Source organism: Thermobia domestica, chromosome 6 (genome assembly GCF_964235325.1).
Source record: "Thermobia domestica chromosome 6, izTheDome1.hap1.1, whole genome shotgun sequence".
NCBI classification, from domain to species: domain Eukaryota; kingdom Metazoa; phylum Arthropoda; class Insecta; order Zygentoma; family Lepismatidae; genus Thermobia; species Thermobia domestica.
This window is the reverse complement of record NC_137459.1, coordinates 310,732,716-311,021,073: the sequence shown is the minus strand read 5'-3', so window position 1 is coordinate 311,021,073 and position 288,358 is coordinate 310,732,716.

Below are 288,358 nucleotides of genomic sequence, written 5' to 3'. Positions count from 1 at the left end.
TCCTTGAAGACTTGACTCGTAAAAGCTGAGCCACGGTCGCATGCCAATTCAGAAAAAAGACCATACTTCAAAATAACTTGCTCGTACAAAAATTGAGATACAGAAGCAGCTGATGTATCGGGCAAAGAAGCAGCTATACAGAATCGAGTTCCCTCGTCGACACAAACAACCAAATAACTGTGTTTAAGGATGTTGTTGCTCGGGTATTTTCCGGAAAAATCTATATATATCCTATAGAAGGGTGGAACGCTGGGATGGGTCTGTAGATTTCCTAGAGGCTTGCCGCTCCTCTTCTTCAGCACTTGACAAACAATACATTCCTTGCACTTCTGATAGACAAATTTCTTCATGTCCAAAAAGTATACAGACTTTAATAGCAAATTATACGTTTTGGAGAATCCAGCGTGGTTTGCTGCGAGTTTTTCAGCATGGCACTTCTCAAAAACTCGGTCTCTCAAGGACAGTGGCACAGCGACTAAATGAACTTTTCCAAGAGGCGTGGAGTTGACTTTGTATAGGGTAGAGTTCCTCATGGTAAAGTGTGATGCTCTTCGCTCGAAAGCAGGATCCTTGTCAGGAGCATCCTCCAAGTAGGCGATAATCTTGCTAAAGTATTGATCTTCTCGTTGAGCTTTTCTAAGATCAATAGCGTCATTATCTTCAATGAAAAATATACGGGGATCTGCCGCACTTGCGTCCTCATCGGTAATATCACGCTTGTGGTTAACAAAACGGCTGAAAGCATCAGCCTCCACATTGCTGGCTGCGGCGACGTGAGATATAGTAAAATGGTAAGCTTCAATTTCCGTCAGCCAACGAGCTAGTTTTCCAGTTAAGTTCTTGCTATTCTTTAAATATGTTATGGCTTTGGAGTCCGTGTGAAGGAAAAAATGTCTTCCCAAAACAAAATAGCGGAAAGAACGCAAGGCATATAGCAGAGCTAGGAGTTCTAGATGGTAAACAGACAGATTCTTCTCAGCAGGCCCCACTGCACGGGATGCGAATGCAATAGGCACCAGTTCAGATTCGGGATCGTCGGATACGGGTTGTTTTGCGACGGCAGCCAAACCTCGGATCGAAGCATCCGTGTATATATGCAAGTCACGTTCGGGTTTATAGGCCAATAAGGTGGGAGCTTCCAAGATGGCGGTCTTCAGCGCTTCAAAGGAATCCTGCTGGGATTTACCCCAGGTAAAATCAACATCCTTCTTCATCAACTTCTGAAGAGGATCCGCGATAATCGCAAAATCCTTGACGTAACGCCGCAAAAAGGAGCAAACTCCAAGAAAACTCTTGACTTGTTTCTTCGTCCGTGGCCTCTTGTAATCTCTAATGGTGTCCAACATCTTATCGGAAACGGACATCCCAAAACTCCCAAGCTTGTGGCCAAGTACGACCAAAGAGTGGTGAGCGATTTTGGTCTTCTCGGGGGACAACTTTAAACCTCTGGAACGAAGTCGTTCAAACAGAATCTTGCATAAGTCGAGCATTTCAGCCACACTACTGGAAACTACATAAAAGTCGTCCACATAATACATGATGTTTGATGAAGGAACTCCAGCAAGCGTTAATTTCACCAACCTATTCAACGCTGCAGCACTGGAAATGTGCCCCATCGGTAAGCAGTTGTATACATAGGATCCGAAGCCTGGAATTGAGAATCCTGTGCACTCCCTACTCTTCTTAGTAAGCTTAATTTGGAAGAATCCGGCTTTCATGTCGGAACTCGTGTAAAAAAGCTTTCCCGCCATGCGTCCTAAGATGTCCTCCATCGGTGGCGTCGGATAATTACAGGGCATCGATTGCAGGTTTAAAAATCTGAGGTCCGAAACGAATCTGAAGTCTCCAGAGCGTTTTCTGACCAAAATAATAGGGTGATTCCATTGGGAAGTCTCTGCCGAGATTACATTCTGACGTAGAAGAAGATCCAACTGTTTTTTGACGACATCTCGAAGGTGGTAAGGTACTGAATACGGAGCCTTGTTCACTGGGGTCTCATCAGATAGCCTAATTTCATGTTCAAAGCCTCTAGCGACGCCCACGTCTGTGTCCGACCAAGAGAAGACATCCGCGAAGGAGCGGATAAGATCGTAAAATTTTTCCTTGTCCTCCGGGGCGAGGTCTTGATTGACGTCCACTCGGGTGGGATCACACATCTTCTGTGATGCTGCTAACTGCTCTGGTGGTGGGGTGTATTCCTCCGTGGTGTTTGCCACAACTTCATCCGAATCAACAGGCACCTCCTCAAAGTCCTCTGCCAGACCAAGAACTGTTCCCATGCGTAACTTCACTGGGGTGGTGGTGGGGTTGGTCACATAAACGACTGGTGTCTCACCATTTACCAAAACTCGTGGGATAAAAATTCCCAATAACTCTTCAATTCGCTGAGACGGGGACAACAACAACTTTCTTCCGGTAATATCAAGCGAATTTCGGAGACGGACCAAAGTATGTGACCGCGGTGGCAACACAGTATTTTCAAAAACTCGAAAAACAGGAGTAGAACAGCTAGCAACTTTACTTGTAAGGACTTTGGATAAATGCACCTCTAAATTTCGCCTCGGCAATGAACGAGACGGTAAACGACCAAAGTAAGAAAGAGTAAAGGTATTACTATCATAATCAATTAAGGCTCTATGAATATTCAAAAAGTCAGCTCCAAGCAAGGGACCATAGTCAAAGTGTGGAATAACTCGAAACACATGAGAGAAACGTCTCCCATTAATATCAAACTGGAGAATCGCCAACTCAGAAACCTGTATAAACTTGCCAGTAACACCTCGTAAACGAGTATTGATGCGATATCTCCTAGCACTTTCTGGTACTAAATTCGAACCGACGCAACTGACCTGGCTGCCACTGTCGAGCATAAATTCAGTCTGGACTCCTCCCATAATAACACTGATATGAGGCAACTCATTCTGGGTGAAAAGAGGGACCGTAATTCGGAGAGAATGGGTAGCAGTGGTCCAATTTGCTACCCTAGCAGTTAGTTTAAAGTCGCCCTGCAATATCTAGCGATATGATTAGGGCCTTTGCATCGAAAACAGATAATAGGTCCCTTTTTTGAGGAGTCGTTGTTTTGGGACGACCCTGTATTTGATTCGGACCGGTTAGGATCGGTTTGGGGCACATGAAAACTATTGGCACCATTATCATTGTTTTGTTGCCTGTTATTACGTGGAAAGTTTCGTCTATTGTTATTTCTTCTATTGCGTGAGCCATTGTCATTGTTTTTGTTTTTACTGCCATCAGAAAAAGCGGATATTTGCAACGTTAACTTAGATAATTGTTGCTGTAATTCAAGCAAACGGCCATTGACGTCATTACTCTGCTGCGTTTGCTCTCGTGGCGAGTCAGCAGCTCTAACAGCTGTTTCCTGTCTATATGCTGCGTCAGCAGCTGTTACATAAGGAAGGCTGTCTGCCGGCTTATTGCTGACCAAGGCAGACTGCAAAAGCACTGAGTTCTTTTTAATGAACTGATCCAATTCCTTCCTCTTTGTCAGCAATCGTGCTTTTTCCTCTAGTATTAACTCATCGACGAGTGCAGCGAGATTTTCATATTCTTTTTTAATAACAGCACGAAAATATTCAGGTTGAAGACCTTCGATAATGTACTGTATTTGTGCTTTTTCTGAGGCTGTAGGATCTGATCTAAGAATGAGATCCTGTTTTGAGTAAACGTAATCCATCACGCTCTCATCCGTACCTTGCTCTCGAGCCCTCATCTGCGCTACAGTAAAGTGGGGAAGCGCATGATCTTTAAAGGTTTGACGGATTCGTTCTTTAAACTGGTCATAATTCCACTGCGCAAATTCGGGTTTCGATTCAATTGCTGAATACCAATTTTCAGCACCTCCTTTCAGTAATGATCCTAAAATTAACTTCTTACGGGCTCCTGTCCAGCCGTTGACTTCGGCCACAGTTTCGTATTTCCTCAAAAATCTGTCCACATCCTCCCCGAAACGAGCATAAAACGGCTCAGGTCTAATAATCGAATTCATATATTGAACGGGACCTTCGCCTCCTGCATTATTCGCTGCAGATGCCATATCTGATACTTTAGGACTTAAAAAATGGAAGAGGACCCAGAAATCTCAGAGAAGGTATCGGATAAACGTAACTGCCTACGTAAGTTATACAAATATTGGCGCGTAACCTTAGCGGACTTAGGGGAAGAACACGCGGCAGGCTCAAAATATACAGTATCGCTGTGGTCTAAGATTTCTTCTGTAGGCACACCTAACTCCTCATGTAAGTAACGCAACATAGACAAAAATCTCTAAAAATTTGGGCACACAACTACACATCACATTAATACTATAACTCAATAATTAACTTAAAAATAATAAAATAATACCGAGAATACGCTAATATACACAAAAAATAAGAAACGCACTATACTTCGGAGAGAGTTAGGAAAAAAAAACATCTCGCCAGGACCCAAGTGTCATGCAAAAATAAGAGGAAACATAGGTGAGCTATTTTCCAATTGAGGAGAACCTCTCGGACTCTAGCGCCACTACGCCCCTAAACGAGGAAGTCAGATCGGTCAGAAGTTCCATCTGAACGCAATGACCTCCGTGTGCGGACTCGACCAAAAGGCCTCGACGCTAAAGTAGTACTTTTTGCTCGAAAGTAAGACGCACACCAAAAGAGCATTCACAATAGGGTGAAACCCTCCTCGTACAGTGCTACGCCCTTAGCAAGGTTCTGCTCGGGGTACGTCCATACCTCCGCAATAAACCTCGCACAGACTCGGCAAAAATGCCTCACTGCAAAAGTAGTGAAATGCGAAAGACCCAATAGACAAGAGAGCTTATTGGCCTCCACTCTGGTGAAACCATCCGTCTGTTGCGGAGATACGCCCAATAACTGGTCTCGATCGGGGTGCGTGTGCTACACTCCCGCAAGAAAACCAGTCTAGACTCGGCACTGAAATGCCTGCTCCAGCAACAGCTATTGGCCAGAAAAGAAAACAAGGAAAACATGCACTACTAGAAGACTGAACTAAAAGCATGCAGAGATAGAACTAACAGGGCAAAAACAATTCTCCACCAAGTAGGACACTAGCAGGAGTAAAAAGAAAGAGTAAAAAGCCACATCTCCACCATATAAAGGGTGTGTGGGGGAGGAAAAATGAAAGGAAACTCCACCTACACACAAGCCGTCAGAAGAACTAAAGTGGGGAATTTAGCTCAGTTCACAGGCACTGGATTCGGACGGCTGTCCTTTAAAGTAAAAGATCATTGGGATATTAGAGTTAATAACGAAGAAATTCTATGAAAGAAGAGAGACAGGGTTAGGGTTAGGTTTATCGGTTAGGGAAGGTGTACCTTCATGACGTCCGGGCGTCCGTTGGTCCCTCTCTGGTCTCCTGGTATCTTGCTATGGATCTGGTCCTGGACTATTGGCGGGATATCGCGGGCATCCGCCAGTTCGTAAGAGAAGTCCGAGATTAGCTTCCACTCCGCACCGTTACTCCCGGCTTCAAATCTATATCGCTACTCCCCGAGACGGAAGTAACCGGGGCTATTTAAGGAGGGCCCCCAGGCTCGGTGACTATTCTGGTTGATATCGAAAGCGAGTCCCAGACGTCATAGGAGGTGTGGTTGTAGGTGTTGGGAGGAGTCAGGAAGGTGTCTCTCGTAACTTTATTACAATAAATACATAACATTCATAAATTGCTGATGTAGCAAAACAACAACCAGTTGACTGTTGACAGTTCAGGACGCAAGCACTCTACACAGAAACTCCACAAAACACAAATAAAATTAATAGAAACCTGTCACCAACATCATTGTCTGCATAACTCAATGCATTATTAATAACAGACTTTGTGAATTCAAGCAAAGACACATTGATTCCTTTACACAACTAGTTCGGGATAAAGCTGAGAAAAAACAGTTACACAATCCAGGAAGAATTGTTCGTAAGCCTGGGTTTGTCATCGTATCCAAGTCTGAAACTAAAACACATCAAAAAGTTCAAAATAAAAGACGACGATTAAATCATAACAGTATTACTGGCTATAGAACATTGCCATATGGTTATCAAAGTATTAAGTGTGTTAAATGATTGGTATTCTGTGTATATGTAAATAGTAGACTGTCTAAAGGTATCATGATGTCATAATATCATCAAATATGTCCATAAGTTTTCACAAAACCTATCAATTGGTACTTCTACGTATATATAATGTAAATATGTCAATAAGTTATTAAGAATATTCTAAGTATAGTAAATATCTTATCTAAATATATCTATATATGTATATCAATATGCCAATATTGGAAAATACAATATTGTAGACTATATAAATACAATAAAGCGTTACAATTTACAATATTATGTTTTATTTCTCCAAACAAATATTCATATAATACGAAGTATCTGTATTCTATATAAGATAAAGGAAGAATACGTATGCTTCATATAAGGTTATTTTTGCGTATTTATCATATTTTATGTTCCTACAATAAATGACCCTAAGTTGAAAACCATGTTGATGTCATAATGTCTTCTACAAGATGAACAAGCATCTTAGAAGTAAGTAAAAGTATAAATATATGGCATTAGAATACTGTAGTGAAAAGATATCTATATGTAAATGGGTTATAACACAGTGATATCGTTTGTGCTTCAAATACCACTAGAACATGTCTAACAAGTATCTGCATACGTAAAAAATCACAATATATACATTGTAACATGGTATTCAAGGTAATCTAAAACACTTATATACATAAGGAATCAGAATATAAGCCTACATTATAATCCAATATTAATATAATACAATTAGTTCAGGCATTTGCATTCATGTAGCATATCACCAAATAAGATATACAACTTTACAATACAATAAAATAAGGCTACAATCCAATATTAATACAATAGAAACACTTCAGGTGTTTGCATTCCCATAGTATAGCCCCTAAAGCTACGCAACCAACAACACATGTTTAAAACACTTACATGAAAACAACACATAATATGTCTACAATATGATACATATATTCCTGTCCCGATATCAAAACCAATATACATACATACATACATGTACCCACTTACAAACTAATCATATATACATGCAATTTGTCATTCGTCTAAGCTTCGTACACCATTAGACCCATACAGTATCCAAAAGATGATATTCTATGCTAAAATCTCATATCAGCTACACATACATGTACCCACTTACAAACTAATCATATATACATGTAATTTCTCATTCGTCTAAGCTTCGTACACCATTAGACCCATACAGTATCCAAAACATAATATTCTATGCTAAAATCACATATCAGCTACACATACATGTACCCACTTACAAACTAATCATATATACATGCAATTTGTCATTCGTCTAAGCTTCGTACACCATTAGACCCATACAGTATCCAAAAGATGATATTCTATGCTAAAATCTCATATCAGCTACACATACATGTACCCACTTACAAACTAATCATATATACATGCAATTTGTCATTCGTCTAAGCTTCGTACACCATTAGACCCATACAGTATCCAAAACATGATATTCTATGCTAAAATCACATATCAGCTACTGAAAATACAATATCAATACATAAAATACGTTTCTTAGAGTTGCGCCCATTTCCTCCCACATTATCTCATACATTTATGTATACACGACTCCAAAACTGCATTACCACCTGCAATTCTCCTTTTCCTGCAATAGCAGGCAACCCAAAAAGCTCGGCGCTTCGGTTGGTTGCGAATTCGAAAGGCGTTGGACCAAACCTCAATTCTATAACAAATATATCAGTGTGGCAAACTGCAAATAAGAAAATAAAACAAATTGTTAAAAATGACAACTTTATTATTGTGACGGAGTTGGATGACATCAAAAGTTACAAAATGATCTTACTTAAGCAGTTCAAACAAGATGAATGGCAAGAAACAGATATCAGAGGAAACTATTTCTCTCCTTCCATCCCGGAAGAAGAATTTCATAAAACTGAAAAAATACATAAAGTAAAGGTTTAATATAAAAGCCAATCCCAAAATTTTCAAAGCTGACACCCAAAAGGCAAGAACAACTGAACCAAAGTGAATGAAACTGTGCAGAGATATTGCAGACGTAAAATGAGGAAATCCGGCTTTCGAATTTTAACGGAGAAAACGGTTGGGTGGGGCACGGACCCCTCCAAACATTTGATCACGAAATATCAAACGTGCTAGTAACCGTATGTCAGATTGTGTAAAGGTCATGAAGAACTGCAACGAAACTTTATGTATGAACAATACGCAAAAAATAAACGATTACGTTTTTTGATTTTCTCCGGAAAAAGAATTTTAGGGGCAAAAGGCCCAACCAAAAATTTTGAAAGTTGACGCCCGAAAGGCGAATAAAAGTGAATCGAAGTCAATGAAATTGTGCACAGATATTGTCGACGTAAAATGAGGCAATACGGGTTTCGCATATTCCTGAAAAAACCGGTTGGGTGGGGAAAGGACCCGTCCAAAACTTTGATCACGAAATATCAAAAGTGCTAGTAACAGTATATCAGATGCGTGTACAGGACATAAAGATTGCAACATAACTTTGTGTATGGACAATAGGCAAAAAAGAAAAGAAAACGGGTTTCTTATGTTCTGCGGAAGCACGGTTTTAGGGGGCAAAAGCCCCAACCCAAAGTTTTGAAAGTTGACGATCGAAAGGCAAGAAGTGAACCGAAGTAATGAAATTCTGCACAGATATTGTAGACATAAAATGAGGATACGGGTGTGGTATTTACCTGAAAAAAGGGTTTGGTGGGGCACGAACCCGTCCAAACCTTTGATCAAGGAATATCAAAAATGCTAGTAACATTATGTCATGTGTGAAAAAGACATGAAGAATTGCAACATAGTTTTGCGTATCGACAATACGCCAAAAATAAACGAATACTGGTTTTTTATGTTCTGGAGAAAAACTGTTTTAGGGGGCAAAATCCTACTCCCAAAATATTGAAAATTGGTGACCAAAAGGAAAAAAGAAATGAACCGAAGTGAATGAAATTGTGCACAGATAGTGTAGACATAAAATGAGGGAATTCGGGTTTCGTATTTTAATGAAAAAACGGTTAGGTGGTGCACCGACCCCTCAAAACCTTTGATTACGAAAAATCAAAAGTGCTGGTAACAGTATGTCACGTGTGTGTAAAGGACATGAATAATTGCAACGATATTTGTGTATGGAATATACGCAAAAAATTAACTAACACTTTTTTATTTTCTGCGGAAAAAACGGTTTAGGGGCAAAATCTTCTACTCAAAATTTTGAAAATTGACGCCGGAAAGGCAAAATGAAGTGAACCGAAGTTAATAAAATTCAGGGCAGATATTGTAGAGATAAAATGAGGGAATACGGATTTTGTATTTTCCTGGAAAAATGGGTTGCGTGGGCCTCGGACCCCTCCAAAGCTTTGATCAGAGATGGAGTGGGTCAGTGGGTCGGTGGGTCAGTGGGTCAAGCTTTCTGGGTGGGTCAGTGGGTCGTGGGTCAACAGCATGTGACACACCACCCACCGTCACCCACTGCGAACCACCACCCACCATGACCCACTGTGACCCACCACCCACTGTGACCCACTGCGACCCATCCCCCACCGTGACCCACTGCGACCCACCGACTCAGTATGATCTACCGACCCTCTCTGCTCACTGCATTGTAGACAGTATCTTCTGAGGACTGGTAAATTTGTCTGCGTTTTACTTTCAAGACCTTCATTTCCTTTTCTTTTCCACTTGTTTCTGTCTACTTACCTGAGGTGAGTATATCTAACCAAGTGAAAAAAGAACTTCAGGCCCTTTTGGATATTGATATTTTTAATAGTAATAATAGCAATAGGACTTACACTACTACTTGGCTTTCGAGACCTGTAAGTTTTTAGAGCCAACTACTGGAAAAAATACATTTTTGAATCACTGTAATATATAAATTATTATATAAAAGAATTGAATGTAACTATGTGCGCTTGATCATCACGATCAAATGGCAAAGTCAAATGAAATTACTTTTGGTATATAGTTAGGCCTTAATCCAAATTGGGATGTTATATTGCTTTTATTATAATGCATAATATCCTAAAGAGGTAGTGAGGATCCGAATTTTTGCGAAAAAAAAAGAGTATCTCGCAAGCCGTTAAACTTACGGAGAGGAATTTCAGTGTATTAACTCTTTATTGAAAATAAACAGAATGTGTCTTAGCATTTTTTTAAAATACTCCTTTATGTGTCGCGGGGGCACTTTCTATATATGGAAAATTGGTAGTGAGTTGGTTTGTAAAAATGATCGAAAACGATCGATGTTATTTAAGAAAAAAATTAGAAACAAAAATTACAGTGTTTGGCTTCATATATCCATTGCTTTCTGCTATGATAATTGCTGAAGCTTGTGTTTATTATATGGAGCGCTTACAGCGCAGGACAATCAACCCATAAAGTTGTGAGAAAAATAGGCATAAAATTTGTACTGTAAGCTTAATTACACGGAAATTTGAAGTTTGGATTGTACGCATAGTTGTATGAAAAATTTTACACTTTTTCTCCCTTTACGTTGGTCTACTTACTTTGATTTGGAACTTTGAAATTTCATCCTTTTTTCCACCGAAAAGTATTGATAATTCAACAAGGAAATAATTATACTATGATAATTTAATTGAAATTCATCGTAATTTGGCACATGACAAACAGCAATGTGGTAAGTGAAGTTGAAGAAGGACGGAAATTCCCATTCAACTCTGAACACTTTCCAGGAACCTCGTTCCCTTTCGCATTCTAGACGGGGGATGGAACTTGGTAATGGTATCAAACCTTCATGTGTAATTACAAAAATTACATTTATAAACAAACAAGAAATCATCAGTTTATCAGGCTTTAATTAATAATTTATTCACAAGATTCCCTATCAAAGGCGTGGTAGATGAAGTTTCTGTTCTGTTAGTTCATGGGTCGACATTACCAACTGACATGGTCGATATGGAAAAGATGTTGTATGCTGATAGAGAGATGATACTTCTTGCTGAGTATTTCAAAACTGACCAAGAAAAATCGTTATCAGACTTAAGTCTAACAAGTAGATTGTCGATGAGAAGTTGCAGAAATCGGGTAGAATATTATCAATTTCCACGACAGAGTGCGAACGGGGATTTCCCCTTATGAATTTACACATTACTAATATTAGAAATACACTAGGTGCTCAAACATTGTCTAACTTGTTGCTCATCAATGTTAATGGCCCACCGCTAGACATGCTCAAAGTAGACGAGCTAGTTATTTCTTGGCTGAAGGATGGACATCATTCCACTGCGGATGATTTACCGCCAAAAAGTTACCAACAGGAAATAAATCCGATTTCAGATTTGTTTTAAGGTGGAAAATTACGAGTTACGGAAAATGTATACTTGTATTACTAATGGCTTATTTGTGTTTTTCAACTTTGTACCTACTTTTTGGTAAGTCTCTTCTTTGTGTAACGATTGCAAAATCGTTACATTTTGGTTCATAGTTTCATTGTGGAAAATTACTTTTTTTGTTTTCTTTTTTTTTTAAAAATAAGAAGTTTATTGTTTTGTTTTTGAAGAATTATTTTGTTATGCGTTGTTGGATTGAAATGAGTACTTTCATTGTAAAGAGCATGAAAAAAGCTTTAAAATGATATATATATGTTTATATGTTAGCTTGGTTATTCTTGTAATACGGCAGAGAATCAATTCTTTTTTTTTTTTAATTACACAACCACTTCAATTAGCGCAGGGGTCTGGAGTGACGTATGTAATGAGTTGGGCGCTGCGCAGTAGCGAGAGTCTTGCTCCTATATATGGCATTCTGATCCGCTGCGCCTCATAACTGTATTGTAGTTTATTGAGCCAACACGGGTTGGACTCAAGTATTAGACATCATTACTTCGCGCCGAAAATTGTTCTTTTTAGAAAACGTGGTCGAGAGTTCGTTATAGCTGTGCCTCGTTTAAACTTGTGAAGTGTGTCTTAATTACAACTGTGATTCTAAAACTCAGTGTTAAATTACTAAGAGTTTTAGAAATATAAAATTAAATTGTGTCTAAATAAGTTCTGTAAAGCTAAATAAGTTAAAAGTGAAAAAGTTACTTGTGTTTCTAGTGTGTGAAGTTGTGTTAAAGGAAGACGTATCTTGCAAGTGAATGAAATTAATAAGGTCTAAATTTCCTCTTAATAATACTTCCGTAGTCAAAACCTTTTAAAAGCTAAAAACTACGTTAAATTCCTAACGCTGCTTTGTGAGAGACGGAACACGTGTATTACGTCATCGAGTCTAGTGCGTTTCTTGCTTTCGTTGTGCCACAGAAGGTCGAGTAAGAAATTTAACTGGGTAACTTTAAATGGGGGAAGAAAAATAAAACGTTAAATCAAGTATTAAAATTCCACTTTTTAAATTGCATACTCGCGTAGTAACTAATATAAGAAGGATTTCCATAACTTCTTTTCATTCATTACTAAACTTTGTCGGTAATTAATGGTAATTAAAATTACTAATTACTTTTAATTTCGTTCTATTTAATTTTAAAATCTAAAACAGTCTCTAATAACGTGTTTAAAGTTTTGAAGAACTAAAGTAAAATATAAATTGGTATTTCCTGCTTTGGAAATAGGTTAACTAATTTACAGTGCTGTTAATGAAAACGTCACTAGTTACCTAATTCATTAATTAACTGCTGTTAAATGCATATATTTCTATTTTAATTCTCTTGGAATTCTCGGCTAGGTGTCAATTGTAAATTTGAAGTAAAATGAATAATTTGATTAAATTTAGAACATGCTGTCCGACCGAATAAAATTTTTTGCTTAATTTTTAAATGCTTGAAATATTCGCGTGCACTGTACTGTATGGAATTGTATTGTAAGGAACAGTCTCTAAACCCAAGAGGATCTGGAGTTGAGAAATGGTAACTACCTCTGCTATACTGTCACTATTATTTCCTGCTGTATTACGGTAAGTGTGAAGTAGTAATGCTAGTTAAAAGTATTGTAGTTAGTTAAATAGTTTTATAGTAGTAAAAGCACTGCGTACATTCCTTAACTAAGAATTACTGAGAGAATTAAAGAGAGAAATAGTTCAAAGGTTAATTTTTAATAAATATACGAGGCTACTTCGAAAGTCACGATATCTTTTTGTTACAGCTGGATTAAATTGATTGACGTGGTTGTTACCTTGCTGTTTATGAATTATAGAATTCAATTTAGCGTTTAATATTTAATGAATTGAGAGTTTTGATTGTGTTATCTTCATTTAAAATCTAATTACTGTAAATGATCTCTGCCTTGCAAAAATTAACTGTAGTTGTTAGAGTAAAGGTTTTTCAAGTAAAATTTTGAACACCTCCTTCGAAATTAAGAACCTATTAAGAATTTGTTTAATTGTTATAACTGCTCTGAAGGAATCTGAATTGCATTAAATATTTTAAATTAACACTTCTGGAATTTCATTAAATAAAATCTGTAATTCTAATCACCCACCTTCACTCAGTTTAGGGATTAAGATTGTGTGCTGGTGTGAATGGTACCTAGTTGTTATTTACTTGCTATAATAATACCTTTTTTACAGGATTTGTCCAATCAGGTGTGGTTAAGTCACTCGGGGTCACATTTAGTTTCCTTTTTAACTATTTCAGCTAATAGGTGCAGGAAACATTCTGACCGCGATACCGAGAATTGTGACAAAAAAGATAAACTACAATACAGTTTATCTTTTGGTTTCGGTGATTCATAAAATAGCATGTAGATTAAGTCTTTTTGTATGGTCACCGACTAGAATAAATAGAATTACAGTAATTGTGAATACTTTCATGATTGAAGTTAAATTCCGGATTTACGAGAGTTTGAAAGTTAAGGTGTGTAGGATCTTTCATTGTGGGAATCATTATCGGAATTTTGATTGGGGGATAGGATTTTTAGGTCCTAAAGTAATATTAATCTCCGCGTTTGCTTTTTTGAAGTCATTGTTGGTTAAACTCAGTTCAGTTGATGATTGCAAATATATTTTTGATAAAAATTGGGTTTGCTAATATAGAGTTTGAAATTTTAAGAGAATTTAGTTGGAAATTAGTAAAAATTATCAGTGTTAGCTGTTTTCTAAAAACAGTTTGAAGTTTTCATAGCTCCATTACTAAAAACACGAGTGACTTGCAACTACACAAGCTATCAGCTGTGGATGCTTTCTATTTACTTTTGTTGTTAAATAAAGTGAATTTTAATAAATTTTGTCAACCTTTATTTGTACTGGCTTGCGTGCTAGAGATTGAATGAATGAGTTTCTTTGTAGAAGTAGTTGTAGCGTAGCTAATTTGGAGTATTTATATATTGTCATAATTGAATTTATTTTTCCGTTACTACTTCCTTATTTAATTTGTACTGTGTGTTTAATTTACATTTTGTTTATTTATTGTGGTTTAAACATGGAATTAGACAATCGATCTGTTCTTTCAAATGCTACTTCAGTTAATATTGAAGACCCTATGATAGAAGTAGTTGAAGTTTCTGACATGTCGACTCAGTTTTTACAGGAGAATATTGTAGCGCTACCTAGGTTCGAAAATGATGTTGTTTACCAACTAAGCGATGAATTGAATAAACTGAAAATAGAAAATGGGGGTAAAAGTAAAGGCGCAAACAGGTGTTTTGCAGGATTAGGTGCTTCCAGTAAATTACCACAAAATCCTGAATCGTTTAATCGAGTTGTCGGTTCTCATCGCTATGCGAATAGAAATTTTACAGTACAACCTAACTTTGTTGATAAATATCTTAGTCATAGAAGCGAACATGTGTCAAGGTTAGAGCCTGGTAGGTCGTTTGAAGTTAGTCATCAAGAACCATTTGTTGAAGGTCATGAATTAGGTAATCCAAATATACCAGTGGTGTTTAGTGGTTTAGGAGTAAATGATCATTGTCACATGCCAGATCAGAATCAACATTTAAATAAGAAGGAAATAAAATTTGATAATTTAAGTCAGGAAAGTCAGGGAAATGATAGAAAATTTATTGTTCCGCCTCCTCCTTTGTATTATAAGGGTGCTATCCCTAAGGTAAGAGACGTTAGATCTCAAATGAAATCTAGTATTCCCAATATTTGTAAAAAGGACTCTGAAATTGAAACCGAAGTAAAGCAAAGAGTACTTGAACAACAAAATTCAGGGAACCTTGAACAACCGCCTCAGTATGTAGATAGAGTGGGAGCTCAAGTGTTTGATGGTATTCATAATACGTATGGACATAGTCGAGAATCAGTAAGGTCTCAATATTGTGAACCTCCTAGAGCTTTTACGCCTTTAAACGCATACAGTATTCCTGAGAGAATTCCGGTAGCAACAAACTGTGAGGATAATTGGAAATCTTTTGATCCTTTAATAGATAAGTATGTTTTCAATAAGATTAGTATTCTTATTGACACTAAACTTGGTTCTTTGAAAAAGATTGATGGTAATGACAGTTTTCAAGTATTTGAATTGATGTTTATTTTAAACGATCTTGTTTTAAATTACAACTTCCCTTTAAGAATGATCTTGTATGCAGTTTCTGTTAAAACTTCAGGGTTGTTGTATACAGAAATAATGAATAGTCTTACATTAAATAAAACTTGGCCCGAATTAAGGATGACTTTGTTGAACAAATTTATATCTTTAAACGTTAGGGGATATTTAATAGGAGTTAAAGTATATAGGCCCATGAAACCTAGTGAGCATGTGATGCAATTTATAGATGACGTGTATAATTCAGCCAAGGTCTTAAATGTAGGGTCAAGCGAGTTTGAAATCTTGGAAATTATCATTCATGGTTTGAATCCTGTGTATAGGTACAAATGTTTTTCAGATAGGATTCCACGAACCCTTATTGAAATGAAACATATAATTGAACAACTTGATTTGTACAAAAGATCAAAAAGGGAATACTTAGAAATTAATTCATCTAAAAACAGAAACTTAAAAACTTGTTTTGTTGCAAATGAAGATCAGGAGGTAAGGGTGGCCAGTAGTGGTCCATCAACTAAGAATGCTTATAAAGGCAATAGATTTAAGCCTAATTATCCTAATGGAGGGAATAAGTTTAAGGATACCATGAATTATAGATATAATAATGAATCTAAAAAGGTTTCTGAAAATAAATTTTCAAATAGTGTCAATAAGAAAAACTTGGAATCTGAACAGGGTAAGAAATTTGTAAGTGGTAATAATGTGAGGTTGTACTCAGGTAAGTCAAACCAACTCAGTCCCAACACGGGAAGTCCTGGGAAATCCATAAATGACAGAAAGAGTGTAAATGCTTCTCCTACGTACAGAGTGCCTTCTAGTGGGGATAACTGTTCTGCAACCTTTGTGATTGGGTCCATTAGTGATAAGAGACTTCCTCTTTGTATTGACAGCGGAAGTTCTGTGAATTTAGCATCGTCGACTCTAATTAATCAAATTAGTCATCTGATTAAGAGGCAACGATCGGTTCCGTCGATGAAAATGAATTCAATGATGTGTTCTAATGTGACAGAACCAAGAGAAGTCACTGTGGACTTGAACTTAGGTGGATTCAGATTTGAAGTGGACTTCGTAGTGATAGCTTCATTACCCTGTGATGCGATCTTGGGTACTCCGTTTTTGCGTTCAACTGGTGCCATGCTTGACGTACTTGGAAACAAACTTTATTTTCGAAACCAAAGAAGATACATTCCTCTGAGATCAATGGAGACTTTAAAGAATTTCTTTGAAGTAGATGCCATCCATGGTTCGAGCGGCTTGAAGGATGAGGGTCTGAAGCCTGTTTGTATTTATCTACATGGATTCCGTCGTCGAAACAACTTCATCACTTCAGTTCCTTCAGTGGTGTCTGATTCTAGGGAGATTGGAATTCAGAGTGAACCAGTTCCTAACTTGGACTATCCGGAATCTGAAGATACAATAGTTAACAGTATTCCAACATCAGTTTCTGGTCTAGTGGATCAACTTGGACGTGTCAATGGAGCTCGAGATCATACTAGAAAGAACCAGATATCTAAAATCGTCTTAGCGACTGGTGAAGTGTACGCCGATAAGGATGGAGTGTTAGAACTGGTAGATTCAGGTGAAACCAAAAATGCTAACGAGTGGAGTGAATCCTTTGAGGAAGAATTTAGTGAAAGATTTATGAAGTTAAAACAACAACTTGGACTGGAATCTTCGAGTGACATAATAGTTTGTGAGAAACCACCACTTGAAGAAACTGAAATTAACTTGGATAAAAAAGAACTTCATGAACCTGAGGATGAATCTCCTATTGGTAGTTCTTCGGAAGATGATAGTGACTATTGGATTGATCCAGATATAGAGTCATTTGTGCGATCTCTCAAACAGGATTATCCTGATGTTGTGAGTGAGAAGGTGGGCTGCCTCAAAGATTTTAAATGTAAATTGTACCTTCGAGAACAAAAATATTTTCGAGAAAAACCTTTTCCCATACCTAGGGAAAAGAGACAGATTTTTGAAAATGTAATAAAAGAATTAGTTGAACAAGATGTGTTAGTTGAAACTGATCATTCAAATTTTGGTAGCACATGTTTCATTGTGAAAAACCGAGATGGTTCATATCGATTAGTTGCCAACTTTGTAAAATTGAATAGTATGTTGTCAGATTATGTTTTTCCGACACCTCACATGGAAGAATGTTTAAGTAACCTATCTGGATGCCCCTATATATCATTGTGTGACCTAAAGAAGGCTTATTTTCAGCTGGAGCTTGATGAAGCGAGTCGAGATTTAACTACGATAGTCACTCCGATTGGTACCTTCCAATATAAGAAGCTCCCAGCTGGAATTAAGGTTGGAAGTAGTGTTTTATCTAAATGTATGAAAGATGTACTTGGTGACCTTGAACCATATGGTGTTCATGTATACTTTGATGACATTTTAATCGCAAATAGGGATAAGGAGTCACATAAAAAGGCGATTAGAATGGTGTTAAATAGGTTTAGAGAATATGGGTTGACTATATCTCCTGATAAGAGTTTTTTCTTTAAAAAACGGATTAAATATTTAGGTTTTATAGTCGATGGGGATAATATCACCATGGATCCTAAACGAGTTGAGTCTATTCTTAATCTTCCACCTCCTAAGACCAGAAAGGCTGTGCAGCGATTCTGTGGAGTAGTTAATTTTTATTCAAGGTTTATACCAGGATTTCAAGAAATTATAGGTCCCATATCTGAATTAAGATCTATTAAAAAGAAGTTTGAGTGGGGGGAAGCCCAAAATAACGTCTTTTTAGAAATAAAAAGAATTTTCTCAGAAGAGCTTATTCTAAAAACACCTGATCTTTCAAAGAGATTCGTAGTTCACGTCGATGGGTCCTCGCGAGGCTTAGGAGGCGTGATTTCACAGAAAAATGATAAAGGTGACTTAATTCCTGTGGGTTTCTTTTCGAAGAAACTAAGTGAGGCCGACCGGCATAGATCAATCTACGAGATTGAATTTTTAAGCCTAGTTAAAACCATAGTAAGATTCAAACATTTTTTGTTTAATGAGTTTGATTTGTATACTGATAACAAGGCCCTAAGTTGGATAATTAATAACTCTAAAAGACTTCTAAAGTACGGTTCACTTATAGAACAACTTTCTCAGTTCTCATTTAAAATCCACCATTTGAAAACGAATGAGAATAAAGTAGCAGATTTCCTTTCTAGGCAGTATGACATGTTTAATTTTGACCATAGTGTTAAAGTCAAAGAAAGTAATGATAAAACATATTTAGTATTGACAAATCTTTGGAAATTACCTTTTCTAAGTGAACCATTGATCGAATTACAACGTAAAGATCCTGAAATAAATGAGTTAATCGTTAAGGTAGAAGGTGGTGAGAATAGTAATGAGTATCAAATCAAACATGGGTTTTTGTTAAAAAAGACTAGGGCAAAGAACAATGAGTGGAAAATCGTTGTTCCAAAAGATCTTAGAAGAAGTCTGGTCGAATACTACCATTTAGAATATCTTACAGGTGGTCATTCTGGAATATATAAAACCTTACGTAAAATTATGAAGAGATTTACATTTGATGGTTTAGTAGAGTACGTAAAGGAATTTGTTAGGTCTTGTCCAGAATGTCAAAAGGCTAAGCCTTTAAACACTAAGAAATATGGTAGACTAGGGTCTCATGTAACTCGCAGGATAAACTCAAACTGGATGATTGATACTGTAGGGCCTCTACCTTCTTCTGAAGGGTACACTTATCTTCTAATAGCAGTAGATAATTGTTCTAGATATTGTATGCTTGAAAAACTAAGGAGATTATCTTCAAAAATAATTTGTGACAAATTGTATGATTTGTTCTCCCGTTACGGTTTTGTAGAATCAATATCTAGTGATAACGCCTCAGTATTTACATCTGAGTATTTTCAGGGATTTATGTATAGTTTGGGTATTAAGCATATAAAACTGAGTCCTTACCATCCGGAGGCAAATATTGCTGAAAGGTTCATAAAAACTCTGAAATACTCTTTGAAATCTTACTTTGCTGAAAGACAAAACAAATGGAGTAAGGTTATTCGTGAGCTCCAGTTTAATCTTAATTTGTGTGAGCACGAAGGACTAAAAGCTGTACCTTCAGAATTATTTTTTGGTAGAGAGTTAAATAGTCCATTAGAGATCAAATGGAAGGTTATGGATGCTGATCTTAAAGGTTTGAATAGTCAAGATCTTTGGAAAAATGCAATGGACAACATGGTAAAATCTTGGGAAAAACGTCGTAAACTATTTGAAGGTAAACGAAAGGATGTAAATTTGGTAGTAGATGACCTTGTGTTAGTTAAAAACCACGAAAAATCATCTCTGAAAGATAAAGTAACAAAGAGTTTAACGTATCATTGGATTGGTCCATTCAAAATTGTGAAATTCTTAACTTATAACTCCGTGTTATTAGAAGATGTAAACAATGTTAACAATACTAAGAGAGCTCATGTAAGTGATATTAAAAAATACCTTGTGAGAAGGAATGGAGCAAACACCAACTGAACAGATGAAAATGAGAATCCTACACATGTAGAGTTAACTAGAAGAATTTAAACTATAATTAGTTATGTAAGGTTAGGTTAAGAAAATTTAGATTAAGTTAGGTTTAGAAGTAGGTTAATGTAGGAATTAAGATGTCATGTAGAATTAGGTTATGATCATAATCGTTTCACGTTCATTTTTTCATGTTCATTAAAAATTGCATTTGTAAATCATGCATTAGGGTAGAATTATATCATTTATAGTGTAGTTAATAATTGAAATGTTACATCTGAAATAATATAATCTACATGTGAAAGGGAAAAACTAGAAGATCTGTTCTCATTTTGAAATTAAACATTTGTTACTTTTCAGAGCTAACATCTTGTAATTGCCTGAAATTAACGTTTCTATTTATATTTGTAGATTGCCTTTTGTTTTCCTTGCATTGATGTATTATTATGGAAACATGTCAAAATGGTCAACGCATCCTGTAGAATGGTATATGGTCTCGAATGGAACCAAAGCTGTAACCTTGGAAGTTTGGAAATCTCTTATCTGGCTGGCTGTTCTTAAACCCAGAAATGGAAAAATGGTCTACATTTGAGTGGAATGTTGCATCAAACTGGAATGGAAATCTACAGAAATGACAAAAATTCCGAATGGACATTTTGAGAAATATAGTTAAAGGAATGATATAAAATGTGAAAATAATGGAAGTTTAAAAAAGAATTGTATATTGTATATAAAATTATTTTTTCCTTAAAATTTTATATTTAACAAGGAGGTGGTGTTTGTAACGATTGCAAAATCGTTACATTTTGGTTCATAGTTTCATTGTGGAAAATTACTTTTTTTGTTTTCTTTTTTTTTTAAAAATAAGAAGTTTATTGTTTTGTTTTTGAAGAATTATTTTGTTATGCGTTGTTGGATTGAAATGAGTACTTTCATTGTAAAGAGCATGAAAAAAGCTTTAAAATGATATATATATGTTTATATGTTAGCTTGGTTATTCTTGTAATACGGCAGAGAATCAATTCTTTTTTTTTTTTAATTACACAACCACTTCAATTAGCGCAGGGGTCTGGAGTGACGTATGTAATGAGTTGGGCGCTGCGCAGTAGCGAGAGTCTTGCTCCTATATATGGCATTCTGATCCGCTGCGCCTCATAACTGTATTGTAGTTTATTGAGCCAACACGGGTTGGACTCAAGTATTAGACATCATTACTTCGCGCCGAAAATTGTTCTTTTTAGAAAACGTGGTCGAGAGTTCGTTATAGCTGTGCCTCGTTTAAACTTGTGAAGTGTGTCTTAATTACAACTGTGATTCTAAAACTCAGTGTTAAATTACTAAGAGTTTTAGAAATATAAAATTAAATTGTGTCTAAATAAGTTCTGTAAAGCTAAATAAGTTAAAAGTGAAAAAGTTACTTGTGTTTCTAGTGTGTGAAGTTGTGTTAAAGGAAGACGTATCTTGCAAGTGAATGAAATTAATAAGGTCTAAATTTCCTCTTAATAATACTTCCGTAGTCAAAACCTTTTAAAAGCTAAAAACTACGTTAAATTCCTAACGCTGCTTTGTGAGAGACGGAACACGTGTATTACGTCATCGAGTCTAGTGCGTTTCTTGCTTTCGTTGTGCCACAGAAGGTCGAGTAAGAAATTTAACTGGGTAACTTTAAATGGGGGAAGAAAAATAAAACGTTAAATCAAGTATTAAAATTCCACTTTTTAAATTGCATACTCGCGTAGTAACTAATATAAGAAGGATTTCCATAACTTCTTTTCATTCATTACTAAACTTTGTCGGTAATTAATGGTAATTAAAATTACTAATTACTTTTAATTTCGTTCTATTTAATTTTAAAATCTAAAACAGTCTCTAATAACGTGTTTAAAGTTTTGAAGAACTAAAGTAAAATATAAATTGGTATTTCCTGCTTTGGAAATAGGTTAACTAATTTACAGTGCTGTTAATGAAAACGTCACTAGTTACCTAATTCATTAATTAACTGCTGTTAAATGCATATATTTCTATTTTAATTCTCTTGGAATTCTCGGCTAGGTGTCAATTGTAAATTTGAAGTAAAATGAATAATTTGATTAAATTTAGAACATGCTGTCCGACCGAATAAAATTTTTTGCTTAATTTTTAAATGCTTGAAATATTCGCGTGCACTGTACTGTATGGAATTGTATTGTAAGGAACAGTCTCTAAACCCAAGAGGATCTGGAGTTGAGAAATGGTAACTACCTCTGCTATACTGTCACTATTATTTCCTGCTGTATTACGGTAAGTGTGAAGTAGTAATGCTAGTTAAAAGTATTGTAGTTAGTTAAATAGTTTTATAGTAGTAAAAGCACTGCGTACATTCCTTAACTAAGAATTACTGAGAGAATTAAAGAGAGAAATAGTTCAAAGGTTAATTTTTAATAAATATACGAGGCTACTTCGAAAGTCACGATATCTTTTTGTTACAGCTGGATTAAATTGATTGACGTGGTTGTTACCTTGCTGTTTATGAATTATAGAATTCAATTTAGCGTTTAATATTTAATGAATTGAGAGTTTTGATTGTGTTATCTTCATTTAAAATCTAATTACTGTAAATGATCTCTGCCTTGCAAAAATTAACTGTAGTTGTTAGAGTAAAGGTTTTTCAAGTAAAATTTTGAACACCTCCTTCGAAATTAAGAACCTATTAAGAATTTGTTTAATTGTTATAACTGCTCTGAAGGAATCTGAATTGCATTAAATATTTTAAATTAACACTTCTGGAATTTCATTAAATAAAATCTGTAATTCTAATCACCCACCTTCACTCAGTTTAGGGATTAAGATTGTGTGCTGGTGTGAATGGTACCTAGTTGTTATTTACTTGCTATAATAATACCTTTTTTACAGGATTTGTCCAATCAGGTGTGGTTAAGTCACTCGGGGTCACATTTAGTTTCCTTTTTAACTATTTCAGCTAATAGGTGCAGGAAACATTCTGACCGCGATACCGAGAATTGTGACATTTGCTTTAGGTAAACTACTTTGAATAAATATTCATAATAATTGCAATTATGCATATTTGTAACTTAAATTTAACGTGGTGTTTTAGTGATTACACAAATTACAATTATGAGCATACTTTATGGAGATGCTTTCACAGAGGGTACCCGAGCACCTTTATACCCTATGAACAACTGGTTTTTCAAGTCTTTGGTGAGAAAAATACTGTGAACTGAGAAACCATAACCTTTTCCATATTGTACAGGGGTATTTTCCTGCGAATAGAAGTTTCTTTTGGAATGCGTTCAGAAATTAACACTTGAAAGAATACTCTCTTAGTACAAGTATATTTTAGGCACACACTAATTTCCCTCCACCTCGAACTGTTTCAATTTCCTCACTGACAAACACTTTACCATTTTATATCGTAAAGGTCAGATCCACTGTTATTGTAACAGAGTGGTGCTTGAGCGATTGACTAGAAATTCAAACTCCGATTAGTGACAATTTCACAGTGTTGTTTTATTACAAGTGTAAACTATTTAGTCACTTCAGAAGAGGCCGTGGATCGTGTTCAGAGTTGATGACAATGGATTTTGGTGAGTCAGAGTAGGTCAAAGTGGATGATAGTGGTTCATGGTGGATGGTGGGTCAGAGTGGGTCACCGTGGGTGGTGGGTCAGAGTGGGTCACCGTGGGTGGTGGGTCAGAGTGGGTCATGGTGGGTCGTGGGTCAGAGTGCGTCATGGTGGGTAGTGGGTCAGTGGGTCGTGGGTCAGAGTGGGTCATGGTGGGTGGTGGGTCAGTGGGTCGTGGGTCAAGTTTTCATTGCCCACGCCAACTCTGTAGCACATGAAGAATTGCAACATAACTTTGTGTATGGACAATACACAAAAAATAAACGAATACGGGATTTTTGTTCTACGGAGAAACGGTTTTAGGGGGAAAAGGCCCGCACCCGAAATTTTGAATGTTGACGTCCGAAAGGCAAGAAGTGAACCGGAGTGAATAAAAGTGTGCACAGATATTGACGACGTAAAAGGAGGATACGGGTTTCCTATGTTTCTGGAAAGACGGTTCGGTGGGGACTGGACCCCTCCAAACATTTGATCACGAAAAATCTAAAGTGCTAGTAACAGTGTCAGATGTGTGTAAAGGATATGAAGAATTGCAATGACACTTTGTGTATGGACAATACACAAAGAATAAACGAATATGGATTTTTTATGTTCTGCGTAAAAGCGGTTTTAGGTTGCAAATTCCCCACCCAAAAATTTTAACGTTGACGCCCGACAAGCAAGGAAGAAGTGAATCAAGTGGATGAAATTGTCCGCAGATATTGCAGACGTAAAATATGGATACGGATTTCGCAATTTTCCGAGAAAAATGGTTGGGTGGTGCACGGACCCCTCCAAACCTTTGATCACGAAATATTAAAGTGCTAGTAACAGGACGTCAGATTTGTGTGAAGGACATGAAGAATTGCAACGAAACTTTGTGTATAGACAATGCGCAGAAAGGAAACGGATACGGTTTTTTTTATTTTCTACAGAAAAACGGTTTAGGTGTCAAAAGCTCCCACCCAAAATTCTGAAATTTGACGCTCGAAAGGCAAATTAAAGTGAACCGAATTGAATAAAATTCTGCACAGATATTGTATAACATCAAATGAGGGATTACGGGTTTCGTATTTTCCTCGAAAAAAGGTTGGGTGGGCACGGATCCCTCCAAACATTTGATCACGAAATATCAAAAGTGCTAGTAACAGTTGTCAGATGTGTGTAAAGGACATGAAGAATTGCAACATAACTTTGCGTATGGACAATACAAAAAGAAATAAACGAATACGGGTTTTTTATGTTCTGCATGAGAACGGTTTTAGGTTTCAAAGGCCCCACCCAAAATTTTAAAATTTGACGCCGAAAGGCAAGAAGAAATGAACCCAAGTGGATGAACTTGTCCACAGATACTGCAGACGTAAAATGAGGATACCGGTTTGATGTTTTCCTGGAGAAAACAGTTGGGTGAGGCACCGACCCCTCCAAACCTTTGATCACGAAAAATCAAAAGTGCTAGTAACAGTATGTCAGATGTGTGTAAAGGACATGTAGAATTTCACCATAACTTTGTGTATGAACAATAGGCAAAAATAAACGAATACGCGTTTTTTTATTTTCGGGGGAAAAACGCTTTTTAGGCCAAAAGCCCCCGTCCAAAATTTTGGAATTTGACCCCGAAAGGCAAAAAGAAGTGAACCGAAGTGAATGAAATGTGCACAAATATTGTAGAGGTAAGATGAGGGAATACGTGTTTCGTATTTTCCTCAAAAAAAAAAAAAAAAAAAAAAACTTTTGAGTGGACCGAGGCGTTGAGTGGCGAGGAGTAAACCGAAGCGAATTAAGTTGTATGTAGATATTGGATATGTAAAATATTGCCTTTCGTGTTTCACAAGTGTCGTGTCTTCATCCGATTTCTTCAAATTTGGCAGATCAACTACACGCACAAACATTATAGTGTATTTTATAGTATTTCAGGAGGCATGTTTAACCCTTAGAATGTTTATGCGCATGAACAAAAAAAATGTCGATTTATTTCCAGTTTGCTCTTGTCTGCCAAATTTGAAGCAAAACTGATAGGGTTACTTCAGAAAGACGAAAGGGCTTATTTTACATAGGTTCTACATAATATCTACACAAAATCATTTCCTTCGGTCCACTCCTTCCTTTGCTATTACGGTATTATTAATCCTTTTTTTTTCGGATGGGGTCTAGGCCCCAACACTGTTTTTTCGCAAAAATTAAAACACGATTCACTTATTGTTTTGCAAATAGTCTCAATACGAAGTTTCGTTGCAATTTTCCATTTTTAAGGGACTTCTGACGTATGCGTATTTTTATCCTCGTCACCAAAAGTACCGTTACATCGCCGTAACGGGTATGTGACCGCGCGGTACTCAAAGGAAGGGATAGTTGTATAAGAATTTGTGATTAATTTTGAAGAGTTTTTTTTTTATTTTGACTAGGGAATTAACATAGGTATAAGGAGTAAATACACAGATTTGAAGCATCAGTGCACTGTCATCTCTGTAAAGATTTGTATTCTCAGCTTTTCTATTTAGTGTTTTATATGTTAAGTTAAACACCACAACATGTATCACTGATATCGTAGATCGTATTGTTTTTTGTAAATCGTGTCTGTAACGTGTTGTCAAAACATTTATCTCCAGACATGATGTAGAGAGAAGAGAAAGAGATACATCTGCAATATATGTATATGTGATTTATGAATTAAGTGTAGGAATTACGTAGTTAAAGGACACGTAAGAGAGCGAAAAGGAGATATGGAAGTCTGAACTTTCAAAAACGTCCTAGATAGGTGAAAATATAGTTAAAAATTGCAAAAGATATCACGTAATTTATCTTTCTTTTCTTATATTCTGGTATCTTTTTTCGCATCTAAACATCTCTATCCAGAATTACAAGATAAAAGTGAATAGAGAAAGGTTTCCATCTGAAGGATTAAATCAGAAAAAAATATTTTGACTCAGACTAGTTTCGAACTCACAACCCTTGAGTCCATGAGTCAGCGCTCTACCGATTGAGCTAACAACTCCTGTTGTAAAAGGCTCATTTCTACAACTACCCGTTGATGAATGGTGTGTATAAACCAAATTGGCCGAAATGAAATCTTTGAGTTTTACGTCCCGCGGTTATGCCCGTTAGGCTAAAGGAGACGGTGATGAGTAATAATGAAATGGTGGAATGAAGAAAGTGGGAGGAAACGGGAGAACCCCGAGAAAACCCACGCACACGGTGTTTGTCCACCACAAAGTTCACTTGGTGGGGGCTGGGATCAAACCCGGGAACCCAAGCACAAGCGGTGAACGCTCTACCATTGAGCCACCGCGGCCCGACCAAGTTGCCCGAGATAATTGCTTCATATAGCTATTGCTATAATAATAATAATAATAATAATAATAATAATAATAATAATAATAATAATAATAATAATAATAATAAGAAGAAGAAGAAGAAGAAGAAGAAGAAGAAGTACAGAATTTTAAAAGACGTATTTGTTAAAAGTTTGTATTGCGGAGTAAGTCCTAATATGAGATTTTAATAAATATAAATGTAAGCGTGGTTTATCCGTGCGTATTGCTCAAACTGCGCAGCTCACTACCATAGTCCCATAGGGATTGTGCGCGTATGGTACAGTAGCCTTGCATATTCCTCCATTTGGAGGGAAAAGTGTTGCTATCTGAGAGCATCACTTAGAGAAACAACCACAAGATAAATCTGCAGAAATTCCATTCACGTTAAGTTCAAAGAGAGAGAAATTAATGCAAAGAAAACGAAAATAATAATACGCATCATGCAGAGACCGAAAAAGTATAGAAAGCTAAACAAAATGGGAAAAAGGAAAGAGAGAAAGGAAAGAGCAAAAGACATGGGAATAAATTAAATTTTAACGTGCAGTCTGCGTCTTTCCCCCTGCCCCCTGTACCTGTCTTAGTTTTTCTTCCTTCATAGGATAAATCTCTTTCAGCATCGAACGCGAACATCATTTATAGTGTTTAATTCCTTGAAAGAAAATGTAATTCAGTCTAGGGTGCGACTCGAACACAGAATTTTTAGAACAACTGTTACACACGCTACCCACTTATCTACAGGTATACACGCTGTATCAACTGCGTATATAAATCAACTATTACACGCGCTGTTATCAAACGTGTTAAGTCAGTCATTGTCAGTGAGTCGGTGAGCTATGACACAGATTGTTTGTCCACCACAAAGTTAATTTCGAGGAGGCTGGGATCGAACTCGGGACCCCAAGCACCAGAGGTGAACGCTCTGCCGCTGAGCCACCGCGGCTCCAGTTGTATTTAGAGGCTAACGCCTTTGAAAGAATCACCATTCATTTCAGCGACCGTGAAAACTAGGGATTTGACACAAATATAGGTCATTTTTGATTATTTTTACGTGTTCCGGTACCCCCACCCCCCCCGGTGACCCCGGCCCGCATACAATTGTAGCCGATTTTGAGTCATTGCAAATGGAAGTTTCACCATTGATTTCAGCGACCGTGAAAACTATGGATTTGACACAAAAATCAGTCATTTTCTAATATCATTACATGTCCCGGCAATTGCACCCCTCCCCTGAGAACCCTGGTTCGAATTTAAAAAAAACGCTTCGTCCTAGTCTGGGGTCTGGACAAAAGTATCCGTGATCAAAATTTAGTAACTTTATGTCAACTCGTCTGATCCCCAGGACGCACACAGACAGACACACAAGCAAACTCGTGCTTCATACACACAACAGATAGAACAAACAGCGTTCTTTCGCATAGAACGTTGTTATGTTGCTTCCACCCAGTTAAGCCTTCTACTACGTGCCGGAGGGCATGAGTCTTTTATACGTAAACACGTCTGTTGTATTTGCCTCTTCTATCGAAGTAATGGGTTGCGTGTACTCTATTTTGTTGTTATTGACCTTGAAGAACCAACAAATGGTTTTTCATGAAGTCACAAGTCGCTTTGGTCCGTGAAGTTGATATACAGTAGACATGACCTATGCTTTACTCACCCGTTGTGAAATAGAAAGATTATGTTGGTTTTATCTAAACACCCACAAATCTGTTATAGCAAGAGGCCTTTCCACAACAACTTCCAATCTGGATTAAATTTCACGGCTAACTTTTTGAATTATACACAAGAGTATCATTGATATGTTAGTGTTAATAATATTTATGGGACCAAGGACAGGTTTTAAACTTCCAAACTATGCTGTGCATAAAAGTAGGAAAAGTTCCAGAGCCCTGGATGGCCCGGCCTGGATGGATCTGTATTCAGTGCCCAGGTCGACCCGATCCGGCCCGGCCCGAATCTCGAGCCGGGCACAAACGGGCCGGACACTAAACTGGCCTGGGAACAACCAAGTAGATAAGTCAAGTCAATCCTTCAATATGCAATGGGAAATGAGAAATATATCGTCATAATATTACAAGGTCTATTTGTCCTTCTCGAATAGGAAAATCTTGTGAAAGGTTACCCAAGGTTTTCTTTCTATGTCCCTATTCTGTCTGTCTATTTGTTATCTGTGCTTGCTCTGTCCAGCCATGTTTATTATACAATAATACAGCTCATGGACGTAAAAGTCTTATACTACGCTCATTAGCGCATTATGAGTAACAGAGAAGATATGTAAAACTGTTACGCCGTATGTGATACTAATACTACAACTACTACAGCTGATACTACTATTACTATTACGATTACGAATGCTAGTGTTAATTCCACTATTGCTGCCATTGCTACTACTATTACTACTATCACTACTGCTACTACTCATTACTATACTAATGCGACAGCGAATACCACTACTGCTATTACTAGTAATACGAAAACAAAACAATGAAAATGATATCTTTGAGTTTTACGTCCCACAGTTATGCTGGCTAGGCTAAAGGAGGCGGTGATGATGATAAATAAATGAAATGTTGGAATGAATAAAGTGGGAGGAAACGGGAGAACGCCGAGAAACCCCCACAGACGGTGTTTGTCCACCACAAAGTTCACTTGGCGATAGCTGGCATCGAACCAGGGACCCATCCACTAGAGATGAACGTTCAACCACTGAGCCACCATTCCAGGAACACCTAATCGACCCTGGCATCTTTGTGATTTATTTGATCATTATATTTTGTTATATTTGTAGTATCATAATATAAATAATACAGAAAGATGTAACACTATTTGGTATTTGCCTTGGTAATTGAACATTACTACAAATTGTACTGATCTTATGAACACGCCAGTTCACGGTTTTGGCCTCCGTGGTCTTATGGTAGCGTACCAAATTCTACTTAATAGGTCAAGTACTTGATTTTATCATACGTTCTTTAGGTAACTGCGGCTCAGACCGTATGGATGATGATGGGATGAATTGGTGGAATGAAAACAGTTGGAGGAAGCGGGACCACCCTGGAAACTCCCAAGCACACGGTATTTGTCCACCACAAAGCTCACATAGCACAAGCAGTGATTGGTCCGTCTACCTCTAGCACCTGATGTGAGTGTTTTTCCTACTGAGCCAGCGTTGTCCCTCGTAGATCAAGCATCGGTTCACATTCTATGCAGACCGGCCATAATAACTATCATTACTCCGTTTTTTTCTCTATTTAGAAGGTAAATTTGGTACCACCAGACATGTCAACTCTGACGCGAAGTCGTAGCAGTTGTAGTAGTATTAGCAGTGGTCCTAGTAGTAATAGTAGAAGTAGTAGTAGTAGAAGTAGTAATAGTGGTAGTATTACAGTACTTTGCAGTCTTGAATAAAGAGTCAGCTTCCCAAACACATTACGATTAGCATAGGCTGACAGTAAGACCGTACGATCACGGCAAAGGCAGGGGTAGTGGAGGACATTTAAAAAAAGGCTGACAAGATTCGTTTCCGATCCGTCTTTCAGAGTGGCCGGGACCGGTTCGGCCCTATAGCATTTGTGCTCGGCCCGGAATGTGCCCGATCCGCTTCGGCCCGGAATATGCCTGGCCCGGTTAGGGTCCGGTCCAGTTTGATATTACTTGAAATGGGCAGGGCAGGGCCGGGATGGGCATATTCCGGGCCGAACCGGGCGCTCCCGGCCCGTGCAGGGCTCTGCTGTCGACAGATACCAGAGCAAAGACAGAGAAATGGTTTTCTGCTATTGATTCTGCATCCAACGAATTGGTTCCATCTTATCCGTTAACTCTATATTCAAGCCAGAAGTGGTTCAAATTAGCAATTTGCGGTTCTAACATTTAACGGCAGCGCACAGGGAGACTTTTTTGTAAACGATTGCGCGTGTATAGGCAACATATCATGGTCATCCACAATACTTTACCGGGGGCGCGGTGGCTCAGTGGTAGAGCGTTCACCTCTGGTGCTTGGGGTCCCGGGTTCGATCCCAGCCCCCGCAAAGTGAACTTTGTGGTGGACAAACACCGTGCTCGTGGGTTTTCTCGGGGTTCTTCCGTTTCCTCCCACTTTCTTCATTCCACCATTTCACTCATCTCTCATCATCACCGTCTCCTTTAGCCTAACCGGCATAACCGTGGGACGTAAAACTTAAAGATTTCATTTCATTTTTCACAATACTTTACTAAAATTGAAAAGGGTTTAAATTTATTATTACTCCCGGTTTCAACAACAGATTCAAATTTTATCGTCATAGCATGAAACGGTAACATAGCGAGAACTGATTTTTGAAAACGAGTTACCATCTAGAGCCAATATCAAGAGTATCCAATATATTCTACTGAAACCACAAATGGTTGAAATTTACTATTACTTCCGGTTTCAATTTCTAATTTCCGCCTAATAGAAATAGTAAATGCTTCAAGATATGGTCTTTTGCAATTAATTCAGTGTCCAAAGAATAGATTTTATTTCCTTCGTTAACCTTCTACTCAAACCGGAATTGGTTCAAATTTGCCATTTCCGGTTTGAACGTTTGTCGATATATAAAGAAAATGATAACGGATATGAGAAGTGGTTTCTGCAAATGATTTAGAGTCTAAAGACGACATATCATGACTATCTGCAATACTCCAATAAATTCGGCTGTAGTTAGAATTTACTATAGCTCTGGTTCCAATAACGGTTTCAACGTTTATCGCTATAGAACGAAAACGGTAGCAGATAGCGAGAAGCAGTTTGAAGCAAACAATTCAGCCTCTCAACAAACATATCGTTACTATCCATATAACTCTACCAAAGCTGGAAATTGTTCAAATTTACTAGTACTTTCGGTCCCAATACTGATTTCCGTAGAGCAAAAATGTTAAAAGATATTACAAAGTAGCTCTTTGCAATCGATTCATCGTCTCAAGAATAGCTTCCTCCTTCTCCATGGCAGCTTTGATCAAAGTAGAATTTGTTAAAATTAGCCATATTCTGTTTCAACATTCCTCACCATAGAACGAAAACAGTAACAGATAGCGAGAACATCATTGTCCAAACGGAAAAAAATGAAATGAAATCTTTGAGTTTTACGTCCCACGGTTATGCCGGTTAGGCTAAAGGAGACGGTGATGATGAGTAATGAATGAAATGGTGGAATGAAGATAGTGGGAGGAAACGGGAGAACCCCGAGAAAACCCACGCACACGGTGTTTGTCCACCGCAAAGTTCACTTGGATCGAACCCGGGACCCCTAGCACCAGAGGTGAACGCTCTACCACTGAGCCACCGCGGCCCCTTTGTCCAAACGAATTAGCGTCTCAAGGCAATATACCATAATTATTGTCAACACCCTACCGGAAGAGGAAGTGGTTCAAATTGACTATTACTTCCTATTTCAATTCTTTTTTTCCATAGATCAAAACAATAGGAGATACCAGGATACGGCTTTTTTTACGATCAACAGGAAGTGTTTCAAATTAACTATTATTTCCTATTTCAATTCTTGTTTCCAGGAATCAAAACAATAGGAGATATCAAGATACGGCTTTTTTACAATCAATTCAGGGTCGTAGGAAAGTGTTCCTCCAAGAATTCAGCATCACAAGAATATTTTCCACCAATTCCTATTCAAACCAGAAGTAGCTGAAGTTAGCCAAGTACGGTTTCAACGTGTTTTGCTACAAGTTTCTAATCTATGACTAAGAGTGTCAACTTGTTGCATATATTAGACGAGTTACCAGTACCAATACCAAACTAAAAGAAGTGAGTATCGTTTCATAGTGTGAAACGAAGATTTCCAAACTATATGAATTCAATAGTCAAACTTGAAGTAGTATTCTCATCTGTCACAAAAGAAAATGCATGTTTTTCGAGGGATAGTATCTTTCTATCACCTCTCGAAATAATTAAATGTTTTAAAGGACCAATCCCTAACCATAAATCGATAAATGTATTATCTTTCGTTTTGCAACTCAGACAAGATACGATAGAAATATCGTAAACTTAATAGAAAGACAAAACAGCTACGTTCTTTTACAAGCTTGAAACTTACGAATATTAGCAATATATATTTACAGAGTAGGGAGTTTCTACTACGTTATTCCGTAGTTCATTGGATCCGTACAGAACTACCACCCAGATGACCCGTGTTCGAAACTTCGTGCTTTGCTTGTGTTAAAAGAAAAAGATGATTACAATTGTAATTGAACTCTAAATCAAGTCAAGTTAGAGATGCGCACGAGATAGGTCGAGACAGAATTTTCCTGACAAAATTCGAGTCGAGACACAGCTTTTTCAATAGAGAAATATACATTTTTCGAGTCGAGATATTCCTTTTACAGTACATTTTCGAGACGAGACAGCCTCAAATCTTGTTTCGTGCGCATCCCTAAGTCAAGTCTATGATGGAGCTCAGGAAATCAGCACTTATAATTACTTTACTGTTAGGATACAGCTGAGTTGATTCACTATGTTCTATGCTATCAAATGAAGTATAAATATTACATTGAAGTTTTCCAGACAAGATTATTGGCGTGGACAGCAAACTGTATAGCGAAAAGAAAGATAGAAAGTGAAGGGTTAACTTTAAACGGCCCGCTCTAGTTGAAGTGCTTATACAGACAGACAGACAATGAATGACACGGAGAATCAGTCGTATAAGCAAATGCTAAAACAAATCTTATGCTCTTACTCACTTTCACTAACATGTCTGCTCACTACGGACGCATCGTAAGCATATACATTAACATATAGCCACGAGAGAATATATAGGCCGAACTCAGATTTTGAGTACAGTGTCAAAAGCTCATTTCCGTAAACTGTAAAAGGCAGTGATGCTCAAGCAATAATAGTCCACTTATGTTCTATTAAATCCACTTGTTCTATTTATTGGATATTACAAATATTATGCTAACTAAAATGAAATATAACAAAAATTAAAACAAGATGGTAATCGATACAAATGTAGAGGATGGATATGACATACCCGAGTATGATGGAGGAAGCTATTTGTTTACTTCTTGGCCAATTACTAAGAGCATTTATAAATCCATATCCTACTTTGTTATGCGCAATTAGTACATTCAATATTCACGAACGACGACGAACTGAAGAGTATGAGGATACCTTTGCAAGTAACAACTGTAGTCATAATATTATAGTTAAACTAAGCAACGACGAAAATAGTGGGGAAATTAAAATGACCAATACTGAACAGTTTACATCGCTCATTTTGAAATACGGCTAGCAGATTAAACTTACAAGAAATGACAAAAATCAGTGAAATTTGGCGTTATACTAAGCATGGTTTTGGGGGAAAAAGTAACGATTTCCGGTGGGGAAACTTCAGTTGATATCAGGGGCGTCGTTAAGGGGGGTAAAGGGGGAGCCTCCCCCAAAGTTCCCAATCTCTTGACAAGTTGGCAAATTAAAATACATAGTTGGGAATTTGAAGATGCCGGTTTGTTCAATTGACTTATCCGGTTTAACATTTTCTTAGGTACCCAGTTGCTGCAAATTATCAGTTCTCCTATAGGCTTGGCATAAGTTTTGTGTAGTTTCCAATCTTGAAATAAATTGATATATTCGTTTAAAGTTTCTTTACTTGTTGCAAGTGATTACACTTCACTTTTGTTCATTTGATATTCGTAAACATTTTGAAGAATCTTTAATGAAAATCGGGAACTGTACCACTGACAAAAGCAGAATAGAGTTGGCATGCAAAGACAGACAGAAGAGGCGTTTCGGTGGCAAGTAGAGCATTGGTCGCAAAAGCATTTGATACAAGAGCGTATACAAGGCAACAGGCAGTGACTGGCAGAATTGATGTTAATAAAACAAGAACAAGGCAGTGACTGGTTAGTATTAAGCCTGCCATACGTCCCGTAAAAAAACGGGACAGTCCCGATTTTGGACCCAAGAATCCTGCGTCAGAATAAATTTAGTCGGGACAGGCAAATGTCCCATATTTTAATTCCATCCCATTTCTGCTATCAATATAAGCTTATTCGAAAAGTAATGAAGTGGCTGGGATAATGTGAGTGAACAATAAAGTATAGCATGTAACAGTTTTGAGCAAGTTATCACAATACCCTGTCCGACTTGATAGCGAGCGAAATTTGCAACACTGCCTTTTCCATTGTACCTGGTGGAAACTCGAACACTCTCCAACATAAAAAAAAAGTAAGATGGCTTTGAGTGTTTCTACATGTACAGTAACAAACATTAATAAATGGAGGCTGAAGCCATTATATCTTATGGCTCCAACCTCCATTTATTAATGTTCGTGACTGTACAAGCACAGGAAAGATGAGTGACTTTTTCTTCAGAGAGACATTAAATAAAGTAACAAGAATTATAATATTTCTGAGAGGTTATGAGCGCAGAATTGTGCTTGGTCAAGGGCTTAGAAATATGTAAATTTGGTCCTGACAATTATACACAACACAAGGAGAAAAACAACTTTTCATCAGATTAAACTGACAAACGTATTTTTTTTTTTCAAATACTACCATGCAAATAAATACTGCTAAACGCACGAAGAATATTGAATGTAGATTGTATCACTGATTTAATCAGTTTGCATATTGTTTTTCTGTAAAGTATTTTTATAAAACATTATCTTAAGTTTTTAAGGATTTTTTTTTTTTTTTTTTTTTTTGTAGTTGGATTGTAAACATCTTCAGTCCGTAAAGTTAATTGCAGGGAACGACGAGAGAAAGGTAGCTGCAACTAAGGGAACTTATATTGTTGAAAAAATAAATGTCGGCTAGGCTAAAGGAGACGGTGAAGATGAGAAATGAATGAAATGGTGGAATGAAAAAGTGAGAGGAAACGGGAGAACCACGGGAAACCCACGCACACGGTGTTTTTCCACTACAAAGCTCACTTGAAGTGAGCTGGGATCGAACCAAGGACCCCATGCACCAGAAGTGAATGCTATACCAATGAACCACCGCAGCCTATTATACTGTTATACATAACCAGAGGTACAGTTTATTGGATTGTGTTGGAGAGTTTGGGGGGAAGGGGATCTAAAGTGTCCCGTATTCCCATAAAGAAAACATGGTAGGTTTATTAGTATAAACTTTTTACTATGTATAGTATGTAAATTTGACAAATTTAAGAGTTTTTTTCTAATAGTAAAATGTCAAAGGGAAGTAGATTTTGATAGCAGAGTGAATATGCTTTGTATTGTGTAACCGTGTATGCTTTGTGTGTGAATAAACCTTTCGCTTTGAAACAAAAGGTGATCATGTTAATATAGAGGTCAAGAATAGCTTATTTCAGTTCTGTTTTGATGTTAAGACTTTCTATTTACAGGGCTTTTCGAGTAGGGAGAAGTGAACAAAAGTGTGTTTTGGGAATGGTATTATCAGTTCCTTTCATAACGGGGGACGATGGCCCCGGGCGCCGAAGAAAGGGGGCGCAAAATTGGGTAGAAAAATGAAAAAAGAAAATGAAAGGAAAAGAGAGAATGGAAAAATTACTTGGAATATTACTACTAGTATGTACTTAAATCCTCTTTCTGCTCTAGGAAGTAGTCCTATAATGTTACTCACGTTAGGAAAATATATGTGCACATATATAAAATGGAAGGAAAAGTAATAAAATGTGTTCAAAATCAAGGAAAAGCAGGGTTTATTTTTGAAAATTTTTTTACGCTTCTCGAATGATCGGTCGTCCTCACTCATATGTACGAGGCCGCCGTCGTATACTCTTGCCCCGGGTGCTGATTTTCCATAGCACGGCACAGCGGGGCACAGTAGGTTTCTGGAAATGTTGTTCGATGGACGAAAGCTACAATGGATGAGTCAGGTCATTCTGTCGCTTCCGCTATGAACCGAAGTGCATGATTCCAAAAGTCACATTTTTTTTTGGGGGGGGGGACAATACATCTGTTGGGTGAAAGCATAGATCGGTGTGTGTTTCACTTCATTTTCATCCAATTGTGTTGCCTTTCCTACTTTGTTTTTAATCACATTACGTATGTAGTTGTTTCTTTCGGAAAGTAAAACAAAAATTAAAATTCTTCCTTTCTTTATAGTACTTATAAGTCAAAGCATTACGTAGACATTGTATGTTACTTATGTAGCTGCTGGCTAGCAAGCGAGGCACGTGACCCGGGCTTGCGGTTGGAGGGGCGCCTAAAAGGGAGGTTTTATATTAGTATTTTTCTTGCCGGTATTTAACACTTTTCACCAGAGTGCGAAATTATGAAATCGAAGTGGGAGGAGACTGGAGGACAGAAGAGAAAATAAGCTCTACGCATTTCTCGTGAGGATTGACTGGCGCAGATTACCTAAACTAGCCATAAGTTGTCAAATTAACAGTTGTGCATCGTGGGAGATGATAATAATTTTGAGTTGAGGTGTGAAATTTTATTCGAAACCGGGGGCTGTTCGTATTCATATCTCAGATAGGGCACGGAATGGGACGAATATGAAAATAAGGTTGCTGTAAAGTTTTCCTCAGGGTTGGTAAAAGTGAGACTAAGATTTTCGAAACACTTGGTATTTTTTTTTACCAAGACTTGGCATTTTTTAAATCAAGACTTGGCAATTTCAAGTTTCATCCCCCCCCCCCCCCAATCTTGTAATGCTCGTTACGCCGCTGGTTGATATCTTGGGGGGAACAAAATGTGATTAAGGGGGAGAAATCCCCCTCATCCCCCCGGTAATTCGCACCCTGAAAACAAGGGTACCATAATTAACGATATAGAGTAAGGGGTTAATATGAATAAACTGTGTTCTGATGAGCAGGCCTACTGCACTACTAGAAAATAGTTTGTTGATGGTATGTAATATTGGAGTTCTTTCAGATCAGTTTGCATATCCTACGCTTCTCTATATTCTGTATTTTTAATTTTACATAACAACATTGCTATTATTATATAATTAGTTTAGCAGAATAATAATAAGCTGCCATTTTTTCTAATGCCTTGGGATGGGCACGAGCTGAGCTAAAACGCGACTCGAATTCAAGTCGAGTTTTGAATCGAATCAAAGGTAATTTTCTCGAATCGAGTTCCGAGACGAGTCAGTTTTTGACGTCGAGTTTCGAGTCGAGCCGTCTGATAAATGGCTCGCTCGTTCCGCTCGTTTTAGAAAGACTTCCAGCATTTATACACAGCATAGGTTGGATTATATCAACTTCATGAATTAAAGGGAACTTGTATTCCTCGAAAGGCATTTGTTTTGTCCTTCAAGATCAATAGAAGAATGAAAACGCTGATACTAGGAGTATTTTAACACGCGACTCACTACAACGATATAACAGAATGGTGCCTCCGGCTGGTAATAAAAGGCTTAACTAGCTGGAACTCGCTAGTATAGTAGCAACGTTCTATGCCAAAACAAATGTGCTGTGTAAGAAATGCTAGGGGTTGTTCTGTCCATGCGAGCCGACTACGTGGGTGCTCCCTGGCTCTATCACTCACACAAATAATCTTGTCTGGGCGCTGCAGGCAAGGTTTTTAGGTTCATAGAAACATAATAAAATAAATATTTCTCACTTGTCACTATCAAAAAATAAACAATTAAAACATCGAGATGGAAGTTAAAATTTCTAACCTCTAAAGCATAATTGTTTGTTTCAAGTTTGTTTGTGCAAAGGCAACCAAGGAACACACTAAGTTAGTCACTTTATGTCCAGAACAAAATCCTTGCAATTTCTTTCTGCAATAACATTAAAAGTATTTTCTTTTATGATGATTTTTTTTTATTTTAATTTGTATGAATGTAGTATTTTCTTTTAGTAACGTATTGATAACACTGCTTCTTGCACTCATTGTGCATCATGTAAGTTGTTGAAAATATACACTAAATATCACGATTGTATATGTTAGGAATATGCATTACAGTAATTAAACTTGATCACGGGTTTAAACCTGTTTCTTTACGTTTAAGTCAGCCGTGTTACCGACTGAGCTAGGACAGCCCCAACTTATCCTTATATTACCGGTATATTTTACTTTATCACAGCACAGCTCTTTATGACAGCGTTCATAAAAGATTTTAACTGGAAAGAAATCAATAAAAAAATATTGAGACTCCCCTGAAAACATATAACACGCCCCGCCATTGATATGCACCCACATACATTTTGGAAAGTCGGCGCCGTTGGTTCTATCTGTTCTGTTTGAAGTCAGTGTTACTTTCAGAAACTGTTCCCTGGGGCACATTTCGTATTCCGGGGAGCTCCTCTGTGGCTAAGCGGTTAGCGTTCGCTCCTTTGGCGTGGGAGACCCAGGTTCGATTCCCGGCGGGAGCTCATGTGGTTTGGATTCCACGTTAATCAGTAGGTCCACGTCTCATATAGCCTCGCTGCTGAACGGGACGTTAAACTCAGAAACCACCACCACCACTCGTATTCCGGGGGACACTGCTGATATTATCCTATTTATTATTATTATATTATACACGTATTATTTTGGTCTCTTCTGAGGGTACTCTCACAGCTCCGGGCGAGCAGTGCCCCCTAAAAACACTTCTCGAAGAAACACTGTTTGAAATATACCTAATCTAATATAAATAAAGTAAAAAGTTTGTTTATGTGTCTGTCTCTCTGTTTGTATGTATCTAGGGATGCGCACGAGACAAGATTTGTGGCTGTCTGGTCTCGAAAGTGTGCTGTAAAAGTGATGTCTCGACTCGAAAAATATATATTTCACTATTAGAAGAGCCGTGTCTCGACTCGAATTTGGTCAGGAAAATCCTGTCTTCACTCGTCTCGTGCGCATCCCTTTATGTATCTGTGTGCTGCCTGGAGACCAGACGAGAGGACCGAGAGTTACCAAATTTTGATCTTGGGTACCTTGGTCCAGGCCCCAGATAGGATGAAGCGTTCTTTTTTTAAAAAAAAAATCGAACCAGAGGGTTTCAGGAGACATTTACAGGGACATGTAAAAGTAGTAGAAAATGACCGATATTAGTGTCGAATTCATAGTTTTGGCTGTCTCTGAGATCAATGGTGAAACTCCGATTGCATTAACTTCCAAATTCACCCCATTTGGTTGCGATTCGGGGTATCGGAGGGGATACCCTCACATGTAAAAATAATCCGAAATGACCGATATTAATGTCAAATCCATAGTTTTCGCACTCGCTGAAATCAACGGTGATACTACTACAGGCGTTGACTTCCAAACACAGCCACCATGCGAATAATGTTTTTTTTTTCCAGATAGTTATTAATAAATGCAAGAAATAAATTATTAATAATAAATGGGAATAGATAGGAATACATTTTGAAAGAAAGAAACGAAATTGTAAACACACATAACCATATCTGACTTTGCATAATCTATCCTAAACAACAATCACTAATCTAACAAGAACAAAGTAGACTTTGGTAAATTAACTTCGGTGTCATTTTTCGCGAGGTAGTATTGCACATTTAAAATATGAATATTTAGGGATGCGCACGAATCGACATGTCTCGAATCTCGACTGGAATTCGAGTCGAGACACACTTTGTAAAATTCGAGACGTGTCGAGACAAACGTATTTCTCGACTCTAATTTTCGAGTCGAGACACGAATCGAGTCAAGACTGTTCATAAAAATCTCGACTCGAATGTCTCGAAAATCTTTGTATAATTTTTAATATTATTTTGAAGAAAGTATTCACTCAGAAACAGCCTTAAAATCAATTCCAGCATTTATTACTTTCGAAAGGTACAGAACGGATAAACTTAATAGTTAATCTTTCGAAATCAAGATTTAATTTTCAGCTCAATTAGGTTAATTAAAACTAATAATTAATGTCGTGATATTTGATTTTAATAATAATAATAATAATAATAATAATAATAATAATAATAATAATAATAATAATAGTAATAATAATAATAATACTGCTCTGGGGAACATTCACGTGAGCATCCATGTGTCTAGCGGAGCTCGAGCTAGGCACAATGACGGCCGAGGTGTATCGCACACTGCTTGCAGACTACGTACACCCCTTCATGACAACCATGTTTCCCAACGGAAGTGGCATTTTTCAACAAGAAAATGCACCATGTCACAATGTGTGATGAAGTGGTTCGAGAAATGTTCAACAATGTTCTATATCTGTTGACGGTGTGCGAATTACAAGGGGGATGAGGGAAATCCCCGTTGGTAATACTGGATGTTGCTATAACCAAAGATTTCCCTCTATGTCAAAGAACTATGTGCTTTGTAATTAAAATGCTATGAGTAGTTCTATATGTAGTGTGTATGAAATAAATTATTAAGAAATGCAACCTATGTGGCTTTCCGATTTCAAAAATGGCTTTGGTTCGAATAATATCATAAAACAATAAAAAGAAATTAAATTTTATTGTCAAACCAGCATCCTTTCAAACTCAGACAGAAAAAGGCTGACACGTTTGTGTCTTTGTTCGGAACGAGAAAACTCATGAAACAATGGTTAGCCACTGACGAAACTGGCATTAAGAGAACTTGTATTTCTATAAAGGATTTTTATGCATACATATAACCACCAGCCCTCGGAATGAAATCTTCTGAAACGCTGATCTTGATGCATGGTTTAACATTTTACTTGAATTTGGAACACTATCACAAAATATTTAAACTTGAATCGATTGGAAAATGGAAATGAAAGCTGTTTGTAAGAATCACTAAAAAAAACTTTAGGTATTCCTTGTTTTTAGGATAGTCCTCATTTGAAATAATAAACGCTGGTATACTTTCGAAGGTAATAATTTATTCCGAGTTAATAAATTTTTAAACACTTTCAAAAACTGTGTTTACATTTTTGAGACATGAGACGAGACGAGGCATTTCAAGAGACGTCTCGTCTCGTCTCGGAAACCTAGCCGCCGAACCAGGATATGATCAAGGTAGGGACTAAAGCATAGTTGTCAACTGTATCCAGTGTAAATAAAGTAGGATTGAAACCCATTTTATCCAGTGTATACCAGAGCGTCAAGGGAAGGGCGATAATTATTTCATAAGTTCACACACGGCACGATCAAGCACTGAATCTATTGAAATCTTACTACGTAATAATTATCAAGTGTCTGCACTTTTTCTATTAAAATTCATGGTATTTTCTATCATAATATAAATTGTCACTCATGTACTGTATGCTAATGTAACTCATGATAAAAGTGTTTTGTTTTAAAACAATATGAAACGGTTGAGGTGGACTCTGGCGAGTAGAAGACATGCAATTTATTAAATCGCCTCGCAACCTACGTGGCCACACACTTAGGTTACACTCTTCAACTTTTTTCCATGTTATCTAAAGTATCGACTAATCTTAAATTCGCATTGCCAAATCGGATTTTCTAACAATTAATCTGTTGCAACTTAGTTTGGATGCAAAATCCTGACTTAATTAGCATTTAAGAACTTTACAGTGTGCATTAAAATGATGACAAATATAGTGAAATCTCAGTTTCAAATTTCATGTCTACCTTGAATCTAATTACCTTTGCCGTCATTTCCTTCAATGTTGAAAGGAGCCGAAACTTGCAATAGATCTCAATTTTTTGCTTATATAATCTTTAATTCCCACTATTTGTTCATAAAATTTTAAAGAAAAAATCAAATGAAATCTTTAAGTTTTACATCCCACGTTTATGGCGGTTAGGCTAAAGGAGACGGTGATGATGAGAGATGATTGAAATGGTGGAATGAAAAATGTGGGAGGAAACGGGAGAACCCCGAGAAAACACACGGTGTTTGTCCACCACAAAGTCCACACAGCGCGAGCGGGGAGAGAACATGGAACCCCAAGCACCGGAGGTGAACGCTCTACCACTGAGCCACTGCGCCTGCAAAATTTTAAAGAAATATTAGTTACTAACACGTAACACTTCCGATGTGTAACACTTCGATTTTGATAAAATTTGGCAGGTAGATATTACACATGAAATAAACGAATACGTGTCCCCTATTTTCTGCGGAAAAACAGTTTTAGGGGGCAAAAGCCCCCACGCAAAATTTTGAAAGTTGACAGCCCGCAAGGCAAAGAAATTGAACGGAAGTAAACGAATTTTACACACATATTGCAGACAAAATTCGGGAATACGTGCTTCGTATTTTCCTTAAAAAAAAACGGTTAGGTGGGGCACGGAACCCTCCAAAACTTTCATCACGAAATATTGAAATTGCTAGTAACAGTATGTCAGATGTGTGTAAAGGACATGAAGAATTGCAACGAAACTTTGTGTAAGAACAATACGCAAAAAAAGGAATACGGGTTTTTTATATTCTGCGGAAAAACGGTTTTAGGGGGCAAAAGCCCCACCAAATTTTTTTTTAATTGAGGCCCAAAAGGCCAGAGGAAGTTAACCGAAGTCAATGAAATTGTGCACAGATATTGTAGATATAAAATGAGGGAATACAGGTTCTTTATTTTCTTGAAAAAAAAAAGAAAACCGTTTAGGTGGGACACAGCCCCCTAGAGAACTTTGATCGTGAAATATCAAAAGTGCAAATAACAGTGTCAGAAGTGCTTGAAGGAAATGAAAAATTGGAACAACACATTATGTAGGGACAGTATGGAAAAAGTATACGAATACGGGTTTTCTATTTTCTGCGGATAAAAGGTTTTAGGGGCAAATGCTCCCATCCAAAATTTTGAAAATTGAGGCCGAATGGCCAGAGGATGTGAACTGAAGTGAATGAAATTGTGCATAGAGACTGTAGACATAAAATTAGGGAATGTGTGTTTCTTATTGTCCTGAAAAAAAAAGAAATCAGTTTAGATGATACACAGACCCCTCCAAAACTTTGATCGTAAAATATCAAAAGTGCTAATAACAGTATGTCACAAGTGCTTGAAGGACATGAGGAATTGGAACAGCTTATTGAGTAGGGACAATACGCAAAAAAAAAAAAACGAATACGGTTTCTTATTCTGCGGAAAAATGGTTTTCGGGGGGCAAAAGCCACACCCAAAATTTTTAAATTTGAGACCCAAAAGGCAAGAACTGCACCGAATTGAATTACATTGTGCACAGATATTGTAGACGTAAGATGAGATAATTGGGTTTCGTATTATCCTGGAAAAAAGCGGTTGAGTGAGGCACGGACCTTACAAACCGTTGATTACTAAATATCAAAATTGCAAATAAGCATATGTCGGACGTTCCTAAAGAATATTTCGAATTACAACGAAACTTCATATATTCCAAAACAATAAATGAACCGTGTTTTAATTTTTGCAGGAAAACACTATTGGGACCTAGGCCCCATCCGAAAAAAAAAGTAAATATTTCCTTAATAGAGCAGGAAGTTGTGGACCGAAGCAAATGAAATTGTGTGTAGGTTTTATATACACCCTATGTGAAATAAGCCCTTTCGTGTTTCTCAAGTTTCCCTATCCGTTGCTTCAAATTTGGCAGATCAAGAGCAAACTGCAAATAATCGACACGTATTTTTGTTTATGCGCAAAAACATTATAAGGGTTAAAAGTGCCTCCTGAAATACTGTAAAAAAACGCTATACTGTTTGTGCTTGTAGTTGATCTGAAAAATTTAAAGAAATCGGATGGAGACACGACACATGTGAAACATGAAGGGCCATAGTTCACACACTCAATATCTACATACAATTTCATTCGCTTTGGTTCACCCCTCTCGCCCCTCAAAGCCTCGGTCCACTCAACAGTTTTTTGTTTCAGGAAGAATACGAAACATATATTCCCTCATCTTACCTCTGCAATACTTGTGCACATATCATCCATTCATTTCGACCCATTTCTTCTTGTCTTTCTTGCGTGAACTTTCAAATTTTTGAGTGGGAGCTTTTGCCCCTAAAACCATTTATCCACAGAAAATAAAAAAAAACGCGTATTCGTTTATTTTTTCCTATTGTTCATACAAAATGTTTCGTTCAAATTTTTCATGTCCTTTACAAATATCTGACATACTGTTACAAGCACTTTTGATATTTCGTGATCAAAGGTTTGGAGAGGTCCGTGCCCCACCTAACCGTTTCTTACAGGAAGATACGAAACTCGTATTCCCTCAGTTTATATCTGCAATATCTGTGCAAAATTTCATTCACTTTGGTTCACTTCTTCTTACCTTTCGAGTCAACTTTAAAAATTTTGGTGTGGGCTCTTTAGCCACCTAAAACCGTTTTTTCGCAGAAAATAAAAACAACAGTATTCGTTTATTTTTAGCGTTTTGTCCATACACAAAGTTATGTTGCAATTCTTCATGTCCTTCACACACATCTGACATACTGTTAATAGCACATTCGATATTTCGTGATCAAAGGTTCGGTGCCTCAAACAACCCTTTTTTCCAGGGATACACTTAACCCGTATTCCCTCATTTTATGTCTACAAAATCTGTGCACAACTTCATTCACTTTGGTTCATTCTTTTTGCCTTTCGGGTGTCAACTTTCAACATTTTTGGTGGGGGACTTTGCCCCGTAAAACCGATTTTCCGCAGAAAATAATAAACAGTAAATGTTTATTTTTTGCGTATTGTCCATACACAAAGTTATGTTGAAATTCTTCATGTCCTTAACACACATCTGAAATATTATTAATGGCACTTTTGATTTTTCGTGATCAAAGATTTGGATGGTTCGGTTCCCCACCCAACAGTTTTCTGAAGGAAAATACGAAACACGTATAATCATTTCACGTCTACAATGTCTGTGCAAAATTACAATCATTTTGGTTCACTTCCTCTTAGCATTCAGCATCAAGTTTCAAACTTTTCTGGTGAGTTTTTTTTGCAACCTAAAAACCGTTTCTTCGCAGAAAATAAAATAACTATGCGTTTATATTTGGCGTTTTGTCCATACACAAAGTTATGCTGCAATTCTTCATGTCCTTTACTCACACATCTGACATGCTGTTACTAGTACTTTCGATATTTCGTGATCAAAGGTTTGGAGGGGTCGGTGCACCAAACAACCCTTTTTTTAGGAATATACTAAACCCGTATTCCCTTATTTTATGTCTACAATATCTGAGCACAACTTTTTCACTTTGGTTCATTTTTTCCTGCTTTTCGGGCGTCAACACTAAAAATTTTGGGTAGGGGCTTTTGCCCTCAATACCCGTCTTTTTCCAGGAAATAAAACACAGTATATGTTTATTTTTTGCGTTGCAAGTTTCGTTGCAAGTCTTCATGTACTTTACACACATCTGACATACTGTTACTAGCACTTTCGACATTTCGTGATAAAAGGTTCGGAGGGGTCTTTGCCCTACCCAACCCTTTTTTGCAGGAGTATACGGAACCCGCTTTTTGCCATTTTACATCTACAATATCTGTGCACAATTTAATTCACTTTGGTTCACTTGTTTCTGTCTTTCGCGTGTCAAATTTCAAAATTTTGTGTTGGGGATTTTGCCCCCTAAAATGTTTTTTCCGCAGAACATAAAAAGCCCGTATTCGTTTGTTTTTTCGTATTGTCCATACGTAAATTTTCGCTGCAATTCTTTATGTTCTTTACACACATCTGACATACTGTTACCAACACTTTTGATGTTTCGTGATCAAATGTTTGGAGGTACCATGCCCCACCCAACCGTTTTTTTTAAATAAAATACGAAACCCGTATTCCTTCATTTACGTCTGCAATATCTGTGCACAATTGCACTCATTTCGTTTCAGTTGTTCTTTCCTTTCGGGTGTCAACTTTTTAAATTTTGATTTGGGCTTTTATATTAAACCTTTGCAATGTATATATTTTTTTAGATTCTTTTTTGGGGGCGACTGAGAGAAATGGTTTCCTCTGATATCTGTTTCTTGCCATTCATCTTGTTTGAACTGCTTAAGAAAGATCATTTTGTAACTTTTGATGTCATCCAACTCCGTCACGGTAATAAAATTGTCATTCTTAACAATTTGTTTAATTCTCTTATTTGCAGTTTGCCACACTGATATATGTGTTACAAAATTGAGGTTTAGTCCAACGCCTTTCGGATTCGCAACCAACCGAAGCGCCGAGCTTTTTGGGTTGCCTGCTATTGCAGGAAAAGGAGAATTGCAGGTGGTAATGCACTTTTGGAGTCGTGTATAAAATATGTAGTGCTCTATATTACATATATCCGCAATATACCTCTAAATATACGAAAAACACTAAAAAACATTCTTTGTAACCCTTTCTTTAGCATGTCATTAATATTCATTATCATCTCATTAATATTCATAATTAATTAATTCATTATTCTAGTTTTTAAAAGGATAAAATCATTTATGCGGAAATACCTAAAAGAAATCTTGTTTGAACACTTCTTCCAAAAAAGCACTAAAGGGAAAGTTGTCTTGCGTACACAATTCATTCAGTCTTTTTCCTCTTTGAAACTCAGGTAGGAACGGTCACTCTTTTTCTCCCCTCTACGTATGTGGCAAGGTCTTAACAAAATGCGTAACAAGTCCCACGCCAATTTAAAGTGGTCCTTTGCTCAAAATAACAACACAATTCCCTTATGCAATTCTATGTGCGGTCTCTCAGTATGGGAAGCAATACATTAACTTTTAAAAAGTAACATGTGACATTTAACTATCTCATTCTTCAATTCTCTGTCCTTAGAATAATGATTCCTATTTCTTTTTTTCACATATTTTTCAGTTTCCATGCGGTAGAAGTCACAGTCCCCAATTAAGCAATGTCTTTTACTCCATAGGAGAGCACAGTTCACCCCTGCAGCATTCTGGAACACACACATACAAGCAGGTGTCTATGTTCCTTTCGTTACTCTTTTCCATCAAAGGGTTCTCTCCCTACCGCCGCCATTCTTAGCTTACATGACTTTCTCACTTCCTGCTGTTAAACTATTTTCAAACATCTATATGTCACGTTTAAGTGACAATATATTCTTTCTTTTAATGACACAAGGTTCAAATTACGAGACAGTTACAAGAAGCTTCTCAATTTCAAATTCTAACCTTTTCTTTTATGTTTCCTATGTTTCTAAAAGGCATTTCACATCTCTTTCTCGCCTCCCACGGTTAGACTATTTTCAAACATCCATATGTCACATTAAAGTGACATTTTCTTATTTCTCTAATTGACAGAATGATGAAAATACGTGACACTGTTACAAAGAGCTTCTCAATTACGAATACAAAAGCTTCTTATTCATTAAACAAAGGCACCCTGGGTCGAAGGAATGTTTACATATAGCACCAAGACTACAGCCTCCCCCACTTCCTGATACTTTCCCCCACTGGTTACCTCACCTTAGGACATGCCATTATTTCATTATAGGTGAATTCTTTCTTTAGAATTAGTTTCTTGAATACCAAGACCAACTGCGTTCAAGATTAACAAAAAAGACTTGTGTGGACATGTTCTGAAGCTCCTTCAGCTATTTTTTCACCACTTGAGCGAGGAGTAAGAAAGGAAGAAACAAGTTTCTTAAAGGATTGGGGAAAAACGGTAAGTAATCAGCATAAATTGTATAAATTAATATAAAATTGTATTAAAATATATGATCAATTAGATCAAAGGAAATTTGCATTCATTTTCGTGAGATTTTGGGAACATGGGTAAATTTTTTGGTACAAATGGCGGATTTTAGCCTCATTTTCGTGAGATTTTGGGAACATGGATAAATTTTGGTAGAAAATGGCGAATTTTAGGGCGATTTTCGTGAGATTTTGGGAACATGGGTAAATTTTGGTACAAAATGGCGGATTTTAGGGCCATTTTCGTGAGAAATTCGGAACAAGTTCGTGAGATCTACGTGCTATACTACTCTGATATATAATTATTTATTAATATAATCAAAGAGTATAATTTAATCTACAAAAGGCTGTTTGGCTCTACCCAGATATCTCTGTTCACAATCCTTGCGAGTTGTTTGGCTTTTCAGGACACAAAAATATAGAAAAGAAAATGTAAAGTGAATGTAAAATCAGTTCAGTAATATTATCAAGAAAACTATGTACAGTGTGTTTACTTGCTGGAATTACACTTCAAACACACAATTGCGTTCAGTCGTTCTTTCAGGAAAAATGTTCCGGGGGGCACATTTAGTATTCCGGAGGGGGGTCACTGCTGGTACTATTCTATTTATTATTATATTATAGACGTATTATTTTGGTCTCCTCCGAGGGGGCACTCTGAGAGCTCTGAGGAGGCCAGTGTTCCCCCAAAATCATCTCTGGAAGAAGCAGTGATTGCGTTGATCCGTTGTGTTCTTTTGGCTTATATTGAAGTTTATTCTCCCCTTATATAGCCACAATGAAAATAAATCACAAATGGCATGGTTGTGGAGGAAGATTGTTTATGCTGTAATGTCAGCCCCTCCGAACAAATGCGTAAGCTCCAATAGGTTCTTTTATTTCGCAGGGCTCAAACTTCCCGGTGGAGGTACATCACAGGCGCAATTTTCCCTGTTCTTGAGGTAGGGCGCAAATTTCCCAGACGCAAAATTCTCGACACCGTTCGAATGACCTCGGAAGACGATATCTTTTTCAATACTTTTTTTATATTCTTTTACTCGAGATTTCTTCATAGCTTCTTATTAAAATACTTACTAATATATCCTCATTTTATTGTCCTAACCAATCAATATGGGTATGTTGTCAGTAAAATATTTAGATTGATCGAGCCTCTGGTGTGTAACCACAGTATTTCATATCATGCCCCCATTAGAAATCTTGGCTAAACGAACCAATATATGTTGCCAATAAAATAGTTTAGAATGATTGAGCCCCTGGTAAATAACCACAGTATTTCGTGACAGACCCCCCCCCCCTTCCTATTACCATATTCTAGCTACGTGCCTGACTCAGCTAATTCTCTACATTCTTTACCAAGCACACATTTTCTAAAGCGGAAAATGCTCTCTAAATACCTAAGCTCATTATTTTCAGCAGATGCACAAACTGGGTAACATTCTATCTACATGAATGTTATATATGTCGATTACTGGAAACCGCTTCTCGCTATCTATTACCATATTTACTATATAATGATTAACGTTAAAACCGGAAATGGTTAATTTGTACCGCTTCCGGTTTGAATATTACATTCATCAGGGAACTCGATTCTTAACTATTGACTCTGTACATCATGGCCAAAATTGATTGGTAATCCATCAGATAGTTCTTGAGACTGTTTGTTTCACTGACGGACAGAATGAATATATGGCTATAGAGTTTTGATAAACTAAATTCGTTAATGAGTGATGATGGAACAAATATAAGAAAGGGAACCAAGAGTACCACCGGGAAAATTTTCGAACACAAAATTAGCCATCGAAAACCCACATGTCCTGGGTTAGAATATTATAGATGAAAACTCTACCACTGAGTCTCAATCACCAGCTTATTAGTTTTGTTAATTATTATATTAATATAAATTAATGAATGCCTGCTTATGTTAATTATTGAACAATTACATTGTATACTTCGTAAAGTCAAAAATTATAAATTTGTATTTACTATACATACAGTGAGCGCAGAAAGTGTTCGTACACCTATGCTATTGAAACGAGAATGCCTGCGAAAAAGAAACAGAAAATTTAAGAAGTGTAATAACACACACAATATGAATAATGAAAACTAAGCTTTATGAATATATCAATAGAGAACCACAAAGACAAGTTTATTGGTCAGAAAGTAAATAAGTTCCGTAGAAAATGTATAGAGTAGACGCAAAAAGTGATCGTACACCTGACGTACGAATACGAAACAAATACCACAACTGGGGATCACTAGTATTCACCTGAGTATACACCTCTGTATAGCATGACGAGTAACAGAATGAGTTTAGTTGTGAATAGGAGTGAAAAAACTGCACGGTGGGCTGTCGAAATGGGAAGCAACCGAACAGAAACAAATGAGGAGACAAGAAAAGTAATTATTAAAGTGCATAAGAAGGGTAAATCTTTGAGAAAGATAGCAAACCTCAGGGGAAGATCCAGAGGGGGGCGATCGGGGCCATCGCCCCCCCCCACAAGAGGAAACTTTCTTATTTTATATATAAATAAACCCATCCATAACAAGTTTGGAGCTCTTAAAAGTAGCAGTATTACTGCCGATCGTCCCTTCCCCAGAAGTCCGTCCTGGATCCGCCCCTGTATAGAGTAGCCACAATCGAGTATTTTCCGCTGTATGTTTGGAGTCGTTGTCTTGCTGAACAATAAATTGTTTTCAAGAACCATCTTCTGCGCACTAGTATGGAGATATTCCTTTAATATGTTAATATACACTTTGTGGATCATCACTCCATCGATAAGGTGGAGACGACCCACTCCTGAGGCACTCATACAACCCCAGACGAGCACGGACCCTCCTCCGTGTCTTACTTTAGGGACGAGATTTTGAGGATTCATCTCTGTATTCACCTTGCGCCATACCATACGCCTCCCATTGGACTCGATAAAATTAAATTTACTTTCGTCTGAAAATATGACCCTATTCCAGAAAGAAGCCTGATCCCTTATCTTTATACTCTTTTTCAAACTTTAGTCTCTTTATACGATTTGTCTTGTTCACCCAGAACATTTTCCTGGCTATCCGACCATGATACCCTGCAAATATTCCGCACTGTACTGGCTGATACTTTAACACCGCGTGTTTCCAGATCCGTTGCCAATTGCACAGCACTACTTTTCGGAACCTTTTTTCTTTCCCTAATAATGTAACGTTTAACTTGTTCACTCAACACTCTTGGTCTTCCAGTTCTTTTATTATTATTATTATTATTATGGTTTCGCACAGTGATAGAAACATTATACATCGCAATTATTGTTTCTACTGTTGAACGAGGCCTGTCTGCAAGGTTTGCCAGGGGCGGATCCAGAACGGACTTCTGGGGGGGGCGGTCGGCGGTAATACTGCTACTTTTAAGAGCTCCAAACTTGTTATGGATGGGTTTATTTATATATAAAATAAGAAAGTTTCCTCTTGTGGGGGGGGCGATTGCCCCGATCGCCCCCCTCTGGATCCGTCCCTGACTCTATAATACCTTGAAACAGTTTCGCACACCTCCCCAATCCCCAGACATGAACCCCATAGAACATCTATGATCTGTTCTGGAGACAAGAATCAGAAAGCACAGCTTGTCTACTAAAGAAGGCCTAAGAAAAGCTATTCAAGAAGAATGGGACATAATCAGTCCCGAAGCTACAGAACTACGAACTACTACAGGTGAAATCAATGCCACGAAGACTACAGACAATCATTAACGCACAGGGTAATCCCACAAAATAACGTAATATACTTTATAAGCATTAATTCAAGCATAAGTGTACGGTGACTTTTTGCGTTTACAAAAAAGGAATTCTCTCTTTTCTTCTGAACAAAACAGTGATTGTGTTTGTTTGGCCTTTCTCTTGTATATAGAAATAAAATGTATGAATGTGTAGTCTTAATTCTGGTTATATATATATTTTCCACCTCCCGTTCTCATGCTAGCTGTTTTCAATATAAAGTATGCTCGGTGTACGAACACTTTCTGCGCTCAGTGTAGGTATGTTGACAATAAGCGAATGTTATTAGAATATTTGTTGAGATTTATTTTCCTTCACTGCCTTTCGCCTGGTTAAAAAGTAGTTTGCAGTGCTTTGGAGCAGCTGCAGGTGGGAACGCGATAATGTTTGAGACATACCGGCGACTTTTTTGTGTGTGAAAATAAGACCTTTCTCATAAAGTAGTAAATAACTTCAGTAGCAATTGTCTACGTAAATGATAAAGACATATCCAACTACAAGAAATTAATACAGTATATATAGCCTATTCATTATTGTGTTTCTCTTTTAACAGCTACTAGCTAAGGATGGCCAATTCCAGAATTTTTACTTTCCGGAATCCGGAAAGTAAAATCTGAAAAATTCCGGATCTCGGAAAAATTCCGATTTTTTCTAAATTCCAGATTTTTTCCGAATGTCGGAATTTTTCCGAATTCCGGATTTTCTTCTAAATTCCGGAATTTTTCTGAATTCCGGAATTTTTCCGAATTCCGGAATTTTTCCGGATTCCGGAATTTTTCTGAATTCCGGAATTTTTCCGAGATCCGGATTTTTTTCCGAATTCCGGATTTTTTCCGAATTCCGGAATTTTTCTGAATTCCGGATTTTTTCCGAAATCCGGAATTTTTCCGAATTCCGGAAAGTAAATTTTCCGATTCCGGAAAACAAAATTTCCGGAATCCGGATTCCGGAAAATTTTGGCCATCCCTAATATATACAGAAGTGAACATAATGTTTAAAATTGTAAAAATTTTGTTCTCACACATTTTCACCGCAAATCCAATTTCTTGTATATTACAGCACTTTTGAAGTAGTATTCTGTAGATATATAAATGAAAGTCAACGCTTTACTTTTACATAACAGAAAATTACATTTGAAGAAGAAAACCTCCATACAGTTTACCTCAGTTGCATATTCACCCATTTAAAGGAAAATAAACGTTTTATTTTAAAAGAACTGAACACTGTTTGAAACTGAAAGAAATGTTTTCAAACCTCAGATGTTATATCACTTAAGCCATTTCAGGAATTGTGTGGAAATTTTAAAGTAACATGTATACAGAGTGTATCAGATCACCCGTCCCAGGCATTTTTTTTTCGGCTCGTAGTGCACGGACACACTTCAAACAACAGATGGTGATGCTTTCATATTTGGTTCTTCAACTAAGTCAAACTAGCTTCAGGTATTCTTATTATGATAATGCTATTAAGCGATCAGCTAATTGCTTCAAATGGCATTTGATACATAGATTTGGTGTCCCATATACTTCTCTGCAACACAGACTGTCACAGCGAAAGCAAGGAATGAAATTACCTGTTGCGCGTAAGTTAGGAGTTGAGAAAATACTTTCCGCAATATGTATGGAAAAAAGCTGAAATGTCATGTGAAACAGTTAGCTGATCGTTTAATGTCGTTATCACGGTAAGAATACCTGAAGCTAGTTTGACTTAGCTGAAGAACTAAATATCAATGACAGGTTCAACAAAGATAAACAGGGAGCTGTGAAAGGTTTTATGCGAGTTTAAGAAATGACTCCCCAATTTATTTGTTAGAACACTTGTGTCTACAAGTATATTGAAATCTTTGAGTTTTGTTTCCCACGCTTATGCCGGCTAGGCTAATGGAGACGGCAATGATGAGAAATGAATGAAATGGTGGAATTAAGAAAGTGGGAGAAAACGGAAGAACCTGGAGGAAACCCACACACACGGTGTTTGTCCACCACAAAGGTCACTTGGCCGTGATCGAACCAAGAACTCTATGCAGCAGAGGTGAACGCTCTACCACTGAGCCACCGCGGCCCGTAAGTATATCGTGAACAACAACTTTCAGTAATTAACAAATTGCAAAGTTCTATACAAATTAGTGCACACTGATAAAGAAATGTACTTTTCCACCATCACGAATACTGAACGCTCATGAGATTGGTGTATCGTGTGTTCATGTTAATCCCAAATTTATATGTGAAAAACGGAAACGAGTTCTGAGCAAGTTTGCGTCGGGCTAGGGTTGCCAGAGGTCCCGGTTTTCAATGAAAGAATTAACTGTCCCGAAAAAGGCTTTCAGGACGCCTGTTTTCGCTCTTCAGATTGAAAAAAATCAGCCTGCAAGAACTAGTGTTTCACCTGAAAACGGAAGGTAGTATTTCTGACTCAAATGATGACGAAACAAATGAAAGAGTATCTCTTCAATCATAAATGGGAGAGTGTGCCCTAATTGGCGGAATATTTAGGGCCTGTTAAACACAAAAGCTCGGAATTCGGAATAAGGGACACCAGGCAGCTCTCCCGTTACCTCTCCACATTTTTATACATCCTTTGTGGGGCTTCATTTGTGCTAACTGTATATAAAAAGAATGAACTGGAAAATTGTAAGTAGCTACTAATATGGAAAAGACAGGTATAACCGATTCTTACCAAATGAGCAGGAACCGTGATCTTTATGGCTATATAGCGTGAGATTGGTGTTCCGGTTTTTCGCTTACAAAATCTGGCAATCCTACGTCGGGCGAAAGAGGTCGGAATATAACATTGATATTCTGCGTAAGTGCTACTGGTAAGTTTGTACTACCCCTCTTCATAGTCGTATTTCCGCGCCAGAGAATGAGTGAGGGACTTTTTGTTGATGCTCCACCTGAAAGTATTGTTGTAGCACAAAGTACTGATTGGATAACGAGTGATACTTTTGTTTTTAAACTTCGTTGCAACACTTTGTGAAATTCTGCCATCCTTCCCCTCACATCCCAGTTCTGCTAATTGTTGATGGACATGGCAGCCATAAAGAACTGAAAGTGATTAAATATGCGAGGGATCACATGATTCACTGTTCAGTACTCCTCCACATATCATTCACAAACTCAACTCACTGATAGGTGTTTTATGAAACCATTTCAAGACGCATACAATGATGCTTGTTCACTGTGGATGCGCAAGAATGCTGGAGTAAAGACATCTGAATACGATGTAGCGCATCTTGTTTGAGAGGCATACCAAAAAGTATGTCACATGGACGTAGCTCTCAACCGATTTGCCTTCACCAGAATATATTCACTGAACCCTCAGATATTCACAGACACTGACTATCTGTCCGTAAACGTCCACGAGTATCTGATCGGCATTTTGGTCACGTCCATCCTCACCACAACAAACGTCTGCAGATCAGGCGCCATGTTCAGGATAAACGGTCTCCCAACATCCTTGATGCAGTCCTTATGGTTCCCCAAATCTCAACAGGAAGATTAGCTAGGGATGCTGCTATGAGCCACATAATGATTTGGAGGACTCTGCACAATAACGCGTTAAATCCTTATCATGTTCTTCTGCACCAAAAACTCCGAGAACAAGATTTCCATAACCATCTGGAGTTTTGTCAATAGGTGAGCGCCAGGAACCAACGTTTCACCAGAACATTCTGTGTACGGATGAGGCGACCTTAAAGATTAATGTAGGTCAACGTACACAACGCTCACTACTAGTCCAACGAGAATTCTCACTGGGTACGTGAAGTTGACAATCAACATATCTGGAGTCTAAATGTCTGGTGTGGTATAGTGAGAGGCCAAATTGGTCCTTATTTCTTCGAAGGTACTTTAACAGAAGTAGGATACGCTAATTTTTTGTCAGATGTTCTTTGTGAGCTCTTGGAAGAGGTCTCATTAGCAACTCGTGAAATAATGTGATTACAAGACGATTTCTCTGCTCATTTTGCAAGAGTTGCCGCACAAACTGTTGCTCATTTATTTCCAAACAGGTGGATCGGAAGAGGAGGCCGTTTCCTGGTCAGCTCGTTCTCCGGATCCGACTCCTCTCGATTTTTCTTTTGGGGACGAGTCAAGGAGCTGGTTTAGCAAGAGCGTCCTACCACAAGGGAAGACATAATGAACAAGATTTATAATGTCTGCCATGGACTAAGAGGAAATGAAGTGTTAAGAGCAATCTACAATGTCCCGGTGCGCATTCGAATGTGCATCGCACGTGCTGGACGATCCTTTGAACATTTATTGTGAGTTTTATTGTTTTTTGGGTGGAGTACGATATTTTGGTGAGAATGTTCAGAAGTTGCAGTTCATGTTATTTATTTTATTTATCATCTTCAGTTTGTTTATTTGTACTATTCTCGAACAATTGTTTATGCAATGAGTTCCGAAAAGTGATTTATTAAAATGTTTACATAAGTTAAGAAGACTAAGAGAATGGCAGTGATTTCGTAAGTTTGATTTTTTTGGGGGAGGGGGGTGTTGTTGTACTTTACACCCAAATTTGTTTCGTACGTAGTTTAAAACTAAAGAGTGTTTTTCTCTGTTTTTCTGTTTTAAATTGGTTCAGATTCCGAAATTTAAACTAGTACTGTCCTGTAATATTGTTTTCGTTTGTTGATAAGTAGACGAGATATGCCCTAACGTTTGATACTGAATGCTGTAAAGAGTTTTCAACAACTATTTAATAGAACATGTGCTATCTTATGTTCTTTTGGAGTCATTACCAACTAAAACTGTTGTCCTTAGTTGCAATTCAACAGCAAATAATACATAGATGCCAAACCGTAGAGTTTAACGAAAAATGTTCCTGTAAAAGTTGTTTCCTTTTCAATAATACTTCCAAATAAATCGAAATTGGTACCACTCTCCATTTAAAATTTTGGAGTTGATCCCCCGCGGAAGTATTCTCGCTAAGCCACTGAATATGAAAGAATCACAGTTTAATTCTTCACATACGATTTGGTCATTCATTTTTTTTTGTTTGTTTCAAGTGTCTACATGCCTTACGAAGTACGAACTGAGAAAAATGCGTGCGACGGGTGGTCTGATAGCAATTCAACAACAAATAACACACATATATGCCAAACCGTAGAATTTAACGAAAAGTGTTTCCTGCAAAATTGCTTGTTTTTTAATAATACTTACAAAGAAATCGAAACTGATACCACTTTCCATATAAATTTTTTGAAGTTGATCCCCCTGGGAAATATTCCCCTACGCCACTGGATACGGAAGCACCACTATTTGATTCTTCACATACGATTTGGTAGTTCACTTTTTGTTTGGAGTGTCTACGTGTACTAGGAGGCGAGAAAAGTGCCTGGGACGGGTGGTCTGATACCCCTTGTATATAGTAAAAAGCTGAAGGAACAGAATAAAGAGCTCGTCGCTCCATCAGTTAAATACATACATATCTGTTACCATAACTAGAGGTGCGTAAAATATCTTTACACAGCTTCGTCGGAAGTCCGCTTCATTGTAAGGCTAATTGGACGCCCAAGCAAACGTTGGTACTTCTGCTTGAATGGGCGCAGAAATTGCCTGAAACTGTACGCAAAAAAGCATCTATACTGGACTCCGAAGAGGTACTTCAGTGAATTGTCTTCAGAAGAACGCCAGTTTGGGAACAGGCAGAAATACATCAATTTTGAAGAAAAAAAGTTGACTACGGTGTAATCCTCAATGTCTAGAGACGATATATCCAAAAACAAATTTCTATACTTCAGTCGTTCTACCGGTTGCAAAAAGGACACGTTTTATGACGGTCTCCATATTGGTAGAGGGAATTAAATATATATATATATATATATATATATATATATATATAATGGAAACAAACCACGTAATGGAAAAAGTGTTATTTTAATGTGGCTTGTATTTATTATAAGAAAATAAGGAACCAAGTCTCATTATATACAACGGTACGTTGTATATTTTTGGGAAATGAGTATTTCTTAAATATACTAACCCAGGTCAATTTCGAAGAAGAATTTAGTTAAAAATATACAATTATCAAATATAGAAAAAAGATATTCATATGTCATAAAATAATGAGATTGTCAATATCTAGGTGGTAGGGAACCAGATAAATAATGTATATATATATATAAAATGGAAAGAAACCAGGTATTGGAAATAGTTTTATTTTAATGTGCCTCGTATTTATTATAAGAAAATAAGGAACCTAGGCTACAGCGAATTATATTATATCGTTGTAACACTAGCCCTCAAACTGCTCACACTAGCCGTAAAAATTCTTATACATGTCCTCAAAATTTATAAAATTAATAAATGTGGTAAGAAAAAAAGCAACGAAGGCTTTACGTATACGACGCCTTTCATTCCCGCAAATTATGAGGCACATATAATGCCCATACAACTTTCACACTAACCCTGAGATTTCTTACACTCGGTCACAAGGCTCATAGTTGCTGACTTTTCATTCATAATATCAAATATACGGCTGATAGTGTAACTTAAATGGTTCATGGTTACTGTCAAACGGCTCACAGTTGCCGTCAGATTCCTCACACAAGCCGTCACAATGCTCAGATTTAAAGAAAATATGCTCATAGTGGCCGACCATTCGTTCATAATTGCCGACCAAGGCCTCACACTAGCCGTCAAAACGCTCATAGTTGCCGACTTTTCGTTCGTAATTCCGGACATAGGGCTCATACTAGAAAACAATAGTTTTCATGTTTAACTTCAAAATACTCACAGTTGCCTTCAGAATGTTCACACGTACTTTCAAATTGCTCACACTCGCTTCCACGATGCTCATAGTTGCCGACTTTTCATTCATAATATCTAACATACTGCTGATAGTGTAACTTAAATGGTTCATCTTTGCTGTCAAAAGACACAGTTGCCGTCAGATTCCTCACACAAGCCGTCAGAATGCTCAGATTTAAAGAAAAAGTGCTCATAGTTGCCGACCATTCGTTCATAATTGCCGAGCAAGGCCTCACAAGTGCCGTCAAAACGCTCATAGTTGCCGGATTTTCGTTCATATTTTCGGACAAAGGGCTTATAGTTGCCTACATAATGGTTCGTGCTCATCCTCAAAATACTCACAGTTGCCTTCAGAATGTTCACACGTACTTTCAAAATGCTCGCACTCGCTTCCACGATGCTCATAGTTGCCGACTTTTCATTCATAATATCTAACATTCTGCTGATAGTGTAAGTTAAATATTCCTGGTTGCAGTCAAAAGGCTCACAGTTGCCGTCAGATTCCTCACACAAGCCGTCAGAATGCTCAGATTTAATGAAAAAGTCCTCATAATTGCCGTTCATTCGTTCATAATTGCCGACCAAGGCATCACAATAGCCGTCAAAACGCTCATAATTGCCGACTTTTCATTCGTAATTGCCGACAAAGGCCTCGCAGGTGCCGTCAAAACGCTCATAGTTGCCGAATTTTCGTTCCTAATTGCGGACAAAGGGCTCATAGTTGCCTACATAATGGTTCGTGCTCATCTTCTAAATACTCACAGTTGCATACAGAATGTTCACACGTACTTTAAAATGCTCACACTCGCTTCCACGATGTTCTTAGTTGCCGACTTTTCATTCATAATATCTAACATACTGCTGATAGTGTAAGATAAATTGTTCATGTTTGCTGTCAAAAGGCTCACAGTTCCCGTCAGATTCCTCACACAAGCAGTCAGAATGCTCAGATTTAAAGAAAAAGTGATCATAGTTGCCGACCATTCGTTCATAATTGCCGACCAAGGCATCACAGGTGCCGTCAAAACGCTCATAGTGGCCGACTTTTCCTTCCTAATTCCGAACAAAGGGCTCACAGTTGCCGTCAAAACGCTGATAGCTGCTGACTTTTCGTTCATAATTGCCGACCAAGGCCTCACAGGTGCGTCAAAACGCTCATAATTGCCGACTTTTCGTTCATAATTGCGGAGAAAGGGCTCATAGCTGCCTACATAATGGTTCGTTCTCATCTTCAAAATAGTCACAGTTACCTTCAGAATGTTCAGACGTACTTTCAAACTGCACACACTCGCTTCCACGGTTCTCATAGTTTCCGACTTTTCATTCATAATATCTAACTTACTACTCACAGTGTAAGTTAAATGGTTCATGGTTGCTGTGAAAAGACTCACAGTTGCCGTCAGATTCATCACACAAGCCGTCAGAATGCTCAGAATTAAAGAAAAAATGCTCATAGTTGCCGACCATTCGTTCATAATTGCCGACCAAGGCATCACAGGTGCCGTCAAAACGCTCATAGTGGCCGACTTTTCCTTCATAGTTCCGAACAAAGGGCTCACAGTTGCCGTCAAAACGCTGATAGCTGCTGACTTTTCGTTCATAATTGCCGACCAAGGCCTCACAGTAGCCGTCGAAACGCTCATAGTTGCCGACTTTTCATTCATAATTGCCGAAAAAGGGCTCATAGTTGTCTACATAATTGTTCGTGCTCATTTTTAAAATACTGTGCCGGTGCTGTGTCATCAGTTGTAGCTCAAAATACGTAATAAATAAATGCAACAAAATGGGGATGGAACTGATGCACAACACGGTACTTGACTGTAAAATTGTGGTTGAATTTAAATAAAATTCAAATGCTTCTACTTTAGAAAAATGACTAGTTGGGGAAAAGGGTGAGAGAAAGAGAAAGGTTGTAATTAAAGAATAGGAATGAGCACTAGCCTGATATGTCCAATGAAGCTGGCGTCGTCCTAGTCATCTGGAACGATGAATGTTCTGGAGAAGTCTGGATTAGCAGTAGACAGTCAACATCTGAATCTTAATCCTTTTGGTCTGCAAGGGGCGTCGATAATGCGTCTTTACGATAATGTCCTTCTTCATCTTCATTCTACTACTCTGGTGACAAACTTAAAGGTGTCTGCGGCGATGAAACGTCAGAATGGTACTCTTTGTCTTGTGGAGTCGGTGGTCCTCCAATGGTGGGATCCGTTTCTCTCCGATGATCCTGCACCTCTCTTGATCGCGTGTCGAATACCCCCTTGTTGTTCTGTTCCTCGTGGTTTTGATCAATTCAAGAATGATGACCTAGTCGGGAAGTATCAGGCTGTGCTCGAAGGTATGCGGAAAGGAAAGAAGGAAGCTAGTCGAGTTTATTTAACAAATATGCATTTACAACAAGTGTCTGAGAATGTACACTTCTAGTCAAAGTTTTCTTTCATAAGTTTTCAAAAGTTCATGTTTCTTTATATCAAATCTAATGAATTAAATTCACAGTTGCTTCTATTAAACAGTCACTTCACACCCCCACCTCGTAACTAAAATACACGAAAATTTTAATTTTCCGTAGTAGAAAAAGAAAGAAATAAAAATTTTGAAGAAAGTCCAAAAAAAAAATTGTTAAAGGTAAGAGAGTTCTTTGTGTAACATATGTATGTTTTGAATTAATCCTTGACCATAAACTGCAAAATGCTGAGTGTGCGTTCCTGAAACAGTTCATATAGTTCACTGGGTAACCTGAAGATATGATGACAGCGTCTCTGGGAAGATGGAAAGTAAGAAAAAGAAAAATAAACATTAGTGCTTGCATAATATCATTGTGAGTGACATGTGTTTTAAAACGTTAGTGTGGAGTTTCGTTAGTGCTCAGGGAAGGGAAATGAAAGGTAGGAATAATATTAAATTTAATTATCACTAATACAGATTATCAAAACTTAGATACGTATAATAAAATAAAAAATCATAATCAAATGAATAAATATTTCATGAGTGTAAAATCCAATGTAGATATCTATATATATGTATGTGTATGTTCCTCTAATGCAAAAAATAACTTCAATATCAAACGTGACTAATACGCGAAAAGAAAAAACGGTGTAATACTATCTAGCTAACCAAAGATAGTAAAGTTAGACTGCACAAGAAGGGTACTGATTTCAGTTTGAGAAAAATGAGCTTTAAGTTATTTAAGCTTAAAGCGTCCGTAGACTGGAAAAGAATTCCAAAATATGGTTATAGCCCCATATACTGGCTGTAATCAAACTATATGAAATCAGCACGACAGAACTATTCACCACATATAACCTACAACCCTAACTAACATATACATTCTTCTTATCTTCATCTTCTTTCTTCTTTAATCTTGTCCTCTTCTGGCATCGAATGCTGGACATCAATCATGGCATCGAATCTTAAGACATCTGAAGGGATGGAGCATGGTTCTTGCGATCTTGATTTCAATCTTCTTACATCTTCTTAATATATCCATCGAAGTAACTATCCATACGCGTGTCGTAGATTTTCTTCATTCTTCACATACTCACATTTCAAAAAAAAGAAAGAAACTTCTGTAGTGATACGCTGCCCAATCAAACGAAATGGTACAATTCTTGAAGATACCAACATGTTCCAAAATGCGAAGTATTCCAAATTTCAAAGTGTTCTAAGTTTTCGAAGTGTTCTACCGGTAGATTTGGATGCACAAATCAAAACCAAGATAAACTAACTTCTAAGCGTGGCCAGTGCTAAAAGAGAGTTCATCATCCATCTACAAGGTGTTCCTATCCACAATCCAATCTTCAAGAAAAGTATCCACATACAAGTTACGTGCGGACAGACGGACTAACAGATTCTTCATCAATGGGAAAATATATGGGGAGTAATCGCTGTTAAATGTCCCAATTCTCTCTATCATAAATACAAAATACGACACGGTTTACGTCATCAAGATGTTCTTCTAAAAATATTCTTGTTGTAGCCAAGGCAATTTTGGCAGCTTCTAACTTCGGAAATTTAAATGCTCCAGTTGAAATGTTAGGTAATACAATTGAAGAAAGATCATTCTCCAACATTACTTTAAAACAATTTTTATATGTCTCTCGTAAAATCTTCTTGTCTGAATTCCGTGGTCCACATGTCATAATTACATAATTAGCTGGTAGACGATAACCATTGGCAATCTTCGCTTCTCCTGGCTTCAATGATGATATCGTCAAACATTCTTCTAAAAATTCAGATCCAGCTGCGTCTTGAATGGCTTTATATGCACCACCTAAAGGAGTTAGGGTTTCATTCGTTGGATTTACTAAGGCATCTGCTTTTATATCCACTATGTTACCTTTATAAATACTAATCTTCTGATTGATGGCAGTATTACAAGCAAATTTCGGTTTTTCTTCTGTAGAATTCTTCCCTATAGTTGCCCACGTCGGTAGATTTTCGGCAATCACAACATCCTTAATATGAAGTGAAGGGATGAAAACTTCTTCTTCCAAACATTGTTTCCTGGGGTTGAAAATCTCTTCAGTTTGTGGTTCTTGATGGTCTTCGCGTCTCGTCTTCTTCTTTTTCATCGTATGGTCTTCCGTGCAGACGTTGATAGGCATCTCTTCGTCAGAGTCTTCAAGGTGGTCTTCCTCTTCCAGGTTTTCCTTCTCATAAAACTTCTTCAATCTCTGGACTGCTATGCTGTCTATTTTGTAAGATCCTCGGGCGGTCTTGTACTTAACAAAATATGAATTTGGATTTTCCACACGTTCAATTATGCCTGGACCAATAAACTTTCCGCTAAATGCTTTGGCGTGACCTTTCTTTCTTGTGGTGTCTAATATCCAAACTTTTTCTCCTTCTTTAAAAGCAGGTTTCGTATGTCTCTTGTCAAAAAATTTTGTCGCCGTTTTATGACGTTTGTAAAGATTTTCTTGCGCTTTATCTCTAATCTCTTGTAATTGCTGTAAACGAATGGCATTATCTTCATATTGACACGGGGTATTTAATATTGCCTGATGAAGTAACCTAGGTTTGAAGCCAAAAAGACATTCAAATGGTGAAATTTGAGACGATAAGTTCTTGGTGACGTTAAGCGAAAAAACTATGGGTTGTAATAAGTCAATCCATTCTCCTAAATCTTTGTCACATAAAGCTGATTTCAATCGTTGTTCTAAGTTCCTAATAGTAACTTCACAAACACCATTACTGTAATGCCCATGTACATTTACAAAACGCATGTTAGCACCAATCATGGCACACAATTCTTTAAATAGTACACTAGTGAATGCACTGCCTTTGTCTAAGACAATTTCATAGAAAATTCCAAACTTTAAAATTACTTTGTGATAAAGAAATGAAGCCAAAGTACTTGCTGTAACATCAGGAAGGGAATCTGCAATTATGTATCTAGTACAACTGTCTACTACAACTATCATATATTTGTGATTTAACATATTATTCCCAGCTACATCTATGTGGATGCGATAGAAGGGGGGAACGGAAGGATAAGTAAGCAATGTACCATACGGAGAACCAATTTTCGATTTCGATACTTGACAAATCGTACATTCTTTACACTTCTGATATATATATATTTCTTCATGTTGGGAAAATACACTGTTTTTACTAACATATCATAGGTTTTAGAATAGCCAGAATGAGATGATCCCAATGCAGACGTATGACAAGCATTAAAAACTTTATAACGCAAAGAAGTAGGAACTGCAACCAAAAATTTTATACCTTGAAAAGTTTTCTGTTTTCTATACAAAATTCCATCTTTAATAGTAAAATATATTGCTTGGCGTTCTATTTTAGGATTTCTATTTTCTTTCTGTTCCAACCAAGAAAAAATATCTTTAAAAAACGGATCTTTGCGCTGTTCTGTTGCCAGATTTGGCTCATTTAAAATTGAAAATGAATTTGTGGTCTGAGTAAACAAAATTTTGGGATCTTATTGATTCTTTTTCTCGTCTTCCAAATCTCTAGGGGGGTTAGAAAAACGTGAAATGGCGTCTGCCTCTATGTTACTGGAGCCACTGATGTGTGAAATAGTGAAATTGTACGATTCGATCTCACTCAACCATCTAGAAATCTTACTTACATTCTTTGTTTGCTTCAAATAAATTAAACTATGACAATCTGTATTCAAATAAAAATGACGTCCCAAAAGAAAATACCTAAATGAACGTAATGAGTACAATAATGCTAGTAATTCAAGCTGATATTGGTGTAATCTTCTCTCGCTAGGAGACGTTGCACGACTACAAAAACTAATGGGAACTAGATTTGTGCCGTCAGGTGAATTTTGAGGTTGCTTGATTAGACCAGAAAGAGCGACTTTGCTGGCATCAAAATAGAGATACAGAGGATAAGCAGGCCTGTACCTCATGAGACAAGGTGCTGAAATGATGGCTTGTTTGATATTATTGAATGCTGTCCCCTGTGCGTCCTTCCAACGAAAAGGAGCGTCGTTTTTCAACAAAGAAAGTAACGCTTCTGCTAATTGACTAAAATTAGGTAAATACGAACAAACAAAAGAAACCAATCCTAAAAAACTTTTAACCTGTTTCTTTGTTTTGGGACGTTGATAGTTGGAAATTGAGTTAATTATTCGTTTCGAAATAGACAAACCATCTTTACAAACAGTGTGACCTAAAACATCTAATGAAAAATATCCCAATTTTGTTTTTTCTGGGGAAAGCTTTAAACCAATTTCTTTTATTCTTTGAAGCAACATACGAGTTAACTGCACAATTTCATCAAAACTATCACTAGACCAAAAATAATCGTCAACATAGGCAAATATTTTATCTTGTGGAAGACCTAGGGTGAGTTTCACTAATCTGTTCATACCACTAGTAGATGTCTTGACACCCTGAGGCAAAAAATTAAAATGGTACGATCCCACGCCCGGAATCGAAAAAGCTGTAATAGGTTTAGATTCTTCAGTGAGGGGAATATTAAAGAATGCTCCAAAAACGTCGCTAGAACATAGATATTTGCGTCCTGCCAAATTAGTCAAAATATCTTGGATAGGAGGGACCGGAAAACTGCCAGGAACCATTTTTTTGTTCAAAAATCTCGCGTCCTGTATAAATCTATACTGTCCATTCTTCTTTTTAACAAGCATTACCGGAGAATTATACGGACTAATACTAGGCTCAATGATCTTACTTTTCAATAAAATGTCTACTTGTTTTTTAATCTCATCCCGTAGATGAAATGGTATCGAAAATTGGGGTCGATTTACTGGGATATTGTCTACTAATTCAATTTTATGTTTATATCCTTTAGCACAACCATAATCAAATTCATTCCAAGAAAAACTAGAATAAAATTCTTCTACTAAATCATATAATTGCTGCTGTTGATGTGGCAACAATTCAGGGTTAACATTTACTCTATATTTATCATAACCTTCAGGAAAAGATTTCGTATCTACTGCATTAACTTGATGAACCTTATTGTTAGTGCTATTTTGTTTCTTGAAGTTGGTATCACTGATAACATGTTCGGCAGAACCCAAAGCAACATTTTTTTTCAAGTAAAGTTTACTTTTGGTAGGATTAATTACTGAAATTGCCGGATAAATTTCGTCTACGACTGATTTACGCACAAAAATTTCTGCCTGCGTATCTATTAACTCATTAGGAACTAATAAATTGCGAGTTCCTGCAAGATCATTTACTTTTTTTAATGTAACTTGAACACTCGAATTTGGAGGCAAAACAACAGAGCGAGCCACTAAAAATTGAGGTTTATATAATTTCGCTATATGGTTAGAAATTTCTTCAAAAGATACGTATGGCGGCAATTCAATTCTTCGAGGAGTACCAAATTTAACAAAACTAAAAGAATTCTTATTGTGATCAACCATTGCAAGATGACTTTTCAAAAAATCTTGGCCAATTATGCTATTATACGGAAAATTATTATACACTCGAAAAGGATGGGTAAAATACTGTCCTCCTAATTTAAATTTCACTAAAGCGATTTGATCACTTCCTTGAGAATTTCCTGTGATACCACGAATAAAAGTCGTTCCTTTAAGTATTTTATGCTTATTACTTAAACTATTACCAGAAATTAAGCTAACAGTGCTGCCTGAATCCAATAGAAATAAATGCGGCTTATTGTCTATATATGCTTTAACATGAGGCAAATCAGCTTCGTATTGAATAGGCACATAATATCGCTTACTGTTTCTAACATTATTACACATATTATTGTCTACTTTATTCCTATTATTCGATTTAACATTCTCATTTACATTGACAGAAGCAGGAGGCAACGAATGGAAGGATGGAGAGGATGCATGAATGGGATTTCTTCGCTCCAAACGCGAATGCTCATAAGATTGTATACACACAGATTTTCCTTTGTGTGCGTGAGAAACTTTTGCGAGCGCAGTTCGTTGCACGAGATCTTGTAACTGGACTTTGATACCGTCTAACTGAGCTATCAATGTATTTTTTTCTTCAGGCTGACTTACAATTTCATTTTCGTTCTGAATTTTAACATCTAAAGTATTTTCTTTTTGCTGTATAGCATTCTTACTAACAGGATGTATATTGTATTCGTTTGTTATTGCCAAGGACTTCGATTGCTGACTACTCATGCTGACAAGAAAATTAACTCTTTCCTCTAGACCTAAGGACTTTGCTAACTCAATAACAGTCTTATACGATTTTCTTACAACTACAGAATAAAACGAAGGCAATAACCCATCGATTATCAAGTTAAGTTGTTCGGTCACTGGCATCTTCGGATCGTACTCGAGTATTAATTTCCACTTATGAAAAATGTAATCTAAAACAGATTCAGAATCTAACTGTTCCCTATTTCTCATTTCTTGCTCTAAAACTTGCGAAACTATGTTATCTTCATAAGCCTCTATTAATTTCTTCTTAATCTGAACGTACATGAGATTATCATATTCTGCGGTTGATTGTAAAGCTAGCAGATAAGCACGAGCCCCGTTTTCTAAGCAATACGGCAACAAATGACGTTTCTGTATATCACGTAGGTTATGAAGGACAGAAAAATCCTCAAAATGACTAAAAAATGACTGAACTGACTCGTTCAATTTGCCGGATAATTTGGGGGGTTCTACTAAACGATCTAAAGCAGAAGATATAGCACTAGTATTCTCCATATTTACTATTTTTTAAAATCACACTTATAATAAATATCTTACACTACTATGTATATATATCCAACACCAAAATGTAATTAACACAAAGAAAAACAAAATATAATAACTTAGCAGAATTTTCTCTTCTCACCCACTTATCATTCGATTAAAATACAACAAAAACCAAAAATTACTCTAACAGAGCAAATGAATAAAGTAGCGAGGGTGGGCGGGTGGGTTAAAAGTAACTCTACTCAATTTCTCTCGACAAACTATAAATTACACAGTACAAATTACTCAAAATTTGGGATCTTAAAGCATCTACCGAATATTTAGAATCGTAATTTATCGAAATTTTAGGATCGTAACAAAGGCGTAAGCCTCACAGCATCTCCATCATGTGCCGGTGCTGTGTCATCAGTTGTAGCTCAAAATACGTAATAAATAAATGCAACAAAATGGGGATGGAACTGATGCACAACACGGTACTTGACTGTAAAATTGTGGTTGAATTTAAATAAAATTCAAATGCTTCTAATTTAGAAAAATGACTAGTTGGGGGAAAAGGGTGAGAGAAAGAGAAAGGTTGTAATTAAAGAATAGGAATGAGCACTAGCCTGATATATCCAATGAAGCTGGCGTCGTCCTAGTCATCTGGAACGATGAATGTTCTGGAGAAGTCTGAATTAGCAGTAGACAGTCAACATCTGAATCTTAATCCTTTTGGTCTGCAAGGGGCCTCGATAATGCGTCTTTACGATAATGTCCTTCTACATCTTCATTCTACTACTCTGGTGACAAACTTAAAGGTGTCTGCGGCGATGAACCGTCAGAATGGTACTCTTTGTCTTGTGGAGTCGGTGGTCCTCCAATGGTGGGATCCGTTTCTCTCCGATGATCCTGCACCTCTCTTGATCGCATGTCGAATACCCCCTTGTTGTTCTGTTCCTCGTGGTTTTGATCAATTCAAGAATGATGACATAATCGGGAAGTATCAGGCTGTGCTCGAACGTATGCGGAAAGGAAAGAAGGAAGCTAGTCGAGTTTATTTAACAAATATGCATTTACAACAAGTGTCTGAGAATGTACACTTCTAGTCAAAGTTTTCTTTCATAAGTTTTCAAAAGTTCATGTTCCTTTATATCAAATCTAATGAATTAAATTCACAGTTGCTTCTATTAAAATGTCACTTCACAATACTCACAGTTGTCTTCAGAATGTTCAGACGTACTTTCAAAATGCTCACACTCGCTTCCACGGTGCTCATAGTTGCCGAATTTTCATTCATAATATCTAACTGACTGCTGATATTGTAAGTTAAATGGTTCATGGTTGCTGTCAAAATGCTCACAGTTGCCGTCAGATTTTTCTCACAAGCCGTCAGAATGCTGAGATTTAAAGAAAAAGTGCTCATAGTAGCCGATCATTCGTTCATAATTGCCGAAAAAGGCCTCACAGGTGCCGTCAAAACGCTCATAGTTGCCGACTTTTCCCTCATAATTCGGAACAAAGGGCTCACAGGTGACGTCAAAACGCTCATAGTTTCCGACTTTTCCCTCATAATTCCGAACAAAGGGCTCACAGTTGCCGTCAAAACGCTCATAGTTGTTGACTTTTCGTTCATAATTGCAGACCAAGGCCTCACAGTAAGCGTCAAAACGCTCATATTGGCCTACTTTTCTGGCATAATTACCGACCAAGGCCTCACAGGTGCCGTCAAAACGCTTATAATTGCCGACTTTTCGTACATAATTGCGGACAAAGGGCTCATAGTTGCCTACATAATGGTTCGTGCTCATCTTCAAAATACTCACAGTTGCCTTTAGAATGTTCACACGTACTTTTTAAAATGCTCACCCTCGCTTCCACGATGCTCATAGTTGCCGACTTTTCATTCATAATATCTAACTTACAGCTGATAGTGTAAGTTAAATGGTTCATGGTTGCAGTCAAAAGGCTCAAAGTTGCGGTCAGATTCCTCACACAAGCCGTCAGAATGCTCAGATTTAAAGAAAAAGTGCTCATAAATGCCGATCATTCGTTCATAATTGCCGTCAAGGCCTCAATAGCCGTCAAAACGCTCATATTTGCCTACTTTTCGTTCATAATTGCGGACAAAGGGCTCATAGTTGCCTACATAATGGTTCGTTCTCATTTTCAAATACTCCCAGTTGCCTTCAGAATGTTCACACGTACTTTGAAAATGCGCTCACTCGCTTCCACGATGCTCATACTTGCCGACTTTTCATTCATAATATCTAACATACTGCTGATAGTGTAAGTTAAATGGTTCATGGCTGCTGTCGAAACACTCACAGTTGCCGTCAGATTCCTCACACAAGCTGTCAGAATGCTCAAATTTAAAGAAAAAGTGCTCATAGTGGACGACCATTCGTTCATAATTGCCGACCAAGGCCTCACAGGTGCCGTCAAAACGCTCATAGTGGCCGACTTTTCCTTCATATTTCCGAACAAAGGGCTCACAGTCGCCGTCAAAACGCTGATAGCTGCTGACTTTTCGTTCATAATGGCCGACCAAGGCCTCACAGGTGCCGTCAAAACGCTCATAACTGCCGACTTTTCGTTCATATTTGCGGACAAAGGGCTCATAGTTGCCTTCATAATGGTTCTTGCTCATCTTCAAAATAATCACTGTTGCCTTCAGAATGTTCAGACGTACTTTCAAAATGCTCACACTCGATTGCACGGTGCTCATAGTTGCAGACCTTTCATTCATAATATCTAACTTAGTGCTGATAGTGTAAGTTCAATGGTTCATGGTTGCTGTCAAAAGGCTCACAGTTGATGTCAGATTCCTCACACAAGCCGTAAGAATGCTGATTTAAAAAAAAAGTGCTCATAGTGGCCGACCTTTCGTTCATAATTGTCGACCAAGGCCTCACAGCTGACGTCAAAACGCTCATATTTGCCTACTTTTCGTTCATAATTGCGGACAAAGGGCTCATACTTGCCTACATAATGGTTCGTTCTCATCTTCAAGATACTCACAGTTGCCTTCAGAATGTTCAGACGTACTTTCAAAATGCTCACACTCGATTCCACGGTGCTCATAGTTGCAGAATTTTCATTCATAATATCTAACATAGTGCTGATAGTGTAAGTTAAATGGTTCATGGTTCCTGTCAAAAGACTCACAGTTGCCATCAGTTTCCTCACACAAGCCGTCAGAATGCTCAGATTTAAAGAAAAAGTGCTCATAGTTGCCGACCATTCGTTCATAATTGCCGACCAAGGCATCACAGTAGCCGTCAAAACGCTCATAGTCGCCGACTTTTCATTCATAATTGCCGACGAAGGCCTCACAGGTATCGTCAAAACGCTCATAGTTGCCGACTTTTCGTTACTAATTGCGGACAAAGGGCTCATAGTTGTCTACATAATGGTTCGTGCTCATCTTCAAAATACTCACAGTTGCCTTCAGAATGTTCACACGTACTTTCAAAATGCTCACACTCGCTTCCACGATGCTCATAGTTGCCGACTTTTCATTCATAATATCTAGCATACTGCTGATAGTGTAAGATAAATGGTTTATGGTTGCTCTCAAAAGACAGTTACCGTCAGATTCCTCACACAAGCCGTCAGAAAGCTCACATTTAAAGAAAAAGTGCTCATAGAAGCTGACTTTCGTTCATAATTGCCGAACAAGGCCTGATAGGTGTCGTCAAAACGCTCATAATTGGCGACTTTTCGTTCATAATTGCGGACAAAGGGCTCATATTTGCCTACATAATGGTTCGTGCTCATCTTCAAGATACTCCCAGTTGCCTTCAGAATGTTCACACGTACTTTCATAATGCTCACACTCGCTTCCACGATGCTCATAGTTGCCGACTTTTCATTCATAATATCTAACATACTGCTGATAGTGTAAGTTAAATGGTTTATGGTTGCTCTCAAAAGACACAGTTGCCGTCCGATTCCTCACACAAGCAATAAGAATGCTCAGTTTTAAAGAAAAAGTGCTCATAGTTGCCGACTTTTCATTCATAATTGCCGACCAAGGGCTCACAGGTGCCGTAAAACGCTCATAGTTGCCGAATTTTCGTTCCTAATTGCGGACAAAAGGGGTCATATTTGCCTACATAATGTTTCTTACTCATCTTGAAAATACTCACAGTTGCCTTCAGAATGTTCAGACGTACTTTCAAAATGCTCACACACGCTTCCACGGTGCTCATAGTTGCCGACTTTTCATTCATAATATCTAACTTAGTGCTGATATTGTAAGTTAAATGGTTCATGGTTGCTGTCAAAGGGCTCGCAGTTGCTTTCAGATTCCTCACACAAGCCGTCAGAATGATCAGATTTAAAGAAAAAGTGCTCATAATTGCTGATCATTCGTTCATAATTGCCGACCAGGGCCTCACAAGTTCCGTCAAAACGCTCATAGTGGCCGACTTTTCCTTCATAATTCCGAACAAAGGGCTCACAGTTGCCGTCAAAACGCTGATAGCTGCTGACTTTTCGTTCATAATGGCCGACCAAGGCCACACAGTAGCCGTCAAAACGTTCATAGTTGCCGACTTTCATTCATAATTGCCGACCAAGGCTTCAAAGGTTCCGTAAAACGCTCATAGTTACCGCCTTTTCATTCATAATATCTAATATACTGCTGATAGTGTAAGTTAAATGGTTCATGGTTGCTGAGAAAAGGCTCACAGTAGCCGTCAGATTCCTCACACAAATCGTCAGAATACTCACTTTTAAAGACAAAGTGCTCATAGTTGCTGACTTATCGTTCATAATTGCCGAACAAGGTCTCACAGGTGTCGTCAAAACGCTCATGATTGGCGAATTTACGTTCATAATTGCGGACAAAGGGCTCATAGTTGCATACATAATGGTTCGTGCTCATGTTGAAAATACTCACAGTTGCCTTCAGAATGTTCAGACGTACTTTCAAATTGCTCACAGTCGATTCCACGGTGCTCATAGTTACCGAATTTTGATCCATAATATCTGACTTACTGCTGATAGTGTAAGTTGAATGGTTCATGGTTGCTGTCAAAAGACTCACAGTTGCCGTCAGATTCCTCACACAAGCCGTCAGAATGCTTAGATTAAAAGAAAATGTGCTCATAGTGGCCGACCATGGCCTCACAGTAGCCGTCAAAACGCTTATAGTTGCCGTATTTTCATTCAAATTGCCGACCAAGGCCTCACAGGTGCCGTAAAAACGCTCATAGTTGCCGAATTTTCGTTCATAATTGCGGACAAAGGGCTCATAGTTGCCTACATAATGATTCGTGCTCATGTTGAAAATACTCACAGTTGCCTTCAGAATGTTCAGACGTACTTTCAAAATGCTCACACACGCTTCCACGGTGCTCATAGTGGCCGACTTTTCATTCATAATATCTAACTTACTGCTGATATTGTAAGTTAAATGGTTCATGGTTGCTGTCAAAGGGCTGGCAGTTGCTTTCAGATTCCTCACACAAGCCGTCAGAATGCTCAGATTTAAAGAAAAAGTGCTCATAATTGCCGATCATTCGTTCATAATTGCTGACCAAGGCCTCACCGGTGCCGTAAAACGCTCAGAGTTGCCGACTTTACGTTCCTAATTGCGGACAAAGGGCTCATAGTTGCCTACATAATGGTTCGTGCTCATCTTCAAAATACTCACAGTTCCCTTCAGAATGTTCAGACGTACTTTCAAAATGCTCACACTCGATTCCACGGTGCTCATAGTTGCCGATTTTTCATTCATAATATCTAATATAATGCTGATAGTGTAAGTTAAATGGTTAAGGTTGCTGTCAAAAGGCTCACAGTTCCCGTCAGATTCCTCACACAAGCAGTCAGAATGCTCAGATTTAAAGAAAAAGTGCTCATAGTTCCCGATCATTCGTTCATAATTGCCGACCAGGGCCTCACAAGTTCCGTCAGAACGCTCATAGTGGCCGACTTTTCCTTCATAATTCCGAACAAAGGGCTCACAGCTGCCGTCAAAACGCTGATAGCTGCTGATTTTCGTTCATAATGGCCAACCAAGGCCACACAGGTGCCGTGAAAACGCTCATAACTGCCGATCATTCGTTCATTATGGCCGACCAAGGCTTCACATTAGCCGTCAAAACGTTCATAGTTGCCGACTTTCATTCATAATTGCCGACCAAGGCCTCACAATAGCCGTCAAAACGCTCATAGTTGCCGATCATTCGTTCATTATTGCCGAACAAGGCCTCACAGTAGCCGTCAAAACGTTCATAGTTGCCGACTTTCATTCATAATTGCCGACCAAGGCCTCACAGGTGCCGTAAAGACGCTAATAGTTGCCGAATTTTCGTTCCTAATTGCGGACAAAGGGCTCATAGTTGCCTACATAGTGGTTCGTGATCATGTTCAAAATACTCACAGTTGCCCTTAGAATGTTTCACGTACTTTCAAAATGCTCACACTCGCTTCCACGATGCTCATAGTTGCCGACTTTCCATTCATAATATCTAACATTCTGCTGATAGTGTAAGTTAAATGGTTCATTGTTGCTGTCAAAAGGCTCACATTTGCTGTCACATTCCTCACACAAGCCGTCAGAATGCTCAGATTTAAAGAAAAAGTGCTCATAGTTGCCGACCATTCGTTCATAATTGCCGACCAAGACCTCACAGTAGTCGTCAAAACGTTCATAGTTGCCGAATTTTCATTCATAATTGCCGACCAAGGCCACACAGGTGCCGTAAAACGCTCATAGTTGCCGAATTTTCGTTTCTAATTGCGGACAAAGGGCTCATAGTTGCCTACATAATGATTCGTGCTCATCTTCAAATTACTCACAGTTGCCCTCAGAATGTTCAGACAACTTTCAAAATGCTCACACTCGCTTCCACGTTGCTCAGAGTTACCGACTTTTTATTCATAATACCTAACATACTGCTGATAGTGTAAGTTAAATGGTTCACGGTTGCTGTCAAAACGCTCATAATTGCCGACTTTTCGTTCATAATTGCGGACAAAGGGCTCATAATTGCCTACATAATGGTTCGTGCTCATCTTCAAAATACTCACAGTTGCCTTCAGAAAGTTCATACGTACTTTCAAATTGCTCACACTCGATTCCACGGTGCTCATAGTTGCCGAATTTTCATCCATAATATCTAACTTACTGGGGATAGTGTAAGTTAAATGGTTCATTGTTGCTGCCAAAAGGCTCACAGTTGCCGTCAGATTCCTCACACAAGCCGTCAGAATGCTCAGATTTAAAGAAAAAGTGCTCATAGTTTCCGACAATTCGTTCATAATTGCCGACCAAGACCTCACAGTAGTCGTCAAAACGTTCATAGTTGCCGAATTTTCATTCATAATTGCCGACCAAGGCCACACAGGTGCCGTAAAACGCTCATAGTTGCCGAATTTTCGTTTCTAATTGCGGACAAAGGGCTCATAGTTGCCTACATAATGATTCGTGCTCATCTTCAAATTACTCACAGTTGCCCTCAGAATGTTCAGACAACTTTCAAAATGCTCACACTCGCTTCCACGTTGCTCAGAGTTACCGACTTTTTATTCATAATACCTAACATACTGCTGATAGTGTAAGTTAAAAGGTTCACGGTTGCTGTCAAAACGCTCATAATTGCCGACTTTTCGTTCATAATTGCGGACAAAGGGCTCATAATTGCCTACATAATGGTTCGTGCTCATCTTCAAAATACTCACAGTTGCCTTCAGAAAGTTCATACGTACTTTCAAATTGCTCACACTCGATTCCACGGTGCTCATAGTTGCCGAATTTTCATCCATAATATCTAACTTACTGGGGATAGTGTAAGTTAAATGGTTCATTGTTGCTGCCAAAAGGCTCACAGTTGCCGTCAGATTCCTCACACAAGCCGTCAGAATGCTCAGATTTAAAGAAAAAGTGCTCATAGTTTCCGACAATTCGTTAATAATTGTCCACCAAGGCGTCACAGCAGGCGTCAAAACGCTCATAGTTGCCGAATTTTCCTTCATAGTTCCGAACAAAATGCTAATAGTTGCCTAAATAATGGTTCGTGCTCATCTTCGAAATACTCACATTTGCCTTCAGAATGTTCAGACGTACTTTAAAATGCTCACACACGCTTCCACGGTGCTCATAGTTGCCGACCTTTCATTCATAATATCTAACTTACTGCTGATATTGTAAGTTAAATGGTTCATGGTTGCTGTCAAAGGGCTCGCAATTGCTTTCAGATTCCTCACACAAGCCGTCAGAATGCTCAGATTTAAAGAAAAAGTGCTCATAATTGCCGATCATTCTTTCATGATTGCTGACCAAGGACTCACAGGTGCCGTAAAACGCTCAGAGTTGCCGACTTTTCGTTCCTAATTGCGGACAAAGGGCTCATAGTTGAATACATAATGGTTCGTGCTCATCTTCAAAATACTCACAGTTGCCTTCAGAATGTTCAGACGTACTTTCAAAATGCTCACACTCGCTTCCACGACTCTCATAGTTGCCGACTTTTCATTCATAATATCTAACATACTGCTGATAGTGTAAGTTAAATGGTTTATGGTTGCTCTCAAAAGACACAGTTGCCGTCCGATTCCTCACACAAGCCGTCAGAATGCTCAGTTTTAAAGAAAAAGTGTTCATAGTTGCTGACTTATCGTTCATAATTGCCGAACAAGGCCTCACAGGTGTCGTCAAAACGCTCATAATTGGCGACTTTTCGTTCATATTTGCGGACAAAGGGCTCATAGTGGCCTACATAATTATTCGTGCTCATGTTCAAAATACTCACAGTTGCCTTCAGAATGTTCAGACGTACTTTCAAATTGCTCACAGTCGATTCCACGGTGCTCATAGTTGCCGATTTTTCATTCATAATATCTAATATACTGCTGATAGTGTAAGTTAAATGGTTCATGGTTGCTGAGAAAAGGCTCACAGTAGCCGTCAGATTCCTCACACAAGCCGTCAGAATGCTCACATTTAAAGAAAAAGTGCTTATAGTTGCTGACTTATCGTTCATAATTGCCGAACAAGGCCTCACAGGTGTCGTCAAAACGCTCATAACTGCCGATCATTCGTTCATTATTGCCGACCAAGGCCTCACAGTAACCGTCAAAACGTTCATAGTTGCCGACTTTCATTCATAATTGCCGACAAAGGCCTCACAGTAGCCGTCAAAACGCTCAAAGTTGCCGATCATTCGTTCATTATTGCCGACCAAAGCCTCACAGTAGCCGTCAAAACGTTCATAGTTGCCGACTTTTCATTCATAATATCCGACCAAAGCCTCACAGGTGCCGTAAAACGCTCAGAGTTGCAGACTTTTCGTTCCTAATTGCGGACAAAGGGCTCATAGTTGCCTACATAATGATTCGTGCTCATCTTCAAAATACTCATAGTTGCCCTTAGAATGTTCAGACATACCTTCAAAATGCTCACACTCGCTTCCACGTTGCTCAGAGTTGCCGACTTTTCATTCATAATACCTAACATACTGCTGATATTGTAAGTAAAATGGTTCATGGTTACTGCCAAAAGGCTCACAGTTGCCGTCAGTATCCTCACACAAGCCGTCAGAATGCTCAAATTTAAAAAAAAGTGCTCATAGGTTCTGACAATTTGTTCATAATTGTCCACCAAGGCGTCACAGCAGGCGTCAAAACGCTCATAGTTGCCGAATTTCCCTTTATAGTTCCGAACAAAGTGCTAATAGTTGCCTAAATAATGGTTCGTGCTCATCTTCAAAATACTCACATTTGCCTTCAGAATGTTCAGACGTACTTTCAAAATGCTCACACTCGATTCCACGGTGCTCATAGTTGCCGAATTTTCATCCATAATATCTAACTTACTGCTGATAGTGTAAGTAAAATGGTTCATGGTTGCAGTCAAAAGGCTCACAGTTGCCGTCAGATTCCTCACACAAGCCGTCAGAATGCTCACATTTAAAGAAAAAGTGCTCATAGTTGCTGACTTTTCGTTCATAATTGCCGAAGAAGGCCTCACAGGTGTCGTCAAAACGCTCATAATTGGCGAGTTTTCGTTCCTAATTGCGGACAAAGGGCTCATAGTTGCCTACATAATGTTTCTTACTCATCTTGAAAATACTCACAGTTGGCTTCAGAATGTTCAGACGTACTTTCAAAATGCTCACACACGCTTCCACGGTGCTCATAGTTGCCGATTTTTCATTCATAATATCTAATATAATGCTGATAGTGTAAGTTAAATGGTTAATGTTGCTGTCAAAAGGCTCACAGTTCAATCAGATTCCTCACACAAGCAGTCAGAATGCTCAGATTTAAAGAAAAAGTGCTGATAGTTGCCGACCATTCGTTCATAATTGCCGAACAAGGCCTCACAGGTGTCGTGAAAACGCTCATAAATGGCGACTTTTCGTTCATAATTGGGGACAAAGGGCTCATAGTTGCCTACATAATGGTTCGTGTTCATGTTCAAAATACTCATAGTTGCCCTTAGAATGTTCAGACATACCTTCAAAATGCTCACACTCGCTTCCACGTTGCTCAGAGTTGCCGACTTTTCATTCATAATACCTAACATACTGCTGATATTGTAAGTTAAATGGTTCATGGTTACTGCCAAAAGGCTCACAGTTGCCGTCAGTATCCTCACACAAGCCGTCAGAATGCTCAAATTTAAAAAAAAGTGCTCATAGGTTCTGACAATTTGTTCATAATTGTCCACCAAGGCGTCACAGCAGGCGTCAAAACGCTCATAGTTGCCGAATTTCCCTTTATAGTTCCGAACAAAGTGCTAATAGTTGCCTAAATAATGGTTCGTGCTCATCTTCAAAATACTCACAGTTGCCTTCAGAATGTTCAGACGTACTTTCAAATTGCTCACACTCGATTACACGGTGTTGATAGTTGCCGACTTTTCATTCATAATATCTAACGTACTGCTGATAGTGTAAGTTAAATGGTTCATGGTTCCTGTCAAAAGACTCACAGTTGTCATCAGATTCCTCACACAAGCCGTCAGAATGCTCAGGTTTAAAGAAAAAGTGCTCATAGTTGCCGACCATTCGTTCCTAATTGCCGACCAAGGCATCACAGTAGCCGTCAAAACGCTCATAGTTCCGACTTTTCATTCATAATTGAAGACCAATGCCTCACAGGTACCGTCAAAACGCTCATAGTTGCAAACTTTTCGTTTCTAATTGCGGACAAAGAGCTCATAGTTGTCTACATAATGGTTCGTGCTCATCTTCAAAATACTCACAGTTGCCTTCAGAATGTTCACACGTACTTTCAAAATGCTCACACTCGCTTCCACGATGCTCATAGTTCCCGACTTTTCATTCTTAATATCTAACATACTGCTGAAAGTGTAAGTTAAATGGTTCATGGTTGCTGTCAAACGACACAGTTGCCGTCAGATTCCTCACACAAGCCGTCAGAATGCTCAGTTTTAAAGAAAATGTGCTCATAGTTGCCGACTTTTCATTCATAATTGCCGACCAAGGGCTCACAGGTGCCGTAAAACGCTCATAGTTGCCGAATTTTCGTTCCTAATTGCGGACAAAGCGCTCATAGTTGCCTACATAATGTTTCTTACTCATCTTGAAAATACTCACAGTTGCCTTCAGAATGTTCAGACGTACTTTCAAAATTCTCACACACGCTTCCACGGTGCTCATAGTTGCCGACTTTTCATTCATAATATCTAACTTACTGCTGATACTGTAAGTTAAATCGTTAATGGTTGCTGTCAAAGGGCTCGCAGTTGCTTTCAGATTCCTCACACAAGCCGTCAGAATGCTCAGGTTTAAAGAAAAAGAGCTCATAAATGCCGATCATTCGTTCATAATTGCCGGCCAAGGCCTCAATAGCCGTCAAAACGTTCATCACTGCCGACTTTTCGTTCATATTTGCGGACAAAAGGCTCATAGTTGCCTAAATAATGGTTCGTGCTCATCTTCAAAATACTCACATTTGCCTTCAGAATGTTCAGACGTACTTTCAAAATGCTCACACTCGATTCCACGGTGCTCATAGTTGCCGAATTTTCATCCATAATATCTAACTTACTGCTGATAGTGTAAGTAAAATGGTTCATGGTTGCAGTCAAAAGGCTCACAGTTGCCGTCAGATTCCTCACACAAGCCGTCAGAATGCTCACATTTAAAGAAAAAGTGCTCATAGTTGCTGACTTTTCGTTCATAATTGCCGAAGAAGGCCTCTCAGGTGTCGTCAAAACGCTCATAATTGGCGACTTTTCGTTCATAATTGCGGACAAAGGGCTCATAGTTGCCTACATAATGGTTCGTGCTCATCTTCAAAATACTCCCAGTTGCCTTCAAAATGTTCACACGTACTTTCAAAATGCTCACACTCGCTTCCACGACTCTCATAGTTGCCGACTTTTCATTCATAATATCTAACATACTGCTGATAGTGTAAGTTAAATGGTTTATGGTTGCTCTCAAAAGACACAGTTGCCGTCCGATTCCTCACACAAGCCGTCAGAATGCTCAGTTTTAAAGAAAAAGTGTTCATAGTTGCTGACTTTTCATTCATAATTGCCGACCAAGGGCTCACAGGTGCCGTAAAACGCTCATAGTTGCCGAGTTTTCGTTCCTAATTGCGGACAAAGGGCTCATAGTTGCCTACATAATGTTTCTTACTCATCTTGAAAATACTCACAGTTGGCTTCAGAATGTTCAGACGTACTTTCAAAATGCTCACACACGCTTCCACGGTGCTCATAGTTGCCGATTTTTCATTCATAATATCTAATATAATGCTGATAGTGTAAGTTAAATGGTTAATGTTGCTGTCAAAAGGCTCACAGTTCAATCAGATTCCTCACACAAACAGTCAGAATGCTCAGATTTAAAGAAAAAGTGCTGATAGTTGCCGACCATTCGTTCATAATTGCCGAACAAGGCCTCACAGGTGTCGTGAAAGCGCTCATAATTGGCGACTTTTCGTTCATAATTGCGGACAAAAGGCTCATAGTTGCCTACATAATGGTTCGTGTTCATGTTCAAAATACTCACAGTTGCCCTCAGAATGTTCAGACATATTTCAAAATGCTCACACTCGCTTCCACGTTGCTCATAGTTGCCGACTTTTCATTCATAATATCTAACATACTGCTGATAGTGTAATTTAAATGGTTCATGGTTCCTGTCAAAACTCTCATAATTGCCGACTTTTCGTTCATAATTTCGGACAAAGGGCTCATAATTGCCTACATAATGGTTCGTGCTCATCTTCAAAATACTCACAGTTGCGTTCAGAATGTTCAGACGTACTTTCAAATTGCTCACACTCGATTACACGGTGTTGATAGTTGCCGACTTTTCATTCATAATATCTAACGTACTGCTGATAGTGTAAGTTAAATGGTTCATGGTTCCTGTCAAAAGACTCACAGTTGTCATCAGATTCCTCACACAAGCCGTCAGAATGCTCAGGTTTAAAGAAAAAGTGCTCATAGTTGCCGACCATTCGTTCCTAATTGCCGACCAAGGCATCACAGTAGCCGTCAAAACGCTCATAGTTCCGACTTTTCATTCATAATTGAAGACCAATGCCTCACAGGTACCGTCAAAACGCTCATAGTTGCCGACTTTTCGTTACTAATTGCGGACAAAGAGCTCATAGTTGTCTACATAATGGTTCGTGCTCATCTTCAAAATACTCAGTTGCCTTCAGAATGTTCAGACGTACTTTCAAAATGCTCACACTCGCTTCCACGATGCTCATTGTTCCCGACTTTTCATTCTTAATATCTAACATACTGCTGAAAGTGTAAGTTAAATGTTTCATGGTTGCTGTCAAACGACTCACAGTTGCCGTCAGATTCCTCACACAAGCCGTCAGAATGCTCAGTTTTAAAGAAAAAGTGCTCATAGTTGCCGACTTTTCATTCATAATTGCCGACCAAGGGCTCACAGGTGCCGTAAAACGCTCATAGTTGCCGAATTTTCGTTCCTAATTGCGGACAAAGCGCTCATAGTTGCCTACATAATGTTTCTTACTCATCTTGAAAATACTCACAGTTGCCTTCAGAATGTTCAGACGTACTTTCAAAATGCTCACACACGCTTCCACAGTGCTCATAGTTGCCGACTTTTCATTCATAATATCTAACTTACTGCTGATACTGTAAGTTAAATCGTTAATGGTTGCTGTCAAAGGGCTCGCAGTTGCTTTCAGATTCCTCACACAAGCCGTCAGAATGCTCAGGTTTAAAGAAAAAGAGCTCATAAATGCCGATCATTCGTTCATAATTGCCGGCCAAGGCCTCAATAGCCGTCAAAACGTTCATCACTGCCGACTTTTCGTTCATATTTGCGGACAAAAGGCTCATAGTTGCCTACATAATGGTTCTTGCTCATCTTCAAAATAATCACAACTGCCTTCAGAATGTTCAGACGTACTTTCAAAATGTTCACACTCGCTTCCACGGTGCTCATAGATGCCGACTTTTCATTCATAATATCTAACTTACTACGCAAAGTGTAAGTTAAATGGTTCATGGTTGCTGTCAAAAGGCTCAGAATTGCCGTAAGATTCCTCACACATACCTTCAGAATGCTCAGACTTAAAGAATAAGTGCTCATAGTTGCCGACCATTCGTTCCTAATTGCTGACCAAGGCCTCAATAGCCGTCAGAACGTTCATATTTTCCGACTTTTCATTCATAATATCCGACCAAAGCCTCACAGGTGCCGTAAAACGCTCAGAGTTGCAGACTTTCGTTCCTAATTGCGGACAAAGGGCTCATAGTTGCCTACATAATGGTTCGTGCTCATCTTCAAAATACTCACAGTTGCCTTCAGAATGTTCAGACGTACTTTCAAAATGCTCACACTCGATTCCACGGTGGACATAGTTGCCGATTTTTCATTCATAATATCTAATATACTGCTGATAGTGTAAGTTAAATGGTTCATGGTTGCTGAGAAAATGCTCACAGTTGCCGTCAGATTCCTCACACAAGCCGTCAGAATGCTCAGATTTAAAGAAAAAGTGCTCATAGTTGCCGATCATTCGTTCATAATTGCCGACCAAGGCTTGACAGGTGCCGTCAAAACGCTCATAATGGCCGACTTTTCCTTCATAATTCCGAACAAATGGCTCACAGTTGCCGTCAAAACGCTGATAGCTGCTGACTTTTCGTTCATAATTGCCGACCAATGCCTCACAGGTGCCGTCAAAATGCTTATAACTGCCGACTTTTCGTTCATATTTGCGGACAAAGGGCTCATAGTTGCATATATAATGGTCCTTGCTCATCTTCAAAATAATCACAGTTGCCTTCAGAATGTTCAGACGTACTTTCAAAATGCTCACACTCGATTCCACGGTGCTCATAGTTGCCGACTTTTCATTCATAACATCTAACTTAGTGCTGATAGTGTAAGTTCAATGGTTCATGGTTGCTGTCAAAAGGCTCACAGTTGATGTCAGATTCCTCACAAAAGCCGTGAGAATGCTCAGATTTATAGAAAAAGTGCTCATAGTTGCCGACCATTCGTTCATAATTGCCGACCAAGACCTCACAGTAGCCGTCAAAACGTTCATAGTTGCCGAATTTTCATTCATAATTGCCGACTAAGGCCTCACAGGTGCCGTAAAACGCTCATAGTTGCCGACTTTTCGTTTCTAATTGCGGACAAAGGGCTCATAGTTGCCTACATAATGATTCGTGCTCATCTTCAAAATACTCACAGTTGCCCTTAGAATGTTCAGACATACCTTCAAAATGCTCACACTCGCTTCCACGTTGCTCAGAGTTGCCGACTTTTCATTCATAATACCTAACATACTGCTGATATTGTAAGTTAAATGGTTCATGGTTACTGCCAAAAGGCTCACAGTTGCCGTCAGTATCCTCACACAAGCCGTCAGAATGCTCAGATTTAAAAAAAGTGCTCATAGTTTCTGACAATTCGTTCATAATTGTCCACCAAGGCGTCACAGCAGGCCTCAAAACGCTCATAGTTGCCGAATTTATCTTCACAGTTCCGAACAAAGTGCTAATAGTTGCCTAAATAATGGTTCGTGCTCATCTTCAAAATACTCACATTTGCCTTCAGAATGTTCAAACGTACTTTCAAAATGCTCACACTCGATTCCACGGTGCTCATAGTTGCCGAATTTTCATCCATAATGTCTAACTTACTGCTGATAGTGTAAGTAAAATGGTTCATGGTTGCAGTCAAAAGGCTCACAGTTGCCGTCAGATTCCTCACACAAGCCGTCAGAATGCTCACATTTAAAGAAAAAGTGCTCATAGTTGCTGACTTTTCGTTCATAATTGCCGAAGAAGGCCTCACAGGTGTCGTCAAAACGCTCATAATTGGCGACTTTTCGTTCATAATTGCGGACAAAGGGCTCATAGTTACCTACATAATGGTTCGTGCTCATCTTCAAAATACTCCCAGTTGCCTTCAGAATGTTCACACGTACTTTCAAAATGCTCACACTCGCTTCCACGACTCTCATAGTTGCCGACTTTTCATTCATAATATCTAACATACTGCTGATAGTGTAAGTTAAATGCTTTATGGTTGCTCTCAAAAGACACAGTTGCCGTCCGATTCCTCACACAAGCCGTCAGAATGCTCAGTTTTAAAGAAAAAGTGCTCATGGTTGCCGACTTTTCATTCATAATTGCCGACCAAGGGCTCACAGGTGCCGTAAATCGCTCATAGTTGCCGAGTTTTCGTTCCTAATTGCGGACAAAGGGCTCATAGTTGCCTACATAATGTTTCTTACTCATCTTGAAAATACTCACAGTTGCCTTCAGAATGTTCAGACGTACTTTCAAAATGCTCACACACGCTTCCACGGTGCTCATAGTTGCCGACTTTTCATTCATAATATCCAACTTACTACTGATATTGTAAGTTAAATGGTTCATGGTTGCTGTCAAAGGGCTCGCAGTTGCTTTCAGATTCCTAAACAAGCCGTCAGAATGTTCAGATTTAAAGAAAAAGTGCTCATAATTGCCGATCATTCGTTCATAATTGCTGACCAAGGCCTCACAGGTGCCGTAAAACGCTCAGAGTTCCCGTCTTTACGTTCCTAATTGCGGACAAAATGCTCATATTTGCCTACATAATGGTTCGTGCTCATCTTCAAAATACTCCCAGTTGCCTTCAGAATGTTCACACGTACTTTCAAAATGCTCACACTCGATTCCACGGTGGACATAGTTGCCGATTTTTCATTCATAATATCTAATATACTGCTGATAGTGTAAGTTAAATGGTTCATGGTTGCTGAGAAAATGCTCACAGTTGCCGTCAGATTCCTCACACAAGCCGTCAGAATGCTCAGATTTAAAGAAAAAGTGCTCATAGTTGCCGATCATTCGTTCATAATTGCCGACCAAGGCTTGACAGGTGCCGTCAAAACGCTCATAATGGCCGACTTTTCCTTCATAATTCCGAACAAATGGCTCACAGTTGCCGTCAAAACGCTGATAGCTGCTGACTTTTCGTTCATAATTGCCGACCAATGCCTCACAGGTGCCGTCAAAATGCTTATAACTGCCGACTTTTCGTTCATATTTGCGGACAAAGGGCTCATAGTTGCATATATAATGGTCCTTGCTCATCTTCAAAATAATCACAGTTGCCTTCAGAATGTTCAGACGTACTTTCAAAATGCTCACACTCGATTCCACGGTGCTCATAGTTGCCGACTTTTCATTCATAACATCTAACTTAGTGCTGATAGTGTAAGTTCAATGGTTCATGGTTGCTGTCAAAAGGCTCACAGTTGATGTCAGATTCCTCACAAAAGCCGTGAGAATGCTCAGATTTATAGAAAAAGTGCTCATAGTTGCCGACCATTCGTTCATAATTGCCGACCAAGACCTCACAGTAGCCGTCAAAACGTTCATAGTTGCCGAATTTTCATTCATAATTGCCGACTAAGGCCTCACAGGTGCCGTAAAACGCTCATAGTTGCCGACTTTTCGTTTCTAATTGCGGACAAAGGGCTCATAGTTGCCTACATAATGATTCCTGCTCATCTTCAAAATACTCACAGTTGCCCTTAGAATGTTCAGACATACCTTCAAAATGCTCACACTCGCTTCCACGTTGCTCAGAGTTGCCGACTTTTCATTCATAATACCTAACATACTGCTGATATTGTAAGTTAAATGGTTCATGGTTACTGCCAAAAGGCTCACAGTTGCCGTCAGTATCCTCACACAAGCCGTCAGAATGCTCAGATTTAAAAAAAGTGCTCATAGTTTCTGACAATTCGTTCATAATTGTCCACCAAGGCGTCACAGCAGGCCTCAAAACGCTCATAGTTGCCGAATTTATCTTCACAGTTCCGAACAAAGTGCTAATAGTTGCCTAAATAATGGTTCGTGCTCATCTTCAAAATACTCACATTTGCCTTCAGAATGTTCAAACGTACTTTCAAAATGCTCACACTCGATTCCACGGTGCTCATAGTTGCCGAATTTTCATCCATAATGTCTAACTTACTGCTGATAGTGTAAGTAAAATGGTTCATGGTTGCAGTCAAAAGGCTCACAGTTGCCGTCAGATTCCTCACACAAGCCGTCAGAATGCTCACATTTAAAGAAAAAGTGCTCATAGTTGCTGACTTTTCGTTCATAATTGCCGAAGAAGGCCTCACAGGTGTCGTCAAAACGCTCATAATTGGCGACTTTTCGTTCATAATTGCGGACAAAGGGCTCATAGTTACCTACATAATGGTTCGTGCTCATCTTCAAAATACTCCCAGTTGCCTTCAGAATGTTCACACGTACTTTCAAAATGCTCACACTCGCTTCCACGACTCTCATAGTTGCCGACTTTTCATTCATAATATCTAACATACTGCTGATAGTGTAAGTTAAATGCTTTATGGTTGCTCTCAAAAGACACAGTTGCCGTCCGATTCCTCACACAAGCCGTCAGAATGCTCAGTTTTAAAGAAAAAGTGCTCATGGTTGCCGACTTTTCATTCATAATTGCCGACCAAGGGCTCACAGGTGCCGTAAAGCGCTCATAGTTGCCGAGTTTTCGTTCCTAATTGCGGACAAAGGGCTCATAGTTGCCTACATAATGTTTCTTACTCATCTTGAAAATACTCACAGTTGCCTTCAGAATGTTCAGACGTACTTTCAAAATGCTCACACACGCTTCCACGGTGCTCATAGTTGCCGACTTTTCATTCACAATATCCAACTTACTACTGATATTGTAAGTTAAATGGTTCATGGTTGCTGTCAAAGGGCTCGCAGTTGCTTTCAGATTCCTAAACAAGCCGTCAGAATGTTCAGATTTAAAGAAAAAGTGCTCATAATTGCCGATCATTCGTTCATAATTGCTGACCAAGGCCTCACAGGTGCCGTAAAACGCTCAGAGTTGCCGTCTTTACGTTCCTAATTGCGGACAAAATGCTCATATTTGCCTACATAATGGTTCGTGCTCATCTTCAAAATACTCACAGTTGCCTTCAGAATGTTCAGACGTACTTTCAAAATGATCACACTCGATTCCACGGTGCTCATAGTTGCCGATTTTTCATTCATAATATCTAATATAATGCTGATAGTGTAAGTTAAATGGTTAATGTTGCTGTCAAAAGGCTCACAGTTCAATCAGATTCCTCACACAAGCAGTAAGAATGCTCAGATTTAAAGAAAAAGTGCTCATAGTTCCGACCATTCGTTCATAATTGCCGAACAAGGCCCCACAGGTGTCGTCAAAACGCTCATAATTGGCGACTTTTCGTTCATAATTGCGGACAAAGGGCTCATAGTTGCCTACATAATGGTTCGTGTTCATGTTCAAAATACTCACAGTTGCCCTCAGAATGTTCAGACATATTTTCAAAATGCTCACACTCGCTTCTACGTTGCTCATAGTTGCCGACTTTTCATTCATAATATCTAACATACTGCTGATAGTGTAAGTTAAAGGGTTCATGGTTCCTGTCAAAACTCTCATAATTGCCGACTTTTCGTTCATAATTGCGGACAAAGAGCTCATAATTGCCTACATAATGGTTCGTGCTCATCTTCAAAATACTCACAGTTGCCTTCAGAATGTTCAGACGTACTTTCAAATTGCACACACTCGATTCCACGGTGCTCATAGTTGTCGAATTTTCATCCATAATATCTAACTTACTGGGGATAGTGTAAGTTAAATGGTTCGTGGTTGCTGCCAAAAGGCTCACAGTGGCGTCAGATTCCTCACACAAGCCGTCAGAATGCTCACATTTAAAGAAAAAGTGCTCATAGTTGCTGACTTTTCGTTCATAATTGCCGACCAAGGCCTCACAGTAGCCGTCAAAACGCTCATAATTGACGACTTTTCGTTCATAATTGCGGACAAAGGGCTCATAGTTGCCTACATAATGGTTCGTGCTTATCTTCAAAATACTCACAGTTGCGTTCAGAATGTTCAGACGTACTTTCAAATTGCTCACCCTCGATTACACGATGTTGATAGTTGCCGACTTTTCATTCATAATATCTAACGTACTGCTGATAGTGTAAGTTAAATGGTTCATGGTTCCTGTCAAAAGACTCACAGTTTCCATCAGATTCCTCACACAAGCCGTCAGAATGCTCAGATTTAAAGAAAAAGTGCTCATAGTTGCCGACCATTCGTTCATAATTGCCGACCAAGTCATCACAGTAGCCGTCAAAACGCTCATAGTTGCCGACTTTTCATTCATAATTGAAGACCAAGGCCTCACAGGTACCGTCAAAACGCTCATAGTTGCCGACTTTTCGTTACTAATTGCGGACAAAGAGCTCATAGTTGCCTACATAATGGTTCGTGCTCATCTTCAAAATACTCACAGTTGCGTTCAGAATGTTCACACGTACTTTCAAAATGCTCACACTCGCTTCCACGATGCTCATAGTTCCCGACTTTTCATTCATAATATCTAGCATACTGCTGATAGTGTAAGATAAATGGTTTATGGTTGCTCTCAAAAGACACAGTTGCCGTCCGATTCCTCACACAAGCCGTCAGAATGCTCAGTTTTAAAGAAAAAGTGCTCATAGTTGCCGACCATTCGTTCATAATTGCCGACCAAGGACTCACAGGTGAGTAGGGATATCGAAGTTTGTCCACATACTTTCGACCCAGGGGTCCTTTGTTAGGGGAGGAAAGAGACAATAGAAACCTATTGTATTCGTAAGAGAGAAGCATCAGTGGGTGGCCCTGCAGACAATGGGTATAGTTGTATAGAAATACAGTATTGTTTAAATGACATATGATGATAGGTAATGGTTGTTGTACTATTGTATGTATAGTAGTGACACAAAAGAGAATAATAAAAGATGTCAAAGTTGTAAAGATAAATGATTTTTAAAAAATCTTGGAAAACTTGTTGAACAAAGTGAAGCTTGTTATAAAGAATAATAAAAGAGAAACCTTGCAGGTGTATGTAAAGAGAAACTTTGCAGGTGTATGTAAAGAATAATAAAAGAGAAACATTGGGAAAATTAATTGAACAATGCTAGCTTGTTATAAAGAATAATAAAAGAGAAACCTTGTAGTTGCATGTAAAGAATAATAAAAGAGAAACCTTGCAGGTGTATGTAAAGAATAATAAAAGAGAAACCTTGGGAAAATTAACGAACAAAGGATAGTTTGTTATAAAGAATAATAAAAGAGAAACCTTACAGCTGTACGTAAAGAATAATAAAAGAGAAACTTTGCAGGTGTATGTAAAGAATAATAAAAGAGAAACATTGGGAAAATTAATTGAACAATGCTAGCTTGTTATAAAGAATAATAAAAGAGAAACCTTGTAGTTGCATGTAAAGAATAATAAAAGAGAAACCTTGGAAAACTTGTTGAACAATGCTACCTTGTTATAAAGAAATAATAGAACTATAGAATACTTTGCAGGTGTATGTAAAGAATAATAAAATAGAAACCTTGCAGGTGTATCTTTTAAAATAATAAAAGAGAAACCTTGGGAAAATTGAAGAACAAGGGTATAAAGAATAATAAAAGAAACCTTGCAGGTGTATGTAAAGAGAAACATTGCAGCTGTATGCGTTAAAGAATAATAATTTAGATGATGAACAATACCGGATTGTTATAAAAAGATTTTTAACCCGGCGGCGGAAACGCGGACGCGGCGCGAAAAGGCGCGGGCGCGAACGGTTGGGCGTGGATGGTAATAAATTTGAAAATGAAGTAAAAGAGAGGACGATTTACCTTGAATGTATATATATATGAAAAGAATTTTGGGATTTTTTGTTAATGTAAAGAAAAGTTTTTATGTTTTTTGTATTGTGTTATTGACATGTTTAAATATTGTTTTGAAAAGGAATAGGTGACTTGTATGAACTTGATGGTACTGGAGGACGCCATCTTGTTTGTTTGAACTGTTTAAATACGAGAGTTTTGGAAAATGTTGTATGTATTTTAGCTATGGCTGCTATACAGAAAGAAGATTTTGTGTACGCGGATGAAGAGACGTTGTTTTCTCCGCCGTGTGTGGAGAATAACCCGAAGACCGAGAATAGCAATTTATCGGTAAACAGCAGAGCAGACTCTCCAGACAGTGTAAAATCTATTTATTTATCATCATCTTCGGATGATGATGTTATTGATATTGAAGAAGATGAAGAATTTGTGCCAAGATCACCATCCTTATTATCGAGGACATCAAGGTTTTGGAGGTTGAATTGCCGCTGTAATAATTATAAAGTGGACACGAAGTGCATTGTGAAATCGATTAAAGAGTGGGAAACAGATAAAATGTTAATTTGTAGCGGATGTTATGAAAGTGTTAACAATCAAATGGGCGATGAGTGTTTATTCATGACTGAAGAAGAATTGGTGGAGCGTGCCATATCAACTTTAATAGATATAGAAGTTGAAGAACTGTTTTATACATATGCCAAATCGCATATAATAGGTATATGTACACAAGAATTGTTTTATGAATTATACTATGATTTGGTTGAAGAAAGGGATAAGACATTTCTAAGTGATGTAATTGAAATTTTTAGAATGAAAGACAGAAAACATGTGTGAACTGATCTACATATGAAAAGTGAACCTTGTGTTTGTGTTTGTGTAAAGACATAAAAAAAAGTGAAAGAAAGAATTAAATTTTAAACTTTTAACTATATATGTATACATATTACGTATTTTGAAAATAATTTTTTGTGTATTGTATAGTGAACAACATACAAGTGCATACTTACGTTTTAATAATAATAATATTTTTTGTGAACAATGTTTATTTCATTATGATATTGGAACTTTTCCTGTAGAATATTTATCCAACGATATAACTTTGATTGATTTATATGAAGAACATGATAGTGAAATCTCAAATATAAACTTTACACGCGAAATGCGTGAACACCGAATTTGATGTTACGTTTTTTGTTAGAAAACAAGATACAACCTTTTATTGTAAAGGTGTAGAAAAATCACATGTATTAAAAATATTTTTGTAATATCTAAAATTTTTTATAACATTAATTGTATTGTATACAAAGAAGAAATAATAATTATTATTATTTTATGTATTGAATGAAAATAACATCAAGTTTTTTTGTTAATGTAATTTTATTGTATTGTATTGTGATGAAAATATAAAGAAATAAACTTATGCATTATAATAATTTTTGCTGTTTTTTTTAAAATGGTTAATGAAATAAATAATTAGAAAAATTTGAAAATGATTGCAAGTAACATTTGTTTGATATTTATTTTCTTTTGCATTTACTTATAGTATTTTACAATTAGTATTGTTTCACACGTTTGCATTTTTTTAATTTTTTATAATATTATTTTACATTTTAAGAAAATATTTAAAGATAAATAGAAATAATAATAAAATATATACGTATATAAAAGTTTAATACTTAAATAATTTATGTTAAAAAGAATTGATTTTTGAAAATACTAAATTACTTGAACACTTTGTATTGCCGTGTTAAAAATTGCAAAGAAAACTACATTTGTATTTTATCGTTTGTTTTGGATAAACTTTTTTTTGTATTATGTAGAAAATGTTTGGAGAATTTGTTTTACTAACTAATTTTTTATTTTTAAATTTGCATATTATTATCAGAATTGTTTTACGAAAAGTATTTATTTAACATTGCGTAATAAATTACACGACCATGTTGTGTGAACTAATAAAATTGATTTGAAATAATAAAATGTGCAAAACATATATTAATATTTATTGTTTTGGATATACAGCACAATTTTATTTTGTTTGATGTTAGTATACTTTAAAAATACATGTAAACATACATACATACCTGCATAATGAAAAGTAAAAAACATATGTTGCAGTTGGAAGCTCTGGTAGCCAACGGAAACTATGTTTACCAATGGAAAGTAAAATACCAACTTATAACACGCATGCGCAATCGTTAAAAGTTTATACGCATGCGCAAATTTATTTATGAAAAGGAAAACACATAATGCAGTTGAAAGCTTTGGTATCCAATGGGAAGTAATTACAAAGTTTGTAATACGCATGCGCATTCGTTAAAAGTTTATACGCATGCGCAAATTTATTTATGTATACACAGGAACAATATTTAAATAGTATAGTATTTGTGAAGATGTGTAGTAGAAAAGTATCCCATTCCGAGTATATTTCGCCACGAAAAAAAGAACTTAAACTTGTTAATAGGAAGAAAGTTATTTGTGAAGTGAAATTATTATATCCTAATGAAGAACATTGTAATTCGCTTAGAAGATTTTATCGAAATGACGATGAAATACAATTTGAAAAAGTGTATCCTAATACAGATATTGAAATGCGTGAATTAGATATTGTAAACTGTAAGTGCAATCGCTTTAAAGTAAGTAAGTTGTGCATAAAAGAACTTTTTGAAAATTATAAACTGAATGAACCACTACTTTGTTCTGCATGTTCATTAAGAATACCAGATGAGCGCCTTCATTTTTGTTTATTAGCATATAATAATCGATTGAAACGTGCTGTGTGGGAATTTGTAATTAAGAAGACAACTCGTGAGATAGTGTTTAAACTGTATTTGAAGAAACATTGTTTAGACGATAATTACAAACAAAACAAGACGCTTTTAAATAGATTTAATTTATCATATGAATCACTCACATTTTGTGATACTTATATTTCTGAGTTAGTTGAAGTGTTTTTAAAAAGTGACAAAAATGCCTACAGGAATCAGACCGTGTCTGTATAATTGCACTTCTTTTTTTGTGAATGAACAGTGCGTGTTGGATTGTATTTCAAGATGGAATCCAGAATATAAACTTGTATGTGAAGGATGTTTCGAAAACTCTCATATTATAGAACACCATGATTGTATTACTTGTGAATATGAAATGATGTGCTTTAATGCGTGGCGTGTTATGGTACGAGGGCGTACATTTGATGAACTGTATGAAATTTTTTCATCATATCATGATATTGAAATAGATGATTGGACCTTTGTTTATATGTTATATAATATTTTATTAAACAAAAATTATGTTGATTTAATTACAGAGCTTTTCTTAGAAAAAGATTTTGCTTACAATTTTTATATTTTTTTTAAATTTGTTTGATGTGTTAGTGATATAAGTAAACGAAGTAAAAGTTATACATTGTAAATACAATAAATTTGAAAACAATACTTATTATAATTTGAAATAGAAAATTTTAGTATGATGAAATTGTTTGCATGTATATGAATTTAAAATTAAAATAGAATATAACATTACATATTTATTTATATTATATACTTTGAAACAAATTTTTATTTATATGTGATCAGTTTTAAATTATGTGAAAAATAAAAATATTATTTCTATAAAAGTATTTTTGTTATTTTTTATTTAATTTTTTTTAAATACCTAGTTTGTAATTTTTGTATGCACAAATAGTTTGTAATGTTATGTGCAAACGGATTTAGTTGTAATTTTGCATGCATTGGAATTTATTTTATAATTGCGCATAAAATCGAATTACATAATTATTTTAATATCATTAGGTAAATTATAAAAAATGAAATAACATTTGTAAAGAAAAAAAGAATAAAATAATCATGTTTCAAATACAGACATAGAAAAAAAACTTTTAAAAGGAAAGTAAAAAAGAACTATTGTTTATATTAATACTTTAATATGATAAGAAGAAATTTTAACGAGTTTGTTTTTTAGTACACGCAAATATTGTTAAGACATGTTTTTTACAATAACTTTTTATTACGCAAGAGAATAACTATTAATGAAAAAAATAAGAAACAACGTTTACAAAAAGTTTACGAGAAATTATTATGAACGTTATTGGTTTATGCTATTGATATTTTCGTTAACAGTTTATTTTAATATTTCCCTAAAAGTATAACAGTAGTAATAAAAAAAAGATTTCTTAGTAAACATGTACTACAAATACCGCAACTTAAAAAGTTGAAATCGCATACTACATAGTAATAAAAATACTGAAAAAAAAGTATTAATCATCTGATACCTAAATATATATTTTATGGTGGAATGTTTTAATGCCTTGAACGAATGTATCAGCGAAGAGTTTGTAGCATATTATGATGTTACCAGTCTTTACCCCTGGGTGATGGCACGTAAACCTATAATATACAAGGGGCCTGACTTTCCACAAGAGCAAAGTATTTATGGATTAGTCAAATGTACCTCCCAAAGACTTATATTTTCCAATTTTACCATATACATGTAATGTTCGCCTTTTGTTTGGGTTATGCCGTACGTGTATGGAACAAAGTGACAACAATTGCATTTATAATGATGCCGAGCGTGTCCTTACTGGTACATACTGTACTCCTGAACTTCATGTAGCTTTAGATCTCGGATACAAAATTGTACAAATTATTGAAATTTGGGAATTCAAATTATCCGGATCAGAAAATAATCTGTTTAAACATTATGTCAATTCCTTCTTAAAAATGAAACAAGAGTCTTCAGGATTTCCTAGCTGGTGCAAAACTAAACAAGATCAAGAAAAATATATTGCAGACTATTATGAACATGAATGCATTCAGTTAACGGAAAATAACATTGAATCAAATCGTGGTCTAAGATATATTTCCAAAATATTTCTCAATTCCTTATATGGAAAATGGGGACAAAGAACAGATTTATCTCAATCTGTAATTGTAGATACTCCAGAAAAATTTTTAAGTTATCTATGGGCACCCCAATATGAGGTACAAACTGTATTGCCTATTGGAGAGCGCCATCTCATTGTATCATATAAGAACATTGAAAACAAAAACAAGCCATGGAAATTTTCCAATGTTGTCCTTGCAACCTTCATCACCTCGTGGGCGCGTCTAAAACTTTACGAATTACTAACAGCTATAGATCCTAAGCGTATATTGTACTGCGACACTGATAGTATTATGTTTGTACAGCCACGTAATGAAAAGCCTCCACTTTCTTTGGGTTCCTATTTAGGTGAATTAACTAATGAAGTTCCTGATGGCTGGGAAATTGATGCATTTATAGGCTTAGGGTCAAAAAATTATGCCTATAGAATGAAAGAAGTTCAAACAGGGAAAGTAGATTATGTATTTAAAATTAGAGGAATAACTTTAAATCATCGTACACGACAAGAAATTAACTTTGATCATTTTTATCAACTAGTTCGGGATAAAGCTGAGAAAAAACAGTTACAGAATCCAGGAAGAATTGTTCGTAAGCCTGGGTTTGTCATCGTATCCAAGTCTGAAACTAAAACACATCAGAAAGTTCAAAATAAAAGACGACGATTAAATCATAACAGTATTACTGACTATAGAACATTGCCATATGGTTATCAAAGTATTAAGTGTGTTAAATGATTGGTATTCTGTGTATATGTAAATAGTAAACTGTGTAAAGGTAGCATGATGTCATAATATCATCAAATATGTCCATAAGTTTTCCTATCTGTTGCTACTTGTACGTATATATAATGTACATATATTATTTAAATATGTATATCAATATGCTAAAATACAATATTGTAGACTATATAAATACAATAAAGCGTTACAATTTATAATAATATGTTTTATTTCTCCAAACAAATATTGATATCATACGAAGTATCTGTATTCTATATAAGATAAAGGAAGAATACCTATGCTTCATATAAGGTTATTTTTGCGTATTTTATGTTCCTACAATAAATGACCCTAAGTTGAAAACCATGTTGATGTCATAATGTCTTCTACAAAGTAAAGAGCATCTTAGAAGTAAGTAAAGGTATGAATACTGTAGTGAAAAGATATCTATATATAAATGGGTTATAGCACAGTGATATTCTTTGTGCTTCAAATACCAGTAATGATCTTTGGTATGCTCACACACACATTTTAGTATTTTTCGAAACATAATTCCTCGGAGCTTGCTTAGCAAGCGATCCAGTGAATATTACGAGAGGTTAAATAAATAAGGAGATTGCTTAGCAAGCGATCCAATGAATATTACGAGAGGTTAAATAAATAAATAATGAGTTTGAGTAACAAACGATCCAACTAAAATTCCTATGGAAGCAATTCATTAAAAATTAGGAGTTTCTATATGAAATTTTTTGTAAGTTCACAGCGTAGCTGCTCTTACGACTTTCTATAACAAAGGAAAATATAAAATAAGAAGCCATCCAATGAATATTACGAGAGAATAAATAAATAATGAGTTTGCTTAGCAATTTAAATACGATCACACTCTATGAGTGTTCTGTTAAGAAAAAACAATAAACTAGTTTAAACCGGTTTAAACCAGTTTAAACAGCTGTAGCAATGCAAACAAAACAAATTCCTAGCATTACTAACAAAGGAATTTTTTAAACCCACTAACATAAGGTACAAATTACATCATATTGTGTAATATCACTGTTACTAAATTTAAAATATGTTAAAGCACCTGTGTACGAGATTACAAAACGAAATGCGTTTGGGTATGAGACTACAAAACGAAATGCGTTTGGGTACGAGACTACAAACTGTGTTACATTCTATACAAGTAATAGTGTTATACTTCATGTTAATATTATAATTATTATTTTGGACGGTAATTAAATTATATTTAATGCAAAGTATACGTATACAAAACGTGTACGGTAAATCATAATACATTTTTATGTTTATGTTCGGAACCGTTTGTGTAATACATGTATAAACATGTACACAAATTGTAAATAAACTCTTATGTTTATGTTCGGCAATGTTCGGGAAACTTCGGTTAAGTTCGGAACCATTTGTGTGGTACATTAACCAATATGTACAAAATTGTGGAAACATTTTTGTTTGTTCGGCAATGTTCGTAAAAGTTCGGTTAAGTTCGTGTTAACTTGTTTAAATTTTTAATTATTAGTGTTTTAAAAATAATGTATACTAGATTAATGCAAAGAAAACACATTAAAATTCATCCGCCATGTTTGTTTCTTAAAACAACGCCATCTGTACCATAACATTCACATTAGTGTCTATAAGACTGTGCGTGTGTGTACATGTGCCATAGCAAGTTACCGAGTGTTGTTTGTTTTTTATAACCGGCAATACCTCGCGCAGTTTCCGGGCGGCAATATTTTACGTATCCCGCGTCGCGAAAACCTTTTTCCGGGCGCAAATACCGCGCGGCGCGCACCGGTCGCGGTAAAAAACGCGCGGCGCGCACCGTTTGCTGTAAAAAAAGGCGCAAAAATTGTATTTATTTTAGTAATATTATTCATTTTACCTATTCATATAAAAATATATTTTTTAATAAACATATTTCCAAAGTTTCAAAAAAAATCGACGCCATATTGTTTATGTAAATTTAATAAATTTTTATTTTAAAGTTACAATGTTCTAATCAGTATAGTAATGTTCCTTAGGTCCTAACGATTAAGAAAATACCTTTCTTTTGTTTCTATGACCAATACTTGGCCGTCAAAAGCGAAAAAAAAACTATACTTTTGGAACACCCTGTATAAAATCGAAAAAAAATAAAATTTTTCAAATTTATCATGTAAGGTGTCTTTCTATATAGATTTTGACCTGACAAATCAATTTCTGTTGTCCATTTTCACCTACGATAAATAGTTTACGAAATATAAGCATTTAAAGTTATTATACGGAAAAAATCTTAGTCTTTTTGCATCAACGCCACCTATATAGCAAGACGTGTCAGTACCATACATGCTTTTGTGCAGTTAGCATCAACTCGTATCGGTCTCGTCTTATATCTACAACCGGCATTGTCTCATACGTTTACCGACAAAATCATTTTGTCGTTTCCCGTCTTTTTTCCCGCCATATATTAGTGCTTCGTATGTGCTTCAAACATCAGAAAAGACAATTTGTGTTAGGTAAGTATCAACATTTTAACATTTCTATACTTTACATGTGTTTTCCCATACACTATAATCTATCTTTACATAGGTATATCTGATAAATCCATTTCTATTATTTCAAATGACACACATATTTTTAAAGAAAAAAAAATAGTCACTTAGAGTCTGAATAAACAGCGCATATACGCCACTGATATCAACAGATAAATTATTCGTTTTCGTTCATTTGGTATTCCTTTTCTCATGGGTTACAACAACTTTTGCAGTTTTCACGTTCCTTCTTTCCTTGTAAATTCCATTCCATTCAGCTAAGAATAAAAAAAAAGGCCTCAAGCATCATTCAGGATAACCTTACCCCTCTCACGCACACCAATACATGTATGTCTGTGCTTCTCGTATTCTTTATCTCTCTCCCTCTCCCTCTCTTGCTGTTTGCGTCAAACTACAAGCATAAAATCCTCCCGCCCCTCTCTTCTCCTCTCACGCACCCAACGCATTTATCCATCCTTCCACACATTCTCTCTCTCTCTCTCTCCCTCTCTCCCTCTCTTGCTCTTTCCGCCAAACTAAAAGCAAAAACTGCCCCGCGCCTGTCTTCTCCTCTCACGCACCCAACGTATTTATGCATTCTTGCACACATTCTCTTTCTTTCTCTCTCTCTCGCATGCACTCTTGTCCTTAAACTCCCCTCACGTCTCTATTGCTCTTTCCTTGAAAATACAAAGACACCTCCCGCCCCGCCACACCTACCACTCCGGTCCCTAACCTGCACTTAGCGTTTATGCATGCTTCCAGTATTTCCTCCCTCTCTTGCTCTCTTATGCTAGGTAAGCAAAGTGTCCACGTTGGGCTTCTTGGTGTTTTAAATTGTATGTAATACACAGCATTTCCGGTTTGCGTATTTCTATCTTCACAAATTTATGAGATATTTTTGAAATTAATCTATTAAAATGCAGCAATCGAAAAAAATATGGAAATAATCGATAAACTGTGAAACATAAAAATCCCATGGAAATTATGAATTATATATCAAAATTTTAAGTAAATTTTGCAGTTAGAAACAAAGTTGGTCTTGATCTTCATTGCTCCTTCAATCAAGATCAAAATACGTTACCAATACATATGTTATAAAGCTTCAATAGTGTTTTAAGGGGGACAAACAAAATTATTTTAAAAAACGGGTAGCAGAAAAGAGGTGAATTTTATTTATCTTTCTTGTTCTTAATATTATTATTATTTTCATTGCATATAAAACTAACTAACTAAGTCTATGACCTATGGAACCCGGAGGTTCACACAAGCTCTTCACTAACTTTTATCCATACCCAATTGTATACAGTTTCTACTTTGCCTATCCTATTTCTACAAAATTCATCTTAATATTTTCCTCCCATTTGTGCATAGGTCTTCCTAACGATCGTTTTCCTATAAGTTTACCAGTCAAGACTTTGAAAGCGTTCCATTAAATCAATATGAACTGTTCACCTAATCCTCCTAGACTTGATAACCCTAACAATGATGGGTAATCGTATAAACTATGTAGTTCCTCAATATCAAGCTTTTCCCAGTCCCCATTCTTATTCCTCTTAGCTTGGAATATTTTTCCTAGAATTCTGTTCTCAAATACTTCCCTCAGAGTAAGAGATCATGTGTGACAACAATTTGAATGCATATAGTTTACGAAAAATTGTCTTTTTTTTCTTCATATGAATATAAAAGGAAAAAGTAAAAGGAAAGTAATGGATAGGAAGAATAAGATAAGCATAATTTTTTTTAAAAAAACAGACGAGTCAAAATTATTTTCCAAGTCTGTCAAATGTATAATAATAATAATAATAATAATAATAATAATAATAATAATAATAATAATAATAATAATATTAATAATAATAATAATAAATATTTAGATAGCTGAGCTGGATTCCAGCTTGCACTACCTAAAATTTGTCTTTTATTCATGCATTTTGTAATTTAATCAAGTTCAAAAAGCATCTTTAGTTAGCAATTGGAAATTATATTTTCAGCAGTCTTCTTGTTATAAGGTTTCTATAGACTTTTTCCCTGTAATTTTAACACCAAAACAATCTTAAATCCCTGTGAAACTAATATTCTTCGCTGGGTCTTTCATAAAAAAAATATACAATACCTTACTCCAGTCCATTTGTTAGCTGCAGTCTTTTTAGAATCAACCGAAAAACTGAAAGAAAAACCATAAAAAATGTGGTCGCTATAAAGCCTTCCAACCACCCAAAAACCAAGTAACCTTAAAACCTGATTTTTCACAGTTCAAATTACCTAAAGTAATCAAATTGGAATTAATAAAACACACAACTTATAATGTCTAATCTAATTTTCTTTTTTTTTCCTTTTTATTTCTTATATTTACATTTTTTCTTTTTCTTTTTTTTACATTTTATTCCCTGCGATATATAAATCTTGACATTTATTCAGAAATTGATTAAATGTATGTAAAACTTTAACATCCATGGCTACATTTAAAAATTTTTGTAATTTAATCATTGTTTTCAAAAACTCTTCATTTATTTCAATCTGCATATTGTTTTCTTCTTCCTCTTGTACCCCCACCTCATCTTGCATCACCTCCTCCTCTTCCTGTTCACCATTTTGATCTATCGTAGCCCGCTCCTCCTCCTCTTGCACATCTTCCATCGTCTCCTCTTCATGATCTAATATTTGAACTTCATCGCACCCCTCTTCATGATCTAATATTTGAACTTCATCGTACCCCTCTTCATGATCTAATATTTGAACTTCATCGTACCCCTCTTCATGATCTAATATTTGAACTTCATCGTACCCCTCTTCATGATCTAATATTTGAACTTCATCGTACCCCTCTTCATGATCTAATATTTGAACTTCATCGTACCCCTCTTCATGATCTAATATTTGAACTTCATCGTACCCCTCTTCATGATCTAATATTTGAACTTCATCGTACTCCTCTTCATGATCTAATATTTGAACTTTCCGCTGTTCTGCCATTCTGCAAAAAACAAAAATAAGCACTTATAAATATCAAATAATACTATAAAATTTCACAGGTTATATTTAAGCATACGTGCTGTTAAAAATATATTAAAATAAGTATCACCTTATTTTTATGTCTCTCAATAATTCATTGAATCAATTATATAACTATCAGTAACAATTCACTGTTCTATTCTCAAAATAAATAGCTATTGTACATTGAATACTCAGTTATCAGTCTTATAGTTATTCGTTTAGCGCCTATAATTTGATCTGTCAAAGTTATTTCATTATTTACATATCAGTTCTTAAAACTTGGATCTTCAATACAAATAATGACTCTATTTTTTATTTGTTCTCTTTTAAGCAAGCTGCTATTATTATTTATTTATTTATTTATTTTCCATCAGTAAAAACTCTGGGGAGCTAAGTTCCCTAAATCATGTTTATAACGCAATTCACCTATATTTCCAACAAAAGTAATATTTCATTCCTTCAATCATAAACAAACTAATTTTTTCAACAATTTTTTACCTTAATTTTAAAAGTAACCTACATATAAATGTTCACAAGACCTTAAAAATTACCAGTTTCAAACATATTCTAACAAAATTACTTTGTAACCCTCCCAACAAAAAAAAAAAAAAAAGAAAATTTGTATGTTTGTCTCTCCCTAAATATTCAAAATATCAAATAACATACGTCCTTATTACGAATGTATCAACATATTCGTGTCATTTATATGAAATTCCACAAAAATTAAGCAAGAGTTTTTCCTAGGAAACATTCCTATTTACAATACTACCAAGATAATATTCAGTTATCATTACGTTTTTATTTTACTTTTCCTACACAAATCCTAAAGTAATTTCCTCTACTACATTTGCTTCATAGTTCTATTATAGATATTTTGCCTTTAATACCAAGTCACTTGCCACAGCTAACAAGCTTGTATGCTCCACAGTCCTCCGCTAACCTTCTCGTTTTCGCGTATAATCTTTCTGTTTTAATATCACTCATTAATTGTAGTGTTCTTCGCCCCCCCTCCCTTTCTTTCCTGTTAACATACCCTCTAGAACATTCCTTAACAAGAGATTTGGATAACTAATCTTATAGTAAACAATATTATGTTCATAATTTTTTCGCAATGCTTCCGTTTCCTTCCACATCCGTAATTATCATCTTCTTTTACCCTAATTCGCATTACCGTGCAATATAAAGTGCTAAGTGCCATAAAAAACAATTCAATATTTTCAATAAATTAATATAAAAAAAACAAAATCCAGTTTTCCTAAAAACTATTGTCGTTCATAAGCTCCTACATGTCTAAGCGGTTAGCGTACGCGCATTTTGCGTGGGTAACCAGCGTTCGGTTCCCGGGGCAAACTCATATGGTTCCCATTGCACGTAAAGTTGTAGGTCCACGTCTCATATTGCCTCGCTGCTCAAAGGTACGCTAAACTCATAATCAACTTAACCCGAGTAAAATCTTCTTTATACCCACATTTTAAATACGGTCATTTGATTTTTTCTATACTTATATTTCAATAATGTAATTCATGAATTTACTTTCAGTCTGACTAAATATTCTAGCCCCCAATGCTTTTATGTTTCCTGTATTTTTATTTTTTATTCTTTCGGACATAAGGGCAGTTACATAAAGCTACGCAAGAGGTATAACGCAATATATATTCCAATAATAATAATAATAATAATATTTAAGTCGCAAGCACACTCCCTCAAATACTAATATTCCCAATAAAAAGTCCATATAGGTATTAATTTCAATTAAATTTAGGCATTAAAACATTCCTCTGCACGTTATTAGTTGAATCCATACTAATATTACACATGCAGGGTTTTCCCAATTCTTTAGCTAACAAATATAATTAGTTTTAAGACACAATAAATTACTAATAATTCAATTATCTCTTTTGTAAAATAATTATGGTACACTTGCACCTACATTACCAATTTTCATGTTATAAATGTTGGTGAGTGTTTCCAATATTAAAAAACTGTCATCGCCAAACTACTACATAATAACAGTGTGTTTAAATCCATGGCACTATTACGTAACCTTCTATCTACACGCAAAAATATGTGGCAAACTACACTTTTCCAATTAAGATAGCGGTGCCTTAAACGTAAAACAATTCAGTTCAATACATCACATTCACTCAAATAATTTCAATTCCACATTATCTTACATAACATTGCTTTTGTTTTTTCCAATTCATGAATTAACTAAAAGTTTATATTTCATATCCTCTTTCTAATAATAAATTCCAATATTTATTAACGCCAGTTTGCGGTACCTTAATACTATAATGCCCGCCTCCGGTGCTTCAAATCTCTCATACAATCCCAATCCGCAACAAGTCAAATTTATGCTGCGCAAACACCATATGTGTAGGTTTTGTCGGGGTTCTCCCGCTTCCTCACACTTTCTATATACTTTTTCAAGAGCTTTCTGCATAAAACAAAACAATATAAAAAATTCATTACTCATTATCATCATCATCATCTCCTTTAGCCTAACAGAAATACACAGCAAAGGTGTGCGCCCTACTTACTAGGTCACTGTAAAAAGGCATGTAAGTACTGCTATATCACATCTTCTTGTTTCGTATACACTATACAAAACCACCGTAAGCGTGGGTTTTCTCGCAATTCTTCCCTTTCCTCCCACTATCTCATTCCACCATTTCATCCATCTTGCATTATTACCCTTTAGCCTAACCCGCATAAGCGTAAAACGTCAAACTTAAAAATTTTATTTTCTATAGCATTTATAAACTTTTATCTTTGCACCATCTTTTGCTTTCCTTTCGTTATGTTCAAACGGTACCTCAATGTTATAACGCTCACCTCTGGTGCATGCAATCCCTCCTTCAATTTCCCGCAAATTAACTTTCTGTTAAACAACTTTCTGTTAGTGGATTTTCCCGTTTTCCTCCCACTATCTCATTCCAACAAATGTTGAGTTATTATTTATTTGCCTTAATTATGCGTTACTCTTAGCGTAAAGGGCATAATCGTCACACGATAAACTGAAATATTCCATTTTCTATGGCATTCATAAGCTTTTATCTTTGCATCGTTTCCTCATTTCCTATGCATATGTTTCAACAGTACCTCTCATGCGTAATGTGTTTTATTTAATCCCTAGACATGCAACTTTTTAGTGAACAACATAAGGTCCATGGCGTGCTTCACGTATTTCTATTTTCTACCACACTCTCATTCCACCAATTGTTCAATCATCATTCATTTGCCTTAATCACCCGTCACTCTTTGCCTAAAGGGCATAATCGTGGCACGTTAAACTGAAATATTCCATTTTCTATGGTATTTATAAGCTTTTATTTTTCATCGTTTCCTGCTTTCCTCTCAATAAAACTAGGCTACACATACTATAGTCAAAATGTTCGCAACTAAAACTGATCTTTTCCAAAAAGTAAATTAAACATAATAAGCTCCGCAGTTTTCCTCTCTTAAGTTTAAAAATAAATAAAATAATTTATTTCTTACCTCAAATCTAAAAATTCCTTCAAAATATCTCCTAAAATCGATCCAGGAAAAAGTCTAAAACAAAAATAAAAAAATAATTTAGTATAAATTCAACACCTCCTCCGCAAACACATAATATCATTCTATATATATATATATATATATATATATATATATATATATTAAAAGTTTAATAAAAATTACTTGGGTGGTTTACAAATAAGTTCTATGCTATTATATAAATTTAAAAATTAATTCCACCTCAGCTTTTCAATATTTCTCATTTATTTTTTTTAAAAGTCAACAAATAAAAATAAGCTCATGTTACAATTTACATTAAAAATGATATTATATTCTCACTTCAATTATCTATAAAAGTTAAGTTCTTTCGTTATTTCTTTATAGAATAAATATAAAAAACAAAATTCAACTTACCTTCCAAATATAGATATTTCCGGTCAACTAAAAAACTCCTTTCCTTAACTATCACACGCAAACGTAGTATCACCGACTAAGCTCTAAAATACAAATAAGCGTGTTCTCCAAAACAACATATTTATATTTTTTCACAAATAAAAGAGTCAAACTAACGCCAAACATTTTACGCTTTCTTTTTTTTCAAATCTTTGCGTCCCCTGCAAACACTTTCGTCCAATTACTGTATGTCTTAAAGCAAAATTCTTTTAAAAGGATGCCCCCTACAACTTCCCTTCAATACAACAGAAAATTTACGCAAGTATCTCTCTACAAACAATAAATTCTCACATAAAAGAAACTCTTTCCCTTAAATACAGCTTGTAGCGTCTAGATACTTCACAATAGCCAAAAAATACAATACACTTTTGTAGGTTCTGCAAAACGAAAACGAAACCAAAGGTTTGCCTTTTTCAGTTTTATTATCTTATTCACCACTGGAAGAGCTCTTTTCCGTCTCTCTCTGTACGTATGGCACCATACACTGACATTTTTAAAACTAAAAATCTAACTTACATTCCAATACAGCATACTCCTTCAATACTAAGGTGTTTAGCTTTCGTTCTTGAAGTCTCAGCTTCAATCACAGTTTACACCACATACATATTTTAATATACACCCAATATAATCATGTTCTTTCACTAATATATTACATATTTATACTTTACGTTATACAATATTCCATCTAACGTACCAAAGGTTCAATCCCCGAGCCAATCAATTCAACTTTATGGTAAACAAAGACCGTGTTCGTGAGTTTTCTCGCAATTGTCCCATTTCCACCATTTCATTCATCAGTTATTATCGTCTCCTTCACCCTAGCCGCACACATATCAAAGGTGTGCGCCCTACTTACTAGGTTATTGTAAAAAGCATCTAAATACTCTCATCATGCATTTTCTCGCAATTCTTCCGTTTCCTCTCACTTTCTCATTTCACCATTTTTTACTCATCCTCTCCCTTACCCTAACCGGAATAACCATGCAACGTAATCTTAAAAATTTCAATTTCAATATTCCAACTACAAAAAATATAAGTTTGTAATCATCCGTATTATACCCTTATTATTCACTAAGTCCATGTCTCATGTAGCCTCGGTGTTGAAACCAAATGCAAAACTACCATCAAGTCAAGTCAAAATCCATTCAGATCATATTGTGTTCCTTCCAATTCTCAAAGTATTTATGATTCTTCCCAAACAATATTAATCCCATTATTACATCACTAATAAAATATTTATCATTAATGTTTCACACATCCATGGTTCAATCCTCAGCTCACACCATATATATTTTCTCACATTTTTAATCTATTTTTTTCTCAACTATAATATATTATCGAACCAATCTTGTCTCTTCTCATCTTCATCTTTTCAACTATTTGGCATAAAAATTCAACTAAATTAAAACTTCAAACAAATCTATAACCCCAAAATATCTATATTTCTATTGCAAATATTATCTTATTTTCCACGTAAGTTTCTCACACTCCTTTTCAAAACTACAAAAATCCATTCATGATAGTATCCCTAACTTCAACAATACTTTTTTTTCTTTTTTTTCTCCCTCTGTTAAACCATTAACATAATAGCAATCTCACTCACAACCTGTCTGTTTTCGCCCTTTCGTTTTTTCACAAAAACAAGTACAAAGCTATTCTTTAAAGTTAACAAGAATCTTTTCCAGAAAAAGGGCTTTTTCTTTCTTTCTTTTTTCATTCTATCGGAGTAGAAAACATTTTTCTCTCTAACAAGTCGCAAAAATCTTTTTTTTTCTAAAAAGAGTTACGTTCAACTCGAAATTACAGGGGTCTTAACCGTCAACAATAAATGTCACATACATTTTCTCAAATAACTGTCTACATCCTAACAACTCAAAAGATCTTTTTTCAACTATTTCAATTCTTTCTTTCTTTTCTAAAAAGAGTTAGACATACAGGTGAGTCGCAACCAACATGACATTTTCTCATCTGCACAAAAAAGTTTCGCTTTCTATTGTAGTAATTTTCACTCTACATGCCAAATTCCTTAACTATTCTCACGTTAATTTAAACTGGTCCTTTGCTCAAAAGGACACTACACTTCCCCTATGCAATTGTATGCCCCGTCTCTCACTATGGGGCAATACATTAACTTTTAAAAGTGACACGTAACATTTTCAAGGTATTTCTAAAAATCTCTGTTCTCAAAATAATGAGCGGTACCTCTCCAAAGGGTGCAAGTTACAATCCCAATTAAACAAAATCTTTTTACTCCATGGGCAGTACAGTTCGCTCCCCACCTCCAAAAAAACCTGGACCACCCAAAAATTACAGCATACCTGTATCTATGTTTCTTTCGTTGCTCCCTATCAATGGGTTCTCTTTCTCCTACACCTTCCATCTTAGACAGTCAATATCTTTTAACAATTGTTCTTTATCCAGAGTTCCCCATGTTTCTAAAAGTCATTTCACATGTTTTTTCTCACGTCCTGCTGTTAAAGTATTCTCCGACATCCATATGTCACTTTCAACTCACACTTTCTTCTTTCTTTTAATGACAGAAGGTTCAAATTGTAGCAGTGTTACAAAAAGCTTGTCAATTTCAAATTCTATCCTTTTCTTTCATGTTTCTCATGTTTCTAAAATTTATTTGACGTGTCTCTCTGCCTTCCAACAGTTAAAGTATTGTGCAACATCCATATCTCACATTAAATTGACACTTTCTTACTTCCTTAATTGACACAATGATGAAATTACGAGACAGCTCCATAAGACCATCTGCTACATATTGTATCGTTCCCTATTGATTAAACAAAGGAACCATGCTGCGAAAGTATGTGGACAAACTTCGATATCCCTACTCAGGTGCCGTCAAAACGCTCATAGCTGCCGACTTTTCGTTCATAATTGCGGACAAAGGGCTCATAGTTGCCTACATAATGGTTCGTGCTCATCTTCAAAATGCTCACAGTTGCCATCAGAATGTTCACACGTACTTTCAAAATGCTCACACTCGCTTCCACGATGCTCATAGTTGCCGACTTTTCATTCTTAATGTCTAACATACTGCTGAAAGTGTAAGTTAAATGGTTCATGGTTGCTGTCAAAAGACTCACAGTTGCCGTCAGATTCCTCACACAAGCCCTCAGAATGCTCACATTTAAAGAAAAAGTGCTCATAGTTGCTGACTCTTCGTTCATAATTGGCGAAGAAGGCCTCACAGGTGTCGTCAAAACGCTCATAATTGGCGACTTTTCGTTCATAATTGCGGACAAAGGGCTCATAGTTGCCTACATAATGGTTCGTGCTCATCTTCAAAATGCTCACAGTTGCCTTCAGAATGTTCACACCTACTTTCAAAATGCTCACACTCGCTTCCACGATGCTCATAGTTGCCGACTTTTCATTCTTAATATCTAACATACTGCTGAAAGTGTAAGTTAAATGGTTTATGGTTGCTGTCAAAAGACTCACAGTTGCCATCAGATTCCTCACACAAGCCGTCAGAATGCTCAGTTTTAAAGAAAAAGTGCTCATAGTTGCCGACTTTTCATTCATAATTGCCGACCAAGGGCTCACAGGTGCCGTAAAACGCTCATAGTTGACGAATTTTCTTTCCTAATTGCGGACAAAGGGCTCATAGTTGCCTACATAATGTTTCTTACTCATCTTGAAAATACTCACAGTTGCCTTCAGAATGTTCAGACGTACTTTCAAAATGCTCACACACGCTTCCACGGTGCTCATAGTTGCCCACTTTTCATTCATAATATCTAACTTACTGCTGATATTGTAAGTTAAATGGTTCATGGTTGCTGTCAAAGGGCTCGCAGTTGCTTTCAGATTCCTCACACAAGCCGTCAGAATGCTCAGATTTAAAGAAAAAGTGCTCATAATTGCCGATCATTCGTTCATAATTGCCGGCCAAGGCCTCAATAGCCGTCAAAACGTTCATAACTGCCGACTTTTCATTCATATTTGCGGACAAAAGGCTCATAGTTGCCTACATAATGGTTCTTGCTCATCTTCAAAATAATCACAATTGCCTTCAGAATGTTCAGACGTACTTTCAAAATGTTCACACTCGCTTCCACGGTGCTCATAGATGCCGACTTTTCATTCATAATATCTAACTTACTACGCAAAGTGTAAGTTAAATGGTTCATGGTTGGTTGTTCAAAAGGCTCAGAGTTGCCGTAAGATTCCTCACACATAACTTCAGAATGCTCAGACTTAAAGAATAAGTGCTCATTGTTGCCGACCATTCGTTCCTAATTGCTGACCAAGGCCTCAATAGCCGTCAGAACGTTCATATTTTGCGACTTTTCATTCATAATATCCGACCAAAGCCTCACAGGTGCCGTAAAACGCTCAGAGTTGCAGACTTTTGGTTCCTAATTGCGGACAAAGGGCTCATAGTTGCCTACATAATGGTTCGTGCTCATCTTCAAAATACTCACAGTTGCCTTCAGAATGTTCAGACGTACTTTCAAAATGCTCACACTCGATTCCACGATGGACATAGTTGCCGATTTTTCATTCATAATATCTAATATACTGCTGATAGTGTAAGTTAAATTGTTCATGGTTACTGAGAAAAGGCTCACAGTTGCCGTCAGATTCCTCACACAAGCCGTCAGAATGTTCACATTTAAAGAAAAAGTGCTCATAGTGTCTGATCATTCGTTCATAATTGCCGACCAAGGCCTGACAGGTGCCGTCAAAACGCTCATAGTGGCCGACTTTTCCTTCATAATTCCGAACAAATGGCTCACAGTTGCCGTCAAAACGCTCATAACTGCCGACTTTTCGTTCATATTTGCGGACAAAGGGCTCATAGTTGCATATTAACAACCTTCCACCGTCGTGCCTATATAGCATGGGGATGAAATGTAATATGACGGTCGAAGATCGCTACTACTCACCATCTAGAATGAGTAGGTACAGGATGACGGAAAAAAACCACATTAATTGACTTTGAATTAAAACTTTGTATTTTCATTAAAGCTTGTGTACTATTGTGATTGATCGTCAACTGAATATAAACGCAAGATCACATATCTTTAAGCAGCTAGGAAGTTAACCACGATGAACTCAAACATAGCTGAGATACACGTACCTTTATACAACTGATGACTGGAACTGCTATCGATGTTCTGGACGATCTCTATCTTGCTGCCAATAGTCTAGAATGGTCGACTATTGTGTATCATTCTCTACTATAATGGTCTGCTGAACTATTAGATCTCCTGATCTAATACTGGGCTTAGAATCACAGAGAAGTGACTACTGTGACATGAGTAACTATGTAAATACTCGATGTACGATGATCTCTTAGACTGAACTCTGAGACAAATGCTCGAAGACTGATCCTTAGAGACTGATCCCCAGAGACTGATCCCCATCTCTAAAAACTATAAGGTTTTATACGAAGATTCCAGACATCTTGGAATTCATTGTCGTCGACTTTCTGTATATCTCAGCTATTGGTAAAACGTTGGTTTCACCCGAATTACATCGTGATCAAATTCTCAGACTTACAAATTTCTGCGAACTCAACGATTATATCACAGTCAAAGTGTGTCAATGTTACAATGTGACAATCTGATGACAATTCAAAAACATTACAAATACAAATTACAATATCTTACGAATTGACGAGCAAGCGTCTAGCCGTAGAACATTCATTACATACACACAACATTGATGTCAACACATAAACACACACACGTGTTTACGTTACATGATAACATTTAGTTTCTTAACATTCAATTTATTAAATATACTTTCCTTTACCAAAATAATCTCTTTTTGAATAAAATCAATGACATGCCTCAACATGCCCCTCCTTCAAAATGAGAGAACTCCGTTCTCGACTCAATTTCTTCCCTGAAATTGACCGAAAACTAATTACATATATTACATAAAATAATCATATATATTCAACCATCACCCTGTATATATCTTAATATTCATTTTTCACATTCAAAAGAAATCATCAAAACATTATTTATTTACAATCATTGTTTTCGTTTTTTAAAAAAAAATACTTTTCAAGAGTCCTCATCAGAGTATGAGCTCCTGCCATCTATTGAGTTACATATATAACTACTTGAAGTTGTGTTGCATTTCCTGTGCTCGGAATTGCTCATATATATATTTTTCCGTTCTCGTTCTTGAAAACTTTCCACTGAAGTTAGTCTCAAAGTTCAACTCAGTGTTTATTGTCTCCGCATAGTTTCCACTAATACCAGTGACCATATCACTGATGCTTTCCATAAATATAATGCACTTCATTATACACTAGATATGTTGTTATAAACCACTAATACACTAATGAACAACGTCTCTTGTCGCTGCATGATTTTGGAACACAAAAATAAAATTTAAAATATTATTCACTTCACTTATGGTAAGTTTGCTATCTATAGAGTTAGCAACTCTTGATGCACTTCCTTCCGCAAAATGTTAAGTCAGCAACGTTTTGACACTGATCTTGAAAAAACTTCCACGTCTCATCCTGTTTGTCGCGTTGCTTGGATGGATAAAGTTAACTTTGAATATGTGCTCCGCATTGTTCGTGAAAATTTCGGCAAAATGTTCACAGGACCAATATGTCGCATGGCCGCATGTACAGTTTTTCGTGTTTCAAGTTTGTGACAAAATGTTGATCCGTTTTTTCCGCTTCAAAACCGGATAATTCGTGTTTTGTGATACATCCCTCTTTGGTTTTGGTGCAGTGCATACCAACAATGTTCAAGTTACCTTGTGGTTCCTTTTTGTGCTCAAGATTGTGATCTGCTTTTTGTGTTGTGCAAATAGTGTGCTTTTTAGTGTGGTTCTTATTTATTTCTGCATAGATTGGAAATAATCCGCAGTTTTCCACATTACTAATATCGTCATACACTTTTTTATTCTCTACTCTTCCTTCTTGTTTTTTCTTTCTACTAAATCTACGTAATTTAATAATTAAATAAATGATAATTATAGACGTTGCTAATACTAAGGTTGTTAACGATGTTAAAGCAATAGCCATTACGGTAAACTTCTTTTCCATAATACCTGTAAATATATAACTAAGTGTGAAATCGTGTTTTTATTTTCTTAAAAACTTATATAACTATACCGCGGTCTATGACTCTCTTCTGAACAATATATTCATACTTTCAGCATAGGCCTAATGTAAATGTTCATTAATCGTACATTATTCTCTATAAAATGCATAATCGATGCATATTCTAAATAATGACTAGTGTTCTAATCACTATGTAACCTATTCGGATACAAAAATGCTATCCTTGTTACATTTTCATTCGTTTGACGCTGTTATTGTCATTTTTTTTTTCAAAGTCGTAAAATCCTACATTTTCGTGCATATTTCAGCTCTTAAATACACTTTATTACTAGTTTTAACGTTGTTTGTAGGTACAGTTATCTTTATTGATGTTTAATCTATCTTATTTTTACATTCCAACACTCTCTGTACTTAGAAATCATTCATAAAGCATCAAAGTCATTGTGAACACAAGTAACTAATCTCCAGTGGGTGGGACTTGTTGCTACGCTGGCGGCCATCTTCTCGTAAACCACGCCCCTTAGCAACCGCTCTCCGCTTGCATGAGCGCACGGAGCTAACGCCAGGATTCAGTCGTCACGTAAGTAGTATGTTTTAAAAACAGAAAACTACACAACTGAATCTACATGAATACTGAAGACATTCATGCACTGAATACAATAACTTATTATTATACCAGTAATCTATATACCAATTGATCATTTGATAATAATAATAAATCAATAATTCTTCTCTCATTTTAAAAAAAAAACGTGAATTTAGAAAATGAATTTTGATAAAAATAATGTGTTTTCATACAACTCAACAATGATTACTGATATGATGCATTATGATTATATTCTATTTCCGACTATTTCTCGTCTCTTATCTATGATTTTCCTATTTTTCTATTGAAACTATTTACTTCTTTTTAACGACTTTTCCATACTTTTTTTTTCGTACTTTTAACGACTTATTATTGTAGATTTGTAAGCTTACTTGAACTAGTTTATAACACTAGCATCTACTTTATCTATGATTTGTCTATTTATCTAGCTTTACTAATAGACAACTTTTCTATTTTTCTTCTTTTCGCTTTTGTTTTCCTATAGCTTGAAGCTACTGATTTCACTAATATTCTGATGTTATTCAACTTAGCTATTATCTATTTACATGCTTTTATCTATGCTTGTCTATGATGATCTATTATCTATGCTTATTTTCTATTGCTTATTTTCTACCAAAAACAAAGAGTTTTGCCGTATTAGTACTACGTAACCATTTTTTATTTTTCAACGATTTAATCGTTTTCACCAACTCAACTAGACCAATCCTAGTTTTATCTAGGATGACAACCAAAAGCTTTTCAACTCACAACTACCTCATGCTGTAGGTAAGTATGTCTACATATTACCAATTGTTTTAAATGTTAATCCAATATTCCTTTTCAGGTTTTATTGCAACTTAGATTTTTTTTTCAAAATAAACTCCATTCTTCTTCATATCCATAAATGTAAAAACTTTTTTTTTTCATAACCCAAGGCACATACGATACTGATTTACATACTACGCTTACTTTATTATTACTTTTTGATGATGATTATTATTATGATTATTATTATTATTATTATTATTATTATTATTATTATTCCTGATTTTGAATTTTATACTTCCGTATTGCTCTATACAGCTTACAATACAGTACTAATAACAATATTGTTGTCAAAATTAATGATATTATTACTCCAAAAATTACATACATGATATAGTCTGTTTTTAAATGTAGTTCTGGGATCGAAGTATCGACTTTCAATTTTAACAATTTTTCAGTTAAACTATTTAGCTCTTGCGTATGCAAGGTGAAATTTATTTGTCTCTCAGTCCAATTACCGATCAATTTGATGTGTTTATTTTGAATCTGAATTATCCGTTTAGATGGAATGACCAGCTCTCCAATTATTATGTTATCAAATTTATCATAGTTTATGAAATTTGATTTAGCTTTGGTTTGATCAAGTTTTGTTGAAGTAACTTCTTGATGTACACCCACTTTTGTCATGTACACTTCTTCAATAGAAGAATACATCACACCAGCGTGTGTATATCTGAATATCACATTCCCCAAAAATTTTTCCGAATTTTGCTGGCATCCTCCTAGAGATTTATTTAAAATAATATTATTCAAACATTTCGATTCATGGTCCATAGTTATGCTCTCACAAAAATATAGAAAACTTTTAAATTCGCATTTACTTTTATCCAATGAGTGAAATTTACCTTCAGCCAAATAGACTGCTTCCGGTAATTGATAAAATATTCTTGTGTTATTTATTAAGTAGCCCATTGATGTAACGTCATACATTATTGAAATGCTAGTATCATATATTATCGGAGTCTTTATTATTAAATCAACATTATTATCTTCGTAATGGTATTTTACTAGATATACGCTAGACATTTGGTAAAACATTCCAATGTCTGACCTATAAATAGTATTTTTCAAAACATCATGAAAATTAATTAACTTTTTAACATCAGCATTAGATAATATATGATATGTTAACTCATTATTTAAAATGCTATTTACTATTTTATTTACTCTCTCCTGTACAAGATGAACAAACAAGTTTGCCATTATCCTGCGTTGGGATTGATGCAAATAACAGTATAGCTCCTGAATTTTATTTTTAAAATCTTGCAACACCTGTTGTACTTTTACGACTATCCCGTGGACTACTGTTATCTCATTATTAAACGATTCTTTTAAAGTTTTAATTCAAAGTCAATTAATGTGTTTTTTTCCGTCATCCTGTACCTACTCATTCTAGATGGTGAGTAGTAGCGATCTTCGACCGTCATATTACATTTCATCCCCATGCTATATAGGCACGACGGTGGAAGGTTCATTGACATTGTGGTGTACGGTGGACGGTGGACGGTGAAGGAAGGATCATTGACATTGTGAGGGAATACAGCTGGTTGCCTGGGATCTCGGCGGAGAGGAAGCTATTACACCTGGAGCAATGTCGAGGCTGGAGCTGAAGAAGCACAAGCCTGGACAGGATTCGCCTGGGCGGGCCTCTGAATCATCTGAGTTTGCCCGCAGTCCTGGAGGAAGAGGCCCACGCATTCCCACACGCACATCAGGAGGTGGGCCCGGCTGGTTGCGGGTATTCCGTTTGTCGGGTCTACTCCTGCACACTCAGTGCTGAGCGCATTCTGCGTAGTTACCCAGCATCTCCACCATAACAACCTTCCACCGTCGTGCCTATATAGCATGGGGATGAAATGTAATATGACGGTCGAAGATCGCTACTACTCACCATCTAGAATGAGTAGGTACAGGATGACGGAAAAAACCACATTAATTGACTTTGAATTAAAACTTTGTATTTTCATTAAAGCTTGTGTACTATTGTGATTGATCGTCAACTGAATATAAACGCAAGATCACATATCTTTAAGCAGCTAGGAAGTTAACCACGATGAACTCAAACATAGCTGAGATACACGTACCTTTATACAACTGATGACTGGAACTGCTATCGATGTTCTGGACGATCTCTATCTTGCTGCCAATAGTCTAGAATGGTCGACTATTGTGTATCATTCTCTACTATAATGGTCTGCTGAACTATTAGATCTCCTGATCTAATACTGGGCTTAGAATCACAGAGAAGTGACTACTGTGACATGAGTAACTATGTAAATACTCGATGTACGATGATCTCTTAGACTGAACTCTGAGACAAATGCTCGAAGACTGATCCTTAGAGACTGATCCCCAGAGACTGATCCCCATCTCTAAAAACTATAAGGTTTTATACGAAGATTCCAGACATCTTGGAATTCATTGTCGTCGACTTTCTGTATATCTCAGCTATTGGTAAAACGTTGGTTTCACCCGAATTACATCGTGATCAAATTCTCAGACTTACAAATTTCTGCGAACTCAACGATTATATCACAGTCAAAGTGTGTCAATGTTACAATGTGACAATCTGATGACAATTCAAAAACATTACAAATACAAATTACAATATCTTACGAATTGACGAGCAAGCGTCTAGCCGTAGAACATTCATTACATACACACAACATTGATGTCAACACATAAACACACACACGTGTTTACGTTACATGATAACATTTAGTTTCTTAACATTCAATTTATTAAATATACTTTCCTTTACCAAAATAATCTCTTTTTGAATAAAATCAATGACATGCCTCAACAATATATAATGGTTCTTGCTCATCTTCAAAATAATCACAGTTGCCTTCAGAATGTTCAGACGTACTTTCAAAATGCTCACACTCGATTCCACGGTGCTCATAGTTGCCGACTTTTCATTCATAACATCTAACTTAGTGCTGATAGTGTAAGTTCAATGGTTCATGGTTGCTGTCAAAAGGCTCACAGTTGATGTCAGATTCCTCACAAAAGGCGTGAGAATGCTCAGATTTAAAGAAAAAGTGCTCATAGTGGCCGACCATTCGTTCATAATTGCCGACCAAGGCCTCACAGTAGGCGTCAAAACGCTCATAGTTGCCGACTTTTCATTCATAATTGCCGACCAATGCCTCACAGGTGCCGTCAAAACGCTCATAATTGCCGACTTTTCGTTCATAATTGCGGACAAAGAGCTCATAGTTGCCTACATAATGGTTCGTGCTCATCTTCAAAATACTCACAGTTGCCTTCACAATGTTCAGACGTACTTTCAAATTGCTCACACTCGATTCCACGGTGCTCATAGTTGCCGAATTTTCATCCATAATATCTAACTTACTGCTGATATTGTAAGTTAAATGGTTCATGGTTGCTGAGAAAAGGCTCACAGTTGCCGTCAGATTCCTCACACAAGCCGTCAGAATGCTCACATTTAAAGAAAAAGTGCTCATAGTTGCCGACCATTCGTTCATAATTGCCGTCAAGGCCTCAATAGCCGTAAAAACGCTCATATTTGCCTACTTTTCGTTTATAATTGCGGAAATAGGGCTCATAGTTGCCTACATAATCGTTCGTTCTCATCTTCAAAATACTCCCAGTTGCCTTCAGAATGTTCACACGTACTTTGAAAATGCGCACACTCGCTTCCACGATGCTCATACTTGCCGACTTTTCATTCATAATATCTAACATACTGCTGATAGTGTAAGTTAAATGGTTCATGGCTGCTGTCAAAAGACTCACATGCCCGTCAGATTCCTCACACAAGCTGTCAGAATGCTCAAATTTAAAGAAAAAGTGCTCATAGTGGACGACCATTCGTCCATAATTGCAGACCAAGGCCTCAGAGTAGGCGTCAAAACGCTCATAGTTGCCGACTTTTCATTCATAATTGCCGACCAATGCCTCACAGGTGCCGTCAAAACGCTCATAATTGCCGACTTTTCGTTCATAATTGCGGACAAAGAGCTCATAGTTGCCTACATAATGGTTCGTGCTCATCTTCAAAATACTCACAGTTGCCTTCACAATGTTCAGACGTACTTTCAAATTGCTCACACTCGATTCCACGGTGCTCATAGTTGCCGAATTTTCATCCATAATATCTAACTTACTGCTGATATTGTAAGTTAAATGGTTCATGGTTGCTGAGAAAAGGCTCACAGTTGCCGTCAGATTCCTCACACAAGCCGTCAGAATGCTCACATTTAAAGAAAAAGTGCTCATAGTTGCCGACCATTCGTTCATAATTGCCGTCAAGGCCTCAATAGCCGTAAAAACGCTCATATTTGCCTACTTTTCGTTTATAATTGCGGACATAGGGCTCATAGTTGCCTACATAATCGTTCGTTCTCATCTTCAAAATACTCCCAGTTGCCTTCAGAATGTTCACACGTACTTTGAAAATGCGCACACTCGCTTCCACGATGCTCATACTTGCCGACTTTTCATTCATAATATCTAACATACTGCTGATAGTGTAAGTTAAATGGTTCATGGCTGCTGTCAAAAGACTCACATGCCCGTCAGATTCCTCACACAAGCTGTCAGAATGCTCAAATTTAAAGAAAAAGTGCTCATAGTGGACGACCATTCGTCCATAATTGCAGACCAAGGCCTCAGAGTAGGCGTCAAAACGCTCATAGTTGCCGACTTTTCATTCATAATTGCCGAACAAGGACTCACAGGTGCCGTAAAAACGCTCATAGTAGCCGGATTTTAGTTCATATTTGCGGACAAAGGGCTCATAGTTGCCTACATAATGGTTTGTGCTCATCTTCAAAATACTCCCAGTTGCCTTCAGAATGTTCACACGTACTTTCAAAATGCTCACACTCGCTTCCACGATGCTCATAGTTGCCGACTTTTCATTCATAATACCTAACATACTGCTGATAGTGTAAGTAAATGGTTCATGGTTGCTGTGAAAACTCTCATAATTGCCGACTTTTCGTTCATAATTGCTGAAAAAGGGCTCATAATTGCCTACATAATGGTTCGTGCTCATCTTCAAAATACTCACAGGTGCCTTCAGAATGTTCAGACGTACTTTCAAATTGCTCACACTCGATTCCACGGTGCTCATAGTTGTCGAATTTTCATCCATAATATCTAACTTACTGGGGATAGTGTAAGTTAAATGGTTCGTGGTTGCTGCCAAAAGGCTCACAGTGGCGTCAGATTCCTCACACAAGCCGTCAGAATGCTCACATTTAAAGAAAAAGTGCTCATAGTTGCTGACTTTTCGTTCATAATTGCCGACCAAGGCCTCACAGTAGCCGTCAAAACGCTCATAATTGCCGACTTTTCGTTCATAATTGCGGACAAAGGGCTCATAGTTGCCTACACAATGGTTCGTGCTCATCTTCAAAATACTCACAGTTGCGTTCAGAATGTTCAGACGTACTTTCAAATTGCTCACACTCGATTACACGGTGTTGATAGTTGCCGACTTTTCATTCATAATATCTAACATACTGCTGATAATGTAAGTTAAATGGTTCATGGTTCCTGTCAAAAGACTCACAGTTGCCATCAGATTCCTCACACAAGCCGTCAGAATGCTCAGATTTAAAGAAAAAGTGCTCATAGTTACCGACCATTCGTTCATAATTGCCGACCAAGGCATCACAGTAGCCGTCAAAACGCTCATAGTTGCCGAGTTTTCATTCATAATTGAAGACCAAGGCCTCACAGGTACCGTCAAAACGCTCATAGTTGCCGACTTTTCGTTCATAATTTCGGACAAAGGACTCATAGTTTTCTACATAATGGTTCGTGCTCATCTTCAAAATACTCCCAGTTGCCTTAAGAATGTTCACACGTACTTTCAAAATGCTCACACTCGCTTCCACGATGCTCATAGTTGCCGACTTTTCATTCATAATATCTAACATACTGCTGATAGTGTCAGTTAAATGGTTTATGGTTGTTCTCAAAAGACACAGTTGCCGTCCGATTCCTCACACAAGCCGTCAGAATGCTCAGTTTAAAGAAAAAGTGCTCAAAGTTGCCGACTTTTCATTCATAATTGCCGACCAAGGGCTCACAGGTGCCGTAAAACGCTCATAGTTGCCGAATTTTCGTTCCTAATTGCGGACAAAGGGCTCATAGTTGCCTACATAATGTTTCTTACTCATCTTGAAAATACTCACAGTTGCCTTCAGCATGTTCAGACGTACTTTCAAAATGCTCACATACGCTTCCACGGTGCTCATAGTTGCCGACTTTTCATTCATAATATCTAACTTACTGCTGATATTTTAAGTTAAATGGTTCATGGTTGCTGTCAAAGAGTTCGCAGTTGCTTTCAGATTCCTCACACAAGCCGTCAGAATGCTCAGATTTAAAGAAAAAGTGCTCATAATTGCCGATCATTCGTTCATAATTGCCGGCCAAGGCCTCAATAGCCGTCAAAACGTTCATAACTGCCGACTTTTCGTTCATATTTGCGGACAAAAGGCTCATAGTTGCCTACATAATGGTTCTTGCTCATCTTCAAAATAATCACAATTGCCTTCAGAATGTTCAGACGTACTTTCAAAATGTTCACACTCGCTTCCACCGTGCTCATTGTCACCGTCCTACGGCTCATTTTTTGCAATTTAAAAGAAACATTGAGAAAATAGATTTACTCTGAACTTTATTAATCAACCCTCGTATAGATCCAAATATTCTAGAAACTCTTTGTCATCGCTTTGGTATTTCTTTTCATCTGTGTTAGTAGACTTCCGTTAGATTTCGCAACCATATATGGACATACGACGCAGAAACAACGACCCTCTTTGTGAACGCTCTCAGTCCCTAACAAACGGGAAAGTCGCAAAAACACTTTACTTCTTGACAGTGCTCAACGCTGATTTGATTATTTAAAATGTCCGCACTTCTTTAGCCAAAGAGTGTGAACTTGTCATCATACGTCATCACCGAAGGGCCCCAGCCTGGATGACATATACGCCATAGCAGAATTGGGGGCAGGAGCAGTTGCTCTGCGGACAATCGACGGATGACTCGTCGATACTCTCTCGCGCCTTCTCTTTTCCTAAGAGCAGCGTTTAAGCTGCCTATCTACTAGAGGGTTATACACATATAAGTATTCTGTTGATACGCTCAGTGTTAAGCCAGAATAAACAAAGTTTCTGAATGTGACAACGGCAGTGCGTGTTTTCGTACAGTAACATTTACATAAGTGAAATTGTCTGATGGTGCGTCGATAACCTCATGGAATAGGACTCACATTTACCACATCTATTGGGAACTCTCAGTGCGGAAGCAGCGGTCAAGAGCCAACCTTGGGACTTCAACTTCAACAACAACACACATCATCGAGCACAGGACAGCGGGGGAGTGATATCGACAGGCTGGCCGAAGAGACACGTGAGTTAATTACCCTAATGCCACCTCTTCGTCTATTATTTAAACAAAGCCACTAGCGTAAAAACAGTGTTAGATTATTCATGGTGAATACATTGTAAATACAAACGTATGTAATATTTGTGCTTTTATAGTAGCATTATACTCGTTTTACCAAAAGGTAATTTTATCATTTGCATAGTTAATATCAAATCCTATTGTACTCATAGCCTAACAAATTTATTTACGTTGTCTACACTTTCGTTTATTGCGTTTCCGGCTACCGCATAACGAAACTGTAGGCATGGGTAAGTGATCATATACGTCGTAAAGTAGCTGGAAAATAAGAGAAGGAAGGGGCGCGGTATGAGACTGAGAAATTAATCCGAACCACGACGCAAAATAACGATTACACCCGAAATGGCTCAACCGTGACAAGACGTACTTTAATCTTCGGATAGAACTACATTTAATTATTTCGGTGTTCATTTATTAAAATATGAAAATAGTAAACATTTGAACCACGTAGTCACAGAGAGCTACTCAGTACAGAATCATGCGTAGATTGTTTTAACTCGTGAAAAGAAAAGAGCAAGAGGAAAGAAAACAAAAAATAGTGTTTGAAAACAGAAAGTAAATTCAATTACCACAGAAATATTAGTAGCATAATTTGTTTTGTGCGAGATTAAAACGTTTCGTCCATTCGCGAACTTTTATTCCGCTAACTTTTCACAGTACGGAAGCACAGAACAGCTGATTACACATATACACACACGTACACACATAGTTGTAGTTACACATGCACCTTTCATGAGTAAAGAATGAAAAAACGTATCTTGTGTAAGATATTTGGTTATGTTTGTGTCATTTGCTAGTGAAACATCTCATTTAGTGGAAATTTAAAGTAAGTGTTGTGTAATTGAAATTATACGGGCTTTAGAAAAGTGTTTGTTTACATTGTTATTTACTTCAAGTGCTTGTTGCCGCATGTTTTGTATTGTGATTTAGTTATTTGTAAATTAAGTAAACATGGAGAGTAGTATTACATTAGAACAAATTCAAGCATTATTAGAGAAACAGTCAGAGAAATTAGAGAAACAGTCTGAGAAATTAGAGCATAAAATCGATAGTACTAACGAGCGAATAAAGGAATTGGCAAATGAGTGCGCGAACAATAAGTCAGAATTGGAAAGCAAGTTTGATTGCAAATTCGACCAATTAAGTACCGGTATTACAACTACTAATAATTCCATTATTGAGGTACATTCTGGACTAATTGATGTGACCAATCAAGTTGAGGCAGGAACTGTTGAGTTTAAAACTAGTGTAGCAAAATGCAAGGAAAGCCTCGTCGAGTTTCATGAATGCATGCAGACGGCGCGACTTGAATGCAAAAAGGTGCAAGGCGAAAGTGAAATCGTAAATACTCTTGAATTCGCGCAGGTTCCCATTGCGGAAGATAGATGCCTCATAAGTCAGAGAGTTAGTTATAGTCAGGAAAAGGAAATATGTAGTGTGGAGGTAGCAGTAAACAAAAGCTTGTTATGGGTATCCGTAGACAATTGTGATTCTAGTATACTTAGCATTATCGATTTACCGGCTAGGGATGCCGATGGCTCACACACAATGAATGGTAGCGTTGGGAATACGCGTACCCACCCTCGCCAAGAAGCCAGGAAGGGCTTGCGAGTTGAATTGTTGTTTTTGTGTGAAGATGTAGTTACAGTGTTGTCGTTTTTACGTCGCGGGCAAGTGGTCTTGCGCGACTTAACGGATTCAAATTTGTCTTTGGTACCATACACGGCCAACGTGAATTGCATTTTTATACTGCAGATCCATTCCGACTTTACTAACTTCGAGTACGGTAGTAACAGACAACTCCAGATTAGTAGTTTGAAGTGTAGGCCTATCCAGCGAATTGTGTTTTACACGCTAAGCGCTTTATTTGTGAACAACCTGTCAGAAACGTTTACGGTAGTTGAGCCTAAAAGTAACATTCTTACTCAAGTGCATGCAGATAAAGGGAAATTGTCACCCGTGAAAAGGTTAAAATGTAATACCGAGGTCAAGAATAACAGTGAGATAGTCCGCAATAACCAGTTGAATTTTGCTGATTTGGTAGTTCATCTGAATTCGGTCTCAATGCGCACTAATACTATACATGCTGTAGAAGGGCGTAAATTAGATTCTAGTATGGTCACCTTTTATCAAGTTAGTACGTCATCATTGCGAAATTGTAGAAAACGAAGGTTCAAACGCAAATCTACTCGAAAACAGCTGATCGTTCGTGATTATGCTCATGCTCATCAATTTCCATGCAAAACGTTCTCACAGCGCGCACAATCCCGCATTAGGTATGCAGCGAATAGCAGGGCAAAAGTAAAACAAAAGTGTTCTCGAAAACGAAAGTCGGCACAAAGTGATCGTGGGAGAAAGAAATTTAAGTGCAAATTGAAGTTAGCGACGTATCAACAAACTTGTGAGAAAGCGAAGACGCGAAAAAAGTGTATGTCGGCTCCGAAGAATGCTAAAAGGCGCAAGCGCAAATACGTACGAGCCTCGTGCAGCAAGTTACACGGTAAATACATTGGTAGTAAGTGTAAACTTAAAAGAAAAGTTGTGCATGATCCCAAATATAAGCGCCGTAAACGAAAACGCGTTACTATGTGGAAGTTCAGTAGGTGCGCTGCAAAAAGGAGAAAAGTCCCGCGAATTATAAAAGGTAATTGGAAACGTACTCGTAAGCGTATGAAATTGCAGGCGTACAAGTGTAATCGGCATCGGTGGAAAATGAAAGTTGTAGCGTAACCAAAGCGCGAACTTTGCCCGAATTTGGACTGAATCCCGGAAGAGACGAAAAATTAAATACGGAATATGACTTTTAGGTTTTTATAAAGAATGAAAATAAAGATTATTACTCTTTTACGTCAATTATTCCCCACCGAATCTCGAAAGTTAGGAATTTCTTTTTCAGCTTCAAGTGTGTGCACACTGTCACCGACGCGCCCAGCCAGAGGAACCACCAGTATCTATTCATAATCAGGTACGTTTATTTAAATACCATGTTTTATTGTTTCTTTACAGTTGTTGGAGATGAGGGATGAATGTGAAAAGCAGAGGAAGGACAGTATTGGAAATTTTAAATAGGTAATCATTTTAGATCGCGATCTCGGACTTTGAAAATTTTAACAAGGCCCCACCACCTTTGAAAATTTTGATTATCCCGTTTCAGATACGGAACTTCTGTATCGAACTTTTGTTAGGATGTTTATGTTTTGTATGTTTTATTTCTTTTCAGGTACTTCCAGTCCTGGGAACCAAATGTCATTAATAAAATTTTACTATTTTATTTTCTTTGAGTTTTTATTCATTTACTTTGTATGATTATATGAACATTTAGCTGCCCCCATACCATTAAGCATTTAGAGAAATGTTAGGCAATTAGAGATACTTAAAATTCAATTAGAGAAACACTAATGAATGTTACAATTAATTATGAAACTTTGGATTAAAAAAAAAAAAAAAAGAAAGTGTGGTTTTCAGTTAACGAATTTTTCCATCTGACTTTGTCATGAAGTATGTGCAAAAGTATAATGAGTTTTGTAATATAAGACTGGCTAGGCGTCGAAATACTGAAAATTGAATAATACTTAGTATGGTTTTGTAAGTAATTGGAAATAATGTTGAATATAAGAAATCTGTTTACGAATTTATTCACGCATAATGTCCGTTATGTAAAGTCAGTGGGTATTTGTTACGACATTAACGAAGCTTTGAATTTAATTCAACTCAATTACAAAAAACTGTTTACAAGTTAAGAAGAGGTAAAAGGTTGAAAGATATAATTCATCCCCTAGAGGCGTCACTACTATTCTCTTTCAAAATTACAGTGACGAAACCGGTTTGGCACCCGGTTGGGCCTCAGCTAGTGTGTGAATTTGGCCTTTAGACACACACACTTCTAAATTCTGTTTCGGCTTATGACATTCTAAATCTATTTATTTAATGACAAGATAAAATTTTGACGCTTAAAATTTTATATTTTATTAGATATTTATTTTTTATTGACTCAAGTAAAACACTAAATTGTAACTGTTTGGATTTTTAATTAAACCGATTCCTTCTTCTTTTCTTCGGGGTGCATCGTGCTCATAAAATAAAATAATATATTAGTTTTACGTAAATATGAAATGTGACAGGCCATCATGTCGTTTGTGAGGAAATGTTATATTATTTTGTGGGTACGATGGACCCAATGATAACCGACACAATTTGGTATCGATGTATCAAGTGTTTGTTTTTAATTAGGTAATGATTACTTACAATACAATTGGCTCACAAAACGGGAAATATGTATAATATAAATTGGCCGTAAAATATTATGGGAATCAGATAGTCAAAACTATTATCAGCCTTAAATTTATTGATGTTAGCAATTTTGAAAAAAAAAAAAAAAGAAAGAGAGTTTGATAAATGTTGCTTTAAGTTTTGAAATAAATTTATTTTTGGAAATAGAAAATGTGAATAATAAATCAAATCACGAATATGACATTTCAATTTTAAAAGATGTTTGTTAAACGCAATGATTAATTCAGGATGTGAAAATTTTCCAATTTCAGTTCTTTTAAACTTCCCTTGTATGAAAAGAGTCCGTTGGTTCTCAAGTGAACATTGTATAATTTTCAACCCATTGATTATCATGGTCGGACTTGTAGTATTGACCTTGTTGTCTTGTTTCATTAAGGTCATTACAACTCTGTTCTTTATTTTTCATTACTCATATGAAAGAAAAGATAAGCATGACATGTTTGTGCTGGATGCCGATTAGCGTTCCCTTACGCACTCATAATCTTATTAGTCTGCTGGAAAATTGTCATCTTAGATTGTAAATAATTGTGGTCTTAAATGTGTAAGCTAGTATTCTCGATTGTGACTTTAGTCTCAGCTATGACTTATTCCCGGATGTGACGATATTACTGATGTTGATAAGTGCATTTTTGCCAGATAGGCCGCACATTTCGTATTGGCTAGCGCTTTTTAAAGGAATGCAATTGTAAACCTACTAATTCTGTAGGTATGAGCGGGCCGAAAAATATTAATAATTAATAAATGGTTAATGATGTTGAGATTCAGGGCTGTAGTATCGAACTTTCCCTCCCCCAGGGTATTCTTCTTGTCCTTTTCATATTTTTTTTTTTCAATACCTTCTGTAGGTCTAGATACTGGCAGCCCAATTGGGGTTGGAAAATTTTACCCGATTATGACATAGCTACGATGCGTAAAGCATCTGGCTGGGAGGGATTGGGATTTCATGCAGAAGCGATTTTATCCAAATCGTCGGGAAGGTTGGCGCTCCCGCATACTTCAAGCTGTAAGAAAATAGTAAGTCGGCGCTCATTGATCTTCGGGATCAATTCATTAACCTATTTTTTGTTTAATTTATGACTTACGACCTGCTTTGCCAATCAATGGCACGCAGGATGGCGCTTCGAAAGGCCTAATCGCCGTTTAACTTAAGTATATATATTAAAATGTTTTAAAGTTTACTAGTTAGGTTATGTAATGCAAACATATAGATTGATAGTTTAACTATTATGTGTATCATGATACAATACGTATGTTAATATATAGGAAAACTTTATCTAATTTTGAACTTTACCAGTTTTATGAATATGTTTTACCTATTTAGTGAGAAAATACAATTAGAATTTAGATTTTGTTCATATATCATATTACATTTACATATTATGTTCGCATATTCCAATTATTATTTTGGAAAACAGACATTTAAAATGAAGAGGTAGTTTTAATGTGGAAAACATATTAAAAAAAAAAAAAAAAAAAAGTTTACTTTTGTAGTTTTTACAAGTTTATCTATTGCTCAACGACTCACACAAAGGAGAGAATACCTAATTATATTTTGCTTGTTTTAAATAATTCATACAGGTGAAAAAAAAAAATTTAATTTAATTCACTTTATTAGAGTTTTATTCATGTCAATTTGAGAAAAACATTAGTTGGGACTTTCGCTACATGGTTCATTTGAACAAAACGATTGTGATTAACGAAGTATTTTGTTGTTTATCCGATTATTTTCATGTTCAAGAGTTTGAAAGGAGAGAACATCGTTTCGAATCAACACTTGTCAATAAACTCACACAACTATAACAAATTTTAGATTGAATTTGAATTTGAGAGTTGAGAATTTGAAAAATAACAGTAATAATAATAATAATGGAAAGAATTTGGTTTGTTGTACAATTTAACGGTAATTGATAGATCCTATTGTTTATAGTATGATGAGGCAATCAGGTTTAAATCTGTTAGGCACGTTGATATTGATAATGGTCATCGAGCGAACAAAATGATTGTGTGCAAGGTATTTTGAGCTGTATACGTTTGAGTTCAACTGAACGGCAATTGAGCATTACAAATAAGTTAGGGCTATTTTGAGATGCCAAAGGCTGTATAGAGCGGCATCCTTGTATGGATTTTATTATGTACGCGTATTTTTGACGTGATGTCAAAGGCCATTAAAGGGCGACTCACGTTTGGAGGTAGATACTCCTTATTATCTCCCGAATACCTAGCTTGTTTCTAGACGAGTAGGGAATGCCTTTTCTAAGTATTTAATGCGTTTAGAGGTGGATTGTATATCCCTCTTATTATGTGATATGTGTTTGCGTTTAATGCCCGTAAAATAGAGTTGTAATATGCCTTTTGCCAATAAGATGTTTGTTGAAAATGAGATTCAGAAATGATTGTATCAGCCAAAGGTCGTACGTTCGTCAATGCTATATAAGATCCGTGCACTAATGTTGATGTCCACATACTTTTTGCAATAAATAAATAAGTAAAATAAAAGTTTACGTTTGTTGTGAGTAATGCTGATAATTACAAAAAAAAAAAAAAAAAAAAAAAGTGAGTTGACATGTGAATCAAAATTTATTTGAAACAATTCGATGAATCTCTTGTTTGGTGTTTGAGCAATACGATTATTGAGACTTGATAGTATAATTGATTTTGCATTCTTTTAATACTTTTGATGTTTAATAAGCTGAAATATAGTATTTTGAATAATCAGTATGTGAATTGTGGTATACTTATTTTACAAATTTCTGTTTTGAAATTTCTTTAGGAATTATTAATATTTTGCATTTATGAATATATACAGTTATTGATATCGATATAGTCATTTTGATATTATTTTAGAAAATTTAAGTATCAATTTAAGTATTTTAGAAAAGTTAAGTATTAATTAAGTTTGTTGTAAAAGGTGCATATATACACACATTACACTACACAAACTACATATTAGGAATTTCGATATTACCATTCGTTACGTTGTTAGGCTACATTTTCGAAATCGATATACACATTTTACTATTGTTTAGTAGTTAAGCATTCTCTATATTAATGTTCATTTGTACATTTATTTGGTTTAATATGTTTAAGTACATCATGTGTTTTGCAAAAGATAATTGAAAAGTGAATTAAAATATTTTTTATTATGGTGAGAAACCAGTATTTGAAAAATAAATAAATAAATAAATAAATAAATAAAAGAGACTATAAACTGAAAAAAAATGAACAATCTATTAATGGTGGCATAAAGGTGGCTTTGTTTAAACAAAAGGTGGCTTAATTAGAACTTAAAAGTGGCTTAATTCGGATTTACAAGTGGCTTCATGTAAATCAAAGGTGGCTTTAAAGAACATAATTGGTGGCTTTAACAAAGGTGGCTTGTCGTCATACAGGGTGAACAACCTCACAGTTAATAAGTGAAGTGATATATATATACAGTGCAGTCCCAATACGTCGAATTTTATAGTGAACCCCTAATCATCTTCGATTCATATACAGTGTTCCCCCAATATAGTGATTCTCTAATAACACTTCAGTACACTAGTGGAGTGAATTATATACAGTGTAGTCCCGATATACTGAATCTTTATAGTGAACTCTCGGCGACGGTTGATTTATATACAGGACGTTCCCAAAATACAATGACCATTAAGTGACATTCCAGTATGGACTATTAACCCCTCAACGGCCAGGGTTCTCTTCACAAATTGAAGCAATTTGCTCGGACACTGCTCGGGCCCCAATAGGTTGTCACCGTCCTACGGCTCATTTTTTGCAATTTAAAAGAAACATTGAGAAAATAGATTTACTCTGAACTTTATTAATCAACCCTCGTATAGATCCAAATATTCTAGAAACTCTTTGTCATCGCTTTGGTATTTCTTTTCATCTGTGTTAGTAGACTTCCGTTAGATTTCGCAACCATATATGGACATACGACGCAGAAACAACGACCCTCTTTGTGAACGCTCTCAGTCCCTAACAAACGGGAAAGTCGCAAAAACACTTTACTTCTTGACAGTGCTCAACGCTGATTTGATTATTTAAAATGTCCGCACTTCTTTAGCCAAAGAGTGTGAACTTGTCATCATACGTCATCACCGAAGGGCCCCAGCCTGGATGACATATACGCCATAGCAGAATTGGGGGCAGGAGCAGTTGCTCTGCGGACAATCGACGGATGACTCGTCGATACTCTCTCGCGCCTTCTCTTTTCCTAAGAGCAGCGTTTAAGCTGCCTATCTACTAGAGGGTTATACACATATAAGTATTCTGTTGATACGCTCAGTGTTAAGCCAGAATAAACAAAGTTTCTGAATGTGACAACGGCAGTGCGTGTTTTCGTACAGTAACATTTACATAAGTGAAATTGTCTGATGGTGCGTCGATAACCTCATGGAATAGGACTCACATTTACCACATCTATTGGGAACTCTCAGTGCGGAAGCAGCGGTCAAGAGCCAACCTTGGGACTTCAACTTCAACAACAACACACATCATCGAGCACAGGACAGCGGGGGAGTGATATCGACAGGCTGGCCGAAGAGACACGTGAGTTAATTACCCTAATGCCACCTCTTCGTCTATTATTTAAACAAAGCCACTAGCGTAAAAACAGTGTTAGATTATTCATGGTGAATACATTGTAAATACAAACGTATGTAATATTTGTGCTTTTATAGTAGCATTATACTCGTTTTACCAAAAGGTAATTTTATCATTTGCATAGATAATATCAAATCCTATTGTACTCATAGCCTAACAAATTTATTTACGTTGTCTACACTTTCGTTTATTGCGTTTCCGGCTACCGCATAACGAAACTGTAGGCATGGGTAAGTGATCGTATACGTCGTAAAGTAGCTGGAAAATAAGAGAAGGAAGGGGCGCGGTATGAGACTGAGAAATTAATCCGAACCACGACGCAAAATCCGACTTTTCATTCATAATATCTAACTTACTACGCAAAGTGTAAGTTAAATGGTTCATGGTTGCTGTCAAAAGGCTCAGAGTTGCCGTAAGATTCCTCACACATACCTTCAGAATGCTCAGACTTAAAGAATAAGTGCTCATAGTTGCCGACCATTCGTTCCTAATTGCCGACCAAGGCCTCACACGTGCCGTCAAAACGCTCATAGTTGCCGGATTTTAGTTCATATTTGCGGACAAAGGGCTCATATTTGCCTACATAATGGTTCGTGCTCATCTTCAAAATACTCCCAGTTGCCTTTAGAATGTTCACACGTACTTTCAAAATGCTCACACTCGCTTCCACGATGCTCAAAGTTGCCGACTTTTCATTCATAATATCTAATATACTGCTGATAGTGTAAGTTAAATGGTTAATTTTGCTGTCAAAAGGGTCACAGTTCCCGTCAGATTCTTCACACAAGCAGTCAGAATGCTCAGATTTAAAGAAAAAGTGATCATAGTTGCCGATCATTCGTTCATAATTGCCGACCAAGGCCTGAAAGGTGCCGTCAAAACGCTCATAGTGGCCGACTTTTCCTTCATAATTCCGAACAAAGGGCTCACAGTTGCCGTCAAAACGCTGATAGCTGCTGACTTTTCGTTCATAATTGCCGACCAATGCCTCACAGGTGCCGTCAAAATGCTCATAGCTGCCGACTTTTCGTTCATATTTGCGGACAAAGGGCTCATCGTTGCATATATAATGGTTCTTGCTCATCTTCAAAATACTCACAGTTGCCTTCAGAATGTTCAGACGTACTTTCAAAATGCTCACACTCGATTCCACGGTGCTCATAGTTGCCGACTTTTCATTCATAACATCTAACTTAGAGCTGATAGTGTAAGTTCAATGGTTCATGGTTGCTGTTAAAAGGCTCACAGTTGATGTCAGATTCCTCACAAAAGCCGTGAGAATGCTCAGATTTAAAGAAAAAGTGCTCATAGTGGCCGACCATTCGTTCATAATTGCCGACCAAGGCCTCACAGCTGCCGTCAAAACGCTCATATTTGCCTACTTTTCGTTCATAATTACGGACAAAGGGCTCATAGTTTTCTACATAATGGTTCGTTCTCATCTTCAAGATACTCACACTTGCCTTCAGAATGTTCAGACGTACTTTCAAAATGCTCACACTCGCTTCCACGGTGCTCATAGTTGCCGACTTTTCATTCATAATATCTAACTTACTACGCACTGTGTAAGTTAAATGGATCATGGTTGCTGTCAAAATTCTCACAGTTGCCGTCAGATTCCTCACACAAGCCGTCAGAATGCTCAGATTTAAAGAAAAAGTGCTCATAATTGCTGAACATTCGTTCATAATTGCCGGGCAAGGCGTCAATAGCCGTCAAAACGTTCATAGTTGCCGACTTTCATTCATAATTGCCGACCAAGGCCTCACAGTAGCCGTAAAAACGCTCATAATTGCCGACTTTTCGTTCATAATTGCGGACAAAAGGCTCATAGTTGCCTACATAATGGTTCGTACTCATTTTCAAAATACTCACAGTTGCGTTCAGAATGTTCAGACGTACTTTCAAATTGCTCACACTCGATTACACGGTGTTGTTAGTTGCCGACTTTTCATTCATAATATCTAACATATTGCTGATAGTGTAAGTTAAATGGTTCATGGTTGCTGCCAAAAGGCTCACAGTTGCCGTCAGTATCCTCACACAAGCCGTCAGAATGCTCAGATTAAAAAAAGTGCTCATAGTTTCCGACCATTCGTTCATAATTGCCAACCAAGGCCTCACAGGTGCCGTTAAAACGCTCATAGTTGCAGAATTTTCTTTCATAATTCCGAACGAAGTGCTAATAGTTTCCTACATAATGGTTCGTGCTCATCTTCAAAATAGTCACAGTTGACTTCAGAATGTTCAGTCGTACTTTCAAAATGCTCACACTCGCTTCCACGTTGCTCATAGTTGAAGACTTTTCATTCATAATATCTAACATAGTGCTGATAGTGTAAGTTAAATGGTTCATGGTTCCTGTCAAAAGACTCACGGTTGTCTTCAGATTCCTCACACAAGCCGTCAGAATGCTCAGATTTAAAGAAAAAGTGCTCATAGTTGCCGACCATTCGTTCATAATTGCCGACCAAGGCATCACAGTAGCCGTCAAAACGCTCATAGTTGCCGACTTTTCATTCATAATTGAAGACCAAGGCCTCTCAAGTACCGTCAAAACGCTCATAGTTGCCGACTTTTAGTTCATAATTTGGGACAAAGGGCTCATAGTTGCCTACATAATGGTTCGTGCTCATCTTCAAAATACTCCCAGTTTCCTTCAGAATGTTCACACGTACTTTCAAAATGCTCACACTCGCTTCCACGATGCTCATAGTTGCCGACTTTTCATTCATAATATCTAACATACTGCTGATAGTGTAAATTAAATGGTTTATGGTTGCTCTCAAAAGACACAGTTGCCGTCCGATTCCTCACACAAGCCGTCAGAATGCTCAGTTTTAAAGAAAAAGTGCTCATAGTTGCCGACTTTTCATTCATAATTGCCGACCAAGGGCTCACAGGTGCCGTAAATCGCTCATAGTTGCCGAATTTTCGTTCCTAATTGCGGACAAAGGGCTCATAGTTCCCTACATAATGTTTCTTACTCATCTTGAAAATACTCACTGTTGCATTCAGCATGTTCAGACGTACTTTCAAAATGCTCACACACGCTTCCACGGTGCTCATAGTTGCCGACTTTTCATTCATAATATCTAACTTACTACGCAAAGTGTAAGTTAAATGGTTCATGGTTGCTGTCAAAAGGCTCAGAGTTGCCGTAAGATTCCTCACACATACCTTCAGAATGCTCAGACTTAAAGAATAAGTGCTCATATTTGCCGACCAGTCGTTCCTAATTGCAGACCAAGGCCTGACAGGTGCCGTCAAAACGCTCATAGTGGCCGAATTTTCCTTCATAATCCCGAACAAAGGGCTCATAGTTGCATATATAATGGTTCTTGCTCATCTTCAAAATAATCACAGTTGCCTTCAGAATGTTCAGACGTACTTTCAAAATGCTCACAGTCGATTCCACGGTGCTCATAGTTGCCGACTTTTCATTCATAACATCTAACTTAGAGCTGATAGTGTAAGTTCAATGGTTCATGGTTGCTGTCAAAAGACTCAGAGTTGATGTCAGATCACTCAAAAAGCCGTGAGAATGCTCAGATTTTAAAAAAAAGTGCTCATAGTGGCCGACCATTCGTTCATAATTGCCGACCAAGGCCTCACAGCTGCCGTCAAAACGCTCATATTTGCCTAATTTTCGTTCATAATTATTGACAAAGGGCTCATAGTTGCCTACATAATGGTTCGTTCTCATCTTCAAGATACTCACACTTGCCTTCAGAATGTTCAGACGTACTTTGAAAATGCTCACAATCGCTTTCACGGTGCTCATAGTTGCCGACTTTTCATTCATAATATCTAACTTACTACGCACAGTGTAAGTTAAATGGTTCATGGTTGCTGTCAAAAGGCTCACAGTTGCCGTCAGATTCCTCAAACAAGCCGTCAGAATGGTCAGATTTAAAGAAAAAGTGCTCATAGTTGCCGACCATTTGTACATAATTGCCGACCAAGGCCTCACAGTTGCCGTCAAAACGCTCATAGTTGCCGTCTTTTCGTTCATAATTGCGGACATAGGGATCATACTTGACTACATAATGGTTCGTGCTCATCTTCAAAATGCTCACAGTTGCCTTCAGAATGTTCACACGTACTTTCAAAATGCTTACTCTCGCTTCCACGATGCTATTAGTTGCCGACTTTTCATTCATAATATCTAGCATCCTGCTGATAGTGTAAGTTAAATGGTAGATGGTTGCTGTCAAAAGACTCACAGTTGCCGTGAGATTCCTCATACAAGCCGTCAGAATGCTCAGATTTAAAGAAAATATGCTCATAGTGGCCGACCATTCGTTCATAATTGCCGACCAAGGCCTCACACTAGCCGTCAAAACGCTCATAGTTGCCGACTTTTCATTCATAATTACCGACCAAGGCCTCACAGGTGCCGTAAAAACGCTCATAGTTGCCGAATTTTCGTGTCTAATTGCGGACAAAGAGCTCATAGTTTCCTACATAATGGTTCGTGCTCATCTTCAAATTACTCACAGTTGCCCAGAGAATGTTCAGACATACTTTCAAAATGCTCATACTCGCTTCCACGTTGTTCATAGTTGCCGACTTTTCATTCTTAATATCTAACATGCTGCTGATAGTGTAAGTTAAATGGTTCATGGTTGCTGTCAAAACGCTCATAATTGCCGACTTTTCGTTCATAATTGCGGACAAAGGGTTATTAATTGCCTACATAATGGTTCGTGCTCATCTTCAAAATACTCACAGTTGCCTTCAGAATGTTCAGACGTACTTTCAAATTGCTCACACTCGATTCCACAGTGCTCATATTTGCCGAATTTTCATCCTTAATATCTAACTTACTGGGGATAGTGTAAGTTAAATGGTTCGTGGTAGCTGCCAAAACGCTCACAATGGCGTCAGATTCCTCACACAAGCCGTCAGAATGCTCACATTTAAAGAGAAAGTGCTCATAGTTGGTGACTTTTCGTTCATAATTGCCGACCAAGGCCTCACAGTAGCCGTCAAAACGCTCATAATTGCCGAATTTTCGTTCATAATTGCGGACAAAGGGCTCATAGTTGCCTACATAATGGTTCGTTCTCATCTTCAAAAAAAAAAAAAAAAAACAGTTGCCTACATAATGTTCAGACGTACTTTCTAAATTCTCACACTCACTTCCACGGTGCTCATAGTTGCCGACTTTTCATTCAGAATATCTTACTTACTGCTGATATTGTAAATTAAATGGTTCATGTTTGCTGTCAAAAGGTTCACAGTTGCCGTCAGATTCCTCACACGAGCCGTCACAATGCTCAGTTTTAAAGAAAAAGTGCTCACAGTTGCAGACCATTCGTTCATAATTGCCGACCAAGGACTCACAGGTGCCGTCAAAACGCTCATAGTAGCCGGATTTTAGTTCATATTTCCGGACAAAGGGCTCATAGTTGCCTACATAATGGTTCGTGCTCATCCTCAAAATACTCACAGTTGCCTTCAGAATGTTTACACGCACTTTCAAAATGCTCACACTCGCTTCCACGATGCTCATAGTTGCCGACTTTCCATTCATAATATCTAACATTCTGCTGATAGTGTAAGTTAAATGGTTCATGGTTGCTGTCAAAAGGCTCACATTTGCTGCCACATTCCTCACACAAGCCGTCAGAATACTCAGATTTAATGTAAAAGTGCTCATAGTTGCCGACCATTCGTTCATAATTGCCCACCAAGACCTCACAGTAGCCGTGAAAACGTTCATAGTTGCCGACTTTTCATTCATAATTTCCGACCAAGGCCTCACAGGTGCCGTAAAACGCTCATAGTTGCCGACTTTTCGTTCCTAATTGCGGACAAAGGGCTCATAGTTGCCTACATAATGGTTCGTGTTCATCTTCAAAATACTCACAGTTGCCTTCAGAATGTTCAGACGTACTTTCAAAATGCTCACACTTGCTTCCACGGTGCTCATAGTTGCCGACTTTTCATTCATAATATCTAACTTACTGCTGATAGTGTAAGTTAAATGGTTCATGGTTGCTGTCAAAGGGCTCGCAGTTGCTTTCAGATTCCTCACACAAGCCGTCAGAATGCTCAGATTTAAAGAAAAAGTGCTCATACTTGCCGATCATTCGTTCATAATATCTGACCAAGACCTCAATAGCCGTCAGAACGTTAATATTAGCCGACTTTTCATTCATAATTGCCGACCAAGGCCTCACAGGTGCCGTAAAACGTTCAGAGTTGCCGACTTTTCGTTCCTAATTGCGGACAAAGAGCTCATAGTTGCCTACATAATGGTTCGTGCTGTTCTTCAAAATACTCACAGTTGCCTTCAGAATGTTCAGACGTACTTTCAAAATGCTCACACTCGATTCCACGGTGCTCATAGTTGCCGATTTTTCATTCATAATATCTAATATACTGCTGATAGTGTAAGTTAAATGGTTAATGTTGCCGTCAAAAGGCTCACAGTTCCCGTCAGATTCCTCACACAAGCAGTCAGAATGCTCACATTTAAAGAAAAAGTGTTCATAGTTGCCGATCATTCGTTCATAATTGCCGACCAAGGTCTCACAGGTGCCGTCAAAACGCTCATAGTGGCCGACTTTTCGTTCATAATTCCGAACAAAGGGCTCACAGTTGCCGTCAAAACGCGGATAGCTGCTGACTTTTCGTTCATAATTACCGACTAAGGCCTCACAGGTGCCGTCAAAACGCTCATAGTTACCGAATTTTCCTTCATAATTCCGAACAGAGGGCTCATAGTGTCATACATAATGGTTCGTTCTCATCTTCAAAATACTCACAGTTGCCTTGAGAATGTTCAGACGTACTTTTAAAAATGCTCACACTCACTTCCACGGTGCTCATAGTTGCCGACTTTTCATTCAGAATATCTTACTGCTGATATTGTAAGTTAAATGGTTCATGGTTGTTGTCAAAAGGCTCACAGTTGCCGTCAGATTCCTCACACAAGCCGTCAGAATGCTCAGTTTTAAAGAAAAGGTGCTCATAGTTGCCGACCATTCGTTCATAATTGCCGACCAAGGACTCACAAGTGCCGTCAAAACGTTCATACTAGCCGGATTTTAGTTCATAATTGCGGACAAAGGGCTCATGATTGCCTACATAATGGTTCGTGCTCATCTTCAAAATACTCACATTTGCCTTCAGAATGTTCAGACGTACTTTCAAATTGCTCACACTCGATTCCACGGTGCTCATAGTTGCCGAATTTTCATCGATAATATCTAACTTACTGCTGATAGTGTAAGTTAAATGGTTCATGGTTGCTGCCAAAAGGCTCACAGTGGCGTCAGATTCCTTACACAAGCCGTCAGAATACTCACATTTAAAGAAAAAGTGCTCATTGTTGCTGACTTTTCATTCATAATTGCTGACCAAGGCCTGACAGGTGCCGTCAAAACGCTCATAGTTGCGGACTTTCGTTACTAATTGCGGACAAAGGGCTCATAGTTGCCCACATAATGGTTCGTGCTCATCTTCAAAATACTCACAGTTGCCTTCAGAATGTTCAAACGTACTTTGAAAATGCTCACACTCGCTTCCACGTTGCTGTTAGTTGCCGACTTTCCATTCATAATATCTAACATACTGCTGATAGTGTAAGTTAAATGGTTCATGGTTGTTGTCAAAAGACTCACAGTTGCCGTCAGATTCCTCACACAAGCCGTCAGAATGCTCAGATTTAAAGAAAAAAGTGCTCATAGTTGCCGACTATTTGTTCATAATTGCCGACCAAGGCCTCACAAGTGCCGTCAAAACGCTCATAGTTGCCGGATTTTCGTTCATGTTTGCGGACAAAGGGATCATAGTTGCCTACATAATGGTGCGTGCTCATCCTCAAAATACTCACAGTTGCCTTCAGAATGTTCAGACGTACTTTCAAAATGCTCACACTCGCTTCCACGATGCTCATAGTTGCCGAGTTTTCATTTATAATATCTAACATTCTGCTGATAGTGTAAGTTAAATGGTTCATGGTTGCTGTCAAAAGACTCACAGTTGCCGTCACATTCCTCACAAAAGCCGTCAGAATGCTCAAATTTAAAGAAAAAGTGCACATAGTTTTCGACCATTCGTTCAACATTGCCGACCAAGGCCTCACACTAGGCGTCACAACGCTCATATTTGCCGACTTTTGGTTCATAATTGCCAACCCAGGTCTCACAGGTGCCGTCAAAACGCTCATAGTTGCCGACTTTTCGTTAATAATTGCTTACAAAGGGCTCATATTTGCCTACATAATGGTTCGTGCTCATCTTCAAAATACTCACAGTTCCTTCAGAATGTTCAGACGTACTTTCAAATGTTCACACTCGCTTCCACGGTGCTCATAGTTGCCGAATTTTCATCCATAATATCTAACTTACTGGGGATAGTGTAAGTTAAATGGTTTGTGGTTGCTGCCAAAAGGCTCACAGTGGCGTCAGATTCCTGACACAAGCCGTCAGAGTGCTCACATTTAAAGAAAAAGTGCTCATAGTTGCTGACTTTTCGATCATAATTGCCGACAAAGGCCTCAGAATAGACGTCAAAACGCTCATAATATCCGACTTTTCGTTAATAATTGCTTACAAAGGGCTCATAGTTGCCTACATAATGATTCGTGCTCATCTTCAAAATACTCACAGTTCCTTCAGAATGTTCAGACGTACTTTCAAATGTTCACACTCGCTTCCACGATGCTCATAGTTGCCGACTTTTCATTCATAATATCTTACTTACTACGCACAGTGTAAGTTAAGTGGTTCATGGTTGCTGTCAAAAGGCTCACATTTGGTGTCACATTCCTCACACAAGCCGTCAGAATGCTCAGATTTAAAGAAAAAGTGCTCATACTTGCCGACCATTTGTTCATAATTGCCGACCAAGGCCTCAAAGTAGCCGTCAAAACGCTCATAGTTGCCGATCATTCGTTCATTATTGCCGACCAAGGCCTCACAGGTGCCGTAAAACGCTCATAGTTGCCGACTTTTCGTTCCTAATTGCGCACAAAGGGCTCATAATTGCCTACATAATGGTTCGTGCTCATCTTCAAAATACTCACAGTTGCCTTCAGAATGTTCAAACGTACTTTCAAAATGCTCACACTCGCTTCCACGATGCTCATAGTTGCCGAGTTTTCATTTATAATATCTAACATTCTGCTGATAGTGTAAGTTAAATGGTTCATGGTTGCTGTCAAAAGACTCAAAGTTGCCGTCAGATTCCTCACACAAGCCGTCAGAATGCTCAGATTTAAAGAAAAAGTGCTCATAGTTGCCGACCATTCGTTCATATTTGCCGACCAAGGCATCACAGTAGCCGTCAAAACGCTCATAGTTGCCGACTTTTCGTTCATAATTCCCGACCAAGGCCTAAAGGGTGCCGTCAAAACGCTCATAATTGGCGACTTTTCGTTCATAATTGCGAAAAAAGGCTCATAGCTGCCTACATAATGGTTCGTGCTCATCTTCAAAATACTCCCAGTTGCCTTCAGAATGTTCACACGTACTTTCAAAATGCTCACACTCGATTCCACGGTGCTCATAGTTTCCGTTTTTTCATTCATAATATCTAATATGCTGCTGATAGTGTAAGTTAAATGGTTAATTTTGCTGTCAAAAGGCTCACAGTTCCCGTCTGATTCCTCACACAAGCAGTCAGAATGCTCAGATTTAAAGAAAAGGTGCTCATAGTTGCCGATCATTCGTTCATAATTGCCGACCAAGGCCTCACAGGTGCCGTCAAAACGCTCATAGTGGCCGACTTTTCCTTCATAATTCCGAACAAAGGGCTCACAGTTGCCGTCAAAACGCTTATAGCTGCTGACTTTTCGTTCATAATGGCCGACCAAGGCCTCACAGGTGCCGTCAAAACGCTCATAACTGCCGACTTTTCGTTCATATTTGCGGACAAAGGGCTGATAGTTGCCTACATAATGGTTCTTGCTCATCTTCAAAATAATCACTGTTGCCTTCAGAATGTTCAGACGTACTTTCAAATTGCTCATACTCGATTCCACGGTGCTCATACTTGTCGAATTTTCATCCATAATATCTAACTTACTGGGGATAGTGTAAGTTAAATGGTTCGTGGTTGCTGCCAAAAGGCTCACAGTGGCGTCAGATTCCTCACACAAGCCGTGAGAATGCTCACATTTAAAGAAAAAGTGCTCATAGTTTCTGACTTTTCGTTCATAATTGCCGACCAAGGCCTCACAGTAGCCGTCAAAACGCTCATAATTGCCGACTTTTCGTTCATAATTGCGGACAAAGGGCTCATAGTTGCCTACATAATGGTTCGTGCTCATCTTCAAAATACTCACAGTTGCGTTCAGAATGTTCACACGTACTTTCAAAATGCTCACACTCGCTTCCACGATGCTCATAGTTGCCGACTTTTCATTCATAATATCTAATATACTGCTGATAGTGTAAGTTAAATGGTTCATGATTGCTGTCAAAAGACTCACAGTTCCCATCAGATTCCTCACACAAGCCGTCAGAATGCTCAGATTTAAAGAAAAAGTGCTCATAGTTGCCGACCATTCGTTCATAATTGCCGACCAAGGCATCTTAGTAGCCGTCAAAACGCTCATAGTTGCCGACTTTTCCTTCATAATTGAAGACCAAGGCCTCACAGGTACCGTCAAAACGCTCATAGTTGCCGACTTTTCGCTCTTAATTTCGGACAAAGGGCTCATAGTTGCCTACATAATGGTTCGTGCTCATCTTGAAAATACTCCCAGTTGCCTTCAGAACGTTCACACGTACTTTCAAAATGCTCACACTCGCTTCCACGATGCTCATAGTTGCCGACTTTTCATTCATAATATCTAACATACTGCTGATAGTGTAAGTTAAATGGTTTATGGTTGCTCTCAAAAGACACAGTTGCCGTCCGATTCCTCACACAAACCGTCAGAATGCTCAGTTTTAAAGAAAAAGTGCTCATAGTTGCCGACTTTTCATTCATAATTGCCGACCAAGGGCTCAATAGCCGTCAAAACGTTCATAACTGCCGACATTTCGTTCATATTTGCGGACAAAAGGCTCATAGTTGCCTACATAATGGTTCTTGGTCATCTTGAAAATAATCACAATTGCCTTCAGAATGTTCAGACGTACATTCAAAATGTTCACACTAGCTTCCACGGTGCTCATAGATGCCGACTTTTCATTCATAATATCTAACTTACTACGCAAAGTGTAAGTTAAATGGTTCATGGTTGCTGTCAAAAGGCTCAGAGTTGCCGTAAGATTCCTCACACATACCTTCAGAATGCTCAGACTTAAAGAATAAGTGCTCATAGTTGCCGACCATTCGTTCCTAATTGCCGACCAAGGCCTCACACGTGCCGTCAAAACGCTCATAGTTGCCGGATTTTAGTTCATATTTGCGGACAAAGGGCTCATATTTGCCTACATAATGGTTCGTGCTCATCTTCAAAATACTCCCAGTTGCCTTTAGAATGTTCACACGTACTTTCAAAATGCTCACACTCGCTTCCACGATGCTCATAGTTGCCGACTTTTAATTCATAATATCTAACATACTCCTGATAGTGTAAGTTAAATGGTTCATGGTTGCTGTCAAAGGGCTAGCAGTTGCTTTCAGATTCCTCACACAAGCCGTCATTATGCTCAGATTTAAAAAAAAAGTGCTCATAATTGCCGATCATTCGTTCATAATTGCTGACCAAGGCCTCAATAGCCGTCAGAACGTTCATATTTGCCGACCTTTCATTCATAATATCCGACCAAAGCCTCACAGGTGCCGTAAAACGCTCAGTGTTGCAGACTTTTCGTTCCTGATTGCGGACTAAGGGCTCATAGTTGCCTACATAATGGTTCGTGCTCATCTTCAAAATACTCACAGTTGCCTTCAGAATGTTCAGACGTACTTTCAAAATGCTCACACTCGATTCCACGGTGGACATAGTTGCCGATTTTTCATTCATAATATCTAATATACTGCTGATAGTGTAAGTTAAATGGTTAATGTTGCTGTCAAAAGGGTCACAGTTCCCGTCAGATTCTTCACACAAGCAGTCAGAATGCTCAGATTTAAAGAAAAAGTGATCATAGTTGCCGATCATTCGTTCATAATTGCCGACCAAGGCCTGACAGGTGCCGTCAAAATGCTCATAACTGCCTATTTTCGTTCATAATAGCGGACAAAGGGCTCATAATTGCCTACATAATGGTTCGTTCTCATCTTCAAGATACTCACAGTTGCCTTCAGAATGTTCAGACGTACTTTCAAAATGCTCACACTCGCTTCCACGGTGCTCATAGTTGCCGACTTTTTATTCATAATATCTAACTTACTACGCACTGTGTAAGTTAAATGGATCATGGTTGCTGTCAAAAGGCTCACAGTTGCCGTCAGATTCCCCACACAAGCCGTCAGAATGATCAGATTTAAAGAAAAAGTGCTCATAATTGCCGAACATTCGTTCATAATTGCCGTGCAAGGCGTCAATAGCCGTCAAAACGTTCATAGTTGCCGACTTTCATTCATAATTGCCGACCAAGGCCTCACAGGTGCCGCAAAACGCTCATTGTAGCCGACTTTTCCTTCCTAATTGCGGACAAAGGGCTCATAGTTGCCTACATAATGGTTCTTGCTCATCTTCAAAATACTCACAGTTGCATTCAGAATGTTCAGACGTACTTTCAAAATGCTCACACTCGCTTCCACGATGCTCATAGTTGCCCACTTTTCATTCATAATATCTAACATACTGCTGATAGTATAAGTTAAATGGTTCGTGGTTGCTATCAAAAGGCTCACAGTGGCGTCAGATTCCTCACACAAGCCGTCAGAATGCTCACATTTAAAGAAAAAGTGCTCATAGTTGCTGACTTTTCGTTCATAATTGCCGACCAAGGCCTCACAGTAGCCGTCAAAACGCTCATAATTGCCGACTTTTCTTTCATAATTCCGAACAAAGTGCTAATAGTTGCCTACATAATGGTTCCTGCTCATCTTCAAAATACTCACAGTTGACTTCAGAATGTTCAGTCGTACTTTCAAAATGCTCACACTCGCTTCCACGCTGCTCATAGTTGCCGACTTTTCATTCATAATATCTAACATGGTGCTAATAGTGTAAGTTAAATGGTTCATGGTTCCTGTCAAAAGGCTCACAGTTGCCATCAGATTCCTCACACAAGCCGTCAGAATGCTCAGATTTAAAGAAAAAGTGCTCATAGTTGCCGACCATTCGTTCATAATTGCCGACCAAGGCATCACAGTAGCCGTCAAAACGCTCATAGTTGCCGACTTTTCACTCATAATTGAAGACCAAGGCCTCACAGGTACCGTCAAAACGCTCATAGTTGCCGACCTTTCGTTCATAATTTCGGACAAAGGGCTCATAGTTGCCTACATAATGGTTCGTGCTCATCTTCAAAATACTCCCAGTTGCCTTCAGAATGTTCACACGTACTTTCAAAATGCTTACACTCGCTTCCACGATGCTATTAGTTGCCGACTTTTCATTCATAATATCTAGCATCCTGCTGATAGTGTAAGTTAAATGGTAGATGGTTGCTGTCAAAAGACTCACAGTTGCCGTCAGATTCCTCATACAAGCCGTCAGAATGCTCAGATTTAAAGAAAATATGCTCATAGTGGCCGACCATTCGTTCATAATTGCCTACCAAGGCCTCACACTAGCCGTCAAAACGCTCATAGTTGCCGACTTTTCATTCATAATTACCGATCAAGGCCTCACAGGTGCCGTAAAAACGCTCATAGTTGCCGAATTTTCGTGTCTAATTGCGGACAAAGAGCTCATAGTTTCCTACATAATGGTTCGTGCTCATCTTCAAATTACTCACAGTTGCCCAGAGAATGTTCAGACATACTTTCAAAATGCTCATACTCGCTTCCACGTTGTTCATAGTTGCCGACTTTTCATTCTTAATATCTAACATGCTGCTGATAGTGTAAGTTAAATGGTTCATGGTTGCTGTCAAAACGCTCATAATTGCCGACTTTTCGTTCATAATTGCGGACAAAGGGTTATTAATTGCCTACATAATGGTTCGTGCTCATCTTCAAAATACTCACAGTTGCCTTCAGAATGTTCAGACGTACTTTCAAATTGCTCACACTCGATTCCACAGTGCTCATATTTGCCGAATTTTCATCCTTAATATCTAACTTACTGGGGATAGTGTAAGTTAAATGGTTCGTGGTAGCTGCCAAAACGCTCACAATGGCGTCAGATTCCTCACACAAGCCGTCAGAATGCTCACATTTAAAGAGAAAGTGCTCATAGTTGGTGACTTTTCGTTCATAATTGCCGACCAAGGCCTCACAGTAGCCGTCAAAACGCTCATAATTGCCGAATTTTCGTTCATAATTGCGGACAAAGGGCTCATAGTTGCCTACATAATGGTTCGTTCTCATCTTCAAAAAAAAAACAGTTGCCTACATAATGTTCAGACGTACTTTCAAAATTCTCACACTCACTTCCACGGTGCTCATAGTTGCCGACTTTTCATTCAGAATATCTTACTTACTGCTGATATTGTAAATTAAATGGTTCATGTTTGCTGTCAAAAGGTTCACAGTTGCCGTCAGATTCCTCACACGAGCCGTCAGAATGCTCAGTTTTAAAGAAAAAGTGCTCACAGTTGCAGACCATTCGTTCATAATTGCCGACCAAGGACTCACAGGTGCCGTCAAAACGCTCATAGTAGCCGACTTTTCATTCATAATTTCCGACCAAGGCCTCACAGGTGCCGTAAAACGCTCATAGTTGCCGACTTTTCGTTCCTAATTGCGGACAAAGGGCTCATAGTTGCCTACATAATGGTTCGTGCTGTTCTTCAAAATACTCACAGTTGCCTTCAGAATGTTCAGACGTACTTTCAAAATGCTCACACTCGCTTCCACGATGCTCATAGTTGCCGACTTTCCATTCATAATATCTAACATTCTGCTGATAGTGTAAGTTAAATGGTTCATGGTTGCTGTCAAAAGGCTCACATTTGCTGCCACATTCCTCACACAAGCCGTCAGAATACTCAGATTTAATGTAAAAGTGCTCATAGTTGCCGACCATTCGTTCATAATTGCCCACCAAGACCTCACAGTAGCCGTGAAAACGTTCATAGTTGCCGACTTTTCATTCATAATTTCCGACCAAGGCCTCACAGGTGCCGTAAAACGCTCATAGTTGCCGACTTTTCGTTCCTAATTGCGGACAAAGGGCTCATAGTTGCCTACATAATGGTTCGTGTTCATCTTCAAAATACTCACAGTTGCCTTCAGAATGTTCAGACGTACTTTCAAAATGCTCACACTTGCTTCCACGGTGCTCATAGTTGCCGACTTTTCATTCATAATATCTAACTTACTGCTGATAGTGTAAGTTAAATGGTTCATGGTTGCTGTCAAAGGGCTCGCAGTTGCTTTCAGATTCCTCACACAAGCCGTCAGAATGCTCAGATTTAAAGAAAAAGTGCTCATACTTGCCGATCATTCGTTCATAATATCTGACCAAGACCTCAATAGCCGTCAGAACGTTAATATTAGCCGACTTTTCATTCATAATTGCCGACCAAGGCCTCACAGGTGCCGTAAAACGTTCAGAGTTGCCGACTTTTCGTTCCTAATTGCGGACAAAGGGCTCATAGTTGCCTACATAATGGTTCGTGCTGTTCTTCAAAATACTCACAGTTGCCTTCAGAATGTTCAGACGTACTTTCAAAATGCTCACACTCGATTCCACGGTGCTCATAGTTGCCGATTTTTCATTCATAATATCTAATATACTGCTGATAGTGTAAGTTAAATGGTTAATGTTGCCGTCAAGAGGCTCACAGTTCCCGTCAGATTCCTCACACAAGCAGTCAGAATGGTCACATTTAAAGAAAAAGTGTTCATAGTTGCCGATCATTCGTTCATAATTGCCGACCAAGGTCTCACAGGTGCCGTCAAAACGCTCATAGTGGCCGACTTTTCGTTCATAATTCCGAACAAAGGGCTCACAGTTGCCGTCAAAACGCGGATAGCTGCTGACTTTTCGTTCATAATTACCGACTAAGGCCTCACAGGTGCCGTCAAAACGCTCATAGTTACCGAATTTTCCTTCATAATTCCGAACAGAGGGCTCATAGTGTCATACATAATGGTTCGTTCTCATCTTCAAAATACTCACAGTTGCCTTCAGAATGTTCAGACGTACTTTCAAAATGCTCACACTCACTTCCACGGTGCTCATAGTTGCCGACTTTTCATTCAGAATATCTTACTGCTGATATTGTAAGTTAAATGGTTCATGGTTGCTGTCAAAAGGCTCACAGTTGCCGTCAGATTCCTCACACAAGCCATCAGAATGCTCAGTTTTAAAGAAAAGGTGCTCATAGTTGCCGACCATTCGTTCATAATTGCCGACCAAGGACTCACAGGTGCCGTCAAAACGTTCATACTAGCCGGATTTTAGTTCATATTTGCGGACAAAGGGCTCATAGTTGCCTGCTCATCTTGAAAATACTCACAGTTGCCTTCAGAATGTTCACACGTACTTTCAAAATGCTCAAACTCGCTTCCACGATGCTCAAAGTTGCCGACTTTTCATTTATAATATCTAGCATACTGCTGATAGAGTAAGTTAAATGGTTTATGGTTGCTGTCAAAAGACACAGTTGCCGTCCGATTTCTCATACAAGCCCTCAGAATGCTCAGAATTAAAGAAAATGTGCTCATAGTGGCCGACCATTCGTTCCTAATTGCCGACCAAGGCGTCACAGTAGCCGTCAAAACGTTCATAGTTGCCGACTTTCATTCGTAATTTCCAACCAAGGCCTCAAAGGTGCCGTAAATCGCTCACATGTCCGACTTTTCGTTTCTAATTGCGGACAAAGGGCTCATAGTTGCCTATATAATGATTCGTGCTCACCTTCAAAATATTCACAGTTGCCTTCAGAAGGTTCAGACATACTTTCAAAATGCTCACACTCGCTTCCACGATGCTCATAGTTGCCGACTTTTCATTCATAATATCTAACATACTGCTGATAGTGTAAGTTAAATGGTTCATGGTTGCTGTCAAAAGGCTCACATTTGCTGTCAGATTCCTCACACAAGGCGTCAGAATGCTCAGATTTAAAGAAAAAGTGCTCATAGTTGCTGACTTATCGTTCATAATTGCGGACCAAGGCCTCACAGGTGCCGTCAAAACGCTCATAATTGCCGGCTTTTTGTTCATAATTGCGGACAAAGGGCTCATGATTGCCTACATAATGGTTCGTGCTCATCTTCAAAATACTCACATTTGCCTTCAGAATGTTCAGACGTACTTTCAAATTGCTCACACTCGATTCCACGGTGCTCATAGTTGCCGAATTTTCATCGATAATATCTAACTTACTGCTGATAGTGTAAGTTAAATGGTTCATGGTTGCTGCCAAAAGGCTCACAGTGGCGTCAGATTCCTTACACAAGCCGTCAGAATACTCACATTTAAAGAAAAAGTGCTCATTGTTGCTGACTTTTCATTCATAATTGCTGACCAAGGCCTGACAGGTGCCGTCAAAACGCTCATAGTTGCGGACTTTCGTTACTAATTGCGGACAAAGGGCTCATAGTTGCCCACATAATGGTTCGTGCTCATCTTCAAAATACTCACAGTTGCCTTCAGAATGTTCAAACGTACTTTGAAAATGCTCACACTCGCTTCCACGTTGCTGTTAGTTGCCGACTTTCCATTCATAATATCTAACATACTGCTGATAGTGTAAGTTAAATGGTTCATGGTTGTTGTCAAAAGACTCACAGTTGCCGTCAGATTCCTCACACAAGAAGTCAGAATGCTCAGATTTAAAGAAAAAAGTGCTCATAGTTGCCGACTATTTGTTCATAATTGCCGACCAAGGCCTCACAAGTGCCGTCAAAACGCTCATAGTTGCCGGATTTTCGTTCATGTTTGCGGACAAAGGGCTCATAGTTGCCTACATAATGGTTCGTGCTCATCTTCAAAATACTCACAGTTCCTTCAGAAGGTTCAGACGTACTTTCAAATGTTCACACTCGCTTCCACGATGCTCATAGTTGCCGACTTTTCATTCATAATATCTTACTTACTACGCACAGTGTAAGTTAAGTGGTTCATGGTTGCTGTCAAAAGGCTCACATTTGGTGTCACATTCCTCACACAAGCCGTCAGAATGCTCAGATTTAGAGAAAAAGTGCTCATACTTGCCGACCATTTGTTCATAATTGCCGACCAAGGCCTCAAAGTAGCCGTCAAAACGCTCATAGTTGCCGATCATTCGTTCATTATTGCCGACCAAGGCCTCACAGGTGCCGTAAAACGCTCATAGTTGCCGACTTTTCGTTCCTAATTGCGCACAAAGGGCTCATAATTGCCTACATAATGGTTCGTGCTCATCTTCAAAATACTCACAGTTGCCTTCAGAATGTTCAAACGTACTTTCAAAATGCTCACACTCGCTTCCACGTTGCTCATAGTTGCCGAGTTTTCATTTATAATATCTAACATTCTGCTGATAGTGTAAGTTAAATGGTTCATGGTTGCTGTCAAAAGACTCACAGTTGCCGTCAGATTCCTCACACAAGCCGTCAGAATGCTCAGATTTAAAGAAAAAGTGCTCATAGTTGCCGACCATTCGTTCATAATTGCCGACCAAGGCAACACAGTAGCCGTCAAAACGCTCATAGTTGCCGACTTTTCGTTCATAATTCCCGACCAAGGCCTAAAGGGTGCCGTCAAAACGCTCATAATTGGCGACTTTTCGTTCATAATTGCGAAAAAAGGCTCATAGCTGCCTACATAATGGTTCGTGCTCATCTTCAAAATACTCCCAGTTGCCTTCAGAATGTTCACACGTACTTTCAAAATGCTCACACTCGATTCCACGGTGCTCATAGTTTCCGTTTTTTCATTCATAATATCTAATATGCTGCTGATAGTGTAAGTTAAATGGTTAATTTTGCTGTCAAAAGGCTCACAGTTTATAACGACTCTATAGAAAAGCGTCGTCAACCTGGTTCGTCTTGTAAAATATCAGTTACGAAGCGATAATTACTTTTCTTTATGCAAAAATCAACTCAGATATTCAAAGATTATTAGTCTCACCTTTATTGCTTGATATGTCTTAAATATTCCTTTTAAGACCGTAAAATACATAAATTCACTTGACTAGGTCAACACATAACATGTACATAGCCACAACTATCCCATAATAATCTCTTACATATATTAAAAACATTCTTCTTTTTTGTTAATTTAAAATGAACATTCTACTAAGTATATTACATATTTATGAGCACTTTTTGCCCACGGTACAGGTAAATATTATACAAACTAAAGTATTTCGTTATAGTAAATGTCGCCCGACAAAGGGACTGAATATAAAAGTCATGAGTAGGCTTGGCTTTTATATTCAAGAACCACTGGTCTGATTAGATTAATGTTCGTACATTACATATGTTCTTTATATTTTGATCACACCTCGTATATCTCTTCATTATTTTTTGGTTAACCCTCATATATATATAAAATATTAGTTATTATCATTCACATAAATACATTTACAATAAATCTTTGATTTCATTAATATTTCTCTCTTTTATTACATTATTATTTATTCTTTATCATTAAAAACATCGTCACTTAGAAATATAATTAACGAGAGTGAAACACAAATTATCAAGATTACTAGTTTCGATCATTATTACAAACGATGATGTGACAAATAATATTTATTCTTTTCGGGCGCATTGTATAACAAATAAGTTAGATGTTGCAATTGTAATGTATACATAGTAGCACTAAGATGTCATAAATAAAGAAGAATTTCATTCAAGGTAGTTATTGAATAATGGATTTTATAGAATGGATCTTATTCTTAACATAATCTTTCACAATTAAACACAAATCAATCTGATATAAAGTAATTTTTTTTTGCCTTTAACTAATTATAAATTGAATTATGATTCTTCACATTAATAAGAAAGAATAAAAATTAAACATAACCTACGTTTGAATAATCAAATGGAAGTAAATAAATTTATTTTACAGAAACAAAAGACACCTTTTTGTTATTAAATAAACACATTTTTCATTATTATTGTTATTTTTCATTCTTATTTATTTGATCAAGAATGTTGGGTGCTACTAACTCTTTAACTAGATGCATTTCAAATATTTATAACCATCGTTTTCATTATTAATATTAACACAAACTTTAAAACGAAAATTCACAAGAATCTATAACCAACATGGGTTTAACCTAATTTCGTTAACGGTAATCATGTTACATTCGCACTGGCATATGAATCTAATAAAGTGCATTGTACCGCACAATCGTGGTTAGGTTCTACATTAGGTTGTACATGTCTTTCATCGTGATTTGAATTTGGATACGAAGTACCATCTCGTGAACAATGATTATGTCTATACATAGGATTGATAGCATCTCTAGGATTTCGACATGTATTTCTATTATTTTTGTGTCTACTTCGGTTGATTAGGTTAGGCGGATTCCTTACATAGCCTTGTCTATTTTGTTCATTTTGATTGCTAGAGTATACTCGTCTTAGGTTCGGTTCATTATTATTCACACTTCGGATATTCAAATTCCGAACAGGGACCAAATGATCTGAATTATTCTTATTTTTACCCATTCCTGATTGTGTTAGATTCATAGCATGGTATTGAGTTTCGTAGCATTGTACAAGCATTAATAAATGACTGAAACTCATACACTGTGTGGAAAATAAGATCTGCTGTAATTTAAATGGAAGCAAATTGCGAATCGATGCAATTATTCTTGATTCCGATTGCAAGGGATTAACGACCTTTAATTCATTATAGACATTTACAACAAACTCTACAATAGATTTGTGCAATCTAGGATTGAAATGTTGATTTCTAAGAGTGGCATCTCTGTTTGCCAGCAAAAAGTCATTTTCGTAATTCGCGATCAAGGCCGCTTTAAATTCCTCATATGTACTAATGTGATCACGTATTGCCTTAAACCATAAGGAACAAGGTGGGAGTAATACATGGGGTATTAATTTCATGTATTGTGATCGGTCGATAGACATTATACTGCATTCGTCTTGGAACTTCTCTAAGAAAGAACTAGCATTTTCATTGCACTTACCACTAAATTTACTCATGGCTTTGATTTCGCTCATCTTGACACTTAACTTTACCTTTCTTTTCTCACTCCTTGTTCTTGTGGTGTGATTGTTCCGGTCCGTAGCGTGCTGTGTCATGATACCATTTATATTTCGTTCATCAGTGATCTTCGGACAATTTTCCTCTAATATAATATCCTCCTCAGATTCCGGCGAAGGCGTATTTATATCCGGTGATTGGGGAAACTCGAAGCGATCACTGCCCAGATTATTGCGATAAATGTTATCTCTAGCCTGTAACGTTTTAATTTCTTCCTGCATAGTAGCCAACTGGATCTTTTGATGTTTAACGGAAGATTCTATTAACGTTAAATCCTTTTTTACAGCACAGATTTCATGATTTTGATGATCGTGCTTCTCTTGACACTCATCGGCTAACCTTTTTAACTTCTCTTCAAACTGCGAGGATATGTCGTTCATCACCTGGACGATTGTTTGTTTCGTATCGTCTGATTTCAGTTCTATCCGTTCTATTCGTTTACTTAATTCTTCATACTGCTTGCTAGCTTCGTTAAATTTCAGTTCTATCTTCTTTTCCATGGTCTGGTTAGCTTCATAGAACTTCTGTTCCATGGTCTGGTTAGCTTCATAGAACTTCTGTTCCATGGTCTGGTTAGCTTCATAGAACTTCTGTTCCATGTTTGTGTTAGATTCATTGAGCTTCTGTTCCATGGTTTGTTTTATCTCAGTCGTCATTTGCATAATTTGTCGCTGCACAGCTAACAAAAGTCGATCCTCAGATGACAAACTTGGTGTTGCACTAATTTCACCTGGATTACTGGTATTAGATTCCTGTTGCACTATTTCACTATCCATTTTTCGTTTGATGACCTTACCGCTTCGTAATACGGTTAAGTTCGTATTCATAAATGGTAATATCCAAGTAAATTCAGCCCTACTTTCCTTCTTCGGGAACTGAATTTTCAAAAGTCCCGGGTTTGGTAAACCAAATTTTTATAACGACTCTATAGAAAAGCGTCGTCAACCTGGTTCGTCTTGTAAAATATCAGTTACGAAGCGATAATTACTTTTCTTTATGCAAAAATCAACTCAGATATTCAAAGATTATTAGTCTCACCTTTATTGCTTGATATGTCTTAAATATTCCTTTTAAGACCGTAAAATACATAAATTCACTTGACTAGGTCAACACATAACATGTACATAGCCACAACTATCCCATAATAATCTCTTACATATATTAAAAACATTCTTCTTTTTTGTTAATTTAAAATGAACATTCTACTAAGTATATTACATATTTATGAGCACTTTTTGCCCACGGTACAGGTAAATATTATACAAACTAAAGTATTTCGTTATAGTAAATGTCGCCCGACAAAGGGACTGAATATAAAAGTCATGAGTAGGCTTGGCTTTTATATTCAAGAACCACTGGTCTGATTAGATTAATGTTCGTACATTACATATGTTCTTTATATTTTGATCACACCTCGTATATCTCTTCATTATTTTTTGGTTAACCCTCATATATATATAAAATATTAGTTATTATCATTCACATAAATACATTTACAATAAATCTTTGATTTCATTAATATTTCTCTCTTTTATTACATTATTATTTATTCTTTATCATTAAAAACATCGTCACTTAGAAATATAATTAACGAGAGTGAAACACAAATTATCAAGATTACTAGTTTCGATCATTATTACAAACGATGATGTGACAAATAATATTTATTCTTTTCGGGCGCATTGTATAACAAATAAGTTAGATGTTGCAATTGTAATGTATACATAGTAGCACTAAGATGTCATAAATAAAGAAGAATTTCATTCAAGGTAGTTATTGAATAATGGATTTTATAGAATGGATCTTATTCTTAACATAATCTTTCACAATTAAACACAAATCAATCTGATATAAAGTAATTTTTTTTTGCCTTTAACTAATTATAAATTGAATTATGATTCTTCACATTAATAAGAAAGAATAAAAATTAAACATAACCTACGTTTGAATAATCAAATGGAAGTAAATAAATTTATTTTACAGAAACAAAAGACACCTTTTTGTTATTAAATAAACACATTTTTCATTATTATTGTTATTTTTCATTCTTATTTATTTGATCAAGAATGTTGGGTGCTACTAACTCTTTAACTAGATGCATTTCAAATATTTATAACCATCGTTTTCATTATTAATATTAACACAAACTTTAAAACGAAAATTCACAAGAATCTATAACCAACATGGGTTTAACCTAATTTCGTTAACGGTAATCATGTTACATTCGCACTGGCATATGAATCTAATAAAGTGCATTGTACCGCACAATCGTGGTTAGGTTCTACATTAGGTTGTACATGTCTTTCATCGTGATTTGAATTTGGATACGAAGTACCATCTCGTGAACAATGATTATGTCTATACATAGGATTGATAGCATCTCTAGGATTTCGACATGTATTTCTATTATTTTTGTGTCTACTTCGGTTGATTAGGTTAGGCGGATTCCTTACATAGCCTTGTCTATTTTGTTCATTTTGATTGCTAGAGTATACTCGTCTTAGGTTCGGTTCATTATTATTCACACTTCGGATATTCAAATTCCGAACAGGGACCAAATGATCTGAATTATTCTTATTTTTACCCATTCCTGATTGTGTTAGATTCATAGCATGGTATTGAGTTTCGTAGCATTGTACAAGCATTAATAAATGACTGAAACTCATACACTGTGTGGAAAATAAGATCTGCTGTAATTTAAATGGAAGCAAATTGCGAATCGATGCAATTATTCTTGATTCCGATTGCAAGGGATTAACGACCTTTAATTCATTATAGACATTTACAACAAACTCTACAATAGATTTGTGCAATCTAGGATTGAAATGTTGATTTCTAAGAGTGGCATCTCTGTTTGCCAGCAAAAAGTCATTTTCGTAATTCGCGATCAAGGCCGCTTTAAATTCCTCATATGTACTAATGTGATCACGTATTGCCTTAAACCATAAGGAACAAGGTGGGAGTAATACATGGGGTATTAATTTCATGTATTGTGATCGGTCGATAGACATTATACTGCATTCGTCTTGGAACTTCTCTAAGAAAGAACTAGCATTTTCATTGCACTTACCACTAAATTTACTCATGGCTTTGATTTCGCTCATCTTGACACTTAACTTTACATTTCTTTTCTCACTCCTTGTTCTTGTGGTGTGATTGTTCCGGTCCGTAGCGTGCTGTGTCATGATACCATTTATATTTCGTTCATCAGTGATCTTCGGACAATTTTCCTCTAATATAATATCCTCCTCAGATTCCGGCGAAGGCGTATTTATATCCGGTGATTGGGGAAACTCGAAGCGATCACTGCCCAGATTATTGCGATAAATGTTATCTCTAGCCTGTAACGTTTTAATTTCTTCCTGCATAGTAGCCAACTGGATCTTTTGATGTTTAACGGAAGATTCTATTAACGTTAAATCCTTTTTTACAGCACAGATTTCATGATTTTGATGATCGTGCTTCTCTTGACACTCATCGGCTAACCTTTTTAACTTCTCTTCAAACTGCGAGGATATGTCGTTCATCACCTGGACGATTGTTTGTTTCGTATCGTCTGATTTCAGTTCTATCCGTTCTATTCGTTTACTTAATTCTTCATACTGCTTGCTAGCTTCGTTAAATTTCAGTTCTATCTTCTTTTCCATGGTCTGGTTAGCTTCATAGAACTTCTGTTCCATGGTCTGGTTAGCTTCATAGAACTTCTGTTCCATGGTCTGGTTAGCTTCATAGAACTTCTGTTCCATGTTTGTGTTAGATTCATTGAGCTTCTGTTCCATGGTTTGTTTTATCTCAGTCGTCATTTGCATAATTTGTCGCTGCACAGCTAACAAAAGTCGATCCTCAGATGACAAACTTGGTGTTGCACTAATTTCACCTGGATTACTGGTATTAGATTCCTGTTGCACTATTTCACTATCCATTTTTCGTTTGATGACCTTACCGCTTCGTAATACGGTTAAGTTCGTATTCATAAATGGTAATATCCAAGTAAATTCAGCCCTACTTTCCTTCTTCGGGAACTGAATTTTCAAAAGTCCCGGGTTTGGTAAACCAAATTTTTATAACGACTCTATAGAAAAGCGTCGTCAACCTGGTTCGTCTTGTAAAATATCAGTTACGAAGCGATAATTACTTTTCTTTATGCAAAAATCAACTCAGATATTCAAAGATTATTAGTCTCACCTTTATTGCTTGATATGTCTTAAATATTCCTTTTAAGACCGTAAAATACATAAATTCACTTGACTAGGTCAACACATAACATGTACATAGCCACAACTATCCCATAATAATCTCTTACATATATTAAAAACATTCTTCTTTTTTGTTAATTTAAAATGAACATTCTACTAAGTATATTACATATTTATGAGCACTTTTTGCCCACGGTACAGGTAAATATTATACAAACTAAAGTATTTCGTTATAGTAAATGTCGCCCGACAAAGGGACTGAATATAAAAGTCATGAGTAGGCTTGGCTTTTATATTCAAGAACCACTGGTCTGATTAGATTAATGTTCGTACATTACATATGTTCTTTATATTTTGATCACACCTCGTATATCTCTTCATTATTTTTTGGTTAACCCTCATATATATATAAAATATTAGTTATTATCATTCACATAAATACATTTACAATAAATCTTTGATTTCATTAATATTTCTCTCTTTTATTACATTATTATTTATTCTTTATCATTAAAAACATCGTCACTTAGAAATATAATTAACGAGAGTGAAACACAAATTATCAAGATTACTAGTTTCGATCATTATTACAAACGATGATGTGACAAATAATATTTATTCTTTTCGGGCGCATTGTATAACAAATAAGTTAGATGTTGCAATTGTAATGTATACATAGTAGCACTAAGATGTCATAAATAAAGAAGAATTTCATTCAAGGTAGTTATTGAATAATGGATTTTATAGAATGGATCTTATTCTTAACATAATCTTTCACAATTAAACACAAATCAATCTGATATAAAGTAATTTTTTTTTGCCTTTAACTAATTATAAATTGAATTATGATTCTTCACATTAATAAGAAAGAATAAAAATTAAACATAACCTACGTTTGAATAATCAAATGGAAGTAAATAAATTTATTTTACAGAAACAAAAGACACCTTTTTGTTATTAAATAAACACATTTTTCATTATTATTGTTATTTTTCATTCTTATTTATTTGATCAAGAATGTTGGGTGCTACTAACTCTTTAACTAGATGCATTTCAAATATTTATAACCATCGTTTTCATTATTAATATTAACACAAACTTTAAAACGAAAATTCACAAGAATCTATAACCAACATGGGTTTAACCTAATTTCGTTAACGGTAATCATGTTACATTCGCACTGGCATATGAATCTAATAAAGTGCATTGTACCGCACAATCGTGGTTAGGTTCTACATTAGGTTGTACATGTCTTTCATCGTGATTTGAATTTGGATACGAAGTACCATCTCGTGAACAATGATTATGTCTATACATAGGATTGATAGCATCTCTAGGATTTCGACATGTATTTCTATTATTTTTGTGTCTACTTCGGTTGATTAGGTTAGGCGGATTCCTTACATAGCCTTGTCTATTTTGTTCATTTTGATTGCTAGAGTATACTCGTCTTAGGTTCGGTTCATTATTATTCACACTTCGGATATTCAAATTCCGAACAGGGACCAAATGATCTGAATTATTCTTATTTTTACCCATTCCTGATTGTGTTAGATTCATAGCATGGTATTGAGTTTCGTAGCATTGTACAAGCATTAATAAATGACTGAAACTCATACACTGTGTGGAAAATAAGATCTGCTGTAATTTAAATGGAAGCAAATTGCGAATCGATGCAATTATTCTTGATTCCGATTGCAAGGGATTAACGACCTTTAATTCATTATAGACATTTACAACAAACTCTACAATAGATTTGTGCAATCTGGGATTGAAATGTTGATTTCTAAGAGTGGCATCTCTGTTTGCCAGCAAAAAGTCATTTTCGTAATTCGCGATCAAGGCCGCTTTAAATTCCTCATATGTACTAATGTGATCACGTATTGCCTTAAACCATAAGGAACAAGGTGGGAGTAATACATGGGGTATTAATTTCATGTATTGTGATCGGTCGATAGACATTATACTGCATTCGTCTTGGAACTTCTCTAAGAAAGAACTAGCATTTTCATTGCACTTACCACTAAATTTACTCATGGCTTTGATTTCGCTCATCTTGACACTTAACTTTACCTTTCTTTTCTCACTCCTTGTTCTTGTGGTGTGATTGTTCCGGTCCGTAGCGTGCTGTGTCATGATACCATTTATATTTCGTTCATCAGTGATCTTCGGACAATTTTCCTCTAATATAATATCCTCCTCAGATTCCGGCGAAGGCGTATTTATATCCGGTGATTGGGGAAACTCGAAGCGATCACTGCCCAGATTATTGCGATAAATGTTATCTCTAGCCTGTAACGTTTTAATTTCTTCCTGCATAGTAGCCAACTGGATCTTTTGATGTTTAACGGAAGATTCTATTAACGTTAAATCCTTTTTTACAGCACAGATTTCATGATTTTGATGATCGTGCTTCTCTTGACACTCATCGGCTAACCTTTTTAACTTCTCTTCAAACTGCGAGGATATGTCGTTCATCACCTGGACGATTGTTTGTTTCGTATCGTCTGATTTCAGTTCTATCCGTTCTATTCGTTTACTTAATTCTTCATACTGCTTGCTAGCTTCGTTAAATTTCAGTTCTATCTTCTTTTCCATGGTCTGGTTAGCTTCATAGAACTTCTGTTCCATGGTCTGGTTAGCTTCATAGAACTTCTGTTCCATGGTCTGGTTAGCTTCATAGAACTTCTGTTCCATGTTTGTGTTAGATTCATTGAGCTTCTGTTCCATGGTTTGTTTTATCTCAGTCGTCATTTGCATAATTTGTCGCTGCACAGCTAACAAAAGTCGATCCTCAGATGACAAACTTGGTGTTGCACTAATTTCACCTGGATTACTGGTATTAGATTCCTGTTGCACTATTTCACTATCCATTTTTCGTTTGATGACCTTACCACTTCGTAATACGGTTAAGTTCGTATTCATAAATGGTAATATCCAAGTAAATTCAGCCCTACTTTCCTTCTTCGGGAACTGAATTTTCAAAAGTCCCGGGTTTGGTAAACCAAATTTTTATAACGACTCTATAGAAAAGCGTCGTCAACCTGGTTCGTCTTGTAAAATATCAGTTACGAAGCGATAATTACTTTTCTTTATGCAAAAATCAACTCAGATATTCAAAGATTATTAGTCTCACCTTTATTGCTTGATATGTCTTAAATATTCCTTTTAAGACCGTAAAATACATAAATTCACTTGACTAGGTCAACACATAACATGTACATAGCCACAACTATCCCATAATAATCTCTTACATATATTAAAAACATTCTTCTTTTTTGTTAATTTAAAATGAACATTCTACTAAGTATATTACATATTTATGAGCACTTTTTGCCCACGGTACAGGTAAATATTATACAAACTAAAGTATTTCGTTATAAGTTCCCGTCTGATTCCTCACACAAGCAGTCAGAATGCTCAGATTTAAAGAAAAGGTGCTCATAGTTGCCGATCATTCGTTCATAATTGCCGACCAAGGCCTCACAGGTGCCGTCAAAACGCTCATAGTGGCCGACTTTTCCTTCATAATTCCGAACAAAGGGCTCACAGTTGCCGTCAAAACGCTTATAGCTGCTGACTTTTCGTTCATAATGGCCGACCAAGGCCTCACAGGTGCCGTCAAAACGCTCATAACTGCCGACTTTTCGTTCATATTTGCGGACAAAGGGCTGATAGTTGCCTACATAATGGTTCTTGCTCATCTTCAAAATAATCACTGTTGCCTTCAGAATGTTCAGACGTACTTTCAAATTGCTCATACTCGATTCCACGGTGCTCATAGTTGTCGAATTTTCATCCATAATATCTAACTTACTGGGGATAGTGTAAGTTAAATGGTTCGTGGTTGCTGCCAAAACGCTCACAGTGGCGTCAGATTCCTCACACAAGCCGTGAGAATGCTCACATTTAAAGAAAAAGTGCTCATAGTTTCTGACTTTTCGTTCATAATTGCCGACCAAGGCCTCACAGTAGCCGTCAAAACGCTCATAATTGCCGACTTTTCGTTCATAATTGCGGACAAAGGGCTCATAGTTGCCTACATAATGGTTCGTGCTCATCTTCAAAATACTCACAGTTGCGTTCAGAATGTTCACACGTACTTTCAAAATGCTCACACTCGCTTCCACGATGCTCATAGTTGCCGACTTTTCATTCATAATATCTAATATACTGCTGATAGTGTAAGTTAAATGGCTCATGATTGCTGTCAAAAGACTCACAGTTCCCATCAGATTCCTCACACAAGCCGTCAGAATGCTCAGATTTAAAGAAAAAGTGCTCATAGTTGCCGACCATTCGTTCATAATTGCCGACCAAGGCATCACAGTAGCCGTCAAAACGCTCATAGTTGCCGACTTTTCCTTCATAATTGAAGACCAAGGCCTCACAGGTACCGTCAAAACGCTCATAGTTGCCGACTTTTCGTTCTTAATTTCGGACAAAGGGCTCATAGTTGCCTACATAATGGTTCGTGCTCATCTTCAAAATACTCCCAGTTGCCTTCTGAACGTTCACACGTACTTTCAAAATGCTCACACTCGCTTCCACGATGCTCATAGTTGCCGACTTTTCATTCATAATATCTAACATACTGCTGATTGTGTAAGTTAAATGGTTTATGGTTGCTCTCAAAAGACACAGTTGCCGTCCGATTCCTCACACAAGCCGTCAGAATGCTCAGTTTTAAAGAAAAAGTGCTCATAGTTGCCGACTTTTCATTCATAATTACCGACCAAGGGCTCAATAGCCGTCAAAACGTTCATAACTGCCGACATTTCGTTCATATTTGCGGACAAAAGGCTCATAGTTGCCTACATAATGGTTCTTGCTCATCTTCAAAATAATCACAATTGCCTTCAGAATGTTCAGACGTACTTTCAAAATGTTCACACTAGCTTCCACGGTGCTCATAGATGCCGACTTTTCATTCATAATATCTAACTTACTACGCAAAGTGTAAGTTAAATGGTTCATGGTTGCTGTCAAAAGGCTCAGAGTTGGCGTAAGATTCCTCACACATACCTTCAGAATGCTCAGACTTAAAGAATAAGTGCTCATAGTTGCCGACCATTCGTTCCTAATCGCCGACCAAGGCCTCACACGTGCCGTCAAAACGCTCATAATTGCCGGATTTTAGTTCATATTTGCGGACAAAGGGCTCATATTTGCCTACATAATGGTTCGTGCTCATCTTCAAAATACTCCCAGTTGCCTTTAGAATGTTCACACGTACTTTCAAAATGCTCACACTCGCTTCCACGATGCTCATAGTTGCCGACTTTTCATTCATAATATCTAACATACTCCTGATAGTGTAAGTTAAATGGTTCATGGTTGCTGTCAAAGGGCTAGCAGTTGCTTTCAGATTCCTCACACAAGCCGTCAGAATGCTCAGATTTAAAGAAAAAGTGCTCATAATTGCCGATCATTCGTTCATAATTGCTGACCAAGGCTTCAATAGCCGTCAGAACGTTCATATTTGCCGACTTTTCATTCATAATATCCGACCAAAGCCTCACAGGTGCCGTAAAACGCTCAGTGTTGCAGACTTTTCGTTCCTGATTGCGGAAAAGGGCTCATAGTTGCCTACATAATGGTTCGTGCTCATCTTCAAAATACTCACAGTTGCCTTCAGAATGTTCAGACGTACTTTCAAAATGCTCACACTCGATTCCACGGTGGACATAGTTGCCGATTTTTCATTCATAATATCTAATATACTGCTGATAGTGTAAGTTAAATGGTTAATGTTGCTGTCAAAAGGGTCACAGTTCCCGTCAGATTCTTCACACAAGCAGTCAGAATGCTCAGATTTAAAGAAAAAGTGATCACAGTTGCCGATCATTCGTTCATAATTGCCGACCAAGGCCTGACAGGTGCCGTCAAAATGCTCATAACTGCCTACTTTTCGTTCATAATTGCGGACAAATGGCTCATAATTGCCTACATAATGGTTCGTTCTCATCTTCAAGATACTCACAGTTGCCTTCAGAATGTTCAGACGTACTTTCAAAATGCTCACACTCGCTTCCACGGTGCTCATAGTTGCCGACTTTTCATTCATAATATCTAACTTACTACGCACTGTGTAAGTTAAATGGATCATGGTTGCTGTCAAAAGGCTCACAGTTGCCGTCAGATTCCCCACACAAGCCGTCAGAATGTTCAGATTTAAAGAAAAAGTGCTCATAATTGCCGAACATTCGTTCATAATTGCCGTGCAAGGCGTCAATAGCCGTCAAAACGTTCATAGTTGCCGACTTTCATTCATAATTGCCGACCAAGGCCTCACAGGTGCCGCAAAACGCTCATTGTAGCCGACTTTTCCTTCCTAATTGCGGACAAAGGGCTCATAGTTGCCTACATAATGGTTCTTGCTCATCTTCAAAATACTCACAGTTGCATTCAGAATGTTCAGACGTACTTTCAAAATGCTCACACTCGCTTCCACGATGCTCATAGTTGCCCACTTTTCATTCATAATATCTAACATACTGCTGATAGTATAAGTTAAATGGTTCGTGGTTGCTATCAAAAGGCTCACAGTGGCGTCAGATTCCTCACACAAGCCGTCAGAATGCTCACATTTAAAGAAAAAGTGCTCATAGTTGCTGACTTTTCGTTCATAATTGCCGACCAAGGCCTCACAGTAGCCCTCAAAACGCTCATAATTGCCGACTTTTCTTTCATAATTCCGAACAAAGTGCTAATAGTTGCCTACATAATGGTTCCTGCTCATCTTCAAAATACTCACAGTTGACTTCAGAATGTTCAGTCGTACTTTCAAAATGCTCACACTCGCTTCCACGTTGCTCATAGTTGCCGACTTTTCATTCATAATATCTAACATGGTGCTAATAGTGTAAATTAAATGGTTCATGGTTCCTGTCAAAAGGCTCACAGTTGCCATCAGATTCCTCACACAAGCCGTCAGAATGCTCAGATTTAAAGAAAAAGTGCTCATAGTTGCCGACCATTCGTTCATAATTGCCGACCAAGGCATCACAGTAGCCGTCAAAACGCTCATAGTTGCCGACTTTTCATTCATAATTGAAGACCAAGGCCTCACAGGTACCGTCAAAACGCTCATAGTTGCCGACCTTTCGTTCATAATTTCGGACAAAGGGCTCATAGTTGCCTACATAATGGTTCGTGCTCATCTTCAAAATACTCCCAGTTGCCTTCAGAATGTTCACACGTACTTTCAAAATGCTCACACTCGCTTCCACGATGCTCATAGTTGCCGACTTTTCATTCACAATATCTAACATACTGCTGATAGTGTAAGTTAAATGGTTTATGGTTGCTCTCAAAAGACACAGTTGCCGTCCGATTCCTCACACAAGCCGTCAGAATGCTCAGTTTTAAAGAAAAAGTGCTCATAGTTGCCGACTTTTCATTCTTAATTGCCGACCAAGGGCTCACAGGTGCCGTAAAACGCTCATAGTTGCCGAATTTTCGTTCCTAATTGCGGACAAGGGCTCATAGTTGCCTACATAATGTTTCTTACTCATCTTGAAAATACTCACAGTTGCCTTCAGCATGTTCAGACGTACTTTCAAAATGCTCACACACGCTTCCATGGTGCTCATAGTTGCCGACTTTTCATTCATAATATCTAACTTACTGCTGATATTGTAAGTTAAATGGTTCATGGTTGCTTTCAAAGGGCTCGCAGTTGCTTTCAGATTCCTCACACAAGCCGTCAGAAAGCTCAGGTTTAAAGAAAAAGTGCTCATAATTGCCGATCGTTCGTTCATAATTGCCGGCCAAGGCCTCAATAGCCGTCAAAACGTTCATAACTGCCGACTTTTCGTTCATATTTGCGGACAAGGGGCTCATAGTTTTCTGCATAATGGTTCTTGCTCATCTTCAAAATAATCACAATTGCCTTCAGCATGTTCAGACGTACTTTCAAAATGCTCACACACGCTTCCACGGTGCTCATAGATGCCGACTTTTCATTCATAATATCTAACTTACTACGCAAAGTGTAAGTTAAATGGTTCATGGTTGATGTCAAAAGGCTCAGAGTTGCCGTAAGATTCCTCACACATACCTTCAGAATGCTCAGATTTAAAGAATAAGTGCTCATAGTTGCCGACCATTCGTTCCTAATTGCCGACCAAGGCCTCACACGTGCCGTCAAAACGCTCATAGTTGCCGAATTTTAGTTCATATTTGCGGACAAAGGGCTCATAGTTGCCTACATAATTTTTCGTGCTCATCTTCAAAATACTCCCAGTTGCCTCTAGAATGTTCACACTTACTTTCAAAATGCTCACACTCGCTTCCACGATGCTCATAGTTGCCGACTTTTCATTCATAATATCTAACATACTCCTGATAGTGTAAGTTAAATGGTTCATGGTTGCTGTCAAAGGGCTAGCAGTTGCTTTCAGATTCCTCACACAAGCCGTCAGAATGCTCAGATTTAAAGAAAAATTGCTCATAATTGCCGATCATTCGTTCATAATTGCTGACCAAGGCCTCAATAGCCGTCAGAACGTTCATATTTGCCGACTTTTCATTCATAATATCCGACCAAAGCCTCACAGGTGCCGTAAAACGCTCAGAGTTGCAGACTTTTCGTTCCTGATTGCGGACAAAGGGCTCATAGTTGCCTACATAATGGTTCGTGCTCATCTTCAAAATACTCACAGTTGCCTTCAGAATGTTCAGACGTACTTTCAAAATGTTCACACTCGATTCCACGGTGGACATAGTTGCCGATTTTTCATTCATAATATCTAATATACTGCTGATAGTGTAAGTTAAATGGTTAATGTTGCTGTCAAAAGGGTCACAGTTCCCGTCAGATTCTTCACAAAAGCAGTCAGAATGCTCAGATTTAAAGAAAAACTGGTCATAGTTGCGGACCATTCGTTCATAATTGCCGACCAAGGACTAACAGTAGCCGTCAAAACGCTCATACTTGCCGACTTTTCGTTCATAATTGCCGACCAGGGCCTCACAGGTGCTGCCAAACATTCATACTTGCCGACTTTTCTTTCCTAATTCCGGACAAAAGGCTCACAGTTGCCTTCATAATTGTTCGTGCTCATCCTCAAAACACTCACCCTTGCCTTCAGAATGTTCACACGAACTTTCAAAATGCTCATACTCGCTTCCACGATGCTCATAGTTACCGACTTTTCATTCATAATATCTAACATACTGCTGATAGTGTATGTTAAATGGTTCATGGTTGCAGTCAAAAGGCTCAAAGTTGCCGTCAGATTCCTCACACAAGCAGTCACAATGCTCAGATTTAAAGAAAAAGTGCTCACAATAGCCGATCATTCGTTCATAATTGCCGGCCAAGGCCTCAATAGCCGTCAAAACGTTCATATTTGCCGACTTTTCATTCATAATTGCCGACCAAGGCCTCACAGGTGCCGTAAAACGCCCATAACTGCTGACCTTTCCTTCATATTTGCGGACAAAGGGCTCATAGTTTCCTACATAATGGTTCTTGCTCATCTTCAAAAAAATCACAGTTGCCTTCAGAATGTTCAGACGTACTTTCAAAATGCTCACACTCGATTCCACGGTGCTCATAGTTGCCGACTTTTCATTCATAATATCTAACTGAGTGCTGATAGTGTAAGTTCAATGGTTGATGGTTGCTGTCAAAGGGCTCGCAGTTGCTTTCAGATTCCTCACACAAGCCGTCAGAATGCTCAGATTTAAAGAAAAAGTGCTCATAATTGCCGATCATTCGTTCATAATTGCTGACCAAGGCCTCAATAGCCGTGAGAACGTCCATATTTGCCGACTTTCATTCATAATTGCCGACCAAGGCCTCACAGGTGCCGTAAAACGCTCAGACTTGCCGACTTTTCGTTCCAAATTGCGGACAAAGGGCTCATAGTTGCCTACATGATGGTTCGTGCTCATCTTCAGAATACTCACAGTTGCCTTCAGAATGTTCAGACGTACTTTCAAAATGGTCACACTCGATTCCACGGTGCTCATAGTTGCCGTTTTTTCATTCATAATATCTAACATACTGCTGACAGTGTAAGTTAAATGGTTAATGATGCTGTCAGAAGGCTCACAGTTCCCGTCAGATTACTCACACAAGCAGTCAGAATGCTCAGATTTAAAGAAAAGGTGCTCATAGTGGCCGATCATTCGTTCATAATTGCCGACCAACGCCTCACAGGTGCCGTCAAAACGCTCATAGTGGCCGACTTTTCCTTCATAATTCCGAACAAAGGGCTCACAGTTGCCGTCAAAACGCTGATAGCTGCTGACTTTTCGTTCATAATGGCCGACCAAGGCCTCACAGGTGCCGTCGAAACGCTCATAACTGCCGACTTTTCGTTCATATTTGCGGACAAAGGGCTGATAGTTGCCTACATAATGGTTCTTGCTCATCTTCAAAATAATCACTGTTGCCTTCAGAATGTTCAGACGTACTTTCAAAATGCTCACACTCGATTCCACGGTGCTCATAGTTGCAGACTTTTTATTCATAATATCTAGCATCCTGCTGATAGTGTAAGTTCAATGGTTCATGGTTGCTGTCAAAAGGCTCACAGTTGATGTCACATTCCTCACACAAGCCGTAAGAATGCTCAGTTTTAAGGAAAAAGTGCTCATAGTGGCCGACCATTCGTTCATAATTGTCGACCAAGGCCTCACAGCTGCCGTCAAAACGCTCATATTTGCCTACTTTTCGTTCATAATTGCGGACAAAGGGCTCATAGTTGCCTACATAATGGTTCGTGCTCATGTTCAAAATACTCACAGTTGCCCTCAGAATGTTCAGACATATTTTCAAAATGCTCACACTCGCTTCCACGTTGCTCATAGTTGCCGACTTTTCATTCATAATACCTAACATACTGCTGATAGTGTAAGTTAAATGGTTCATGGTTGCTGTGAAAACTCTCATAATTGCCGACTTTTCGTTCATAATTGCAGACAAAGGGCTCATAATTGCCTACATAATGGTTCGTGCTCATCTTCAAAATACTCACAGGTGCCTTCAGAATGTTCAGACGTACTTTCAAATTGCTCACACTCGATTCCACGGTGCTCATAGTTGTCGAATTTTCATCCATAATATCTAACTTACTGGGGATAGTGTAAGTTAAATGGTTCGTGGTTGCTGCCAAAAGGCTCACAGTGGCGTCAGATTCCTCACACAAGCCGTCAGAATGCTCACATTTAAAGAAAAAGTGCTCATAGTTGCTGACTTTTCGTTCATAATTGCCGACCAAGGCCTCACAGTAGCCGTCAAAACGCTCATAATTGCCGACTTTTCGTTCGTAATTGCGGACAAAGGGCTCATAGTTGCCTACACAATGGTTCGTGCTCATCTTCAAAATACTCACCGTTGCGTTCAGAATGTTCAGACGTACTTTCAAATTGCTCACACTCGATTACACGGTGTTGATAGTTGCCGACTTTTCATTCATAATATCTAACATACTGCTGATAATGTAAGTTAAATGGTTCATGGTTCCTGTCAAAAGACTCACAGTTGCCATCAGATTCCTCACACAAGCCGTCAGAATGCTCAGATTTAAAGAAAACTTGCTCATAGTTACCGACCATTCGTTCATAATTGCCGACCAAGGCATCACAGTAGCCGTCAAAACGCTCATAGTTGCCGAATTTTCGTTCCTAATTGCGGACAAGGGCTCATAGTTGCCTACATAATGTTTCTTACTCATCTTGAAAATACTCACAGTTGCCTTCAGCATGTTCAGACGTACTTTCAAAATGCTCACACACGCTTCCATGGTGCTCATAGTTGCCGACTTTTCATTCATAATATCTAACTTACTGCTGATATTGTAAGTTAAATGGTTCATGGTTGCTTTCAAAGGGCTCGCAGTTGCTTTCAGATTCCTCACACAAGCCGTCAGAAAGCTCAGGTTTAAAGAAAAAGTGCTCATAATTGCCGATCGTTCGTTCATAATTGCCGGCCAAGGCCTCAATAGCCGTCAAAACGTTCATAACTGCCGACTTTTCGTTCATATTTGCGGACAAGGGGCTCATAGTTTTCTACATAATGGTTCTTGCTCATCTTCAAAATAATCACAATTGCCTTCAGAATGTTCAGACGTACTTTCAAAATGCTCACACTCGCTTCCACGGTGCTCATAGATGCCGACTTTTCATTCATAATATCTAACTTACTACGCAAAGTGTAAGTTAAATGGTTCATGGTTGATGTCAAAAGGCTCAGAGTTGCCGTAAGATTCCTCACACATACCTTCAGAATGCTCAGATTTAAAGAATAAGTGCTCATAGTTGCCGACCATTCGTTCCTAATTGCCGACCAAGGCCTCACACGTGCCGTCAAAACGCTCATAGTTGCCGAATTTTAGTTCATATTTGCGGACAAAGGGCTCATAGTTGCCTACATAATTTTTCGTGCTCATCTTCAAAATACTCCCAGTTGCCTCTAGAATGTTCACACTTACTTTCAAAATGCTCACACTCGCTTCCACGATGCTCATAGTTGCCGACTTTTCATTCATAATATCTAACATACTCCTGATAGTGTAAGTTAAATGGTTCATGGTTGCTGTCAAAGGGCTAGCAGTTGCTTTCAGATTCCTCACACAAGCCGTCAGAATGCTCAGATTTAAAGAAAAATTGCTCATAATTGCCGATCATTCGTTCATAATTGCTGACCAAGGCCTCAATAGCCGTCAGAACGTTCATATTTGCCGACTTTTCATTCATAATATCCGACCAAAGCCTCACAGGTGCCGTAAAACGCTCAGAGTTGCAGACTTTTCGTTCCTGATTGCGGACAAAGGGCTCATAGTTGCCTACATAATGGTTCGTGCTCATCTTCAAAATACTCACAGTTGCCTTCAGAATGTTCAGACGTACTTTCAAAATGCTCACACTCGATTCCACGGTGGACATAGTTGCCGATTTTTCATTCATAATATCTAATATACTGCTGATAGTGTAAGTTAAATGGTTAATGTTGCTGTCAAAAGGGTCACAGTTCCCGTCAGATTCTTCACAAAAGCAGTCAGAATGCTCAGATTTAAAGAAAAAGTGGTCATAGTTGCGGACCATTCGTTCATAATTGCCGACCAAGGACTAACAGTAGCCGTCAAAACGCTCATACTTGCCGACTTTTCGTTCATAATTGCCGACCAGGGCCTCACAGGTGCTGCCAAACATTCATACTTGCCGACTTTTCTTTCCTAATTCCGGACAAAAGGCTCACAGTTGCCTTCATAATTGTTCGTGCTCATCCTCAAAACACTCACCCTTGCCTTCAGAATGTTCACACGAACTTTCAAAATGCTCATACTCGCTTCCACGATGCTCATAGTTACCGACTTTTCATTCATAATATCTAACATACTGCTGATAGTGTATGTTAAATGGTTCATGGTTGCAGTCAAAAGGCTCAAAGTTGCCGTCAGATTCCTCACACAAGCAGTCACAATGCTCAGATTTAAAGAAAAAGTGCTCACAATAGCCGATCATTCGTTCATAATTGCCGGCCAAGGCCTCAATAGCCGTCAAAACGTTCATATTTGCCGACTTTTCATTCATAATTGCCGACCAAGGCCTCACAGGTGCCGTAAAACGCCCATAACTGCTGACCTTTCCTTCATATTTGCGGACAAAGGGCTCATAGTTTCCTACATAATGGTTCTTGCTCATCTTCAAAAAAATCACAGTTGCCTTCAGAATGTTCAGACGTACTTTCAAAATGCTCACACTCGATTCCACGGTGCTCATAGTTGCCGACTTTTCATTCATAATATCTAACTGAGTGCTGATAGTGTAAGTTCAATGGTTCATGGTTGCTGTCAAAGGGCTCGCAGTTGCTTTCAGATTCCTCACACAATCCGTCAGAATGCTCAGATTTAAAGAAAAAGTGCTCATAATTGCCGATCATTCGTTCATAATTGCTGACCAAGGCCTCAATAGCCGTGAGAACGTTCATATTTGCCGACTTTCATTCATAATTGCCGACCAAGGCCTCACAGGTGCCGTAAAACGCTCAGACTTGCCGACTTATCGTTCCGAATTGCGGACAAAGGGCTCATAGTTGCCTACATGATGGTTCGTGCTCATCTTCAGAATACTCACAGTTGCCTTCAGAATGTTCAGACGTACTTTCAAAATGCTCACACTCGATTCCACGGTGCTCATAGTTGCCGTTTTTTCATTCATAATATCTAACATACTGCTGACAGTGTAAGTTAAATGGTTAATGACGCTGTCAGAAGGCTCACAGTTCCCGTCAGATTACTCACACAAGCAGTCAGAATGCTCAGATTTAAAGAAAAGGTGCTCATAGTGGCCGATCATTCGTTCATAATTGCCGACCAACGCCTCACAGGTGCCGTCAAAACGCTCATAGTGGCCGACTTTTCCTTCATAATTCCGAACAAAGGGCTCACAGTTGCCGTCAAAACGCTGATAGCTGCTGACTTTTCGTTCATAATGGCCGACCAAGGCCTCACAGGTGCCGTCGAAACGCTCATAACTGCCGACTTTTCGTTCATATTTGCGGACAAAGGGCTGATAGTTGCCTACATAATGGTTCTTGCTCATCTTCAAAATAATCACTGTTGCCTTCAGAATGTTCAGACGTACTTTCAAAATGCTCACACTCGATTCCACGGTGCTCATAGTTGCAGACTTTTTATTCATAATATCTAGCATCCTGCTGATAGTGTAAGTTCAATGGTTCATGGTTGCTGTCAAAAGGCTCACAGTTGATGTCACATTCCTCACACAAGCCGTAAGAATGCTCAGTTTTAAAGAAAAAGTGCTCATAGTGGCCGACCATTCGTTCATAATTGTCGACCAAGGCCTCACAGCTGCCGTCAAAACGCTCATATTTGCCTACTTTTCGTTCATATTTGCGGACAAAGGGCTCATAGTTGCCTACATAATGGTTCGTGCTCATGTTCAAAATACTCACAGTTGCCCTCAGAATGTTCAGACATATTTTCAAAATGCTGACACTCGCTTCCACGTTGCTCATAGTTGCCGACTTTTCATTCATAATACCTAATATACTGCTGATAGTGTAAGTTAAATGGTTCATGGTTGCTGTGAAAACTCTCATAATTGCCGACTTTTCGTTCATAATTGCAGACAAAGGGCTCATAATTGCCTACATAATGGTTCGTGCTCATCTTCAAAATACTCACAGGTGCCTTCAGAATGTTCAGACGTACTTTCAAATTGCTCACACTCGATTCCACGGTGCTCATAGTTGTCGAATTTTCATCCATAATATCTAACTTACTGGGGATAGTGTAAGTTAAATGGTTCGTGGTTCCTGCCAAAAGGCTCACAGTGGCGTCAAATTCCTCACACAAGCCGTCAGAATGCTCACATTTAAAGAAAAAGTGCTCATAGTTGCTGACTTTTCGTTCATAATTGCCGACCAAGGCCTCACAGTAGCCGTCAAAACGCTCATAATTGCCGACTTTTCGTTCATAATTGCGGACAAAGGGCTCATAGTTGCCTACACAATGGTTCGTGCTCATCTTCAAAATACTCACAGTTGCGTTCAGAATGTTCAGACGTACTTTCAAATTGCTCATACTCGATTACACGGTGTTGATAGTTGCCGACTTTTCATTCATAATATCTAACATACTGCTGATAATGTAAGTTAAATGGTTCATGGTTCCTGTCAAAAGACTCACAGTTGCCATCAGATTCCTCACACAAGCCGTCAGAATGCTCAGATTTAAAGAAAAATTGCTCATAGTTACCGACCATTCGTTCATAATTGCCGACCAAGGCATCACAGTAGCCGTCAAAACGCTCATAGTTGCCGAATTTTCGTTCCTAATTGCGGACAAGGGCTCATAGTTGCCTACATAATGTTTCTTACTCATCTTGAAAATACTCACAGTTGCCTTCAGCATGTTCAGACGTACTTTCAAAATGCTCACACACGCTTCCATGGTGCTCATAGTTGCCGACTTTTCATTCATAATATCTAACTTACTGCTGATATTGTAAGTTAAATGGTTCATGGTTGCTTTCAAAGGGCTCGCAGTTGCTTTCAGATTCCTCACACAAGCCGTCAGAAAGCTCAGGTTTAAAGAAAAAGTGCTCATAATTGCCGATCGTTCGTTCATAATTGCCGGCCAAGGCCTCAATAGCCGTCAAAACGTTCATAACTGCCGACTTTTCGTTCATATTTGCGGACAAGGGGCTCATAGTTTTCTACATAATGGTTCTTGCTCATCTTCAAAATAATCACAATTGCCTTCAGAATGTTCAGACGTACTTTCAAAATGCTCACACTCGCTTCCACGGTGCTCATAGATGCCGACTTTTCATTCATAATATCTAACTTACTACGCAAAGTGTAAGTTAAATGGTTCATGGTTGATGTCAAAAGGCTCAGAGTTGCCGTAAGATTCCTCACACATACCTTCAGAATGCTCAGATTTAAAGAATAAGTGCTCATAGTTGCCGACCATTCGTTCCTAATTGCCGACCAAGGCCTCACACGTGCCGTCAAAACGCTCATAGTTGCCGAATTTTAGTTCATATTTGCGGACAAAGGGCTCATAGTTGCCTACATAATTTTTCGTGCTCATCTTCAAAATACTCCCAGTTGCCTCTAGAATGTTCACACTTACTTTCAAAATGCTCACACTCGCTTCCACGATGCTCATAGTTGCCGACTTTTCATTCATAATATCTAACATACTCCTGATAGTGTAAGTTAAATGGTTCATGGTTGCTGTCAAAGGGCTAGCAGTTGCTTTCAGATTCCTCACACAAGCCGTCAGAATGCTCAGATTTAAAGAAAAATTGCTCATAATTGCCGATCATTCGTTCATAATTGCTGACCAAGGCCTCAATAGCCGTCAGAACGTTCATATTTGCCGACTTTTCATTCATAATATCCGACCAAAGCCTCACAGGTGCCGTAAAACGCTCAGATTTGCAGACTTTTCGTTCCTGATTGCGGACAAAGGGCTCATAGTTGCCTACATAATGGTTCGTGCTCATCTTCAAAATACTCACAGTTGCCTTCAGAATGTTCAGACGTACTTTCAAAATGCTCACACTCGATTCCACGGTGGACATAGTTGCCGATTTTTCATTCATAATATCTAATATACTGCTGATAGTGTAAGTTAAATGGTTAATGTTGCTGTCAAAAGGGTCACAGTTCCCGTGAGATTCTTCACAAAAGCAGTCAGAATGCTCAGATTTAAGGAAAAAGTGGTCATAGTTGCGGACCATTCGTTCATAATTGCCGACCAAGGACTAACAGTAGCCGTCAAAACGCTCATACTTGCCGACTTTTCGTTCATAATTGCCCACCAGGGCCTCACAGGTGCTGCCAAACATTCATACTTGCCGACTTTTCTTTCCTAATTCCGGACAAAAGGCTCACAGTTGCCTTCATAATTGTTCGTGCTCATCCTCAAAACACTCACCCTTGCCTTCAGAATGTTCACACGAACTTTCAAAATGCTCATACTCGCTTCCACGATGCTCATAGTTACCGACTTTTCATTCATAATATCTAACATACTGCTGATAGTGTATGTTATATGGTTCATGGTTGCAGTCAAAAGGCTCAAAGTTGCCGTCAGATTCCTCACACAAGCAGTCACAATGCTCAGATTTAAAGAAAAAGTGCTCACAATAGCCGATCATTCGTTCATAATTGCCGGCCAAGGCCTCAATAGCCGTCAAAACGTTCATATTTGCCGACTTTTCATTCATAATTGCCGACCAAGGCCTCACAGGTGCCGTAAAACGCCCATAACTGCTGACCTTTCCTTCATATTTGCGGACAAAGGGCTCATAGTTTCCTACATAATGGTTCTTGCTCATCTTCAAAAAAATCACAGTTGCCTTCAGAATGTTCAGACGTACTTTCAAAATGCTCACACTCGATTCCACGGTGCTCATAGTTGCCGACTTTTCATTCATAATATCTAACTGAGTGCTGATAGTGTAAGTTCAATGGTTCATGGTTGCTGTCAAAGGGCTCGCAGTTGCTTTCAGATTCCTCACACAAGCCGTCAGAATGCTCAGATTTAAAGAAAAAGTGCTCATAATTGCCGATCATTCGTTCATAATTGCTGACCAAGGCCTCAATAGCCGTGAGAACGTTCATATTTGCCGACTTTCATTCATAATTGCCGACCAAGGCCTCACAGGTGCCGTAAAACGCTCAGACTTGCCGACTTTTCGTTCCGAATTGCGGACAAAGGGCTCATAGTTGCCTACATGATGGTTCGTGCTCATCTTCAGAATACTCACAGTTGCCTTCAGAATGTTCAGACGTACTTTCAAAATGGTCACACTCGATTCCACGGTGCTCATAGTTGCCGTTTTTTCATTCATAATATCTAACATACTGCTGACAGTGTAAGTTAAATGGTTAATGATGCTGTCAGAAGGCTCACAGTTCCCGTCAGATTACTCACACAAGCAGTCAGAATGCTCAGATTTAAAGAAAAGGTGCTCATAGTGGCCGATCATTCGTTCATAATTGCCGACCAACGCCTCACAGGTGCCGTCAAAACGCTCATAGTGGCCGACTTTTCCTTCATAATTCCGAACAAAGGGCTCACAGTTGCCGTCAAAACGCTGATAGCTGCTGACTTTTCGTTCATAATGGCCGACCAAGGCCTCACAGGTGCCGTCGAAACGCTCATAACTGCCGACTTTTCGTTCATATTTGCGGACAAAGGGCTGATAGTTGCCTACATAATGGTTCTTGCTCATCTTCAAAATAATCACTGTTGCCTTCAGAATGTTCAGACGTACTTTCAAAATGCTCACACTCGATTCCACGGTGCTCATAGTTGCAGACTTTTTATTCATAATATCTAGCATCCTGCTGATAGTGTAAGTTCAATGGTTCATGGTTGCTGTCAAAAGGCTCACAGTTGATGTCACATTCCTCACACAAGCCGTAAGAATGCTCAGTTTTAAAGAAAAAGTGCTCATAGTGGCCGACCATTCGTTCATAATTGTCGACCAAGGCCTCACAGCTGCCGTCAAAACGCTCATATTTGCCTACTTTTCGTTCATAATTGCGGACAAAGGGCTCATAGTTGCCTACATAATGGTTCGTGCTCATGTTCAAAATACTCACAGTTGCCCTCAGAATGTTCAGACATATTTTCAAAATGCTCACACTCGCTTCCACGTTGCTCATAGTTGCCGACTTTTCATTCATAATACCTAACATACTGCTGATAGTGTAAGTTAAATGGTTCATGGTTGCTGTGAAAACTCTCATAATTGCCGACTTTTCGTTCATAATTGCAGACAAAGGGCTCATAATTGCCTACATAATGGTTCGTGCTCATCTTCAAAATACTCACAGGTGCCTTCAGAATGTTCAGACGTACTTTCAAATTGCTCACACTCGATTACACGGTGTTGATAGTTGCCGACTTTTCATTCATAATATCTAACATACTGCTGATAATGTAAGTTAAATGGTTCATGGTTCCTGTCAAAAGACTCACAGTTGCCATCAGATTCCTCACACAAGCCGTCAGAATGCTCAGATTTAAAGAAAAATTGCTCATAGTTACCGACCATTCGTTCATAATTGCCGACCAAGGACTAACAGTAGCCGTCAAAACGCTCATAGTTGCCGAGTTTTCATTCATAATTGAAGACCAAGGCCTCACAGGTACCGTCAAAACGCTCATAGTTGCCGAATTTTCGTTCCTAATTGCGGACAAAGGGCTCATAGTTGCCTACATAATGTTTCTTACTCATCTTGAAAATACTCACAGTTGCCTTCAGCATGTTCAAACGTACTTTCAAAATGCTCACATACGCTTCCACGGTGCTCATAGTTGCCGACTTTTCATTCATAATATCTAACTTACTGCTGATATTTTAAGTTAAATGGTTCATGGTTGCTGTCAAAGAGATCGCAGTTGCTTTCAGATTCCTCACACAAGCCGTCAGAATCCTCAGATTTAAAGAAAAAGTGCTCATAATTGCCGATCATTCGTTCATAATTGCCGGCCAAGGCCTCAATAGCCGTCAAAACGTTCATAACTGCCGACTTTTCGTTCATATTTGCGGACAAAAGGCTCATAGTTGCCTACATAATGGTTCTTGCTCATCTTCAAAATAATCACAATTGCCTTCAGAATGTTCAGACGTACTTTCAAAATGTTCACACTCGCTTCCACGGTGCTCATAGATGCCGACTTTTCATTCATAATATCTAACTTACTACGCAAAGTGTAAGTTAAATGGTTCATGGTTGCTGTCAAAAGGCTCAGAGTTGCCGTAAGATTCCTCACACATACCTTCAGAATGCTCAGACTTAAAGAATAAGTGCTCATAGTTGCCGACCATTCGTTCCTAATTGCCGACCAAGGCCTCACACGTGCCGTCAAAACGCTCATAGTTTGCGGATTTTAGTTTATATTTGCGGACAAAGGGCTCATATTTGCCTACATAATGGTTCGTGCTCATCTTCAAAATACTCCCAGTTGCCTTTAGAATGTTCACACGTACTTTCAAAATGCTCACACTCGCTTCCACGATGCTCAAAGTTGCCGACTTTTCATTCATAATATCTAACATACTCCTGATAGTGTAAGTTAAATGGTTCATGGTTGCTGTCAAAGGGCTAGCAGTTGCTTTCAGATTCCTCACACAAGCCGTCAGAATGCTCAGATTTAAAGAAAAAGTGCTCATAATTGCCGATCATTCGTTCATAATTGCTGACCAAGGCCTCAATAGCCGTCAGAACGTCCATATTTGCCGACTTTTCATTCATAATATCCGACGAAAGCCTCACAGGTGCCGTAAAACGCTCAGAGTTGCAGACTTTTCGTTCCTGATTGCGGACAAAGGGCTCATAGTTGCCTACATAATGGTTCGTGCTCATGTTCAGAATACTCACAGTTGCCTTCAGAATGTTCAGACGTACTTTCAAAATGGTCACACTCGATTCCACGGTGCTCATAGTTGCCGTTTTTTCATTCATAATATCTAACATACTGCTGACAGTGTAAGTTAAATGGTTAATGATGCTGTCAAAAGGCTCACAGTTCCCGTCAGATTACTCACACAAGCAGTCAGAATGCTCAGATTTAAAGAAAAGGTGCTCATAGTGGCCGATCATTCGTTCATAATTGCCGACCAACGCCTCACAGGTGCAGTCAAAACGCTCATAGTGGCCGACTTTTCCTTCATAATTCCGAACAAAGGGCTCACAGTTGCCGTCAAAACGCTGATAGCTGCTGACTTTTCGTTCATAATGGCCGACCAAGGCCTCACAGGTGCCGTCGAAACGCTCATAACTGCCGACTTTTCGTTCATATTTGCGGACAAAGGGCTGATAGTTGCCTACATAATGGTTCTTGCTCATCTTCAAAATAATCACTGTTGCCTTCAGAATGTTCAGACGTACTTTCAAAATGCTCACACTCGATTCCACGGTGCTCATAGTTGCAGACTTTTTATTCATAATATCTAGCATCCTGCTGATAGTGTAAGTTCAATGGTTCATGGTTGCTGTCAAAAGGCTCACAGTTGATGTCACATACCTCACACAAGCCGTAAGAATGCTCAGTTTTAAAGAAAAAGTGCTCATAGTGGCCGACCATTCGTTCATAATTGTCGACCAAGGCCTCACAGCTGCCGTCAAAACGCTCATATTTGCCTACTTTTCGTTCATAATTGCGGACAAAGGGCTCATAATTGCCTACATAATGGTTCGTGCTCATCTTCAAAATACTCACAGGTGCCTTCAGAATATTCAGACGTACTTTCAAATTGCTCACACTCGATTCCACGGTGCTCATAGTTGTCGAATTTTCATCCATAATATCTAACTTACTAGGGATAGTGTAAGTTAAATGGTTCGTGGTTGCTGCCAAAAGGCTCACAGTGGCGTCAGATTCCTCACACAAGCCGTCAGAATGCTCACATTTAAAGAAAAAGTGCTCATAGTTGCTGACTTTTCGTTCATAATTGCCGACCAAGGCCTCACAGTAGCCGTCAAAACGCTCATAATTGCCGACTTTTCGTTCATAATTGCGGACAAAGGGCTCATAGTTGCCTAGACAATGGTTCGTGCTCATCTTCAAAATACTCACAGTTGCGTTCAGAATGTTCAGACGTACTTTCAAATTGCTCACACTCGATTACACGGTGTTGATAGTTGCCGACTTTTCATTCATAATATCTAACATACTGCTGATAATGTAAGTAAAATGGTTCATGGTTCCTGTCAAAAGACTCACAGTTGCCATCAGATTCCTCACACAAGCCGTCAGAATGCTCAGATTTAAAGAAAAAGTGCTCATAGTTACCGACCATTCGTTCATAATTGCCGACCAAGGCATCACAGTAGCCGTCAAAACGCTCATAGTTGCCGAGTTTTCATTCATAATTGAAGACCAGGGCCTCACAGGTACCGTCAAAACGCTCATAGTTGCCGACTTTTCGTTAATAATTTCGGACAAAGGGCTCATAGTTGCCTACATAATGGTTCGTGCTCATCTTCAAAATACTCCCAGTTGCCTTCAGAATGTTCACACGTACTTTCAAAATGCTCACACTCGCTTCCACGATGCTCATAGTTGCCGACTTTTCATTCATAATATCTAACATACTGCTGATAGTGTCAGTTAAATGGTTTATGGTTGTTCTCAAAAGACACAGTTGCCGTCCGATTCCTCACACAAGCCGTCAGAATGCTCAGTTTAAAGAAAAAGTGCTCATAGTTGCCGACTTTTCATTCATAATTGCCGACCAAGGGCTCACAGGTGCCGTAAAACGCTCATAGTTGCCGAATTTTCGTTCCTAATTGCGGACAAAGGGCTCATAGTTGCCTACATAATGTTTCTTACTCATCTTGAAAATACTCACAGTTGCCTTCAGCATGTTCAGACGTACTTTCAAAATGCTCACATACGCTTCCACGGTGCTCATAGTTGCCGACTTTTCATTCATAATATCTAACTTACTGCTGATATTTTAAGTTAAATGGTTCATAGTTGCTGTCAAAGAGATCGCAGTTGCTTTCAGATTCCTCACACAAGCCGTCAGTATGCTCAGATTTAAAGAAAAAGTGCTCATAATTGCCGATCATTCGTTCATAATTGCCGGCCAAGGCCTCAATAGCCGTCAAAACGCTCATAACTGCCGACTTTTCGTTCATATTTGCGGACAAAAGGCTCATAGTTGCCTACATAATGGTTCTTGCTCATCTTCAAAATAATCACAATTGCCTTCAGAATGTTCAGACGTACTTTCAAAATGTTCACACTCGCTTCCACGGTGCTCATAGATGCCGACTTTTCATTCATAATATGTAACTTACTACGCAAAGTGTAAGTTAAATGGTTCATGGTTGCTGTCAAAAGGCTCAGAGTTGCCGTAAGATTCCTCACACATACCTTCAGAATGCTCAGACTTAAAGAATAAGTGCTCATAGTTGCCGACCATTCGTTCCTAATTGCCGACCAAGGCCTCACACGTGCCGTCAAAACGCTCATAGTTTGCGGATTTTAGTTCATATTTGCGAACAAAGGGCTCATATTTGCCTAAATAATGGTTCGTGCTCATCTTCAAAATACTCCCAGTTGCCTTTAGAATGTTCACACGTACTTTCAAAATGCTCACACTCGCTTCCACGATGCTCAAAGTTGCCGACTTTTCATTCATAATATCTAACATACTCCTGATAGTGTAAGTTAAATGGTTCATGGTTGCTGTCAAAGGGCTAGCAGTTGCTTTCAGATTCCTCACACAAGCCGTCAGAATGCTCAGATTTAAAGAAAAAGTGCTCATAATTGCCGATCATTCCTTCATAATTGCTGACCAAGGCCTCAATAGCCGTCAGAACGTCCATATTTGCCGACTTTTCATTCATAATATCCGACGAAAGCCTCATAGGTGCCGTAAAACGCTCAGAGTTGCAGACTTTTCGTTCCTGATTGCGGACAAAGGGCTCATAGTTGCCTACATAATGGTTCGTGCTCATCTTCAAAATACTCACATTTGCCTTCACAATGTTCAGACGTACTTTCAAAATGCTCACACTCGATTCCACGGTGGACATAGTTGCCGATTTTTCATTCATAATATCTAATATACTGCTGATAGTGTAAGTTAAATGGTTAATGTTGTTGTCAAAAGGGTCACAGTTCCCGTCAGATTCTTCACACAAGCAGTCAGAATGCTCAGATTTAAAGAAAAAGTGATTATAGTTGCCGATCATTCGTTCATAATTGCCGACCAAGGCCTGACAGGTGCCGTCAAAACGCTCATAGTGGCCGACTTTTCCTTCATAATTCCGAACAAAGGGCTCACAGTTGCCGTCAAAACGCTGATAGCTGCTGACTTTTCGTTCATAATTGCCGACCAATGCCTCACAGGTGCCGTCAAAATGCTCATAGCTGCCGACTTTTCGTTCATATTTGCGGACAAAGGGCTCATCGTTGCATATATAATGGTTCTTGCTCATCTTCAAAATACTCACAGTTGCCTTCAGAATGTTCAGACGTACTTTCAAAATGCTCACAGTCGATTCCACGGTGCTCATAGTTGCCGACTTTTCATTCATAAAATCTAACTTAGAGCTGATAGTGTAAGTTAAATGGTTCATGGTTGCTGTTAAAAGGCTCACAGTTGATGTCAGATTCCTCACAAAAGCCGTGAGAATGCTCAGATTTAAAGAAAAAGTGCTCATAGTTGCCGACCATTCGTTCATAATTGCCGACCAAGGCCTCACAGCTGCCGTCAAAACGCTAATATTTGCCTACTTTTCGTTCATAATTACGGACAAAGGGCTCATAGTTTTCTACATAATGGTTCGTTCTCATCTTCAAGATACTCACACTTGCCTTCAGAATGTTCAGACGTACTTTCAAAATGCTCACACTCGCTTCCACGGTGCTCATAGTTGCCGACTTTTCATTCATAATATCTAGCTTACTACGCACTGTGTAAGTTAAATGGATCATGGTTGCTGTCAAAAGGCTCACAGTTGCCGTCAGATTCCTCACACAAGCCGTCAGAATGCTCAGATTTAAAGAAAAAGTGCTCATAATTGCCGAACATTCGTTCATAATTGCCGGGCAAGGCGTCAATAGCCGTCAAAACGTTCATAGTTGCCGACTTTCATTCATAATTGCCGACGAAGGCCTCACAGGTGCCGTAAAACGCTCATTGTAGCCGACTTTTCCTTCCTAATTGCGGACAAAGGGCTCATAGTTGCCTACATAATGGTTCTTGCTCATCTTCAAAATACTCACAGTTGCATTCAGAATGTTCAGACGTAGTTTCAAAATGCTCACACTCGCTTCCACGATGCTCATAGTTGCCGACTTTTCATTCATAATATCTAACATACTGCTGATAGTATAAGTTAAATGGTTCGTGGTTGCTATCAAAAGGCTCACAGTGGCGTCAGATTCCTCACACAATCCGTCAGAATGCTCACATTTAAAGAAAAAGTGCTCATAGTTGCTGACTTTTCGTTCATAATTGCCGACCAAGGCCTCACAGTAGCCGTCAAAACGCTCATAATTGCCGACTTTTCGTTCATAATTGCGGACAAAAGGCTCATAGTTGCCTACATAATGGTTCGTACTCATTTTCGAAATACTCACAGTTGCGTTCAGAATGTTCAGACGTACTTTCAAATTGCTCACACTCGATTACACGGTGTTGTTAGTTGCCGACTTTTCATTCATAATATCTAACATACTGCTGATAGTGTAAGTTAAATGGTTCATGGTTGCTGCCAAAAGGCTCACAGTTGCCGTCAGTATCCTCACACAAGCCGTCAGAATGCTCAGATTAAAAAAAGTGCTCATAGTTTCCGACCATTCGTTCATAATTGCCAACCAAGGCCTCACAGGTGCCGTTAAAACGCTCATAGTTGCAGAATTTTCTTTCATAATTCCGAACAAAGTGCTAATAGTTTCCTACATAATGGTTCGTGCTCATCTTCAAAATAGTCACAGTTGACTTCAGAATGTTCAGTCGTACTTTCAAAATGCTCACACTCGCTTCCACGTTGCTCATAGTTGAAGACTTTTCATTCATAATATCTAACATAGTGCTGATAGTGTAAGTTAAATGGTTCATGGTTCCTGTCAAAAGACTCACAGTTGTCTTCAGATTCCTCACACAAGCCGTCAGAATGCTCAGATTTAAAGAAAAAGTGCTCATAGTTGCCGACCATTTGTTCATAATTGCCGACCAAGGCCTCACAAGTACCGTCAAAACGCTCATAGTTGCCGACTTTTAGTTCATAATTTGGGACAAAGGGCTCATAGTTGCCTACATAATGGTTCGTGCTCATCTTCAAAATACTCCCAGTTTCCTTCAGAATGTTCACACGTACTTTCAAAATGCTCACACTCGCTTCCACGATGCTCATAGTTGCCGACTTTTCATTCATAATTGCCGACCAAGGGCTCACAGGTGCCGTAAAACGCTCATAGTTGCCGAATTTTCGTTCCTAATTGCGGACAAAGGGCTCATAGTTGCCTACATAATGTTTCTTACTCATCTTGAAAATACTCACTGTTGAATTCAGCATGTTCAGACGTACTTTCAAAATGCTCACACACGCTTCCACGGTGCTCATAGTTGCCGACTTTTCATTCATAATATCTAACTTACTGCTGATATTTTAAGTTAAATGGTTCATGGTTGCTGTCAAAGAGCTCGCAGTTGCTTTCAGATTCCTCACACAAGCCGTCAGAATGCTCAGATTTAAAGAAAAAGTGCTCATAATTGCCGATCATTCGTTCATAATTGCCGGCCAAGGCCTCAATAGCCGTCAAAACGTTCATAACTGCCGACTTTTCGTTCATATTTGCGGACAAAAGGCCCATAGTTGCCTACATAATGGTTCTTGCTCATCTTCAAAATAATCACAATTGCCTTCAGAATGTTCAGACGTACTTTCAAAATGCTCACAGTCGATTCCACGGTGCTCATAGTTGCCGACTTTTCATTCATAACATCTAACTTACTACGCAAAGTGTAAGTTAAATGGTTCATGGTTGCTGTCAAAAGGCTCAGAGTTGCCGTAAGATTCCTCACACATACCTTCAGAATGCTCAGACTTAAAGAATAAGTGCTCATAGTTGCCGACCATTCGTTCCTAATTGCCGACCAAGGCCTGACAGTTGCCGTCAAAACGCTCATAGTGGCCGAATTTTCCTTCATAATTCCGAACAAAAGGCTCACAGTTGCCGTCAAAACGCTGATAGCTGCTGACTTTTCGTTCATAATTGCCGACCAATGCCTCACAGGTGCCGTCAAAATGCTCATAGCTGCCTACTTTTCGTTCATATTTGCGGACAAAGGGCTCATAGTTGCATATATAATGGTTCTTGCTCATCTTCAAAATAATCACAGTTGCCTTCAGAATGTTCAGACGTACTTTCAAAATGCTCACAGTCGATTCCACGGTGCTCATAGTTGCCGACTTTTCATTCATAACATCTAACTTAGAGCTGATAGTGTAAGTTCAATGGTTCATGGTTGCTGTCAAAAGACTCAGAGTTGATGTCAGATCACTCAAAAAGCCGTGAGAATGCTCAGATTTAAAAAAAAAGTGCTCATAGTGGCCGACCATTCGTTCATAATTGCCGACCAAGGCCTCACAGCTGCCGTCAAAACGCTCATATTTGCCTAATTTTCGTTCATAATTATTGACAAAGGGCTCATAGTTGCCTACATAATGGTTCGTTCTCATCTTCAAGATACTCACAGTTGCCTTCAGAATGTTCACACGTTTTTTTCAAAATGCTCACACTCGCTTCCACGATGCTATTAGTTGCCGACTTTTCATTCATAATATCTAGCATCCTGCTGATAGTGTAAGTTAAATGTTAGATGGTTGCTGTCAAAAGACTCACAGTTGCCGTCAGATTCCTCATACAAGCCGTCAGAATGCTCAGATTTAAAGAAAATATGCTCATAGTGGCCGACCATTCGTTCATAATTGCCGACCAAGGCCTCACACTAGCCGTCAAAACGCTCATAGTTGCCGACTTTTCATTCATAATTACCGACCAAGGCCTCACAGGTGCCGTAAAAACGCTCATAGTTGCCGACATTTCGTTCATAATTCCGAACAAAGGGCTCACAGTTGCCGTCAAAACGCGGATAGCTGCTGACTTTTCGTTCATAATTACCGACTAAGGCCTCACAGGTGCCGTCAAAACGCTCATAGTTACCGAATTTTCGTGTCTAATTGCGGACAAAGAGCTCATAGTTTCCTACATAATGGTTCGTGCTCATCCTCAAAATACTCACAGTTTCCTTCAGAATGTTTACACGCACTTTCAAAATGCTCACACTCGCTTCCACGATGCTCATAGTTGCCGACTTTCCATTCATAATATCTAACATTCTGCTGATAGTGTAAGTTAAATGGTTCATGGTTGCTGTCAAAAGGCTCACATTTGCTGCCACATTCCTCACACAAGCAGTCAGAATGCTCACATTTAAAGAAAAAGTGCTCATAGTTGCCGATCATTCGTTCATAATTGCCGACCAAGGCCTCACAGGTGCCGTCAAAACGCTCATAGTGGCCGACTTTTCGTTCATAATTCCGAACAAAGGGCTCACAGTTGCCGTCAAAACGCGGATAGCTGCTGACTTTTCGTTCATAATTACCGACTAAGGCCTCACAGGTGCCGTCAAAACGCTCATAGTTACCGAATTTTCCTTCATAATTCCGAACAGAGGGCTCATAGTGTCATACATAATGGTTCGTTCTCATCTTCAAAATACTCACAGTTGCCTTCAGAATGTTCAGACGTACTTTCAAAATGCTCACACTCACTTCCACGGTGCTCATAGTTGCCGACTTTTCATTCAGAATATCTTACTGCTGATATTGTAAGTTAAATGGTTCATGGTTGCTGTCAAAAGGCTCACAGTTGCCGTCAGATTCCTCACACAAGCCGTCAGAATGCTCAGTTTTAAAGAAAAGGTGCTCATAGTTGCCGACCATTCGTTCATAATTGCCGACCAAGGACTCACAGGTGCCGTCAAAACGTTCATACTAGCCGGATTTTAGTTCATATTTGCGGACAAAGGGCTCATAGTTGCCTGCTCATCTTGAAAATACTCACAGTTGCCTTCAGAATGTTCACACATACTTTCAGAATGCTCAAACTCGCTTCCACGATGCTCATAGTTGCCGACTTTTCATTCATAATATCTAGCATACTGCTGATAGAGTAAGTTAAATGGTTTATGGTTGCTGTCAAAAGACACAGTTGCCGTCCGATTCCTCATACAAGCCCTCAGAATGCTCAGAATTAAAGAAAATGTGCTCATAGTGGCCGACCATTCGTTCCTAATTGCCGACCAAGGCGTCACAGTAGCCGTCAAAACGTTAATAGTTGCCGACTTTCATTCGTAATTTCCAACCAAGGCCTCAAAGGTGCCGTAAATCGCTCACATGTCCGACTTTTCGTTTCTAATTGCGGACAAAGGGCTCATAGTTGCCCACATAATGGTTCGTGCTCATCTTCAAAATACTCACAGTTGCCTTCAGAATGTTCAAACGTACTTTGAAAATGCTCACACTCGCTTCCACGTTGCTGTTAGTTGCCGACTTTCCATTCATAATATCTAACATACTGCTGATAGTGTAAGTTAAATGGTTCATGGTTGTTGTCAAAAGACTCACAGTTGCCGTCAGATTCCTCACACAAGCCGTCAGAATGCTCAGATTTAAAGAAAAAAGTGCTCATAGTTGCCGACTATTTGTTCATAATTGCCGACCAAGGCCTCACAAGTGCCGTCAAAACGCTCATAGTTGCCGGATTTTCATTCATGTTTGCGGACAAAGGGCTCATAGTTGCCTACATAATGGTGCGTGCTCATCCTCAAAATACTCACAGTTGCCTTCAGAATGTTCAGACGTACTTTCAAAATGCTCACACTCGCTTCCACGATGCTCATAGTTGCCGAGTTTTCATTTATAATATCTAACATTCTGCTGATAGTGTAAGTTAAATGGTTCATGGTTGCTGTCAAAAGACTCACAGTTGCCGTCACATTCCTCACAAAAGCCGTCAGAATGCTCAAATTTAAAGAAAAAGTGCACATAGTTTTCGACCATTCGTTCATCATTGCCGACCAAGGCCTCACACTAGGCGTCACAACGCTCATATTTGCCGACTTTTGGTTCATAATTGCCAACCCAGGTCTCACAGGTGCCGTCAAAACGTTCATAGTTGCCGACTTTTCGTTCATAATTCCCGACCAAGGCCTAAAGGGTGCCGTCAAAACGCTCATAATTGGCGACTTTTCGTTCATAATTGCGAACAAAGGGCTCATATTTGCCTACATAATGGTTCGTGCTCATCTTCAAAATACTCCCAGTTGCCTTCAGAATGTTCACACGTACTTTCAAAATGCTCACACTCGATTCCACGGTGCTCATAGTTGCCGTTTTTTCATTCATAATATCTAATATGCTGCTGATAGTGTAAGTTAAATGGTTAATGTTGCTGTCAAAAGGCTCACAGTTCCCGTCTGATTCCTCACACAAGCACTCAGAATGCTCAGATTTAAAGAAAAGGTGCTCATAGTGGCCGATCATTCGTTCATAACTGCCGACCAAGGCCTCACAGGTGCCGTCAAAACGCTCATAGTGGCCGACTTTTCTTTCATAATTCCGAACAAAGGGCTCACAGTTGCCGTCAAAACGCTTATAGCTGCTGACTTTTCGTTCATAATGGCCGACCAAGGCCTCACAGGTGCCGTCAAAACGCTCATAATTGCCGACTTTTCGTTCATAATTGCGGACAAAGGGCTCATAGTTGCCTACATAATGGTTCGTGCTCATCTTCAAAATACTCCCAGTTGCCTTCAGAATGTTCACACGTACTTTCAAAATGCTCACACTCGCTTCCACGATGATCATAGTTGCCGACTTTTCATTCATAATATCTAATATACTGCTGATAGTGTAAGTTAAATGGTTCATGATTGCTGTCAAAAGACTCACAGTTCCCATCAGATTCCTCACACAAGCCGTCAGAATGCTCAGATTTAAAGAAAAAGTGCTCATAGTTGCCGACCATTCGTTCATAATTGCCGACCAAGGCATCACAGTAGCCGTCAAAACGCTCATAGTTGCCGACTTTTCCTTCATAATTGAAGACCAAGGCCTCACAGGTACCGTCAAAACGCTCATAGTTGGAGATTTTCGTTGTTAATTTCGGACAAAGGGCTCATAGTTGCCTACATAATGGTTCGTGCTCATCTTCAAAATACTCCCAGTTGCCTTCAGAATGTTCACACGTACTTTCAAAATGCTCACACTCGCTTCCACGATGCTCATAGTTGCCGACTTTTCATTCATAATATCTAACATACTGCTGATAGTGTAAGTTAAATGGTTTATGGTTGCTCTCAAAAGACACAGTTGCCGTCCGATTCCTCACACAAGCCGTCAGAATGCTCAGTTTTAAAGAAAAAGTGCTCATAGTTGCCGACTTTTCATTCATAATTGCCGACCAAGGGCTCAATAGCCGTCAAAACGTTCATAACTGCCGACATTTCGTTCATATTTGCGGACAAAAGGCTCATAATTGCCTACATAATGGTTCTTGCTCATCTTCAAAATAATCACAATTGCCTTCAGAATGTTCAGACGTACTTTCAAAATGTTCACACTCGCTTCCACGGTGCTCATAGATGCCGACTTTTCAATCATAATATCTAACTTACTACGCAAAGTGTAAGTTAAATGGTTCATGGTTGCTGTCAAAAGGCTCAGAGTTGCCGTAAGATTCTTCACACATACCTTCAGAATGCTCAGACTTAAAGAATAAGTGCTCATAGTTGCCGACCATTCGTTCCTAATTGCCGACCAAGGCCTCACACGTGCCGTCAAAACGCTCATAGTTGCCGGATTTTAGTTCATATTTGCGGACAAAGGGCTCATATTTGCCTACATAATGGTTCGTGCTCATCTTCAAAATACTCCCAGTTGCCTTTAGAATGTTCACACGTACTTTCAAAATGCTCACACTCGCTTCCACGATGCTCATAGTTGCCGACTTTTCATTCATAATATCTAACATACTCCTGATAGTGTAAGTTAAATGGTTCATGGTTGCTGTCAAAGGGCTAGCAGTTGCTTTCAGATTCCTCACACAAGCCGTCAGAATGCTCAGATTTAAAGAAAAAGTGCTCATAATTGCCGATCATTCGTTCATAATTGCTGACCAAGGCCTCAATAGCCGTCAGAACGTTCATATTTGCCGACTTTTCATTCATAATATCCGACCAAAGCCTCACAGGTGCCGTAAAACGCTCAGTGTTGCAGACTTTTCGTTCCTGATTGCGGACAAAGGGCTCATAGTTGCCTACATAATGGTTCGTGCTCATCTTCAAAATACTCACAGTTGCCTTCAGAATGTTCAGACGTTTTTTCAAAATGCTCACACTCGATTCCACGGTGGACATAGTTGCCGATTTTTCATTCATAATATCTAATATACTGCTGATAGTGTAAGTTAAATGGTTAATGTTGCTGTCAAAAGGGTCACAGTTCCCGTCAGATTCTTCACACAAGCAGTCAGAATGCTCAGATTTAAAGAAAAAGTGATCATAGTTGCCGATCATTCGTTCATAATTGCCGACCAAGGCCTGACAGGTGCCGTCAAAATGCTCATAACTGCCTACTTTTCGTTCATAATTGCGGACAAAGGGCTCATAATTGATTACATAATGGTTCGTTCTCATCTTCAAGATACTCACAGTTGCCTTCAGAATGTTCAGACGTACTTTCAAAATGCTCACAATCGCTTCCACGGTGCTCATAGTTGCCGACTTTTCATTCATAATATCTAACTTACTACGCACTGTGTAAGTTAAATGGATCATGGTTGCTGTCAAAAGGCTCACAGTTGCCGTCAGATTCCCCACACAAGCCGTCAGAATGCTCAGATTTAAAGAAAAAGTGCTCATAATTGGCGAACATTCGTTCATAATTGCCGTGCAAGGCGTCAATAGCCGTCAAAACGTTCATAGTTGCCGACTTTCATTCATAATTGCCGACCAAGGCCTCACAGGTGCCGTAAAACGCTCATTGTAGCCGACTTTTCCTTCCTAATTGCGGACAAAGGGCTCATAGTTGCCTACATAATGGTTCTTGCTCATCTTCAAAATACTCACAGTTGCATTCAGAATGTTCAGACGTACTTTCAAAATGCTCACACTCGCTTCCACGATGCTCATAGTTGCCCACTTTTCATTCATAATATCTAACATACTGCTGATAGTATAAGTTAAATGGTTCGTGGTTGCTATCAAAAGGCTCACAGTGGCGTCAGATTCCTCACACAAGCCGTCAGAATGCTCACATTTAAAGAAAAAGTGCTCATAGTTGCTGACTTTTCGTTCATAATTGCCGACCAAGGCCTCACAGTAGCCGTCAAAACGCTCATAATTGCCGACTTTTCTTTCATAATTCCGAACAAAGTGCTAATAGTTGCCTACATAATGGTTCCTGCTCATCTTCAAAATACTCCCAGTTGCATTCAGAATGTTCAGACGTACTTTCAAAATGCTCACACTCGTTTCCACGGTGCTCATAGATGCCGACTTTTCATTCATAATATCTAACTTACTACGCAAAGTGTAAGTTAAATGGTTCATGGTTGATGTCAAAAGGCTCAGAGTTGCCGTAAGATTCCTCACACATACCTTCAGAATGCTCAGATTTAAAGAATAAGTGCTCATAGTTGCCGACCATTCGTTCCTAATTGCCGACCAAGGCCTCACACGTGCCGTCAAAACGCTCATAGTTGCCGAATTTTAGTTCATATTTGCGGACAAAGGGCTCATAGTTGCCTACATAATTTTTCGTGCTGATCTTCAAAATACTCCCAGTTGCCTCTAGAATGTTCACACTTACTTTCAAAATGCTCACACTCGCTTCCACGATGCTCATAGTTGCCGACTTTTCATTCATAATATCTAACATACTCCTGATAGTGTAAGTTAAATGGTTCATGGTTGCTGTCAAAGGGCTAGCAGTTGCTTTCAGATTCCTCACACAAGCCGTCAGAATGCTCAGATTTAAAGAAAAATTGCTCATAATTGCCGATCATTCGTTCATAATTGCTGACCAAGGCCTCAATAGCCGTCAGAACGTTCATATTTGCCGACTTTTCATTCATAATATCCGACCAAAGCCTCACAGGTGCCGTAAAACGCTCAGATTTGCAGACTTTTCGTTCCTGATTGCGGACAAAGGGCTCATAGTTGCCTACATAATGGTTCGTGCTCATCTTCAAAATACTCACAGTTGCCTTCAGAATGTTCAGACGTACTTTCAAAATGCTCACACTCGATTCCACGGTGGACATAGTTGCCGATTTTTCATTCATAATATCTAATATACTGCTGATAGTGTAAGTTAAATGGTTAATGTTGCTGTCAAAAGGGTCACAGTTCCCGTGAGATTCTTCACAAAAGCAGTCAGAATGCTCAGATTTAAGGAAAAAGTGGTCATAGTTGCGGACCATTCGTTCATAATTGCCGACCAAGGACTAACAGTAGCCGTCAAAACGCTCATACTTGCCGACTTTTCGTTCATAATTGCCCACCAGGGCCTCACAGGTGCTGCCAAACATTCATACTTGCCGACTTTTCTTTCCTAATTCCGGACAAAAGGCTCACAGTTGCCTTCATAATTGTTCGTGCTCATCTTCAAAACACTCACCCTTGCCTTCAGAATGTTCACACGAACTTTCAAAATGCTCATACTCGCTTCCACGATGCTCATAGTTACCGACTTTTCATTCATAATATCTAACATACTGCTGATAGTGTATGTTATATGGTTCATGGTTGCAGTCAAAAGGCTCAAAGTTGCCGTCAGATTCCTCACACAAGCAGTCACAATGCTCAGATTTAAAGAAAAAGTGCTCACAATAGCCGATCATTCGTTCATAATTGCCGGCCTAGGCCTCAATAGCCGTCAAAACGTTCATATTTGCCGACTTTTCATTCATAATTGCCGACCAAGGCCTCACAGGTGCCGTAAAACGCCCATAACTGCTGACTTTTCCTTCATATTTGCGGACAAAGGGCTCATAGTTTCCTACATAATGGTTCTTGCTCATCTTCAAAAAAATCACAGTTGCCTTCAGAATGTTCAGACGTACTTTCAAAATGCTCACACTCGATTCCACGGTGCTCATAGTTGCCGACTTTTCATTCATAATATCTAACTGAGTGCTGATAGTGTAAGTTCAATCGTTCATGGTTGCTGTCAAAGGGCTCGCAGTTGCTTTCAGATTCCTCACACAAGCCGTCAGAATGCTCAGGTTTAAAGAAAAAGTGCTCATAATTGCCGATCATTCGTTCATAATTGCTGACCAAGGCCTCAATAGCCGTGAGAACGTTCATATTTGCCGACTTTCATTCATAATTGCCGACCAAGGCCTCACAGGTGCCGTAAAACGCTCAGACTTGCCGACTTTTCGTTCCGAATTTCGGACAAAGGGCTCATAGTTGCCTACATGATGGTTCGTGCTCATCTTCAGAATACTCACAGTTGCCTTCAGAATGTTCAGACGTACTTTCAAAATGGTCACACTCGATTCCACGGTGCTCATAGTTGCCGTTTTTTCATTCATAATATCTAACATACTGCTGACAGTGTAAGTTAAATGGTTAATGATGCTGTCAGAAGGCTCACAGTTCCCGTCAGATTACTCACACAAGCAGTCAGAATGCTCAGATTTAAAGAAAAGGTGCTCATAGTGGCCGATCATTCGTTCATAATTGCCGACCAACGCCTCACAGGTGCCGTCAAAACGCTCATAGTGGCCGACTTTTCCTTCATAATTCCGAACAAAGGGCTCACAGTTGCCGTCAAAACGCTGATAGCTGCTGACTTTTCGTTCATAATGGCCGACCAAGGCCTCACAGGTGCCGTCGAAACGCTCATAACTGCCGACTTTTCGTTCATATTTGCGGACAAAGGGCTGATAGTTGCCTACATAATGGTTCTTGCTCATCTTCAAAATAATCACTGTTGCCTTCAGAATGTTCAGACGTACTTTCAAAATGCTCACACTCGATTCCACGGTGCTCATAGTTGCAGACTTTTTATTCATAATATCTAGCATCCTGCTGATAGTGTAAGTTCAATGGTTCATGGTTGCTGTCAAAAGGCTCACAGTTGATGTCACATTCCTCACACAAGCCGTAAGAATGCTCAGTTTTAAAGAAAAAGTGCTCATAGTGGCCGACCATTCGTTCATAATTGTCGACCAAGGCCTCACAGCTGCCGTCAAAACGCTCATATTTGCCTACTTTTCGTTCATAATTGCGGACAAAGGGCTCATAGTTGCCTACATAATGGTTCGTGCTCATGTTCAAAATACTCACAGTTGCCCTCAGAATGTTCAGACATATTTTCAAAATGCTCACACTCGCTTCCACGTTGCTCATAGTTGCCGACTTTTCATTCATAATACCTAACATACTGCTGATAGTGTAAGTTAAATGGTTCATGGTTGCTGTGAAAACTCTCATAATTGCCGACTTTTCGTTCATAATTGCAGACAAAGGGCTCATAATTGCCTACATAATGGTTCGTGCTCATCTTCAAAATACTCACAGGTGCCTTCAGAATGTTCAGACGTACTTTCAAATTGCTCACACTCGATTACACGGTGTTGATAGTTGCCGACTTTTCATTCATAATATCTAACATACTGCTGATAATGTAAGTTAAATGGTTCATGGTTCCTGTCAAAAGACTCACAGTTGCCATCAGATTCCTCACACAAGCCGTCAGAATGCTCAGATTTAAAGAAAAATTGCTCATAGTTACCGACCATTCGTTCATAATTGCCGACCAAGGACTAACAGTAGCCGTCAAAACGCTCATAGTTGCCGAGTTTTCATTCATAATTGAAGACCAAGGCCTCACAGGTACCGTCAAAACGCTCATAGTTGCCGACTTTTCGTTCATAATTTCGGACAAAGGGCTCATAGTTGCCTACATAATGGTTCGTGCTCATCTTCAAAATACTCCCAGTTGCCTTCAGAATGTTCACACGTACTTTCAAAATGCTCACACTCGCTTCCACGATGCTCATAGTTGCCGACTTTTCATTCATAATATCTAACATACTGCTGATAGTGTCAGTTAAATGGTTTATGGTTGTTCTCAAAAGACACAGTTGCCGTCCGATTCCTCACACAAGCCGTCAGAATGCTCAGTTTAAAGAAAAAGTGCTCATAGTTGCCGACTTTTCATTCATAATTGCCGACCAAGGGCTCACAGGTGCCGTAAAACGCTCATAGTTGCCGAATTTTCGTTCCTAATTGCGGACAAAGGGCTCATAGTTGCCTACATAATGTTTCTTACTCATCTTGAAAATACTCACAGTTGCCTTCAGCATGTTCAAACGTACTTTCAAAATGCTCACATACGCTTCCACGGTGCTCATAGTTGCCGACTTTTCATTCATAATATCTAACTTACTGCTGATATTTTAAGTTAAATGGTTCATGGTTGCTGTCAAAGAGATCGCAGTTGCTTTCAGATTCCTCACACAAGCCGTCAGAATCCTCAGATTTAAAGAAAAAGTGCTCATAATTGCCGATCATTCGTTCATAATTGCCGGCCAAGGCCTCAATAGCCGTCAAAACGTTCATAACTGCCGACTTTTCGTTCATATTTGCGGACAAAAGGCTCATAGTTGCCTACATAATGGTTCTTGCTCATCTTCAAAATAATCACAATTGCCTTCAGAATGTTCAGACGTACTTTCAAAATGTTCACACTCGCTTCCACGGTGCTCATAGATGCCGACTTTTCATTCATAATATCTAACTTACTACGCAAAGTGTAAGTTAAATGGTTCATGGTTGCTGTCAAAAGGCTCAGAGTTGCCGTAAGATTCCTCACACATACCTTCAGAATGCTCAGACTTAAAGAATAAGTGCTCATAGTTGCCGACCATTCGTTCCTAATTGCCGACCAAGGCCTCACACGTGCCGTCAAAACGCTCATAGTTTGCGGATTTTAGTTTATATTTGCGGACAAAGGGCTCATATTTGCCTACATAATGGTTCGTGCTCATCTTCAAAATACTCCCAGTTGCCTTTAGAATGTTCACACGTACTTTCAAAATGCTCACACTCGCTTCCACGATGCTCAAAGTTGCCGACTTTTCATTCATAATATCTAACATACTCCTGATAGTGTAAGTTAAATGGTTCATGGTTGCTGTCAAAGGGCTAGCAGTTGCTTTCAGATTCCTCACACAAGCCGTCAGAATGCTCAGATTTAAAGAAAAAGTGCTCATAATTGCCGATCATTCGTTCATAATTGCTGACCAAGGCCTCAATAGCCGTCAGAACGTCCATATTTGCCGACTTTTCATTCATAATATCCGACGAAAGCCTCACAGGTGCCGTAAAACGCTCAGAGTTGCAGACTTTTCGTTCCTGATTGCGGACAAAGGGCTCATAGTTGCCTACATAATGGTTCGTGCTCATGTTCAGAATACTCACAGTTGCCTTCAGAATGTTCAGACGTACTTTCAAAATGGTCACACTCGATTCCACGGTGCTCATAGTTGCCGTTTTTTCATTCATAATATCTAACATACTGCTGACAGTGTAAGTTAAATGGTTAATGATGCTGTCAAAAGGCTCACAGTTCCCGTCAGATTACTCACACAAGCAGTCAGAATGCTCAGATTTAAAGAAAAGGTGCTCATAGTGGCCGATCATTCGTTCATAATTGCCGACCAACGCCTCACAGGTGCAGTCAAAACGCTCATAGTGGCCGACTTTTCCTTCATAATTCCGAACAAAGGGCTCACAGTTGCCGTCAAAACGCTGATAGCTGCTGACTTTTCGTTCATAATGGCCGACCAAGGCCTCACAGGTGCCGTCGAAACGCTCATAACTGCCGACTTTTCGTTCATATTTGCGGACAAAGGGCTGATAGTTGCCTACATAATGGTTCTTGCTCATCTTCAAAATAATCACTGTTGCCTTCAGAATGTTCAGACGTACTTTCAAAATGCTCACACTCGATTCCACGGTGCTCATAGTTGCAGACTTTTTATTCATAATATCTAGCATCCTGCTGATAGTGTAAGTTCAATGGTTCATGGTTGCTGTCAAAAGGCTCACAGTTGATGTCACATACCTCACACAAGCCGTAAGAATGCTCAGTTTTAAAGAAAAAGTGCTCATAGTGGCCGACCATTCGTTCATAATTGTCGACCAAGGCCTCACAGCTGCCGTCAAAACGCTCATATTTGCCTACTTTTCGTTCATAATTGCGGACAAAGGGCTCATAGTTGCCTACATAATGGTTCGTGCTCATGTTCAAAATACTCACAGTTGCCCTCAGAATGTTCAGACATATTTTCAAAATGCTCACACTCGCTTCCACGTTGCTCATAGTTGCCGACTTTTCATTCATAATACCTAACATACTGCTGATAGTGTAAGTTAAATGGTTCATGGTTGCTGTGAAAACTCTCATAATTGCCGACTTTTCGTTCATAATTGCTGACAAAGGGCTCATAATTGCCTACATAATGGTTCGTGCTCATCTTCAAAATACTCACAGGTGCCTTCAGAATATTCAGACGTACTTTCAAATTGCTCACACTCGATTCCACGGTGCTCATAGTTGTCGAATTTTCATCCATAATATCTAACTTACTAGGGATAGTGTAAGTTAAATGGTTCGTGGTTGCTGCCAAAAGGCTCACAGTGGCGTCAGATTCCTCACACAAGCCGTCAGAATGCTCACATTTAAAGAAAAAGTGCTCATAGTTGCTGACTTTTCGTTCATAATTGCCGACCAAGGCCTCACAGTAGCCGTCAAAACGCTCATAATTGCCGACTTTTCGTTCATAATTGCGGACAAAGGGCTCATAGTTGCCTAGACAATGGTTCGTGCTCATCTTCAAAATACTCACAGTTGCGTTCAGAATGTTCAGACGTACTTTCAAATTGCTCACACTCGATTACACGGTGTTGATAGTTGCCGACTTTTCATTCATAATATCTAACATACTGCTGATAATGTAAGTTAAATGGTTCATGGTTCCTGTCAAAAGACTCACAGTTGCCATCAGATTCCTCACACAAGCCGTCAGAATGCTCAGATTTAAAGAAAAAGTGCTCATAGTTACCGACCATTCGTTCATAATTGCCGACCAAGGCATCACAGTAGCCGTCAAAACGCTCATAGTTGCCGAGTTTTCATTCATAATTGAAGACCAGGGCCTCACAGGTACCGTCAAAACGCTCATAGTTGCCGACTTTTCGTTCATAATTTCGGACAATGGGGTCATAGTTGCCTACATAATGGTTCGTGCTCATCTTCAAAATACTCCCAGTTGCCTTCAGAATGTTCACACGTACTTTCAAAATGCTCACACTCGCTTCCACGATGCTCATAGTTGCCGACTTTTCATTCATAATATCTAACATACTGCTGATAGTGTCAGTTAAATGGTTTATGGTTGTTCTCAAAAGACACAGTTGCCGTCCGATTCCTCACACAAGCCGTCAGAATGCTCAGTTTAAAGAAAAAGTGCTCATAGTTGCCGACTTTTCATTCATAATTGCCGACCAAGGGCTCACAGGTGCCGTAAAACGCTCATAGTTGCCGAATTTTCGTTCCTAATTGCGGACAAAGGGCTCATAGTTGCCTACATAATGTTTCTTACTCATCTTGAAAATACTCACAGTTGCCTTCAGCATGTTCAGACGTACTTTCAAAATGCTCACATACGCTTCCACGGTGCTCATCGTTGCCGACTTTTCATTCATAATATCTAACTTACTGCTGATATTTTAAGTTAAATGGTTCATAGTTGCTGTCAAAGAGATCGCAGTTGCTTTCAGATTCCTCACACAAGCCGTCAGTATGCTCAGATTTAAAGAAAAAGTGCTCATAATTGCCGATCATTCGTTCATAATTGCCGGCCAAGGCCTCAATAGCCGTCAAAACGTTCATAACTGCCGACTTTTCGTTCATATTTGCGGACAAAAGGCTCATAGTTGCCTACATAATGGTTCTTGCTCATCTTCAAAATAATCACAATTGCCTTCAGAATGTTCAGACGTACTTTCAAAATGTTCACACTCGCTTCCACGGTGCTCATAGATGCCGACTTTTCATTCATAATATCTAACTTACTACGCAAAGTGTAAGTTAAATGGTTCATGGTTGCTGTCAAAAGGCTCAGAGTTGCCGTAAGATTCCTCACACATACCTTCAGAATGCTCAGACTTAAAGAATAAGTGCTCATAGTTGCCGACCATTCGTTCCTAATTGCCGACCAAGGCCTCACACGTGCCGTCAAAACGCTCATAGTTTGCGGATTTTAGTTCATATTTGCGAACAAAGGGCTCATATTTGCCTAAATAATGGTTCGTGCTCATCTTCAAAATACTCCCAGTTGCCTTTAGAATGTTCACACGTACTTTCAAAATGCTCACACTCGCTTCCACGATGCTCAAAGTTGCCGACTTTTCATTCATAATATCTAACATACTCCTGATAGTGTAAGTTAAATGGTTCATGGTTGCTGTCAAAGGGCTAGCAGTTGCTTTCAGATTCCTCACACAAGCCGTCAGAATGCTCAGATTTAAAGAAAAAGTGCTCATAATTGCCGATCATTCCTTCATAATTGCTGACCAAGGCCTCAATAGCCGTCAGAACGTCCATATTTGCCGACTTTTCATTCATAATATCCGACGAAAGCCTCATAGGTGCCGTAAAACGCTCAGAGTTGCAGACTTTTCGTTCCTGATTGCGGACAAAGGGCTCATAGTTGCCTACATAATGGTTCGTGCTCATCTTCAAAATACTCACATTTGCCTTCACAATGTTCAGACGTACTTTCAAAATGCTCACACTCGATTCCACGGTGGACATAGTTGCCGATTTTTCATTCATAATATCTAATATACTGCTGATAGTGTAAGTTAAATGGTTAATGTTGTTGTCAAAAGGGTCACAGTTCCCGTCAGATTCTTCACACAAGCAGTCAGAATGCTCAGATTTAAAGAAAAAGTGATCATAGTTGCCGATCATTCGTTCATAATTGCCGACCAATGCCTCACAGGTGCCGTCAAAATGCTCATAGCTGCCGACTTTTCCTTCATATTTGCGGACAAAGGGCTCATCGTTGCATATATAATGGTTCTTGCTCATCTTCAAAATACTCACAGTTGCCTTCAGAATGTTCAGACGTACTTTCAAAATGCTCACAGTCGATTCCACGGTGCTCATAGTTGCCGACTTTTCATTCATAAAATCTAACTTAGAGCTGATAGTGTAAGTTAAATGGTTCATGGTTGCTGTTAAAAGGCTCACAGTTGATGTCAGATTCCTCACAAAAGCCGTGAGAATGCTCAGATTTAAAGAAAAAGTGCTCATAGTGGCCGACCATTCGTTCATAATTGCCGACCAAGGCCTCACAGCTGCCGTCAAAACGCTAATATTTGCCTACTTTTCGTTCATAATTACGGACAAAGGGCTCATAGTTTTCTACATAATGGTTCGTTCTCATCTTCAAGATACTCACACTTGCCTTCAGAATGTTCAGACGTACTTTCAAAATGCTCACACTCGCTTCCACGGTGCTCATAGTTGCCGACTTTTCATTCATAATATCTAGCTTACTACGCACTGTGTAAGTTAAATGGATCATGGTTGCTGTCAAAAGGCTCACAGTTGCCGTCAGATTCCTCACACAAGCCGTCAGAATGCTCAGATTTAAAGAAAAAGTGCTCATAATTGCCGATCATTCGTTCATAATTGCTGACCAAGGCCTCAATAGCCGTCAGAACGTTCATATTTGCCGACTTTTCATTCATAATATCCGACCAAAGCCTCACAGGTGCCGTAAAACGCTCAGTGTTGCAGACTTTTCGTTCCTGATTGCGGACAAAGGGCTCATAGTTGCCTACATAATGGTTCGTGCTCATCTTCAAAATACTCACAGTTGCCTTCAGAATGTTCAGACGTTTTTTCAAAATGCTCACACTCGATTCCACGGTGGACATAGTTGCCGATTTTTCATTCATAATATCTAATATACTGCTGATAGTGTAAGTTAAATGGTTAATGTTGCTGTCAAAAGGGTCACAGTTCCCGTCAGATTCTTCACACAAGCAGTCAGAATGCTCAGATTTAAAGAAAAAGTGATCATAGTTGCCGATCATTCGTTCATAATTGCCGACCAAGGCCTGACAGGTGCCGTCAAAATGCTCATAACTGCCTACTTTTCGTTCATAATTGCGGACAAAGGGCTCATAATTGATTACATAATGGTTCGTTCTCATCTTCAAGATACTCACAGTTGCCTTCAGAATGTTCAGACGTACTTTCAAAATGCTCACAATCGCTTCCACGGTGCTCATAATTGCCGACTTTTCATTCATAATATCTAACTTACTACGCACTGTGTAAGTTAAATGGATCATGGTTGCTGTCAAAAGGCTCACAGTTGCCGTCAGATTCCCCACACAAGCCGTCAGAATGCTCAGATTTAAAGAAAAAGTGCTCATAATTGGCGAACATTCGTTCATAATTGCCGTGCAAGGCGTCAATAGCCGTCAAAACGTTCATAGTTGCCGACTTTCATTCATAATTGCCGACCAAGGCCTCACAGGTGCCGTAAAACGCTCATTGTAGCCGACTTTTCCTTCCTAATTGCGGACAAAGGGCTCATAGTTGCCTACATAATGGTTCTTGCTCATCTTCAAAATACTCACAGTTGCATTCAGAATGTTCAGACGTACTTTCAAAATGCTCACACTCGCTTCCACGATGCTCATAGTTGCCCACTTTTCATTCATAATATCTAACATACTGCTGATAGTATAAGTTAAATGGTTCGTGGTTGCTATCAAAAGGCTCACAGTGGCGTCAGATTCCTCACACAAGCCGTCAGAATGCTCACATTTAAAGAAAAAGTGCTCATAGTTGCTGACTTTTCGTTCATAATTGCCGACCAAGGCCTCACAGTAGCCGTCAAAACGCTCATAATTGCCGACTTTTCTTTCATAATTCCGAACAAAGTGCTAATAGTTGCCTACATAATGGTTCCTGCTCATCTTCAAAATACTCCCAGTTGCATTCAGAATGTTCAGACGTACTTCAAAATGCTCACACTCGCTTCCACGATGCTCCTAGTTGCCCACTTTTCATTCATAATATCTAACATACTGCTGATAGTATAAGTTAAATGGTTCGTGGTTGCTATCAAAAGGCTCACAGTGGCGTCAGATTCCTCACACAAGCCTTCAGAATGCTCAGTTTTAAAAAGAAGAGCTCATAGTTGCCGACCATTCGTTCATATTTGCTTACCAAGGAATCACAGGTGCCGTCAAAACGCTCATAGGAGCCGGATTTTAGTTCATATTTGCGGACAAATTGCTCATAGTTGCCTACATAATGGTTCGTGCTCATCTTCAAAATACTCACAGTTGCCTTCAGAATGTTCACACGTTTATTCAAAATGCTCACACTCGCTTCTACGATGCTATTAGTTGCCGACTTTTCATTCATAATATCTAGCATCCTGCTGATAGTGTAAGTTAAATGGTAGATGGTTGCTGTCAAAAGACTCACAGTTGCCGTCAGGTTCCTCATACAAGCCGTCAGAATGCTCAGATTTAAAGAAAATATGCTCATAGTGGCCGACCATTCGTTCATAATTGCCGACCAAGGCCTCACACTAGCCGTCAAAACGCTCATAGTTGCCGAATTTTCGTGTCTAATTGCGGACAAAGAGCTCATAGTTTCCTACATAATGATTCGTGCTCATCTTCAAATTACTCACAGTTGCCCAGAGAATGTTCAGACATACTTTCAAAATGCTCATACTCGCTTCCACGTTGCTCATAGTTGCCGACTTTTCATTCTTAATATCTAACATGCTGCTGATAGTGTAAGTTAAATGGTTCATAGTTGCTGTCAAAACGCTCATAATTGCCGACTTTTCGTTCATAATTGCGGACAAAGGGTTATTAATTGCCTACATAATGGTTCGTGCTCATCTTCAAAATACTCACAGTTGCCTTCAGAATGTTCAGACGTACTTTCAAATTGCTCACACTCGATTCCACAGTGCTCATATTTGCCGAATTTTCATCCTTAATATCTAACTTACTGGGGATAGTGTAAGTTAAATGGTTCGTGGTAGCTGCCAAAACGCTCACAATGGCGTCAGATTCCTCACACAAGCCGTCAGAATGCTCACATTTAAAGAGAAAGTGCTCATAGTTGGTGACTTTTCGTTCATAATTGCCGACCAAGGCCTCACAGTAGCCGTCAAAACGCTCATAATTGCCGAATTTTCGTTCATAATTGCGGACAAAGGGCTCATAGTTGCCTACATAATGGTTCGTTCTCATCTTCAAAAAAAAAAAAACAGTTGCCTACATAATGTTCAGACGTACTTTCAAAATGCTCACACTCACTTCCACGGTGCTCATAGTTGCCGACTTTTCATTCAGAATATCTTACTTACTGCTGATATTGTAAATTAAATGGTTCATGTTTGCTGTCAAAAGGTTCACAGTTGCCGTCAGATTCCTCACACGAGCCGTCAGAATGCTCAGTTTTAAAGAAAAAGTGCTCACAGTTGCAGACCATTCGTTCATAATTGCCGACCAAGGACTCACAGGTGCCGTCAAAACGCTCATAGTAGCCGGATTTTAGTTCATATTTCCGGACTCATAGTTGCCTACATAATGGTTCGTGCTCATCCTCAAAATACTCACAGTTGCCTTCAGAATGTTTACACGCACTTTCAAAATGCTCACACTCGCTTCCACGATGCTCATAGTTGCCGACTTTCCATTCATAATATCTAACATTCTGTTGATAGTGTAAGTTAAATGGTTCATGGTTGCTGTCAAAAGACTCACATTTGCTGCCACATTCCTCACACAAGCCGTCAGAATACTCAGATTTAATGTAAAAGTGCTCATAGTTGCCGACCATTCGTTCATAATTGCCCACCAAGACCTCACAGTAGCCGTGAAAACGTTCATAGTTGCCGACTTTTCATTCATAATTTCCGACCAAGGCCTCACAGGTGCCGTAAAACGCTCATAGTTGCCGACTTTTCGTTCCTAATTGCGGACAAACGGCTCATAGTTGCCTACATAATGGTTCGTGTTCATCTTCAAAATACTCACAGTTGCCTTCAGAATGTTCAGACGTACTTTCAAAATGCTCACACTTGCTTCCACGGTGCTCATAGTTGCCGACTTTTCATTCATAATATCTAACTTACTGCTGATATTGTAAGTTAAATGGTTCATGGTTGCTGTCAAAGGGCTCGCAGTTGCTTTCAGATTCCTCACACAAGCCGTCAGAATGCTCAGATTTAAAGAAAAAGTGCTCGTACTTGCCGATCATTCGTTCATAATATCTGACCAAGACCTCAATAGCCGTCAGAACGTTAATATTAGCCGACTTTTCATTCATAATTGCCGACCAAGGCCTCACAGGTGCCGTAAAACGTTCAGAGTTGCCGACTTTTCGTTCCTAATTGCGGACAAAGGGCTCATAGTTGCCTACATAATGGTTCGTGCTGTTCTTCAAAATACTCACAGTTGCCTTCAGAATGTTCAGACGTACTTTCAAAATGCTCACACTCGATTCCACGGTGCTCATAGTTGCCGATTTTTCATTCATAATATCTATATATATAAAAGAGAACGCACAAAATCCTTTGTCCGCTCATCACGCTAATACGGCTGAACCGATTTCTTTCATTTTTGGGGGGTTGTTAGGATTTGGACCCTAGATGGTTTTTATCATATCACTTTAATTTTCAATTACCAGTGCCTTGAGATAATTGACCAATCAGGTGTCAATACGTAAAAAAAATCCTTTGTCCGCTCATCACGCTAATACGGCTGAACCGATTTCTTTCATTTTTGGGAGGTTGTTAGGATGTGGACCCTAGATGGTTTTTATCATATCACTTTAATTTTCAATTACCAGTGTCTTGAGATAATTGACCATTCAGGTGTCCATACGTACAAATCCTTTGTTATTAGTTCATCATAGGTATAAAAATAAACGTATTTATATGCAACCCGCATGACCCTGTGACTCGGCGGGTTAACATAACTGACAGGCGCTATAAATCACTTGAAAGCGAAAAAGTAAAAATTATCTAAGTAACAAAGTTTATTGCGTTCCGGGATGACCGCAGCGAAGCGGGGCGGGTTGGGGTGACCGCAGCGAAGCGGGGCGGGTTAACATAAATGACAGGCGCTATAATGTTAACATTTACTGCAATCTACTATGGTTTTTATCATATCACTTGAAAGCGAAAAAGTAAAAATTATCTAATTAACAAGGTTTATTGCGTTCCGGGGTGACCCCAGCGAAGCGGGGTGAACGCTGCTAGTCTAATATACTGCTGATAGGGTAAGTTAAATGGTTAATGTTGCCGTCAAAAGGCTCACAGTTCCCGTCAGATTCCTCATACAAGCAGTCAGAATGCTCACATTTAAAGAAAAAGGGCTCATAGTTGCCGATCATTCGTTCATAATTGCCGACCAAGGCCTCACAGGTGCCGTCAAAACGCTCATAGTGGCCGACTTTTCGTTCATAATTCCGAACAAAGGGCTCACAGTCGCCCTCAAAACGCGGATAGCTGCTGACTTTTCGTTCATAATTACCGACTAAGGCCTCACAGGTGCCTTCAAAACGCTCATAGTTACCGAATTTTCCTTCATAATTCCGAACAGAGGGCTCATAGTGTCATACATAATGGTTCGTTCTCATCTTCAAAATACTCACAGTTGCCTTCAGAATGTTCAGACGTACTTTCAAAATGCTCACACTCGCTTCCACGATGCTCATAGTTGCCGACTTTTCATTCATAATATCTAGCATACTGCTGATAGAGTAAGTTAAATGGTTTATGGTTGTTGTCAAAAGACACAGTTGCCGTCCGATTCCTCATACAAGCCCTCAGAATGCTCAGAATTAAAGAAAATGTGCTCATAGTGGCCGACCATTCGTTCCTAATTGCCGACCAAGGCGTCACAGTAGCCGTCAAAACGTTCATAGTTGCCGACTTTCATTCGTAATTTCCAACCAAGGCCTCAAAGGTGCCGTAAATCGCTCACATGTCCGACTTTTCGTTTCTAATTGCGGACAAAGGGCTCATAGTTGCCTACATAATGATTCGTGCTCACCTTCAAAATATTCACAGTTGCCTTCAGAAGGTTCAGACATACTTTCGAAATGCTCACACTCGCTTCCACGATGCTCATAGTTGCAGACTTTTCATTCATAATATCTAACATACTGCTGATAGTGTAAGTTAAATGGTTCATGGTTGCTGTCAAAAGGCTCACATTTGCTGTCAGATTCCTCACACAAGGCGTCAGAATGCTCAGATTTAAAGAAAAAGTGCTCATAGTTGCTGACTTATCGTTCATAATTGCGGACCAAGGCCTCACAGGTGATGTCAAAACGCTCATAATTGCCGGCTTTTTGTTCATAATTGCGGACAAAGGGCTCATAATTGCCTACATAATGGTTCGTGCTCAACTTCAAAATACTCACAGTTGCCTTCAGAATGTTCAGACGTACTTTTAAATTGCTCACACTCGATTCCACGGTGCTCATAGTTGCCGAATTTTCATCGATAATATCTAACTTACTGCTGATAGTGTAAGTTAAATGGTTCATGGTTGCTGCCAAAAGGCTCACAGTGGCGTCAGATTCCTTACACAAGCCGTCAGAATGCTCACATTTAAAGAAAAAGTGCTCATTGTTGCTGACTTTTCATTCATAATTGCTGACCGAGGCCTCACAGGTGCCGTCAAAACGCTCATAGTTGCGGACTTTCGTTACTAATTGCGGACAAAGGGCTCATAGTTGCCCACATAATGGTTCGTGCTCATCTTCAAAATACTCACAGTTGCCTTCAGAATGTTCAAACGTACTTTGAAAATGCTCACACTCGCTTCCACGTTGCTGTTAGTTGCCGACTTTCCATTCATAATATCTAACATACTGCTGATAGTGTAAGTTAAATGGTTCATGGTTGTTGTCAAAAGACTCACAGTTGCCGTCAGATTCCTCACACAAGCCGTCAGAATGCTCAGATTTAAAGAAAAAAGTGCTCATAGTTGCCGACTATTTGTTCATAATTGCCGACCAAGGCCTCACAAGTGCCGTCAAAACGCTCATAGTTGCCGGATTTTCGTTCATGTTTGCGGACAAAGGGCTCATAGTTGGCTACATAATGGTGCGTGCTCATCCTCAAAATACTCACAGTTGCCTTCAGAATGTTCAGACGTACTTTCAAAATGCTCACACTCGCTTCCACGATGCTCATAGTTGCCGCGTTTTCATTTATAATATCTAACATTCTGCTGATATTGTAAGTTAAATGGTTCATGGTTGCTGTCAAAAGACTCACAGTTGCCGTCACATTCCTCACAAAAGCCGTCAGAATGCTCAAATTTAAAGAAAAAGTGCACATAGTTTTCGACCATTCGTTCATCATTGCCGACCAAGGCCTCACACTAGGCGTCACAACGCTCATATTTGCCGACTTTTGGTTCATAATTGCCAACCCAGGTCTCACAGGTGCCGTCAAAACGCTCATAGTTGCCGACTTTTCGTTAATAATTGCTTACAAAGGGCTCATATTTGCCTACATAATGGTTCGTGCTCATCTTCAAAATACTCACAGTTCCTTCAGAATGTTCAGACGTACTTTCAGATGTTCACACTCGCTTCCACGGTGCTCATAGTTGCCGAATTTTCATCCATAATAACTAACTTACTGGGGATAGTGTAAGTTAAATGGTTTGTGGTTGCTGCCAAAAGGCTCACAGTGGCGTCAGATTCCTGACACAAGCCGTCAGAGTGCTCACATTTAAAGAAAAAGTGCCCATAGTTGCTGACTTTTCGTTCATAATTGCCGACAAAGGCCTCAGAATAGCCGTCAAAACGCTCATAATATCCGACTTTTCGTTAATAATTGCTTACAAAGGGCTCATAGTTGCCTACATAATGGTTCGTGCTCATCTTCAAAATACTCACAGTTCCTTCAGAATGTTCAGTCGTACTTTCAAATGTTCACACTCGCTTCCACGATGCTCATAGTTGCCGACTTTTCATTCATAATATCTTACTTACTACGCACAGTGTAAGTTAAGTGGTTCATGGTTGCTGTCAAAAGGCTCACATTTGGTGTCACATTCCTCACACAAGCCGTCAGAATGCTCAGATTTAAAGAAAAAGTGCTCATACTTGCCGACCATTTGTTCATAATTGCCAACCAAGGCCTCAAAGTAGCCGTCAAAACGCTCATAGTTGCCGATCATTCGTTCATTATTGCCGACCAAGGCCTCACAGGTGCCGTAAAACGCTCATAGTTGCCGACTTTTCGTTCCTAATTGCGCACAAAGGGCTCATAATTGCCTACATAATGGTTCGTGCTCATCTTCAAAATACTCACAGTTGCCTTCAGAATGTTCAAACGTACTTTCAAAATGCTCACACTCGCTTCCACGATGCTCATAGTTGCCGAGTTTTCATTTATAATATCTGACATTCTGCTGATAGTGTAAGTTAAATGGTTCATGGTTGCTGTCAAAAGACTCACAGTTGCCGTCAGATTCCTCACACAAGCCGTCAGAATGCTCAGATTTAAAGAAAAAGTGCTCATAGTTGCCGACCATTCGTTCATAATTGCCGACCAAGGCATCACAGTAGCCGTCAAAACGCTCATAGTTGCCGACTTTTCGTTCATAATTCCCGACCAAGGCCTAAAGGGTGCCGTCAAAACGCTCATAATTGGCGACTTTTCGTTCATAATTGCGAACAAAGGGCTCACAGTTGCCTACATAATGGTTCGTGCTCATCTTCAAAATACTCCCAGTTGCCTTTAGAATGTTCACACGTACTTTCAAAATGCTCACACTCGCTTCCACGATGCTCATAGTTGCCGACTTTTCATTCATAATATCTAACATACTCCTGATAGTGTAAGTTAAATGGTTCATGGTTGCTGTCAAAGGGCTAGCAGTTGCTTTCAGATTCCTCACACAAGCCGTCAGAATGCTCAGATTTAAAGAAAAAGTGCTCATAATTGCCGATCATTCGTTCATAATTGCTGACCAAGGCCTCAATAGCCGTCAGAACGTTCATATTTGCCGACTTTTCATTCATAATATCCGACCAAAGCCTCACAGGTGCCGTAAAACGCTCAGTGTTGCAGACTTTTCGTTCCGAATTGCGGACAAAGGGCTCATAGTTGCCTACATGATGGTTCGTGCTCATCTTCAGAATACTCACAGTTGCCTTCAGAATGTTCAGACGTACTTTTAAAATGGTCACACTCGATTCCACGGTGCTCATAGTTGCCGTTTTTTCATTCATAATATCTAACATACTGCTGATAGTGTAAGTTAAATGGTTAATGATGCTGTCAAAAGGCTCACAGTTCCCGTCAGATTACTCACACAAGCAGTCAGAATGCTCAGATTTAAAGAAAAGGTGCTCATAGTGGCCGATCATTCGTTCATAATTGCCGACCAAGGCCTCACAGGTGCCGTCAAAACGCTCATAGTGGCCGACTTTTCCTTCATAATTCCGAACAAAGGGCTCACAGTTGCCGTCAAAACGCTGATAGCTGCTGACTTTTCGTTCATAATGGCCGACCAAGGCCTCACAGGTGCCGTCGAAACGCTCATAACTGCCGACTTTTCGTTCATATTTGCGGACAAAGGGCTGATAGTTGCCTACATAATGGTTCTTGCTCATCTTCAAAATAATCACTGTTGCCTTCAGAATGTTCAGACGTACTTTCAAAACGCTCACACTCGATTCCACGGTGCTCATAGTTGCAGACTTTTTATTCATAATATCTAACTTAGTGCTGATAGTGTAAGTTCAATGGTTCATGGTTGCTGTCAAAAGGCTCACAGTTGATGTCACATTCCTCACACAAGCCGTAAGAATGCTCAGTTTTAAAGAAAAAGTGCTCATAGTGGCCGACCATTCGTTCATAATTGTCGACCAAGGCCTCACAGCTGCCGTCAAAACGCTCATATTTGTCTACTTTTCGTTCATAATTGCGGACAAAGGGCTCATAGTTGCCTACATAATGGTTCGTGCTCATGTTCAAAATACTCACAGTTGCCCTCAGAATGTTCAGACATATTTTCAAAATGCTCACACTCGCTTCCACGTTGCTCATAGTTGCCGACTTTTCATTCATAATACCTAACATACTGCTGATAGTGTAAGTTAAATGGTTCATGGTTGCTGCGAAAACTCTCATAATTGCCGACTTTTCGTTCATAATTGCTGACAAAGGGCTCATAATTGCCTACATAATGGTTCGTGCTCATCTTCAAAATACTCACAGGTGCCTTCAGAATGTTCAGACGTACTTTCAAATTGCTCACACTCGATTCCACGGTGCTCATAGTTGTCGAATTTTCATCCATAATATCTAACTTACTGGGGATAGTGTAAGTTAAATGGTTCGTGGTTGCTGCCAAAAGGCTCACAGTGGCGTCAGATTCCTCACACAAGCCGTCAGAATGCTCACATTTAAAGAAAAAGTGCTCATAGTTGCTGACTTTTCGTTCATAATTGCCGACCAAGGCCTCACAGTAGCCGTCAAAACGCTCATAATTGCCGACTTTTCGTTTATAATTGCGGACAAAGGGCTCATAGTTGCCTACACAATGGTTCGTGCTCATCTTCAAAATACTCACAGTTGCGTTCAGAATGTTCAGACGTACTTTCAAATTGCTCACACTCGATTACACGGTGTTGATAGTTGCCGACTTTTCATTCATAATATCTAACATACTGCTGATAATGTAAGTTAAATGGTTCATGGTTCCTGTCAAAAGACTCACAGTTGCCATCAGATTCCTCACACAAGCCGACAGAATGCTCTGATTTAAAGAAAAAGTGCTCATAGTTACCGACCATTCGTTCATAATTGCCGACCAAGGCATCACAGTAGCCGTCAAAACGCTCATAGTTGCCGAGTTTTCATTCATAATTGAAGACCAAGGCCTCACAGGTACCGTCAAAACGCTCATAGTTGCCGACTTTTCGTTCATAATTTCGGACAAAGGGCTCATAGTTGCCTACATAATGGTTCGTGCTCATCTTCAAAATACTCCCAGTTGCCTTCAGAATGTTCACACGTACTTTCAAAATGCTCACACTCGCTTCCACGATGCTCATAGTTGCCGACTTTTCATTCATAATATCTAACATACTACTGATAGTGTAAGTTAAATGGTTCATGGTTGCTGTCAAAGGGCTAGCAGTTGCTTTCAGATTCCTCACACAAGCCGTCAGAATGCTCAGATTTAAAGAAAAAGTGCTCATAATTGCCGATCATTCGTTCATAATTGCTGACCAAGGCCTCAATAGCCGTCAGAACGTCCATATTTGCCGACTTTTCATTCATAATATCCGACGAAAGCCTCACAGGTGCCGTAAAACGCTCAGAGTTGCAGACTTTTCGTTCCTGATTGCGGACAAAGGGCTCATAGTTGCCTACATAATGGTTCGTGCTCATCTTCAAAATACTCACAGTTGCCTTCACAATGTTCAGACGTACTTTCAAAATGCTCACACTCGATTCCACGGTGGACATAGTTGCCGATTTTTCATTCATAATATCTAATATACTGCTGATAGTGTAAGTTAAATGGTTAATGTTGCTGTCAAAAGGGTCACAGTTCCCGTCAGATTCTTCACACAAGCAGTCAGAATGCTCAGATTTAACGAAAAAGTGATCATAGTTGCCGATCATTCGTTCATAATTGCCGACCAAGGCCTGACAGGTGCCGTCAAAACGCTCATAGTGGCCGACTTTTTCTTCATAATTCCGAACAAAGGGCTCACAGTTGCCGTCAAAACGCTGATAGCTGCTGACTTTTCGTTCATAATTGCCGACCAATGCCTCACAGGTGCCGTCAAAATGCTCATAGCTGCCGACTTTTTGTTCATATTTGCGGACAAAGGGCTCATCGTTGCATATATAATGGTTCTTGCTCATCTTAAAAATACTCACAGTTGCCTTCAGAATGTTCAGACGTACTTTCAAAATGCTCACACTCGATTCCACGGTGCTCATAGTTGCCGACTTTTCATTCATAACATCTAACTTAGAGCTGATAGTGTAAGTTCAATGGTTCATGGTTGCTGTTAAAAGGCTCACAGTTGATGTCAGATTCCTCACAAAAGCCGTGAGAATGCTCAGATTTAAAGAAAAAGTGCTCATAGTGGCCGACCATTCGTTCATAATTGCCGACCAAGGCCTCACAGCTGCCGTCAAAACGCTCATATTTGCCTACTTTTCGTTCATAATTACGGACAAAGGGCTCATAGTTTTCTACATAATGGTTCGTTCTCATCTTCAAGATACTCACACTTGCCTTCAGAATGTTCAGACGTACTTTCAAAATGCTCACACTCGCTTCCACGGTGATCATAGTTGCCGACTTTTCATTCATAATATCTAACTTACTACGCACTGTGTAAGTTAAATGGATCATGGTTGCTGTCAAAAGGCTCACAGTTGCCGTCAGTTTCCTCACACAAGCCGTCAGAATGCTCAGATTTAAAGAAAAAGTGCTCATAGTTGCCGACCATTCGTTCATAATTGCCGACCAAGGCATCACAGTAGCCGTCAAAACGCTCATAGTTGCTGACTTTTCATTCATAATTGAAGACCGAGGCCTCACAGGTTTCGTCAAAACGCTCATAGTTGCCGACTTTTCGTTCATAATTTCGGACAAAGGGCTCATAGTTGCCTACATAATGGTTCGTGCTCATCTTCAAAATACTCCCAGTTGCCTTCAGAATGTTCACACGTACTTTCAAAATGCTCACACTCCCTTCCACGTTGCTCATAGTTGCCGACATTTCATTCATAATATCTAACATTCTGCTGATAGTTCAAGTTAATTGGTTCATGGTTGCTGTCAAAATTCTCACAGTTGCCGTCAGATTCCTCACACAAGCCTTCAGAATGCTCAGTTTTAAAAAGAAGTGCTCATAGTTGCCGACCATTCGTTCATATTTGCTTACCAAGGAATCACAGGTGCCGTCAAAACGCTCATAGGAGCCGGATTTTAGTTCATATTTGCGGACAAATTGCTCATAGTTGCCTACATAATGGTTCGTGCTCATCTTCAAAATACTCACAGTTGCCTTCAGAATGTTCACACGTTTTTTCAAAATGCTCACACTCGCTTCCACGATGCTATTAGTTGCCGACTTTTCATTCATAATATCTAGCATCCTGCTGATAGTGTAAGTTAAATGGTAGATGGTTGCTCTCAAAAGACTCACAGTTGCCGTCAGATTCCTCATACAAGCCGTCAGAATGCTCAGATTTAAAGAAAATATGCTCATAGTGGCCGACCATTCGTTCATAATTGCCGACCAAGGCCTCACACTAGCCGTCAAAACGCTCATAGTTGCCGACTTTTCATTCATAATTACCGACCAAGGCCTCACAGGTGCCGTAAAAACGCTCATAGTTGCCGAATTTTCGTGTCTAATTGCGGACAAAGAGCTCATAGTTTCCTACATAATGATTCGTGCTCATCTTCAAATTACTCACAGTTGCCCACAGAATGTTCAGACATATTTTCAAAATGCTCATACTCGCTTCCACGTTGCTCATAGTTGCCGACTTTTCATTCTTAATATCTAACATGCTGCTGATAGTGTAAGTTAAATGGTTCATGGTTGCTGTCAAAACGCTCATAATTGCCGACTTTTCGTTCATAATTGCGGACAAAGGGTTATTAATTGCCTACATAATGGTTCGTGCTCATCTTCAAAATACTCACAGTTGCCTTCAGAATGTTCAGACGTACTTTGAAATTGCTCACACTCGATTCCACAGTGCTCATATTTGCCGAATTTTCATCCTTAATATCTAACTTACTGGGGATAGTGTAAGTTAAATGGTTCGTGGTAGCTGCCAAAACGCTCACAATGGCGTCAGATTCCTCACACAAGCCGTCAGAATGCTCACATTTAAAGAGAAAGTGCTCATAGTTGGTGACTTTTCGTTCATAATTGCCGACCAAGGCCTCACAGTAGCCGTCAAAACGCTCATAATTGCCGAATTTTCGTTCATAATTGCGGACAAAGGGCTCATAGTTGCCTACATAATGGTTCGTTCTCATCTTCAAAAAAAAAAAACAGTTGCCTACATAATGTTCAGACGTACTTTCAAAATGCTCACACTCACTTCCACGGTGCTCATAGTTGCCGACTTTTCATTCAGAATATCTTACTTACTGCTGATATTGTAAATTAAATGGTTCATGTTTGCTGTCAAAAGGTTCACAGTTGCCGTCAGATTCCTCACACGAGCCGTCAGAATGCTCAGTTTTAAAGAAAAAGTGCTCACAGTTTCAGACCATTCGTTCATAATTGCCGACCAAGGACTCACAGGTGCCGTCAAAACGCTCATAGTAGCCGGATTTTAGTTCATATTTCCGGACAAAGGGCTCATAGTTGCCTACATAATGGTTCGTGCTCATCCTCAAAATACTCACAGTTGCCTTCAGAATGTTTACACGCACTTTCAAAATGCTCACACTCGCTTCCACGATGCTCATAGTTGCCGACTTTCCATTCATAATATCTAACATTCTGCTGATAGTGTAAGTTAAATGGTTCATGGTTGCTGTCAAAAGGCTCACATTTGCTGCCACATTCCTCACACAAGCCGTCAGAATACTCAGATTTAATGTAAAAGTGCTCATAGTTGCCGACCATTCGTTCATAATTGCCCACCAAGACCTCACAGTAGCCATGAAAACGTTCATAGTTGCCGACTTTTCATTCATAATTGCCGACCAAGGCCTCACAGGTGCCGTAAAACGTTCAGAGTTGCCGATTTTCGTTCCTAATTGCGGACAAAGGGCTCATAGTTGAATACATAATGGTTCGTGCTGTTCTTCAAAATACTCACAGTTGCCTTCAGAATGTTCAGACGTACTTTCAAAATGCTCACACTCGATTCCACGGTGCTCATAGTTGCCGATTTTTCATTCATAATATCTAATATACTGCTGATAGTGTAAGTTAAATTGTTAATGTTGCCGTCAAAAGGCTCACAGTTCCCGTCAGGTTCCTCACACAAGCAGTCAGAATGCTCACATATAAAGAAAAAGTGCTCATAGTTGCCGATCATTCGTTCATAATTGCCGACCAAGCCCTCACAGGTGCCGTCAAAACGCTCATAGTGGCCGACTTTTCGTTCATAATTCCGAACAAAGGGCTCACAGTTGCCGTCAAAACGCGGATAGCTGCTGACTTTTCGTTCATAATTACCGACTAAGGCCTCACAGGTGCCGTCAAAACGCTCATAGTTACCGAATTTTCCTTCATAATTCCGAACAGAGGGCTCATAGTGTCATACATAATGGTTCGTTCTCATCTTCAAAATACTCACAGTTGCCTTCAGAATGTTCAGACGTACTTTCAAAATGCTCACACTCACTTCCACGGTGCTCATAGTTGCCGACTTTTCATTCAGAATATCTTACTGCTGATATTGTAAGTTAAATGGTTCATGGTTGCTGTCAAAAGGCTCACAGTTGCCGTCAGATTCCTCACACAAGCCGTCAGAATGCTCAGTTTTAAAGAAAAGGTGCTCATAGTTGCCGACCATTCGTTAATAATTGCCGACCAAGGACTCACAGGTGCCGTCAAAACGTTCATACTAGCCGGATTTTAGTTCATATTTGCGGACAAAGGGCTCATAGTTGCTTGCTCATCTTGAAAATACTCACAGTTGCCTTCAGAATGTTCACACGTACTTTCAAAATGCTCAAACTCGCTTCCACGATGCTCATAGTTGCCGACCTTTCATTCATAATATCTAGCATACTGCTGATAGAGTAAGTTAAATGGTTTATGGTTGCTGTCAAAAGACACAGTTGCCGTCCGATTCCTCATACAAGCCCTCAGAATGCTCAGAATTAAAGAAAATGTGCTCATAGTGGCCGACCATTCGTTCCTAATTGCCGACCAAGGCGTCACAGTAGCCGTCAAAACGTTCATAGTTGCCGACTTTCATTCGTAATTTCCAACCAAGGCCTCAAAGGTGCCGTAAATCGCTCACATGTCCGACTTTTCGTTTCTAATTGCTGACAAAGGGCTCATAGTTGCCTACATAATGATTCGTGCTCACCTTCAAAATATTCACAGTTGCCTTCAGAAGGTTCAGACATACTTTCAAAATGCTCACACTCGCTTCCACGATGCTCATAGTTGCCGACTTTTCATTCATAATATCTAACATACTGCTGATAGTGTAAGTTAAATGGTTCATGGTTGCTTTAAAAAGGCTCACATTTGCTGTCAGATTCCTCACAAAAGGCGTCAGAATGCTCAGATTTAAAGAAAAAGTGCTCATAGTTGCTGACTTATCGTTCATAATTGTCGACCAAGGCGTCACAGTAATCGTCAAAACGCTCATAATCCGTCTTTTGGTTCATAATTGCGGACAAAGGGCTCATAATTGCCTACATAATGGTTCTTGCTCATCTTCAAAATACTCACAGTTGCCTTCAGAATGTTAAGACGTACTTTCAAAATGCTCACACTCGCTTCCACGGTGCTCATAGTTGCCGACCATTCGTTCATAATTGCAGACCAAGGCCTCACAGTTGCCGTTAAAACGCTCATAGTTGCTGACTTTTCGTTGATAATTGCCGATCAAGGCCTCACAGGTGCCGTCAAAACGCTCATAGTTGCCGACTTTTCATTCATAATTCCGAATAAAGTGCTCATAGTTGCCTACCTTATGGTTCGTGCTCATCTTCAAAATACTCACAGTTGCCTTCAGAATGTTCACACGTACTTTCAAAATGCTCACACTCGCTTCCACGATAGTGTAAGTTAAATGGTTCATGGTTGCTGCCAAAAGGCTCACAGTGGCGTCAGATTCCTTACACAAGCCGTCAGAATGCTCACATTTAAAGAAAAAGTGCTCATTGTTTCTGACTTTTCATTCATAATTGCTGACCAAGGCCTCACAGGTGCCGTCAAAACGCTCATAGTTGCGGACTTTCGTTACTAATTGCGGACAAAGGGCTCATAGTTGCCCACATAATGGTTCGTGCTCATCTTCAAAATACTCACAGTTGCCTTCAGAATGTTCAAACGTACTTTGAAAATGCTCACACTCGCTTCCACGTTGCTGTTAGTTGCCGACTTTCCATTCATAATATCTAACATACTGCTGATAGTGTAAGTTAAATGGTTCATGGTTGTTGTCAAAAGACTCACAGTTGCCGTCAGATTCATCACACAAGCCGTCAGAATGCTCAGATTTAAAGAAAAAAGTGCTCATAGTTGCCGACTATTTGTTCATAATTGCCGACCAAGGCCTCACAAGTGCCGTCAAAACGCTCATAGTTGCCGGATTTTCGTTCATGTTTGCGGACAAAGGGCTCATAGTTGCCTACATAATGGTGCGTGCTCATCTTCAAAATACTCACAATTGCCTTCAGAATGTACAGACGTGCTTTCACTTGCTTCCACGTTGCTCATAGTTGCCGACATTTCATTCATAATATCTAACTTACTACTGATAATGTAAGTTAAATGGTTCATGGTTGCTGTCAAAAGGCTCACAGTTGCCGTCAGATTCCGCACACAAGCCGTAAAAAGCCTCAGATTTAAAGAAAAAGTGCTCTTAGAGGCCGACCATTCGTTCATAATTGCCGACCAAGGCCTCACAGGTGCCGTCAAAACGCTCATAATTGCCGGCATTTTGTTCATAATTGCGGACAAACGACTCATAATTGCCTACATAATGGTTCGTGCTCATCTTCAAAATACTCACAGTTGCCTTCAGAATGTTCAAACGTACTTTCAAAATGCTCAAACTCGCTTCCACGATGCTCATAGTTGCTGACTTTTCATTCATAATATCTAACATACTGCTGATATTGTAAGGTAAATGCCGACTTTTTTGTTCATAATTGCCGACCCAGTGCTCACAGTTTGCGTCAAAACGCTCATAATTGCCGACTTTTCGTTCATAATTGCCGTCGTAGGGCTCACAGTTGCCGTCAAAACGCTCATAGTTCACGACTTTTCGTTCATAATTGCGAATATAGGGCTCACAATTGAAAACATAATTTTCATCGATAATATCTAACTTACTGCTGATAGTGTAAGTTAAATGGTTCATGGTTGCTGCCAAAAGGCTCACAGTGGCGTCAGATTCCTTACACAAGCCGTCAGAATGCTCAGATTTAAAGAAAAAGTGCTCATTGTTTCTGACTTTTCATTCATAATTGCTGACCAAGGCCTCACAGGTGCCGTCAAAACGCTCATAGTTGCGGACTTTCGTTACTAATTGCGGACAAAGGGCTCATAGTTGCCCACATAATGGTTCGTGCTCATCTTCAAAATACTCACAGTTGCCTTCAGAATGTTCAAACGTACTTTGAAAATGCTCACACTCGCTTCCACGTTGCTGTTAGTTGCCGACTTTCCATTCATAATATCTAACATACTGCTGATAGTGTAAGTTAAATGGTTCATGGTTGTTGTCAAAAGACTCACAGTTGCCGTCAGATTCCTCACACAAGCCGTCAGAATGCTCAGATTTAAAGAAAAAAGTGCTCATAGTTGCCGACTATTTGTTCATAATTGCCGACCAAGGCCTCACAAGTGCCGTCAGAACGCTCATAGCTGCCGGATTTTCGTTCATAATTGCGGACAAAGGGCTCATAGTTACCTACATAATGGTTCGTGTTCATCTCCAAAATACTCACAGTTGCCTTCAGAATCTTCAGACGTACTTTCAAATTGCTCACACTCGGACCCACAGTGCTCATAGTTGCCGAATTTTCATCCATAATATCTTACTTACTGCTGATAGCGTAAGTTAAATGTTTCATGGTTGCTGAGAAAAGACTCACAGTTGCCGTCAGATTCCTCACACAAGCCGTCACAATGCTCAGATTTCAAGAAAAAGTGCTCATAGTTGCCGACCATTCGTACATAATTGCCGACCAAGGCCTCAAAGTAGCCGTCAAAACGCTCATAGTTGCCGATCATTCGTTCATTATTGCCGACCAAGGCCTCACAGGTGCCGTAAAACGCTCATAGTTGCCGACTTTTCGTTCCCAATTGCGCACAAAGGGCTCATAATTGCCTACATAATGGTTCGTGCTCATCTTCAAAATACTCACAGTTGCCTTCAGAATGTTCACACGTACTTTCAAAATGCTCAGACTCGCTTCCACGATGCTCATAGTTGCCGACTTTTCATTCATAATATCTAGCATACTGCTGATAGTGTAAGATAAATGGTTTATGGTTGCTGTCAAAAGACACAGTTGCCGTCCGACTTTTCGTTCATAATTGCCGACAAAGGCCTCAGAATAGCCGTCAAAACGCTCATAATATCCGACTTTTCGTTAATAATTGCTTACAAAGGGCTCATAGTTGCCTACATAATGGTTCGTGCTCATCCTCAAAATACTCATAGTTGCCTTCAGAATGTTCACACCTACTTTCAAAATGCTCACACTCGCTTTCACGTTCCTCATAGTAGCCGACTTTTCATTCATAATATCTAACATTCTGCTGATAGTGTAAGTTAAGTGGTTCATGGTTGCTGTCAAAAGACTCACAGTTTCCGACAGATTCCTCACACAAGCCGTCAGAATGCTCAGATTTAAAGAAAAAGTGCTCATAGTTGCCGACCATTCGTTCATAATTGCCGACCAAGGAATCACAGATGCCGTCAAAACGCTCATATTTGCCGACTTTACGTTCATAATTGCGGACAAAAGGCTCATAGTTGCCTACATAATGCTTCGTGCTCATCTCCAAAATATTCACAGTTGCCTTCAGAATGTTCACACGTACTTTCAAAATGCTCAAACTCGCTTCCACGATGCTCATAGTTACTGACTTTTCATTCATAATATCTAACATACTGCTGATATTGTAAGGTAAATGCCGACTTCTTTTGTTCATAATTGCCGACCCAGTGCTCACAGTTTGCGTCAAAACGCTCATAGTTGCCGACTATTCGTTCATAATTGCCGAGGTCGGGCTCACAGTTGCCGTCAAAACGCTCATAGTTGCTGACTTTTCGTTCATAATTGCCGACCAAGACCTAACAGGTGCCGTCAAAACGCTCATAGTTGCCGACTTTTCCTTCATAATTCCGAATAAAGGGTTCATAGTTGCCTACATAATGGTTCGCGCTCATCTTCAAAATACTCACAATTGCCTTCAGAATGTTCAGACGTACTTGCAAAATTCTCACACTCGCTTGCACGGTGCTCATAGTTGCCGACTTGCATTCATTATATCTAACTTACTACTCACAGTGTAAGTTAAATGTTTCGTGCTTGCTGTCAAAAGGCTCACAGTTGCCGTCAGATTCCTCTCACAAGCCGTCAGAATGCTCAGATTTAAAGAAAAGTGCTCATAGTTGCCAACCATTCGTTCATAATTACCGACCAAGGCCTCACAGGTGCCGTCAAATGCTCATAGTTGCCGACTTTTCCTTCATAAATCCGTACAAAGAGCTCATAGTTGCCTACATAATAGTTCGTGCTAATCTTCAAAATACACAGTTGCCTTCAGAATGTTCACACGTACTTTCAAAATGCAAACACTCGATTCCACGATGCTCATAGTAGCCGACTTTTCATTCATAATATCTAACATACTGCTGATAGTGTAAGTTAAATGCCGACTTTTTTGTTCATAATTGCCGACCCAATGCTCACAGTTGCCGTCAGAACGCTCATAGTTACCGACTTTTCGTTCATAATTGCGAAAATAGGCTCACAAAAGAAAACATAATTTTTAATGTTTATCTTCAAAATACTCGCTGTTGGCGTCACAATGTTCACGCGTGCTTTCAAAGTGCTCACACTCGCTTTCATGATGCTCATAGTGTCCGACTATTCGTTCATAATTGCCGACGTAGTGTTCACAGTTGCCGTCAAAACGCTCATAGTTGCCGACTTTTCGTTCATAATTGCGAATATATGGCACACAGTCAAAAACATAATTTTTAATGTTTATCTTTAAAATACTCGCTGTTGGCGTCACAATGTTCAAGAGTGCTTTCAAAGTGCTCACAATCGCTTTTATGATGCTCATAGTTGCCGACTATTCGTTCATAATTGCCGACGTAGGGCTCACAGTTGCCGTCAAAACGCTCATATTTGCCGACTTTTCCTTCATAATTGCGAACAGAGGGCTCATAGTTGCCTACGTAATGGTTCTTGCTCATCTTAAAAATACTCACAGTTGCCTTCAGAATGTTCAGACGTACTTTCAAAATGCTCACACTCGATTCCATGGTGCTCATAGTTGCCGACTTTTCATTCATAATATCTAACATACTGCTGATAATGTAAGTTAAACGGTTCATGGTTGCTGTGAAAAGACTCACAGTTGCCGTCACATTCCTCACAAAAGCCGTCAGAATGCTCAAATTTAAAGAAAAAGTGCACATAGTTTTCGACCATTCGTTCATCATTTCCGACCAAGGCCTCACACTAGGCATCACAACGCTCATATTTGCCGACTTTTGGTTCATAATTGCCAACCCAGGTCTCACAGGTGCCGTCAAAACGCTCATAGTTGCCGACTTTTCGTTCATAATTGCGGACAAAGGACACATAGTTGCCTACATAATGGTTCGTGCTCATCTTCAAAATACTCACAGTTGCCTTCAGAATGTTCAGACGTTCTTTCAAAATGCTCACACTCGCTTCCAAGGGGCTCATAGTTGTCGACTTTTCATTCATTATATCTAACTTACTACTCACAGTGTAAGTTAAATGGTTCATGGTTGCTGTCAAGAGACTCACAGTTGCCGTCACATTCCTCACAAAAGCCGTCAGAATGCTCAAATTTAAAGAAAAAGTGCACATAGTTTTCGACCATTCGTTCATCATTGCCGACCAAGGCCTCACACTAGGCGTCACAACGCTCATATTTGCCGACTTTTGGTTCATAATTGCCAACCCAGGTCTCACAGGTGCCGTCAAAACGCTCATAGTTGCCGACTTTTCGTTCATAATTGCGGACAAAGGGCTCATAGTTGCCTACATAATGGTTCGTGTTCATCTTCAAAATACTCACAGTTGCCTTCAGAATTTTCACACGTACTTCCAAAATGCTCACACTCGCTTCCACGATGCTCATATTTGCCGACTTTCATTCATAATATCTAACTGACTGCAGATATTGTAAGCTTAATGGTTCATGGTTGCTGTTAAAAAGCGCACAGTTGCCGTCAGATTCCTCACACAAGCTCATATTTAAAGAAAAAGTGCTCATATGTGCGACCATTCGTTCATAATTGCCGACCAAGGCCTCACAGTAATCGTCAAAACGCTCATAATCCGTCTTTTGGTTCATAATTGCGGACAAAGGGCTCATAGTTGCCTACATAATGGTTCTTGCTCATCTTCAAAATACTCACAGTTGCCTTCAGAATGTTCAGACGTACTTTCCAAATGCTCACACTCGCTTCCACGGTGCTCATAGTTGCCGACCATTCGTTCATAATTGCAGACCAAGGCCTCACAGTTGCCGTTAAAACGCTCATAGTTGCTGACTTTTCGTTGATAATTGCCGATCAAGGCCTCACAGGTGCCGTCAAAACGCTCATAGTTGCCGACTTTTCATTCATAATTCCGAATAAAGTGCTCATAGTTGCCTACCTTATGGTTCGTGCTCATCTTCAAAATACTCACAATTGCCTTCACAATGTACAGACGTACTTTCAAAATGCTCACACTTGCTTCCACGTTGCTCATAGTTGCCGACTTTACATTCATAATATCTAACTTACTACTGATAATGTAAGTTAAATGGTTCATGGTTGCTGTCAAAAGGCTCACAGTTGCCGTCAGATTCCGCACACAAGCAGTAAAAAGCCTCAGATTTAAAGAAAAAGTGCTCTTAGTGGCCGACCATTCGTTCATAATTGCCGACCAAGGCCTCACAAGTGCCGTCAAAACGCTCATAGTTGCCGACTTTTCGTTCATAATTGCGCACAAAGGGCTCACAATTGTCTACATAATGGTTCGTGCTCATCTTCAAAATACTCACAGTTGCCTTCAGAATGTTCACACGTACTTTCAAAATGCTCACACTCGCTTCCACGATGCTCATATTTGCCGATTTTTCATTGACAATATTTAACATACTGCTGATAGTGTAAGTTAAATGGTTCATGGTTGCTGTCAAAACACTAACAGTTGCCGTCAGATTCCTCACACAAGCCGTCAGAATGCTCAGATTTAAAGAAAAAGTGCTCATAGTTTTCGACCATTCGTTCATAATTGCCCACCAAGGCCTCACAATAGGCGTCACAACGCTCATAGTTGCCGACTTCTGCTTCATAATTGCCAACCCAGGTCTCACAGGTGCCATCAAAACGCTCATACTGGCCGACTTTTCGTTCATAATTGCGGACAAAGGGCTCATAGTTGCCTACATAATGGTTCGTGCTAATCTTCAAAATACTCACAGTTTCCTTCAGAATGTTCATACGTACTTCCAAAATGCTCACACTCGCTTCCATGGTGCTCATAGTTGCCGACTTTCATTCATAATATCTAACTGACTGCAGATATTGTAAGCTTAATGGTTCATGGTTGCTTTTAAAAAGCTCACAGTTGCCGTCAGATTCCTCACAAAAGCTCATATTTAAAGAAAAAGTGCTCATATGTGCGACCATTCGTTCATAATTGCCGACCAAGGCGTCACTGTTTCCGTCAAAACGCTCATACTTGCCGACTTTTCGTTCTTAATTGCCGACGTAGGGCTTACAGTTGCCGTCAAAACGCTCATAGTTCACGACTTTTCGTTCATAATTGCGAATATAGGGCTCACAATTGAAAACATAGTTTTTAATGTTTATCTTCAAAATACTCGCTGTTGGCGTCACAATGTTCACACGTGCTTTCAAAGTGCTCACACTCGCTTTCATGATTCTCATAGTTGAAGACTATTCGTTCATAATTGCCGACTTAGGACTCACAGTTGCCGACAAAACGCTCATAGCTGCCGACATTTCGTTCATAATTGCGGAAAAAGGGCTCATAGTTGCCTACATAATGGTTCTTGCTCATCTTCAAAATACTCACAGTTGCCTTCAGAATGTTCAGACGTACTTTCCAAATGCTCACACTCGCTTCCACGGTGCTCATATTTGCCGACCATTCGTTTATAATTGCAGACCAAGGCCTCACAGTTGCTGTCAAAACGCTCATAGTTGCTGACTTTTCGTTCATAATTGCCGACCAACACCTAACAGGTGCCGTCAAAACGCTCATAGTTGCCGACTTTTCCTTCATAATTCCGAATAAAGTGCTCATAGTTGCCTACCTAATGGTTCGTGCTCATCTTCAAAATACTCACAGTTTCCTTCAGAATGTTCACACTTACTTTCAAAATGCTCACACTCGATTCCACGGTGCTCATAGTTGCCGACTTTTCATTCATAATATCTAACATACTGCTGAAAGTGTAAGTTAAATGGTTCATGGTTGCTGTCAAAAGGCTCACAGTTGCCGTCAGATTCCTCTCACTAGCCGTCATAATGCTCAGATTTAAAGAAAAGTGCTCATAGTTGCCAACCATTCGTTCATAATTACCGACCAAGGCCTCACAGGTGCCGTCAAATGCTCATAGTTGCCGACTTTTCCTTCATAAATCCGTACAAAGAGCTCATAGTTGCCTACATAATAGTTCGTGCTAATCTTCAAAATACACAGTTGCCTTCAGAATGTTCACACGTACTTTCAAAATGCAAACACTCGATTCCACGATGCTCATAGTAGCCGACTTTTCATTCATAATATCTAACATACTGCTGATAGTGTAAGTTAAATGCCGACTTTTTTGTTCATAATTGCCGACCCAATGCTCACAGTTGCCGTCAAAACGCTCATAGTTACCGACTTTTCGTTCATAATTGCGAAAATAGGCTCACAAAAGAAAACATAATTTTTAATGTTTATCTTCAAAATACTCGCTGTTGGCGTCACAATGTTCACGCGTGCTTTCAAAGTGCTCACACTCGCTTTCATGATGCTCATAGTGTCCGACTATTCGTTCATAATTGCCGACGTAGTGTTCACAGTTGCCGTCAAAACGCTCATAGTTGCCGACTTTTCGTTCATAATTGCGAATATATGGCTCACAGTTAAAAACATAATTTTTAATGTTTATCTTTAAAATACTCGCTGTTGGCGTCACAATGTTCAAGAGTGCTTTCAAAGTGCTCACAATCGCTTTTATGATGCTCATAGTTGCCGACTATTCGTTCATAATTGCCGACGTAGGGCTCACAGTTGCCGTCAAAACGCTCATATTTGCCGACTTTTCCTTCATAATTGCGAACAGAGGGCTCATAGTTGCCTACGTAATGGTTCTTGCTCATCTTAAAAATACTCACATTTTCCTTCAGAATGTTCACACGTACTTTCAAAATGCACACACTCGCTTCCACGATGCTCATAGTTGCCGACTTTTCATTCATAATATCTAACATACTGCTGATAGTGTAAGATAAATGGTTTATGGTTCCTGTCAAAAGACACAGTTGCCGTCAGATTCCTCACCCAAGCAGTCAGAATGCTCATATTTAAAGAAAAAGTGCTCATAGTTGCCGACAATTCGTTCATAATTTCCGAACAGGACCTCTCAGTAGCCGTCAAAACGTTCATAGTTGCCGACTTTTCGTTCATAATTGCCGACCAAGGCCTCAAAGATGCCGCCAAAACGCTCATAATTGCCGACTTTTCGTTCATATTGGCGGACAAAGGGATCATAGTTGCCTACATAATGGTGCGTGCTCATCTTCAAGATACTCACAGTTCCTTCAGAATGTTCAGACGTACTTTCAAATGTTCACACTCGCTTCCACGATGCTCATAGTTGCCGACTTTTCATTCATAATATCTAACTTACTACGCACAGTGTAAGTTAAATGGTTCATGGTTGCTGTCAAAAGGCTCACATTTGGTGTCACATTCCTCACACAAGCCGTCAGAATGCTCAGATTTAAAGAAAAAGTGCTCACACTTGCCGACCATTTGTTCATAATTGCCGACCAAGGCCTCACAAGTGCCGTCAGAACGCTCATAGTTGCCGGATTTTCGTTCATAATTGCGGACAAAGGGCTCATAGTTACCTACATAATGGTTCGTGCTCATCTCCAAAATACTCACAGTTGCCTTCAGAATCTTCAGACGTACTTTCAAATTGCTCACACTCGAACCCACAGTGCTCATAGTTGCCGAATTTTCATCCATAATATCTAACTTACTGCTGATAGCGTAAGTTAAATGGTTCATGGTTGCTGAGAAAAGACTCACAGTTGCCGTCAGATTCCTCACACAAGCCGTCACAATGCTCAGATTTCAAGAAAAAGTGCTCATAGTTGCCGACCATTCGTACATAATTGCCGACCAAGGCCTCAAAGTAGCCGTCAAAACGCTCATAGTTGCCGATCATTCGTTCATTATTGCCGACCAAGGCCTCACAGGTGCCGTAAAACGCTCATAGTTGCCGACTTTTCGTTCCCAATTGCGCACAAAGGGCTCATAATTGCCTACATAATGGTTCGTGCTCATCTTCAAAATACTCACAGTTGCCTTCAGAATGTTCACACGTACTTTCAAAATGCTCAGACTCGCTTCCACGATGCTCATAGTTGCCGACTTTTCATTCATAATATCTAGCATACTGCTGATAGTGTAAGATAAATGGTTTATGGTTGCTGTCAAAAGACACAGTTGCCGTCCGACTTTTCGTTCATAATTGCCGACAAAGGCCTCAGAATAGCCGTCAAAACGCTCATAATATCCGACTTTTCGTTAATAATTGCTTACAAAGGGCTCATAGTTGCCTACATAATGGTTCGTGCTCATCCTCAAAATACTCATAGTTGCCTTCAGAATGTTCACACGTACTTTCAAAATGCTCACACTCGCTTTCACGTTCCTCATAGTAGCCGACTTTTCATTCATAATATCTAACATTCTGCTGATAGTGTAAGTTAAATGGTTCATGGTTGCTGTCAAAAGACTCACAGTTTCCGACAGATTCCTCACACAAGCCGTCAGAATGCTCAGATTTAAAGAAAAAGTGCTCATAGCTGCCGACCATTCGCTCATAATTGCCGACCAAGGAATCACAGATGCCGTCAAAACGCTCATATTTGCCGACTTTACGTTCATAATTGCGGACAAAAGGCTCATAGTTGCCTACATAATGCTTCGTGCTCATCTCCAAAATATTCACAGTTGCCTTCAGAATGTTCACACGTACTTTCAAAATGCTCAAACTCGCTTCCACGATGCTCATAGTTACTGACTTTTCATTCATAATATCTAACATACTGCTGATATTGTAAGGTAAATGCCGACTTTTTTGTTCATAATTGCCGACCCAGTGCTCACAGTTTGCGTCAAAACGCTCATAGTTGCCGACTATTCGTTCATAATTGCCGAGGTCGGGCTCACAGTTGCCGTCAAAACGCTCATAGTTGCTGACTTTTCGTTCATAATTGCCGACCAAGACCTAACAGGTGCCGTCAAAACGCTCATAGTTGCCGACTTTTCCTTCATAATTCCGAATAAAGGGTTCATAGTTGCCTACATAATGGTTCGCGCTCATCTTCAAAATACCCACAATTGCCTTCAGAATGTTCAGACGTACTTGCAAAATTCTCACACTCGCTTGCACGGTGCTCATAGTTGCCGACTTGCATTCATAATATCTAACTTACTACTCACAGTGTAAGTTAAATGTTTCGTGCTTGCTGTCAAAAGGCTCACAGTTGCCGTCAGATTCCTCTCACAAGCCGTCAGAATGCTCAGATTTAAAGAAAAAGTGCTCATAGTTGCCAACCATTCGTTCATAATTGCCGACCAAGGCCTCACAGGTGCCGTCAAATGCTCATAGTTGCCGACTTTTCCTTCATAAATCCGTACAAAGAGCTCATAGTTGCCTACATAATAGTTCGTGCTAATCTTCAAAATACACACAGTTGCCTTCAGAATTTTCACAAGTACTTTCAAAATGCATACACTCGATTCCACAATGCTCATAGTTGCCGACTTTTCATTCATAATATCTAACATACTGCTGATAGTGTAAGTTAAATGCCGACTTTTTTGTTCATAATTGCCGACCCAATGCTCATAGTTGCCGTCAAAACGCTCATAGTTACCGACTTTTCGTTCATAATTGCGAATATATGGCTCACACTTAAAAACATAATTTTTAATGTTTATCTTTAAAATACTCGCTGTTGGCGTCACAATGTTCAAGAGTGCTTTCAAAGTGCTCACACTCGCTTTCATGATGCTCATAGTTGCCGACTATTCGTTCATAATTGCCGACGTAGGGCTCACAATTGCCGTCAAAACGCTCATATTTGCCGACTTTTCCTTCATAATTGCGAACAAAGGGCTCATAGTTGCCTACGTAATGGTTCTTGCTCATCTTGAAAATACTCACAGTTGCCTTCAGAATGTTCAGACGTACTTTCAAAATGCTCACACTCACTTCCACAATGCTCATAGTTGCCGACTTTTCATTCATAATATCTAACATACTGCTGATAATGTAAGTTAAACGGTTCATGGTTGCTGTGAAAAGACTCACAGTTGCCGTCACATTCCTCACAAAAGCCGTCAGAATGCTCAAATTTAAAGAAAAAGTGCACATAGTTTTCGACCATTCGTTCATCATTTCCGACCAAGGCCTCACACTAGGCGTCACAACGCTCATATTTGCCGACTTTTGGTTCATAATTGCCAACCCAGGTCTCACAGGTGCCGTCAAAACGCTCATAGTTGCCGACTTTTCGTTCATAATTGCGGACAAAGGACTCATAGTTGCCTACATAATGGTTCGTGCTCGTCTTCAAAATACTCACAGTTGAATTCAGAATGTTCAGACGTTCTTTCAAAATGCTCACACTCGCTTCCAAGGGGCTCATAGTTGTCGACTTTTCATTCATTATATCTAACTTACTACTCACAGTGTAAGTTAAATGGTTCATGGTTGCTGTCAAGAGACTCACAGTTGCCGTCACATTCCTCACAAAAGCCGTCAGAATGCTCAAATTTAAAGAAAAAGTGCACATAGTTTTCGACCATTCGTTCATCATTGCCGACCAAGGCCTCACACTAGGCGTCACAACGCTCATATTTGCCGACTTTGGGTTCATAATTGCCAACCCAGGTCTCACAGGTGCCGTCAAAACGCTCATAGTTGCCGACTTTTCGTTCATAATTGCGGACAAAGGGCTCATAGTTGCCTACATAATGGTTCGTGTTCATCTTCAAAATACTCACAGTTGCCTTCAAAATTTTCACACGTACTTCCAAAATGCTCACACTCGCTTCCACGATGCTCATATTTGCCGACTTTCATTCATAATATCTAACTGACTGCAGATATTGTAAGCTTAATGGTTCATGGTTGCTGTTAAAAAGCGCACAGTTGCCGTCAGATTCCTCACACAAGCTCATATTTAAAGAAAAAGTGCTCATATGTGCGACCATTCGTTCATAATTGCCGACCAAGGCGTCACAGTAATCGTCAAAACGCTCATAATCCGTCTTTTGGTTCATAATTGCGGACAAAGGGCTCATAGTTGCCTACATAATGGTTCTTGCTCATCTTCAAAATACTCACAGTTGCCTTCAGAATGTTCAGACGTACTTTCAAAATGCTCACACTCGCTTCCACGGTGCTCATAGTTGCCGACCATTCGTTCATAATTGCAGACCAAGGCCTCACAGTTGCCGTTAAAACGCTCATAGTTGCTGACTTTTCGTTGATAATTGCCGATCAAGGCCTCACAGGTGCCGTCAAAACGCTCATAGTTGCCGACTTTTCATTCATAATTCCGAATAAAGTGCTCATAGTTGCCTACCTTATGGTTCGTGCTCATCTTCAAAATACTCACAATTGCCTTCACAATGTACAGACGTACTTTCAAAATGCTCACACTTGCTTCCACGTTGCTCATAGTTGCCGACTTTACATTCATAATATCTAATTTACTACTGATAATGTAAGTTAAATGGTTCATGGTTGCTGTCAAAAGGCTCACAGTTGCCGTCAGATTCCGCACACAAGCCGTAAAAAGCCTCAGATTTAAAGAAAAAGTGCTCTTAGTGGCCGACCATTCGTTCATAATTGCCGACCAAGGCCTCACAAGTGCCGTCAAAACGCTCATAGTTGCCGACTTTTCGTTCATAATTGCGCACAAAGGGCTCACAATTGTCTACATAATGGTTCGTGCTCATCTTCAAAATACTCACAGTTGCCTTCAGAATGTTCACACGTACTTTCAAAATGCTCACACTCGCTTCCACGATGCTCATATTTGCCGATTTTTCATTGACAATATTTAACATACTGCTGATAGTGTAAGTTAAATGGTTCATTGTTGCTGTCAAAACACTAACAGTTGCCGTCAGATTCCTCACACAAGCCGTCAGAATGCTCAGATTTAAAGAAAAAGTGCTCATAGTTTTCGACCATTCGTTCATAATTGCCCACCAAGGCCTCACAATAGGCGTCACAACGCTCATAGTTGCCGACTTCTGCTTCATAATTGCCAACCCAGGTCTCACAGGTGCCATCAAAACGCTCATACTGGCCGACTTTTCGTTCATAATTGCGGACAAAGGGCTCATAGTTGCCTACATAATGGTTCTTGCTCATCTTCAAAATACTCACAGTTTCCTTCACAATGTTCATACGTACTTCCAAAATGCTCACACTCGCTTCCATGGTGCTCATAGTTGCCGACTTTCATTCATAATATCTAACTGACTGCAGATATTGTAAGCTTAATGGTTCATGGTTGCTTTTAAAAAGCTCACAGTTGCCGTCAGATTCCTCACAAAAGCTCATATTTAAAGAAAAAGTGCTCATATGTGCGACCATTCGTTCATAATTGCCGACCAAGGCGTCACTGTTTCCGTCAAAACGCTCATACTTGCCGACTTTTCGTTCTTAATTGCCGACGTAGGGCTTACAGTTGCCGTCAAAACGCTCATAGTTCACGACTTTTCGTTCATAATTGCGAATATAGGGCTCACAATTGAAAACATAGTTTTTAATGTTTATCTTCAAAATACTCGCTGTTGGCGTCACAATGTTCACACGTGCTTTCAAAGTGCTCACACTCGCTTTCATGATTCTCATAGTTGAAGACTATTCGTTCATAATTGCCGACTTAGGGCTCACAGTTGCCGACAAAACGCTCATAGCTGCCGACATTTCGTTCATAATTGCGGAAAAAGGGCTCATAGTTGCCTACATAATGGTTCTTGCTCATCTTCAAAATACTCACAGTTGCCTTCAGAATGTTCAGACGTACTTTCCAAATGCTCACACTCGCTTCCACGGTGCTCATATTTGCCGACCATTCGTTTATAATTGCAGACCAAGGCCTCACAGTTGCCGTCAAAACGCTCATAGTTGCTGACTTTTCGTTCATAATTGCCGACCAACACCTAACAGGTGCCGTCAAAACGCTCATAGTTGCCGACTTTTCCTTCATAATTCCGAATAAAGTGCTCATAGTTGCCTACCTAATGGTTCGTGCTCATCTTCAAAATACTCACAGTTTCCTTCAGAATGTTCACACTTACTTTCAAAATGCTCACACTCGATTCCACGGTGCTCATAGTTGCCGACTTTTCATTCATAATATCTAACATACTGCTGAAAGTGTAAGTTAAATGGTTTATGGTTGCTGTCAAAAGGCTCACAGTTGCCGTCAGATTCCTCTCACTAGCCGTCATAATGCTCAGATTTAAAGAAAAGTGCTCATAGTTGCCAACCATTCGTTCATAATTACCGACCAAGGCCTCACAGGTGCCGTCAAATGCTCATAGTTGCCGACTTTTCCTTCATAAATCCGTACAAAGAGCTCATAGTTGCCTACATAATAGTTCGTGCTAATCTTCAAAATACACAGTTGCCTTCAGAATGTTCACACGTACTTTCAAAATGCAAACACTCGATTCCACGATGCTCATAGTAGCCGACTTTTCATTCATAATATCTAACATACTGCTGATAGTGTAAGTTAAATGCCGACTTTTTTGTTCATAATTGCCGACCCAATGCTCACAGTTGCCGTCAAAACGCTCATAGTTACCGACTTTTCGTTCATAATTGCGAAAATAGGCTCACAAAAGAAAACATAATTTTTAATGTTTATCTTCAAAATACTCGCTGTTGGCGTCACAATGTTCACGCGTGCTTTCAAAGTGCTCACACTCGCTTTCATGATGCTCATAGTGTCCGACTATTCGTTCATAATTGCCGACGTAGTGTTCACAGTTGCCGTCAAAACGCTCATAGTTGCCGACTTTTCGTTCATAATTGCGAATATATGGCTCACAGTTAAAAACATAATTTTTAATGTTTATCTTTAAAATACTCGCTGTTGGCGTCACAATGTTCAAGAGTGCTTTCAAAGTGCTCACAATCGCTTTTATGATGCTCATAGTTGCCGACTATTCGTTCATAATTGCCGACGTAGGGCTCACAGTTGCCGTCAAAACGCTCATATTTGCCGACTTTTCCTTCATAATTGCGAACAGAGGGCTCATAGTTGCCTACGTAATGGTTCTTGCTCATCTTAAAAATACTCACAGTTGCCTTCAGAATGTTCAGACGTACTTTCAAAATGCTCACACTCGATTCCACGGTGCTCATAGTTGCCGACTTGCATTCATAATATCTAACTTACTACTCACAGTGTAAGTTAAATGTTTCGTGCTTGCTGTCAAAAGGCTCACAGTTGCCGTCAGATTCCTCTCACAAGCCGTCAGAATGCTCAGATTTAAAGAAAAAGTGCTCATAGTTGCCAACCATTCGTTCATAATTGCCGACCAAGGCCTCACAGGTGCCGTCAAATGCTCATAGTTGCCGACTTTTCCTTCATAAATCTGTACAAAGAGCTCATAGCTGCCTACATAATAGTTCGTGCTAATCTTCAAAATACACACAGTTGCCTTCAGAGTTTTCACAAGTACTTTCAAAATGCATACACTCGATTCCACAATGCTCATAGTTGCCGACTTTTCATTCATAATATCTAACATACTGCTGATAGTGTAAGTTAAATGCCGACTTTTTTGTTCATAATTGCCGACCCAATGCTCATAGTTGCCGTCAAAACGCTCATAGTTACCGACTTTTCGTTCATAATTGCGAATATATGGCTCACACTTAAAAACATAATTTTTAATGTTTATGTTTAAAATACTCGCTGTTGGCGTCACAATGTTCAAGAGTGCTTTCAAAGTGCTCACACTCGCTTTCATGATGCTCATAGTTGCCGACTATTTGTTCATAATTGCCGACGTAGGGCTCACAATTGCCGTCAAAACGCTCATATTTGCCGACTTTTCCTTCATAATTGCGAACAAAGGGCTCATAGTTGCCTACGTAATGGTTCTTGCTCATCTTGAAAATACTCACAGTTGCCTTCAGAATGTTCAGACGTACTTTCAAAATGCTCACACTCACTTCCACAATGCTCATAGTTGCCGACTTTTCATTCATAATATCTAACATACTGCTGATAATGTAAGTTAAACGGTTCATGGTTGCTGTGAAAAGACTCACAGTTGCCGTCACATTCCTCACAAAAGCCGTCAGAATGCTCAAATTTAAAGAAAAAGTGCACATAGTTTTCGACCATTCGTTCATCATTTCCGACCAAGGCCTCACACTAGGCGTCACAACGCTCATATTTGCCGACTTTTGGTTCATAATTGCCAACCCAGGTCTCACAGGTGCCGTCAAAACGCTCATAGTTGCCGACTTTTCGTTCATAATTGCGGACAAAGGACACATAGTTGCCTACATAATGGTTCGTGCTCATCTTCAAAATACTCACAGTTGCCTTCAGAATGTTCAGACGTTCTTTCAAAATGCTCACACTCGCTTCCAAGGGGCTCATATTGTCGACTTTTCATTCATTATATCTAACTTACTACTCACAGTGTAAGTTAAATGGTTCATGGTTGCTGTCAAGAGACTCACAGTTGCCGTCACATTCCTCACAAAAGCCGTCAGAATGCTCAAATTTAAAGAAAAAGTGCACATAGTTTTCGACCATTCGTTCATCATTGCCGACCAAGGCCTCACACTAGGCGTCACAACGCTCATATTTGCCGACTTTTGGTTCATAATTGCCAACCCAGGTCTCACAGGTGCCGTCAAAACGCTCATAGTTGCCGACTTTTCGTTCATAATTGCGGACAAAGGGCTCATAGTTGCCTACATAATGGTTCGTGTTCATCTTCAAATACTCACAGTTGCCTACAGAATGTTCAGACGTACTTTCAAAATGCTCACACTCACTTCCACAATGCTCATAGTTGCCGACTTTTCATTCATAATATCTAACATACTGCTGATAATGTAAGTTAAACGGTTCATGGTTGCTGTGAAAAGACTCACAGTTGCCGTCACATTCCTCACAAAAGCCGTCAGAATGCTCAAATTTAAAGAAAAAGTGCAGATAGTTTTCGACCATTCGTTCATCATTTCCGACCAAGGCCTCACACTAGGCGTCACAACGCTCATATTTGCCGACTTTTGGTTCATAATTGCCAACCCAGGTCTCACAGGTGCCGTCAAAACGCTCATAGTTGCCGACTTTTCGTTCATAATTGCGGACAAAGGGCTCATAGTTGCCTACATAATGGTTCGTGTTCATCCTCAAAATACTCACAGTTGCCTTCAGAATTTTCACACGTACTTTCAAAATGCTCACACTTGCTTCCACGTTGCTCATAGTTGCCGACTTTACATTCATAATATCTAACTTACTACTGATAATGTAAGTTAAATGGTTCATGGTTGCTGTCAAAACACTAACAGTTGCCGTCAGATTCCTCACACAAGCCGTCAGAATGCTCAGATTTAAAGGAAAAGTGCTCATAGTTTTCGACCATTCGTTCATAATTGCCCACCAAGGCCTCACAATAGGCGTCACAACGCTCATAGTTGCCGACTTCTGCTTCATAATTGCCAACCCAGGTCTCACAGGTGCCATTAAAACGCTCATACTGGCCGACTTTTCGTTCATAATTGCGGACAAAGGGCTCATAGTTGCCTACATAATGGTTCGTGCTAATCTTCAAAATACTCACAGTTTCCTTCAGAATGTTCATACGTACTTCCAAAATGCTCACACTCGCTTCCATGGTGCTCATAGTTGCCGACTTTCATTCATAATATCTAACTGACTGCAGATATTGTAAGCTTAATGGTTCATGGTTGCTTTTAAAAAGCTCACAGTTGCCGTCAGATTCCTCACAAAAGCTCATATTTAAAGAAAAAGTGCTCATATGTGCGACCATTCGTTCATAATTGCCGACCAAGGCGTCACTGTTTCCGTCAAAACGCTCATACTTGCCGACTTTTCGTTCTTAATTGCCGACGTAGGGCTTACAGTTGCCGTCAAAACGCTCATAGTTCACGACTTTTCGTTCATAATTGCGAATATAGGGCTCACAATTGAAAACATAGTTTTTAATGTTTATCTTCAAAATACTCGCTGTTGGCGTCACAATGTTCACACGTGCTTTCAAAGTGCTCACACTCGCTTTCATGATTCTCATAGTTGAAGACTATTCGTTCATAATTGCCGACTTAGGGCTCACAGTTGCCGACAAAACGCTCATAGCTGCCGACATTTCGTTCATAATTGCGGAAAAAGGGCTCATAGTTGCCTACATAATGGTTCTTGCTCATCTTCAAAATACTCACAGTTGCCTTCAGAATGTTCAGACGTACTTTCCAAATGCTCACACTCGCTTCCACGGTGCTCATATTTGCCGACCATTCGTTTATAATTGCAGACCAAGGCCTCACAGTTGCTGTCAAAACGCTCATAGTTGCCGACTTTTCCTTCATAATTCCGAATAAAGTGCTCATAGTTGCCTACCTAATGGTTCGTGCTCATCTTCAAAATACTCACAGTTTCCTTCAGAATGTTCACACTTACTTTCAAAATGCTCACACTCGATTCCACGGTGCTCATAGTTGCCGACTTTTCATTCATAATATCTAACATACTGCTGAAAGTGTAAGTTAAATGGTTCATGGTTGCTGTCAAAAGGCTCACAGTTGCCGTCAGATTCCTCTCACTAGCCGTCATAATGCTCAGATTTAAAGAAAAGTGCTCATAGTTGCCAACCATTCGTTCATAATTACCGACCAAGGCCTCACAGGTGCCGTCAAATGCTCATAGTTGCCGACTTTTCCTTCATAAATCCGTACAAAGAGCTCATAGTTACCTACATAATAGTTCGTGCTAATCTTCAAAATACACAGTTGCCTTCAGAATGTTCACACGTACTTTCAAAATGCAAACACTCGATTCCACGATGCTCATAGTAGCCGACTTTTCATTCATAATATCTAACATACTGCTGATAGTGTAAGTTAAATGCCGACTTTTTTGTTCATAATTGCCGACCCAATGCTCACAGTTGCCGTCAAAACGCTCATAGTTACCGACTTTTCGTTCATAATTGCGAAAATAGGCTCACAAAAGAAAACATAATTTTTAATGTTTATCTTCAAAATACTCGCTGTTGGCGTCACAATGTTCACGCGTGCTTTCAAAGTGCTCACACTCGCTTTCATGATGCTCATAGTGTCCGACTATTCGTTCATAATTGCCGACGTAGTGTTCACAGTTGCCGTCAAAACGCTCATAGTTGCCGACTTTTCGTTCATAATTGCGAATATATGGCTCACAGTTAAAAACATAATTTTTAATGTTTATCTTTAAAATACTCGCTGTTGGCGTCACAATGTTCAAGAGTGCTTTCAAAGTGCTCACAATCGCTTTTATGATGCTCATAGTTGCCGACTATTCGTTCATAATTGCCGACGTAGGGCTCACAGTTGCCGTCAAAACGCTCATATTTGCCGACTTTTCCTTCATAATTGCGAACAGAGGGCTCATAGTTGCCTACGTAATGGTTCTTGCTCATCTTAAAAATACTCACAGTTGCCTTCAGAATGTTCAGACGTACTTTCAAAATGCTCACACTCGCTTCCACAATGCTCATAGTTGCCGACTTTTCATTCATAATATCTAACATACTGCTGATAGTGTAAGTTAAACGGTTCATGGTTGCTGTGAAAAGACTCACAGTTGCCGTCAGATTCCTCACAAAAGCCGTCAGAATGCTCAGATTTAAAGAAAAGTGCTCATAGTTTTCGACCATTCGTTCATAATTGCCGACCGAGGGCTCACAGTAGGCGTCAAAACGCTCATAATTGCCGACTTTTGGTTCATAATTGCCAAACCAGGTCTCACAGGTGCCGTCAAAACGCTCATAGTTGTCGACTTTTCGTTCATAATTGCGGACAAAGGGCTCATAGTTGCCTACATAATGGTTCGTGCTCATGTTCAAAATACTCACAGTTACCTTCAGAATGTTCATACGTACTTTCAAAATGCTCACACTTGCATCCACGATGTTCATAGTTGCCGACTTTTCATTCATAATATCTAACATACTGCTGATAGTGTAAGTTAAATGGTTCATGGTTGCTGTCAAAAGACACAGTTGCCGTCAGATTCCTCACACAAGTCGTCAGAATGCTCAGATTTAAAGAAAATGTGCTCATAGTTTTCGACCATTCGTTCATAATTGCCGACCAATTCCTCACAGTAGCCGTCAATACCTTCATAGTTGCCGACTTTTCGTTTATAATTGCTGACCAAGGCCTCACCGGTGCCGTCTAAACGCTCATAATTGCCGACTTTTCGTTCATAATTGCGGACAAATAGCTCATAGTTGCCTACATAATTGTTCGTGTTCATCTTCAAAACACTCACACTTGCATTCAGAATGTTCAGACGTCCTTTCAAAATGCTCACACTCGCTTCCACGGTGCTCATCGTTTCCGACTTTCATTCATAATATCTAACATGCTACAGATATTGTAAGCATAATGGTTCATGGTTGCTGTCAAAAGGCTCACAGTTGCCGTCAGATTCCTCACACAAGCCGTCAGAATGCTCATATTCAAAGAAAAAGTGCTCATAGTTGCCGATCATTCGTTCATAATTGCCGACCAACGCCTCACAGTAGGCGTCAAAACGCTCATAGTTGCCGACTTTTGGTTCATAATTGCCGATGAAGGCCTCACAGGTGACGTCAAAACGCACATAATTGCCGACTTTTCGTTCATAATTGCGGACAAAGGGCTCATAGTTGCCTACATAAGGGTTCGTGGTCATCTTCAAAATACTAAGTTGCCTTCAGAATGTTCACACGTACTTTCGAAATGATCACACTTGCTTCCACGGTGCTCATAGTTGCCGAATTTTCATTCATAATATCTAACTTACTGCTGATATTGTATGTTAAATGGTTCATGGTTGCTTTCAAAAGGTTCAAAGTTGCATACAGATTCCTCTCACAAGCCGTCAAAATGCTCAGATTTAAAGAAAAAGTGCTCATAGTTGCCGAGCATTCGTTCATAATTGCCGACCAAGGCCTCACAGGTGCCGTCAGAACGCTCATAATCTTCGACTTTTCGTGCATAATTGCGGACAAAGGGCTCATAGTTGCCTACATAATGGTTCGTGCTCATCTTCAAAATACTAAGTTGCCTTCAGAATGTTCACACGTACTTTCGAAATGCTCACACTTGCTTTCACGTTGCTCATTGTTGCCGACTTTTCGTTCATAATATTTAACATACTGCTGATAGTGTAAGTTAAATGTTTCATGGTTGCTGTCAAAAGACTCACAGTTGCCATCAGATTCCTCACACAAGCCGTCAGATTTTGTAACCGACAGGATTTTGGTCGCTGTCCTCGGCTCGTGGTATTACCAATAAGTATACTCCTGATACTTTAACTTACCTGGACAGGACGACGAAGACCTCTCCAAGAAAGGTTACAAATTGTTTCCCAAAAAGCTCGTCGGTCTCAATAATGAGATGAGCATTAGGCGCCGAGAGGTTCGGGTGTCTCGTCTCGAAAACCTCACGGACGATCAGACGGTCATCCAGACCATAACGCACACAAACATCACTCATACAAACAACGAAAACACACTGGATTAATTGACACTATACTTATTTATTAGAACACTATTTTGAAAAAAAAATAACGAAGAGAAATGAATACAACACTGGACACTAATAAATTTTGCCGCTGAAATTACGCTTTGCCCTTTTCGGGAAATAGAGCCCTTTCTATATATATGATTATAATTCAGGTATCACTATAAATACTTTGCTCACACCATTAACACACTTAGGGGATTCGCACTGGGGAAAAGTCGTCTGGATCGTCCCACTATGAATCCAGTTGTTACGCTGAACAGTCCTGCAGCGTAAAGGTGAATCTTCAGCAAACACACAAAAGAAGATCTCCGCGATGGAATACAGATATTGGAGGGCGCGTATGTAACATTTATACGCACAAGGTCTGAGGACCTGGGATTTCACTGATTGGGGCTAGCCGTAAGAAATCGTCCTTCACCGGTTAAGTAGCTTGTGCCCCTTAACACAACTTATGTTTGAAGTTCAACGCGAGATGCGTGGTTGCATCTTCCAGACCTGGAGTCAAACTCCTCGAGCGTCCAAGCTCAAGCTACGGGTTGCAATGGTCAACAGAAAAGTGTTGGCAGTTCATTTCAAAAATTACTCAGTTACTCACCTGTATGCACATACAAACAAAATATAGAAAACAATTTATGTTAATTTTAGTTAACTGCCTATAATGCACTAGACACGGCGATAACACTGGCGTGAGAAAGTACAGATAACGAACTACGAAAATTGTGAGGCTGGTGCCACTTTGGCCACTGAGACATCTGGTCAGCCCGTATTTCTCTAATCTATTATAATGTTTCCATAAGCGATTAAAGAAAGCACTTAATTCAGTTCCCAATAACTATAGAATATATACTGTGCATATAATAAGTCAGGGAGAAACACTGAAATGGTTAGTCACTAACTGAAATGTTCTCAGCAAAAGCCATGTTTTAAATATATATATGAAAAACGATGAAAGACTTCTTTGTCCAATTGTGTGGGAAAGAAGCAATTCCCACCAAAGAAAGAACTTATGTGCGTTGCAGAATAAAGTATAAATTGAAAATAATGATCACTGTCTTGACGAAATATACAGAGTGTCCACAAAAAATCCTTCTATAACCTGGCAGCGGTTATATATGGCGTCTGAAACGTGGAACGACCTGTCAAGTGCACACGTGGACAGGTTGAGAACCCTTGGCCGTATGACGAAATATGAATAAAATTAGGTTTTTCACCTGAAAATTTAAAATAAGTTAGTTGGCAACACTGTCATATGGTGTGAGACTTACGTGCATAGACGATGAATGGTTTTTCACCTGAAAAAGGGCTATTAAAATAGTTAAATAACTAGTCCACTCACTACAACATGATGAGGTTCCTGCATGAGCAATGTCCAAATATTCCATAAAGTAATAAGATCCTCTTGAACAATTGGTGCAGTTGGGTTTCCTTATCTTCCGTTTCTTCACATGTTGAAACCATGCTGTCTTCCTGTGTGAGTATCCTCCATTCCTCCATGGTTCTCCAACGATGAGTTGATGAGGGGTGAAGGGGAGATTTTTTTTTAACACTGGTGTGAGAAACGAAGTACAGTTACAACACCTGTATGATAACTTTTTTTTTAAGTTGGCAGAAAGCGTTTATAGGGCTATTAAAATTCTTAATTTTTTTTTAAAAATAAAAACACAAATACTTTTTGTAAAATGTTTAAGTGTTCCGTTTCGATCACTTTATTTGATATAATATGAAGTAAATACGTTATAGGGTTATTTAAATGCTTTTTTTAAACACTAATAAATTCTTTTCATAAAATGTTTCAGTGTTCCGTTTCGATCACTTTATTAGATATAATATGAAGTAAATATGCACACTCAATAACTATTCAAGAAAACATCGATTTAAAGAATTATCAAATATCTCAATAAAAATTAGTAAATATACTGATATCTGTATTTAAAATATCAAAATGTGAATGAATAAGCAAATAGCAAAACATGTTAAAGGTACTAAAATATTAAAATTATTGTTAAAGTTTCGATATCATTCTAATATATTTGAAAAATATGAAAATCATTGAATAGTAAAATGAATGAAAATGTAAACACATGATAAACTGACAATATATAAACAAAATAAGATTTTCACCTGTATGTCCCCTTTTTTTTAACTGTGCCTCGTGTTGTTTGGCAGAAAAGAACGAAAAATCGTTTTTCAAAAATAAAAAAAATAAACTTAAGTGTCAAAATTTACGTTCATAGTAATTCCAAGAAATAAGCATGATTCTGCATATCAAAGAAAAAGATCGTGATTTCGTTGACATGTATGAAGAAAATTTGACACGCCATAAGATCAAATGCCATCTGCTCGTCGTGAAAATCGAGACTTTAATTCAGTAATGCTCAATACAACAAATGGTTTCGTTCTGAAACAAAGTTATTATTAGCTTAGGCCTAGAATAATGGTTGTTCACTTCCATAAACGTAAACATTGTAGGGTTACCAGAAAATGTGACTACTATCTGCAAAAAAATTGTTAATAAAGCGTTGAAAACTACTCAAAATTGATCCAAGTTTTTCAAAGGTCTGAATCAAGGAAGTTGACTCACTAGTCCAAACATTCCTGAAAATAAATGGTCATTACACCATGAATTGACCAAAACCATAGGTGGGGAAAAATGTGTAATACTACACGTACATACACACGAAATAGGCCATCGACACCTGCGAGGCAAAATTAGAAACGAACGTAGGCCTGCAACCATAGGCACTTACAAAATGTTTCTATACATAACTGAAATATCAACACTAATATTCAGTAAAATACACGTATGTTCCCTGGAACATAACGTACATCATCCACCTGGAAAAAATGTGTAAACACACAAAATACAAATGCTCTCGTAGCATCGTAAAGATATGTCTCTATAAGACAAAATACATGAGACCTATTAAAAGAAAAACATGAGATACAAACAAGAATATAGTCAACGACATTACAACTCTCTGGTCGGTCTGAAACATCAAGATTAAATTCCCTACAAAACGGTTATGTAATTTCACGACAGTTAAACTTTCTTAGGCATCCTCGCTACAAAATATTCAAAATGTTCTTATTGACACATTAAAATTCAAAGTCATCGAGCATATGAAATAATTGACAAAATAATTTTCAAAAATCGTTATGGCTTCATGCTGTTCGAAAGAAAGAAAATAAGTTTATTATTCGAGATCTATATCGAATTCAAATAGTTTCTAGGACATACTGGAACTAAAATATACTTTTCTCAAAATTAATAAAAAAAACATTACAACACATTAGCATACCAGTACACAATATAGTTACGATTCATAAACATTAAAATATTCACTGAAATGTTACTAGACATTAAAACATACTAAAAAAAAATCTAACCTAAGAATACGCATGGTTAGTTACGGGTTACTATAAAAGAAGAAGGGAAATGAAAACTATATTTTGCGATTGATGGCGAAAATACAGTTAGCTATGGAATATCCAATGGATTAGCCACATCCATTTTTGCAAGAGATCTGCAATTCCAGGAAATATTGCCTCCCTGAAAAAAAATATTTATATTTATCCCCATAAAATATCCTACCCGAAGAAGTTTCCCTACGGTCGTTCAGTGGTCTAGAGAAGACGAAAAAAAAATGTTAATTAGAAATTACAAGAAAATATAGAAGTTAAACATATTTCCGCATATATATTAATATGAGGGGAAAAACGACCGTTCACCATCAGAATATCTGTTCATATAGTTCCTTCTAAAATAAAAAGATTACTGCTTTCGTTCGAAGAATGTACTATTCACACGACATTCCTACACACACTATTAGCTAACAAGGAAATGTCTGTTATCACTTGTTTAAGGCTTAGCCTACTTTCCGTTCTAAACTTTTCTCTTCGAACAAAATATATCATGTCACATCCTGGAAATTCAAATAAGTCAAAATCGGGTAAATGACGTAAATGAGGTTCAATAAAATTACAGTAAACACTTCAAAATGAAAACGAAAATCTAAGATTAACACTGAAAAATAAATTTAACATTGATTATAAGTGTAAAATTCCATATTCTACGCATGAGATTACATACTAAGTTTCATTTACAAATACAGAAATATATACATAACTAACAACCAAAAATTTTCTTATCTATACATTCTACTTTTCTTAAAGGGAAATCAAACTAATTGTGAGTCATACGTATGATAACATGTTTAAGAATTTGGAAAGTGGGAAGGGATTCTAAAAAGATTTTTTTTAAATAAAACACAATAGAAATATATTATAACGCTAAAATATCTTCCCACTAGCTGAGGTACGGATATCTCGCCAAGATATCAAACCGTTTTTGGATAAGTACGGTCCCTCTACGTATGTGATACGTTAATTATTTACAAAAAAGTCTAAATTCAAACATCTGAAATGAAAACAAGAAAAAATTAATGACATCAAACTAATAGTAAGTCAGTAATAAGGTTTCCAACATTAGTATTCAATTGTGAGGCGCGACACGGAGTAAAGACCAAAAGCGGAAAAGAATCAGCTGTGTGTCGTTCGTCATTCGTAACCATAAGCACAGGTGGTCGAGAATGCAGCGACTATCTTATCAAAATAAAGAAAGAAAAACGTGTTATCTGCTCATTGCCGAACAGTTAAAAGCTAGAAGCAAAAATAAGTTTGAGAGAAATGCGTAGTTCTTCTTTTCGTGTCCAGGTGTTCTATCAAAAACTAAAAGCAAAAAGGAAAAAAAAATGAATACATGTTTATCGCTTAGAAATGCGTCGCTCTCCTAGGAGAAAAATTTGTATCAACACACAAATTCTTGGTTACTTTTTTTTCTATGATTACTGTTTCTACTTTGATAATTACGGTTTGTTCGTCTATTCCTACAATGATTACTACTACGTACAAAAATACTCTTAATGATGTCACACAAGTTGCGGTTCCTGTGTAGTTTGTGATAACTCAGGTTACGTGGTCGTGATTTACAACTACTTCTCTTTCTGTTACTACCTTTTCGAGTGCGGTCTTGGTTCTTATTCCCTTTAAATTTTGTATTGTTTACGCTCCGGTCTGCGTATCTTTGCCTATTGCTATAACTGTAATCTCGTTTGCGCCTTTTCTCTCTGTGGTTTGTTCTAGTTATTCTTGTGCGCTTACGACCTCTGTCGTCTACAATCATATGTTCGTGGATTTCACTACTTCTACTACAAACGGCGTCACTAGATCCTGAATAAATAAAATCGTTATCAGATTTGTTACGAGGTTGGTTTAGACTACCTGTCTCTGATTGGAGTTCAGATTCCTGCGTTTCCTTTTCATTAGGACTGTTAGTTTCTAGCTCAGGTTTCAATTGCAATGTTTTGTTTACACTAGGAATATCAGTCACTAACTGAGGTTCAATTTCCGGTGTTTCGTATTCAGTAGGAACATCTAACTGTAACTGGGGTTCACATTCCGAATAAGCCGAATCACTATAATGCCTAACTTGTCTAGGAGTATCTGTTTCTACTCGGGGTTCGAATTCTGACGCTCTATTTTCGGTACTTTCTACTCTCTGGGCGAGCTCTACCATATCACGCCTAATTTCCTTTATGTTCTTATCTACTGCCCGTATTTCGGCGCGACATTCTGCGTTAGATTCATTTTTTACCTTCATATTGTAATCTATCAGTTTCGCCTCTTCATATACCATTTTAATGTCTTTACCTTGCCTTTCTACGCGTTCAGAAATTTCCTCAATACGGTCATGCATCTCATCTAATTTATCAATTGTATCTATATGTAAACTAACGCAGCGTTCCTTATTAGCCTGACACACATCTCGGGCTGATTCCAACTGTCCTTGGAGGGATTGTGTGTAATCGTGCAAGCCTCCTAAATGATTCTGAATTTTACAGACTTTTGTTTCTATTTGTTCTACACGATGACATGTTTCTTCAGTCTGTTGCTTGACTTCGACGCTGGTCTGTGTGGCGAGTTCGATTGCCTGTTTAGTACTATGACTGACTTCGTGAAGCTGGTCATGAATCTTAAGTGTGATGCCATCGTATTTTTGTTCGAGGATTTCGTTCCTTCGTTTACTTTCGGCCTCCACATTCCTAATACTTTGTTCTAATCTTTGGTTATTTTCGCGACATTCCCTTTGTACAGCGTCTAACTTCTGACCCAACTCACTCTTTAGTTCTTTTTCTAATCTAGCTAGGTTTTCTTTATTCTCAGCACGGGACTCTTTACTTTCTTTCTCTAATCTAGCAAAATTCTCATCGTTTTTATCTACTTTTTGTTCTAATCTAGCGAAATTCTCTTTATTGTCTCTCATCGATTCTTCGAGAAGTGAACTCATTCTAGTTATAATATCTAATTCCTGATGTTCCATTTTGGACAAGAGTAAAACTTAAAACGTATGATTAGAATAAAATATATTATCACAAAAACATATGATTAAAATCACCTAAAAGAGATTTTTTTTTAAGTTCCTGGTGCTAAGCTGAAAGAGAAATGGTATATTAAAATATTGATCTTATAATTATATTCGAGCACCAACGGTCTCGATTCGGGTCGGTAGTTCGGGCGTCATTTATTTGTAACCGCCAGGATTTTGGTCGCTGTCCTCGGCTCGTGGTATTACCAATAAGTATACTCCTGATACTTTAACTTACCTGGACAGGACGACGAAGACCTCTCCAAGAAAGGTTACAAATTGTTTCCCAAAAAGCTCGTCGGTCTCAATAATGAGATGAGCATTAGGCGCCGAGAGGTTCGGGTGTCTCGTCTCGAAAACCTCACGGACGATCAGACGGTCATCCAGACCATAACGCACACAAACATCACTCATACAAACAACGAAAACACACTGGATTAATTGACACTATACTTATTTATTAGAACACTATTTTGAAAAAAAAAATAACGAAGAGAAATGAATACAACACTGGACACTAATAAATTTTGCCGCTGAAATTACGCTTTGCCCTTTTCGGGAAATAGAGCCCTTTCTATATATATGATTATAATTCAGGTATCACTATAAATACTTTGCTCACACCATTAACACACTTAGGGGATTCGCACTGGGGAAAAGTCGTCTGGATCGTCCCACGATGAATCCAGTTGTTACGCTGAACAGTCCTGCAGCGTAAAGGTGAATCTTCAGCAAACACACAAAAGAAGATCTCCACAATGGAATACAGATATTGGAGGGCGCGTATGTAACATTTTAAACGCACAAGGTCTGAGGACCTGGGATTTCACTGATTGGGGCTAGCCGTAAGAAATCGTCCTTCACCGGCTAAATAGCTTGTGCCCCTTAACACAACTTATGTGTGAAGTTCAACGCGAGCAACATACTTGCCGACCAAGGCCTCACAGTAGGCGTCACAACGCTCATAGTTGCCCACTTTTTGTTCATAATGCCCGACCAAGGCCTTACAGGTGCCATCAAAACGCTCATAATTGCCGACTTTTTGTTCATATTTGCGGACAAATTACTCATAGTTGCCTACATAATGGTTCGTGCTCATCTTCAAAATACTCACAGTTTCCTTCAGAATGTTCTGACGTACTTTCAAAATTCTCACACTCGATTCTACGGTGCTCATAGCTGCGGACTTTTCATTCATAATATCTAACATACTGCTCATAGTGTAAGTTAAATGGTTCATGGTTGCTGTCAAAATACTAACAGTTGCCGGCAAATTCCTCACACAAGCCGTCAGAATGCTCAGATTTAAAGAAAAAGTGCTCATAGTTGTCGACCATTCGTTCATAATTGCCGACCAAGGCCTCACAGTAGGCGTCACAACGCTCATAGTTGCCCACTTTTTGTTCATAATTGCCGACCCAGGCCTCACAGGTGCCGTCAAAACGCTCATAGTTGCCGACTTTTCGTTCATAATTGCGGACAAAGGGCTCATACTTCCCTACATAATTGTTCGTGCTCATCTCAGAATACTCGCAGTTTCCTTCAGAATGCTCAGACGTACATTCAAAATGCTCACACTCGATTCCACGATGCTCATAGTTGCCGACTTTTCATTCATAATATGTAACTTACTACTGATAGTGTAAGTTAAATGATTCATGGTTGCTGTCAAAAGGCTCACAGTTGCCATCAGATTCCTCACACAAGCCGTCAGAATGCTCAGATTAAAAAAAGAGTGCTCATAGTTGCCGACCATTCGTTCATTATTGCCGACCAAGGCCTCACAGTTGCCCTCATACGCTCATATTTGCTGACTTTTCCTTCATAATTCCGAACAAAGTGCTCATAGTTGCCTACATAATGGTTCGTGCACATCTTCAAAATACTCACAGTTGCCTTCAGAATGTTCAGACGTACTTTCAAAATGCTCACACTTGCTTCCACGTTGCTCATTGTTGCTGACTTTTCATTCATAATATCTGACTTACTACGGATAGTGTAAGTTAAATGGTTCATAGTTGCTATGAAGTGGCTCACAGTTGCCTTCAGATTCCTCACTCATGCCGTCAGAATGCTCAGATTTAAAGAAAAAGTGCTCATAGTTGCCGAGCATTCGTTCATAATTGCCAACCAAGGCCTCACAGGTGCCGTCAAAAGGCTCATAATTGCCGACTTTTGGTTCATATTTGCGGACAAAGGACTCATAGTTGCCTACATAATTGTTCGTGCTCATCTTCAAAATACTCACAGTTTCCTTCAGAATGTTCTGACGTACTTTCAAAATTCTCACACTCGATTCCGCGGTGCTCATAGCTGCCGACTTTTCATTCATAATATCTAACATACTGCTGATAGTGTAAGTTAAATGGTTCATGGTTGCTGTCAAAATACTAACAGTTGCCGGCAAATTCCTCACACAAGCCGTCAGAATGCTCAGATTTAAAGAAAAAGTGCTCATAGTTGTCGACCATTCGTTCATAATTGCCGACCAAGGCCTCACAGTAGTCGTCACAACGCTCATAGTTGCCCACTTTTTGTTCATAATTGCCGACCCAGGCCTCACAGGTGCCGTCAAAACGCTCATAGTTGCCGACTTTTCGTTCATAATTGCGGACAAAGGGCTCATACTTGCCTTGCTTGCATACATGGCTCATGGTACATAGAGCTCACAGTTGCCGTCAGATCGTTCACATACCAACGGTACGTTGTATATTTTTATGTTTTTGGGCAATGAGTATTTCTTTATATGTACTAACTCAGGTTAATTTCCAAGAAGAATTTAGTTAAAAATATGCAATTATACAAATATACAAAAAAGATATTCATATGTCATAAAATAATGAGATTGTCAATATCTAGGTGGCAGGCAACCAGATAAATAATATATATATAAATAAAAAATGAAACAAAGCACGTAATGGAAATAATTTTATTTTAATGTGGCTCGTATTTATTATAAGAAAATAAGGAATCTAGGCTACAGCGAATTATATTATATCGTTGTAACACTAGGCGTCAAACTGCTCACACTAGCCGTTAAACTGCTCACACTAGCCGTCAAAATTCTTATACATGTCCTCAAAATTTATAAAATTAGTGAATGTGGTAAGAAAAAAAGCAAGGAAGGCTTTACGTATACGACGCCTTTCATTCCCGCAAATTATGAGGCACTTATAATGGCCATACAATTTTCACACTAACCCTGAGATTGCTAACACTCGGTGACAAGGCTCATAGTTGCCGACTTTTCAATTATAATATCAAATATGCGGCTGATAGTGTAAGTTAAATGGTTCATGGTTGCTGTCAAACGGCTCACAGTTGCCGTCAGATTCCTCACACAAGCCGTCACAATGCTCACATTTACAAAAAAGGGCTCATAGTATCCGACTATTCGTTCATACTTGCCGACCTAGGGCTCATAGTTGCCGTCAAAACGCTCATAGTTGCCGACTTTTCGTTCGTAATTCCGGACATAGGGCTTATAGTTGAAAACCATATTTTTAATGTTTATCTTCAAAATACTCGCAGTTGGCTTCAGAATGTTCACACTTGCTTTCAATGTGCTCACACTCGCTTTCATGATGCTCATAGTAGTCGACTTTTTGTTCATAATTGCCGACCCCGGGCTCACAGTTGCCGTCAAAACGCTCATAGTTGAGGATTTTCGTTCATAATTCCGGACATAGGGCTCATAGTTGAAAAGAGCATTTTTCATGTTTATCTTCAAAATACTCGCAGTTGGCTTCAGAATGTTCACACGTGCTTTCAGAGTGCTCGCACTCGCTTTCATGATGCTCATAGTTGCCGACCATTCGTTCATAATTTCCGACCAAGGCATCACAGGTGCCATCAAAATGCTCATAGTTGCCGACTTTTCCTTCATAATTCCGAACAAAGGGCTCATAGTTGCCTACATAATGGTTCGTGCTCATCTTCAAAATACTCACAGTTGCCTTCAGAATGTTCACACGTACTTTCAAAATGTTCACAATGCTAATAGTTGGCAGTAGTAGAAAATGAATCGATCTGGCTCATAATAGGACAATCTAGGCCAACTCAGGAGCCCCTGGGAAAATGACCACCGTACACCGTGAGCCCACGGTCTTTTACGACCTCCATTTTAGGGGTTAATTTATTCCCTTTTATGAGCACTTTTTAGGGGTTGTATTCGTTTTTTTTACGAGCACATTTTAGGGGGTGAACTCGTTCCCTTTTATGAGCATATTTTCCAACCCCTACGAACACACAACAGAACAGATAATACATAAGACTCGTTCTCTTTTATGAGCACATTTTTCAACCCCTATTTGAACATAGCAGAAATTACATAGCACAGCTAATAAAAGAGCATGGCTTATTTTCCACCCCTTATTTTAACATAGCAGAAATTACCCTGAGACTATGAACACACAGCAGAACATAAGACTATCTAACATAACAAGGGTCTATTCATTCCCTTTTATGAGCATATTTTTCAACCCCTATTTGAACATAGCAGAATTTACATAGCACAGCTAATAAAAGAGCATGGCTTATTTTCCACCCCTTATTTTAACATAGCAGAAATTACACTGAGACTATGAACACACAGCAGAACAAAAGAGTACGTAAGATAACAAGGGTGTATTCATTCTCTTTTATGACCACTTTTCCAACCCCTATTTGAACATGAGACTATCAACACTACGTAACACACAACCACCTCCATTTTAGGGGTGTACTCGTTTTTCAACCCCTTAGCATCAGACTACATAGCACATCAGACAGAGACAGGGGTGAACATAAGGAACATAGCAGAGAATAGGGGTGCACTCGATTACGAACACACAGCAGTTGAACACAGCACAGATAATAAAAGAGTATGGTATATTTGAACATAGCATGGCTTACGTGAACCCATGGTCTTTTACGACCTCCATTTTAAGGGTGAACTCGCTCCCTTTTCCAACCCCTATTTGAACATAGTAGAAATTACATAAAACTAAGACAATAATGAGGTTGTATTCGTTCCACCCCTATTTCAACATAGCGCATCAGACAGATACTACGAAACATAGTGAAGATCATGTAAGAGTGTACTCGTTCCCTTTTCCAACCCCTATTTGAACATAGTAGAAATTACATAAAACTAAGACAATAATGAGGTTGTATTCGTTCCATAGAAGATTAAACATAGTCCATTTTAAAGGGTGAACTCGTTCTCTTTCTTTTATGAGCACTTTTTAAGGGGTGATCTCGTTCTCATTTTTCAACCTCTATTTGAGCATAGTCCATTTTTAAGGGGTAAACTCGTTCTAACCCTCTATAGTAAATATAATCATTTAAGGAGTGAACTTGTTATCAACCGGTGTGCTCGCGGGTCAAAGTAGACCTTTCGCCTGTGTCAGTACAGTGACATGCGGGAAAGAACGGATTTACTATTCTGGCAATGTACTGACAAGCCGTAAAATAAAGATTAATAATAATTTTAAAAAATCATTTTAAAATGTGATACTGATTTAAATAAGGATAGTGGATGTTTTTTAAATAATAAAAGAAAAGACTGTTTAGATATATTAAAACAGGAACAAGATAATTCATCTTTTAAAGTAAATTTTTCTTTGGCTACAACTTTTGTAAAACCAGTAGATTTAGAAACATGTAGATTCTTTGTAAATAGTGGTAACGAAATTATTTTACCGAGTACAGATGTGAATTCTATAATAGAAAAACTATTTAATAAAATTTTAGTTGAACAAGAAAATAGAGCAATTAAGAAATCAGGGTGGTCTTTATGTTCTGAACCAAACCATCACTTAGAAATGATCCTCTGTCAGCTTCTTTTATAAAATTACCTCAATGGATTTTATCCAAAAAATGTGTTATAAATATTCAAAATAACGATAATAGATGTTTTATGTATAGTATTCTAGCTGCGTTGCATCCAGTAAAAGAACAACCAAATCGTGTAAATAATTACATACAATATATTAATACTTTATTACCATTATTTGAAAAAACGAATATAAAATTTCCCGTCGAAATAGAACACATAAGCAAATTTGAACATATGTATAATTCTGTATTTCCTAAGGAACAAATTTCTATTAATATATATGGCATTGATTATGATAATGAAACTATTTTTCCGTTACGTATAAGCGAAAACACATGTGTAGATAAACGTATAGATTTACTGTATTGTGGAGAAAATTGCAACACTCATTATTGTTTAAAAAAAATCTCAATGCGTTATTAAAAAGTCATAAAGAGAAAACTTATGTAAAATTGCCTCAATGGATTTTATCCACAAAATGTGTTTTAAATATTCAAAATAACGATAATAGAAGTTTTATGTATAGTATTCTAGCTGCGTTGCATCCCACAAAAGATAATCCATATCGTGTGAATAATTACATACAATATATTAATACTTTATTACCATTATTTGAAAAAACGAATATAAAATTTCCAGTCGAAATAGCACACAGAAGGAAATTTGAACATATGTATAATTCTGTATTTACTAAAGAACAAATTTCTATTAATATATATGGCATTAATTATGATAATGAAACTATTTTTCCGTTACGTATAAGCGAAAACACAGCTGTAGGTAAACATATTGATTTATTATATTTAAACTCTCATTATTGTTTAATTACAAATTTAAATGGTTTAGTCAGACATCAGTTAGGTACTCATCAAACATTTATTTGTAGACGATGTTTAGTATCTTTTTATAACAAATCAAAATTAGATGAACATGACAAACTATGTAAAGAACACACTCCAACCAAAATTAACATGTCGAAACAAGGAGAAGTTTTAAAATTTCGAAAATTGAAATTGTTATTACAGAATGATGTGATAATAGTTGCAGATTTTGAAAGTTTATTAGAACCTATAAATAAACAAAGTGGATCTCATACAATACAAATTCAGCAACATATACTATGCAGTTTTTGTTATATTGTATGTTGGAGTAACAACTATATGAAATCAGATTTAGTTATTTATCGGGGAGAAAATGTATCGATGAAGTTTATGTCTGCTATGGAGAATGAATTAAGAAAAAGCATAAACATATTAGATCAACAAAAACCATTAATACCATTAAATAGTTCTCAGTTACAGGAGTTTAATCTATCCACTGAATGCTCAGTTTGTGATAGTAAATATACGAGTAACAATAGAAAAGTTAAACATCATAACCATTTAACTGGTCAATTTATTGCCACGGTGTGCAACAATTGTAATTTACAAATTAAACGTCAAAGTAATTTTATCCCTGTCTTCCATAATTTGTCTGGGTATGATGCACATTTATTTGTGAAAGAATTAGGTTGCACCCCTGGCAATATTTCGGTAATTGCTGAAAGCACTGAGAAATACATCACATTCTCTAAACACTTTAATTTTAATGGTAGACCTATCGAGTTACGTTTTGTAGACTTATTTAAATTCCTGCCGTACAGTCTCGAAAATTTGGTGTCAAAATTAAAACCTGAGCAATTCGTCTATACAAAGCAATATTTTTCCGTTGATAAACTCCCTTTAATTCTTCGTAAGGGAATTTATTATTACGATTACATAACAAATTTAGATACATTTAATGAAATTGAATTTCCTGAAAGAGAGGCATTTAATATCAAATTGAATGGAACACAAATTTCCGAGACTGATTATCAATATGCAAAACTGATTTGGCGTGTGTTTATATGTGAAAATTAAGGGTACTACCACGATCTATATTTAAAATGTGATGTACTTCTCACAGCAGATGTGTTGGAGAATTTTAGAAAGACATGTTTAACTGCTTTTTGCATTGATCCGATTAATTGTTTTACTGCACCTGGGTTGGCATGGCAAGCCATGTTATATAGAACAAAAATTGAACTTCAACTTTTATCAGATATCAATATGTATATGTTTGTAGAAAAATCGATTCGCGGAGGTATTACTCAAGCTGTGTTAAGATATGCCAAAGCTAATAATCCTTATGTACATGATTTTGATGCGGAAAAAGAAAAATCTTATTTACTGTATATTGACATGAACAATCTGTACGGACTATCAATGATTGACTATTTACCATATGGTGGTTTTCGGTGGGAGGATAAAATTGACAATTGGCAAGACAAAAATAAAATTATGAATTGGCCCACGGATAGTGAATGTTTTTTTTTCTAGAAGTGGACTTAGAGTATCCAAATTATTTACACGAACACCATTCTGATTTTCCGTGTGCTCCCACTAATGAAGTTCCACCGAATGGTAAATACTCAAAATTACTATTGACACTTAAATCGAAATCGAATTATATCTTGCATTATAGAGTATTGCAATTTTATCTAAAACAAGGTTTAATATTGGTAAAAGTACATAAAATATTATGGTTTCGTCAATCTAAATGACTTGCATCTTATATACAAGAAAATACTCAACGCCGTGCAAATGCTACAATTGAATTTGAAAAAGATTTCTATAAGTTATTAAATAATTCTGTATACGGAAAGACAATGGAGAATGTACGAAAACGAATTGATATAAAATTAATTAACAATGAAAAAAAGTGTAAAAAATTAGTAGCGCAAGATCAGTTTCAAAATTGGGTAAAATTGGCTGATAATTTGGCATTGTTTCATATGGTAAAAAAATCTGTAACCCTTAATAAACCAATTTACGTAGGAGCGACAGTTTTAGAATTATCAAAATTAGCAATATATAACTTCCATTATAATATAATGAAACCTCAATATGGAGATAAAATTAGAATTGCGTATATGGATACTGACTCTTTCATTTACTATATTAAAACTAACAATATTTATAACGATATAAAAAATATGAATGACTATTTTGATACCTCAAATTATTCTGAAAAAAATTCTTTATATAGCACAAAAAATAAACACATTTTGGGTAAAATGAAAGACGAATTAGGTGGAGTTCCTATGATTGAATATGTTGGGTTACGAGCAAAAAATTATGCAATAAAAACTGGTGAAAATAAAGAATTGAAAAATGTAAAGGGATCAAGAAAAATGTAGTTAAAGAACAAATTACGTTTGACGATTATAAATCATGTCTATTTCAAAACGAAACGATTTATAAAACACAATTTGAAATTAAAAACAAATACCATAATTTAACAACAAATCAGGTGACAAAATTAGCGTTAGATCCGTATGATGACAAGCGATGTATTCTTAATTGTAACATTCATACATTGCCATGGGGACATTATCAGTTACCATTGAAATATTGTAATAAGTGTAAAATGTAAAATAATCAATGTAAAATATGTAAATAATATTTTAGGAGAAATATATAGAAATGATGTCACAATCAGTTCGAGAACAAATAGTTGCAGAATTACATAAAAGTGCAAGACGAAACTATCCTCGAATACCCGTTATAACGAAAGGGATTCATGATTTATGGCAAGTTGATTTAGTTGAAATGAATAGTGGAAAATTGAAAGGTCTAGCAGAAATTAATCGAAATTACAAATATTTATTAACTGTGATAGATACATTCTCTAAATATGCTTGGGCTATTCCTGTGAAAAATAAAACTGGGAAAGAAATTACACAAGCATTTATAACAGTTCTGAGAAAAGCAAACAAAAGCCCTAAATTTTTACAAACTGACAGGGGTCGAGAATTTTATAATTCAGAGTTTCAGAAGGCGATGAACCAAAATAACATTAAACATTATTCCACGTACAGTGATGTGAGAGCAAGTATTATTGAAAGATTTAATAGATCATTACCTAATTTAATGTGGAGAAAATTTACACTGCAGGGAAATTATAAATGGATTGGCATTCTGCCGGAATTACTACATAAATATAATAATACTATTCATTCCACTATTAAAATGAAACCTATAGACGCTATTAAAAAAGAAAATGAAAAACATCTATTGCAAAAAGTTTTCTGTGATAAAAAGAAAAAGTAAATTTAAGATAGGTGAATATGTAAGAATTAGTAAACTTAAGCGTCCTGGTTTTGATAGAGGTTTTACACGCAATTGGAGTACAGACATTTTTCGAATTGCTAAAGTTTTCTTCACTAATCCTCCGACATATCACTTAGTAGACTCAAATAATAAACCTATTGAGGGAAGATTTTACGGACACGAATTACAATTAATGAAATTTCCAAAAACATATTTAATTGAAAAAGTTTTGCGAAAGAAAAATAATAAAGCCTATGTGAAATGGTTAGGTCTGCCAAAAAGTGAAAATTCTTCGATTGATTTAAAACATACTATACTGTAAAAAAAGAGAAGTCAAGAATTTATAGGTGAAGCATGTCGTCAAAAGTATTTTAAATTCTAGCAAGTATTTTAAATTTTCGTTGCTTAGTTAAATTGTCATCATCATCATCATCATCACGAGGTCTATCAGTATCACAAGTAAAAATTATATTAAATCAAATTTGTTCTTCCACAAACGCTGTTTTTTATGTAAAGGAGAAAAGAAAGCAAAATATTTAAAAACGCTATTTAAAATAAATACAAAATATCTGTAATAGAGATGCAATGGAAAATTCCTTTTACATGTATGGTAGCAGGTCCTACAGGTTGTGGAAAATCATATTTTGTTGAAACATTTCTTGACCATTATAGTAAGTTATTTAAAAATATTGTATGGTGTTATGGTGAATGGCAGCTGTTGTATGATACTCTTTCAAACTGTACGTTTAAAGAAGGTTTACCTCAAAATAATGAATTTCAAGCACATGAGGGTCCACACCTTGTCATTATTGATGATTTAATGCGTGAGTGTGACCATCGGATTGTAGATATTTTTACTAAGGGTAGCCATCATAGAAATATAAGTGTAATATTTATAACACAGAATATTTTTCATCAACAAAAAGGAATGCGGGATATTTCGTTAAATTGTCATTATATTGTTTGTTTTAAAAATCCTAGAGACCAAGCTCAAATTAATTATCTCGCACGACAATTGTATCCAGGTAATACAAAATTTATTCAAGAAGCATATCAAGATGCAACTCGAATTGCACATGGTTATTTACTCTTTGATTTAAAACAAAATACTCCTGATGAGCAGCGAGTTCGAACAAATATCTTTCCAACAGATTCTTTTAATTATGTTTATGTACCTGTAAAAAATAATTCTAATATGGTTTATATTCTAACAATTATTTGTGCTTTAATAGCCTTAAAAAGATTAGTAAGGAAAATGCACATTTGTTAAAACTTTTAGCAAAGTCAAAACCGAAAGCACGTAAGGTAATTTTACAAAATGCAGATCCTGATTTAATTCGCTCTATTTGTGAATGTTCCTATAACGTATTACAGGGAAATGTTCCATTAAATAAAACAGAGATAAATAAGCTAAAAAAATATAAAAAGGAACTGAGATATTTGGTGAAAAAGATCCGTCATTAAAACAAAAGAAAAAACGAATAATTATACAAAAAGGTGGTTTTCTTACTGCTTTGCTTGCACCTATTATTGGAGGTATACTATCTAGTTTAATTAAATAATTAAGCAAAACGCACAAAAACTTATTTTAATCTCACCAGAAAAATTACATCATTATCAAACGATATCTAATCTTCATGATGAAATGAAAGAAATTTTAAATAATAAAAGTTTAAATGCAGAAGAAAAATGGACAAAATATAGAGAAGTCTTATAAAAATATTTAAATATTATCCAAAAACCGGCAGCAGTTACAACAACAGCAACTACTACTACTACTACGGAGGAAGAAGAAGAAGAGGATGAGAAGGAGGAGGAGGATGATGAAATAATATCTACTCTCCCTGAAATTTGTAAACGTAAAGCAAGACCTTTATTACGTAAATTGAAACAAAATCCAAATATTCAATGGGACGATAATGGAAATGTGAATATTAATAATAAATTAATTCCAGGTGCAAATATAGTGGATTTGATATCCGATTTTGTTAGATGTCGTAAGAAAAATATTTCAGTTGCTGGCTGGAAACCTTTTGCTACATTATTAGCAAAAGCCAATATACCCTTAGAGTACATTGGTAATCCTCAACGAATAGATTATATTAGAAAACTAACAGAAGACGAAGAGGACGAAGAGGATTGTCCTCCACCCCGTAAACGCAAATTGTGTACTTATAAGCAATAATACTAATATTCTATTGTAATCTATTGATATTTTTAAGTATATAGAAAGAAAGAAAGAAAGATGAATGAGCCCTACCTTAATTATTACATACATCAAGCAGGAGGTGATTATAACGTGTATAGAGGTAGAGCATATCAAGAAGGTTATGGCATTGGTAGTTTTCTAGGAGGTTTATTTCGTACTGTATTTCCTTTATTAAAACAAGGTGCAAAAACTGTTGGTAAAGAATTGATACGTACAGGAATTAATGTAGCAGGAGATGTACTAGATAATAATAGACCTATTGAAGAGTCTTTGCATGATCGATGGCAAGAAGCTAAAACAAATTTAAAAAATAAAGCTCAAAATAAATTAAATCAAGTGTTGGAAGGATCTGGAAGAAGAAAAAGAAAGAAAGTTCATTTTAGTGGTGGTGGTGGTGGTGTGAAACGGATAAAAAGATCCAAAGATATTTTTGATTGATTAATTATGGAGCAAAGTGATAGTTTTTATCTCACACTTCCTAGCAATAGTTCTATGGAATATTTTCCTCAAAATACTCTTGCTTGTTATACTACTAAATTATATCAACCTATTGTACTGGAGAAGGGAGTGTAGGAAACAGCTGTTGTTGAAGTACATTATACAAGTTCATTTCAGAATGTTTCCAAATATACAAATAATATTTATTATCGTCTCATGAATACAAAAAACTGGAACATAACTCAAATCTTACCAGTCCACTATTATCATGTTGATGATATTTTATTTCAAATTAATCATAAAAGTGATATATTAAATTTACAATTAAAAGTCAAAGCATCAGTGAAACGAATTGAGGTTAATAGAGTAATAAAAGATCAAGAGAAGCATATACAAGTACGCCTATCTCCTGAACTAGCCAGAATACTAGGCTTTGATCACATACAGCAAGAAGATATTGCAGTTGTTCATCATGCTCGTTATCCACCTGATTTACAAAAAGCGCTACCTACACTTATGTATATTTACAGTGATATTGTAGAACCACAAATGGTGGGTGACACCGTAGCTCCATTGTTACGTATTATAAATACAAATATTACAGAGCATGGTATTAATAATGTACATATTTTTGATAATCCTCATTATGTGCCAGTGCAACGTAAACAATTTGATCAAATTATTATTGATTTAAGAGATAGTACAGGTAATCCACTTCCTTTCCAATATGGCAGTGTATGTGTAAAATTACATTTTCGTAGACGTAATATGGTATTGTAAATTTTACCATGTGTGAATATTAATAGTAAGAAAAATGCAGTGTGAGTGTATGAAATCAGAATTAGATTTATTTGCTGGTTTACCCACTCAAACCAGTATTATAGGTAATAAAATAGTTCCATATAAGCCTGTGGCTTCAATAGCTGATAATGCACCAATAGAATTTGTAGTCCCCGGTCATGGGGATGACTATATTGACTTACCGCACACAATGTTATATGTTAAAGGTAAAATTACTAAATCAGATGGTTCTAATTTAACTTCTGCCGATAAGAAAATCGGCCCTGTAAATGATTTTCTCAATGCAATGTTCAGTGAAGTGCAATTATATTTAAATAATCAAATTATTTCCTACTCTTCACATACATATCCATATCGATCGTATATTGAAAAACTACTAAATTATAATGCTGAAGCTAAAACAACGCATCTTCAAACATCAATGTGGTATAAAGATACTGCAGGGCATATGGACAGTGTGGCCGATGCTAATGTAGGATTTAAATAACGTTTTCTTCTCACTGCTTTAAGTCAGTCATTTGAATTATTGGGTTATATTCATGCTGATATTTTCAATCAGGAGAAATTTTTACTGAATGGTGTACAATTGCGTATTAAACTAATTCCAGCTAAACCTACATTTTGTCTAATGGGCGACGCAGATGCTGATGGAAAAGTTGTAATTACAGATGCAACATTGCTTGTGAAAAAGGTTGATGTATCACCAGCAGTTAAAATAGCACAAAATAAAGTATTACAAAATCCTAAATTGAGAATAAAATATCCTATAACAAAAGTGCAGGTGAAGACAGAAACTCTGCCACAAGGAATTATGGATAGTACACTTCCAGATCTGTTTTCAGGCATAGTGCCTAAACGTATTATTATTGGTTTTGTTACTAATGCTGCTTTCAATGGTACTTATCAAACAAATCCATTCAATTTTCAACATTTTAGTATGTCATTTTTTACATTGTATGTTGATGGAAATCCAATGCCCTTCAAACCTTTACAACCAGATTTTGATAATAAGCTATATGTACAAGCATATTCTACGTTATTTACAGGTTCAGGTATTTATTATTCTAATCAAGGTAATAATATTTCACTCGCTGAATATCCTAATGGTTATACTCTACTGGTGTTTGATTTAACTCCTGATTCAAGCGCAAGTGCTGCATTTCATACTAGTCCACAACGGCAAGGAAGTGTACGTTTAGAGGTTTCTTTTTAAAGAAGCACTGCCATCTCCTGTAACAACAATTATTTATGGTGAATTCTCTTCAGAATTAGAAATTGATTTCCAGAGAAAAATATATATTAATTAAAAATGTTAAATACAATTGAGCTTTATGAAGCATTACAACAAAATTTGCCTAAAGATCATTTTATTGGTGTGTATGCTGCTGATGAGTTACCTTTGTTTATTCATACATTTCCAGCCGCCATAATTATAAATACTGATTCTAGTGATAAGCCTGGTGAACATTGGGTTGCTGTTTAGTTGGGAACGAGTTGGGAAAATAGGGGTTGGAAACGAGTACACTTCTATTCTCTGCTATGTTAAAATAAGGGTTGGAAAATATGCTCATAAAAGGGAACGAGTTCAAATAGGGGTTGGAAAATATACCATACTCTAAATAAGGGTGGAACGAGTCTTATGTATCTGCTGTGTGTTCGTAAAAACGAGTTCACCCCTGCTATGTTTTGTAGTCTCTGTCTGATGTGCTATGTTCAAATAGGGGTTGGAAAACGAGTACACCCTTAAAATGGAGGTGGTTGTGTGTTACGTAGTGTTGATAGTCTCATGTTCAAATAGGGGTTGAAAAATATGCTCATAAAAGAGAATGAATACACCCTTGTTGTGTTACGTAGTGTTATGTGTTATCTGTTCGTCTATGTGTTCGTAATCGTATGTGTTATCTCCTATGTTAAAATAAGGGGTGGAAAATAAGCCATGCTCTTTTATTAGCTGTGCTATGTAATTTCTGCTATGTTCAAATAGGGGTTGAAAAATGTGCTCATAAAAGGGAACGAGTTCACCCCCTAAAATGTGCTCGTAAAAGAGAACGAATACACCCCCTAAAAAGCTCATAAAAGGGAACGAGTTCACCCCGTAAAATGGAGGTCGAGTTCACCCTGCTATGCTATGTAGTCTTCTGCTCTTTTATGTTAAAATAGTGCTATGTGTTATCTGCTCTTCTATGTGTTATCTGCTATGTTCAGAATAGGGGTTGAAAAATATACTCATAAAAGGGAACGAGTACACCCTTGCTATGTTACGTAGTCTTATGTTCTGCTATGTTAAAATAGTGCTATGTGTTATCAGCTCTTCTATGTGTTCGTAAGCGTATGTGTTATCTCCTATGTTAAAATAGGGGTTGAAAAATATGCTCATAAAAGAGAATGAATACACCCTTGAAAAAGTGTTCATAAAAGGGTACGAGTCTTATGTGTTATCTGCTATGCTGTGTGTTACGTAGTGTTATGTGTTATTTGTTCTCCTATGTGTTCGTATGTGTTATCTCCTATGTTAAAATAGGGGTTGAAAAATATGCTCATAAAGGAGAATGAATACACCCCCTAAAAAGTGCTCATAAAAGGGAATAAATTCACGCCTAAAATGGAGGTCGTAAAAGACCGTGGGCTCACGGTGTACGGTGGTCATTTTCCCAGGGGCTCCTGAGTTGGCCTAGGTTGTCCTATTATGAGCCAGATCGATCCATTTTCTACTACTGTTGCCGACTTTTCATTCATAATATCTAACATACTACTGATAGTATAAGTTAAATGGTTCATGGTTGCTGTCAAAAGACACAGTTGCCGTCAGATTCCTCACTCAAGCCATCAGAATGCTCAGATTTAATAAAAAAGTGCTCATAGTTGCCGACCATTCGTTCATAATTGCCGACCAAGGCCTCACAGTAGCCGTCAAAACGCTCATAGTTGCCGACTTTTCGTTCATAATTACGGGCAAAGAGCTCATAGTTTCCTACATAATGGTTCGTGCTCATCTTCAAAATACTCACAGTTGCCTTCAGAATGTTCACACGTACTTTCAAAATGCTCACACTCGCTTCCACGATGCTCATAGTTGCCGACTTTTCATTCATAATATCTAATATACTGCTGATAGTGTAAGTTAAATGGTTCATGATTGCTGTCAAAAGACTCACAGTTGCCGTCTAATTCATCATACAAGCCGTCACAACGCTCACATTAAAAGAAAAAGTGCTCATTGTTGCCGACCATTCGTTCACAATTGCCGACCAAGGCCTCACAGGTGCCGAAAAAACGCTCATAGTTGCCGACTTTTCGTTCATAATTGCTGAAAATGGGATCATAGTTGCCTACATACCGGTTCGTGTTCATCTTCAAAATACCCACACTTGCCTTCAGAATGTTCACACGTACTTTCAAAATGTTCACACTCACACAAGCCGTCAAATTGCTCACATTTACCAAAAAAGTGCTCATAGTTGCCGACTATTCGTTCATAATTGCCGACCTAGGGCTCACAGTTGCCGTCAAAACGCTCATAGTTGCCGACTTTTCGTTCACAATTCCGGACATAGGGCTCATAGTTGAAAACAACATTTTTCATGTTTATCTTGAAAATACTCGCTGTTGGCGTCATTATGTTCACACGTGTATTCAAAGTGCTCACACTCGCTTTCACGATGCTCATGGTTGCCGACGTTTTTTCATAATTGCCGACCCAGTGCTCACAGTTGCCGTGAAAACGTCCATAGTTGCCGACTTTTTGTTCATAATTGCCGACCAAGGCCTCACAGGTGCCGTCAAAACGCTCATACTTGCCGACTTTTCGTTCATAATTGCGGACAAAGGGCTCATAGTTGCATACATAACGGTTCGTGCTCATCTTCAAAATACTCACAGTTGCCTTCAGAATGTTCACACGTACTTTCAAAATGCTCACACTCGCTTCCACGATGCTCATAGTTGCCGACTTTTCATTCATATCTAACATACTGTAAGTTAAATGGTTCATGGTTGCTGTCAAAAGACACAGTTGCCGTCAGATTCCTCACACAAGCCTTCAGAATTCTCAGATTTGAAGAAAAACTGCTCATAGTTGCCGACCATTCGTTCATAATTTCCGACCAAGGCCTCACAGTAGCCGTCAAAACGCTTATAGTTGCCGACTTTTCGTTCATAATTGCGGACATAGAGCTCACAGTTGCCGTCAGATCGTTCACATACCAACGGTAAGTTGTATATTTTTATGTTTTTGGGCAATGAGTATTTCTTTATATGTACTAACCCAGGTTAATTTCGAAGAAAAATTTAGTTGAAAATATGCAATTATACAAATATACAAAAAAGATATTCATACGTCATAAAATAATGAGATTGTCAATATCTAGGTTGCAGGCAACCAGGTAAATAATATATATATAAATAAAAAAATGGAAACAAACCAAGTAATGGAAAAAGTGTTATTTTAAAGTGGCTTGTATTTATTATAAGAAAATAAGGAATCAAGGCTCATTATATACAACGGTACGTTGTATATTTTTGGGCAATGAGTATTTCTTAAATGTACTAACCCAGGTCAATTTCGAAGAAGAATTTAGTTAAAAATATAGAGTTATCAAATATACAAAAGAGATATTCATATGTCATAAAACAATGAGATTGTCAACATCTAGGTGGCAGGCAACCAGATAAATAATATATATATATATATATATAATGGAAACAAACCAGGTAATGGAAATAGTTTTATTTTAATGTGGCTCGTATTTATTATAAGAAAATAAGGAACCTAGGCTACAGTGAATTATATTATATCGTTGTAACACCAGCCGTCAAACTGCTCAGACTAGTCGTCAAAATTCTTATACATGTCCTCAAAATTTATAAAATTAGTAAATGTGGTAGGAAAAAAAAAAACAACGAAGGCTTTACGTATACGACGCCTTTCATTCCCGCAAATTATGAGGCACTTATAATGGCCATACAATTTTCACACTAACCCTGAGATTTGCTAACACTCGGCCACAAGGCTCATAGTTGCCGACTTTTCATTCATAATATCAAATATACGGCTGATAGTGTAAGTTTAATGGTTCATGATGGCTGTCAAACGGCTCACAGTTGCCGTCAGATTCCTCACACAAGCCGTCAGAATGCTCACATTTACTAATAAAGTGCTCATAGTTTCCGACTATTCGTTCATAATTGCCGACCTAGGGCTCACAGTTGCCGTCAAAACGCTCATAGTTGCCGACTTTTCGTTCACAATTCCGGACATAGGGCTCATAGTTGAAAACAATATTTTTCATGTTTATCTTGAAAATACTCACAGTTGGCTTCAGAATGTTCACACGTGCTTTCAATGTGCTCACTCTTGCATTAACGATGCTCATAGTTGCCGACTTTTTTGTTCATAATTGCCGACCCAATGCTCACAGTTGCCGTCACAACGCTCATAGTTGCCGACTTTTCATTCATAATTGCGGATATAGTGCTAACAATTGAAAACATAATTTTTAATGTTTATCTTCAAAATACTCGCTGTTGGCGTCAAAATATTCACACGTGCTTTCAAAGTGATCACACTCGCATCCACCATGCTCATAGTTTCCGACTTTCCATTCATACTATCTAACATACTGTTGATAGTGTAAGTTAAATAGTTCATGGTTGCTATCAAAAGGCTCACTGTTGCCGTCAGATTCTTCACACAAGCCGTCAGAATGCTCAGATTTCAAGAAAAAGTCCTCGAAGTAGCCGATCTTTCGTTCATAATTGCCGACCAAGACCTCACAGTAGCCGTGAAAACGCTCATAGTTGCCGACTTTTCGTTCATAATTGCCGACCAAGGCCTCAAGGGTGCCGTCAAAACGCTCATAATTGCCGACGTTTTGTTCATAATTGCGGACCAAAATCTCACAGTAGCCGTCAAAAGCGCTCATAGTTTCAGACTTTTCGTTCATAATTTCCGACCAAGGCCTCAAAGGTGCCGTCAAAACGCCCATAACTGCCGACTTTTCGTTCATATTTGCGGACAAAAGGCTCATAGTTGCTTACATAATGGTTCTTGCTCATCTTCAAAATAATCACAATTGCCTTCAGAATGTTCAGACGTACTTTCAAAATGTTCACACTCGCTTCCACGGTGCTCATAGATGCCGACTTTTCATTCATAATATCTAACTTACTACGCAAAGTGTAAGTTAAATGGTTCATGGTTGCTGTCAAAAGGCTCAGAGTTGCCGTAAGATTCCTCACACATACCTTCAGAATGCTCAGACTTAAAGAATAAGTGCTCATAGTTGCCGACCATTCGTTCCTAATTGCCGACCAAGGCCTCACACGTGCCGTCAAAACGCTCATAGTTGCCGGATTTTAGTTCATATTTGCGGACAAAGGGCTCATAGTTGCCTACATAATGGTTCGTGCTCATCTTCAAAATACTCCCAGTTGCCTTTAGAATGTTCACACGTACTTTCAAAATGCTCACACTCGCTTCCACGATGCTCATAGTTGCCGACTTTTCATTCATAATATCTAACATACTCCTGATAGTGTAAGTTAAATGGTTCATGGTTGCTGTCAAAGGGCTAGCAGTTGCTTTCAGATTCCTCACACAAGCCGTCAGGATGCTCAGATTTAAAGAAAAAGTGCTCATAATTGCCGATCATTCGTTCATAATTGCTGACCAAGGCCTCAATAGCCGTCAGAACGTCCATATTTGCCGACTTTTCATTAATAATATCCGACCAAAGCCACACAGGTGCCGTAAAACGCTCAGAGTTGCAGACTTTTCGTTCCTGATTGCGGACAAAGGGCTCATAGTTGCCTACATAATGGTTCTTGCTCATCTTCAAAATAATCACAGTTGCCTTCAGAATGTTCAGACGTACTTTCAAAATGCTCACACTCGATTCCACGGTGCTCATAGTTGCCGACTTTTCATTCATAACATCTAACTTAGAGCAGATAGTGTAAGTTCAATGGTTCACGGTTGCTGTTAAAAGGCTCACAGTTGATGTCAGATTCCTCACAAAAGCCGTGAGAATGCTCAGATTTAAAGAAAAAGTGCTCATAGTGGCCGACCAATCGTTCATAATATCCGACCAAGGCCTCACAGCTGCCGTCAAAACGCTCATATTTGCCTACTTTTCGTTCATAATTACGGACAAAGGGCTCATAGTTTTCTACATAATGGTTCGTTCTCATCTTCAAGATACTCACACTTGCCTTCAGAATGTTCAGACGAATTTTCAAAATGCTCACACTCGCTTCCACGGTGCTAATATTTGCCAACTTTTCATTCATAATATCTAACTTACTACGCACAGTGTAAGTTAAATGGTTCATGGTTGCTGTCAAAAGGCTCACAGTTGCCGTCAGATTCCTCAAACAAGCCGTCATAATGCTCAGATTTAAAGAAAAAGTGCTCAGAGTTGCCGACCATTCGTTCATAATTGCCGACCAAGGCATCACAGTAGCCGTCAAAACGCTCATAGTTGCCGACTTTTCATTCATAATTGAAGACCAAGGCCTCACAGGTACCGTCAAAACGCTCATAGTTGCCGACTTTTCGTTCATAATTTCGGACAAAGGGCTCATAGTTGCCTACATAATGGTTCGTGCTCATCTTCAAAATACTCCCAGTTGCCTTCAGAATGTTCAAACGTACTTTCGAAATGCTCACACTCGCTTCCACGATGCTCATAGTTGCCGACTTTTCATTCATAATATCTAACATACTGCTGATAGTGTAAGTTAAATGGTTTATGGTTGCTCTCAAAAGACACAGTTGCCGTCCGATTCCTCACACAAGCCGTCAGAATGCTCAGTTTTAAAGAAAAAGTGCTCATAGTTGCCGACTTTTCATTCATAATTGCCGACCAAGGGCTCACAGGTGCCGTAAAACGCTTATTGTTGCCGAATTTTCGTTCCTAATTGCGGACAAAGGGCTCATATTTGCCTACATAATGTATCTTACTCATCTTGAAAATACTCACAGTTGCCTTCAGCATGTTCAGACGTACTTTCAAAATGCTCACACACGCTTCCACGGTGCTCATAGTTGCCGACTTTTCATTCATAATATCTAACTTACTGCTGATATTTTGAGTTAAATGGTTCATGGTTGCTGTCAAAAGGCTCAGAGTTGCCGCAAGATTCCTCACACATACCTTCAGAATGCTCAGACTTAAAGAATAAGTGCTCATAGTTGCCGACCATTCGATCCTAATTGCCGACCAAAGCCTCACACGTGCCGTCAAAACGCTCATAGTTCCGGATTTTAGTTCATATTTGCGGACGAAGGGCTCATAGTTGCCTACAAAATGGTTCGTGCTCATCTTCAAAATACTCCCAGTTGCCTTTAGAATGTTCACACGTACTTTCAAAATGCTCACACACGCTTCCACGGTGCTCATAGTTGCCGACTTTTCATTCATAATATCTAACATACTCCTGATAGTGTAAGTTAAATGGTTCATGGTTGCTGTCAAAGGGCTCGCAGTTGCTTTCAGATTCTTCACGCAAGCCGTCAGAAAGCTCAGATTTAAAGAAAAAGTGCTCATAATGGCCGATCGTTCGTTCCTAATTGCCGACCAAGGCCTCACACGTGCCGTCAAAACGCTCATAGTTGCCGAATTTTAGTTCATATTTGCGGACAAAGGGCTCATAGTTGCCTACATAATGGTTCGTACTCATTTTCAAAATACTCACAGTTGCGTTCAGAATGTTCAGACGTACTTTCAAAATGTTCACACTCGCTTCTACGGTGCTCATAGATGCCGACTTTTCATTCATAATATCTAACATACTGCTGATAGTGTAAGTTAAATGGTTTATGGTTGCTCTCAAAAGACACAGTTGCCGTCCGATTGCTCACACAAGCCGTCAGAATGCTCAGTTTTAAAGAAAAAGTGCTCATAGTTGCCGACCATTCGTTCATAATTGCCGACCAAGGCCCCACACGTGCCGTCAAAACGCTCATAGTTGCCGAATTTTAGTTCATATTTGCGGACAAAGGGCTCATAGTTGCGTACATAATGGTTCGTGCTCATCTTCAAAATACTCCCAGTTGCCTTTAGAATGTTCACACGTACTTTCAAAATGCTCACACTCGCTTCCACGATGCTCATAGTTGCCGACTTTTCATTCATAATATCTAACATACTGCTGATAGTGTAAGTTAAATGGTTCATGGTTCCTGTCAAAAGACTCACAGTTGCCATCAGATTCCTCACACAAGCCGTCAGAATGCTCAGATTTAAAGAAAAAGTGCTCATAGTTGCCGACCATTCGTTCATAATTGCCGACAAAGGCATCACAGTAGCCGTCAAAACGATCATAGTTGCCGAATTTTCATTCATAATTGAAGACCAAGGCTTCACAGGTACCTTCAAAACGCTCATAGTTGCCAACTTTTCGTTCATAATTTCGGACAAAGGGCTCATAGTTGCCTACATAATGGTTCGTGCTCATCTTCAAAATACTCCCAGTTGCCTTTAGAATGTTCAAACGTACTTTCAAAATGCTCACACACGCTTCCACGGTGCTCATAGTTGCCGATTTTTCATTCATAATATCTAACTTACTGCTGATATTTTAAGTTAAATGGTTCATGGTTGCTGTCAAAAGGCTCAGAGTTGCCGCAAGATTCCTCACACATACCTTCAGAATGCTCAGACTTAAAGTATAAGTGCTCATAGTTGCCGACCATTCGTTCCTAATTGCCGACCAAGGCCTCACACGTGCCGTCAAAACGCTCATAGTTCCGGAGTTTAGTTCATATTTGTGGACAAAGGGCTCATAGTTGCCTACATAATGGTTCGTGCTCATCTTCAAAATACTCCCAGTTGCCTTTAGAATGTTCACACGTACTTTCAAAATGCTCACACTCGCTTCCACGATGCTCATAGTTGCCGACTTTTCATTCATAACATCTAACTTAGAGCTGATAGTGTAAGTTCAATGGTTCATGGTTGCTGTTAAAAGGCTCACAGTTGATGTCAGATTCCTCACAAAAGCCGTGAGAATGCTCAGATTTAAAGAAAAAGTGCTCATAGTGGCCGACCATTCGTTCATAATTGCCGACGAAGGCCTCACAGCTGCCGTCAAAACGCTCATATTTGCCTACTTTTCGTTCATAATTACGGACAAAGGGCTCATAGTTTTCTACCTAATGGTTCGTTCTCATCTTCAAGATACTCACACTTGCCTTCAGAATGTTCAGACGTACTTTCAAAATGCTCACACTCGCTTCCACGGTGCTCATAGTTGCCGACTTTTCATTCATAATATCTAACTTACTACGCACAGTGTAAGTTAAATGGTTCATGGTTGCTGTCAAATGCTCACAGTTGCCGTCAGATTCCTCAAACAAGCCGTGAGAATGCTCAGATTTAAAGAAAAAGTGCTCATAATTGCCGATCATTCGTTCATAATTGCCGGGCAAGGCGTCAATAACCGTCAAAACGTTCATAGTTGCCGACTTTCATTCATAATTGCCGACCAAGGCCTCACAGGTGCCGTAAAACGCTCATTGTAGCCGACTTTTCCTTCCTAATTGCGGACAAAGGCTCATAGTTGCCTACATAATGGTTCTTGCTCATCTTCAAAATACTCACAGTTGCATTCAGAATGTTCAGACGTAATTTCAAAATGCTCACACTCCCTTCCACGATGCTCATAGTTGCCGACTTTTCATTCATAATATCTAACATACTGCTGATAGTATAAGTGAAATGTTTCATGGTTGCTGCCAAAAGGCTCACAGTTGCCGTCAGATTCCTCACACAAGCCGTCAGAATGCTCACATTTAAAGAAAAAGTGCTCATAGTTGCTGACTTTTCGTTCATAATTGCCGACCAAGGCCTCACAGTAGCCGTCAAAACGCTCATAATTGCCGACTTTTCGTTCATAATTGCGGACAAAGGGCTCATAGTTGCCTACATAATGGTTCGTACTCATTTTCAAAATACTCACAGTTGCGTTCAGAATGTTCAGACGTACTTTCAAATTGCTCACACTCGATTACACGGTGTTGTTAGTTGCCGACTTTTCATTCATAATATCTAACATACTGCTGATAGTGTAAGTTAAATGGTTAATGTTGCTGTCAAAAGGGTCACAGTTCCCGTCAGATTCTTCACAAAAGCAGTCAGAATGCTCAGATTTAAAGATAAAGTGATCATAGTTGCCGATCATTCGTTCATAATTGCCGACCAAGGCCTCACAGTAGCCGTCAAAATGCTCATAACTGCCTACTTTTCGTTCATAATTGCGGACAAAGGGCTCATAGTTGCCTACATAATGGTTCGTTCTCATCTTCAAGATACTCACAGTTGCCTTCAGAATGTTCAGACGTACTTTCAAAATGCTCACACTCGCTTCCACGGTGCTCATAGTTGCCGACTTTTCATTCATAATATCTAACTTACTACGCACTGTGTAAGTTAAATGGATCATGGTTGCTGTCAAAAGGCTCACAGTTGCCGTCCGATTCCTCACACAAGCCGTCAGAATGCTCACATTTAAAGAAAAAGTGCTCATAATTGCCGATCATTCGTTCATAATTACCGGGCAATGCGTCAATAGCCGTCAAAACGTTCATAGTTGCCGACTTTCATTCATAATTGCCCACCAAGGCCTCACAGGTGCCGTAAAACGCTCATTGTAGCCGACTTTTCCTTCCTAATTGCGGACAAAGGGCTCATAGTTGCCTACATAATGGTTCTTGCTCATCTTCAAAATACTCACAGTTGCATTCACAATGTTCACACGTACTTTCAAAATGCTCACACTCGCTTCCACGATGCTCATAGTTGCCGGCTTTTCATTCATAATATCTAACATACTGCTGATAGTGTAAGTTAAATGGTTCGTGGTTGCTATCAAAAGGCTCACAGTGGCGTCAGATTCCTCACACAGGCCGTCAGAATGCTCACATTTAAAGAAAAAGTGCTCATACTTGCTGACTTTTCGTTCATAATTGCCGACCAAGGCCTCACAGTAGCCGTCAAAACGGTCATAATTGCGGACAAAGGGCTCATAGTTGCCTACATAATGGTTCGTGCTCATCTTCAAAATACTCACAGTTGCGTTCAGAATGTTCAGACGTACTTTCAAATTGCTCACACTCGATTACACGGTGTTGATATTTGCCGACTTTTCATTCATAATATCTAACATACTGCTGATAGTGTAAGTTAAATGGTTCATGGTTGCTGCCAAAAGGCTCACAGTTGCCGTCAGTATCCTCACACAAGCCGTCAAAATGCTCACATTAAAAAAAAGTGCTCATAGTTGCCGACCATTCGTTCATAATTGCCAACCAAGGCCTCACAGGTGCCGTTAAAACGCTCATAGTTGCAGAATTTTTTTTCATAATTCCGAACAAAGTGCTAATAGTTGCCTACATAATGGTTCGTGCTCATCTTCCAAATACTCACAGTTGATTTCAAAATGTTCATTCGTACTTTCAAAATGCTCACACTCGCTTCCACGTTGCTCATAGTTGCCGACTTTTCATTCATAATATCTAACATAGTGCTGATAGTGTAAGTTAAATGGTTCATGGTTCCTGTCAAAAGACTCACAGTTGCCATCAGATTCCTCACACAAGCCGTCAGAATGCTCAGATTTAAAGAAAAAGTGCTCATAGTTGCCGACCATTCGTTCATAATTGCCGACCAAGGCATCACAGTAGCCGTCAAAACGCTCATAGTTGCCGACTTTTCATTCATAATTGAAGACCAAGGCCTCACAGGTACCGTCAAAACGCTCATAGTTGCCGACTTTTCGTTACTAATTGCGGACAAAGGGCTCATAGTTGTCTACGTACTTTCAAAATGCTCACACTCGCTTCCACGATGCTCATAGTTGCCGACTTTTCATTCATAGTATCTAACATACTGCTATAGTGTAAGTTAAATGGTTTATGGTTGCTCTCAAAAGACACAGTTGCCGTCCGATTCCTCACACAAGCCGTCAGAATGCTCAGTTTTAAAGAAAAAGTGCTCATAGTTGCCAACTTTTCATTCATAATTGCCGACCAAGGGCTCACAGGTGCCGTAAAACGCTCATAGTTGCCGAATTTTCGTTCCTAATTGCGGACAAAGGGCTCATAGTGGCCTACATAATGTTTCTTACTCATCTTGAAAACACTCACAGTTGCCTTCAGAATGTTCAGACGTCCTTTCAAATGCTCACACACGCTTCCACGGTGCTCATAGTTGCCGACTTTCATTCATAATATCTAACTTACTGCTGATATTGTAAGTTAAATGGTTTATGGTTGCTGTCAAAGGGCTCGCAGTTGCTTTCAGATTCCTCACACAAGCCGTCAGAATGCTCAGATTTAAAGAAAAAGTGCTCATAATTGCCGATCATTCGTTCATAATTGCCGGCCAAGGCCACAATAGCCGTCAAAACGCTCATAGTTGCCGACTTTTCATTCATAATTGAAGACCAAGGCCTCACAGGTACCGTCAAAACGCTCATAGTTGCCGACTTTTCGTTCATAATTTCGGACAAAGGGCTCATAGTTGCCTACATAATGGTTCGTGCTCATCTTCAAAATACTCCCAGTTGCCTTCAGAATGTTCAAACGTACTTTCGAAATGCTCACACTCGCTTCCACGATGCTCATAGTTGCCGACTTTTCATTCATAATATCTAACATACTGCTGATAGTGTAAGTTAAATGGTTTATGGTTGCTCTCAAAAGACACAGTTGCCGTCCGATTCCTCACACAAGCCGTCAGAATGCTCAGTTTTAAAGAAAAAGTGCTCATAGTTGCCGACTTTTCATTCATAATTGCCGACCAAGGGCTCACAGGTGCCGTAAAACGCTTATTGTTGCCGAATTTTCGTTCCTAATTGCGGACAAAGAGCTCATAGTTGCCTACATAATGTATCTTACTCATCTTGAAAATACTCACAGTTGCCTTCAGCATGTTCAGACGTACTTTCAAAATGCTCACACACGCTTCCACGGTGCTCATAGTTGCCGACTTTTCATTCATAATATCTAACTTACTGCTGACATTTTGAGTTAAATGGTTCATGGTTGCTGTCAAAAGGCTCAGAGTTGCCGCAAGATTCCTCACACATACCTTCAGAATGCTCAGACTTAAAGAATAAGTGCTCATAGTTGCCGACCATTCGATCCTAATTGCCGACCAAAGCCTCACACGTGCCGTCAAAACGCTCATAGTTCCGGATTTTAGTTCATATTTGCGGACGAAGGGCTCATAGTTGCCTACAAAATGGTTCGTGCTCATCTTCAAAATACTCCCAGTTGCCTTTAGAATGTTCACACGTACTTTCAAAATGCTCACACACGCTTCCACGGTGCTCATAGTTGCCGACTTTTCATTCATAATATCTAACATACTCCTGATAGTGTAAGTTAAATTGTTCATGGTTGCTGTCAAAGGGCTAGCAGTTGCTTTCAGATTCCTCACACAAGCCGTCAGAATGCTCAGATTTAAAGAAAAAGTGCTCATAATTGCCGATCATTCGTTCATAATTGCTGACCAAGGCCTCAATAGCCGTCAGAACGTCCATATTTGCCGACCTTTCATTCATAATATCCGACCAAAGCCTCACAGTTGCCCTAAAACTCTCAGAGTTGCAGACTTTTCGTTCCTGATTGCGGACAAAGAGCTCATAGTTGCCTACATAATGGTTCGTGCTCATCTTCAGAATACTCACAGTTGCCTTCAGAATGTTCAGACGTACTTTCAAAATACTCACACTCGATTCCACGGTGGACATAGTTGCCGATTTTTTATTCATAATATCTAATATACTGCTGATAGTGTAAGTTAAATGGTTAATGTTGCTGTCAAAAGGGTCACAGTTCCCGTCAGATTCTTCACACAAGCAGTCAGAATGCTCAGATTTAAAGAAAAAGTGATCATATTTGCCGATCATTCGTTCATAATTGCCGACCAAGGCCTGACAGATGCCGTCAAAACGCTCATAGTGGCCGACTTTTCCTTCATAATTCCGAACAAAGGGCTCACAGTTGCCGTCAAAACGCTGATAGCTGCTGACTTTTCGTTCATAATTGCCGACCAATGCCTCACAGGTGCCGTCAAAATGCTCATAGCTGCCGACTTTTCCTTCATATTTGTGGACAAAGGGCTCATCGTTGCATATATAATGGTTCTTGCTCATCTTCAAAATAATCACAGTTGCCTTCAGAATGTTCACACGTACTTTCAAAATGCTCACACTCGCTTCCACGGTGCTCATAGTTGCCGACTTTTCATTCATAATATCTAACTTACTGCTGATATTGTAAGTTAAATGGTTCATGGTTGCTGTCAAAGGGCTCGCAGTTGCTTTCAGATTCTTCACGCAAGCCGTCAGAAAGCTCAGATTTAAAGAAAAAGTGCTCATAATGGCCGATCGTTCGTTCCTAATTGCCGACCAAGGCCTCACACGTGCCGTCAAAACGCTCATAGTTGCCGAATTTTAGTTCATATTTGCGGACAAAGGGCTCATAGTTGCCTACATAATGGTTCGTACTCATTTTCAAAATACTCACAGTTGCGTTCAGAATGTTCAGACGTACTTTCAAAATGTTCACACTCGCTTCTACGGTGCTCATAGATGCCGACTTTTCATTCATAATATCTAACATACTGCTGATAGTGTAAGTTAAATGGTTTATGGTTGCTCTCAAAAGACACAGTTGCCGTCCGATTGCTCACACAAGCCGTCAGAATGCTCAGTTTTAAAGAAAAAGTGCTCATAGTTGCCGACCATTCGTTCATAATTGCCGACCAAGGCCCCACACGTGCCGTCAAAACGCTCATAGTTGCCGAATTTTAGTTCATATTTGCGGACAAAGGGCTCATAGTTGCGTACATAATGGTTCGTGCTCATCTTCAAAATACTCCCAGTTGCCTTTAGAATGTTCACACGTACTTTCAAAATGCTCACACTCGCTTCCACGATGCTCATAGTTGCCGACTTTTCATTCATAATATCTAACATACTGCTGATAGTGTAAGTTAAATGGTTCATGGTTCCTGTCAAAAGACTCACAGTTGCCATCAGATTCCTCACACAAGCCGTCAGAATGCTCAGATTTAAAGAAAAAGTGCTCATAGTTGCCGACCATTCGTTCATAATTGCCGACAAAGGCATCACAGTAGCCGTCAAAACGATCATAGTTGCCGAATTTTCATTCATAATTGAAGACCAAGGCTTCACAGGTACCTTCAAAACGCTCATAGTTGCCAACTTTTCGTTCATAATTTCGGACAAAGGGCTCATAGTTGCCTACATAATGGTTCGTGCTCATCTTCAAAATACTCCCAGTTGCCTTTAGAATGTTCAAACGTACTTTCAAAATGCTCACACACGCTTCCACGGTGCTCATAGTTGCCGATTTTTCATTCATAATATCTAACTTACTGCTGATATTTTAAGTTAAATGGTTCATGGTTGCTGTCAAAAGGCTCAGAGTTGCCGCAAGATTCCTCACACATACCTTCAGAATGCTCAGACTTAAAGTATAAGTGCTCATAGTTGCCGACCATTCGTTCCTAATTGCCGACCAAGGCCCCACACGTGCCGTCAAAACGCTCATAGTTGCCGAATTTTAGTTCATATTTGCGGACAAAGGGCTCATAGTTGCGTACATAATGGTTCGTGCTCATCTTCAAAATACTCCCAGTTGCCTTTAGAATGTTCACACGTACTTTCAAAATGCTCACACTCGCTTCCACGATGCTCATAGTTGCCGACTTTTCATTCATAATATCTAGCATACTGCTGATAGTGTAAGTTAAATGGTTTATGGTTGCTGTCAAAAGACACAGTTGCTGTCCGATTCCTCACACAAGCCCTCAGAATGCTCAGATTTAAAGAAAATGTGCTCATAGTGGCCGACCATTCGTTCATAATTGCCGACCAAGGCGTCACAGTAGCCGTCAAAACGTTCATAGTTGCCGACTTTCATTCGTAATTTCCAACCAAGGCTTCAAAGGTGCCGTAAATCGCTCACATGTCCGAGTTTTCGTTTCTAATTGCGGACAAAGGGCTCATAGTTGCCTACATAATGATTCGTGCTCACCTTGAAAATATTCACAGTTGCCTTCAGAAGGTTCAGACATACTTTCAAAATGCTCACACTCGCTTCCACGATGCTCATAGTTGCCGACTTTTCATTCATAATATCTAACATACTGCTGATAGTGTAAGTTAAATGGTTCATGGTTGCTGTCAAAAGGCTCACATTTGCTGTCAGATTCCTCACACAAGGCGTCAGAATGCTCAGATTTAATGAAAAATTGCTCATAGTTGCTGACTTATCGTTCATAATTGCGGACCAAGGCCTCACAGGTGCCGTCAAAACGCTCATAATTGCCGGCTTTTGTTCATAATTGCGGACAAAGGGCTCATAATTGCCTACATAATGGTTCGTGCTCATCTTCAAAATACTCACAGTTGCCTTCAGAATGTTCAGACGTACTTTCAAATTGCTCACACTCGATTCCACGGTGCTAATAGTTGCCGAATTTTCATCGATAATATCTAACATACTGCTGATAGTGTAAGTTAAATGGTTCATGGTTGCTGCCAAAAGGCTCACAGTGGCGTCAGCTTCCTTACACAAGCCGTCAGAATGCTCACATTTAAAGAAAAAGTGCTCATTGTTGCTGACTTTTCATTCGTAATTGCTGACCAAGGCCTGACAGGTGCCGTCAAAACGCTCATAGTTGCGGACTTTCGTTACTAATTGCGGACAAAGGGCTAATAGTTGCCCACATAATGGTTCGTGCTCATCTTCAAAATACTCACAGTTGCCTTCAGAATGTTCAAACGTACTTTGAAAATGCTCACACTCGCTTCCACGTTGCTGTTAGTTGCCGACTTTCCATTCATAATATTTAACATACTGCTGATAGTGTAAGTTAAATGGTTCATGGTTGTTGTCAAAAGACTCACAGTTGCCGTCAGATTCCTCACACAAACCGTCAGAATGCTCAGATTTAAAGAAAAAAGTGCTCATAGTTGCCGACTATTTGTTCATAATTGCCGACCAAGGCTTCACAAGTGCCGTCAAAACGCTCATAGTTGCCGGATTTTCGTTCATGTTTGCGGACAAAGGGCTCATAGTTGCCTACATAATGGTGCGTGCTCATCCTCAAAATACTCACAGTTGCCTTCAGAATGTTCAGACGTACTTTCAAAATGCTCACACTCGATTCCACGGTGCTCATAGTTGCCGAATTTTCATCCATAATATCTAATTTACTGGGGATAGTGGAAGTTAAATGCTTTGTGGTTGCTGCCAAAAGGCTCAAAGTGGCGTCAGATTCCTCACACAAGCCGTCAGAGTGCTCACATTTAAAGAAAAAGTGCTCATAGTTGCTGATTTTTCGTTCATAATTGCCGACAAAGGCCTCAGAGTAGCCGTGAAAACGCTCATAATATCCGACTTTTCGTTAATATTTGCTTACAAAGGGCTCATAGTTGCCTACATAATTGTTCGTGCTCATCTTCAAAATACTCACAGTTGCCTTCAGAATGTTCACACGTACTTTCAAAATGCACACACTCGCTTCCACGATGCTCATAGTTGCCGACTTTTCATTCATAATATCTAACATACTGCTGATAGTGTAAGATAAATGGTTTATGGTTGCTGTCAAAAGACACAGTTGCCGTCAGATTCCTCACCCAAGCAGTCAGAATGCTCATATTTAAAGAAAAAGTGCTCATAGTTGCCGACAATTCGTTCATAATTTCCGAACAGGACCTCTCAGTAGCCGTCAAAACGTTCATAGTTGCCGACTTTTCGTTCATAATTGCCGACCAAGGCCTCAAAGATGCCGTCAAAACGTTCATAGTTGCCGACTTTTCGTTCATAATTGCCGACCAAGGCCTCAAAGTAGCCGTCAAAACGCTCATAGTTGCCGATCATTCGTTCATTATTGCCGACCAAGGCCTCACAGGTGCCGTAAAACGCTCATAGTTGCCGACTTTTCGTTCCTAATTGCGCACAAAGGGCTCATAATTGCCTACATAATGGTTCGTGCTCATCTTCAAAATACTCACAGTTGCCTTCAGAATGTTCAGACGTACTTTCAGAATGCTCACACTCGCTTCCACGTTGCTCATAGTTGCCGAGTTTTCATTTATAATATCTAACATACTGCTGATAGTGTAAGTTAAATTGTTCATGGTTGCTGTCAAAAGGCTCACATTTGCTGTCAGATTCCTCACACAAGCCCTCAGAATGCTCACATTTAAAGAAAAAGTGCTCATAGCTGGTGACTTTTCGTTCATAATTGCCGACTAAGGCCTCACAGGTGCCGTCAAAACGGTCATAATTGCCGACTTTTCGTTCATAATTGCGGACAAAGGGCTCATAGTTGCCTACATAATGGTTCGTGCTGATCTTCAAAATACTCACAGGTGCCTTCAGAATCTTCAGACGTACTTTCAAATTGCTTACACTCGAATCCACGGTGCTCATAGTTGCCGAATTTTCATCCATAATATCTAACTTACTGCTAATAGCGTAAGTTAAATGGTTCATGGTTGCTGAGAAAAGGCTCACATTTGCCGTCAGATTCCTCACACAAGCCGTCTGAATGCTCACATTTAAAAAAATGTGCTCATAGTTGCCGATCATTCGTTCATAATTGCCGACCAAGTCCTCACCGTAGCATTCAAAACGTTCATAGTTGCCGACTTTCATTCGTAATTGCCGACCAAGGCCTCACAGGTGCCATCAAAACGCTCATAGTTGCCGAATTTTCGTTACTAATTGCGGACAAAGGGCTCATAGTTGTCTACATAATGGTTCGTGCTCATCTTCAAAATACTCACAGTTGCCTTCAGAATGTTCACACGTACTTTCAAAATGCTCAGACTCGCTTCCACGATGCTCATAGTTGCCGACTTTCATTCATATTATCTAACATACTGGTGATAGTGTAAGTTAAATGGTTCATGGTTGCTGTCAAAAACTCACAGTTGCCGTCAGATTCCTCACACAAGCCGTCAGAATGCTCAGATTTAAAGAAAAAGTGCTCATAGTTGCCGACCATTCCTTCATAATTGCCGACCAAGGCCTGACAGATGCCGTCAAAACGCTCATAGTGGCCGACTTTTCCTTCATAATTCCGAACAAAGGGCTCACAGTTGCCGTCAAAACGCTGATAGCTGCTGACTTTTCGTTCATAATTGCCGACCAATGCCTCACAGGTGCCGTCAAAATGCTCATAGCTGCCGACTTTTCCTTCATATTTGTGGACAAAGGGCTCATCGTTGCATATATAATGGTTCTTGCTCATCTTCAAAATAATCACAGTTGCCTTCAGAATGTTCACACGTACTTTCAAAATGCTCACACTCGCTTCCACGGTGCTCATAGTTGCCGACTTTTCATTCATAATATCTAACTTACTGCTGATATTGTAAGTTAAATGGTTCATGGTTGCTGTCAAAGGGCTCGCAGTTGCTTTCAGATTCTTCACGCAAGCCGTCAGAAAGCTCAGATTTAAAGAAAAAGTGCTCATAATGGCCGATCGTTCGTTCCTAATTGCCGACCAAGGCCTCACACGTGCCGTCAAAACGCTCATAGTTGCCGAATTTTAGTTCATATTTGCGGACAAAGGGCTCATAGTTGCCTACATAATGGTTCGTACTCATTTTCAAAATACTCACAGTTGCGTTCAGAATGTTCAGACGTACTTTCAAAATGTTCACACTCGCTTCTACGGTGCTCATAGATGCCGACTTTTCATTCATAATATCTAACATACTGCTGATAGTGTAAGTTAAATGGTTTATGGTTGCTCTCAAAAGACACAGTTGCCGTCCGATTGCTCACACAAGCCGTCAGAATGCTCAGTTTTAAAGAAAAAGTGCTCATAGTTGCCGACCATTCGTTCATAATTGCCGACCAAGGCCCCACACGTGCCGTCAAAACGCTCATAGTTGCCGAATTTTAGTTCATATTTGCGGACAAAGGGCTCATAGTTGCGTACATAATGGTTCGTGCTCATCTTCAAAATACTCCCAGTTGCCTTTAGAATGTTCACACGTACTTTCAAAATGCTCACACTCGCTTCCACGATGCTCATAGTTGCCGACTTTTCATTCATAATATCTAACATACTGCTGATAGTGTAAGTTAAATGGTTCATGGTTCCTGTCAAAAGACTCACAGTTGCCATCAGATTCCTCACACAAGCCGTCAGAATGCTCAGATTTAAAGAAAAAGTGCTCATAGTTGCCGACCATTCGTTCATAATTGCCGACAAAGGCATCACAGTAGCCGTCAAAACGATCATAGTTGCCGAATTTTCATTCATAATTGAAGACCAAGGCTTCACAGGTACCTTCAAAACGCTCATAGTTGCCAACTTTTCGTTCATAATTTCGGACAAAGGGCTCATAGTTGCCTACATAATGGTTCGTGCTCATCTTCAAAATACTCCCAGTTGCCTTTAGAATGTTCAAACGTACTTTCAAAATGCTCACACACGCTTCCACGGTGCTCATAGTTGCCGATTTTTCATTCATAATATCTAACTTACTGCTGATATTTTAAGTTAAATGGTTCATGGTTGCTGTCAAAAGGCTCAGAGTTGCCGCAAGATTCCTCACACATACCTTCAGAATGCTCAGACTTAAAGTATAAGTGCTCATAGTTGCCGACCATTCGTTCCTAATTGCCGACCAAGGCCCCACACGTGCCGTCAAAACGCTCATAGTTGCCGAATTTTAGTTCATATTTGCGGACAAAGGGCTCATAGTTGCGTACATAATGGTTCGTGCTCATCTTCAAAATACTCCCAGTTGCCTTTAGAATGTTCACACGTACTTTCAAAATGCTCACACTCGCTTCCACGATGCTCATAGTTGCCGACTTTTCATTCATAATATCTAGCATACTGCTGATAGTGTAAGTTAAATGGTTTATGGTTGCTGTCAAAAGACACAGTTGCTGTCCGATTCCTCACACAAGCCCTCAGAATGCTCAGATTTAAAGAAAATGTGCTCATAGTGGCCGACCATTCGTTCATAATTGCCGACCAAGGCGTCACAGTAGCCGTCAAAACGTTCATAGTTGCCGACTTTCATTCGTAATTTCCAACCAAGGCTTCAAAGGTGCCGTAAATCGCTCACATGTCTGAGTTTTCGTTTCTAATTGCGGACAAAGGGCTCATAGTTGCCTACATAATGATTCGTGCTCACCTTGAAAATATTCACAGTTGCCTTCAGAAGGTTCAGACATACTTTCAAAATGCTCACACTCGCTTCCACGATGCTCATAGTTGCCGACTTTTCATTCATAATATCTAACATACTGCTGATAGTGTAAGTTAAATGGTTCATGGTTGCTGTCAAAAGGCTCACATTTGCTGTCAGATTCCTCACACAAGGCGTCAGAATGCTCAGATTTAATGAAAAATTGCTCATAGTTGCTGACTTATCGTTCATAATTGCGGACCAAGGCCTCACAGGTGCCGTCAAAACGCTCATAATTGCCGGCTTTTGTTCATAATTGCGGACAAAGGGCTCATAATTGCCTACATAATGGTTCGTGCTCATCTTCAAAATACTCACAGTTGCCTTCAGAATGTTCAGACGTACTTTCAAATTGCTCACACTCGATTCCACGGTGCTAATAGTTGCCGAATTTTCATCGATAATATCTAACATACTGCTGATAGTGTAAGTTAAATGGTTCATGGTTGCTGCCAAAAGGCTCACAGTGGCGTCAGCTTCCTTACACAAGCCGTCAGAATGCTCACATTTAAAGAAAAAGTGCTCATTGTTGCTGACTTTTCATTCGTAATTGCTGACCAAGGCCTGACAGGTGCCGTCAAAACGCTCATAGTTGCGGACTTTCGTTACTAATTGCGGACAAAGGGCTAATAGTTGCCCACATAATGGTTCGTGCTCATCTTCAAAATACTCACAGTTGCCTTCAGAATGTTCAAACGTACTTTGAAAATGCTCACACTCGCTTCCACGTTGCTGTTAGTTGCCGACTTTCCATTCATAATATTTAACATACTGCTGATAGTGTAAGTTAAATGGTTCATGGTTGTTGTCAAAAGACTCACAGTTGCCGTCAGATTCCTCACACAAACCGTCAGAATGCTCAGATTTAAAGAAAAAAGTGCTCATAGTTGCCGACTATTTGTTCATAATTGCCGACCAAGGCTTCACAAGTGCCGTCAAAACGCTCATAGTTGCCGGATTTTCGTTCATGTTTGCGGACAAAGGGCTCATAGTTGCCTACATAATGGTGCGTGCTCATCCTCAAAATACTCACAGTTGCCTTCAGAATGTTCAGACGTACTTTCAAAATGCTCACACTCGATTCCACGGTGCTCATAGTTGCCGAATTTTCATCCATAATATCTAATTTACTGGGGATAGTGGAAGTTAAATGCTTTGTGGTTGCTGCCAAAAGGCTCAAAGTGGCGTCAGATTCCTCACACAAGCCGTCAGAGTGCTCACATTTAAAGAAAAAGTGCTCATAGTTGCTGATTTTTCGTTCATAATTGCCGACAAAGGCCTCAGAGTAGCCGTGAAAACGCTCATAATATCCGACTTTTCGTTAATATTTGCTTACAAAGGGCTCATAGTTGCCTACATAATTGTTCGTGCTCATCTTCAAAATACTCACAGTTGCCTTCAGAATGTTCACACGTACTTTCAAAATGCACACACTCGCTTCCACGATGCTCATAGTTGCCGACTTTTCATTCATAATATCTAACATACTGCTGATAGTGTAAGATAAATGGTTTATGGTTGCTGTCAAAAGACACAGTTGCCGTCAGATTCCTCACCCAAGCAGTCAGAATGCTCATATTTAAAGAAAAAGTGCTCATAGTTGCCGACAATTCGTTCATAATTTCCGAACAGGACCTCTCAGTAGCCGTCAAAACGTTCATAGTTGCCGACTTTTCGTTCATAATTGCCGACCAAGGCCTCAAAGATGCCGTCAAAACGTTCATAGTTGCCGACTTTTCGTTCATAATTGCCGACCAAGGCCTCAAAGTAGCCGTCAAAACGCTCATAGTTGCCGATCATTCGTTCATTATTGCCGACCAAGGCCTCACAGGTGCCGTAAAACGCTCATAGTTGCCGACTTTTCGTTCCTAATTGCGCACAAAGGGCTCATAATTGCCTACATAATGGTTCGTGCTCATCTTCAAAATACTCACAGTTGCCTTCAGAATGTTCAGACGTACTTTCAGAATGCTCACACTCGCTTCCACGTTGCTCATAGTTGCCGAGTTTTCATTTATAATATCTAACATACTGCTGATAGTGTAAGTTAAATTGTTCATGGTTGCTGTCAAAAGGCTCACATTTGCTGTCAGATTCCTCACACAAGCCCTCAGAATGCTCACATTTAAAGAAAAAGTGCTCATAGCTGGTGACTTTTCGTTCATAATTGCCGACTAAGGCCTCACAGGTGCCGTCAAAACGGTCATAATTGCCGACTTTTCGTTCATAATTGCGGACAAAGGGCTCATAGTTGCCTACATAATGGTTCGTGCTCATCTTCAAAATACTCACAGGTGCCTTCAGAATCTTCAGACGTACTTTCAAATTGCTTACACTCGAATCCACGGTGCTCATAGTTGCCGAATTTTCATCCATAATATCTAACTTACTGCTAATAGCGTAAGTTAAATGGTTCATGGTTGCTGAGAAAAGGCTCACATTTGCCGTCAGATTCCTCACACAAGCCGTCTGAATGCTCACATTTAAAAAAATGTGCTCATAGTTGCCGATCATTCGTTCATAATTGCCGACCAAGTCCTCACCGTAGCATTCAAAACGTTCATAGTTGCCGACTTTCATTCGTAATTGCCGACCAAGGCCTCACAGGTGCCATCAAAACGCTCATAGTTGCCGACTTTTCGTTACTAATTGCGGACAAAGGGCTCATAGTTGTCTACATAATGGTTCGTGCTCATCTTCAAAATACTCACAGTTGCCTTCAGAATGTTCACACGTACTTTCAAAATGCTCAGACTCGCTTCCACGATGCTCATAGTTGCCGACTTTCATTCATATTATCTAACATACTGGTGATAGTGTAAGTTAAATGGTTCATGGTTGCTGTCAAAAACTCACAGTTGCCGTCAGATTCCTCACACAAGCCGTCAGAATGCTCAGATTTAAAGAAAAAGTGCTCATAGTTGCCGACCATTCCTTCATAATTGCCGACCAAGGCATCTCAGTAGCCGTCAAAACGCTCATAGTATCCGAGTTTTCATTCATAATTGCCGACCAAGGCCTCACAGGTGCCGTAAAAACGCTCATAGTTGCCGAATTTTCGTTCCTAATTGCGGACAAAGGGCTCATAGTTGCCTACTTAATGCTTCGTGCTCATCCTCAAAATACTCACAGTTGCCTTCAGAATGTTCACACGTACTTTCAAAATGCTCACACTCACTTCCACGATGCTCATAGTTGCCGACTTTCCATTCATAATATCTTTCATACTGCTGATAGTGAAAGTTAAATGGTTCATGGTTGCTGTCAAAGGGCTCACAGTTGCCGTCAGATTCCTCACACAAGCCGTCAGAATGCTCAGATTTAAAGAAAAAGTGCTCAGAGTTGCCGATCATTCGTTCATAATTGCCGACCAAGGCCTCACAGTAGCCGTCAAAACGTTCATAGTTGCCGACTTTCATTCGTAATGCCGACCAAGGCCTCACAGGTGCCGTCAAAACGCTCATAGTTGCCGACATTTCGTTACTAATTGCGGACAAAGGGCTCCTAGTTGTCTACAAAATGGTTCGAGCTCATCTTCAAAATACTCACAGTTGCCTTCAGAATGTTCAGACGTACTTTCAAATTGCTCACACTCGATTCCACGGTGCACATAGTTGCCGAATTTTCATCCATAGTATGTAACTTACTGCTGATAATGTAAGTTAAATGGTTCGTTTTTGCTGCCAAAACGCACACAGTGGCGTCAGATTCCTAACACAAGCCGTCAGAATGCTCACATTTAAAGAAAAAGTGCTCATAGTTGCAGACTTTTCGTTCATAATTGCCGACCAAGGCCTCACATGCGCCGTCAAAACCCTCATAATTGCCGACTTTTCGTTCATCATTGCGGACAAAGGTCTCATAGTTGCCTACATAATGGTTCGTGCTCATCTTCAAAATAGTCACGGTTGTCTTCAGAATGTTCAGACGTACTTTCAAATTGCTCACACTCGATTACACAGTGCTCATAGTTGCCGAATTTTCATCCGTAAAATCTAACTTACTGCTGATAGTGTAAGTTAAATGGTTCATGGTTGCTGTCAAAAGACTCACAGTTGCCGTCAGATTCCTCACACAATCCGTCAGAATGCTCAGATTTAAAGAAAAAGTGCTCATAGTTGCCGACTATTCGTTCATAATTGCCGACTAAGGCCTCACAAGTGCCGTAAAACGCTCATAGTTGCCGGATTTCCCTTCATTCTTGCGGACAAAGGGCTCATAGTTGCCTACATAATGGTTCGTGCTCATCTTCAAAATACTCACAGTTGCGTTCAGAATGTTCAGACGTACTTTCAAATTGCTCACACTCGATTACATGGGGCTCATAGTTGCCGAATTTTCATCCATAATATCTAACTTACTGCTGATAGTGTAAGTTAAATGGTTCATGGTTGCTGCCAAAAGGCTCACAGTTGCCGTCAGTATCCTCACACAAGCCGTCAGAATGCTCAGATTTAAAAAAGTGCTCATAGTTTCCGACCATTCGTTCATAATTGCCAACCAAGGCCTCACAGGTGCCGTCAAAACGCTCATAGTTCCCGGATTTCCGTTCATTTTTGCGGACAAAGGGCTCATAGTTGCCTACATAATGGTTCGTGCTCATCCTCAAAATACTCATAGTTGCCTTCAGAATGTTCACACGTACTTTCAAAATGCTCACACTCGCTTCCACGTTGCTCATAGTAGCCGACTTTTCATTCATAATATCTAACATTCTGCTGATAGTGTAAGTTAAATGGTTCATGGTTGCTGTCAAAAGACTCACAGTTGCCGTCAGATTCTTCACACAAGCAGTCAGAATGCTCAGATTTAAAGAAAAAGTGATCATAGTTGCCGATCATTCGTTCATAATTGCCGACCAAGGCCTGACAGATGCCGTCAAAACGCTCATAGTGGCCGACTTTTCCTTCATAATTCCGAACAAAGGGCTCACAGTTGCCGTCAAAACGCTGATAGCTGCTGACTTTTCGTTCATAATTGCCGACCAATGCCTCACAGGTGCCGTCAAAATGCTCATAGCTGCCGACTTTTCATTCATAATATCTAACTTACTGCTGATATTGTAAGTTAAATGGTTCATGGTTGCTGTCAAAGGGCTCGCAGTTGCTTTCAGATTCTTCACGCAAGCCGTCAGAAAGCTCAGATTTAAAGAAAAAGTGCTCATAATGGCCGATCGTTCGTTCCTAATTGCCGACCAAGGCCTCACACGTGCCGTCAAAACGCTCATAGTTGCCGAATTTTAGTTCATATTTGCGGACAAAGGGCTCATAGTTGCGTACATAATGGTTCGTGCTCATCTTCAAAATACTCCCAGTTGCCTTTAGAATGTTCACACGTACTTTCAAAATGCTCACACTCGCTTCCACGATGCTCATAGTTGCCGACTTTTCATTCATAATATCTAACGTACTGCTGATAGTGTAAGTTAAATGGTTCATGGTTCCTGTCAAAAGACTCACAGTTGCCATCAGATTCCTCACACAAGCCGTCAGAATGCTCAGATTTAAAGAAAAAGTGCTCATAGTTGCCGACCATTCGTTCATAATTGCCGACAAAGGCATCACAGTAGCCGTCAAAACGCTCATAGTTGCCGACTTTTCATTCATAATTGAAGACCAAGGCCTCACAGGTACCTTCAAAACGCTCATAGTTGCCAACTTTTCGTTCATAATTTCGGACAAAGGGCTCATAGTTGCCTACATAATGGTTCGTGCTCATCTTCAAAATACTCCCAGTTGCCTTTAGGATGTTCAAACGTACTTTCAAAATGCTCACACACGCTTCCACGGTGCTCATAGTTGCCGATTTTTCATTCATAATATCTAACTTACTGCTGATATTTTAAGTTAAATGGTTCATGGTTGCTGTCAAAAGGCTCAGAGTTGCCGCAAGATTCCTCACACATACCTTCAGAATGCTCAGACTTAAAGTATAAGTGCTCATAGTTGCCGACCATTCGTTCCTAATTGCCGACCAAGGCCTCACACGTGCCGTCAAAACGCTCATAGTTCCGGATTTTAGTTCATATTTGCGGACAAAGGGCTCATAGTTGCCTACATAATGGTTCGTGCTCATCTTCAAAATACTCCCAGTTGCCTTTAGAATGTTCACACGTACTTTCAAAATGCTCACACTCGCTTCCACGATGCTCATAGTTGCCGACTTTTCATTCATAACATCTAACTTAGAGCTGATAGTGTAAGTTCAATGGTTCATGGTTGCTGTTAAAAGGCTCACAGTTGATGTCAGATTCCTCACAAAAGCCGTGAGAATGCTCAGATTTAAAGAAAAAGTGCTCATAGTGGCCGACCATTCGTTCATAATTGCCGACGAAGGCCTCACAGCTGCCGTCAAAACGCTCATATTTGCCTACTTTTCGTTCATAATTACGGACAAAGGGCTCATAGTTTTCTACATAATGGTTCGTTCTCATCTTCAAGATACTCACACTTGCCTTCAGAATGTTCAGACGTACTTTCAAAATGCTCACACTCGCTTCCACGGTGCTCATAGTTGCCGACTTTTCATTCATAATATCTAACTTACTACGCACAGTGTAAGTTAAATGGTTCATGGTTGCTGTCAAATGCTCACAGTTGCCGTCAGATTCCTCAAACAAGCCGTCAGAATGCTCAGATTTAAAAAAAAAGTGCTCATAGTGGCCGACCATTCGTTCATAATTGCCGACCAAGGCCTCACAGTAGCCGTCAAAATGCTCATAACTGCCTACTTTTCGTTCATAATTGCGGACAAAGAGCTCATAATTGCCTACATAATGGTTCGTTCTCATCTTCAAGATACTCACAGTTGCCTTCAGAATGTTCAGACGTACTTTCGAAATGCTCACACTCGCTTCCACGGTGCTCATAGTTGCCGACTTTTCATTCATAATATCTAACTTACTACGCACTGTGTAAGTTAAAAGGATCATGGTTGCTGTCAAAAGGCTCACAGTTGCCGTCAGATTCCTCACACAAGCCGTCAGAATGCTCAGATTTAAAGAAAAAGTGCTCATAATTGCCGATGATTCGTTCATAATTGCCGGGCAAGGCGTCAATAACCGTCAAAACGTTCATAGTTGCCGACTTTCATTCATAATTGCCGACCAAGGCCTCACAGGTGCCGTAAAACGCTCATTGTAGCCGACTTTTCCTTCCTAATTGCGGACAAAGGGCTCATAGTTGCCTACATAATGGTTCTTGCTCATTTTCAAAATACTCACAGTTGCATTCAGAATGTTCAGACGTAATTTCAAAATGCTCACACTCGCTTCCACGATGCTCATAGTTCCCGACTTCTCATTCATAATATCTAACATACTGCTGATAGTATAAGTGAAATGTTTCATGGTTGCTGCCAAAAGGCTCACAGTTGCCGTCAGATTCCTCACACAAGCCGTCAGAATGCTCACATTTAAAGAAAAAGTGCTCATAGTTGCTGACTTTTCGTTCATAATTGCCGACCAAGGCCTCACAGTAGCCGTCAAAACGCTCATAATTGCCGACTTTTCGTTCATAATTGCGGACAAAGGGCTCATAGTTGCCTACATAATGGTTCGTACTCATTTTCAAAATACTCACAGTTGCGTTCAGAATGTTCAGACGTACTTTCAAATTGCTCACACTCGATTACACGGTGTTGTTAGTTGCCGACTTTTCATTCATAATATCTAACATACTGCTGATAGTGTAAGTTAAATGGTTAATGTTGCTGTCAAAAGGGTCACAGTTCCCGTCAGATTCTTCACAAAAGCAGTCAGAATGCTCAGATTTAAAGATAAAGTGATCATAGTTGCCGATCATTTGTTCATAATTGCCGACCAAGGCCTCACAGTAGCCGTCAAAATGCTCATAACTGCCTACTTTTCGTTCATAATTGCGGACAAGGGGCTCATAGTTGCCTACATAATGGTTCGTTCTCATCTTCAAGATACTCACAGTTGCCTTCAGAATGTTCAGACGTACTTTCAAAATGCTCACACTCGCTTCCACGGTGCTCATAGTTGCCGACTTTTCATTCATAATATCTAACTTACTACGCACTGTGTAAGTTAAATGGATCATGGTTGCTGTCAAAAGGCTCACAGTTGCCGTCAGATTCCTCACACAAGCCGTCAGAATGCTCACATTTAAAGAAAAAGTGCTCATAATTGCCGATCATTCGTTCATAATTACCGGGCAAGGCGTCAATAGCCGTCAAAACGTTCATAGTTGCCGACTTTCATTCATAATTGCCCACCAAGGCCTCACAGGTGCCGTAAAACGCTCATTGTAGCCGACTTTTCCTTCCTAATTGCGGACAAAGGGCTCATAGTTGCCTACATAATGGTTCTTGCTCATCTTAAAAATACTCACAGTTGCATTCACAATGTTCACACGTACTTTCAAAATGCTCACACTCGCTTCCAAGATGCTCATAGTTGCCGGCTTTTCATTCATAATATCTAACATACTGCTGATAGTGTAAGTTAAATGGTTCGTGGTTGCTATCAAAAGGCTCACAGTGGCGTCAGATTCCTCACACAGGCCGTCAGAATGCTCACATTTAAAGAAAAAGTGCTCATAGTTGCTGACTTTTCGTTCATAATTGCCGACCAAGGCCTCACAGTAGCCGTCAAAACGCTCATAATTGCGGACAAAGGGCTCATAGTTGCCTACATAATGGTTCGTGCTCATCTTCAAAATACTCACAGTTGCGTTCAGAATGTTCAGACGTACTTTCAAATTGCTCACACTCGATTACACGGTGTTGATAGTTGCCGACTTTTCATTCATAATATCTAACATACTGCTGATAGTGTAAGTTAAATGGTTCAAGGTTGCTGCCAAAAGGCTCACAGTTGCCGTCAGTATCCTCACACAAGCCGTCAAAATGCTCACATTAAAAAAAAGTGCTCATAGTTGCCGACCATTCGTTCATAATTGCCAACCAAGGCCTCACAGGTGCCGTTAAAACGCTCATAGTTGCAGAATTTTTTTTCATAATTCCGAACAAAGTGCTAATAGTTGCCTACATAATGGTTCGTGCTCATCTTCCAAATACTCACAGTTGATTTCAAAATGTTCATTCGTACTTTCAAAATGCTCACACTCGCTTCCACGTTGCTCATAGTTGCCGACTTTTCATTCATAATATCTAACATAGTGCTGATAGTGTAAGTTAAATGGTTCATGGTTCCTGTCAAAAGACTCACAGTTGCCATCAGATTCCTCACACAAGCCGCCAGAATGCTCAGATTTAAAGAAAAAGTGCTCATAGTTGCCGACCATTCGTTCATAATTGCCGACCAAGGCATCACAGTAGCCGTCAAAACGCTCATAGTTGCCGACTTTTCATTCATAATTGAAGACCAAGGCCTCACAGGTACCGTCAAAACGCTCATAGTTGCCGACTTTTCGTTACTAATTGCGGACAAAGGGCTCATAGTTGTCTACATAATGGCTCGTGCTCATCTTCAAAATACTCACAGTTGCCTTCAGAATGTTCACACGTACTTTCAAAATACTCACACTCGCTTCCACGATGCTCATAGTTCCCGACTTTTCATTCATAATATCTAGCATACTGCTGATAGTGTAAGATAAATGGTTTATGGTTGCTCTCAAAAGACACAGTTGCCGTCCGATTCCTCACACAAGCCGTCAGAATGCTCAGTTT